Below are 288358 nucleotides of genomic sequence, written 5' to 3'. Positions count from 1 at the left end.
TGCCCCATGTTAGGTAAGGGCCCCACTTCCGACCAGAGCCAAGCCAATAAGCAATGTTGTTTGTGCCTCTGTGAGTGCAGACTGAAGACGGGGGAAAAAAAAAAAAAACACTGCCTCTCAGCAGCTGGGAGAGTGAGAGTGGTGAGAAACAGCCTTGCAGGCATCAAAGTCAGCGCAGCAGGAGGGCAGGAGGTGCTCCAGGCACAAGGCAGCACAAGTTCCCCTGCGGCCCGTGGAGAGGCCCCTGCTGGAGCAGGCTGTCCCCCTGCAGCCCATGGGTCCCACATGGAGCAGATCTCCACGCTGCAGCCCCCCCATGGGTGGAGGAGCCCCCGGTGGAGCAGGTGGATGTGGCCTGGAGGAGGCTGCGGCCCATGGAGAGCCCCCGCAGGAGCAGGCCCCGGGCCGGAGCTGCAGCCCGTGGAGAGGAGCCCACGCAGCAGCAGGGGGTCTGGGGGGAGCTGCCGCCCACCCGTGGGGGACCCGTGCTGGAGCAGTTTGCTCCTGGGGGATGGACGGAGCCGTGTGGGAGCAGTTCCTGAAGAGCTGCAGCCTGTGGGCAGCCCCGCAGGCTCAGTTCGGGAAGGACGGCATCCGTGGGAGGGACCCCACGGGGAGCAGGGGCAGAGAGGGACCCTGAGGGAGCGGCGGAGATGAAGCGCCAGGGACTGACCGCAGCCCCCATTGCCCGTTCCCCTGCACTGCTCAGGGGGAGGAGGTGGAAGAAGGTGGATGGGGGAAGGCATTTTTGGTTTCTTTCGTTTCTCACTTCTCTAGCTTGTTAGTAATAGGTAATAAATTTTATTAATCTCTCTATGCTGAGTCTGTTTTGCCCATCACAATAATTGTTCAGCAATCTCTGCATACATATCTCAAACCTTGAGCCCTTTGCATCCTATTTTTCTCCCTCTTTCCGTTTGAGGAGGGGGAGTGAGAGAGCGGTTGTGGTGGAGCTCAGTGGCCCACCCAAGTAAAACCACCACACCCAGTTCTCCCAAGATGAAACCGAATACTATAAAAACAACCTTGTAAGAAGGGCATGCTACAAGTTCTCGAGTTAGGCTGTTTATTGCTATTACAAGTACTGCTCCTCAATGGGCACTGGGCCTCACTCTGGGAAGCGGCAGAGGACAACCCCCCAGCCTAAGGGGGGAAGTGAAAATATCGCCTTTATCATCTTGTCTGAGGCACAGAACTAAGGGGCTGCATTCGATCCAACCATTATGGAGCCTAAACCAGATGCTGGCATCTGAGTTCAAAGGAGTGATGAGCATCTGTGCGTCAGCCAGCATGGCCAGGCCCTAGCTCCACCCCAGGACAACATGGACACGCAGCCCACGCTCGAACTACAGTCACCATCTCTGGGGGTGTTTAAGGAAAACACCTAGGAGGAAGGAAAAAACCCGGGAGGTGTTCACATGCAATTTCTTTCTTTATGAGAAGGTGAACACAAAGTCTGGGTATGAATCCTAATGGTTGTGGAGCATTTGGGTTTGAGGTATTAGCTTGGATCTCCTCTTCTTTCCTCTTTACATTGGTCTTGAAGGCACTGACCAGATTCTGAATATTTTCAATGAAAACAGAAAAAGACTAAAAAGGCCATTCCCCCGCTCTGCTTTGTGATGGGGAGAACCAGGGTTGAGGCTGTTATATGCCAATGTGGTGGTTCCTGCAATTGTTCATGAAATTTCTCGCTTCTGGAGTTCCACAGAGACTCTTGAAGGACACCTGGAGTATACCGGGTGCAGGGAAATCAGGCAGGGTCTGCTAGCCTTTGGGCAGTGTGATACAAAGACCAAAGGATGGATGCAATGATCCATCTTAGAAGAGGAAATCCACCCAAGAAATGGATAACCTCAATGGTCAACCCCCCATAAGCATCCAAGACTGGATGAAATGGTGCGGCTGGGGAGGAAGAGGAAATCCACACAAGAACTGGATGACCTCAACAGTCAACACCCCTGAAAGCATCCAAGGATGGATGAAACGGTGCAGTTGGGGAGAAAAAGGAAATCCACCCAAGAAATGGATGACCTTGACAGCCAACCCTCCAGTAAGCGTCAAAAGGTGAATGATGCAGAAATGGAATTGGACTCACTAACAAAGTTTTTGCAGACCATCAGGGCATGCGTTGACATTAACAAAACGATGGCAGTTTGGGACAGATACCCACCAACAGCATTGGTGCAAAGCATCAGAGTTCAGCCTGAGAAGAGCAACGTCCAGGCCACAGATAGCCACCCGCCAAAAGAACTGGTGCAGACCAGCAGGGTGCAGCCTGAGAAAAGCAATGTCCAGACCACAGACCCACCAACAAGGTCAGTGAGAACCATCAGTGTGCAAAATGAGAAGACTAATGTGCAGGCCACAAACAGACGCCCACCAATAAAGTTAGTACAGACCACTAGGGTGAGGCGTTAGGAAGACGGTGTCCAGCCCAAGGATAAGTGCCCACGAAGAAAATGGTGGCAAACCATCAAGGCACAGTCTGAGGAGAACAATGTTCAGCCAGAGACAGAGGGGAGAGAATGACTGTGGACTTACCACAGGCGGGAAGCAGAAGTACATTAGTGCAGCTAGCTTCTGATTGCCTTTCACTTGCCACCAATAAAAGACCTGTGAACTTTCAAGTGTTGTTTGAGTCCTCCTTTCCTGTCCCACGCTGAGCCTCCAGTCATGGAGACTGCTGGAGTTGGGGGTTCTGCACATGGCCCCTGGGGAGAAGGGAGGGGAGGGTCTGCATGGACGGGTGCTGTTCATAGAATCAGAGTCATTAAAGTTGGAAAAGATCTCCAAGATCATCCAGTCCAACAATCCCCCTACCAGCAACATCACCCACTAAACCACGTACCTAAGCACCACATCCAACCTTTCCTTGAACACCCTCAGGGATGATGACTACACCACTTCCCTGGGCAACCCCTTCCAGTGCCTAACCGCTCTTTCTAAGAAGTTTCTCATAATCAGCACCATCTCCCACTGCAAGGTAGCCCATTTGTTGAGCCATGTAAGATGGATGAATTGGAGATGAAACGGAGAAGACTGCTTCTTGTATCTGTGGTAAGGATGAGCAAAATGATGCTGAGGGTACTCAGTATCTGCCTCCTCTGCCAGGAAGGGGCTTCCTGCAATGTCAGCTGCCACCTACTCTGATGTCACCTCAATGTTCGCTGGCACCCACCCCACAAAAGGGGCTGCCCTGTAGCTGGCAACCTCTTGCCAAGTTTCTTGCTCCTGGAATTCAAGGAGACTTGGAATAGACAGGGTGCAAGGAAATCAAATGATGCAGCTGGTGATGAAGAGGAAACCCAGCCAAGAAATGATTGACCTAGACGGCCAACTCCCCTGTAAGCATCCAAGGATGGATCAAACGATGCAGCAGGGGAAGAAGAGGAAATACACCCAAGAAATAGATGCCCTCGATGGTCAACCCCCCAGAAGGTGTCTATAGATGGCTAATGGGCAAACAATGGTTGGGAACCCACTAAAAACATGTAAGCAGACCATCAGGGGGTCAGCTGAGGAGAACAACATCCAAAACATGGGCAGATACGCACCAACAAAGGTGGTGGAGACCACTGGGGTGAGGCATGAGAAAGACAATGTCCAGCCCGTGGACAAGAACCCACAAAGGAAATGGGGGCAGACCATCCAGGCACAGCCTGAGGATGACAACCTTCAGCCAGGGAACGGGAGGGGGCATGACTACGGTTCTCCCACAGGTGGGAAGCGGAGGTACATCGGCCCTGCTAGTCTCTCACCTGCTACCAATAAAAGACCTGTTCACTTTTAGGAGTTGTCTGAGCCCTCCTTCACTGTGCTGTGCTGAGCCCCCAGTCATGGAAGACTGCTGAGGGGGGGGTCTCCTCTGAACATGGCTCATGGGGAGAGGGGAGGGAAGGCCCTGGCTGCTGCAGAGGGTTACTGTGTTTTCAACTGGCTCAGAAAAGCGGGGCTGCAAAGGCAGGATAGCGCTTTTCTGGGGCCAATCTCCCAAGGAACCATCTGAGGTAAGCAACCATCTGAGACATGTTTTAGCTGTGGTGCTGACAGGGGAGGAAAAAAAAAAAAAAAAAACTTAACACTCGTTCCACACCCCTACCCCCCTCCCATCTCTTTCCAGAAGGTTCTGGAACAACAGGCTGCGCATGCGAGGCAATTAGCATGCGAGACGGGGGCTGGGGGTGGAGAGGAGGGGACTGGCTGTAATTAGTGCAGCCTTGGGGGCGGTGCGTGCGCTGCCCGCCATCATGGAGGGGGCTGGGGCTGAGGCTGCTGGAGCCCAGGGGTGTTCCTCGGTCCTTTCTTCTCCTTGCAGCTTTTGCTATTGCTTTGTCTTTTCTCCTCCCCAGAAGTTAGGACCCCTCAGCCCTTTGTTGAGTAACGAGGCTCAAACAGCTGCCGTTAACGGCTCGTTCAGCCCTTTGGAAAGCCACAAGCCCCAAAGAGGCTTTGTTACCAGCAATAAGGGTCGAATATCGCCTCTTGTAAACACCATGGTTTAAGTAGCTCCTGGTAAAAACAGCGAGGTTTACTCAGCTTCTGTCGTCAATAAAACTTCCCGATGGTTCATTCGGTGCCACGTTCCCTTATTTGAGCCCCAGGGTACTTCAGGCATGGGTGGTGTCTGAGGGGACTGTCTGGGACCATCTCAGGATAACCCTGCTGGTGCTAAAGCAATCAGCGGGACCAGAGTGGCAGGGGGACCCTAACACCTAACTGTCCCAGAGGTCAAAATGACTCTACCTGGGAAAGAGTGGAAAAAGCACTCCATTGTAACTGGCCTGGAGGCTCTGTGCACCCGTGGCATACAGTACCTCAGGAGAGGGTACTTCAAGGACCCAAAGGAGTACTGATAAGCTTTTGGTATAGCTGCTCTGGATGTGGAGATAATTGTCTACCTTGCCAAGTTGTCTACCTTGCCCAGTCTCTCAGAGGACTATTCTGTTGTGGGGTTGCTGAGGATCAAAGAACAGAAGGTGCCAATTATTTGGGGAGAAAAGTAGTTCAGAATATTTTCCAGTAAACTAAAGAAGGCACCAAAACTGAGCATGCTGGACATCTACTAAATTGCAATGGATCTTGTTCATGTTCCACCTAGTGCAGTTCCAGTAATCTGTAGGACAATGCTGAATGACTTATTTAAAAGAAGACTGGAAACAGCAGAAACCATGTCAGCAGGGATAAAATCCTTCTGAGACTCCATCCAGAATTATTATTAACAGAGTTTACAAGGGCATGTAGTGACAGGGCAAGGGGTGATGGTTTTAAATTGAAGGAGTATAGATTTAGATTAGATATTAGGAAGAAATTCTTCATGGTCATAGAATCATCGAATGGTTTGGGTTGGAAGGGACCTTAAAGATCACCCAGTACTAACCCCCTGCCATGGGCAGGGACACCTCCCACCAGATGGAGTTGCTCAAAGCCCCATCCATCCCGGCCTTGAAATCTCCAGGGATGGGGCATCCACAGCTTCTCTGGGCAACCTGTGCCAGGGCCTCACCATCCTCCAAGTAAAGAATTTATTTTGATGAGGGTTATGAGCACGCCTCACCACTCTTTGTGAGCACATCAATAAAAGGAATAATCCTTTCATTTGTGTATAAATCAGAAAATGCAAGTATGTCAGGATACTCACTAATGTTCATGTAAGCTTGCAGCTATATAAACAAGAATCGCAATAAGCAATTGCAGGAGAAGTCTCTGCACAAGCTGGAACACTCAAGCACATGTGCAATGGGGGTATACAAAAACAAATACGTGCTGCAAATGACAAAACAAAAAGAGAAAAACAAACAATTGGAAATCTAATGGCAAGGAAACTTAATCAAGAGCCAATGTAGCATTCTGGAACATATGGTAGAAACCTTCATTTCAGGCAAAATTGGAAACATTCAGGCACCTTAACATAATTCCTAAGTGTCAGTCACACAGGGAGGCTCTCCAACACACCTCAAAAGTGTCAGCTGAAGGTTTCCTCAGGCAGGCTCGTTTCAGTGAGGAAGGCACCTTATCCCCTTTGCTGTGGGCACCAAGGCACCAAACACACTATCTGATCCCATAGCACCTCCCCACCTTGCTAGGGCAGGGAAAGAGGGCACAGTGGCAGCTTGTGCTCAGAGCCTGAAAACCCTGAGAGGGAGAAGGGGGACAGAGTGTGCTGGATTTGGAGAGGGAGAGATTCCTGTGGCCCTGCTCTTCAGTGTCACAGAAATCAGATTTTTATTTTGCAATTAAAATGTTCTGTTAATACACAAATATATTCTGTTAATATACAGTAGCATTGTAGTTTATTGTCTCTGCTTTCAAATAACACAGCTACCTTGAACAGATGTGAGGCATGGCCAGATAAGACTTCCCTGTCCTTTCCCAAAACTTCTCCATGCTTTGTTCTGGTCCTGACAGGAACTGGACATCAAAAGAAGACTTATGCAGATGTCTTGGGGATTCAGGTGACATCCAGGAGCGAGCAAAATGACCTTCCCACTGCTGAAAGAACAGGAGGCACTAGAGAAGGATTAGGTTGTATTTGGTGTGCTTTGTCACATTATTTTCTGTACTATTTTCTGGAAATAATCTGGTTCCGAATAACAAATGCAAGGCTTTAAGGAGGCACTTCAGTCACATTGCCACAATTGTTGGCCTGGATGGAAAAGACTTTGCATATTTGAGTTTGACCTACCGAGGTACTCATGAGTTGATAAACACAGGCCTGCAATGCTGAAGGAGAATTGCCTGCCTCCACAGAACAAAAAGAAGAGAGCTGGAATGGGTGTGTCAGGCATGGACCAGCACGTGTAGAAAAAGTTCTTTGCAGAACAAGTCTTCTTGCTAGACAGATACTGCAGTTATGGGTCAGAGGTTCGCTCAGCTTCCCACTAAAATAAATCAAAGGGACCTTGTGGTGGCCTACTACACATGTAGTAACTTACCTGAGGATTAACTTCAGCAGCCGTGCTGTGCAGAAGAGATAGAGATAGCTCTGTACCAGTAGAAGCTCTTAGCATCTGCACTACTGCCAGCACTGTTCAGAGACCAAGACACCATAAACCACCATACTCCGGGACAAGAATCTGGGCTGTAGATGATTCACCCTCTGAATCACTGCAGTTACTGGGTTCAGTATTGCAGAAAACTAAATTAGCTAAACATATGCATCAGTAAATACACAGCCAAAATACCAGTGAGGAGGCCTCGGTTCACCATACCTACGAATTGCTGCTACAGGGAAATGTTACAGAGTAAGCATAAAAATAGCTGAGCATTGTTCTGCTGAGCTCATCCACTCCCTTGAGGATACTGCCCCAGTAGAGAAAAAAAAATAATAAAAACATAAATATAAATATAAATTCTAAAAAATCTGCTTGCAAAGCATTCAACACACTGCACAAAAGCATGTTTACAGTGAGTGATTCTCTTGCAACTGTAATCTAACACAGAAATGCCAGCTTCTTAGCTGGATTTAGGTAGTAACACCTTCATTTTTTGATCTGGGTAAGCAGGCAGGTGCTTTTCTGAGCTGGCTCAACAAGAGGATACAAAACAGAGAAGAGTTTTTCCAAGTGGCTTTTCAGCATCTCTCAAGTCCAGCTGAAACTGAAATGATTTGAGTGCACATTAAATTTTGTTTGTAGCTAGATCCAAAACCAAAAACCATGGAGGAAAATACACATCTGTGTATTTTCTGATCTGTTACAAGGTGCAGCCTGATTACAAAATTCTGGTGACTTATTTTGTTTAAAATTATCTTAATCTCTGTAATACCACTGGTTATTTTTGCAGGAAGATTTAGAGATCTATTGCTTATTTCTATTCTTCATCTTTTAGATGAAAACACGAGACTTCTTGATCATAAAGTAACTCTCCAGATCTAAAGTAATAAAGACACTGCTCTTTCAGAAAAGAAAGCCTCTCTAACATTGGCCTTCACTGGGTACTAGGTGCTCACGGCTGACTTTCTTTCCTTTCTCTGTATAAGTTCTGGGACTATGTGCTTCCCATAGCTTGGTTGCCACTTCAGGTGGTGAGCCCAATGGGTATGTTTTGTCAATTCAGTGACACTTGCAGTCAGCTCTTTGGGCATGTACCTCACTGAGCAATTTGACATCAGTTGTGTATGTCCTCTGTGCCTTATGCGTGTTTTATTCTCTGTCTCCCTCCAAGTGACATAACCTTTGGATTCCAAAACTAACATGCAGTGGTAATTTAGTTATACTTTTTGCATTTCTGGTTGGATAAAGAGGAGGAAAGGTGCACTGAAAATTGAGAAATGGAGAAGTAAGCCAAATACCCATTCTGGGATTCAATGAGGAGCAAGTGGTTATCTACCTTAGGAGTTAAGACAACCCCATTATGGACTCCACCTCCATCAGCCGTAACAGGAGCTCAGATGGCTTGCAGACATGCCAGCATCTGAACAAATGCGTTTGAAGCTGGAGCTGAAATTTATCTTGTGTATCTTGGTTCTGTGTCATTACGACGATGACAATACAGCGTTCCTTCCTGGTGGAAGTGTTGTTACAGAAGAATGCTCAGTGTTGGAGGAGGTGTGCAGGTACGACTGCTAAAGGAGTTCATGACATTTACTTTAAAGGGACTAATAGCTGACGAGTCCCTTCGTTTCTAACTGATTCTAAACAGTTGTGGGGGAAAACTTGTCAAATATACACATGCAAAGCCAGCATATATATGTATTTGTGCGATCCGTGGAACAGCTGCTAATTCTATCTTCACTGTGTCGTTTAGGAAGGATCAAGAAAAAATGAATCTTTCATAAAACAAATGGGGCGTGACTGATGTGGACAAGTTACACTTGGGCCCTTAGCCAAGATAGGGTGAAGTCAGTAGGAGGCTTCAAAATGCAGCTCTTTCTGGACATATTTTTAATTTAAAATGACAAGATCAGTGTGCAGCCTGGGCAATCCTTGTGTCAGCAGTGCTATCTCCTTTCATTGTTTACATCGGATGAAAGATAAGGCTTCTCCAAAGATTAATATTACTCTGTTAATTAACTAATATATGAGCAGATGTTAACTGCTTCCGAAGTGCCAAACATTTCTGTTGTTATTCACTGCAGAGTCAGATGTTTCTGGATTTTTTTCAGAGCAGTGAGCAGGGTTTGAAAGCTCGGTGACACAACTGTCAGTGGCTTGAACTGCAGCTGTGTGGTGAAATCCCAATGCCAGGCTTCGACTCCTGCCTAAGAAAGGCAGCACTCACAGACCTCTGCAGAGTACGGCCCATGGCTAGCTAACACTGCCTGGTGTCTCTTGTCTGGCTGTGAAGGACTTACTCCTGTCTCTTTTTTAAGTGATGTCCAATAGCTACATGTCATCAATACCAGACTAAAGATGCAGAGTTTGAAAGGCTGTTTCTGATGTGAACTGCGGCTCCAGAATCAAATGCCAGTTACAGAAAAAAATGAAAATCTGAATCTCACAGAACAGACAAAAAGCAAGAAAACTTTTCAAGCATCACACTAACAAGGCTGCATTTTGTAAATTGCTGTCAGATCAGTCTGAAGGGATTAGGGCTGAGTTCTCACTTCAAGGGATGACTGCTGCAGAGCTCCATTTTGTTGGATGATGTTTGAAAAGAGTCTTTCCCTCTAATCAAGCCCTGCCATAAACAGCAGTTTCTGACCTGCTGCCTCCGTAGTTGGAATGCAGATCTCCACGTGGAGATCTGAAGTGCCATGTGATGTTTACCTAATTTCTCATTGCTTTATAAAATATTCTGTGAAAATAATAATGATAATAATATATATATAGTATATATAAAAGCAAGCAGGCAAGAACCTAGCACTAAGTAGGAGCCATGTAGATCCTAATAAGGATCTATTACAGCCCCCTTGCTCCTTGGCTTCTACTTGTGCTGCTTAGAGAAGGAATGTCTATCAAAACCCATGTTTTAACAACTGCCTAAAGTGTCCTACAAAGTTCTTAACTCTAATGCAGAGAAGCTGTGAAATCAATGCAAGTCCTCCTGCTATGCTCTCTCAGGCTGCGCTCTTGCTGCAGGTGATAAGCAAAGTAGGTCCAGGCGTGTTCAGGTTGAGACCTGCAATTAAAACAGTTTCTTTAAAAAGTACAGCAGCTTTCACATTGTGATATGCGCAGTGCCTCTTTGCAAACATGAGAGATAAAGCTGAGTTTTTAATGAAGTTCTTACCAGTCTTAAAGATGCTGAAAGATGCTCTGCCACGTTTTGGTAGTTTCACTGATCAAACTCCAACAGAAGTATTTCAGTTCTGCCTAATAAAGTTTTACCTGTGAAGTTTTGTAAATTGTGCTGTGTCTTTTTGCCCAGCCCCAGATGCTTCTTCCAGAGTTGGCTATGGATCACTGCTGTCTCCGTATCTTTGAAAAACATTTTGGCATCTTCTGCAGAACAAAAAATGTGTTACAAACATCCATCCAACAAGTGGTACATAAATACGTAACATCAAGCAGTGTATAAGCCATACAGCCTACAACAAATATGTATACAAAGGAGGAACAGTAGGCCTAAAACCACACTTCAATATAAGGAATTTCTATTTACTTAGGCCTTAAATGACCTTCTTTTGAATTTCTTACCAGGTGAGCCACCCTTCTCTGACCAAGGAGAGGAAAAAGAAATTATTTCCCATTCTCAGGACACTTGTAAATACAAGTCTATAGCTCCTACTACAAAAACAACAGCACCAACAACATAAACAGATCACACACAAACAGATGTCACTTCCAGAGAGCTAAAAATCTAAGGCTGCATCTGAGTCTCCTGGCTAACAAACCGGCTGCCAAATTTAATCCCAGAGGCTGGCCCAGATGCAGCATAACATAGAACAGAAACTAATGGGGGCTCATCAATTCTCAATCAAGATTTTCCCTAATCTGCCATCAATCACAGAATATCATTGTTATTATCTCAATTGCCAATATGCTCTGGATCTCCTAAAGCTGTGTCCAGAGATTTTCAAGTATTTTTTTATCCTGCTACAATATTGAGCTGCTGCAGCACACAGAAGATGAATGACCCTTTTTAACTCTTCCTAATAATGGTTTTCTTCCAACCTGCATCCAGCAGAACTAATATGATGCTCAGTGTGACTTTTTTCCCTCCCCATTTGTGAACCTATAGTGGTTTTTAGAAATGTAACCTGGCTGCATGTTTGAAATGCACAGTGCAGCAGCATGCAGGAAAGCTCAGTATGACAGCGTTCAAGATCCCAAGACAGTCTCATAAATTTTATGAGAGGCAAACCTCGAATTAATGAAATCTTGAGAGACATCCTGGCTTTCCTAAAACACAGAACATGCAACAGTCTGCCACGAGACTGGGAAGATAAAGGCATTTGGTAATCAGTATTTTTTAACATCTGAGTTAGTAAAAGTCAGGTTTTAACCTAAATTTCCTGGATTTTACTTTATGCTACAGTAGAACAAAAATGTATTAGCTACTAATGAAACCCACAAGTCAAATCAGGTTTTGCCCTTCAGACATTATTAAGAGAGTTTTCTTTCAAAGAAACTTTTGAATGATTACCGTGTAACAACTTGCTGTCTTTGAAGCCACTGGGAAGCTGGTGCTGGAGGCAGAGATCATTCTCGGGAGCACGAGACACTGAGTTGTGCTGGCTGCTTGTGTATTTCCTGGCAGAGCTTGATCTTAAAAGCTCTCTTTTGCCAAACACCTGCCCATCCAAATGATCACTTCTGTATCACCTTCCCCTACCCCGTCAACTGCCAGTGCTCCCTCAGCCTTGCACTTCTAAATCTGAATGGAGCTGGAAGTATTCTCTGACTGGGGCACAAAATCCTGGATAAGCTTTGTGAAAGAGTAACAACAAAATCTCTTGATGGATGCCTGAAATAAACTGAAATTGCATCTGTCCTGGCCACTGATTTTTTATATAGATAATGCTTTATATTTATATGTTACGTTGTTCCTGAATTTTTGATGGTGGAGAGTTAAATCCGTTCCTGATCAGAGAGCCTAGGTATTAGTTTAACTGACTTAAGCTCTCAGAAATAGCTCTAGCCATATGCCACAGAGCCAGAGTCTGGTTCCACCTCACTGCCTTTTCAGAAATAACTCCTCCAGCCACCTGGACCATTCTGCACACAGTCAGCTGGCTCCTTCCTGCTTCACGGCCTCCCAGGCCCTTCTGAGCTGGTCATCACTCGTGGTTGCTCCAGTGTTCCTTGATGAACCCCATGCACGGGACCAAGCTACTGGTAGCATATCACTGACGTATAAACATATCCTGAAACAACCCTCTTACCTCCTCCATCATCACCCAAAGCACATGCCCAAGAGACACTGTTCTTGCTCTGGGCAACCTTCCTATTTGTATCCAGAACTGTCTATTTGTGTGAAAGTTCTCCCAAATGCCTCCATGTCAATAAATAAAAATATCAGCATTTTCAACAAAACCTTACCAAGAACACCAAATAATTACTTAGTTCTTCTGCAAAGCTTGCATTAATAATCATTGGTCATCAGACATCCCTATTATATTTGCATTGGAAATGTTCCCAATCACAGGAACTAGAGCACTCAGACTGTTCAGTTGTGACCATGGCTCCTTTCACAGTTTTGTTCCAGGTCATCTAGGAGCCTCCCAGCTATTCCCAGGGAAGGACAGGAGACAGCAAGGCCAAGAAATGCAGGCAGCAACTAGCGACTTCAAACTGGAACGATGGGATTTTAATGCCACAGACATGGACCACTCTTCCCTCAAGCCAGGGTAGTGGTCCAAGGCATGCTTCATTTCCTAACCCAGAGATAGCCCCAGGGTCTGCCCAGAAAAGCCACAGGTAAATAGATGAGATACAAAAGATAACATAGCGTAAATCGTTCCGGGTAAGGGAAAAAAAAAAATGCTGGTCAAGAGATCCTTACTGGAAATCCCTTACTGGAAATCCCTTAAAGGCAGATTCCGTAACTCAAAATACATCAGATAACAGGAGGCAGGTTCACAACTAGGATGCAAAATATTTCATGTTTAAAATCAACACCTTGAAGCACATCCAGAAGCAAACTGAAAGCTAGGGAGGCTCAAGAGCATAAACGTCATCTAGTCCCCCAAGGGAAGCACAGCTGAGTGGGGAAGCAGCTACATCCTTCCCCAGGCAGAGCACACTGCAGGGGTTGACTCCCATAAGGAACAGCCTGGATCACTTGGATCACTGCTGCAATGCTTGCCTCTAAAAAACAAAAAAAAAAACAAAACAAAACAAAAAAGTGACAATTTTCTAGCTAAGAACACATAGAAAAGTGAGGCCCATACTGTTCTACATCAAGGAGCAGCAGCCAAGGACTCATCTTGCCTCCACGTCAGTGAATATGGGCTTCAGAAATGAAACTCTGTTGGTCCCTCACCTACATAATTTCTTTCTGATTTTTGCCCACAAGTGATTTTAATTTCACCTCATCCAGGCTGAGTATCACCTGATCATTCTTTCACCATTAACACCACAGGGAAGTATCACCTGCTCATTCTTTCACCGTTAACACCGCACCCTTTTCCTGCAGTGTTCATGATGACACTGTGGGATTCACTGCCGCAGGACACTGTGGAGGCCAAAGGGCTAAGCAGGTTTGAGGAAGGTCTAGGAAAGTTCCAGGAGGATCAGCTCATTCGTGATGATTAAGACAGCAGTATGGATTGGGCCTCTTATCCAGAAAACCCCTAAACCATTGAGCTCTGGGAACATGGAGATTACTCTAGGGTGATGGTCACTCTTCATCCAAGCATGCACTGCTGGCTGTTGCTGGAGACAGTGTCCTAGGCCAGATGGACCTTGGTCTTGAGGCAGCATGGCCATTAGTATGTTAACCTCTGAGATGGGCCACTGTGTACGTTGAAGGGGCCTGGTACAAACAAGGACTCTGAAGAAACCCACGGGAAACATTAAGAACAGCTGAGCATCATCTGAGCATTGTCATGTGAGCCATCCCCCAGGAGGGGAAGGACATACAGAGCAGCAATTGCTGCTCTTGTGGGCCATCTGAGAGGCAGTAGTTAAATGAAACTATGGAAGTGTACAGGACTCAGGTTTGCATAGTGAGATCAAGCAGCTAGAAGGTGCTTCACAAACAAAATGCCCTTTGATTCCACCCTACTGACTCTTACACCTCAACAAGTGCTCTTTGCTCAAGTTTGCTCTGGATCCTCCTGCGCCCAGCTTACCCCAGAAATGGGAAAAGGGGCAAGAGGACATGGTGGCTGCCAGAGAACACAGAGGTCCCATGTGCTTCGTAAAGGATCCTGTTAATATGGTTGACTGTGGCTATAAACATTTGGAAAATGAAAAAGCATGCCTTGTCACAGAAGTAAGTTTAACACAGACCAGTGTCCTCTGAAAAATTAAATATGATTACCCTTCTAATTGTAGAACATAGCATTACAGGAACAAAAACATATTGCATCTAATTTTGGCAAGTAGAGCAGGGTATGTAAAGAAAAAGCCTGAGAGAAGGGATAAGGAGTGTGGCAACTACCATGAGGAATTGTCACTTTTACTGAATGGGCCTGGTTACTGCATTATGTTAGTGCTAAAGGCCCTGGTTTGATTTGCTGGAATTATATGCACTTAACCTCCTGCAATGCACAGACTATTCCACTGGCTCTGTACTAACAAAGTGTGCCAAATTCATCCTAGTAGGGATATAAAAGAGGGCAGCGCATGTCCATATTCATCTTGTATGACCACACTGCTTCCATCTATGTTCCCACTCTTCACACCACTTTCTAGAGCCCTTTTAATCCAAAAAAGCATGTAACACAATGCTTCCTAGAATAAAATGCAATTCTCAGAAAAATACTTTCTAGCTACCTAATCTGCCTGAGACCTGTGAGAGTTGCCTCAGTCTGGTACCCACCACAGTCAGTTTGCAACCTTTCACTGCCTTCCATTATGCCTTAGGTATAAGATAAAATTCTTGTCTTAATTGAAAAATATGGATTTGCTGGGGAGAAGTGTTACGGAAAAAGCTCTGAAAAGAGAACTGAAAGGCAATTGTGCATGGCTTTATGAGCTTTGAGTTTGGGGGCTTTTTCTTTTACCTATAAATACTTTTTTCAAATGTGTTTATGAGAACAAAAAAGCAGACTGTCTGAAGGTTTTGGGCGCCTTCAAGTACAAACTGCTCACAAACAAAAATTAAAAAGTAGAGGAGAAAAAAAAAAAAAAAAAAGATTTTGCTGTTCCAACGTTAATTTAAAAGTAGCATATAGCCCCTTTTCACCCAAAATACCACCAGCATAAATAAGGTACCACAGCTAAATCAACGCCAAGGGTGCCTTGTCAGCTTAATAACCAGAGAAGGAATTCTGAAAATAGTCTCAGAAAGAATCTAAATCTGACACACAGGCCTCCTTTGTAGTTTGAGAGAATAACAACTAATAGAGGATAAAATATTATAAGGGTTGGGGGAACAGGAAAGGTCACCTTCATTAGAGTTGACCATTAACCACAAGTCCAGCCAAATTTACCCTGTGAAGAATCCTTGTGGTCCAAGTGACTAACAAATTCTTTAAAAAGATGCAAGAAGATGTGAAAGAAAATTCTCTTTATTTAGGTAATTGCTACTGGATCCCTAATCGAAAGGGAGCAGGGACAGCTGGAGGATAAGAGCAGGCCTCCGAAAGGCAAGAGATAAGGAACATCTGCTAGCAGGGACTTGAGTGAAAAAAGACCTGTCTGTGAATGGACATAAAATATTAATATTCCCGTATCTAAGTTCCTCTAGACAATAGAAGAAATAAAGAGCAAACCTTGAAAAAAGCAGATTTCTCCGTTGCACTCCCCAGGAGAGATCCCAACACACACCAGTCCCCAAGCACCAGTCCTTGAATACACAAGGCTGCATTTTAATGAACTGTTCTGCTGTTGCTTGCTGGCTAACTTGTTTTCCTCTCCCTGTGGAATTTTAATTTTGCCTGTGATATGTATACGTATTACAATAAAGTGGCCAGCTCAACAGAGCTCCCTGTGAGCCGCTGGGCACTGTTACAAAAGGCTAATGACCCCTTGCCACTTTGCTGATGAGCATTCTCTCCGAGTGCCGTGTTTTCTTTGTGGTGACTACCTTTCCTTGGTGGCATTTAAAAGCAATTTTAACAAATGGATTTACACAAATAATAGATTTCCTTCTGACCGAGGCCTGCCACTGGCACCGTGTTGTATAAAGCCATTTCATAGTCATGTCAAGCTCCATTTTGGAATAAATCACTATATTTTGTTTGGAAGGCTGTTCCAGGACTTGACAGATGTAATGATGGGGAGCCACCTTCTTATTTCTAGCCTGAATGTGCTCCTTGCCAGCTCATATACCTCCAGTTCCTCATCTTTCCAATTAGCACTGTTATGATCAGCAATTGTATTTCCTCCAGCCTCCATCTAGCTAAGCTAAACATGAAAATCTGCTTTAGTCTCTTCAGATAAGACCTCTTCATTCAGATATGATCTCTTCATTCTCCTGCTCCTCACCATAATCCCTCTGCAGACCTTTACCAGTCTGAATGCAGAGCTTCATGTTACACCAGACACACTAAGAACAAGCTTGCCATAAATCCTGCCATCTCTTCTCTTCACTGGAAATATGAGGATACTGTTCCCTGCTGCTAGCAATCACCCTTGGGTCAGTTATCTCACCAAAGAATCTCCACTGGAAAAGAAGCCCAGGCTTCAGGTCACCGAGCAAAACTACAGCCTGACACGTCATCTTAAGACTGTATACGGAGCCCTTCTCCACAGACATGGGAAACTCTGGTTTAAATCACTCTATTTTCAATCTCTTCCACTAGGTCTGTGGTATTCCAATATTTCTCAAAAACAAGTGTGAAAGAGTGGTAGTTAAGTCTCATTGCTGAGACACGTAACAGGATGATGGATTCACAAGACTGAGACCTTTCCACCCCGCTGCTCAGAGGTGGGGCCAGGTTAACTTCCAGGCTGGTTAGGGAGCCTGCAGGCATTCAGCAGCTCTTCGGCCACTTTACAACAGCAGCAGCAGATTTCAGAGTGCTCAGTGCTGCACATGGTAAAATTGCTACTATTTTTCAATCAGAGCTCTCATTTGCAGAGCCCTGGTAAAGGCAACCAACCATGGTCTGAACGCTCACAGCTTAATGACCATCCTGTTTCCCTTGTCAGCTGAAGACAGGGTATTTTGCACAAGAACGTAACTTCATGCGAACTTTTAAGAGCTCAACAGGTCCCTAAGTCAACTTTAGTTCTTGTATTGCTTTATAATAATTTCACAATGATTTTCAGGCAAAGATGATGGTTTGATTTGGTTTCCTGTCCATTTAAGTGTAAATCCCCAGAAACATTTGCATTGTCAGGAGAGACAGAGGATACAGTGACCACATTGAGACCACAGGGCTGGAAGTCATCCTTGGTTTGCAAGTGCCTGCTGGATGAGGACAGCAATGCAAGCTAGGTTGCAAGGAGAGCAGCCAGGGATGGTCAGAAGTGGCACTGTGTAGACAGCAAGGACATGTGGAGGAGCACTGCCAGCTCCAGCCCTGACAGCCCAAGGAGGTGGCTGCACCTCAGTGAGGAACCGTGCTGGTGAGCTCTGTGGAGGCCACCACAGCCTTCCTGAACTGCTTGAACTCGCAGAAGGCCTGATCCATTCCTCAGTGGTCCTGTCTCTTGGGAGGGTATCTGATCAGACCAAATGTCCAAAATGATGTCCCAAGAGTTTTATTATCTAAAATTAATGGCACATATATTAAGCTGCTGGGCATCAGGCCTCTGCTATCTATCTGCAGCAAAATCCACACTGCCAAATTTTTCCCTGTCTCTGCCTATTCACCCCCAGGTTTGATTCACGCCTGGCCAGCATCATCTTCGTGCATTATCTCCCAGTACCTGCCACGAGCTGGTACTGAGCAATTCTTGAGATACTGACTGAAATGCAGCCATGCAGGTGAAGATTTACAGGTGTACATGCTACATAAGCTGGAAGATCTGCAGTGTACTGCTCCTGGCAGCAGAGAACAAAGCTATGATAAAGCATGGAAGCCTGGACAGTATGCAGGCCTGCAAGTATAACTAAGAGACATCAACTTCCTAAGTGTGCACATCCACAGCTGTTCCTCAGCAGTTGCCTACAAGCTGGTGAGCTTTTCAACACTGCAGGTGTGATGGAGAGTATAGTGCAGCTCACTGGCAGAATTTTGAACCATCAAAGAAATGGGGAAGACTGGAATTTAGCTGCAGTGGGAATCTAATGTTATCTGGGCATGGGCACTGCAACACCATGGGACATCCAGCAGGACGAATGAGCTGGAAGGGAGCTGAAGCTCACTGTTGACATCCCCCTAAATTCATTGTGCTGCTTGCAAACAGCCCTGGCATGTATGCAGCAGAAAACAGATGGAGATATTCCAGATATGCAAGGCACTTCCCAGAGTATTTGAGAGGTGGTGAAAGCCACTGTTGCTGTTCATGGTTTTGCTCAAGGGATGACTCTGAATGAACCAAAAGGGCAGGCAGAAACACCACGGCCTGGTGTGGCCCAAGCAGACTCAGCTGAGGGACCTGGCATCCAGAGCCAGGCTGTAAAATGGCTGGGACCGAGCCGTACCTGTGTGATGGTGAGCAAGGGCAGCAGCTCTTGGAAGGAGCAGTGAGCCTGGCATCCAGAGCCAGGGCCTGCAGCAATGCAGGTCTGAGGTGGAAGAGAGTATTTAGCATTAAGTACCCAAAAGTCTGTACAGCAGACAGCAACAACACATTAAAAAAGAAAAGTGCAAAAGCAACAATATAGGAACAATCATACTCAGAACACTCTTAATTCTGCCAGCACTGGTCTCTCCAGAGGGCTGCCTCCCTTTTCCAAAAGGGGCCTAGCAGAGAAACACTTGAGATAAAGAATGAATAATTTGAATATTCTTATCAAACTCATTACTGAGAAGTGTGCGTCAAGGGCTATAATCAACACATTTGCTACCAGAAACCATGAAGGAGAAGTTCTCAGCTCTGAAGACTCCTTGGGCATTGCTCAGTACTTGAGCACCTGGGGCTGCAGCTATTCAGCTACTTATTTATTTTACAGCTCTACAGAATTGCTCTACATTGCTTCACTGTGCCTTCTATTTTCCTACAGATGTTTCAATACAAATTATAGTAATTATCCATTGTGAAGAAATTAACTGGTATTAACAATTGTGCGAAATGTAATTGTTATCAATTTCTTGGAATTTCTGTCATGTTCAATCGCCCACATAGCTTGAATGATCTGCAAGTTGGGGAAGTATGGATGTATAGGCTATCCACAAAGGATGAATTGTCAAGATGGAGTTTAGTCTTTGAAACTTTGAAGACTATACTCTCCATCTTCAAAGCTGTCACTTGACTTAAACCTTTGGGACAGAAGTGGATTTTCTGGAGGAAACTGAAAGAAATGGTGCTAGAAAATCCTCTCAAGCACCAGGCAGAAGTACAGCAGAACACAAACTGTAGCTAAACCTCATAAAAGAATCACAGAGTCACGGAATGTTGGAGGTTGGCAGGGACCCCTGGAGACCGTCTGCTCCAACCCCTGCCCAGGCAGGGACACCCAGAGCAGGCTGCCCAGGCCCATGTCCAGGCGGCTTTTGGAGCTCCCCAAGGAGGAGACCCCACAGCCTCTCTGGGCAGCCTGTGCCAGGGCTCCGTCACCCGCCCAGCACAGCAGTGCTGTGGGGTGGTCAGAAAGAACCTCTTGAGTTCCAGTTTGTGCCCATTGCCTCTTGTCCAGGGCACCACTGAGCAGAAAGAAGAGAGGAAGAAGAGAGGAAGAAGGCCTTCCCTCAACCTGCCAGCTACCTAATGCAGCCTAGAATACTGTTAGCTTTCCTTGCAGCACATTGCTGACTCATGTTCAGCCTGGTGTCCACCAGGACACCCCAGGTCCTTTCCTGCAGAGCTGGATGGCCCCCAGCATGGTCTGGTGCCTGGGCTTTTTCCTCCTATGGTGGCATAACTCAGGTGGGCAGCTGAACTCCACCACAACCACCCTTCAACTCCTCCTCCTCAAAGCGAAAGGGGGAGAGAATACAATGAAAAGGGCTCAAGGGTTGAGGTAAGGACAGGGCGATCACTCAACAATTATCATCACGGGCAAAACAAACTCAGTATAGAGAGATTAATAAAATTTATTACCTATTAGTAACAAGCTAGAGCGCTGAGAAAGAAATAGTAATAATAATTTAAAAACACCTTCCCCCCACCCATCTTATTCCACCTCCTCCCCCCAAGCGGCACAGGGCAATGGGGGCTGCGGTCAGTCCCTGGCGCTTCGTCTCCGCTGCTCCCTCAGGGTCCCTCTCTGCCCCTGCTCCCCGTGGGGTCCCTCCCATGGATGCCGTCCTTCCCGAACTGAGCCTGCGGGGGCTGCCCACAGGCTGCAGCTCTTCAGGAACTGCTCCCACACGGCTCCGTCCCACGGGGTCCATCCCCCAGTCCCAAACTGCTCCAGCACGGGTCCCCCACGGGTGGGCGGCAGCTCCCCCCAGACCCCCTGCTCCTGCGTGGGCTCCTCTCCACGGGCTGCAGCTCCGGCCCGGGGCCTGCTCCTGCGGGGGCTCTCCATGGGCCGCAGCCTCCTCCAGGCCACATCCACCTGCTCCACTGGGGGCTCCTCCACCCATGGGGGGGCTGCAGCATGGAGATCTGCTCCATGTGGGACCCATGGGCTGCAGGGGGACAGCCTGCTCCACCAGGGGCCTCTCCAGGGGCTGCAGGGGAACTTGTGCTGCCTTGTGCCTGGAGCACCTCCTGCCTTCCTGCTGCACTCCCCTTGGGGGCTGCAGGGCTGCTTCTCTCTCAGCTCTCACCCCTCTCTCCCAGCTGCTGTTGTGCATCAGTATTTTTTTTCCCTTTCTTTAATCCACTCTCCCAGAGGCACAAACAACATCATTTATTGGCTCAGCTCTGGCCAGCAGCAGGTTCCTTAGGGTCAGCTGAACTGTCCCTTATCTAAAATGGGGCAGCTTCTGGGCTGTGCTCACAGAGGACACCCCTGCAGCCCCCTGCTACCAAAACCTCACAAGGTAAGCCCACGACACCTCCCTGGGTGCAGGTCTCTGCACTTGTCTTTGTTGAACTTCGTTAAGTTCCTGTCAGCCCCTTTCTCCAGCCTGTTGAGGTCCTTCTAGATGGCAGCATGAATGTTTTGTGTATCAGGCACTCCTCCCAGTTTTGTGTCATTAGCAAATTTCTCACTTAACATCCTTCTCACATAGCAGATGTTGAACAGGCTACAAAAATGCCATAGCCAGTTTAACAATAATGAAAGGATAAGGAGAATCTTCACCAGAATTTTCATTCTGGTGAGTGAAAGAGCATTTTCCGACATATCTTTCTGGAGCTGAAGTTAGAGACTTTCAGAAAGGCATTTGCAGGAGGAATTTAAACTCTTTATCTCTGGTTCTGATGTGTTAAATGGGACTTAAAAGAAGGATAAGAGGATATAAGTTTAAAGCAAAATTTTTTTTTTTTTTTTTTTTTTTCCAAAACAATGTGTGTAGTCCTCTCATCCAGTTTGGTCCCATTTTGACAGCAGTGTTACTATTTTCATGACTGATCTTGCTGAAGTCTTTATAATGTCTCTAAATCACAGTCAGTTTAACTACAAATGATGTTCTTACGTATGTGGATTTCTCATTCTCTATAACTCCTGGCAATTCTTTGTTTTTGTAATATCTTACAAATGTCAGTTGAAGAGATCAATAACTTTACTTCTTAGCATTCGCTTGTTCCACGAGAGAGGAATTGGAGTAGCCCAGATGGGATGTACTGTACAGGCTTTGGCTGGGATAGAGTTAATTTTCTTCCTAGTAGCTGGTATGGGGCTATGTTTTGGATTTGTGATGACAAGAGTGTTGATGACACAGCAATGTTTTAGTTGTTAAGCAGTGCACATTCAGAGTTCACGGCATTTGTCTTTCCAACTTACATTTACTGTTAGGTGTGATGCACTCTTTCCTGAAAACTGGCTGAACATCTGCCTGCCAATGGAAAGGAGGGAGTGAATGCCTTATTTTGCTTTGCTTGCATGCACAGCTTTTACTTTACCTATGAAACCATCTTTATGTCAGCCCACAAGTTTTCTCACTTTTACCCTTATTCTTTTCCCCAGCCCTCTCGGGAGAAGTGAATGAGTAGCTGTGTGATGCTTAGCTCCCCACCAGGGTTAACCTGCAATACGTGTGTAATTGAGTACTACAGACTAAAGGACCCCCACTTCAGGAATATATTGCATCATATCACTCCCTTTAAAATGGTTTCCAAAAGTTTCTTAAAAGATTTTTTCTCTTTTTCCTTTCTTTTTCTCCCCCTCACCGGAAGGTTTTTGGAAAATGTGATTATTATGATGGCTAAATAACCCGTTATGACTTCAACTTTCCAGTTATTTATGACAAGCATAAACTCCATTGTTGCTGAGTGACCGTGGCCTTTTATAATAAATGGTTTGCCTCTCTCTGTGGTGCTTATATTCCCCTTGCTACACTGCATGTGTTTTAGGTAGAATTTTCAGCCCTCCAAGCATCGCTGGCACTCAATGGCCCTTTTCATCACAATAACCCCTCTCTGCACTCTTTCCAACCTGAATCCATCTCTTATGAATCATAAAGCACAAACCAGCGATGTGGGAAGGCCTCTCTGAGATCACTTAGTTTAAAGCCCCACTCAAAGGTGTTGCTCTTTTTGGTTGCCCAGACTTCTTTTGAATATCTCCAAGGATGGAGACTCCATGGTCTTTCTGGACAAACTCTCCCAGTGCTCAATCATCCTCACTGTAAAAATGTTTTTTTTCTCATTATTAAACAGAATTTCCTGTGTTTTGGTATGTACATTTTGCCTCTTTTTCCATCAGTAGCCACCACTGAGAAAAGCTTGGTTCTATTTTCTTTACTGCCCCCATTAGATATTTATGTGTGTTGATGAATCTCACCCTGGCAATGCTCTGCCTGATGCAGCCTGGGTTGCTGGTACTGGGATCCGTATTTCCAGCATGCCTCGTGTAATGGTATTGGTATTCTCCTACCACACCGCACACAGCTGGCCTAGTTAAACAGCCTTTTCACAGACACATCATTTTAGATACTTACTCTCCGATCTACCAGTGTCTCCAGAAGCTTCTCCTCCTCTGTCATTTCCAGCTGATAAGATCCCAATTTGTAATAAAAGGTTTTGGTTTTAGTTAGCAAATACCTGACCTTTCATTTTGTACTGTTAAATTTCAATCCGTTTCGATTACTGCTGTGCTCAAGGTCACCCAGTTCTTTCTGTAGATGGATATGAATATTTCACATTTGTCCAATACATAACCTTTCTCTTTGGAAGTTCTCATTATCTTTGAAAAGTCTGTCTAGATGGAAAGCCTCTGAAGTCTTACATCCTTTATTCATTTTGTTGCCCTTTTCTCAACTTTTATTATTTCTGCTTTGTCCTTCATCTTATCTGCAGTCATGCATCATGGCAAAGCCCTCCATCTTTCTTTGACATAGAGAGGAGTGCTTGGCACCACCTAGCAATTTTGTACTAGCTAAGCACAAACTGTAGGTACACAGCAGTAGGAATAACCAAGTCAACTGCAGGTTGGTAGCACAGCTACTTCCAAACTACCAGCTTAGATCAAAACATATTCCTTTCAGTATGGTTTAACAACCCTCTCCTGTGTACCTAGAGTAGGGCAGATAGATAGCTGCTGCTTATATCTGAAATGCCAGCCTGGTTACATCAAGATAAAATGAAGTAGTAAACCACATGTTGCATTAACCAGAGATCTTCACTGAGATACGTACAAATACTGTTTCTTCCTAAAGTCTGATAAGTAAATCAGAGCCTCAACACTCTGTATACAGAACTTAAATTATTTCCTGTGATGGATATATTCTTGTGCAAGGAACTACAGCTGCTATTCTTTTACTTCCTTTGGGAAGCTCGTCAATTGATTTAGAGATTAGTATGTAGGACATGTACAGACCAAGGGAAAAAAAAAAAAAAAAAGCATTCTTAACAAAACTGTGCCACTAGATTATTTACCAAACCTTCAAGCAAAACCTTTAAAAAATCTTGATTCTTTATAATTAAGATCCTAGCCTTGGACAAAAACATGACCAGACTTTAATAGTGTGATAAATATAATGTATTCATTTTGCGAGTGGGGCCCAGCAGAATTGTTAATTACTACAAATTTTTAGAAATGGAGATGGAAGTGGCATAGCCTTGCTCTATTTTCTGCATATGGAGCTTCAGGTTTTACAGTAAAGCTTTCTCTGCTGGAAGTTATATATAGCCCTGTGGTCAAAAGCTGGGAAATGATCTTTCCTGAAGTAGTTGACAAAATCCATACATTTTTGCTCCAATTTTTCTTTGGTACCTTTAGGTTTTGGTTGAAAAATTGAAAAGTCCCTAGATGAAAAACACATTTAAGTATCGATGACTGAAAACATGTCTGAGTCCCGGTCTGTTATCCAACACCAGGAAGTAAATCAGGACCTCCACATTGAAATAAAAAGGCATTAGTTTGGGCAGTTTTGTTTACAGGAAAAAAAAAAAAATGTGAAGAGCAACTTTTGCTTCATTCTGTGGAAACTGAGGAAAGATGAACTTTCAGAGCACCTGGGAACTCGTAGTCTGGCCAAGCTGAAAACAAGAACTACGTGCAAACACTTAATACCTCTCCTTCTCAAGTATTTCTTTTTTATTATTTGTGAGTGCCTAGAGAGTGAAAGAATAAACGTTGTCTGTGTTAATTACTGCAGAGAGAACACCCCCCCCCCAGCCCCTTGTCCATCAAGCAGCCTGTGAGCACTGAGCACAACCTGTGCTCAGCAATTACCAAGTCGGCGAGCAGCGGAGGCGAAGGGCCGGCTGACGGGCGGTTGTCTCTGCTTGCACAGTGCTGTGCATACACTCGCAGAGTACACAGAGACTGTCTGCCAGAGACCTTCCATTAACTTCTACACCAGCAAAAGGCATTAAATATGCAAACCGTGGTGAAACAAGGAGCAGTTAAAGCTGCTCTTGTGGCAGCATGCTCAGCATAGCCAGGTAGGAGCATGAAGCAAAGAAGCCCTGCCTCCTGCGCAGCCCAGGTGGGTGGAAGGAGGGTGCACAGGAGATGAAACATGACAAAGCCCTGGCACAGGCTGCCCAGAGAGGCTGTGGGGTCTCCTCCTTGGGGATTTCCAAAAGCTGCCTGGACGTGGCCCTGAGCAGCCTGCTCTGGGTGTCTCTGCTTGGGCAGGGGTGGAACCAGATGGACGCAGAGGGCCCTGCCAACCTCAGCCATCCTGTGATCCTGTGAAACTAGAGGTGAGGAAATGAAAGAAGCAAAGGAAATGAGCTGAGGCTAAGGGATGGAAGAAGGGAAGATGTTCAAAGACCTTCCTGACCTGAAGGAAGGCCTCCTTGGAAAGCCTTTGGAAAATAAATAAATAAATAACTGAACCTGCAGTTATCCAGTCACTTCTGTCAGTGTTCACACCTGCACTGCCCTGTGCCTATGGCATTGCAGCTAGCCCCATCCTCACCACCACTGGCGTATTTATTTGTTGGAAGAGAGAAGAGGGTCAGAAGCCTGATGACGTTCCCATAGTGAACAATCCTTCATACACAGGCAAATTATCTGGAATGCAAATATGCTTAGAATCAATGCACATCACTCATAAGGAAGACAGCAGAGAGCGAAACACTGAACTATCCAAACTGGCTCTGTACTGAAGTCAGAAGAAACACACAGCTGGTGTGTTTTTCAGTAATCTGGTTTATCCCAGCTCTGTCACTGTAGTTACTGGAAACTTGACCATCCTTTCCTCATTAGTCATTCTTATGACTGAAACAGAGGACCACAAATAATTTGGGGTGATCCTGTTTTTAAAATTGTTTCTTGGTGCACATCACTGCCTAAAAATGTGTCTTGTAGAGAGAAGTCTCCCTATTTGCACAGCTTCCCTACAGCAGCTAAACAAACTGCTTACAGGAAAAGGCAACAGCAGGAGCACAATTTCAGATGTCCTCTTTAAATTACAGCTACTTGCCTGAGCCAAAGCGAAGGCGGCTGTTACCAAACAAGCTGTCTGCTCTCTGCAGAGCAGCATTAAGGATTTCACAAAACAGTTTGGGAACCTTTGAATTAACATCTTAGCCAGCGGGTCAGCATTGCAGAGAGCTGCAAAAAGGAAGAACAAAAGAAGCTTCAGCATTCATTTTCAGATCACAAGTTTTCATACGTGTAAACTAACACTTTCATGAGAATGCTCACTCTTTCCTCTAGCAAGGAGTATTTGTATGGTGAGCAAAATATGATCTCCAGAAAAAAAAAAAAAATAAAGGCAAAAAAGCATAACTTTTCTGAAGAGACAAACTCCCCGGAAATGTGGAAACTTTCTCTTACATGACAATAATTAATTATTTTGCAGAAGGTGTTAGAAATTTCAAGTGGAGCTCCAAACTGCAGCAAACATATAGGTCCAGTGCCACCCATTCAAGATGCAGAACAGGCAGGTGTCTTCAGGCTACGTAGTGATTGCCATCACTTTGTTTTCATGGCTAGGCCTTGAAATTTCCCAATACATACACTAGTACACATCTGCCTTACGTTGATCTTGAATCCCAAATGGATTCCATGATCTTGAACCCATGGATCCAAGAACCTTCCTCGTGTCGCTAGCCTACCAGTCTGGCCAGGGGAAGTGCTAGCAAAGAGCTGGAGGCCCAGGCTTCACATCTCAAAATGTTATTGTTTAGAGTGATGGTCTCATGTCACTTTACCCCAAATAAATGCATGTGTTACATTAATTATGCTTTCATATTAGAGCCTTTTTTTTTTCCTAATATGTCTAGTTAAACACGCAGAATATCACTTCAGATTATTAGAGGTAATGCACATAACCTTTGGCTATGCAGAAGCCAGAACTGCAGCCTGTTTTCAGTGCTGGAAACCCCTCCTAGAGAGGTTTCCTTCTGGGGCAGCAGCTTGCCTGCAGGAGCCTGCAGCACCCTGACGCCTCTACTGCACTGCACAGCCTTGGTTTCCAGGCTTGGGAGGAGAGAAGCTCTGTGTGAGGGGCCCATCAGCTCTTGCACTACCCATGGGAATGCACAACCTGCCAGCTGCCCTGCTCCTGTCCCCTTCAACCAATGTGCAGTACAGGTGACCTACGGTGACCAAAGTGGGAGGTACACCTCCAACACACAGGAGAAACCACAGGGGTTAGAGAAGTAAGAGGTGTAAGGGAAGCACGGTGAGTCTTTACAAATCTGTACCCTTTATGTTTGGATGGGCAGCTTCCCAACAGGTAGAAATGCAAATAAGGCAAAAGCTAACAATTCAGGGAATATTACTTTTAGGGAGAGCTGAGTTCTGCCAATAAATCTTGAATATTGCATTGTCATTTTTCTCTGTTGTGGAGGTTGAACGCAATATAAAAATTAGATAGATCCTACATATCCATAAAACCAAGGTAAGTTATGATTAAGTTAAAATTAAGACACTTCACAGAAACACAGAACTGCTGAAGTTGGGAGGGAGTTCTGGAGATCATCTAATGCAACCCTCCTGCTCAAGCAGGGTCAACTTTAAGTTGTTTTGTTTTTTGTTTTTTGTTTTTTTTTCCTACTGACTTGGTTTTCTCAAGACTCCAGGAACTACCTGGTTTACAGGGCAGGAAGCTACTTACCTTTTAATGGGAAAGAAGAAAGGGATATTGGTGGAGCAGGGTCTCTTGTGGTAATCTTGCTGAGACAGATAAGGGAAATGAAGACAAGCCATGGTTTTCATAGAATCGTAGAACGATTAAGGTTGGAAAAGACCTCAAGATCATCTGGTCAGACCATCCCTCTACCACCAATACCACCCACTAAACTAAATCATATCCCTAAAAAAAAAGTTTGAGTTTTTCCTCAAAAAATTTCTCTCTATATATAAATGTTATTTGGAGCAGGAATAGGGACCACCAGGGATACACAAGGAATAGGTTTCTCGGAATTATGCTAATAAAGGAGAGCAGCATGGGGAAATGTTACCATGTTCTCTCTGTCCACTACTAAGAAAAAGGAAAATGATGATCATGACCTATATGAAATTATGCAGAAATACCCCAGGAAGACCAGAATTGACAAACTGGACAAAAACCTCACCATGTTAACCAATTCCAGCTACCTGTTAGGTCAGCGTTAGTGATAAATGCCCTTTGGTGTTTCCTCTACACATGAGTGGGGTCTGAAGAAGTCTGAAGCACCAAGGAGTTTGACAAGAGCAGTACTCACATGGTGATGTTTTAGCAGCTGGCAGCGCCAGAAAGCAGCACAAGAAAACCCAGAATCTCTCCTCCCAAACTGCAGAGAGCATGGTCTAGAGGCAAATTGCAGCGGATCGCAAATCAATACGAAGCAAAGCAATTTTGGTCACCTTTCAGGAAATGAAAGAATCGGGCCAGATCTAATTCAAGTGAAAGCGACAATAGTTAAGAATACCAATTCCCCAGAACTGGATTTTCAGCTCTCCTGCGGTGAGCTGGATGCCCGTTTTCATACCTGGGTTATCACAGACCACAACACCTCTCTGAAGAAAGAAAAGAAGAAATTAAGACAGAAAAGGGCACTACAAGGAAACAAAACCACTACTGGAATAGTCTGGCAAACACTTCTCAAATACAAAAGGTGCAGTCACCCTCACAGCAGAACTACTTTACCATAAAAAGTGCACCTCACTGACCTGCTTTACAAGGAGTAGCTGGAGCAGAATTGCTGCAGGAAAATGTTCCAGTGTGGAATAAATCAAAGCAACACAGAGAGCATCGTACTCAAGCCAAAAAGGAATAATTTTCCTTTGACACTAGAAGTCAGAAGTTTGCTTAACACAAGCATAGCCTCGTGGTAAGGATTGCAACAGGCGTCAAATCTTTTAGGGAAAAACCTTGGGGGGGCCTTTTGTACCAACAAAAGATCTTTAAGATCAGTACCTGACCTCAAAGTTACAAAACACCAGTAAAAAAAGAAAAAGAGAAAAAGAAAAAAGCCTTTTAACAGATCGTTCTTGTGTAATGCTAAAGAGGAGGGAGACTTGAGAAGAAGGACACATGATATGATAGTAGTTGCCAGTGTCTGCAAATAAGGGAGCCAGCAGAAGTCATGAGAGAAAGAGGGAATTACAGTACAAGTGAAACTTTTCAGAAAATAGGTATCATCAGGGCAGCCTGCACAGAATCATAAGTTCCCTGCAGTGTCTGTGAATTTGTGGATGGAAAAAGCAACTCCTTGTGGATAATGATCATGGCTAGAAATTGATTAATTTACTGCAGTTGGGAAAATTTAAAATTCCAAAGAAAGCACTAGACAGGAAAGATTCATGAGGGAATTTCAATGAGGAAAAAAGAAACAACACACAAACCCACAAAAAGACACATACCTTCCTGACCCTCCATGAATTTAGAAAATAGAGCACATGTTTAGAAATTGTTGCATTTGTTCAAAATGCCAGAGACAGAACTGTAATGAACTGATGATAATTTGTGATGCTCCTTACCGAGTCTGGCAGAAATTGGCATCTGATTTATCTGAGCACAGGAAACCTCTGTGTGATGATAGTTGATTATTACTGTCATTTTTTCCAAGTAATTCAGCTAAGCTTCACATTATTCAGCACAGTAGCAAATGGCATAATATAATATTTGCCAAACTTCCGAAGAGCCTGTTCCAAGCAGAGCACCACACACATGACATTTCCAAGACTGCAGGGGATTACGCTTTGTACCGAGAAGGAGCAATCGCTTTCAAATGTATGCATGACTAACCAAAACAGATGCAAAAAGCCAAGAACAAGGGTTCCAAAGGTTCCAGCCACAAACTTAAAAGCCTTTGCATGCACCCAGCAAAGGGGCTTTTGAACTGTGTCTGTCCTCAGCAGAGCCACCTGAGCTGAGGCTGCAGTGACTGCAGCCCCTTTCGGTTGTCCTAGGACTAGGGTTGTCCATTCAGAGAGGTTTGAGTCTTAGCTACTGCCCCAAAATCCACTCCTACAGAGCTGCCAAACCAACATGAGCTTGGAGATCCCCCAGCCACACTGCTATGCTGCAAAGGCCATGCACCCTACCAGAAATGCCTCCGTCACAGAAAGCACCTTCTGCTGCCTCACAGTAATGGAGCAGATTGGTGAAAACACCTCCAGTGTTAATTGTGCAGTTTGCTAATGTTGCTGCAAAGCTAAAACCGCCTTGCAGATTAATATTTATTTGATATGTGGTCTGGTCTCACGCGCTCTGCTGCATCTGCAAAGCTAACACCAGACAAAGTTGGTCTGGGCTGGAAGGTTAGAGGTGTGTTCTCTTGAAACCTGAATATACAAGCCAACATGGAAGTGTAACAGCGAGCAGGTGTAACAGGCAGAAGACTCCTCTTACCAGATGGGCATCTCTGCAAGGAATGATCACCCCTTGAACAGGTCTTCCCTGCAATCTAGCACATGTACATATTAACGCACAAGCAACTGTGATCAAGAATTGCCCACCCCAAGGGCAGTGCTAGCAATTGCCAATACTTCTTATTCCAATTTCTCTAGTACAAGAAGCACAAGTGGTCAGTCAGCTGTTTCCTACCCTGCTCACTCTGCACCAGTTGCAGTGTGCAAGCAGTGCAAGCAGCTTTTTCTTGTAACAACCTCCTAGTGCTTCCAGCAGCTGTGAGGGGTCTTGATTGCAATGTTCATTTCAGTGAAACCAGGGGGACAGCTCACAGGGATTTCATTAGCAGAAGGTTTCAATCTATAACATAAAAGAAGCATCAAGGTAATGCCAGGGTGTCAAATCACAAAATGTGGACTCAGAGTTTGAATCCATGGAGGAAAAAAAAAAAAAAAAAAAAAAGCAAGCAAGTTTCCTATTACACTATTGAAAACACTGGAATATCACAGCCTTTCAGGGCTGACTCTGCTGCACAAACGAGGACCACTGTCACACAACCAGCTGATGGACACTTATGTGGGACACATCCCAAGGAACGGGGATTCTTCTTCTGCAGCACCTGGCGGTGACAGGGATGTCTCCAACAATGCTGAAATGGGCACCAGAACATCCCCTGCAATGCCAGAAGTATTTTAAGAGACAAAGAGCACACTGCAAACACAGTCATCAGAAAGACAGCGATCTGCCTGAGGGGTGGTGTAGGCACACTAATAACATTACCTTCCAACCCCACTGATTTACAATCGTATCCATGGCTAAATTGAAGAGATTAGTGCCTTCACCCTCTAAAACTGGCAGAGAAGAGACAAAACGTGCTCCTTTTTATGTCTCTCCATCTTATGTACTTATGTGAGCTACAAGGAGGAAAGTGTTATTGTCTGAGTCCGTGTTAATTAAAGCCCAGCATTCTTTGTACGATCCTACTCCAAAGCAGCCATGAGGATGCTATCAGAAAAGTCAAATATCAGTGGAAAACAGAGAGAACATGAAAATGACAACCCCAGCAGAGCACAATTTACCATTCCCTGAGGAGAGGGACATCCCAGAAGGACACCTCTCTGATCACAGGAGGCACACTGCAGAACTGCTAGTAGACTGCATAAGAAAACAAGCTAAGAGCAATCTGCCCCCACACTGCTGCAGAGAAAGGTGGCCTTATGCCCTCAAGCACCTGAACATGGGAGCAGAGGGACAAAATGGGCTGGAGGACCTTGAAATGTTTCAAAGGCATTTTTGTACCCCTCTTGTCCCATCCTGACAGTTTCCCATGCAGAAGGGGTCTTTCATCTCTGGTAACCAGCCACTGTATTTACACACAGCCAGCACACACAACATAGCTAATTTATGCAATTCACTAATTACAAGTGTAATCTCATCTGTGCTGCAGAAGAGAAGGTGCAGGCACCAAGCAGCGACACACAGAGCCCCGGCCACACCACCAGAGACACAACAGACACAGACGGTTCAGGAGGCAAAGAACAACAGCAGGTCAAAAAAGGTAGCAGAATCGGTGTTACCATAAAAGTGTGATTAAAGAGCAGAAAAAAACAAAGAAAATAAAAATGAACTATGTCAACAGGCTGTCTCTCAACGCACCTCGGAGGGTACACTGTCCCTATATAGGCTTTGACTACAAACTCCAGTTCATTTGCAGTGAGTTTGTATATCATGGGCGTATTATGTCATCCCTGTCGTGCAGGCATTTGACTATCAGAGCCAAAACAGCTATTCCAATGACTAAGACTTTATTTATTATTGAAAGAAATTTTTATATATATATATATATATATATATATATATATATATGTAATACCAGAGCAGAGGAGGGCTGTCATACGAGCCTTTACAATCAGCCTCATGCAATGTTCGGTTTCGAAATGTGCTCATACTTTTTAACCTGTAGACACAATGGATTTTATGTGTCTACAGGAAAGAAAACCATACCAAAAATAAATAAATAAATAATAATCCAAAGGCCCAAATATGCTAAAGCCAAAAACCTTGCAGAACTGCCAGCAGACAGACATCTCAGAAAGATCCTCCTTCCTTAAGACGAGTTGTGAAAGATACGTGTATTTATCAGGTTAATCCTCATTCCAATAACTGGTGGGCATATATTTCATTAAAATAGCAAATGCATTCACCTACCATAAACCAAAAATACAAACGTGAATACGAAAGGCCATGAATTATGCAGACTGCTATCTTTGATCATCAAGTAGGGAAGAGAGCTTGAAAAATGACTTACAGCAATCAGCTCGAGTTATCAGAATACCTCAGCATCGTAAGCACCAAGCAGGAATTGATCTCATAGCTGATCAAAAGCTGATTTGTTGCCTGCCTTCACAATAAAGACTTGCATTTGCACCGTGACAAATTGCCTTTAAGATGCTCACAACGCATTTCCTAGTAATCAGGTACAAAGAGCAGCTCTTCCCTACCTGTGGAAAACTCCCAATTCTCAAGTAAGCTGTAAGTAAGTTTATAAACATATAAAAAAGACAGACAAAAAGACCACTAAGTGCTGGTAAAGATCTCATGAAGGAATTCCTCTGCTATACCTGAACACCTGCACAAAGCCCTGCAGAATCTTTCTTGGGTCCTTCTCTACAAAGCAATGAGCCAGGCTCTCACCTCTTGGATCAAACCGTGCTCTAGCACTGCTGTATCACTTTTTTTTTTGTGCATTCAGCCCAATTGGCACAGTGAGGACCCTTCACTTCCCAGTGAGAATGTGCCCTTACAGAGAGGTAGCTGGTGGTAAACGTGGGGAGAGGAGAAAAACCTAAATGTCATAGACGCTCTCAGCTTGTATCAGAACACACAATTCCCCCCTATCAATTATGGTGCCCTCCACGTGCAGCCAAACTGCAGGCACCAGGGGCAGGCAACCCATCCTCTGCTTTCCTCCTTTCTTGCTCACCGCCATAAAACACAATGAGGAAGGGTGCCTGCAAGCTTCTGGGCACCAAAGGCACTCTGCAAAGTCTGCTGAGTTCAAGGACAACCAGTCATCCATGCAGTAACTCACCAAGCACACGAGGTGGGCAGCAGGACCATCCATCAGCACTGCTGGCTGCCTGTGCTGGGCCACCGGTGTGCCTCCTGTGCTCCTCATTTACTCGCATCTGCAGGCTCGTGGTGCCCCGCTAGACCTTCTCTTCACAACCAGAGAAGGACTGGTGGAGGACGTGATCGTCGGGAGCTGTCTTGGGCAGAGTGACCACGCAATGGTGGAGTTCACTATTCTTGGCGAGGCCAGGAAGGGGACCAGTAAAACCGCTGTATTGGACTTTCGGAGGGCTGACTTTGAGCTGCTCAGGACACTAGTTGGTGGAGTCCCTTGGGAGGTGGTTCTGAAGGGCAGAGGGGTCCAGGAAGGCTGGGCGCTCTTCAAGAGGGAAGTCTTAATGGCGCAGGAACGGTCTGTCCCCACGTGCCCAAAGACGAGCTGGCGGGGAAGAAGACCGGCCTGGCTCAACAGAGAATTGTGGCTTGATCTTAGGAGGAAAAAGAGGGTTTATAAGCTTTGGAAAAGTGGGCAGGCCACTAAGGAGGACTTTAAAGAAGTAGCGAGGCTGTGCAGGGACAAAATTAGGAAGGCCAAAGCTCATCTGGAGCTCAATCTGGCTACTGCCGTTAAAGATAACAAAAAACGTTTCTATAAATACATCAACACAAAAAGGAGGACTAAGGAGAATCTCCATCCTTTACTGGATGTGGGGGGAAACTTAGTTACAAGAGATGAGGAAAAGGTGGAGGTGCTCAATGCCTTCTTTGCCTCAGTCTTTAGCGGCAATACCGGATGTTCTCTGGATACTCAGTACCCTGAGCTGGTGGAAGGGGATGGGGAGCAGGATGTGGCCCTCATTATCCATGAAGAACTGGTTGGTGACCTGCTATGGCACTTAGATGTGCACAAGTCGATGGGGCCGGATGGGATCCACCCAAGGGTACTGAGGGAACTGGCAGAGGAGCTGGCCAAGCCACTTTCCATCATTTATCAACAGTCCTGGCTATCAGGGGAGGTCCCAATCGACTGGCGGCTAGCAAATGTGACACCCATCTACAAGAAGGGCCGGAGGGCAGACCCAGGAAACTACAGGCCTGTCAGTTTGACCTCAGTGCCAGGAAAGCTCATGGAGCAGATCCTCTTGAGAGTCATCATGCAGCACTTGCAGGGGAAGCAGGCGATCAGGCCCAGTCAGCATGGCTTTATGAAAGGCAGGTCATGCCTGACGAACCTGATCTCCTTCTATGACAGAGTGACGCGCTGGGTGGATGAGGGAAAGGCTGTGGATGTGGTCTACCTTGACTTCAGCAAGGCTTTTGACACCGTCTCCCACAGCATTCTCCTCAAGAAACTGGCTGCACTTGGCTTGGACTGGCGCACGCTTCGTTGGGTTAGAAACTGGCTGGATAGCCGGGCCCAAAGAGTCGTGGTGAATGGAGCCAAGTCCAGTTGGAGGCCAGTCACTAATGGCGTCCCCCAGGGCTCGGTGCTGGGGCCAGTCCTCTTTAATATCTTCATCAATGATCTGGACGAGGGCATCGAGTGCACCCTCAGTAAGTTCGCAGATGACACCAAGTTAGGTGCGTGTGTCGATCTGCTTGAGGGTAGGAAAGCTCTGCAGGAGGATCTGGATAGGCTGCACCGATGGGCTGAGGTCAACTGCATGAAGTTCAACAAGGCCAAGTGCCGGGTCCTGCACCTGGGGCGCAATAACCCCAAGCAGAGCTACAGGCTGGGAGAGGAATGGTTGGAGAGCTGCCAGGCAGAGAAGGACCTGGGAGTGATGGTGGATAGTCGGCTGAATATGAGCCAGCAGTGTGCTCAGGTAGCCAAGAAGGCCAACGGCATCCTGGCTTGTATCAGGAACAGCGTGACCAGCAGGGCTAGGGAGGTGATCGTCCCCCTGTACTCAGCTCTGGTGAGGCCGCACCTCGAGTACTGTGTTCAGTTTTGGGCCCCTCGCTACAAGAAGGACATCGAGGTGCTTGAGCGGGTGCAGAGAAGGGCGACGAAGCTGGTGAGGGGCCTGGAGAACAAGTCCTACGAGGAGCGGCTGAGGGAGCTGGGCTTGTTCAGCCTGGAGAAGAGGAGGCTCAGGGGTGACCTTATCGCTCTTCTTAGGTACCTCAAGGGAGGCTGTAGCGAGGTGGGGGTTGGCCTGTTCTCCCACGTGCCTGGTGACAGGACGAGGGGGAATGGGCTTAAGTTGAGCCAGGGGAGTTTTAGGTTAGATGTTAGGAAGAACTTCTTCACTGAAAGGGTTGTGAGGCACTGGAACAGGCTGCCCAGGGAAGTGGTGGAGTCACCATCCCTGGAAGTCTTCAAAAGACGTTTAGATGTAGAGCTTAGGGATATGGGTTAGTGGGGACTGTTAGCGTTAGGTTGGAGGTTGGACTCGATGACCTTGAGGTCTCTTCCAACCTAGAAAAAAATTCTGTGATTCTGTGATTCTGTGAAAATTCTGTGATTCTCTTGAGCAGGGTTGCCCTCAGCAGGATGCATTCAGGAGCCATTTGTCACTTGAGAAGTGGAGAGGCTGTGACGTTCATGTAGAGACGGGCAGTTTTAGCAAGCCGGTGATACAGACACAACCCGTCTGCCCAGACTATGTAGAGTTCAGAAGGAATTGCTGGTCTTGGAGCTGGGCAGCAAACATCACTGCTGTCTCCTCACCCACCTTGTGGCCAACGGGAGGGCAGAGGATGCTCCTCCATCACGCTAACAGAAACAGCAAGTGCTTCAAACACACCATGCCTTTTTTTTTCTTTTATAAATAATGACCTGAGGTTAGTTGCTTTTCACCATTATAAGCAGGTCTATCGGTTTATAGTTAGAGATGGGAAGTCTCTTTTATGCTATGTCTTTGAGCTTTTTGGAGTTTTCCTTTTTAATAACACAACCAGTGAGGGCTGAGGACAACCAGAAGCTTGCAAGAGAAGCACTGCCCCATGCAGCTTACCAGGTTCTGCTAGTGGTAGACAAAAAATAAGGTTTCCAATGGGATCCCCCAGGTCTTTTCTCCAGTGACTGTCTTTCTGCTTCCCAGAATCACAGAACCACAAAATGGTCGAGGTGGGAAGGGACCTCTGGAGGTCTGGTCCAACCCCTGCCCAAGCAGGGACACCCAGAGCAGGCTGCCAGGACCACGTCCAGGTGGCTTTTGGAGATCCCCAAGGAGGAGACCCCACATGAAGGTCTCTCTGAATGGCAGCACAGCCTTCTGGTGAATCAGCCACTCCTCATAATTTTCTTCCCTCTCTAGACTCCAGAAAAATTGGATGCAGGTGGCCCAGAGCACTCTAGTGGGTTTCAAGTAGGAAGGGAAAGGATGTTGAGCAGTGGAGTGGCTCATTTCTACTCTGTAGAGACATGCCAGAGACATTTGTTAGAGGAGGAGGAGGACTCACAGGTAATTATTCTCATGGTGGAGGGGCTGATTTGGAGAAAGGTGGGTGGGTGAGGGGATTTCTGAGCTCAGAGCGTGCCAGAAACTCAGTATTTTTACGTGGAAGCTGCGAGTGTGAAAGACAGACGATGACAACTAGATTTGAGGTTGTTAGCATAACAGAGAATACAAAGAGCAAATACTGGCTTCTTCCACACCTCCATCTTCTGCACATAACACACTGTCACTCCCCACACACAGGCAGCAGAGCCCCTGGGCCCCCAGGAACCTCTCTGCAAAGCCCCAGGCCCAGCTCTGGCTTTGCCCAGCCCTGTGGAAGTCCTGCAAACAAGTAATGGCTGAGAAGTCCCCAGAGAAGCACACTGAATAGATGGAAGGGAAAATACTCTCCTTAAGTGTTGCCTTTGTGTGCAAATCAGATTTGCTTACACCGCCTGAGGAAGCAGAGAGTATGAAAACTGGGAGAGAGAAAACAAAAATCACCATGACAGTGCAGCTTGCTGAACCTAAGAGGAGCAATCTGAAGAGGGCAATTTTTTGGAATAAGAAGGGATTTTAACATCTGGTAATTATTTAGATCACACAAGGAACACCATAAAATTTCTGCAGGTTAGAGACAAAGAAAAAAGGAGAGCTGCCCCTACTCTTTATGATGGGGGGAAAGCGTTCATGTGGTCCAACTCAAGCACTCCTTGCCACCAGCAAACTGTGGAAATAAGAAACACAGAAGGGTTCACAAATGGCTGAATAAAATCAGAAGGAAAAAATCCATCAAGGGTTCTCAATATAAAATGTACCATCTTTGACTTACACAGTCCTTCAGCTGCAGATAGCTAGAGCTGGGATTTAGGCTAAGTAGCACTATGTTTGTCCTCTTATACTCTTCCCATTTTTGGCTGCTATCAGAGATAGGGGTTGATGTGAATAAAGCTTTTGCCTGACCTGGCACATCAACAGTAGATCTTGGAAAATCCAAGAGGTTTCTCTTCCTCCTCTTCCTTTTCTCTCTTTTCCCCTTTGCTGTAAGGAAGGTGAAGGATCAGTATGGTGTCAGCTTATGCAAAATGGCTGGTTTACGTGCCATAGATAAAATCCCAGGCCATTAACTCCATTGTGGTGAGCTCATGCTAGGGAAACAATGTAGCTTCTTGGATGAGAAAGCCAGACCATCAATTTGATGGAGAAACACAGCAGGCTTTTGAACACAGCCACATCTAAAGGCAACTCATAAGCATAGCACTGCAGAGCAGAAATGAAACTACCCAAAAAAAAAAAAAAAATCACTCGTTTTTGCAAAACTGCGTTCAAAGGTGTGAGAGGGAGGAATGAGAGGAATGAGATGCAAAGGAAGATTGTTCACCTGTCCCCTGCCCCTTAACCTCCTATTATTAACAACCAGGATCTCCGGGGAACCAGTGCAGGTTCCCTTCAGGCCCCCAGTGATGACTTGGCTGGTGTTACTGCCACGATACCATAGCGCCAGCAGGCTTCAAGGCTTTAGGCAGGTCTCACTGGCTCTAATGATGTGCAACATATCAATGCTGCTTGGCCCAGGAGAGACAGAAATTTCAATACATGCACCACATCAGAAGGCAAGAACAAAACACCATTAGTTGTGAAGGTAAATATGACGCTTCTGCTCTTGACTGACAAAATAGAGCTGTGGAGGCTCCTAGGCAACTACTTAGAGATTGTCTTTGCAGTTGTTCAGTTCCATAGGAGATTTTAATTCTGTTTATTCCTGAAAATGTCTTTATGAGTGCTAATTCTCGTACATCCTCAGTTGTATTTTCACCTGTGCATTGGATTGAAAGTGTCTACAGTCGTGGCAGAAGCCTAATGACAGAAGACTGTTAAATGAGGCAGCTCTCTGTATATATAAACTTCCTTAAACAATGATGTCGATCCCACCAAGCAAATCGGTCTCTTAGGGAAGAACGTGCTTTTGTTGCAAAAACGCCCTGCACCGATCAATGCCCCAAGCCTGCTCCAGGGACACATGGCCAGACGCTGGCACGCCAGGCTGGTGGTGTTGCTTTCTGTGCCTCCTTCATTAGCCATGACATGCAAGTACCGTGTCTCGCTGCAGCACTGCATTGGCATACAGGGAATTTCCTCTGAGCCCTTAAAAAACAATCGTGTAATGTTGACACATCAGCGAAAGAATAAGTTGTAATATTCCTGCAAATTCAACCTCACTTAATTCAGCTTCATGAAAAAAAATCAGTAAGACTTGCAGTACTCATCTCAGGCTGAGACAGCACATCTCAAGGTTCTTAAATAATGCATTAAAAGCAGAAGAGCTAGTTTTCCCTTTAGTTTCTATGGCTCTTTTGTCAGCATTTAACGTTACAGATCACAAGCTCTCTCTTTTCATCTGTGGGAGGTTTACTGTAAGATTCTCACCCAGCAAGGACTGTATCAGAGTCATTCCAGGGCAAACATCCTTGGTGGTCTGCAAGACCTAAACTATGTTAGGTCTAAACTATGTTAGGTCTAAACTATGTTAGGTCTAAACTATGTTTAGGTCTTCTACCTAAATGTCACATCCACACACCTCTTAAACACCTTCACACACCTCTTAAACACCTTCAGGGATGGCAACTCCACCTTTTCCCTGGGCAGCCTGTTGCTTGACCATCCTCTCCATGAAGAAATTCCTCCTAATACCCATTCTGAGCTTCCCCAGTGCAATTTAAGACTATTTTTTCACATTCTTCCACTTGTCACCTGAGAAAAGAGACCAAGACCCTCCTTGCTGCCACATCATAGAATCAGAAAGGTTGGAAAAGACCTCCAAGGCCATCTGGTCCAACCATCCCCTTACCACCTCCTTTCAAGTTGTGAAGAGTGATGAGGTTTCCACTCAGCCTCCTCCATACTAAATAACCCTAATTGCCACAGTCAGTCCTCATATGTCTTGTTTTCTAGTCCTTACACCAGCGTCACTGCTCTTCTCTGCACACACTCAAGCAGCTCAGTATCCTCCTTACAGTGAGGGGCCCAAAACCAAGCACAGCATTCTAGGTACAGTCTCACCAGTGTCATGTACAAGGGGATAATCCCTTCCCTAGTCCTGCTGAGCACACTGTTTCTGGTGCAGACCAGGATGCCATTCATGGCCACCTGGGCACACTGATGGCTCATGGTCAGCCAGCTGTTGACCAGCACCCCCAGGTCCTTTTCTGCAGCCTCCTCTTTTCTGGGTTTCCTCCTCACTGATCTTCTTTTCAGGGCAATTCCATTTGCTTTTCCCACAAAATGATGAACTTTTATGCTACTGTATTGACCCATAAGAAATGTCCTCAACCAATCCTTACCCCCAAGAGAAAACAACATCTGACTGGGCTGCTATCACCATTCCTCCATTTCCTCATGGGAAGCAGAGCCAACCCAAACTTTTTACTTGTGCAAACACCCCCGTCCTTCATTAGTATCATAACGAGAGGCCCTCCCTCCTACTCAGGCCCTCTAGTAATGAAGTCAATGGCCAGCACTGGGTCTGGAGACAGGAAATTAACTCAACCCCATCATGTCCCCATGCTATCTGTGAGGCCTCTTTCAGAACAATAGCTTCTCCTTTACCAAAGTCACTTCTTATTTGCAGTGACTTGCTCAGCCCAGAGGAGCACCTAGCCACCTGGAGTCTCTTGGCTGTTTCCAGAGCTTATTACTGGATGCACATTAGAAATAGCCTAATCTCCTCAAAAAACAAGATCTAGGATTAATGCGATGTGGGTTTATTTTCGGCACCATTCTTCCTCCTGAAGCCCTGGCCTGTAGGGAGAGAAATGATGTAGAAATCCTTTTGTTTTCAATGAGCATATGCATGCGTAGAGCCAAGTTTTCAAACAAAATCAGTTTAAAAATTCCAGGATTTGATTGTTTACTTGGAATGTAATTTGTCCCTGCATAATCACACCTTCTCAGAGAGTCTCAGCAGGTGGATGTGTTCAGGCCTCTGCTGCCTCCAGGCTTTCTATCCCCCTGCACTCTCATCTCCATGGGTCCCTACATCCCAGGTTTCTCTGAGAAGGCCCGTGGTAACACACAATTTACTGACTTGTAAGTAAACCAGAAATTCAAATAGCAGCCTCAGCAGCGGGGGGGGAAAAAAAAAAAAAAAAAAAAAAAAAAAAAAAGAGCCAGCTTATCTTCAACTTCTGTGATAAACCAAAAATCATAAAATTTAATAAGAAAGCCTGTTAAAGCTTACTCTTTTGTACCCACAAGTTTCTCTCCACAGAAACCTGTAATAATGACAGCAGGTTTATTTTCTGCTACATAAACTTGGAAAACAAAAATCAAAGAGTAGATCTGCAGCATAGAAGATGAAGGATTTGCTTGTCAGAAGCTTGCCTACATCCACAGCAGATTTGTTAGCTGGGCACTCTGAAAACAGGCTTGGCTTTCAACACTGCAGTGTTACAGTACCAAGCTTGGTACCTGTCTCAGAAATGCCATTTCCCTGCTGCAAACTCTGCCTTTCCACTTCATGTAGAGATGCTGCCCAGATGTGACGTACTTACTGCTTTCAGTGTCCTCTGCACTGTTTAGATATGACTTTCCATGCCATGTTTCATTTAATTGATGAATTAAATTATGAATTAACAATCTCTTTTAATTCCTTCATTGCAAGAACACCTTCCTGCCTCCTCAGACCACGCCACGTTTCTGAGCTGCCCAGATGCCTTTTGGCACAGCACCATGGACAAGACAATAAATAAATAACACACAGGTGCCCAGGCAACTGCCCTGAGTGCCTGAACATCTGCTTTGGGATGCGCTGGTTCCCTGAGGTCCTTCCAGGATAGAGTCCTCAGTGTGTCCAAAATAGAGATGCTCTGGGCAGGTGGCAGCATTCAGAGAGCACCTGCATCTGTGGATGAACTTGTGTGGGAAGCAAAGGTCACTGCACACCTTGTCACCTTCCAAAATCTGGCAAAATATGCTCCTTTGTCTCTGCCTTTTCTAACATACAGCAGGATGCACAATAAGACAAAACCGTTTGTCTCTCAGTCTCCAAATCACTAATTGCTACACTGTAAACTGAGAGACAGAATATGAGAGACAGAGCAAACTTCATCCACCAGAGATTAATCAGGCCTCACAATGTGTTGCTGCAATATTCCCAGGTGATACAGGAGGCCAGTGCAATACAGGAATCTGCAGAGGATAAAATAGCCACCAGGACTCTGGCTTTCATCCCATAGTGTCACTTCATCAAAACTTGGCCTGCTCTTTTAGAGAGGAAATGTTTTAACAACAGTGTGCAATATTAAGTTGTCTTTATCCAGAAGGTTACAAAATAAACAAAATCCAGGAAGATGGCTTAACGCAAACAGATTATTGAGTTAGCCTATTTGGAACCAGAGGAAAAACAGGAAAATCATTTCCTTTTCATGTTGAAACAGTATTTGTTGTCACAGTCTGGTTGCTACCACCCTTCCCTTCCACCTGCCAGAGCTCACCTAGATATAGGAGACATGGAACCATCACGCTGCTCTCCTCTGCAAAAAACAAGCTGGAGGCATTCCTGTGGGGATTTGCCTACCTTTCATTCACAGGAACATGCCACTTGACAGATATTGAGTATGACCCCATGAATAAGGGGAAAAAATTGGGAAGGGACTTGGATTTAGTCATCGTGAGATGTCAGCATGTACTTTGCTCACTAGTGCCTCTGCCTCTCCTCTTACCTTCTGCTCTGTCATTAACATGGAGACTCCCCAGAGCAGAGCATCCTCATGAATCAAAGACATCAAAATATTGGTGACAGGCCCAACTCTCCGTTACCTGCCTATCCAGTCTTCATGCTGTGTTTCTATTCGTGCAGCTTGTGTTGCCTTCACTCCTTCCCAGGCCCCTCTAATCTTAGCCTTTAGCACTACCTGCATGTAAGTAGGCTCAGCCTCCCTTTTACATCTACAGCCCCTTGTCCCCTTCAAGTCTCTTCCAAAGCTATTTCTTCTGGACCATTTAAGTAATCTGAATCATCCATTCCAGAACTATGTGACCTTGACAGCAGGGAGGAACAGAGAGAGAGAAAGAGAAGAATGGAGAAGAAAAGCAAATAAAGTGATGAAGAGGATATGTACAAGATCTGAGGCTCACCATACCTGTTTTCTGCTCACCTCCAGGTGTGCATTGCTGTTTCAGAGCATCTCGTCTTTGCAAATGATAGTTTCATTTTTGTGCATAAAGTGCTGAGCAGAATTATGGCATCAAGTAAGGAATAACGAATAACAGAATCTCTCACCTTTCCACTGGAATAAAATCATTGGCTGATTTGTGAATAATTTTCTTAAACTCACACTAAAATACTTTTGTCAGAGATTCAACTTTTTATTATTATTATTATTATTATTTTTAATGGTGATCCTATTAAAATACATAAAAAATAAGTAGGGTTTCTGAATGACCTGGTTGCATTCCAAGACAACTGCAGAGCAAATTACAAAAATTTCATAGGGAACACATCAGAAACATCTTAATTAAGAGTTTTAAGATCACAGTACAGCTGAGATTTCCTCTCTCCCTCTCGTTCCAGTGTTGCCTATATGGAAAAGTGTTACTTGTCAAAGGATGCCAATTCAGCCCACATTAAACTGGAAATTTCTTTCACTCCTCAGCCAGTGTTGAACCAGAACCAGTGTCCTCATACAGGCCATAGGGACTACAGATGGACCTCTCTTCTGGACTTTCTTCTTCTTCCAGGCAAACCGCCAGGACTCTGCTGATGGGATATATGATTCTTCTCTTTTCCTTTTCTCAGATGTGTAACTTCCCATTGCAAACCTCAGTTGGTAAGGTCTTCAAGGCAGTAAGCAAAAGGCAGTTCAGTCAGATGACTTCAGGCTGAGTTTACTAAAGCTGGAAACCATGAAGAAGTGACAGAAAGCTGAAAGTACTCAGAGATGTTCAGTAGCATAGCACAGTGTTAGAGCATGAGTTTGATAAATTGGAGAAACAGTCTGAAATTAATAACAGAGGTTTCATTAGGGCAAATATAAACTTACCCACTGCAGAAAACATTTCCCTAAGTACAAGAAGATTAATAATATCAAGAGATCTTCAGAAAATTACTGGCAAGCCTTATTGGTACTGCTCTCATGAAGATGATGTTGAGATAGAAAGGAACAGATGCATAATCTAATCTGGGTTTTCATAAATTATCTTTAAAAATATAACTTAAAGTCTTCCCTGAACAGCAGAGGAAGGGCTATTTGCCTCACTGGTTTTCATTCTTCTTTCTCTTGTCCCAGCGTGCTATAAAATCCACAGTAATTATATTTAAGTACCTATAATGAAGAATGTTGAAGGAGGATATACGAGAGAGCACAAGCAGTACTAAGTCTGGTGCCATCACTGTGATGGGCACAGGCATCAAGTAGCCTCCTGAAGAACCAGAGACAGTGGCACAGAGCCAAAGGTGGGAGGAGAAATCCCAACAAATCCCTGCAATCCTCCCAGCAAAGTGACCCCAAATGCCACACCTCACCTGGGAAACGCTTCCTTCTCCTCCAGCACACAGCTGTGGCCAGGATCTGCAAACTGGGAGGAAAGAGAGAAGAGCACACAGGAGGACTGGGGACAGGAGGGCTTTGGCATGTACGCAGAGGTGGGTTGTGGAGACAACCTACTGGGACTGGGACAAGAGAGCATGAGGCCAACCAGCCAGCATGTAATTTCACTCAGAAAGATGGCTTCTTCTGATAAAGGATGAAACAGTAGCTACATTTTCTCAGTGGTGACTATTTCTCTGCTGAGTTGTAATCTAATGTTCAAAAGCCATTTCAGTACTTTGAAAGATTGTTTTGAAGTAAAACATACAGACTTTCTCATGCTCATCATTGTGTAAACAATAAGATACACATTCACCAAGTCCTAAATCCCAGTTTAAAAACAAAAACAAACAAACAAACAAAAAAGAACAGCTAAAAATATATACTCAGGACTATGTAAAACCAGAACATAATGGAAATTCAAGTGGCAACCTTACAGCATCGATCAAATTTTAGTACTAGTGACCCTCTTTTCCCCAGGGGGCTTGACACTTCCAATTTGAAAAAGTTGCTGAAAAGATCACAGGGATAAAATTGGAAATACATTTAAACTGTGGGAGAACATTAATTTTAATTATGATAATATGACCTATTAAAGACAGAAATGAAAATCTCCCCATTAATTACGTCAAAATAAATTCCATTCCAAAGGGGGCTGAAACACCGATTATCCCTCAGTTTTAAAGAGACAGAGAAAACATGACATCCAATTCTCTGCCTATTTACAGAAGAAAACTAGTGGTTTTCAACCATTTTACAGTTTGCAGGCCTGTTAAAATTCCCAGCAGAAGATCCCATTGAAGAAAAAACACAAGCTTAAGCTTCTCTCATGAATTTGCTCTACTTGGTTACTTTTACTGATCTGTCAGAAATAGTCTGTGGAAATAAGAGCCTAAAGAGCAGCAATCAAAACCCACTGAGGACAGATGCTGCTTCCACAGGTGATCGATACAAAGGCATCTTGCTGTCAGCTTACAGCATGCCCAAAGCATGGCTTGTATTAGGATTTGCAAGGCATGTGCAGGTTCCAGTCCTGGCAAGCCCGTGGATGGGGTGAAAAGTTCCTCTGTGGTCACCAGAAGATGTAATAACAGACAGCTTCACCCCTACAAATCGCTTAAGGAAGGAGTACAAAAAAACTTCTTGCTAGGTGGGGCCCCAGGCTGCCCCTTCACCTCACCTGAGGAACTGGTTCTGCTTTATAAATGCTGTTAAATATTTCATTCTCTCCCTGGAACATGGCAATGGAGAGGCCAGGGCATGTTGTTGGGGAATTTGGAGACCAAAGTCCTTCTTCAAGCCACCATCTGAACTCTGGGATGTGCATTTCGTGTCTTCTTCAGCCTAGGGGAATACCAAAACTATTAGCTGTTTCAGACAGTGCCTTTCTCCATTTTTACATGAATCATGTCTCATTGAATTGTGAAATTCACAGAAGTTCCCAAACCTCTGTATTTTTCACAAATCAGAATTTTTATTTTCTGGCCTGACCAGTTCACACAGATCTTCTGCTAAAGGGACCAGGACAAGCAAGGTGACTTCCTCACCACTGTTCTCACCATTGATAGTGACCCTCACTCTTTAGGATCACCTCATGCATTTACAGCAACATAACACAGCTGAAGACAGTGCAAGTGGTTTCCATCACAGGGGCAGAACTTCATGCCAGTTATTCTTTATTTCACCTTTTAAAATGTTAGCCAGAAAACAGAGTTACAATTGTCCTATTTTCACTCTCTCAGCTTCCTGAATCTTACTATTTATTTTTGTATTTTAAAATATTAAGTGACTATCTAAGAACTAAATGGCCAGAAATAGAAAGTCATGTAGACTTTATACAAATAACAAATATGATACTAAGTTAATAATTCAAACTTGTAGAAGTGTCCCCAAACGTGACCTTTTACAACTGAATAAATAAGTGCATAAGGCATGGCCCTGCTGTATGGCTGGGAAACACTGTTTATCTCCATTGCACTGATATCAGCTGTGTCCCAAAATTAGACGAACATATCCACCAGCATATGACTAGAAATTAGACTAGGCCTGCACTACAGAAAGAAAAAGGGTTATGTAAAGAATTAGATCAGTATGACTCATCCTGAACATTGGTTTTGAAGAATGTTAATAGTACTATTGTGGTATCAAGCTGGCTGCTACAGTTAAGATTGCACTTGGAATTTCCATTATAAATCCCATTTTCAAGGGTTTATAACTTGGCTGTAGTATAAATTCAATCACAGCTGAAACTCAACATACAGAGCCTCATCACTGGAAGCAAGAAAGGTTTTTCAAAGAAAAATCCTTTTTGTTGTTTGAGGTCAAAGGAATGAAAAAAACAGTAGAATCATTACGGGAGAGTTGATGCTTTTCTGCCCTCCCGTAAATTACAAATGACCTCTGTATTTAAACTCAGGATTTCATAGGTCTTTAATACTGAATGACGAATGCTATCTCTAGGTATATTGAAACAAAACTCATTAAAATAATTGAGCTGTTTCCCTGGAAAAACTGCTAGATGGTATATGCAACTCCTCTGAAGTTTCAGCATGAGTTTTGATATTCAGAAGAACAAATTTCAGCACTGGCACAAACTGCAGAGCCTACGTTAATTTCTGAGCAAGTAACAACCCCACATTTCCAACAAGGAGGTATCTCCAAGTACATGCATGCGGTCAAACTCTGGCTGCACCATAGGTTTGGTGTGATCCTTGTACTCTATATGTAGCTCACCAAGACCTACATCAGTCAGTAAGCAGTGTTTTGGATGCAGTTAAATGAGAAATAGATATGAAATAGCAGAATGCTTCCCAGTGAGGGATCTTTCAGCTAGTCTTTGGGCCGAGGCCTTTGTTTCTACACACCTGCTACATAAGGAAAAGTGCAGGAATCCATTAAATGACAATGATTTGAGTACTTGGAATATGTAACGTGCCACATGAAGAAGAGCCTTTGCTTGCCAGCTGAAGCACAGAACAACAACATGGAAAATCTCCATCCACAGGGTTGGTATAAAATCAGAGAAGTCACTTAGGCATTGGGCCATAGGGATCATATAAAGTATCAGAGACCTCAGATACTTCTAAAAGGATGGGAAGCTTTGGGAGGATAGTGCTGGAATGTCAGGAGGAGTACTGCTGTACAGCACAAGCCCAAGAACAGCCCTAGCGGTGGTTTCCACCAGCCAGTGACCAGAGGAGCCCCAAAAAGGGAGAGCAGCTCCAGCCATTGCCCACAGGCAGGCTCGCACCTGGCTGCTCCTGCTATCAGGGCAAGGCATGGCACTGTGATGTGCAGCTGTATAAAATGATCTACATCCAGCGCTGCAGGAAAAGGGAAAGTGTTCATGTCAGCGCCTGGGAAAAAGATTTGTCTTAGGTAAGCAGCTTTTATTTCAGACTGAGCGGTTTACTCATTCCTAGTCACATCTTTAATGTCAGTAGCAGTGGTTTGGAGGGATAATAGCACTTTAATAATAGAGGTTGCAACCTAATTGGAAGCTTTGAATCGAGTGCTTCTAAATGGGAAGAATTAATTGCACCTATGAAAATTTGATGCTACCCTTGTCAGGTGTCCATCTGGATTGGAAGTATTTCCCCAAAGCTGCTGAGTTAATAAGCTTCTTAATTTCAATGAAGGAGATTTTTTTTTTCATTAACTTTCTTCACCCGCATCTGTCAAGACTTGTCAAAAGAATTTCACATGAACATCAGACTACCTCACTGCATCTGAAATACATAATTGCTATAAAGACCCCTTGAGACAATGTGTACGAAACCCTTAAATAATGACTTTGATCTTCAAATTCCGAATGTTCTGTCTTCCTTTTTTTCCAATACAACTGAAGTACGTGTTAACTAATGAGCAAGACCAAGTTGTTCTGGCTGGATGGGTGAGGAGCTCGCAGCTCAGGTGGTGGCAGCATCTGCTCAGCCCTGTGCAGGGATGACACCCCAGGAGCTGGGATGTCTGGTACCCAGTGGGCTTCATCACAACTCAGGTGCTGAATTAGTCCTTCTGATTGAAACGGCCTCACTGAAATCAACCCACCCTAAATATTTTTCTCCCTGCATTAAAATAATCTTAAAAATGTTTAATAGTTTGCACAAAATATGATGGGATGGCAGAGCTTCTGTTTAATCTCACCTTGTTTTGTAGGAGGTATTTCTTTCCATACATTATGAAGCAGCTCAATAAACCAGAAAGCTCCCAACCTGCAACACCGTAAGAGTCTGTCTGAGGGGAACTTAACGATTCCTTTCTAAAACTGATGAGGAAGAAAACATGAGAGACAGTTTATGGGAAAATTGAGGAGCTTACTGCAGAAACTTGTATCGACAGCAATATAGCAAAGGATTGCATTAGTCTCCCCTTGCATATGAGATAATAAATACAGACAAGCAGAAAATATTTTTTCCTCAGTGTCTGTGCCAGTAAATCTATCCTTTAAGGAGTTTTCTGAAGCCTCAAAACCCAGTAGCTGGAACCTTTGCAGCTCTTCTAAACTGCAGCAGAAGCACAGTGCATTGAAGCCAATGAAGTGCACTCCCTGGCCAGGACCTGACCCAGAAGCTGCCAGGGCCAGCAGACAGCCCTGGCACTGATGGCTGCCCTGTGGCTGGGGAGGTGGAAGAGTTACCAAGGTGTAAGAACAGGTAAACACCAGTTTCAGCCCAACATTCAGCCACTCTGCAGTGGGCAAAGTGCGTATGTGTGGTGATTTATTCTGCTACACTGCTGAACTCCACCATAGCCAACGGGCAATGGGGGCTGTGGTCAGTCCCTGGCGCTTCGCCTCCGCCGCTCCCTCAGGGTCCCTCTCTGCCCCTGCTCCCCGTGGGGTCCCTCCCATGGATGCCGTCCTTCCCGAACTGAGCCTGCGGGGGCTGCCCACAGGCTGCAGCTCTTCAGGAACTGCTCCCACACGGCTCCATCCCATGGGGTCCATCCCCCAGGAGCAAACTGCTCCAGTACTGGTCCCCCACGGGTGGGCGGCAGCTCCCCCCAGACCCCCTGCTGCTGTGTGGGCTCCTCTCCACGGGCTGCAGCTCCGGCCCGGGGCCTGCTCCTGCGGGGGCTCTCCATGGGCTGCAGCCTCCTCCACCAGGGGCCTCTCCAGGTGCCACAGGGGAACTTGTGCTGCCTGCCTGCAGCACCTCCTGCCCTCCTGCTGCACTCCCTTTGGGGGCTGCAGGGCTGCTGCTCTCTCAGCTCTCACCCCTCTCTCCCAGCTGCTGTAGCACAGCAGATTTCCCCTTCCTTCAATCTACTCTCCCAGAGGCCCAACCAGCATCACTCATGGCTCAGCTCTGGCCAGTGGTGGGTCCCTTTGGTGCCTGAAACTGTCCCTTACCTAACATGGGGCAGCTCCAGGGCTCTGCTCACAGAGGCCAATCCTGCAGTCCTGCAGTCCACCTCTACCAAAACCTTGCCACATAAACCCAATACAATGTTTAGTCCAAAGGTTATGAATGCAAACCCTGTATCCTCAGCAGCAGCACCAGCACTGACAGGTGGAATAAGAAAGGACCAAGTTAGGACCCTCACTTATCTAGTAGCACCTTGCTGTAGCTAACCGATCAGAAGAAAGAGACCAGGTATCCTTTTACTATGAAAGGAAACAAAGGTTATAGATGGAGATTAACATGTAAACTTGACTTTGCAAAGTGACAACAAACTTAAGTCATCAGTCATTGGTAAGTAAAAAGATTCAGGTGTCAAAACTGTGGGCTGGGATATTTCTGCTTATTTAGGCTCACAGTCCATCATTTCAAGAAAGTGAAACCAAGCCCTGGCAGGTGTCTCACTCACAACTGCTTTGGCTTATATAATTAAGCCAACACAACCAGAAGCCAGATGTTATAACCACAAAAGATAGCAGTTTTCTGAACAAGTATGTTCCGTGTCACAGAGTTTCAAGTGGTATAGCAGAGAAAGCCGTCAAAGACAGTAAAATGCACAGAAGTGTGTTTATGGGAGTTTGGGAACAAAACTGCCTCATTTGCTTCAAACTAAAACTGGCATAATCCTACTGGTGGGAGGGAAGATGAGAGCTCGTCTGGACTTCTTCCATTCTAAAATAGAAGGGGAATTCTCTCAGAAGCAAACCTATGCACTGAGCCACACAGGGAGCTGAGCCTCAGGAATCTCCTGGGGTTTTCCAGACCAGGGCAAGAACAGCTTCACAGGAGGTACCACTACCTGCAGGAATGTGCAGCAGATGAAGATGGCCATGTGGAGGAGCGATGCTCAGTGCAGGACACTGGTTTGCAACTGGTTGCGTCAGGGACATCCACAGAGCTGCTGAACCAGTAGACGGGCACAAACAGGAGGTTTTGATTAGCTAGAGGAATACTTCTGCACCAAAATGTTAAAAATGGAAGAATGGCATATCATCTTCAGACCTCTTGAGTTGGTACCATGCTTAGTCACTTCCTCACTATTCCTTCCCTGGTCATGGCACTGCTTGGTGAAGGAGCATGTTCCCAATCCTCAGTGGGGTTAAAGAGAGTTTCTTCTGAACTGAACCATGCACATAATCTTCTTCAAATTATTTCAGTGGCAGCAAGTATGGAGCAGAGTACAGCACTAATCAACATAAACAAGGCTGTCAAAATAAGAGAAGAATGATAGATTGAATTCTCAATTTATTTATTTTTTCAAAAGATCATGAAATTGCTTCTATTTAAGTGTAAACACTTCAGTTGTTTGGTGCACTGTAAAATTGTCCTTATAATGAGAAATGTTTATTTTTAAAAAATCAGCCAAAGATGTTATTGAAGGAATTAAAAAGACATTTTGTTATTTTCTCAGGGTAATTAAGCAAAAAATAAAAATGGTTTAACTGTTATAGCCAAAACTAGGCAGAAGGGATTCAGCTATTTATATGGGTTGTTATAAAACAAAACATTAGAAAAAAAAAAAGAATCAGAATTGTCCCTTCTGTTAACAAGAACACAGAAGGGGTGAATCTATCTGTATTAGAAATGTAATGAAGAAATGTGTTACACCTGAAAAATAAATGATAAAAATCCCTTCCAGCTGCACATTCTCCTGCTGCTATAGCACTGACCTGCACCACTATTCAGTCTCCCAAATGCTTCCCCAAATGCAGTCCTAGCAACCCTGTGTGAATGCACATGCTTTATTGCAATGCTAGGTAAGTGCAGTAATAGAGAAATAAGAAACTTTGCCCATATTTTTTTAATTGCATAAGGTTTTTTTTAAATACAAAACTCACTATTCATTTTTCAATCCGTAAAGCGATTGCAAACAAGGGAAAGTAAAATTTAATTAAAACTAATTCAAATCTAGTTCCTATCTCCCTGTGGAAAAGCCTTATCTACAAGGCCCCAGCTGCCGAGCATGCTGAGAGGGGCATATTCACGGTGGTTGACGTGAGGCAGTCACTGGATTAAGTGTATAAGCTGTTCACGTAGCAGAGGCTGGGACCCAAATCTTTCAAGTGAGAACACGAGTGCTGCGTGCGTTCACTTGCTTGCTCTCTAATTCCACAACTTTTTTTTCTGCACAGGGCAAAAATCCCTTATTTGATGATAAAGAGAAGTGGGCTGAACTTTGTCAGGCAAGGGGAAGTTTGGCCTTGGTCTTCTGCATGTCAGAGAGCATCTCTGTCACCCTAGTACGGGACTGTAAAACAAAGGCCTGATCTCTGCTTTGAAGTGTTAATCCAGCCTGCTGAAGGTGTCCCCCTTAGTTCTGAGAAAGATCTAAGTTCTAGAGAAGGAAATTATTTAAACCACATACTCATCTTAAGTGACCTTTATTAGCTGGCACAGCTACAGCCTGTTCAGCGTGCTGCCTCCTGCTACTGCTACCCTTAGGTGGTTAAAGCTTCCTATGCACCTATATGTCTTGCAGAGGGCCAGGTCTCTTACCTGAGGCTCTGTAGTCCACTGCCAAGATACAGTGACTAAAAGTCAACCATAAAACACTCCACATCATGGTGCACGAGACCTTTTCTGTTTCCAGACCAGCATCCTTTTGGCCTATAAACCTACAGACCAATGTCTAAGGTAATCAGCATGCACTTTTGTCACAGGAAGATCTGGTGAGGTGGTCACAGGCACCAAACCACACCACTCAGTGACATACAATTTAAAATTACATATAATTAAAAAAGCCTTGTGTGGACCATTGCAGTACCGGGGTGCAGGACATCTCTCTGACCAGTCAATGTGCAGGTCTGTGGCTGACAGCTCAGCTCCTGTCTGTTGTGGTTCCTCCCTTCAGGCTTTAACCTCTACATGGTTCTGGGTGTAGTGGATGCTGCTCCTTCCTGCCCAATTGTCTTATTTTTTTTTTTTTTCCATGTTAATCAGCCTAACTGCCAAAGGGTTTGCTAGACACACAGCCCAAGGCCAGTTAACACTTGCCACCACAGGTTTCATCAGCTTCTGTTTCCAACCAAAATGCTGGAAAAATGAAATGTTACCTTCATTATTCAGCTCACAAACGATTAATTAGGTCCGTGCTGGCCAGTCAGATGCAGACAGGCCTCACCAGCCCAGAAGGTGCCCCGAGGCTGGATGTAGCTTGTGACAGATCTACTGCCTTGATACCTGGGGACCTAAAGACCCACCAGACAAACAAGAAATGCACAATACGGGACTTTCTGGCTAACACTGAAAATTGTAAGGCTGATGATTCTTCAGCCAGAGTATCTGTTACAAACAGATCAGCATACCCATCATGATATCAAGAGGTAACATTACAACGATCAAAAGGAGGAAGAATCTTAATTATCTCTCCTCAGTCAGATGCCTTCTCAAAAACCACTGGCTTCTGCATCACCTCAGGAATGGAAGCCTATATAAATTCATATAAGTAGCAGAACTACACAGCCATACCTCCTTGTCACTGTAAAACTTGCACTTGTTTGTCTTCTCTCCATTTCTCTAGCTTGCTAGTAATAGCTAATAAATTTTATTAATCTCCCTATGCTGAGTCTGTTCTGCCCATCATGATAATTGTTGAGTGATCTCCCCATCCTTATCTCAACCCTTGAGCCCTTTCCATCATATTTTCTCTCCCTTCCCCTTTAAGGATGGGGAGTGAGAAAGCAGTTGTGGTGGAGCTTAGCTGCCCAGCTGGGTAAAAACACTAAACATGTCCAGATTAGCCTATGCTTTCTAGGACAGGGATTATGTCAACAGTGTTTATTTATTTATTGGCTTGTGCTATGACCGGACCAGCACATTTTTGTTTCTTTATGAATAAGTAACAGACAATGAACTTCATCTTGCATGTCCTAACTTTGACAAAAATCCAAGTAACTTTATAAAGACAGTCTGCTGAGTAAGAGTTACAACGTCTGGACCAAAATACATAGTGAAATACTGATATGACTAATGGTCACACACAAAGCTGTAACTTAAAGCTGGGTTTATGGAGGCCTTCGTTAAATTTATTTCATGAAACCCAGTAAATGACTGGTGAGAAATCCTTAATTACTTATTTCTGTAGGTTACTTTAAGATCTTCTTCCCTCCTGCTTCTGGACACTCTGCAATAATTAAACACTCTTTCATTAAGGACATGCCAACCGATTATTTCTAACCAGAAGTCCTCTTAGTGAAGATCTAGGATAATTGCTAAAACAGGTACTGAAACCATAGATGCTTGCACTTAAAGAAATAATGATCGATATTCAACATAAAACTGTGAATGTATTTCTGTACCACAAGGCTATTCCTGAAGACGTAAAGGAAAAACTCCAGCTCAGTAGCCAACCACCCACGGGAGCCTTGTGGTTTAAAGAGAGGACTTCTCTGCAGACTGTACTCATTAGATGAATCTTAAGTTTGAAATCACTCTCTGAGTGATCGCAGACTGATCATTTGCTGCACTTAGAATTGATCTCTGATGTCTCCTCATCCCACCTGATCTGCTCTGTTCAATGCAGCTGCAGCCAAGCGTCTACAGCTGAGTCTCCTGCAGGCCTCGCCTGAGAGCTGCAGATGTTCTCTGGATTGCCCTGGAATATGCTCTTGGCCATGCCAAAAAATCAAGCAAAGCAGAGCTCGTGCTGAACAGAAGCACTGACCGTGCCCAGGCACGTGGGCCTCCACTGATCCTGTGCAAAGCTCTGCTGTGAAGCAGCACTGCTCGGCCCTGTCCAGGAGCGTGATATTCTCTCACAATAACATATCCCAGCCGAGCACAAAGGACATAATGGAGCTGGTTGAAAAATCTGTTTGGGATTTTATGGTGTGTTTTTTCCCACTTTATTTGTTCAGCCTGTCAGAAACTGCCCAGAGCAGTTAGAACAAGATGTTCAGGATGCAGTCAGTGTAAGGCAGGAGAGAGAGAGCAATTTATTCCATATTCAAAACAGGGCAAATAACTCAGTGTAACAAAGAGGAATGGAGAGAGAGACAAGCAAGCTGAAGATCTCCTTTGCAAACACTTTCTGCATTTATTTTCCTCACTGCCAGCATGCCACCCTTCCTGAGGGGACAGACTGGTTTTGTTGACAGACTGAGCAGCATCGTGTTCAGCTTGGTGTGTTTGGCACAGGCACCAGCACAGGGAGCTGGGCATCATCTCCCTTTGTGCATGCATTCAGTGAACCAGGCGGCTTCCCCACAGCACCAGAGGCGATGGGGACCTGCAGGCAGGCTGCACCAAGCTCGGAGCCAAGACCACAGCCTGCGGGAAGGTGCAGGAACACTTGCTTGTATCTCCCTCTCAGGAAGAGGGAATGTAAAAACCAATTGCTACGGGGACTTGACTGTCCTTCCTAATCCTTCAACATGTTGGAGCCCTGGTGTGACACACGCCCAAGACTCCTCAGGTTCCATCCTCCTTCATCCTCTTTAACAGCGTCTCAATGAAATGGAGGTGTATTAAAGCAAAAGGGGCGTTGATACAGTCTTCAAAGGACCCCTAAATTCACAGGAGCTTCTGACATGGCAAGGCTATTCTGAGGCATCTCCTCTTGTTTAACTACCTAATCAGACTGATTCTTTCTTTGTCTGATTTGTGCCAATGTTGAGATTGAACTCGAGATTCACATCACATAGCTCCTAATTCTATCACATTAGTGCTCAAATGAGATACTGCGGCACAGGCGCTTTCCAAATGGTAGCCTGCAGGACTCCTTTATGAAGTGGGTTAAAAAAGACCTTTGGTACTTTTCTTATAGATAACCTTCATTATTTACAGGCCTAGAATGACAAAAAAGATTCACTGCAGAGCTAAAGCAAGCTGACAAGCTATATTCGAGTCGCATCTAATAGATAAAGAGGCATTGCAGTAAAATAGACTTAAAATATTTCTGCAGCTATGCTTTTCAGCCTGGTTTTAATAAGTGGAGAATTTGCCACCCTGTTCTGCTGGACTTTTTGAACATGAGAAGGTATATTTTGAGACGGTTCCTTTCCTGGAGCCCACGTGCTGCTCATTTAAACTACGGGAGATGTGATTTGCCTTCCTAGTGTCAAGGGGTTTTAAAATAATTTAGAAAGGGGGAGGGAGGGGGGAAAATGCATTTTGTGAGAATTTCTCTTCTCCTGACAGCTAACAAAGCAAGAACAAAAGGGGCTTTGCAGGGTTATTTTCTACCGAAACCTAAAATACTGCATGTCCAGTTACAATCTGATGCTTTTTTGATATGATGTAGTAAGCTATCCAATGGACTAAGGGCAAATATTGGACCACGGATTTGGGGACAATATTTTTTTCCAACTTTTTCTCTTTCCATCAGGAGCAAAATAAGTGAAGAAGCTGATTCTATGCCAACATGGGTTATCAATTTCTCTGGTCATTAGTGACAATTAACTGTGTAATTATACAGTTTGCTGTTTTTGCTTCCTGGCAGGCTAATGTTTTATCTGAAGCAGAGGGTGCAATGTGGGGGATTTAATTGCTGGGCCTTTTGTCAAGCAGCTGTCATCTCTTCCACATGCACAATCCTTGGGATGTTGTAACTCCAGAGAAATGAGCATGCAATAGGTTCCCTCTCCACAAAAGACAGAGTAAGAGTAACCACTACCATCTCTTTTGGTAATTGTATAGAGCGAATAGAGTGTGTGCTGGGAACTGAAGGATGAAGAGGGATGCCCACTACTGTAGCACGTTGACAGCTCAGCCGAAGTCCATGTCCCACTGAGTGAGGTCCTGACCAAATAAAAAATAAAACTCATCCTCAGTCTTTGTGTACTCACAGCTTAAAGACAGCCCAGGCAGGGAACAGAGGGCAAACTGGGGCCAGAAAGGAATGGTGTTGTCCAACGTGGTGGTGAGGTAGAAAATGATCCTTTCAGCTCTGTATTTGGGATTGTTCTACCTTCCAAGGATATAATCAGTCCTGTTATACTGACTTGGTATTCACTAAAATGAAGGAGAACACACTCAAACACATCTCTTTAGCTAGGGCGGTTCCATTTACAAAGGTTTCAGGATACCTGTGGCAGACAGCTACTTGCCCAAATCATTCAGCCACTGTACTGTATGAGATATGAAACACATTCACATGTATATAGAGGCTTAAACAACAGACAGGACATGCAGTGAAGGCCAAGCCATGTTTATGTTATTTACAGACACACACACACACACAGAGTCATGAACAATACCCAGTGTTCACACGAGAGGAGCTCTGAAAGATCCCCGTAAGCTCAGAGGTACAGCTCCACAAGTACCACCAGAGACATCCAGGTTCAGATACCAGTGACTGCAGGGGAGAGCATTCAAACTCAGCCCAGGGTCACAAGGGTTGGTGGAAACCTGAGGTGTAGAGGTCTCAAGCAAACCCCAAAGCGTTGCTGAGGCCACTCTGACACTTGCTGATCTTCCTCTGGCTCACTGGAGTGGGGCTTTTCCCAACATGAGGCTCCCACTACCTGGGGAGAATACTGCTTCGTCAATATTTCTTCTGCAAAAGGCTTTGGCACTATTTTTCCTAAATGCCAGATTATTTCAATTCAACCAGGCCCACATTAATGAGGTGTATGAAGTCCCAGCAGCATTCATCTCACCACCTAACTTATATTGTATTGTGGTATGCTTATGACCCTGTACCCTTCTACTGTTCTGATGCCCAAATTTGATCAGGACAGAGCACACACACAAAAGAAAAAGGCCCTGACAGGGCAAGCAGAAGCTGACAGACACAAGCTGAACATCCATGGAGGTTTTTTCCCTGCATCTGTAAGAGAAACCAGCAAGTAAACGCTCCCCTGTCCATCCAATTTGTGCCGTTATCCAGGCAGACAGATTCACCAGATCAGGTGAGTTTACCTTTGCATTAATTCTCCATAAAATTGGGGATCACTGTGTCCAAAAAGCAAGGAAAGAAATCTCTTAAGTCCTTGTGCATGCCGTCAGCTGAAGGATGAAATGGCTAAGCTGACTAGAGCTGTCCCTGCTGAAGGACCATCAAGGAAAGGTGCCAGCAGGGGCATGTACACGACAAGTCAGCCCCAGCTCACAAAGTTAACAGAGTGTCCTCAGTGCATAGATTTAAATTAACTAAAAATAAAACAAAGATGCGACTGCAGGAAGGTGATCCCTTAAGAAGAGAGCGGAGGAGGGAGTGATGGTGGCTCTGGGCACAGAAATAATTTGAGCACAGAAATTTGCCCTGTCTCCAAGATCCAGGGTGGGTGCCTGGTCGTGGGAGCTCTGCTCTGAAAATGCGGAGTGGGGGGTAAGGACGCAGTGGGAACACGCTGCTGAAAGTACCTGTCACCTTCTGATCCCGTTGCTCCCTGCATCTCAGTTGTCCTCAGAGAGCTGCCCTCCGCTGTATTTGCAGGAGCAGAGAGAGCCATCCCAGCCCTAACCTACGTGCCACAGTCCAGCTCCTGTGCACATCACAGCATTATCTGTCTCCTTGTGAAAGGACAGAGATAACATCCTCCTCCAGCTCATCAGCACGTGTGTCCTCAAAATAAATTAACTACACCAGATGCTTTTGGTTTTCTCAAACAAATTAAGATTTTGTTCTCAAATTAGGCTCCAGAGAAAACATGTACAGCATGGGGACAAAGAGATTACGGGCTTCGTTCTCAGGTTGTTACTGTTCCAATGTCATTTCAGGGGATTTTCCATCAGCTTCCACCAACGTGATAGTGATCAGAATCTCGATGTGCCCCAGTTCTCCTCCTGGAGAAGGTCAATGAGTTTCTGTCCTAGACTTTGATACATAAGAAGTAAGATGATACTTCACTCCTATGATGATAAATTGCTCCTACAGATTCATTGAGGGTTTCGTCTTCAGAGTCAGGGAGCTGGCATTAATTTCAGCAGATTCAAAGCAAGACTGTTACCCTAATTCTTGCAAATATGAGACCTCTATTTAACAAGAAACTATGAAGTGGTTAAATATTTGAAGTTCACTTCTAAATAAAATTGTCTAAAGCTTAAAAATTGTCATGCCTTCCTGTTATTTCAGCAGAATATAGAAATGCTCCTGAATGAAGTAAAAAGGCAGCGTGCCCTGTGTCATCAGGAAGGAGATGGGTGAATTATTTCGTGTGAACATTACTCAGTAGCTGAGCTGGAGAGCTGAGCCTGCTGCCCACTGCACTGCCAGCCCTGTCATGTTGTTATGAGGTGCTCCCGACCTCTGAGTAGGATTTTGCCTCCTGTCATCCCCAGAACAGGTCACCCAAAGAGGCTGAGCAATCTCCATCCATAGGGTTGTTCGAAACTCAGCCGGGCTGAGCAGCCTAACCTAACTGGAACCTCTTCAAGCAGGGCGTGGACTGGTTGGCATCAAGATGCCACTGCCAGCAGAGCAGGCAGACAGCACTGCCACGGCTGGGAGCAATGAACGAACCCACAGCACCACCAGCCAACAGCACACAGCCCCAAGAGACCCAGCAAGAGATCCAGAATGGGGTCAGGCACACACCCGGCATCACCCAGCTGCTGGACCTGCACACTTCCATGGTGAAAGTGGAGAGCTAGCTACAGCTTTGCTGGTAAAAGGACAAAAAGACTTCTCTAATTCTACTTTATATTCCATTACTTTGCTTAAAAAAAAATAAAATAAATAAAATAATGATAATTTTAAAAAAAAAAAAAGAGGTAGGAGACATTTTGGTGTTCAGTGCGGAACAGTGCTTTATCAAAAATTCCCTGCACAGCACCAGAAATGTGTGATCTGCACTTTGAATAAATATTTAACACCTAAAATGGAGACTCCATCTTTGATCAGGGACCACACTTGGGAATAAATAGTCATTGCTTTTTAAATTGCTGCAGTTAAGCTATAGCAGGTTATATACAGCAGTTATATAAAGCTATGTACGAGGAACTGTTTCCATGCCACCAGGCCAGGAGCAGAGCATGAGTTATGCAATAGTTAGACTGAGACAGTCTGTCCGCGGGAATCCATATTCCTCACCCTGAGATTTCACATCGGACGTTTATAACCTGGGCAAGAAAATGGATTTTCATAGAAATATGTATCTATTAATCTTACTCAAACACAGCATTAAAAATGCTCAAAGTGTTTTAAAAACCAAATTAGAATTGAGTTGCCCAAACTGTTCAGCGTCTGATCTCCTCTTCCTCGTGTGGTGATCTCTCTCAGACAAGGCAGCGTGCACTACCTCCCACCCAACCTGCAACCATCAGCACACTTTTGAAGGGTGGCAGCCTTGGGTAGACACCTCGTCCATCACACACAGGTCAGGGATTCCTCCTCACGTCCCCTTTTCCACCTGGCAGCTTTTACCCAGATCATGGATATCCCATGTGCCTGGCACTGCCCTGCATCACCCCCATCACTTCTCCTGCAAGGCTGCTGTTCAGAGAGGAAAGCAATGAGTGAAAGAGCTTCCCTGTCTGCCCTAGCATTGGGACGGGTTGCCCAGGGAGGTGGTGGAGTCACCATCCCTGGGGGTGTTCAAGGAAAGGTTGGACGTGGTGCTTGGGGACCTGGTTTAGTGGGTGACACTGGTGGTAGGGGATGGTTGGACCAGATGATCTTGGAGGGCTTTTCCAACCTTAATGACTCCGTGATTCTCTGATTCTAGCAGAAGACAGCTGCTGGCTCACCATGCAACTCCAGAGGATAAAAAAATAATTCAGCTCTCCACATGGCCCAGCTGCAGCCCATGTGCCATGGTGCTGGAGCTGCACACTGAGCCTCCAGCGATAAGCACAGAAAAGCAGCTTGTGCATTAAAGCTTTATACGTAGTTACTGTATAATATATGTTACCTGTTGCAAGGGGAATGATTTGAGTCTTTCTCTTCTTAGAGGTTTCTAACAGCCATCTCAGCCCAAGGAAGGCTCATTACCTGGTGTATGAAGCCAGCCTGGAAAGCCTCGAGCTGCTCCTGGGCTGGCACCTTCTGCAGGTTTTCAGTCACACCAGGAACCCTGCAATCATTGAAGGATTTTTTTCATTTTTTTTTTCAGGTTATTTGTCCGTAGCTTGTTCATAGCTGTGTGCATTTGACCCGTGGCCCCGCAGGCAGGCTGTCCCCCTCACGGCCTCTGGTAGCCAACATCAGCTCAAGAGCCACGGGTGCAAGAGGAGCTCTGGGTCTCAGAGGGCTTTGGATAAAGCTGCTGCAAGTCATCCTTCCCATGCTGAGGTGAGAAGCACAGACAGATCAGGGCAGAGGAGGAGGACAGCTTGTGGGTCACCCAGAACAAGAACCAGCCCATGTCAGAGGTCACCTGCAACAAGACCGTGCTTGGGATGAAATGGGAAGCTGCCAGGGAAGGGACGTTAATGCCAGCTTCACAAAGATTTACCAAAAGAGAGCATTGCCAGGGAGAAAACACAAAATTAGTTTCATATAAAAACTAACAAATTCCTTGCCCAGCCTAACAGAAACAAAATCTTTTCTTGATGACTTTTCACAGTTGGGCAGCAGCAGAAAACCTTTCGGTAAATGTTGAGGAGATGAGTCTCTCTCCTCTCGCAGCTGCCCCCAGCACCAAGGGAGATGAGATTACATGAGAGCTACAAAAGGCCAAGCATTAGCAGAGGTAAGAAGCGTTGTCCTGAGAGGATGCTGCAGCTGCCTGGGCCATAGCAGGGGAGTGACCGTGGGCAGCGATGTCCCTGCAGGACTGTGCTCCTCTTTCGGACTCTCTGACACGAGGTCCTGGAGGCTCAGCTGGGGTTTGACCCAATCAAGAGGGGTACAGCAGAAGAAACGGCAAAACGAAGCCAGCAGGAATGTGACGGGGCTTGCAGGAGCTGGCAAGCATTCCTTTGGTGCCTGCCTGGCTCCTGAACCCAGAGCCAGCGCAAGAAGCTGACGGTCACCCTGAGGGGCTGAAGCTACCTGCTGCAGGTAAGCAGGTCACAAAGGAGAAACTCACCCTGTGCCAGAGACACCTGCAAGTTCCTGGGGCTGCCCAAGCACAGCCCCACCGTTTGCATGCTCCGGAGGGTGAAGCAGCCGCCCTGGGGGCTGCCACCACGGCAGAGCTCCGGTGGCTGCAGACATTGACTGAGCTCTGCGGAGCACGGGGCTGGTCTGAAGGCAGGAGGAGAGAAATGAGAACAGGAATCAATTACAGGCAGGCAGACAGAACTCGTACCTGCCACAAATGGAAGAAAATTGAAAAACGGTCACAGCCTTCAGTAGCAATAAAAGGCGAGCGGCTCAGCCCGGGTGAGGGGCTGGGAGCAGGGCCCGCAGGAGCATCCCCCGAGGAGGACGGGCTGGGTGCTGAGGTCTCCCGAGCCCCCTGCACTTACCTGTGTGACATCAACAACCTTCCCAAGAGCTTTCAGATAACGCTGCACTTTTCAGATAAAGCACACACCCGTCTGTGCTGGTTGGGGGGTGATTGACAGTGAATAATTAAAGTGCTATAACAATTCTCCTGATATTTCACTGACAGAGAGACAGGCAGAGATGTGTGGATGTGGCAGAGCACAAAGTAATTACACACATCTAGGGCTTCACTTTTTTTCTAGTCTCAGCTGCTTGGCAGTTTCCTCAAGTTGCCTGTGCTCGTAGCCAAGTTTTAATCACTGTTAAATCACACCATATGACTTGCATTTGGGAGCACTTTGTCAACATCAAAAATAAATATTATTCCCACAAGGAATCCAGCTGGCCTCTAATTAGGTTTCAGAATATATCAATTAAGGTGTTAACGTGCTGTCCGATGATGAAAGCCGTCATCCCATCAGCTCCTAGAAGATCAATACAACCGTGTGATAGGAGATATCCACCCATTCATTTTCCTGGCAAATGAATCAATATCACAATTTTAATGGGACCAGTCATTAAATGAATGTTATTCCTGAAGACCCAAAACCAAACAAAACCAAGAGCATGCAGTCTAGCAGCATTTTTCAATAGTTGCAAACTTCTTTAGTCCTGAAACTTCTCACTGCAAAGAATGACACCTGAATAACAGCAGCAATACCGCTAATACAGCTAATCACTGCCCTGAGCTCCAGGCTGTGCATTACAAGGCACTGCTCTCCTTACTTCTCTGAGGAGCCATCTCCTAGCATTACCTTGCTGCCAAGGAAATGTGCATGAGATACCAGAAAAAATAAAAAATCACAACAATTTGCACTTGCTGCCATTCCTTACACTGTATCGTGATTCAGTCTACAACTTCCTCGTAATGGGGTGTCGAGAGGCAGGAGACCTTTTCTCCATTAACACCAGTGACAGGACCCGCGGGAACGGGGTTAAGCTGAGGCAGGGGAAATTTAGGCTGGACGTCAGGAGGGGGTTCTTCACAGAGAGGGTGGTTGCACACTGGAACAGGCTCCCCAGGGAAGTGGTCACTGCACCGAGCCTGTCTGAATTTAAGAAGAGATTGGACTGTGCACTTAGGCACATGGTCTGAACTTTTGGGTAGACCTGTGCGGTGTCAAGAGTTGGACTTGATGATCCTTAAGGGTCCCTTCCAACTCAGGATATTCTATGATTCTATGATTCTATGATTCTCATAAGAAAGTAGCCAGTAGCATTTTCTTCTTCAGAAGTCCCAACAAACCCCATGGATTTCATGGGCACCTGAGCAGCGTCTGAAACACCTGCAAGCCAGATTTGCTGCATTTATGCTTCATTTTGAGATTCACCTTGGTCTGTTCCTTAACCCTGAGTTTTGCTAGGCGATGCTGGGGCAGTGGCACGAGCTCCAGCGCCGAGCTCCCAGAGTGCCACTGCCCAGCACACAGGGTCAGGGATCAAAGCAGAGGTCAATACCGCATGAAAACATCTCTTGGAAGTGTTTCTGTGAACTGAAGGAAAATCCTAGAAGAAAATCTCCGATCAGACCTAAAAATGGATCACGAGTCAGCTCCGCTTAGACTGACAGAGGTACAAAATGCTACGAAAGCGCTTTGGCTGTGTCAGGGGCTGTCATCGCCTGCTGCAAAGCGCTTGTCAAACCACAAGTAAAGCTGAGACAACGGCAGATTTCTCATATTGCTGGTGAGAACATATTTGCATCACTGCTTGCAACAGGCGATCATTAGTGCAAAGTGTTTGACTCTACAGTGAGCATTCGAAGTGCAGCATCCACCACAAGCATCTCTCTACCTCCCCCTGCTCCCAGGTGGTACCTGGACATTTTCATTTCCTTCTCCTTCATCTCCTGAAGACTCCAGACCTATGTTCACATTTCACATCCATACACTGAGCAGGCAAACCCACAGCTGATCCCAACTGACACAGATCCACTGGGTGCTGCTGGTGGCCACCAGCTACATTTCTGGCCACAGAAATCTCTTGGTCCAGACAATCCAGATTTGTCTCCTTGCTTTCCAAACAGTCCCTTCTAGGCTGGAATACACTCGTCTGGGGACATGGTCACTGGTGCCACCTGCCCTGCTGACATCTCTGGGTGGAGGACAGGCCCAGAAACAGCCCGTCTGGATCCACATCTTCTGTTTGCCAGAGCCTCACTCATGGTTAGTAAATAACAATTAACACTGCTGCCAACACAGGGATTAGGGTGTCTTTTTCACATATGAGCTCAGATTTTGCAGATGCAAAATCAGTCCCTTGTCTCATTCTGAGGGTTTCTCCATCCTTTTCTTGCCAGCCACCAACTCCAATGACAAACCCGTGGTTTGCTCCAGGAGAGAAGGCAAAATGAACTTGGAGTGAGCTCAGGGGCTACTTCCAATGCTAACGCTTGCTGCCATTGCTATTGCCTAAAGGAGCTCCAGAGTAAGATCCTGCCTTGGATATCTTCAGACCCTGCTCAGATCTGCTTCACAGATGAAGGAACTTTCTGTTTCCTCTCCTGAGTATAGGCAACTCTAAGTACGTTCTTGTTTTAACACTACATTGAATTATAACTCCTTCCTGACTCTGTGCAATTACTTCTGCACTGGGATTGCATATGCATCAAGTGCAAGTTCCTGAAAGAACAGCAGAGACAGAAGCTGCTCCTGAACAAAAGGCATGGGCTGGTAAAATGAACCGGTCACCCTTGCAGTTGCATTCACAACCAGGGTGAAACTGTGCCAGAAAAGAGCTGAGTTTTTTCCCCTCCTTTACAAACCATTTCTCCACCCAGTTCGGAAAGGGCCTTTGTAAGGCCACTGGACAGTGATGAGAAAGGAATCCATGGTTTCTGTGCTAATTTGCAGCTTTATGTTTTGTTGGTGACTGATTACTGCTGAACTCTACCAAAACTGTAAGAAACTTCGAAGCACTGCAGCAAAGTGCCTGAGCTAAGCACACAGCTCCCAAAGGATTGATTTACACGGCACACGGGCTTTCTTTCGACCAGCCCTCATGCAGCCCATCACCACCTGTCTGAGGCTGCTGCTCAAACAACATACTAAAAAGAGAAGTGTTACTTAAGCAGAATTTTGTTTATGAGATAGATTGTTTATAAGAATAAAAAGAGTATTTTTTTCAAAAAGTGGTCTGAAGTGAACAAAAAATGCTTTTTCCCCTACATCAACCACTCCTGTTTTCTGGTAGAGCACAGGTCACCTCTTGGAAGGCTGTAAAAGCCTGCATTATGCTGAAAGCAGCCTGGAAAATCCCATCCCTACCAAGGTCTCGCTCTTGAAGAACAAAAAGACAGAGGATTTGCCGTATGAGCAAATTGTCCCAAAGTGTCCCTTTCAGCCAAGTCACCATCAGCCCAGTTTTTATATCCTTTTTTGAGCATATATATCCCACCACTGCTGGGCCAGGGCAGGTCTCCACAATGTGTCATGGCACAGTGCAGTGCTGTGCACCTCACAGCAGTGAGGACCGAGCAGCTTTAATCTGCCCTTTTGGACCTCCACCACCAGTTTACCGTGGCTCTCCCAGCCCCTACACCAGCTCTGGGGAGTCTGCCTGCTGGTCTGGCTGCTGTTTCATAAGGCTCTGGCTAAATATAGCTCCTTGAACACATCTCCAACTAGTAAGTGCTGCATGGTGTGAGCAAAGGTGACAGGTCACGAGCTGGGCCATCATTTCTCTGGAGCTGGGGTCAAAAGTGAGGCTTTTTGTCAGAAATGCCAGCCCTGAGCCCACCCCTGCTCTTGACAAACCAGCAGGATTTTTATTGCTGACCTCGAGGTATGAAAATTGCCCAGCATTTCAAAGAATCGACCCGGTGACTTTCAGACACTTCGAGGGGTACTTAAAGCATGACCATAAATACCCAGAGAGAGCCTTGGTCAAGCTGCAGGTTGCAGGCTGGTGCCAGACATTCTTCAGGCACTGACGTGAACAAGAGGGAACGAGCAGGAGACCCTTTCAACACACAACAAACCTGGTGTCTCCTTCTGGAAAGGAAGGCAGAGGCACCAGCAGGATTTGCACCCAGAGGACCATTGCACCCAGCAGAGCATTGCAGCCAGACCCAGATTCTCTTCCCAGCTCCGCCACTGGCTCAGAGTTAACCTGGAGTGAAAAACCCAGCTTACAAAATGAGTGCAGCACTGATCACAGCCCAGGAGTGTTGCAGAACTTCCCTAACACTCTGCCGAGGAGCCCTACAATCCGCAGCAGAGACTGTGCACTTTGTTAGCTGCAGCTGAATCCCAGAGCAGCAAGTGGCAGCTGAAGCACCTATTTTTAATTGAAATGAGCCATGCTAGAGAGGTTTTCATTTCTGTTCATACATAACACCAAAATTGCTCTTCATGGGATAATCACCCATTAATCTGATCAAGATCGTGGTTTTCTTAATGGTGTGGTAACTCGATGCAATAATTTCAGTAAAATGAAAAATTTCTCCTCTCACTCCAACTTGAGCGTTGTGCATTTCCACTCACTGTGATCTTCCTTATGCTGTGCATAGCATCAGCCTCTGAAGACCTGGCACTATTTTCTCTCTGCTTGGCCACAGGCTTAGTGTTCCCCTAGGGCACCACTTGCCCAGAGAGCACCGGTTGCACCAGGGACATGCTTGGGACTTGCAAAACAGAATCAGGATTTGCTCTCAGCAGTTCTCACATTGACCAGGGAACACCAAAGGACAGTGATCCTGCTGGCTGCTCCACTGAATCTTGGACACATTTCAGATGACATAGAACAGGTGAGAGCTGGCAGTGCAAAGGCGAAATGTTCCTCACTTCACATGTGCACCATGACAAATCTGAACAGTTTTATGTATAACAAATGCAAGTCTAATCAAAGGCACTCTCCACAGGTAGCCAGGTAACACACTGCAGATGGCCTCTGAGAGCTACCTGGGACACGCTCTGACCCTGGATTGCAGAAGGACTGACGTGGGCAGATCAGCTTTGCCTTTGGTGGAAGGACAGCACACAACACAATCCGATCTAATATCTAATCTAAACCTAAAAAAGAATAGATTTAGATTGGATATTAGGAAGAAATTCTTCCCTCAGGGGGTGGTGAGGCCCTGGCACAGGCTGCCCAGAGAAGCTGTGGATGCCCCATCCCTGGAGGTGCTCAAGGCCAGGCTGGATGGGGCTTTGGTCTGGTGGGAGGTGTCCCTGCCCATGGCAGGGGGCTGGAACTGGATGATCTTTGAGGTCCCTTCCAACCCAAACCTTTCTGTGATTCTGTGACCTTGAGCTGGGAGACATCAATCCCACATTTCAGGGATGATCCTCATGTGGGCACAGGCATGCAGGAGCACTGCTGGAGGCCAGCAGCATCGTCCTCTGCCCTGCATGGCCCCAGTGGTCCCCAGAGGCACCTCTCACCCTGGCTGCAAGTCTTCATGTGGAGGGGGACATGGCAGGCACTGAGGGAAGAGAACTAGAAGGCTGAGAGGAGTCAAGGCAGCTGTGAGGAGGTGCTGGATTAGGAAATAGCCTACTGTTGGGCCTGGCTGCCCAAGGAGCCCATGGAGTCTTTGTCCCTGGGAGGCTGTAGCAAAACAATAATAGGCAGCAGACCAGGAAAATGGGGTGGTTAGGGGGCTGCAAACTGAGGGACAGTTTTAGGTGGGTTACCACAGAGGAGCAAATTCTGACCTTTGTGTTTCCATAATGAAAAAAAAAAAATTGTGTGGTGTCACTCATTCCTGCGGAAGCGGTGGCTGCTGCAGTCACATACATTAACTGAACACAGAATGGATGCTAAAATCACTGCAGAGCTAAATAGACAAGCTCATATTTTCACTTAGTTAAGAAAAACTGCCCCTCTTAATGCTTTATGACTTGGCTGACAGAAAGAAAATTTCAGTGGCTGTGCAGACAGTCAGCAGTAGATGGGAAAATGATGAATATTTACAATAAGGAGGAGAATATTTAGGTGGGATATTGAATATTTCCCACAAGAAATGTGAGTGGGAATTGTTAAATATCTAAGACCCCACATTATCACAGAGAGAGTTGCATGCTGAACGTACAGAATAATTCTCTAAGTAGTGAATTCAGTGGAAGAGCTTATCTTAAACACAATCTTGCAAACCAGCATAGCTTGCCGGATCACACGTGTCAAACAGAGAGGATTCAGTCAGATTTCAGGAGACCAATGCTTGTGTGTGCACCGACAGCCACAGACAGTGCGGGACAGCTGAGTACACCGGTCCCCAAGCATGTCTCAGGGCCAGTTTACGAGGGGTGGCAGCCTCATGCCTCCAGGATAACCATGAATCCATGGAGGTAGGAACCATAAGCCCACCTTGCACTTCACTGACAAAGCCGAAATAGCCCCTTCGGCCCAATCTGTCCGATGTGGCTGCGCTGCTTTGCTGAGGTTTTCTGTAGATCTCTGATAATTGAGTTACCGTGAAGGGAAGAACATTATTCCCTATGGTTTGTGTAGCTGCAAGTTTGTGTTTTTACACTAAGAAAAGCTCTCAGTGAAACTGCCAGATTTCAGCACCATCCCCGTGTTTTGCAGTAAGTTAAAACCAAGCCCATGCTGGTCCAGGGCCGTGGGCTCCATCCTCCTCACCAGCACTGGGTGAGCTGCCAGGAGCACCCACGTGGGCACGGAGGGGCCCACCAAGAGGCTGGAGAAGCCACCGGCCACAGCCACCTCTGGCCCCATCTCCCCCCTCCAGCTTTTGCTCTCCTCTCAGCCCCTTCGTGGTGCCCACCCTTAGCAGAGAGAGCTGATATCCAGGGGTGGGACCACCCTGAGCAGAGGGCTGGGAGGGCCTGCAGCAGGCTGGCAGTGGGCCAATCCTACCCTCTACCTTTGGAGGATGGAAACAGGAACCTCAAATACTTAGCAGGGTAAATTCACTTGGAAAAAAAAAAAAAAAAAAAGGAGAGAGAGACCTTCATGCAGAGTTTTTACCCTTCCTTGACTTTATTTAGCAAGTTTCTGGAGGAGAGCAGCTCTCTTAGCCAGGCAGTTCTGCATCACTAACAGCTTGGTATTGTTTATGCTGAAATTAGGTGCTGAAGAAGCACATTGGTTTGCAAAAAAAAAATGTATCAGCATCCACAAGAAGAAGCAGAAAGAGTAAATGGGCCTAATTAGTCACTAGACAAGGAACTAGATTAGCACATTCTTACACATAGATTTAAGAAATGCAAGCTCTTCATCCTCCCTAGCACGCTTGCTGGAGAACGTGTTTTTATGGAAAGAAAGACCTTCTGAACAGCTGCATGGGTCAAGGAGCACCGGCCCCAGCAGCTATGGCCAGAGGCCTGTGGCAGATCCTGGACAAGAGCTCCAGGGGGGCAGTGGTGGGGCTCCCCCTGCATGGTGGGCCCTTTAGGGTCACGTTTAGGAAAGGCAGTTTAAGGAGTTTTCAGGAAAACAGTTGTCAGCAGGGCCGTAGGTGTGAGGCCTACAAGGCCCAGTCCGTGGCATCACCTAAACCTGGAGCACTGCTCTGCTGGCAGGGACACCAAACCCCTTGTGAGAGGGGTGGAAGGGCTTTTGCGAGAGGGTACCCAAGACAAGCTTGACATAGGATGAAGAGATTTGCAGAGGAAAACCCTAAAAGAAGCCAGATAAAAGCAAATACCATTATTTATCTCTTGGAGGAAGAGAGGGGGCTCATATACATGTATTTCAGCCAGTGTTAGAGTGAAGTGGAATGGTTGCTGCCCACAGTAACCTCACTGGTTAGTTTCTATTATGTTTCTTAGCCATGTCCTGGGTCTCCATCGCACAAATGTCCCTGCAGGCCAGGAACCCTGAGGGCAGGTTTAGCAGCACCCATCTATTTATTAATTGTTATATTTACCATGACTGTGAACTTTGAGCAGGACATCTGTCTTCCCTTCTGGGAACAGGATCCATCTGCAGGCTGACCTGCATTTAAGCATGCAATATTTTGCAGGATGACACCAAATCATTTACTGAGTTCCCAGCATTTCTGTGCACTCATTGGTGACCATTTTAGCCAAAGCCAATCAGGATACTGTTGCACAGATACTCAGAGTGTTTGTTAATAGGGAAAAACCTAAATTACTGGGATCTGTGCACATGGCATCACTCATGTGGGGAATCCAATTCCCAGCAGGGCCATCAGCTGCTTTCTGGTGGCAACAAGAGTCTCCATCACAGGCTCCTTGCAGCTGTGTCTTCAGCTGGACCAGGAGAGACTCCTTGAACCTCTGTTTTGCTCAGTTCTTGGCATCTAACCAGTCTTGGTCCTATACAAACATCCTTCCACATGCATTGGGGTTGGACCTGATGATCTCTTGAGGTCCCTTCCAACCCCTACAATTCTGTGATTCTGTGATTGTTTGCTGCTACTGATGCACCTTAACTACATAAACATATCCTTTAAATATCTTAACTACATGTAGAAGACTGTCCTGTGTCAACACTTTCGCAGGAACAAGTTCTCTTGACTATTTCCAAATGTCTTAACTGCACACAACAGCCTAGGCAGGTTAGAACACTTCCCCAGGACTTCTATCACCATACCTGGGCATACAAACTGGGCCAGGCACAGCTGCTGGTTTGGGGAAAAATTCTAAATCCATCCAAAATTCCCACCTGGAGGGCTCCTGCCAGCCAAGTGCTGAGCTGGGAGGCCAGGAGTGAGCTCACGCTGCTGCTGCAAGACCCAGGATCAGACCCAAGGCAAGGCACACTTGTCCGCCTAGGAGCAGCCCTTGTATTGACAGGACAGCATCGATTGGAAGCACGATAGCAAGTTTTTCAGTGCAATTGAGTGTGTGCTGGAATAGATTCATAGGTGATAGGAGAAAGGGTTCACACATAATATGTGCTTGTAAAAAAGGAACACAAAGTTCTTTAAAAACAAAAACATATCCCGATGTCTTCCACAAAGGCCTGGTTACATCTCCAATTAAATAAAAACCCTGCTTGGGGAAGTGGCATCAAAAAAGCCATGACCCTGCCGAGATGTAATTCAGAAGACATTTGTGGTGACTGGGAAGCTTAATTAGATCCTAAGGTACATCCATTAACTTTCACGTGGAATAAACACAGGCTGCATCTTGGTATAATCTAACGCAGTTGGTGGAGAGGATCGCACCAGCCTGGCCACTGAAAGTGCACGCTGATGAAGGGACCATTTCACAGGTGCAGCACCATGAATGGATGACAGCCTTGCAAAAAGATGAGCCAAATTTTGTACCACCTTAGCTGTAATAAGCAAATGCACATTAGCATTCCCTTTACAGGCTGTACTTACACGCAGGCATTTTGGTAACAGCTTAAGTTTAGCATCAGAGGCACAAGCATGCACGGGAGAGGCCGTGTGTAGCGCTGCAAAAGCCACAGGCAGGAACATCATCCGCTGTCAGCATCCCGTGCGTGGTTGGGAGCACAACGCTCGTTACTTCCCTCTTAACGCCGCTGAAATCTCAGCACGGCTACTTCTCAACTCAAAAGGATCTCGCATACTGCTCCACAAAACTAATTTACTTTAATTAAACTTATCTATATTTTATAGACAAAACACATCTCAGATGATGTGCAAAACTTGCAGATAGCGTCTACCCAAGAGATTCCACTCCTGGGTAAATCTGCGAGCTGATAGCCCTGTGTAATTTAAGCAATCATTTTTACATGACTGAATCTGATAAATAGTTTTCTTTGCAAAAAAAAAATGGCTTCCAGCCAGACATGGACAAAAATAGGCAATGCACAATGCATTCTTGGAAGAGGTAGACTTCTCTCGACTGATTTAATCATAGCAGAAGCTCCTAGCAGGCCTGAAAAAAATCTTCTTCTGCACTGGGCTTCCTAATTTGTGTTCTTAACTGCCTCATTTGACTTTAAAGTTTGGGGAGTACTTCATTACAAAAGCATTCACGTGGTATAAACTAAAGCCTCGATAGCAATTTTTATGATTTGTAAGGACGTCGACAATGCAATTTTCTAGCATCTAGTTCCACCTTTTAGAGATAAAACTTGAAGATCCTTCTGAGAATAAAAAAATTAATCTGAAAGGATGAGATTGAATTCAGAGGAGCTACAAACACCAGAGAAGAGAGTAATAAAACAAAGAAATCTAATAAAACATGGTCAAAAAGGTGTGGTAATAGCCTTTTCTTACTAAAACTATTGATCGGAAACTTTCTTTTGGAGTTGGGCTGTGTTCTGGATCTTCTAGCTCGAGGCACGCTGGGCGCAAGGCTTGGCTCCCCTCCACACAAGGTCGCAATGAAATTAAAAGGAATGCTTCTGCCCTCCAGCTGTTCCCAACCTTCTGCCTGGTTAGCAGAATGGATGGCACCGGGATTCATCTGTTTCAGCACGGAACCAACCAGCTTGATTTCAGCTCCGCTTTGAAAGCTCCTGTTGTTATTCAGGGGAAGGTTACAGCTGGGGCAGGGACCTCCAGCAGAAAAGCAGCAACATCCTGAACCACGGTGGCCATTTCTGCAGCACAGCACAGCTCAGCATCCCAGCTACAAAGCACAATCAATCTCACAAGAAACAAGCATGAATCAGGTCAAATCAGAGTAGCACAGTAAGGAAAAATATCCATTTGCAACCTTTACCAAGACACATTTTCTTCTTGTGTTTTATTTCAGATTTTATCATATGTATCCAGGATTATAGGAACCCGCAGGGTCACTTCGGTATCTTCAGATCTTGCACTACTTTTTATAGTCTGAATTGAATGTTCTCTGCCATAGCTCTCTGGTTTTTAATGTTTTGCTTCAGGCATTTCTCTCTCTTTATGAGTCTGGCCAGAGAGCAGGACAGAGCAGTCACTGCTCGAGCAGGGCTCAGTCAGTTGCAAGAGGAATAAAAATTATTTTTTATTTCAGTTCATATCATATTTAAAGGAAAACACCCGTTAAAATGCTAAAAAATAATTTGCAATCACTTATGTCAGAGCCTAAATTTCTCATACTCTTCACCCAATTTAATGTGCTGCATCAGTAAGCTCTTTACAAAGTGACCACCTAACAGAAATTTCTATGATGCTGAGGCAAAGCAGTATCTCTGCAATAACACCTCTATGTGCCTCATGAAAACACTGCAAGCTGAGCACCTTCAGTTGCTAGCACTTTTAATGTCATCCTATTGAACTAACTAAAAAAAATAAATAATATCTCTTCAATGCTATCATGACTTTTACCTGGCTTCCTGTTTCCATCTAGAAGAGGCTTGAAACAAATTGTAATAAATTACCCAATAAATGAAGGGCTCTATTCTTCTGTATGTGATAAACCAAAAATTTTAGACTCTGAACAACACCCTGCTAAAGTATACGATACATATGTATATATGTGTGTAACATACAGTTTTAGAATTAGCTAAATGTAGTAGATTTAGCCTTAACATAACACCTAGCTATAAATCAACACAACGGAACTGTTCTAGCAGCAGAAGGAAATCGATCGCTATTAATGTAAAGTACAGGCACAAACTAATATGAAACCCCATTACTTAAAACAAGATTTCCTGCTTGGCAGCTGAAGGATTTCTCCTGGCCGGTGGCCTTGGGAGATGCTGGCTGCTGTAGCCAGACCTCGGTGCCGCTGCCACCCCTGCAGGAGCAGCCCCACCTTCCCCGCTCCCAGGGGAGCTGCAGGAAGCCTGAAAGCACAGAACCACGGATCTGTAGGGGTTGGAAGGGACCTCCAGAGATCATCGGGTCCAACCCCCCTGCCAAAGCAGGTTCCCTAGAGCAGGCTGCCCAGGCAGGCGTCCAGATGGGCCTTGAATATCTCCAGAGAAGGAGATATTTAAAGATATTAAAAGATATTTAGAGAAATCCACCCCAGGATGCTCTGCAGCACCAGTCCCTGTGATGCCCAAAGGCCAGGGCCAGCACAGAAGGCAACTCAGACTCTTGCTAAAGCACAAGGGATTTAGGGTATGTGGATTCCAGTACCTAAAAACATCAGTGAATTCTTTGATTACACATCAGCCAAATGATAGCCGTGCTTCCATTTCTCCTGTGCAAAGGAGGGATGTGAAATACAAGCTTGCAAAAGTTTGGGATTTGTTCTGATGCTACAGCACCACATGCTGCCATCTCCACAGCCAGGAGAAAGGAGACGCTGGGTGGTGTCCCCAGCTGGCTGGCCCCTCTCCACCTGCCTTTTGGTGGAACCTTTTGGCAGCAGGTCACTGCAGAGAGGTTCACAGGTGTGAAAAGCAAATGAGCTCACGGAAAAACACCCTTTGGTCATGTCAATTCTTGCATTTCTGGCATTAATTTGTGTGCTTCGTGCTTTTCTTGTTGCAGAAACACAGCTAAAATACGGGTTGGTCAGGAGCCTCTTAAAGCAGACCTACAGCTGACAGCAATGCCAGCCCACCGCCATTGTCTCAAAATGCTGAATCCTGGCTTGTTTTGTCTTGTTCTTTCTAGTTCCCAGTTCCCAGATGCAGCCATCACATGCAGCATCTGCCTTAAGGACCTCCCCTCTTCTTTTTCACAAGACTCCATTACTGTGGGTCTTACTCTGGATATACGTGTACACCTCCCCTCAGGGACAGCTGCACTGGAAGTAGACGGACAAAATTCATGAGGATTCAGGAAACAATGGCTCTGTATCAGACAATAAAAATACATTAAAAACTCCATTATCCCTATATGCATACATATATAAGTGCACTAGCAAAATTATTGTATGCAAACAATGAATACATCACAAAGACAGAAACGCAGCACAATCCTTCCAATTCATGTAGTTTGCATTTTTACTCTTCCCTGGGTAAAAATTCTTCCTTCGCACCCGTACTATCATAGAATCACAATCATTTAGGTTGGAAAAGATCTCTAAATCAAGTCCAGCCATTAACCTACCACTGCCAAGTCCACCACCAAGCCATGTCCCAAAGCACCACATCTACATGACTTTTGAATCCCTCCAGGGATGGGGACTCAACCATTTCCCTTCAGCCTGCTCCAATGCCTCATATGAACGGGAATGTTCCAGTAAGAAATGGTAAATCCTTTGTTTGCACTGTGTGCAGGATCCCAGCAAACCATTCAACCTTCCCAAGACAGGGATCTCCTGGAAAGAGTCCAGTGGAGGGCCACAAAGATGATATGGGGCCTGGAGCACCTTCCCTGTGAAGAAAGGCTGAGAGACCTGGGTCTGTTCAGCCTGGAGAAGAGAAGACTGAGAGGGGATCTCATCAATGTGTATAAATACCTGAGGGGTGGGAGACAGAGGCATTTGGCCAGCCTCTCTTCAGTGGTTTGTGAGGACGGGACAAGGGGCAATGGCCACAAAATGGAGCCCAGGAAGTTCCGCACCAACACGTGAAGGAACTTCTTTACGGTGAGGGTGATGGAGCACTGGGACAGGCTGCCCAGGGAGGTTGTGGAGTCTCCTTCTCTGGAGATATCCAAGGCCCGTCTGGACACCTACCTGGGCAGCCTGCTCTGAGGAACCTGCTTTGGCAGGGGGGTTGGACCTGATGATCTCTTGAGGTCCTTTCCAACCCCTACAGTTCTGTGATTCTGTGTGACTAATTCTCAGAGCAAGCCACTGGACCACTCTGAGGTACACTCAGTCTGTGAATATATCTGAATAAGATGCATACACCACTGCATTACCACCTGCATCCAGCTCGTTTTTGGATAGCTGCTACTGACGCCCCTTGCTCCAGTTCTGAGAGTTTACTGTCTTCACCCACACCAGCAGAAGCAGGACCTGGAATAGCTCAGTCAGAGGCATTTGCTGACACCGCTCATCACAACCCCTGCAGCTGTCCACATGATGAAGTGTAAGCACAGCCACCAGAGCATCGCCTCAGATCCTTCTTCATCCACAGATCCATCAGCAATGCTATTACCAGATCACAGCACTCTCAAGGCCCACTGTGACACCGTAAACAACGCTGCCTCGGATGCCAAGCAGGTCCCATCTTTCATGTTTAGTATTTGTGGAACTCGGTCATTTCTTCTTGTTCCACGTTGTCAGGAAAGAGCAGATGGCAGATGTGCTCTGCCTGTAATATTGTTTTGATGATCCCCTGCCTGCTGGCAGAACAGGGGAAGCAACATTTGGAGACAAGAATTTCCCATTTTGAGTAACCAAGCTGAAAGATAATACGGGGTACGTTGAGAGGAACAAAGACTTTTGCTGAATTGCTATTGGCAGATTTCTGTAATAAAAATAATAATAAAGGAAAAAGTGATATTGAAAAAAGGAGCATTTACTTTAACGTGTTCTTAATATATGTGATGGGGGGACCAGACATACACAGCTTTTTGAGACCATGTGTACTTTTTCATTTGCTGAAGAGCAGCAACAGGCAAAAGCCCTCAGGCAATTATATATACTCAGTGTTTTACTCCAGGATTTTGGAGCTTGCCATGTGAATTTGCTAAGACACAGGTCTGCTGAAAACAGACAATCATCACTTTACATGCTTCTTCACTGCCAAAAAAATAGTCAGCAAATAGAACATTGTATTTTCCTATTCTCCCTCATCTTCTTGCATAGCAACCTTCCCTTTGTCTGGCTCCTTTCTGAAAGTGCAAAATTTAGCAGTTCTAATCATTCTCCACATTGCCTGCAAGCATTTACCATGCTTTTTTTCCTGAATGTCGTGCCAATATTGTTGAGGGGGTAGTCAAGAAAGCAAGCAAGAAGGAAGCAAGTCTGGCTTGTAGCTGGTGTTTGGGTGCAAGCAAGAAATGAAAACCTACTTGGAAAACTCAGGATTTAGTATTGTATTCATTCATTGCTTTGCTCTGGGAAGAATGGCGCTGCTTCTCCTTGATGGGAAAGGACCAACAGCAGCACACACCCTATTGCTGTTCGTCAAGATCTAACAGTTAGATGAAAGGATGCACAAAATCTGTAATAATCAACCACAGTTTGACAGGATGAAATTTCAAAATGTACTAGAAAATAAAGATGAATAACCTTTTGTTCATTGTATATTGTCTACCAAAAAAAAAAAAAAAAAAAGTAGCTGATTCCTGATTGTAAGTCTTTCAGGTGCTCCTACCACAAAACCTGTACCTCGTAACCGATTTTATCAGGCAGTGATAGTTTTGGGAGCATCACTGTGATCTTACTCATATGGCATTCAAACCCAAGAATGTACCTTCTAAAAGTGGTTTTATGAATTGCCTGATATAAGTCACAGAATCGTAAGAGAAATTATTAACTGATGGATAAATAAATGCTTACAAAATGAAGCCAAAATAGATAACAGATGTTTATACCAAAGCTTCAGGAATTTTAATAAAATATTTTAAATACATGTGCATGGTACACAGAAGGAAAAAAAATATATATTTTATTTTTAAGTAGTATGGTTTTTGCTGCCAACAATATTTCCTCAGTAATCTTAGGACACATTTATCTTCCAAAATAGCAAATCTGACACAGGCAAGAAAGGAACATTGTATTTTTATTTAAGCAAGATTAATTATTCACTCATTTTTTAAAAAAGATAATTGCTTCAAAACCTGTCGATTTGAATTTATAAACCTGTTATGGCAAAATGACATACAGGGATTTAGGTCAGAAAGTTGGTTTAGAAAGCCTTATATACCAAACTAAACCTTGTCTATAATCTTCAAGTCAATACAAGACAAGGCCATTGCTCACGGAAAACATTTTTCTCCATCCACTGGTACCCATCTGCCCAGATGCCAAATTGTGTAGACTACTGACAAAATTGTGAAGACGTCCCTGAAAAGAAAACCTGCAGGAAAATAATTATCTGTGACTGTTGAGCAGCTGTAGCACAAGCTCTTCGTCTTCTGCCAGAGAAAGCCCAGTATCCAATGGCAAAAAGGGATCCTCCTCCTCTTGGCTGAATTTAGCCTTCTTTCTTTTCAGAGGCATTTCTTCTGCTGCATTACTGCTACCGTAGCTTCTTTTCTTTCTTCCTCTCTTCTCCTCAAGTTCACTGCAGAAACAAATCAATTACTCTTTTTTAACAACTGTGGTAATCAATATCATCATGTAATCAAACAATTCATTTTAAACAAGGCATATTTATGTCGAGATAAGGGCAAACAAAATTACAATTCAGAAGGGTGACGCAACAGAAGCTGATGAACTCTGCATGCCTAAATTAGAGCTGCTTTCAGACCGAGGTGGTGGTGGATGTTCTGCTGTCCTAATTGATTACAGTCTATCAAGATATTGCCATCAGCCTTATCCAATATTCACTGCCTTATACAGTGACAGACAACTTGACAAAACTGGTTTAGTAATATGTCAGTGGGCCTTGACATGCTTTCAGGATTTTGTCTGAAATAAATATGCACCCACAATATAAATATGAGAATTGTCATTTCATTGGCAAATCCTACCCTGACTTAACACAGTTTTGATTTGGGTCCATCTCATCCAAGCCACTCTTTCCCCTTCTTTCAGAATAAGTCCTTGGAAGCTATAAACCTCTTCTTTGCCATCAGAGGAAGAGACAAAACCAAACCCAGTTACTTTTCCTGGTGAGTTCCCATTCCTTCTGCTGCCGTTGTTAAAACTGGAACCATTTGGCTTTTGCAGCCCCCTCAGTCTGGACAAAACAGCTGTGCATCTGTTTTACCACTGTGACTTCTGTCCCCTGGCCAGATGACAGCAAGAGGAGGAAAGCCCAAGCCCACCACCGGCCTCCCCCTCACATCCCTCACGCTGGCTGGACCTGGGCCTTGAGAGAAGATTTTACAAAAGGATTTTGTCATCGTTGCACAGATTATCCTTGCATAGGTTTTGTTCGTAACACAGAAAATTTGTTATAAACCTTTTAAGATTAAAGTAATTTCATCTAACAAAATCTAATTTGAGATGTAATAGCTGTGTAACAGGCTACACAGAGCTGGCTGTCAGACGCTACAGGGGAGAATGAGGATCTGTACAAAAAAAGGACTGTGCAGCCCCTTGCACACTAGACCACTCCATACAAATAGGTTAACTGAAACAAAATGACATTCACAGTTTTGTGTGTTTGTATTAAAATAAAAATAAAAATAAATAAAATAAATCCAAGGACCGAGTTTGGACTTTTTAAAAAAAATAGATGGTTAAATGCAGATTTTCAAATCAATGTGGCAAATTTCTACCTAGAAGACTGAATCTACTTCAAAAATTGTTTCAACAAGAATTTTTTCTTAATTTCCCTAATTTTTGAAATTACTTCAGTGTAAATATAGTGGGTTTTTTGGAAATATTTCACTTTGAAACGCTGTTTAGAGGGCGTGCAGCTGCCTCCTGCTCTCTTCTACTCCACCTTCCACAGCAGAGCACTGCCAGCTCCTGCCCGTTCATTACAACACAGGGAGAGGAGGAAAAACCTATGAGAGGTACCTCACATTCCCACAATTAAAATAAATCATCCTAAACTTATATGGCTCTTCCCCTTCCTAGCCAGAACTAGTGCAAAGCAACAGCTGATGACTATGCATTTTTCCTGGAATTGGGACATTTCAAAGGCTATAGTAACTTGCTGGTTCTGAGTTGTAATTTGCATGGGGGGAGCTTTTCAGTGCTTGCTATCAATGTTTATTTTATTCCTTTTCTGGGGCAAGGGTTGTTTTTTCAGTCATCTGTGCTTAAGATATTCCATAAACATTAAAGCAATATGGAGAGTATTTAAGAAGATTCTCAAGGCTTCCTTTCCCAAGTGGCCACTGTGGGTTTGGGACGGAGTTTCACAGTGTCCTCTTCAATCAGGACAGATTATGGGGGTTTGCTTTAGAAGCATTAAGGCTGAAACCTCATTAAGTAAAAACATTCTTAGCTTGTTTGCAAAAGAGTTAATTATTTCCAGCATTTGAATGGACTCTGAAGCCTACTTTGCGTTCATAATTGACTAATGCTTCATCTAGGACACGAATTCAATAATAAAGACATCTCACAAGTTATGAAATAGACCTTAAATGCCAAAAATCCAGCATTTCACTTTGGAGTTGGGACATTTGCAAGTTGTAAAATTTAAATTTAAAGCACGTTCTAAAGGAACTGTGAGGCTTCTGATTTTTTCCACAAACAAAAGCACAATGACAACAACTTTCATCACAAGCTTTGTGGGAAGGTTACATTGAGTCAAGCTGTTTCTTATTATTACTGTGGGATCATGGTGCTCGATTAATCGTGCATCCTAAAGATGTGTCCACACGTCAGCAGCAGGTGTATTTTCACACTAATTTGACCCCTACTGGGCTGTAAGCTCCAGAAGTAAACAAGGAGGGATGTGTGACACGTGAAAATGGCAGAAAAGCCATTGAGTGATGAAGGGAGCTAACGGCTTGTGTTTTTGTGATGCACAAGAAATAGAAACAAGACAGTATTTGGTAAGGGATACTTAGGAGAAAAAGCAGAGAGCCACACTGAGGGTGAAATGTACAAATAAGGTCATGATTTTGAGACAAAGGGTGGTGAAAGACAGCGGCTGTGAGTTTGGTGGTGTGGAGAAGGGCTCTGGGACTACTCTGGAGGCACAGTCAGAGGTGGAGCTTTCAAAAAGGATAAAGGCAGCAAAAAGGTGCCATGGGGCCACCAGGAGAGATACCTGCTGTCATGACACCAAGGTGCATCCACACTCCCTTCAGTGCCTCTCCTCAACTGGTCAGACAGAAAGCTCTCTGGAGATGTACGAGGTGCAGCTCTTGCGTGCAAAAGGAAGGTGGGTATGTGAAAGCAGCTATATGGGGATGACTTACGCACTTCTTGTCAAATTAATTCCTCCATGGTCTCCCTTGACCTCCTGTCAGCCCTCCCCGCAGAGCAAGCCTTTTACTGTTGGTTCCTTTCCAGAGATATAAATGGCCCCTTACTCCTCACGTACACGCACACCGGTGCACTACCAGCTGGTGTCCCCAGCAGCAGCCAAAATAAAATAAAGTAATTCTGAGGTGAATTATTTTCTAACATAAAAGCGTAGTTAGAAAGCAAATCCACCATTCAGATCCAAGCCAAAGCCAACGTGTCTCTCGGTCTCCTATTTATAACGCTCAGAAAGCAGCACGTACAGCTGGATTACAATTCCTTCCTTTCACCATCTGGTGCAATTCAGTTTGTCATTGCTGCAGCAGCCCGAGCTGCCCACATGTCCTGACACTGCTGATGGAGTGATTTACTGGGCAGGGCTGTGCTTACACAGGCGAAGAGACACCCATAGCCGACTTATCTGCACTCACACTGATTTCTGGGGTCACCATTCACACAGCTGTAACAACAAAGGAAGATACTGTCTTGTCACAGGTAATGATTATTGCACAAGCACTAAAGCATATTTTCTGAATCCAGGCCCTGGAATGAATGCCAGCATATATGGGTATGGCATCTGGGCAACAGGGGGTATAAGACCCTGACAGCAAGACACCAGGGAACTCTCTTCATTTAACCACTAACAAATAATCTCAAAAGTGTGTTTTGAGGAGATACCAGACCAAAAAAAAAAATTAAATTATTTAAATTCCTGATATTCAACCTGCATCTGGACTTCAAGGTCTGGCCAACCTCTGCTCTGTGAGGTTTAGCTTTTATGTGCTTTTGACTCAACCATTTGAGACGTGAGGCCACAGAGCTGCGTAGCTGCTGGTTAAACAGCAGCAACTCCGAGCTCTCCAGACAGGCTCTGCTTCAGTTACCATTTATCAGAGCTTGCTCTGGAGCCGAGGTTTAGCAGCACTTGGAAATAAACTGCCCTCCCCACTGAACTGCAGGCCATGAGTTGAGCTCCCAAACTGTAATACAGCTGCCACGAGCTCTTTCCCAAAGAAAAGTACATGAATAATGAATGAATCTGTTAATAAAATACAGTTCAGAAAAGTTAGGAATAATTTATACCGTAAATATTGGCATTTTGCTAATCAAACATGTTGTGCCACAAACCGTCTTCCACGTAATAAATTTTAATTCATAAGGCCATGGCAGCAGTCCTAATGAAGATTAATTACTGCAGTCCCTTCCGCAAAGCCCAGTGCAGCTTCTTTCTTACTTGCTGTCAGAATGCTATAGCACACAGAAATGGTAATGAAAATATATTGTCTTGTGTTATTCCCTTTACTGGCCATTCTACTGATGTAAATCAAAACCGCTCTAAAACGAGATTTATAAAAAACAATTGCAGGAAAAGGGAAGATTAATCTACTTGTAATGAAATACCAGTGTAATCGTACTAGAAGCACAAGACAAGCTGAGTATGTCTTGGAGCTAAAGCACTACAATCTGGAACAAGAAAAAATACTCAAACAGAAATCAGACCAGCAGGACAATATGCTGAATATTTCTTCTTATTGCATGGGAAGCATGCAGAGGAAATGATTGAGGAAAAGCACCCAAACCAACCACCAACATCTTGCTTCTGCTCCATTGTCATCTTTACTTCCCAAAGGTTCTAGCAGACAAGTGGCAGAGGATTCAAAGGGGGTGGCTGAAGCCCTTTTCTTGCCCCTTCCTGGGCAGACACTGCTGCAACCATGAAGCAACAGGATCTGATCCAGCCCTAGGCCGCTGGTTTCCACTCAATGTATTCAGGCAGAGCAATTCTACCTTATCTTTATACAACAATCTGAAAACTGATATTATTCATATGATTCTCAAATGGATCAAATAACACTGTTCTGGGTTTAAATTGCTCCAGTTGAAGGTGCCTGATTTTGCTCTACATCCATCTGTCAGAGGCATAACTCTCCCCAAAATGCACTGCTGCCTTTGGAGATACAAGTAGCCACCCACCTAACCCTTGCATCCGCTCATTCCTTCTAAACTTAACACAGCACTGACATTCTTCAGATTTTTTTCTCTGCCTGCCTATCACCCTCCAATTGTTGATAACTAATTTATAAACTACAGAATTTTAAGAAATACTAATACCATATTTGCTCCATACCATTTTGTAGATGGATAGCATGATTAAGCCCTGAAAGAGATTTTTTACAATGCCTTTCTTACAGGTATTTTCTGGCTATCAGAACATTAAGTACTGGCCTTCATGAACTTACTCATGTAACAGCCTGGAGAAGAGGAGGCTCAGGGGGATCTCATCCGTGTCCCTAAATCCCTGACGGGAGGGTGCAGAGAGGCCGGAGCCAGGCTCTGCTCAGTGGTGCCCAGTGCCAGGACAGGAGGCCATGGGCACAGCCGGGCACCCAGGAGGCTCCCTCTGAGCACCAGGCAGCACTGCTGTGCTGGGCGGGTGACGGAGCCCTGGCACAGGCTGCCCAGAGAGGCTGTGGGGTCTCCTCCTTGGGGATCTCCAAAAGCCGCCTGGACGTGGGCCTGGGCAGCCTGCTCTGGGTGTCCCTGCCTGGGCAGGGTTGGAGCAGACGGCCTCCAGAGGGCCCTGCCAACTTCAACCATTCTGTGATGCTGTGATTAGAGGGAAAACCATGACTTGCAGATGAATCATCTCAACAACTTGGCAGGTCAACTTCAGCATCTAGGTTTAAAATATTGAACATGGTATAAAAAACCTGCCATTTGCCCATAATTTTCAAAATAAAACAAGGTACATAATTGAGCAGCAATGACTACTGACTTGCATACCTGTAACCTGCTGACTAGCCATAAAATCACAAACTAAATGGTACCAGAACAAAGACATTTTTCCTTTCCCCTCAAATTTTCTTCTCAGAAAGAGCAGTCAGGCACTGGGACAGGTTGCCCAGGGAGGGGGTGGCATCACTGACCCTGGGGGTGTTCAAGGAGTGGTGGACTTGGTGGTGCCAGGCTGATGGTTGGACTCAATGATCTTATGGGTCTTTTCCAACCTAAATGATTCTATGATTCTATGATTCTAAGGAAAGGTTGGACGTGGTGCTTAGTGGGTTTAGTGGGTGATGTTGGTGGTAGGGGGATGGCTGGACGACATGATCTTGGAGGTCTTTTCCAACCTTAACGATCCTGTGATTCTATTCTATGAAATCCAGAATCTCTCCCATGCTTATCTAAGAGTTAACATGATCAGTCACACCTAATAAAGATTTACAGAAGGTAATGATGAGGTCATCCGTAACTTTGTTCTTCTCCCATATTTTTATATAAAGAGGTTAAGGGATTAGAAATACCAGAAACCCAATTTGACTGCAAAATAAGTATTTAAGAAAACCAGCTGATTTTCTTTCACCCTATTTGATACACTTAAATTTTTCACCTCATTAACAATTTACATTGATAGCCTTAAACCAAATATGATGAATGTTGCTAGATATACAAAAATTAATCTCGTATTACATGCTTGGAGTCATTAATTACTCAGCTTGTGGAGGTATTGCTGGAAGGGAATTCTATTCAAAGGCAATTTTAACTCATTATTTGTATAGCTCCCCTAGTTTAAAAAAAAATTCTGGGGGGAGGATAGAGGGGGAAAAAAAAAAAAACAACATTTTTGATTTCTTAAACCATGGACAGATGGTCTCTATTTTTAAAGACTGCTGAAGGAAGATACCCTAGGTCTCATTACTTGCTTTGAGTTACCCCTTTCAGAAGCACTTTTTTCCTTTAAAGCAAGTAGTAGGTGGTATAGCCCAACATATTTATTTCTATTTTAATCCCAAACACTTCTTGCAAAATCTCTGAATTTTGAAAATATAAAACAGAACAGAGTTGTATTTTCCAATTTCAAAGCCTAATTTCACTGTATGCTGCTTTCAACTGATTTGGTTTTGATAAAATCATTATCTTGGTATTTCACGGCCCCTAGAGTGACTCACTTGTCAAATAATTCAGGGACAATTTTAAGGAAGGTGCATGAGGCATCACTGTTGATTTAACAGAAACCCCTCCTCCCCAGTGACAGCAAGACTTCTTGCCTCTTCTTGTCCCACGGGATCTCCATCATCCTTCCTCCTCATTCCATTCATACATCCCCTCTACCTGTTTTCTCTCTCAGCAAAATGTTTATCACTTTTCCATGGTCTCATGCTCAACAGCCTCTTCATCTACCATTCTCCTTTAGCCCTATGGCTTACTGGGCATTCAAATCCTCTGTTTTCTTGATTTTCTCTTTCTCCAGCTCTGAATTAATTTCCTTCACTGAAGCTTCCACTTTCAGTTGTGCCTCTGCTTTCACAAAAGTCTGCTAAGGGATGCACAGACGCAGCCCACAGCTCCCAGTCTATCTAACAAGTGCCTCAAGGCATTCTTCAGAGCTAGAGAACAGAGAAGAAATGTGGCTTCATCAACACTGCCTCCTGGAAACAGTCCTTGGCCTGTCCTACCATACTGAAATACGTTGGGCCTTTGCCCAGAGGAGCTCTAGCTGGCACTGCCCAAAATCCCACCAGTTGTGGGCAATATGGAGAATCATGCGTCAGCACTCAAGCCTTCATCCTGGCCTCATCTATTTAATCTGTAAAGACATGACTGCTGCTTTCCTGGCAGGCCCAAGTCAGCTCTAGATGAACTGCAGCACGCTGCACTGCACGTCAATGGCTCTCAATCCTGGCACAGTCCTTTCAGGCACTCCTAGAAATTTAATTTTTCCTGGATCCTGTCACCTTCAAATCCATCAGCACGTTGTCACCCACCATTATTCTCTGCTCCTGCCCTCGTGAGCACCCCACCATTTTTCATTCTCCTCCTCCTTTTGTGTGCCTGCCCTGGCTGTTCTCTCCCCTCCTTTGAGTTAGTTACTGCCTCTACCCCTGACGTACAAACCCACTCCCAGCCTGTCTCCAACTATAACTCTCACCCTGGCGTCTCTGCTACCTAATTCTAGATATCACTGTTGACAACAAACTCAGAATGGTGGTCTTTGATGTTACAGGTTCATCTGTAGCACTCTTCCCATCAGAGCAGTGCATAAACTGACGTGGCCTACTCTTCCAGCAAACTCTCAGTGTCTACCTATCGATCATAACTGTTCTGTTTTCAACTGCTTTCAGGGACATGGTTAATTTCCGTTCAGCTTAAAGGCTGGAGAGGAATTTGAAGCAATTTGACACACACCGAAAATTTCTGTCCTCACCCCTTCTTCAAAAAGACTGAACACATTTACGATCCATTTCTCTAGTCCTCCAGCAAACAGAGTAAGGACTAAAAGCAGGAAAGCATTCAGTCTGATTGTGTGAAGATGGGGGGGGGGGAAAGATAACTTAAAAAAAAATCTCTTTGAAGAAGTAAAGTACCTTTTCCATTATTGAAAAGTCAACCAAAATTCTGGGCAAACAACCACGACTGGTATTGTTGTGATGGTTTAACCCTGCAGGCAGGGTCGGGCTGTCAGGCCTCAAGCCTCGGCATTCTCGAGGCCTGCATTACCCCAATGTTTTGCTACTAGCCAGAGGAAGCTTAAACCCCAAAACTGATACCAAAAAGCAACCCAACTAGGTTATAACCTCCCCAAACAGTAAATGGACATGAAAGATTTACACAAATACATTACTTAAGGAAGAAAAACAGAATTGCAACTTTGCAGTCATAAAATGAATGCTAAACACTTAACTAAGTCAGCAGGGTTTGCATGGCAAAAATATCCCGATATTGCATGTGAAAATCATAACAGAAACTATGTTTCAACAGATTCTTTGCATGTACACCTTTTTAATTTAAAGAAATTATAAGATTAAATTTTATTTGATATGCCTTCGTTTCTCCTATTCAAAACCTGAAATATGATTTTTTAGACAAAGCAACTTCCACACATGCCTAGGTTTCAAACACCAAATAAAATCCGACCTTCAAAATAAATCATTCTTTGGCAGGCTCAAGGCGAAATTCATAAAGGAAAAGGAAAAGGGGAAAAGACTATTTTGTTGGCAAACCTCTTCTAGATTTTAAGCTATCTTTCAAATAAATGAACAAAACATAGATAGCATTGTAGCATGGAAAACGTTCCACCATTGCACTTCATGCCAAGGTCACCTCCAAACATGCTCCAAACAACATACTTAAAGTACACTTATTAAAGGAAAACCTGACAAGACTTAATGCATGGCAGAAAAAAAAATCTATATGTCATCTCAAGTTGGATCATATATATAGCATTTTTTTTTTTGTGCTCAAAATTACTCTTTTCATCCCAAATTGCATTCAAAACTAATCTTCTTGGGAGAAACTGAAATACAGTAAGCACAGAGAAGTTCAAAAAAACTATTCCCTGCAAAGGTAATTAAAGTGAGGACAAAACCAATAAAATGGTAAAGTAAAAACTGGGTCTGCATGGTATTAAGTTTATATGTGAAAATTTGGCATACTGAAAAATATAACAAAAATATTTAAAAGATTAGTTACCATTTTCTCCCCCTAGTTACAAAGGGAACACTGTGTCTAGCAGTCAGAGCACTCAATAGGCCCCCAGGGTACCTGAATTTTATTCCCAGACCTGTGTCACCAACACAATTTGAAGTTACTTTGTGATTCAACATTCCTTTCTATAAAAACCATACTGACCTCTTCTGTAAAATGTTTTGAGATTTTCTGAGGAAAATACTTTGTCAGAAAGTATTACTACGCTCCCATTTTCCTTTTAAATATGTTCTTCCTTCTCCGTCCCGCCTCATAGGAAGAGGTAATGACCAAGGCCCTAACCTTATCCCTCACTGTGAGCTGACATTTTGGCTCCAGTGGGCCAGGTCAGCTGCTGATTCCAAAAAACTGCACTGATTACTGCTGCCAAGAACCTGTCCAACCCTATCAGCTTCTATTCTTAAAGCTTAGTAGATCTTGAGTCTAGCTGACATCTTTGGGGAAGGGATTAATATAAAAAGTGATGTAAGAATACATCAAAGGGAGACAGAAGCGATCTTCCCTAGTAAATGGTTATTTAATGATACTGAACATAAACTAAATAAAGTTCCCAAATTTTAAAATGACCGCCCCCATCACTTTTTCAAAACATTTTTAAGCAGTTATTCTACAAAACCTGGTATTGTTGAGATAGCCTTTCCTAGCTAAGCCTACAAACTGAAACAATGCTGAATCTAGCTTAAGAAATGCAGCACTACAGTACCTTTTTCCTACACTAAGTACATAACAACTTAGGAGTAATTAGGAAACGCCCTAGGCACTAAGGTTTCCTGTACTCAGTTGTGGGTAATTCCTTCCCACCCACATGCTGGTACATCAGCTATATCAATTCCAGGAATCTGTCCTTCAAAAGTGACATACTAACTAACAACACAAATACTGCTTGGTGGCCAACCTCCTACTGAAGCTCTACTTCCGACTTTCCCAATAAACTCTTGATTTATTCCTTCCAAGAAATGCACTACCAGTGATTACCTGTTATCTCAAGATTCCCTCTCCACAATTTATTTATTTTTTAACCTGCAGCAAAGCATTACTACCAAAGTCAGCTCAGAATTTGCTCTCAAAGACAAAATGACAGAACTGTCACTGCTAAGGTCCCATTAGCATCCTGAAATACTTCTCCAGGCACCATTGTTAATCTTCTTTGTAAATCAAAATTCTTAAATACACTCTTCTTCTGGTCTCTATCTTACAGCTAATGTCAGAACAGAGACGGTCCAACAAAATGGGGTTCTACAGGATCCTCTGGCTCAAATTGCTGCCTTATATCCAGGCATTACTCATCAGAATCTCATATATTAAAAGGCAATATTAACCACATTTCTAATATTATCTGGGTGAAGCTGATAAAAAATTTCACCGTATTAACCCACTTCTGCTCCATGCAATACAAAAATACCACTAGAGAATGCATTTATCAAGTATGGACAGATATACTTGAACTCCAGTAACACATGAAAAGCAATCTACAAATCCTCTTACATAACCCTCCTCAATAAATGCTGAATCTTAAACTTCATTAAAGAACATCTTTAACAAATTATGCTGCTTACACCCACCAAAAGCCGATGAGTAGAGTCAAGCTGTCATAAATACTGCAGGAACTGAAAGAATCTTGTTAAGTATCAGTGGGTCTCTGATGTTCTGCCTGTTTTTAGAAGGCTGTATTGATATTTTACACCCAGCCTTTTCACTCATTTACATGGCACAGAGATACTGAATCAGCTCAGGGAAATAAATATACAGAAGGAACTATAATTCAGTTACAGTTAGCCTCTTTCTCCCCCTTGCACGAAAAAGGAACGATTTACTGCTGCTTAGGAAAAGCTCTGCATTTACCCTATCCTTGTCAGTTCTAATGACCAACACATTGGTAAAGGGGATAAAGGGGGCATGGTTACCAGCTGTTTACTTCGGGTAATCCAGCTCTCAAATCCATGTCCCAACACCCAGTCCTGCATCCCATCCCCACAGCAGGCAGCCACATCAGGGCTAGTGACAAACTAGCTGCTAAGATTTAGCTGATTCAGATGTGAAAAGCAAGAGATTTCTAAACCTAGACATCTAGGAGAGAGCAAAATAAAGATCTTGACTCCCACTTAACAGCACTAAGTGTCAATAATATGTTTCTGAATCTGTTACACATTAGGCTTTTTGTCAGAAACACACAGATGGACCTCTTGTTGCTGTGAAGCCAATGACAAAAAACACACAGGACTTCACTTGGAATCCTTTGGTCTTCCTGCAGTATGTGCTAAAACATGCAGAATGTTACCATCAGCTACGGATCCTCATCCCCACCCTGTGCTTTTTTGTTAAACTACAAGGAACAAAATCTCCTGTTTTATATAATTAAAAATGTGCTTTAAAATTAACAAGAAATGTCTAACACAGTTAATGTCATTATACTAACTCAGATTTCACTTCTTTTGTAGTATTGATGAGTCTGAGCAACGCTGAATCAATCATGCAACTCAAGTTTTACCATGTACTAATCTATTTAATAGAACACAGGTACAGAAGGCTCATGTAAATCCTCAAGTGACTTCAATGTTTTCTCTTCAAACAGAGCCTGGAATGTGACAGTAGAGAAACCTATTTCTGAAATGCATGAAACCTCCTGGGAATTAGTCAAGATTTTCGCTTGTGGAACATTCTCACTGAGATCCCTTCAACACTGACTCAAAAAAATCTTTTCTCACTCAGCTTCACAAAAGGAAATGAGACCCTTTTGAACAGATTCTGTTTAGTAGCTTCCTAACAACAACAAAAAAACTCTTAAATATTAAGTACTGGAAGCAACAAGATGACTGTGAAATGAATTCTTAACATCTGAACAGCAGTTTCTAAAAAACAAGTACTTTAAAGTCAATGTAGAAGACATGTACATACCTATGACTATCTTCACTTTCTGAATCTTGCTCTTCATCAGAATCTTTGTATTTATCAGGATCTGGAAGAGTACTTGGGTCAAACTCGTCTTCACTTCCACTGTGTGCTAGAACAGCCACTGTTTCATCTTCAACCTGCCAGGTGACAAACGGAGAGTTATTAAGACAGGCAAACAAATCCATGCTAATTACCATGACTCCATTAATAGTGATGCACTAACAAAAAACATTCAACCACACTCAAAGGCCACCACTAGTATAGCCAGGAAAACAGAATCGTTTCTGCCATCATCACCGTTCCAGGCTGTTAAAGGCTGAAGAAATACTATTCAAAATGAAGCTCAAAGATTTACATTCAAATTCTTTCTTCGTAATACCATCATCTTAAATCTACCAAAACTGGAAGAGATTTTGGCAGCAACTGATCAACAGTCATCTGAAAGTATTTAATATGAAACTCTCTGTCTCTCAAACACACTAGCAAAGGGATGCGAGCCAGAGGACACATTAATCACTTGGGTAAGGTGTACTTTATAACACCCTGATTTAAAACTCAGACGGTTGTCCTTGCAGTTAAAACCCAAAATGTTACTTGAGCTGAAATAACTGTCCTATGAGAGTTTCTGCCATCCACCACAAGTGATGTGTGGTCTTCCGGCTCCCTCCCAGCAGCCCCCATCTCCCGGATGGGGAAGGCAAGTTTCACCCAGGGTGCAGCAGCGCCTCATGAATCCCTTAACAAAGAGGGCACAGAAGCTACTTCTTCATAATGGTTAATCTAATTAGTCTGACTGCTTTGGAAATACACACTCTGCCCATCACAGTCCTGAACTAACGGCACCACTTTTGTAAATATCACTACTGCTAACAGGCACAAAGAAAGCAGATGGGCTGGAGGGCATATGCAATTGCATATGCACACACACACACACACACAAAAAACAAGCATTTATAAGCAACACAAATGCTAGATTCATGCATTTTTATAGTGCAAAACAAAACAAATGGAAATAAACTATAATTAAAGACATTGCTACCTTTTGTTTACATTTCTAAGCAATATTCACATGGCTGAGCTTCCAAAACAGCACTCATTTAAACGACACTTCATTCTATGAATAACTTCACTTAATTAAATATTTGAAGTTCATTTTTCTTCTGATTTTTCCATCCACCTCCAGGCCATGGTTTTAAAAGAACAACCTCTTCAAGTGCACGTGCCTCATCAGAATAAAAACAAACAAAAAAAGCCAACCCCTATCAAAGGTCCCTATTATACTGACACATACGGTAGGTGGAAGGAAACAAGCTGCTTGGGGTAAGATTAGCCATCGCTGCAAGAGCTTGTCCAGTGACACTTCCCCAAAGCATTGAAAGCAAGCAGGAGAAAGTGCTAAAAGCCAGATTTGCTGTTAGAAGGCAGAAGAAAAACATACTAAGCATGCATTTTATTCTTGATTATTTTGAAATACTAGTAAAGGTAATTGCACAGGTGGGTGTATAAAATCACTAAGGGCATCATCAGACTCAGCAGCACTGTGAACTACCTACAATAATATAACCACCTACTGAAAAGCATGTTGATTACCAGGGAACTTCAGCTACAAAACTTCACAACAAAATCAAGAGCAAAAAGTATTTTCTAGCTTCCAAAAATATCCTCTAGCTCATCTTTTAGTATAACATCACAGAGCACTATTAATTCAACAGAAAACTATTTTGAAGGTTACATTTTTCTAAAGCATTTCCATATTCAAAAAGCATCCTGCATTAAATTATAGGTTTTTTCAAATTTTTTTAAACATTAAATATTTGTTCTTTACTTGTCCCACTGCATCTATTCTTTCTCTAGAAGTAGCACATAACAATATACATAAAAAAGCAAAAGAGAAACAGTGTTTAAAGCTCTGATATGGAACAAAATATTTTTAATATTTCTGTGTAACACTATGCCACAGAAGGCTAACCTTTAATGGCAGTCATCTTTTAAGACTTGGGCTGTTCACATTCATATTCTCAGTTATGTCGGCAAAATGTTGATATTGCATCATTTCTTAAGTTTTGTCATTTATATATGTGCTCATAAGACAATTACGCACACACAGATCAAGCCTTCACTTTCGTTACACACTCATATTCATTTTTCCAGCAGAAAATTTGCAGAGACTTGTTCAAGGTAATGCTCACTATTACAAGAGAAATAATTGGCAAAGATGCCTCTAATTCATCAGGAATCATGAGGTCATATTTCTTATGAGCACTGCCTGTTACATATTCATTATAATACTTGTAAGATCCTGAAATTGTTAAGACCTTGAGCTTGAACATTTATCATCCACAGTTGAACAACAAAAACTCATTATTTTTCACTCTTGCTTCAAATTTTTATCAGCCAGTCAGGAAGAAGAAGTCTTGTGACTTCACATTACTCACCACAAGAACTGGAGAAAAAAATCACATCATAGCTCAAGATAATACCTGCAAAAACTCCTTATATAAAACTTACAAATAGGATGCAATTTAGAGAACTGGGACTGGATGCTACAGAGAGCAATGACTACCAAAGTCAGTATTAACTGAAGAATAGATTTGGACCATCTGTATTTTACGTCTAAGGTTAGTGATAATGTGCTTTGTAGCATGATTTATTACGAAGTTCAACTGTGGACAGAAACCCATTCAATCATCACATCAGGCCAGTCAGGAGAACAGGATTCAGTAGCACTTAGCTTGTTACCCCTTGGTAGAATAAAAATAGTAAGGTACCTCTTTTACTCTACCAGACAGGTTGTCCCCTTCTGTTTTGCAGTCTAGTTCCAGATCATACAAACTTTCTAGGAAGTCTTTCAGTTTTGATATGGCATTGGGATAGAAACATTTCTGCATTTACATCATTTCCCTCTAGGGCATAAGGAGACTATTCTTATGCAAAAACTTTACAGAAAAAAAATCAGCAAAATGCCTATCCTAGAATATAGAAGGTTTGTAAACTTCATTGCCATCAACTTGCCACGTGTACCACATAACAGTAACTCACTTCAGGCATTTTGGAAATGCACATAAGATGAGGCAAACAGGGCAGAATCAGCTAGAGTTTTTGTTCTGCTTGAAGACAATACAACTTCTCATTGCCTTTGTTGTAAGATACAACAACTCAGTTTTCCTATAAAGCAAGATGAATATGATGAAGATAGGTAGTTGTGCTAGGCAGACTGAGAGGAGCTTCAAATGAAGAAATTGATGCATCTTTTACAGAAAACAAACACTCAAGGGGTTAATTTTTTTTAAATAGCAAAATGCTGTCTCTCTTATAGCATTCAATAGGTGTTCAGGTGAGTATTATCTATTATCATGAGATAAAGGGAAAGCTGAAAAAATATGCCATGAAAACCTATACACAGACAGAAAACTTCACATTTTCCAAGATTAAATTACAGAATACGTTCATTGTGGTATTTAATTTATATCTAATTTAATAGTTTTGTTGTTTTGTTTTTTTTTTTACCTAATTAAATTATTTGGAGTTGCAACTATTACATTCAACCTTTTAAGCAACTAATTTGTCCCTTGCAATCAGGTTGAGCCAGGGGAAGAATTGTTTCAGTGGTGCCAATGTGTCCATAGTACTTTATACAAAGCATGGTGGTGGAGTATTTCTGGTCCACTAGAAATAAAGAGTTTTAAAGTTAGTTTAGAAGTTGACCGGACTTGATTTCCATCTGTCAACAGTCACACATTATAAAATATTTATTAACTCTACTAAAACTTTCAGTTCCTTTTGAGCTATGTCACCCTTTAGCTTTTGTTAATAACATGGCTTCTACCAGTAAGTGATGTTTGTGATTTTAACACAATGCAAAAGTAAGCTTTAAATACTGTTAGTAGGTCATTACACAAATTTTAAAATTTAGAGTATTAAAATTCATATAAAAGGATATTTTAAAATGTAGTCCCTTTCATGACCTGGTAGCATTCAAAATTATGTTAACTTTTTTCTTTTTGTAGCATTTCCTTTAAGCCATCTTACTCTAGATTCACCTGCTCGCCTCGGGGAGTTTTTTTCATAGCCTGAAACCCTAACCCAGAAGTAAGCTCCCTGCTGAGGCATGGTTGCTCTGATATCCCATCGCTTACATTGCCCCAAAGGAATACAGCTATTCTGGCAGTTCACAAATAGAAATACAGTCTTTGATGTAGCCAGGGTGTTTGATCCGATAGTTGCTTTGAAGATCAAGAACAAAGCCTCAGACAACACTGGAAACTGACGGGGAGCCAGTGGAGCAAACCAACTGCAGGCCTGATATACAAAGAGTTGTGTAAACCATGACGAAACTGGGCAACTACATGGCCTACTGTCTAAAGCTCATCAATAGCCTTCAAATCCAGCTTCACCTGAACTGAATTAAAACACTTCTAACTGGATGTGACAAAGCATCATTTTCCACTGAGGCAAGAATCTGTCTTAAGATGATTTTATCTTGCAAGTTAAGAGGGGAAGGGGTGCATTTCTACGTTGCATGAGGTGGTATTTAAGATTAACCTTCACACATTGTGATCACAGAATCATCAAATGGCTTGGGTTGGAAGGGACCTTAAAGATCATCTACTTTTATCATGCCACCCACCAGATGAGGTTGCCCAGGGCCACATCCTACCTGGTCTTGAACACCTCCAGGGATGGGGCATCCACAGCTTCTCCAGGCAACCTGTGCCAGGGCCTTAAACCACCCTCTGAGTGAAGAACTTCCTCCTAACCTCTAATCTAAATCTCTCCTCTTTTAGTTAGAAAAGAATCCCCCTTGCCCTGTCCTTATCTGACTGAGCAAAAAGTTGCTCTCCATCTTTTCTGTAAGTCCCCTTCAAGTAATGAAAGGTTGCAATGAAGTCCCCCCAGAGCCTTCTCTTCTGTAGGCTGAACATCCCCAGCTCTCTCAGCCTTTCTTCACATGAGAGGTGCTCCAGCCCTCTGATCATCTTTGCAGCCCTCCTATGGGCCCACTCTAGCAGATTCACATCTTTCATGTGCTGGGGGGCCCAGACCTGGCTGCAGCACTCCAGGTGGAGCCTCACCAGGGCAGAGCAGAGGGGGACAATCCCCTCCCTCCACCTGCTGCCCACCCCTCTGTTGATGCAGCCAGGACGCAGTTGGCCTTCTGGGCCTCAAGCACACACTGCTGGCTCTTGTCAAGCTTTGTATCCACCAGATCACCCAAATCCTTCTCTGCAGGGCTGCTCTCAGTGAGTTCTTCTCCCAGTCTGTGCTCACATCTGGGATTACCGTGACCCAGGTGCAGCACCTTGCACTTGGATTTGTTGAACCTCGTTAGGTTCACATGGGCCCAACTCTCAAGCTTGTCCAGGTGATCTAGTCATGCAAGCTTTCTTCCCATTGTCATTTACCCTACCATCTGCAACACTGAACAGGCAATATACATATCCTTTCCAAAACTGCTTTTGTCAATCCTTCTAGGCTAGTTTCTTCTTGTGGATAAGTAGGAAGTGGTACACAAAAGGGTAGGAAGAGCAGAGAACACGTCGTTACAGGACTTTCTGCTCTCTTGGTGTGAAGCACACAGAACGGATTCAAGGCACACAACAGAAAGCAGATGTGGACAGGAACAGGGTCCACTATTTCAGAAGGATTGGTCAAGTTCAATGGGTCTGGCCAGAAAGGCTGGTAACCAAAAGCTGGAGAAACTGAGGTTCCAAGTTGGTCAGGCAGACAGTCTCTGACACTATGATGACCTAACTTGTCATCCCGCCTCTGGGAGGAGTATCAATCTTGGGTTCTGGTAGAAAGGAGAGACGCCTCTTAGCTTCATCTTCAAAATATTCACCCTTCCCAAGTATCAGCAGTCACGCCAAGGTTCAGTTTCATCCAGTCATTCTGCATTTCTTTTTAAGCAATCTGACTTCTTAATAAAATTATCCTAGTTCAGCCAGCAGAATATTGCTATTTAGCAACTGTCTCAAATAATGTACATGTAAATACCTAATTTTATTTCATAGCATTCCTATATGCTCAAAATTTATGATCAGTGAATGGGTAAGTAAGCCCTATGGCCCAAACTAGCACACACTGATGCACATACACTGACATTCAAATCTTTGCTGTGTAAATATACCAAAGTAGTTTATGTTGTAAAGGGCTCGTGCCACAAGCACAGTTGAGAGCCATCAAACCCACAAAAATCATAGATATTTCCACATTCACTTCTAAATTTTTGAAATTTCTGTGAAAAAATTCTTTGAAATTTTTGATTTTTGAAGTTTCTGTGATTATCACAGTAGTCGGTATACATTTTATCTGTAATCTTAATCTCTATGAAGTATTGTATTCTCTATCAGAGTTAATATCAGCACAACAAATGCATATAGTGATAATATAATTTGCTAAATTTAAAATTACAGACTCAACAACCTCAAGATGAACTGTTGAGGACAAAGAACTTTTTTATTTCAAAGTATCTGCTCTTATTTGTATTTGAATTATAACGGTTATGCCTCAGTTAGAACTTATGCTTTTAATTTTCTTCCTAGAAGGCCAATGTAGAATACTTACAGTAAATGCAAGATTTTTCAAGTTGTTACTAGCCACAACTACCAATGTCATTTTAACAAAAGGGCAGACTAATACAATTTTGTTGTGAAAGCTCAGGATAAAACCACAATACAGTTAACTTAAATGCAATTCATGCTACAAACATGAAAATACAACTTAGAAGAAATTAAGTTACTAGGTTGGTAGCACTGGAAATGAAATATACAGTGGAATATATGAAATTTTGACAAAAAAAAAAAAAAGAAAGAGTTTAAGCTACTGCTTATATTGTTGATTTTAGAGATTGAGCATACCCAGATTGCACAACAGCGCAAGCTAATAGTTCCAGTGTAATGAAATATGGGCATGGGCACACATTTTATTTGCCATAAATGACCACAACTAAGATCTTTAGTACCATTAATAAAATCTCTGGCATTTGAATTAACACAGTAGTAGCTCAATCCCTGGCCAGAGAGGCTCCAGTGTCTGCCATGCCAGCAGCTGGGCAGAGATGCCACTACGTACACTAAATCTTTGTCTGAAAGAAAACTGATGTAAAACATTTGATAACACAAAAGCCTCAAAATGAATTTTCAAAATCTTTCTTATGCTATGTTGTCAGGTATTATTTTGCTTGCAAGTCAGCAATACAAGACAAAAAAAAAGGGGGGGGGAAGGGATGGGAATAAGAAATGGAAAAGAGTAAGAATTGGCAAAGACTAAGAAGCCGTAACAACTGTCCTTGAGCTGACTGAGAAAGAAAGCAGAAAAATAGCAAAGAGGAAGGAGAGCTGGTAGCAAGTGCAGAAGAATAAAACCAACGTGAAATGGAACTAGGGAGCACACAGCCAAACAACACAAGGCACCTCCTTCACGCAGCAAGTGGCAAAGCCATGAAACCTTCTGACAAAGAATACAGAAGGTGCTAGGAGTTTAAACAGGCTCAAGAGGTAGGTAGATATATAACAGTGAGAAAAATCTATCAAGGGTTATTAAGTACAGTCTTGCTGTGCCTTTGCCCCTGAAAGTCTTTGAGCTGCAAATTTCTACAGCCAGAGAGCGTAACAAGGTAAAAGGAACTATCAGTGGTTGTCCTGTTTCTATACCAGTCCTGTCTGGTCTCAAGCAGAGAAACAACAACAGAGTAGCTAGGATCTCAGGTCCAGCAGCCAGCTTCCCATCTGTTTTCACCTTGCGAAGGTGAAAGAAGTCACAGTGCACAACAGTGCACCACGGGCATGCTGCAGATAGCCACAGTTACCAAATCCGAGTTTGAAAACTCCCGTGCAGGTACCATTGCAGGTTTTCCTGCTAAGCAGCTAGGAAGAACTATCAAATCCGACCAAGAGGAAGGAAGAAGGCTGTCCCTATTTGAATGTGTAACCATTTATGGAAGTAATTTTTTATCCCCCTGCTGCACTGTATTGTATCAATCTCTTCAGTCTTCCGCAAATATGGCATTTTATTAAATAAGTCAGGTGAAGACTGTCATCTCATTCAAACACAAAATGTTTGAAACAATGCAGAGAAGGGAAAAAAACAAAGTTGAGACAAGTTTCCATCAAAAGCCTAAGCATGTGGCTAATTATATTTATTAAATGTAGCAGTGACACCCATACCCAATGGCTTGTTAAGGAAATAATGCTGTACTATACTCAAGCAGTCTTTGGCTTTTGCACTACTGTCAAAATGTTTTCACTGTATTTCCAGTAACACCTTTTGGTTTCAGTAATTGAAATACAGGTGGTATGCAAACGGTGAGAGCAGAAGATCTGGCACTTATCTGTAGGTATAATTAGTGTATTAACAACTTCTTGCTGCTCCCCGGAAGCCTCCATCCCATACTTGCAGCAAATCGATCTCAAACATGCTGTAGTCATTGATGTCGTCTTCACAAATTTTAACTTAAGAAAATGCAGTTTTCAGCTAAGGACATCTTACGCCTTGCAGTTGCTCATTCGCTTGCTTGTTCATTTCAACAACATCTGAAAAATCTTTATACTGCATAAATAATGTATTATATCCATAACAACAGGATACAGTACACTGTATGATCGATTACCTTGGCATTTAGCTCTTGTGAAACATGGCTCTATTGGGTTCCCACAAAATTACATTTTGGTAAAACTGTCTGAACTATCAAACTTAGGTATGGCTAGACATAACGTTATTAACAGTGCACAGGCAAGTACAGACTAACTTCTTATACTGTACCAAAACAACACTATTTGTTGTCAGGGTGGGTGGACCAATTTAAATCAGAGATTTAAATCAGAGATTTAAATCACCAACTATAATCTTGACTACAAGCAGCAAACATTTAATTCACCCAGTAGTAGATGCAAGTAACGAATCTCTCCATTGCTCTTCTTTTCAGTATTCTGAGACATGGTTGTTTTACACTGGCTTTTACATGAAATTTGGTACTATTTTATGCTACTTGAAGTCTCAATTTTTCTTTTCCATTTTCCTTTTCCATAGTGACATCAGCAAATGATAGAAGAGCCATCACGTACTTGCCCAGTGATTACTATTCATTTTTGAATCATGATTAGTGTCTCATTCTATCTGAAATGGAAACAAATTTCAACCAGAATTTTAATTATTTTGTAACTTATAAAATTTGTTATATAGCTTATGTGTGTTATTTTAAAGTTATTCCTAATTAATAGTTTAAGTAGAACCATCCTGAATACTGCAGATATGTGGAAGAAAAAAAAAGTTTATCCAAGCAGGTGCTGTAATTTAAACTAACATTTAACAAGATACACATTCTCTGTTGCTGAAAAATAAGATTACTTCCAGGTGTCCTACCTCTTATGATTTCAGTATGGTTAAGGGCCTCAGACCTAATTTCTATTCAGAGACTGAACGAGTAAAGGAAGAATAAACAAAAATGCCAAGTTCCTCAAGTACGTATCCTACTTAACTTAAAATATGGATTTAAATAACTATTTTTGTCTTTTTACTGAACTTTTGATTTTTATCCATCATGTTCTTAATTTTAAGATGGTTTTCAGTTGTGTTTTGTTGTTGTTTTTTTTCTCCTATCTTTCTCCCAAATACTTGCAACATACACACGAACTGTCAAGGAAAGGGAGAACAAGGATAAATGTTAAACTCACTGATTTAAAAATAAATTGTAGCATGCTTAGAAAGGTGTCAGAAAAAGTAATTTTAGCCTAACTTTGCTGCTCATTATGAACTCCAGTGCAAACAGCTCACTTGCTCTACTGACTTCTTGGTGTTATGCAAGCTGCTTGACATTGTGATTTGCCGTACGTTAGTAAATACTGGAAACAGAAACAGCACACTGAAAACAAGACTGCTGGCTTGACTGTAGACATATTGCCAGTTCTCATGAATTCACTGGCCACAATAAACAGTGTGGTTTATTGTGGCTCAGTCTTCAAAATAGGACTATAATCAAAGTTTACAATTTATTAAAGGAATAGAGGTAAGCAAACAGCGCTGGGTGCGCTGGGAGTCTCTGCTCCACCAAGACGCACACCAGTTACATCAAGCAGCTGATTTTTATGCTCCTAGGCTGATACATATTCATTATTACTTCTAAAAAAAACAGGGTTATTGTAATTAGTTTCCGGAATCCAAACCCTCCTACTGGAGCATGCATATCAGTCTCCGGTGGTCCCTCTGGGGGTCTCTCGTGCTGAAGGCTCATAGTCTTCCTCCTTCTTGTCCTTCTCCTTTGTCCAACTTGGCTGTATGTCAGAGACTTGTGCAACATCCCCTACAAGCTTTGTCTTTCAGTTGTTTTTCAGCTCTCCCCGTCTCCTTAATCTCCTGGCCAGATAGCAGAGACTTGCATAGTGTCCCATGCAATAGTCATAACAGTTAGCAGTTATTCTGAAACCCCCCAGATATCAGAGACTCCAAGGAAAAGTCTACAAATACATTTCCCTTCAAGCTCTCTATTGACACAAATTGCTAAAACATTCCTTTGCAAGATACAAGAATTATATACATTAACCACTCTGTTTTTGTTAGACTTGTGGTTACACAAGGGTATGTAAGACAGAAGGTCACATTCATCATACCATGCGGCCCTAGCATTGTTCCGTACTGACACGAATCAGATGAACATACCTCACAAACAGCAAGGTGTGAGCTTTTATTACCCCAGAGGACCTCCACCAGAAACAGAATTCAGTACAGCTCCACAACGTGCTTTCTGTATAGGTCACACAATGAAAACCACCATCTTCACTACCAATAAAAATAAATGCAGTAAATAAAAGCATAAGCCTAGGTAATATTCATGAGTTCACACAATGTTATTCTGTAAAGCAGGGCTTCAAGTCTTCACACTATCTCCATCCTCCAGAACCTTTGCTTGTTTTTAATTAATAAAATGCATTAATTTTGGTTTTCAGATTTGCCATTAGAAGGTCAAATGCATGAACTAGCTGAACTGATGTAACGATAACTTCCTGAGACTGACAGCAACTGGATGCTTAACACTCCATTAATCTCAGTATGGCGATAATTTGAAAACCCACAGAAAAATACTGTTAAACTCTCTCTTACAGCAGCTTCCAAGAAAAATCCAGTCGATGGACTTGTTCCATAAATCTGTCACATCCCTGGATGGGATATTTCTGATCCTGACACAGAAGCCTCTCAGCCACACAAAGCAGTGCAGGTGCATCAAGAGAAACCAGGCAGGACTTGCAGGACATAGCTGGGGGTCACCTTCTCCATCCCCCCTCAGCAAGTAAGCTCAGTTGCATCATTCCCACCTTTGTTTTTTGAGCTTTCAGTAAGGAGGATCCCACAGGCTCCTCAAAAACTTGTTCCAGTATTCAGATAACCTCACCATTGGAACATCTTTCTAGAGTCTGTACTGAATTTCCCTGTTGTAAACCTGTTATTTTTGCACCAACCTGAGAACAGATTGCTCATTTACTTTTCAAGTTTTCTAAGTATTTCGTCCATTTCTCTCCTGTAGATCTCACCAGCTATAGTGTAGCTCATCAGCCTGGGTGCAGCTTTGGAGAAAACTCTTTTGGCCCACTGAAAGCTGAGATGCAGAGCCATTGCTAGTCCTGTTTTAGGGCAAAAAGGCTCTGCCTGACTACTTTCTGAATGGGTCACCTGTTAAAAAAAAGATGCACCCACCAGCTGGTTTGGCTCCCAACCAGCAGAAAAAACATATATACTGACTGATCAATCTGAGAAGAAATTTCAAATTCAAATCATAATTACATTTTCAACAAAACCTTCACAGAACATTTGGTTTCAGTGCCATACAGTTCCAATTTGGAAACTCTGCAAGCAGACCTAGAATCCAAATTCCCAGGAAGCTGTGGAGGTCTTCGCTCTATCCCAAGATACGAACAATAATCCACCCATCAGCCTGTAAGTGGACACTTCAACAAACTGAATTTAGGAAACATGTTTTACCACTGGTAGAAATAAACATTTAAAAATCTTTCCTAAACTGTTAAAGGGATGTACAGGATTTACCATGGCCTTGTTAGTTCCTCCCAGACTCCTCCTCAAGATTTTTTTAGGTCTGAGAATTTACAAAGTCACATAAGAGATCGATTAGAAGTCACTGGTATTTATTGGTTCAATCTCAACAAGAATCTGAAACTGGCAACCATAACACACCTCATACATAAAAAAAAATATATTCAACTATATGCCACTATAATTATATGCCACTTTCTCTAACACCTGTCATACAGTGTCTTAGAGTTGCATAACTTTTTCAATTCTTGACCTGTCTAATAATTAAAATGATAGATGAAAACCAATCCTTTTTTGCCTTAAAAACTTATTTTTCACTTGTTATACTAAACAAAGGTAAACAAGAAAAAATCAAATGTGACTTGGAAACAATGTTAAGCTTCAATGAGGTTTTGCAGACGTAGCAGTATTGCTCTGCTCGAGAACCGGCAGAGCCAAAGTGCCTGATCCTCCTTACGTAAGTCTCATATATTTGCACAGGGAATATTTAATCTTGAAAATATTATTTTTGCTTTCTTCAGGACTACTACTCTTTGCAAAAGATAAGTTCAGGATTTCAGCTTTATGGAGTCAATAAAATTATTTCTGCCTCAGTAGAACCACCCGATCATAAAAGCCAGTTGTGATTCGGTTGCAACTACAAGCCTATCTCCTCTTGCACGTTTAAATGTGTTATGCTTCCTTTTTAAGTTCTCACAGTTTCACAAATTTTTGAGGATAAAATTTAATGACCTATATAAAATAAATAAATCATTTGTTATATCACATTCTACTTGGCATACAATATTAGCACAGAGAACATTTGCTAGAGGTACTGTTAAGCGAAAACCCTTGTTACATTATGCATGACTCCCCAAAGCACTGAGTACATAATATCCATCACGAAATTCAGAATATATAACTAAATTTAGAAAGAAGTACTTTCAGACCTGTGATCAGCGTTCTGACATCTCCGGTTATGAGTTTTAATTAAACTTGCTTTTTGTATTAAGTCTATTTTTATTAAGTAGGCACAGAATCATGTTTTATACATTATGCATAACTAAAAAGAGATAAAGTTATTTGTAAATGCCTTTTCTTAAAGCGACATCATAATTCAAGTCACTGTTCTGTAACTTTTCTTCCAAACTGTGATGAAATGGAAACACCACTGAACATAATGTACCTCTTTGAGGGCTTCAGCCACCTCACTGACGAGCTATTTCAACACCCCAAGTAACGCTTCCTGCGCAGACAGGTTGATAAATGAGATCTTTGGATGATCCATAGCACGTTTTACTTCTTTTGTCAGGAAGTAAATTATCAAAAAACAAAAAGAAAGAGATTCCCAGACAGCTCAGGTGCACCAGACTAACCCTCAGATTCTCATCTTCTGGCACTGGAGATCTCCCATCTCTAACCAAGTGAGGTTTCACTCTGTTTTTCTACATAATAATCATATCTGAAGTTTCATAACTCCCTGCTATCACAGGTAAGAAATACAAAGGTGCACCTAGATGAAGCTCAGCCAGCTTAAGAGTTACCTGTCCCATCTCCAACAAACAAATTCACCTCGTAGCTACGGAGTGCTCTCATGTAACCCCTGAACACCAAATCCATTTAATCCAAATGTACTTAACTGTACTTTGGCCCAGTGCCCAGCACGTGCAGTTCTGACCGAGCTCTGTACACCACGCTAGCTTGTATAGGCACACCTAAGAAGTGCCTCCATCTTCGCTAGACTGGTAAAGTTGGCAATGCCCATTAAATCCAGCATCTCAGCTTTCTGAGCACAAAGAAGCACTCGCCCAACAAGAAATACCAGCAAATTTATCATCTGCTCTCCCTCTACAGGATCCACCTGCAAAATGAACCACTCAAGTGAGTCTCAAGCAAGAAATGAACTTATATTATCTAGCATACCAAATTACCCAAACCAACAAGTACCTCTTAAACAACAAAGGAAGCCCAGCCTAAAGGATTCAATGTTTTCAGCTCCAGGATATCTGCTTGGATGGTACACTGAGACCTGACATTGAAGAAAGGCTTTTAACAATACAACGCCTTTCTAAAAAGCATTCCTTGAAGGACCCTTTCCTTCAAAGCTCACTCTTTCCACATTTGTCAAGAAAGTTGTTACTAACGAGCCTAGTACTACAGCATTCGGCTTTTGGATAAACACCTTTCCAAAACAGCCCAAACTGAAATTCCTTGGAAACAGCACGTTTACATTTACAAATCCCAAATCACTTCCTCTTTGCTTGCAATCAAACACACAATCAGATTTACTGGCTAACCAATGTTAAAAAACATTGGAAAAGGGGCTTTATTAGAAGACCAGAAAGCTATTTGCCTACTTGGTATTCAGGTGAAGAAAGAAGCACCTTCTGATTTATCTGAGCAGCTTCACTCCATTTCCTGAAAATCAGACAGCCAGAATGCAGCACCTGCTAATGTAGCACTACTATTATCTTCAAACTGCACTTTTACCTGTCTTTTCTTTACCTCCAAAGTAATCCATGGCACCAGAAAATTCTGATTCTTCACGTGTATTTCCTCCTTTTTTTTCAGACTGGTTGGTAGCCAGAGGATGGCTATGGTGCAAAGAACTCCCAGCACTCCCCTGTGCTTTGCATAGTGCAAACAAACACCTGGTTTTCACAGAGTCACGGACAAATAAAATATACAGCACTTACTACACGTTTCAGAGAAATTAAGATCTTTCTGCAGAAAGGAACCTGAAAGAGAATTCTTTTCAAAATATTTATTCACCACCTTATTTCTCTAACAACCAAATTTTGTGTGTGTGCTGATGAAATGCTGCTCATAAGGAAAGAGCACAAATAAGAGGATATAAAGTGCTTTAAGGATGCATGTGAATAAATTGAGAACCACCATCAAATAAATTACTATCAGAGTAACTTTAAGCATTGGAATGTTATTTTGGTTCTAACTTCATTGCTAACATTGTTAAATTCATTTTATTGCAGGCATTGCAATGCAGTGTACTGCATTTTCAAGATCAATTTCATTTTGCAAATGTGAAATACCCAGATTTTCAATCTAGAATTTTCGTGTAGAGAGTTTTGGACAATAGGTTTCTCAAATTTGCTCTTAACTCTATTTTGTTACTTCTCCCCCAATTTTTTCCATCTATTCAGTGCTTTTGATCTGGTTTGCATAACGTACGGTGCAGTCATTTTCTTTTTGTTAAGGAACACTTATTTGGAAATGAAGATTCACCAAATTATATTCCATAGCTTCTGATAATGAGAAGTGAACACCAGCAAACCTCCTGCATGCTAACTAAAGCTGCTGCCTGCAAGACATACAAGAAGTACTGCACCAAAATGCTCTTGCTGCTGCACCACTGACATCTCTGAATTGGAACAAATGTGGCTCATTAAACTGAAGCAGAATAGAGACAAAACTGGAATGGAGATTTTCCAAACTGCTCCATTTTCAGGGACTTTTTATTTATGAATTTTATCTGCTTTCCAATATAGAAAGAATGGCAAGAAGCAATGTATTGCATATACTGTGATAAGTCAGAAGAAACTTATTCTTATTAGATCCTATTCTCTTATTATTAAAGTGTCACGGCAATGCTGCAGCCCCAACTGGGTTCTGGTGGACCTCAGCCATCAGCTACCATCAGGGCAGAGGCTGCCTGAGAAAGGTGGTTCCCCTCCAGTCTGAAATCTGCGGTTGCTTCAGAAGGCACAAGAGTGAAATGAATGGTCTTAAGCAGACAGGATAATTTTACAGATGGCTAAAAATGGCATTTTTGAGAAAAATTCAAGGGAGTCATCATAGCACATTCATAGGAATAGTTGAAAGCAGTTAATTCTGGAACCCTTCCAACACAGAGCATGCTGACATTTATTTATTTTTAAATGAATGGTGAACTTGAGTGCAGTGACAGTGTAATTCTAAGTCAACGTCTCAGTAGTGTCTCCAAAATTATCATTAATAATTTACTTGACCACTTAACAAAAACACTTCATATCGGTATACACATTCTCAGGATTTCTTTATTGATTTTCATTACCTGCTATGTTATTCCTTTTATTTCATCTCATTCCTATTTAGTCTGTTAATAAGAGCAGTGATTTACTAAGTCATATACCAGGTATTTGGAGAACATTTACACAGCTACATCAATTAGCTGCTTTCCTGCAGTCATGAATTTATAACATCTAATACAAACATAAAGAAGAAAACACAATGGGCTACACTGGAAGACTGATTATGTCAATGAATTCATACATAAGAAACAAAACTAAGCTTATTATCCACTCCAATTTAAATCAGGCGTTTATTTCTCCAGGAGTACTTCCAACTGGAGGCAAGCATCATTTTCAACAAGCAAATTGTCTTTTCACCTAACGCTTCACCCTAGCTGAAGTTGCCCAGAACCACGGTGAGATGGGGTCCCCCACTGCCTACCAGTGCAGAACAGCACGGCACCAGTCCATTTACCAGTTCAATAGGTGAGCACCCCTCACACAACTCAGTCTAGCGCTCCTATGGAGATGGTCGGCAGCAGTTTTATGTCAGAAGATTAATTCAATATCTACCAATTCATTCTTAATTAAATGAGCTGACATCTCTCCGTTATTGATCCAATATTCACAACAGAAACAGAAAGCAGCCAACTTCCAGTTAGGATTGGCTCAGTGAAGCGGGCACGTTTGGTTAAATCTGCTTTCAGTGAAAGCATAAACTGCAGTCGTGGGTTGCAAAATAAGCCAGTCGTGTCCCTCTTCTAAATGAAGCTAATCCTGATTACACCCATGAAGCACTGGTAGCTCATTAGGACAGTATTTTCTGGCAGAATCTTATGGGTATTTTTTAAGTGCTAGCACTGGCATATTAACAATCACATATTGCCCATAGCTAAATTTCCAATCTAAACTTCTAGACGCCAGCCAAGACAAAGCACGGCAATCTTAGTGCGTATCTCACTGACCGGGTTACAGCCCACGGAGCAGCCTGGAATTTAACCGTTCATGTGAAGTTGTTCGGCATGTAAAATTTTAAAATCCATCATCATCCGTAGTGCCATGTCTCTAATCCTAGCTTAGATGAAGCCAAAATGGCAATTAGGCTCAACTGTACTTAGCTAATTACCTAAATCAATATATGCTTTTAAAATAAATCCTAATTATAAATGTTAATTAGTAGAATAAATCCTAATTATAAACGTTAATTAGTAGAATATGCAGTTATTCACAGTTACTTAAAAACACTAGCAGGCATCTTTAGGACCAAACAAACTTTCACTGCTTTGTCACAGATTGTTCAAGTTTAGCACTTGTTTTCCTAAACACACAGGCCAGTTCTATAAAATGAAGGTGTGATTTTAAATGAAAAATATTTGCATTGATTGATTTAAAGAGAAAGATCAGATATACATATTCCTACAAGTCAATGTGCAATCTAACAAATGCACTGAATTTACAAAAATCACAAGGTCGCTTTCTTCATTTCAGCCTCCTTACTGGAAGATGGGAGGAGAACTATGAATTCAAATTAGTAAACGCATGAGACTTGCCCCCTTCACTCGTTTAAATGTTTGTGCTGCACTTAAAGTCTTCGCTCTTAAAGCAGACTGTGATTTAAAACTCAAAAAATGTATATTAAAAAGCAGCAAAAGTATTTTTAAATCAGAAGACTCCGCAGTCTGGTTTGACATACAGTTGCATGAAAAGGTGGTGGCAGAGGTAACTTCTGGCTGTAGAGTGCAAAAAGTGACAGCAGAAACAAGATGATCAGGACACAGAGACAAGACCTGCCTTCAGAGGAACAGCAGGAAAAATAGCCTAAACATAGAGGAAGATCTGTAACTGAATTCTACTCCAATTTCCTTGCATGAGTCTCCACATTTTAACAACCTGACTTATTAGGATATTGAAAACACCATGGGAACACCAACAATCTCAGCTCTTCCCCAAAGCTCTAAAATTTCCAGTTTTGCTATTCTTGTTTCTTCACTCCAAGGCTTAGCTTAAAGTAATGTCATCATTCCATTTCCACTATTTTTAAGCTTTCTTAATAGTTTATTATTAATAACCCATTAGTTACGTTAACAATCCAGAACTCCTTGTACTCTGACACATCATAAAATAAATGATTAAAAAAGAAATCAAAAGTTCAGGATACCATAATTACCAAAGAAGGTTTATTAAATAAATAAATCCCACATTGTTCTACCTGGCAAAACAGATTTTGCTTTTTCTTGAGAATCCTTAATCCTCTGTCAGCCACCACGTTATTAGTGGAGTGACCACTCAGATGGTGTTAGGTGGAGATTTCCCTTGTAGGAAGCCCAAGAGGTAGCGACACGAACCAGCTGGTGCATTATTTCAGTTACAATGCTGTGATGCCTGAAGAGCTGTGCTAAGGAGTCTTTTTTTTAACGAACTCCCCATTTAAGAAAAATAAATTAGAAACTGTTGCCAGCATGCAACTCTTTCAGTGCAGTTATGATTAATGTAGCTGCCATAAGGACATAAGCAAGAAGCAGTTTAATTTATTCAGAAATTATTCAGGACAACATTTGGGTGACTGGAGGCTAGAGCAACACCTCCAACCAAATAAAATCGCATTAAAGCACTCGCTTTGTAATTATTTTCTCTCTTATTCCAACAAGATTTCCAAGCGCGCAGGTTTTCAATATCAAGAAGAAATCACCTATCAACATGCAAAAATAATCTAGAGATGAGATAAATCATTTGTGCTTTTTTCTTGTCTGACAGTATATGTAATAGGGAAAGTGACAGATTAAACATCTGCTCTGAGTATGGTGTCAAGTAATTGAGATTACAGCACACAGAAGATCTGACTGAGGCAACTGGTTATGATTTTTATTTAAACTGTGATATAAGCCAAACAGTGAGCATGACTTCCAGAGCAACAATATTTACAAGCAGTACCATGCCAGAAATGCCACTACCATGATTTTACAAGGCATTTTGAATTAGACCATAGTATAATACTTTATCTATTGACATGTTTAAACTCCTTTTAATTTGCTATCTTCAGCATTGTCTGGTTCACTGAACCTCTTCCCACAACAACTGACCTCAGAGTAAGTTCAGCCAGTGGGAATTTTCCCTAAGACAGTAACCACTTCTTCTGCTAATAAAAAGTAAAGTAAAATAGTACAAGACAACCTTATGCCCCTTTAGCATTTATTATTTCAAAAGCAATTCAATTGTAATAAAATTATTTGGAAACAAAATCTATGATAGCACCAAAAGTGCAAGCAAAGGAGGAATGGAAAGGGTTGCCTCGGTCACTGGATCCAGCATCTCACAATTGCAGCCAACTACTCAGCAACAACCTTGCTGCCATATCCTAAAACAATTCCCCAAACTGTAGATGAGAAACTTCAGATCCAATACGAACACCAAAAAGCACAACTATAAAATTCTCCAGGAAGACTTTTCCTAGTTTCTGTGAAAGGTAGGAATTTGTACAGGCAAATTCTCAGAAGATGCTGTACCTTTAGTTACAGAGCAATGAAAAAAAGAAACAAAGAAACCCTCAATTATAATGATCCAGAAGAAAACATATAAATATGAATGTTGGTGACTGATTAAATCCTGAGCTCAAAAATAAAATGCACCCAGGAGATATCTAACAGATTTTCAACAATCCTCACCAATAAAACCTATTTTCAGGTGCCAGAGAAGACAGAAAAAACTCACAGACAAAATTAACATTAAAATGTGCTATTACTATATTAAAATCTATTCATGTTAAATATACACAAACAATTTGCCTTTAATTTTAGCTCTAATTTAAAATACTTTGACCACAGAAGAAAACCCAGTGAGAACATCTCATCACGATCCTTTTAAATGCAGTTTACCCATACAACTTTTGATAGCCTATCTAACCACTTGACCAGATGTCAGAATTGGTATGAATTCTGTTAATTACTCTGCAAGACCATTTTCTCCTAACACAACAACATGTTTTTCAGTGACCAAAAAAGATCATGTTATCAGCAACCAGGACCGAGAGCAGCAGCAAGCTGGCCTAGCACAAAGCTACTCAGCAGCTGGAAATCCTGGACATATTTAGGAAACTCCAAACAAATCCCTGGGTTATGTTATGAAGTCCCCATGAGTCCTACATATTTGGTCTTCAGAATGAATGTCTTGCTGTCACTTACTAAAATAATTAAATGTAACAGTCTCTTCAGGATTTAAAAATCCATTCAAAGTTCTTCTACATCTTCCTGAAGTCTCCACTTCACCACATTACAGAACAGCGCAGTGGTCTGTGCTTTAAAAATGATGGTGAGACACCAAAACTAATTTGAAATGTAAGATCAAGTGTGAATGAGAGGACAAAAAAAAAAAAAAAAAAAAACAAAAAACAGTCTAACTCTAAGCTAAGTGAGTTTTAAAAGCATCGAGATAAATAGATGAAAACACTGATTATAAATGCATTTACTGAACTCTGAATGGAACAGGTGATAAGATTAACATAATACTTTTTTCCTTTTTTTAATAATAAAGCCTTGGAACAAAGAAAAATTCTTAAATACTTCCACTGTCAAAATAACCTGAACACTAAGAGCTGGCTGTATTTTACATACTGTTACACAAAATTGCAAAATAAGTTATCAGTCGTACTGCACTCCAGCTACAGGCAGCAGCACAGGAGCTGATGTAAAATTCGTACGACTGCCATGCTCAGCCTGACACTGATCGGCTGCTAGCTAAAGTCTGAGACTTCAGGTTCACCACGTTCCAAGATACCAAGGAAAATGCTTCACTGCCAGTCACTGACCATTGCTCAAGTCTGGTTTGATGTATTGGGCTTATGTGGGCAAGGTTTTGGTAGGGGAGAACTTCAGGGGTGGCCTCTGCGAGCACAGTCCAGCGGCTGCCCCATGTCAGATAAGGGACAGTTCAGCTGGTTCCAAAGGGATGCTGGCCAGAGCTGAGGCAGTAAGTGATGTTGTTTGCACCTCTGAGAGAGCGGATTAAAGAAAGGGAAAATCTGCTGTGCTACAGAGGGGTTAGAGAGCAGCAGCCCTGCAGCCCCCAAGGGGAGTGCAGCAGGAGGGCAGGAGGTGCTCCAGGCACGCAGCACAAGTTCCCCTGCGGCCCCTGGAGAGGCCCCTGGTGGAGCAGGCTGTCCCCCTGCAGCCCATGGGTCCCACATGGAGCAGATCTCCACGCTGCAGCCCCCCCATGGGTGGAGGAGCCCCCGGTGGAGCAGGTGGATGTGGCCTGGAGGAGGCTGCGGCCCATGGAGAGCCCCCGCAGGAGCAGGCCCCGGGCCGGAGCTGCAGCCCGTGGAGAGGAGCCCACGCAGCAGCAGGGGGTCTGGGGGGAGCTGCCGCCCACCCGTGGGGGACCCGTGCTGGAGCAGTTTGGGACTGGGGGATGGACCCCATGGGACGGAGCCGTGTGGGAGCAGTTCCTGAAGAGCTGCAGCCTGTGGGCAGCCCCCACAGGCTCTATTTGGGAAGGACGGCATCCATGGGAGGGACCCCACAGGGAGCAGGGGCAGAGAGGGACCGTGAGGGAGCAGTGGAGGCGAAGCATCAGGGACTGACCGCAGCCCCCATTGCCCGTTCCCCTGTGCTGCTCAGGGGGAGGAGGTATGAAAGGTGATGGTGGAGGGAAAGTGTTTTTAGTTGGTTGTTAGTTCTCACAGTTCTAGTCTGCTAGTGACAGGCAATAAATTACATTAATATCCCTATGCTGAGTCTGTTTTGCCTATGACAGTATTTGTTGGGTGATCTCCCCATCCTGATCTCAATCCTTGAGCCCTTTCCATTGTATTTTCTCCCCCTTTCCCTTTGAGGAAGGGGATTGAGAGAGCAGTTGTGGTGGAGTTCTGCTACCCAGCTGCATAGAACCACCACATATGATCACAACACATGCATAGTTTATTTTTATCTTCACTTTTTTAATTCCACCTCTCCGTTTTCAAAAGCTTTTCAGATAACAGAGAAGGACTGTTAACTAAGCAAGCAACTAGCCTGGCATTTGGGAGGACTGAATCAGCTCTTTACTCCAGCCCAGTCAGAAGCAAAGCACAGAGAATGCCTGCCGTATCTCAGTCTGCTCTGTGCCTGCAGAACAGAAGTAAATCCTGATCACAGGCTGCTGTGAGGAAAAACGCATTAAAAGATCACGAGGCACTCAGTACTACAGCCACAAGGTTTGCAAAATTTAGACAGGCTAAAATACTTTACAATTTATTATCCTATCTAAGTAGTACGCATAGGAATAGCATTTCAGAATTCAGAGCTAAATGACAATTTAAAAATTCAGTCTGCGAAGACCTCTATACTATTATTTTAAATGAGGCTTACATTTGCCAGCAATGAGTGTTCTAGAAATACCTTAAATTAGACTAAAGGCAGATTTGCTTCATTTGACAGCCTCTTACAGTGGAAAAGCTGTTTTAAGGCCAGTTTGTTAAATATGGCTAGAATTTTAGAGGACATCTCATGCTTCTTTGGCAAGTTAAATGGTTGTCGGTAATGCAGTACAGGCAGTAGTTTGTCACTATTCCTTGTTAGGATTTTTCAATAGGCAACTCAGTATCTTAGCTCACAAATATCATACTTACAATGCATTTATTATTATAATAACAGAAAAATTATAGTTGTAATGATTGATGGGCAAAGAGACTTCTTCGCTGACATCTTCAGCATTATACAGCTGTCTAAAAGCAGCGATACGCAAAAACTGATGGAAAGTAATTCCAGTGAATGGTGAAGGTTATGGATGAATAAATTAAGCAGCTATAGATCTATTTGATGTATCAAGCTGTCAATAATTAAGAGCCAGAAAACAGGTAAAATGCACTGAAAAGATGCTGTATGATGTTATTTGATAATAAAACATAAATCAGAGTAACTAGCTCATTTTTTTTAAAACTGCTTTTCACTCTAATATAGAAATTTGATCCCAAAATTTTAAAAATGCTTGCACTAAAGGTGCCTTTCACTTACTGTGATGTGTAAGAGGAACTAAATCTCTACTAGCTAGAAACCTTACAATGTACTTTGCTTTTCTCTGAAAAAGTTACCTTTCTCTGAAAATTATTCTGCTCTGAAAGCAGAATCCACTAACAGAGAACAGCAATGGGACTTGTATGAATCACTGTCATAATCTTATATCTCACAATTTGTATCAGTTAATGAGAAGTAGTCCAACGGGCACACAGACTGTACCATTGAGACCAAACACATTCTCTGTTCTCACTTTCCCATGAGCTTTCCAGAACCTCCTTGCACCCTTGCAAAGTCACTTCTCCCTGTCCCATTACTCTAGAGGGGCCTTGCAGACGTGGTTCAAAACTGGCAGACAGTTCATAACCTGGAAAAGACTCAGTTAGGTGTTGTCTGTAAGAGAACAACATGCGTATGGAGTCAGCTCTTACCTTTGTTCTCAATGTAACAAACTGTATCTGAACAGTTTGTTACGTTATATTACATTATATTATGTTACATTATATTATGTTACATTATATTGTTCTCTTACCTCCTAATCACAATGAAATTAAAAATAAGCAGAAACTACATCCTCTATTACATAGAGAAAGCCATCCTTCACAGAGTCACAGAATCATCTAGGTTGGAAGAGACCTCCAAGATCACCCAGTCCAACCTCTGACCAAACACTAACAGTCCTCCACTAAACCATATCCGTAAGCTCTACATCTAAATGTCTTTTAAAGACCTCCAGGGATGGTGACTCCATCACTTCCCTGGGCAGCTCATTCCAATGCCTCACAACCCTCTCAGTGAAGAAGTTCTTCCTAACATCTAACCTAAAACTCCCCTGGTACAACTTAAGCCCATTCCCCCTCGTCCTGTCACCAGGCACGTGGGAGAACAGACCAACCCCCACCTCGCTACAGCCTCCTTTAAGGTATCTGTAGAGAGCGATAAGGTCACCCCTTCTCCAGGCTGAACAATCTTATAATCAGATCTCCAATCTGAACAATCTTCATTAATCTTAATGAATCCTTATATTCACAGAGCTTAACATAAAGAAAGCCTAGAAGAGTATAAATCTCAGACTGTCATGAACTACTCCTTCCATCAAATCAACAGCTGCCTGTGGAGGCAGATTAGAGAATAGGATTACACAACTAGTTAAAAGAATATTAGTGCATAAAAATATCTGTAAGAACAGGTGCAGTGATATTTTGTCACATATCTTCTCACTCATACAGTAGGATATTCTTCCTGAAGCTTGAAATATTTTGATGCTACTGTGAATGTTCTCAGTGACACAGGATTTTTCTTTATTAACACATGCAGACTACATTAATCTGTTTAATACTCATTTGTGTTGCTACCAAGAAGCCTTTCAGGACTTTAATTCACTCTGTGTCTGACAGCCAAGTGCAATTAGCAATCTGTAAAAATATGAACATTTTCAACCAAAGACTGTTTCTGAACTACAATGCCTAATGAATTATTAAGGGAATTGTCTTCCAAATGCATACTAGAAAGGAAAAGGGAAAAAAAAATAAACGAACAGCAGATTTTCTTCAGCACCTGGAAACCTTTATTCTCATGCATTTGCAATAATGAATTATGTCATTCCTTTTTAAGCAGAGTTAATTAACAGAATTGGTATTGTAGTTGGTCAGTCAGAAGCCACCAATATTACCTCCGTAAATCTCTCAATCTTTGACTACATTTAGGTATTTTCTGCACATTTTTAATATCACCGGCATTACTGCTCATAAGAATGGAAATACCAGAAACCACTACAGAGTCAACTAGAGTGTGAATTCACAGCAATTCATCAGCGACTACCTGTAAGAGTGCTTTCATCCCGTGGTAATCAAAGGAGATGACTCTGAGAAGAGCAGTGGCTACCATTTCACAGTGGCTTTTTGTGAATAAGCATGTTCCCACAGGGAAGCCAGCATGCTGCAAAGTACAACCCCAAGCTTATTCCTGATGTGTACCTGTGGTAAATCCTTAAAGATTAATTAAATACAGGAACCTGTCTTTTCTGCCACAGTATGGATGAAGTATGCATTCACCAGCAACAGAGAGAACTGGAAAGAATTTTCCGTAAAACACATTTACTAGAAAAATCCTTTTTGTGCTGTAAGAATATGGTATAAAAAGTCCATTCTCTAACAATCAATTGCATCCTATTCTTGTACATTCATGATAATCTTATTAGGGAAATATCTTCAAAGTCCATAAATTATCTTTCTCTTTGGAGGCTCCAACAGTGGACCTCCCTTCCGCCACGGGCCAAATCCCAACATCTGGGTTATATTGGTGGTCGGAGGATGGTTGGACCAGATGATCTTGGAGATCTTTTCCAACCGTAATGATTCTGTGATCAACCAGCTTCAGACATGACAACTTTTGAAAAACTTTAATGAAGTTTAAAAAGCCTTTTTACAGCACATTACCGTACTCTTTTCTACAGATCCTTGAACTCTGTCTGAGCTACAGCCTGACCTAATAAACAGAGCAGACCTAACTGGCAGAATGCAGCATAAATTTGTTGCTGGTAAGATTGTTCAGACAGCTTCCCAGCCTCTGTTTTTGCCTCTTCTAATTTTAGCTGTTTCTTTGCTTTACATCTGTCAACTGGGACCTTTATGTAACTTTTGTATAATCTTACTGGGAAAAATAAAACTATTTAAAGAAAGAAGATACTGTATGTAGTAGTGTAGTGCTAAGACGCATTCTGGAGGAACAAGCAGGTGGCACAGTCATTTTTTCAGTGCCAGATTTAGCTGCTGCCTGCTATCTGCTCACCTCCTACTGACAGAAAACTCCAAGGTCTAACTCTAGAAGCAGGAAGATTGCAGGAAGGAATCAAAAAACTGAGTGTGCTATTCAGGGAAGAGATGGAAAGGTAGGTGGAAAGAGATCTCTTGAGATCCCTAGTCCCATTTCCCATGCAAACTGGTACTATCACCACCATTAGATCAGGTCAGCTGAGGCTTTGGTACATCCGAGCCTGGAAAACCTCCAACAAGAGCAGTCCAGGCTCTCTGGGTAACCTGTTCCAGTTCTGCGCTATCCTCTTTGTAAACAAGTTTTTCTGAGAACCCAATCGGAAATTCCTGAGTCATAATTTTTGGCTGATGCCCCTTACTATATCATCCATCACTACCAATAATAGGTTGGCTCCACCGTCTCTGTAACTGCCCTTCAAATGCACTATTAAGTTGTCCTTTAGCTTCCTTTTCACCAAACTAAACAAGTCCAGCTCCTTCAACCCTTCCTCATGGACAGTGTCTGTGCTCCTTTCTACTTTCCCAAAATTTCCTCCTTAGTTTTAGACCACTGAGAAGCTCCCTGCTTGTCCAAGTCCAACACTCTCCAACAAGGTTCTTCCAGACACTCCACGTGAAGGGTTGAATGTTTAATATCAAGGCTACTTATCTGAAGTTATTTGACATTACACAGGATTTTTATTTAAAGACTGATACAGTAATGTACGTAAATCAACACACAAGTACAAATTACACTTAAGAGTAAAGAAATGAGAGTACACAGCTGAATCACAACAATACATGATTCTCGCTACCAGTCTTTGTAACAACCTCACCATCACGACACCAGGCATCCCCAGTAAGCAGGTACCCAGTAAATCTGATAGAGCAAAAGGGAAAGTATACATATAAAATAAACATCTGCTCTGATGAATCTGGGACCAACACGCAAAGTATCACCTAGATACTTCTCAGGAATTAATTAACAGCATTTGTTAAGAAGCAGAACAGAGAGCTTAGCTCATAATCAAGAAAGAAAAGGATCAGACACTCCAAAGAATGTCCTCGCCTGTTTATCAGAGGAAATAACATTTTGTGAACAAGACAGGAACAACCACCAAAAAATACAGGAATTTACAAAAGAAAGTGAAACAGAATAAAAGATCATTTCAGAAGCCTGCTAGATAAAAACAATGTCCCTTCCGAAAAAGGATAGGAAAAAGGTAGTAAGGGATACAATCAGCAAAGCATAAATTCTAAGCAAAGGTTAGTATGAACCACGCACGATGACAGCAAGCTCTGTCTAGCTGTGCTTTTTGTTCAGATCAGGCTCAAACCAATCAACACAGCCAAACTACAGGAAGGATTTCTGGGCTAACAGTGATATATGAGTGAGAAAGGAAAGGAAAGGTTTACCTCTGCATGAAGTGACCGTATGAAAACAGTTGTCCTAAATCAAGCCATTGGCCCTTCAGGCCTAGTCTGTCATGGAAACCACACTGGAAGTTTACAGAAGAACTATGAAAAAGGGCAACCAGTTGGACGCTTCCCCGTTCTGTTCTTCCAGCTTCAGTGCCTAGCAGGTGAGGGGTTCCCGAAGCAGATACATTTTGGCACCTACAGAGCACTAACACCTCCCTACGTTTTTCTCTTCTCAAACTGTAGGCTTCTCATTATCCAGTCACCACATGATCTACAATGCTACTCTACACTTTGTAGAAATACATGTTTACATAAATTTTGATATGTAATGATTATTTATTTTTCTTTTGCCTGTTTCAAACCCACTGTCAGTCCCTTTAGCAGGCTCCAGCAGCACACATGTTCCTGCTGGTTTAGCCATTGGCATTCCAAAACAAACAGAGAATCTTTCACAGAAATCATCCAATACATTTTCATGTAACCATTCGTATCTCTCCCACTCTCTCTATATCCTTTCTGAAAGGGGCTGCCCAGAAGCTCACAGAGTTGTAGAGCTATTATCTGCTTTGTTCTGTATTTCTTTTCCTTGCTGTTGCAGAGGAAACTGAAAGCTAAGCTCTAGAAGTATAATAAGGTATCTTCTGACCCCAGTCTGACAGCTTACACCTTAGGAAAGCCACATTCAAGTATAGCCTCTGTGGTTTGAAAACGCTTCCCAGCACTCTCTTCGTTGGACTTGCTCGGGGATAATGACTCCAATTGCCCTTCTCATGGGGATAAACTAGACTTCATCCCAATTACACTTTCTAGAGGTCACAGAATCACAGAAATGGTGGCAACTCTTAACCTGGTACAAGAAAAATAATGCCAGAGAATTTGAAAGTTCAACTAAACTAAACCTAACAACAAAAACACAAGGATGATTTTTAAAAATAAATCAGAGTAACACAACATTAACCAAAGAAGGGGGAGGTTCCCTTTTGTATTATTTTTGAGCTTTGCCACACAAGCTCAAGTACCTGGGAAGAACGACTTTCCTAGGCTGCATGCATCTCCCAAGTCAGTCAATACTTTGATCACAGTGATAATTACTCTAAGCACTACTTTTACAGATATACAATCTGCTAGAATATTAGCTGACAGGAAATTAAAAATGCTAATGACTTTTGACATCTTTAATAGCACATGAATTATCAAATAAAACGGACTGTTTGAGATTGCCATTAAAAGCGAAGCCTACTGATCTTTGTGAGTTTTCAGCTCAAATAGCTGCTAATGTAAATCATGTAAATGTGAGTTGACTGTGACTGTAATTAATCAATCACCTTCCCTTGTCCACCCACAATTCCTCTTGCTGAAAATTTCAAAGCTCTGTCAGGTTGTCCAACATGAATGAACGGAGGGTAGCGATATACTGGTATAAACCTAATCCTATTACATGCTGCTGACTGGATTTTTAAATCAATTCATCTTTATGAACATCCATTTGAAAAACTCATTTTTGATATAATGTACAGAAATACTGTATTGCAAAAACAGTAACCTAAAGATCATATGTGTATGGAGTACTTTATAAAACTGCTATGGTGCTATCCATGTAACTACACACAGAAAAACCACTGGTAAAGGCTTAAAATGCTTTTTCAGCATAACATTGAGATTTTTCTCCACAATGACAAATGTCGAACCTATCATTCTATCAGTGGTAACTGTCTGCTTCCAAGGCACTTCTATCTATATAGAAGTACTTTCCACAAAAGAGGAGGAAGACCAATGTCAATATACCAGCAGAGTTGCTACCAAAGTGTAGCAACCTATTTTGGAAGATATGGGGCTGGGTTTTCTTCCATGCCATGAACAGAAGGGCATCCAGTGATCCCACATCAGTCTGAAGGCTCAGTTGTCTGTATTCAGTATCAACAACCACACGGGAAATGGTCGGGCAGTTCTGCACAAGAGAGCCCAGAAGCAGAACAAAACCCAGTAACTCCAAGGTCCCTTTCCCAGCTGTTGCTCCAAGTGGACAATGTGAGAACAAAAATCTCTCAGATTATTACAGACACTGCTCAATTCTTTAGTAGTAATTTAGAGAATCTCACATGGCAAGGCACTAATCACTCCTTTTCTGACTGAAATGGAAGTTCAAAGACAAGGGAAAATCAAGAACCAAAGAAAACCAGAAAAAAACTGCACAAACACAAGAAAGGATAAGAGGAAATGAGACTGCAGGCAAGTACCAGGCAAACAGCAAGGCAGGCTGTGACCATCTGTGAAACAGAAATAACCACTGAGTGAGCATCTACGTGGTTACCACACTATTTCCAGATCTTAGGGAATTTCAGGCCTAAAAAATAAGATTGATGGGTAGAAATGCCACAACACACCTTGCAAGAGCTACGCACAGAGCTCTGGCGTGGGTACATTCATGCTGACTGTACATTACCTCATACCCAAGTCATCGTTCTCAGCTGTTATAATGCATCAAACTGCATTTTCCAATGGCAACAGCGACAGAAATGATGTAAAGGAAATTAAACAACCCAGTTAAGAAACCCAATCTCAAATGTTTGGCAAACTGTGTTTGCAAAGCAAGCATTCACTGGCCTTAGATTTCCAGCTCTCACAATTAAGCAAAAAGTTTGAGAATGGCTCCATGCTCCCCCTGTCCAGCTTTATTCCACCAGTTTTTCATAGAGCTCTGAACTGAGTGGTCAAGGAGGGTGGAAAGGAACCTGAGCACAATCCTTTCGCTGAGCTAAACCAAAGCTGGACTACACGTGTGGCACTGAGATTAACTTCAGAAAGAACTACACAGGGTGGGAGACCTTACCTTCTGAAAACGTTATTGAAGAGCTTTCTTGTTTCAGTCACTTAAGAAATATCTGGCTATCTATCCTAGCCTGTCTTTTTTCTCTATTAACACCAGTGGTGTTTTTTTTTGTTTGTTTGTTTTTGTTTTTGTAGAAAGAGGTCCAGAAAACATTGGGAAAACTACAACCTCTGTTCTGAGCTGCAGGGGCCAGAACAGCACACAGTTCCACAACTGCACTGAGGCTGCATGGATTTGCACCTCCCACAGAAACCTTCTGAAAGAAAAAGGTGCCATGTAAGGCCATGCTAGTAGTTCTAAGAGTTTAAAAGATAATTTACCTATCACAACTGCCCATCCAAAAGAGAACTCAGGTTTTCCAAACCCAACTCTTCTGAGAGGTCTTTTCCAACCCAACTGATTCTATGTTTCCCAAAATTAAAGTCATCAAAGAGTGAAACCTGAGTTTTCAGGGATATAACCCAAATGGCTCTGCTTGTAGACTCAATAGGGTCTCTTAAGAGACTCAAATTTGCAAAAATCAAGAACTCAAGAATGCTAGAAATAAAGCTGACAGCAACAGTCCAGTTCACTGTTTCCGTGGCCATGTTGTTTGTCACCATTTTTTTTTTTTTAAGCCATTTACCTAATGGATGGCATTCCTACAATTAGCAAATGAAAATCCTAAATAACTGAAAAACACACAGCCTCCTTTAGTCGTGGCTGTACACTAAGCAAGCTCCAAGCTGAAGATCTGGCTCAGCAGGAAGTTGAGGCCAGCGGACAGGGAGGAACAGAATCGTCTCTTCTCATCTGCATCACCGGATTAATACAGAAAGGGACAAGCACTGCCAGCTTTCATGCTGGCTTTTCTTAGCTTAGGAGTGATTAGCTTTGAACCCTTACTGATGCTCTTTTAGCAAAAGGTTTCTTGCAAGAATACGAATGTGTGCAAGGAGCAAGAGAGACAGCCTCTCTCAGCTCTCTATGGAAGGAAGGAATGGGGGCACTGGGAAACCAACATTTATTCAGCCATACTAGAGCAGTTCAGCCCAGCAAAACACAACCAGTTTACATTTTCCTGAAGCAATGTCAAGGAAGTACAACACAGTACAGGGAGGAAGGGAGGAAGAGGAAAAAAAATAAAACCAAATTAAAACTCACCAACCTTTCCCTAAAAACACTAAGCACATTTACTAAAGCTTTGCTCCCAGATGATGCTATTATCTTTGTTCCTGCTGTTCTCCAGTGTTTGTGCTCTCAGGTTCCACAAGGCACAAAGTAACCCAACAGAGTAGCATTTGGAATAGCAGTGAAAGAGCAGCAGTGGAATTTGGCTCCTTCAGAAGAAAGAGCAAAAGGTAAGAGTCCCAGAAAATCCCCCAAAATTCATAAAAGATCAGAAAGAAAAACAAGAGCGAAAGAAAACAATAAACGGAAGGTAGATAGAAAATTAAAGTTGTGCCTTGCCATAAGGCAAAGAAACCTTGAGGGAGACCTGAGACAGCACACAAAGACACCGGGAGTCCTAATGGACTCCTCAAAAAGAAGGCTGTGCTCTGTTTGGGGCTTACTGGGCTCTCCAGAGAAACACACAATATCCTGAGATGGAAGGGGCCCACAAGGATCCAGTCCCTGGCTCCTTACAGGACTGCCCAAAACCCAAACCCCATGCCTGAGAGCTTTGTCCAAATGTCCCTTGAACTCCAGCAAGCTCGGGGCCATGACCACTTCCCAAATGCCTGACCACCCTCTCGGTGAAGAACCTTTTCCTAATATCCAGCCAGAACCTCCTCTGCATCCATGCAGGATGTTTAAATGGCCATACATGTTTGTTACTAGCTTGAAGTTTCCTAATAAACTGTTTGCTTTACCAATGCAGCCGACAATAAAAAAGAACAGAATACATACCACAAACATTGTGTGCTGTCTTAAAGCACGTTGGGATGGTGCAACTACTGCAGATCTAGCGTATTTGGCAAAGGAGGGATCTGACAAAACACAGAATCTTTAAGAATGGTCTGAGATAAAAACGTAGAGACAGTCATTAGGAGCTTTTTCCTTTTCTTTTAAAGCTCATGTAAAATTCAGCATAAAGCAGCTGGAATCCTGGTGACTACATGACCCGGGAGCATTCTGAAAACAGCCATCACGAGAATTTTAAAACATTGGCAACTGCAGCATTATCAGTCAGAATGCAGATAATGATTTTCTGATTGCACAAATCAATTTTCATCACTAGTAGCAATTACGACTGCTGCGAGTAGCTATAGCTGACTACGTAGAATGCTGCAAGCAACACGTTCCAAGAATATAAACAGGGGCGATGCTGAGAAAACAGAGCTGCTTAATTTAAGCTAACTACGATTCCTCATTGCACGAGGATGTTATCATCATCCAAACACATCTGAAAGATTAACCCTGCTCATCAGCCAATTAACTCATTGTTCAGAAGTTTATACCTGAGATACACAGCAAAGTAGAGTCCCAGCATCCGAAAACTACGCTCTAAAGAAGTTTCAAACACATAACGAAAGCTGGGAAGTGGCTCAGAGTAATACCAGAAGAAACCCAGATGCAAATAAAGACGTGTGAATAGTTCTGACCCAGCTTACTTACAACTATTATGCAGATGCTTGCACTTCATAGAGCCAGAACTGAGGCATGTGAATACACGTGCTGTTCACAGCAGAACATACTCTCACTAGATTGCATTGCTCTCAGAAAAAGGCTTACAAATACAGAAATTTCAACTTCACAATTAAAAGCTGTGCGTGAAAGCTGCTGCAAACGTCAGATTACTAGATCTGGCTTGTTCAGGGTTTCCCACCTCTTCAGGATTGAAGGTGCAGATAGAGAAGAGGGTCTCCCAAATTTCAGTTCCAGGCTATTCTGCCGTGCTATGTTGGTTAAGGCATTCAAGGACTGTGGTGAGGCACAATGAGTAAGAACTCCACAATAATAAACAGCATGATCTGCTGCTTAAAATATATATGAACACAGAAAATGCTTTAAAAATTTATGGTAAAATTCTATGGTTTACAGCTTTAAAATTTGTGGTTGAGAAGGACAGAAAATTCAAACACTGGTTACTGTACACACACCAGTGTGGCTCCAGCACTGTCCATTCATTCCTATTCCTTGACCAAAGTTGGGGCAAAGTGACCATTTATGTTCTGCTGAGGCTGGGATTGCTGAGAAGAGTGTCAGATCAGTGAAGAAACTGAACAAGAAATTTGGAAGCCAAGAATTCCAAACCACATCCCAGTGGCTAGTTACATTTAAACTGCACACTTGCTATCTTTACAAGAGAGCACTATGAAAAATGAAAGGCTTACATACTGATGAGCTATGATCACAGCACCTTAAACAATCTCTCTCTAACATTTTTTAATCAAAGGATAAAGAGCAACAGAGTAGAAATACAAAACAGTCCCAGTGTTCTCTTCTTCCCCTATTTAAGTTACAGAACATGGTGTTGTGCAGGTAGCATGAAAACATCCAATCAGTGCTGAAATGGAAATCTGAAGCTCAGGTGGGAAGGTCTTTGCCCCTGAATACACTGTGTTCAATGGTTTGCACTCTGCAATACACAAAATGTTCTTGTCTGCTTTCTTGCGTGCTTACTGTTTTTCTAGATACAACTATTGAACTGAAATACTGGATTGATGAAATGTGCATTCACATGGAAAAATGTATATAGCCTAAGTCACTGGCGCTCAGTCATTAGCCTCAGAAAGGAACCTGCAGAAGAGTAACTCTTACTGCTCTCCCTGAGCTCCATCACACTGCCATGTGAGGGGAGGAACATGACGGTGAAATCCTGCTCCTGATGCCTACAGACATGGGGAAGGAGGAAAAGGGAGTGAAATAACACACACCTCTGTGCAAAGGAGAAAGAGAGGTCGAACAGCGACTTGAGCAGCTACACGGTTATTTGCTGATCCCCCTTCAAGAGCCTGGATGGACTGGTGCCAAAGCACTCCTTAATTCTACAGCTACCAAGAGTTAGCGTACCTCTTCCTCACTAGCCACATCATTTGATTTCCTTGCACCCTGTCTATTCCAAGTCTCCTTGAATTCCAGGAGCAAGAAGCTTGGCAAGAGGTTGCCAGCTACAGGACAGCCCCTTTTGTGGGGTGGGTGCCAGCGAACACTGAGGTGACATCAGAGTAGGTGGCAGCTGACATTGCAGGAAACCCCTTCCTGGCAAAGGAGGCAGATACTGAGTACCCTCAGCATCATTTTGCTCATCCTTACCACAGATACAAGAAGCAGTCTTCTCCGTTTCATCTCCAATTCATCCATCTTACATGGCTCAACAAATGGGCTACCTTGCAGTGGGAGATGGTGACGATTAGGAGAAAGTTCTCAGAAAGAGCAGTGAGGCACTGGGACGGGTTGCCCAGGGAGGTGGTGGAGTCACCGTCCCTGGGGGTGTTCAAGGAGAGGTTGGACGTGGTGCTTGGGGACATGGGTTAGTGGTGACATTGGTGGTAGGGGGGTGGTTGGACCAGATGAGCTTGGAGGGCTTTTCCAACCTTAATGATTCTGTGATCCTAATAAACCATAACACAACCCGCAGGATTCAAGAGAAAGAAACATAGATATGTTAACACATTTATTTCAATTTACAATCTTGCAGTTTTGGTAGCCTAAGCCTTTAATAAAAAAATACTCCGTTTTTCCCCAATGCCAAAACATTGCTGTTCATGTCTTTAACGTGTTGAAAATTCTGGAGCTCAGCTCTGAAAGTAAATCTAAGATAGCTCCGAGGATCCTGTTCTAATTATTTCAAATTTATATGGATAAACCAGAAACAAAAAGTTCCCTAATGAATACTGAATTAAACACTGCAATCTGCAAAGCTTTAATACTGCCGAAATTTCTTCAGAATTACATTAGAAATTTAACAAAGTCACTTAACAATAAAGACAGTAACTTCTGTGCTCCCTAACACTGCAGAGATAAGGGACACCTCTCCTGTGCCTCTGTGCTCACAAACCCATATCGCATCTTACATCAAAACCCCCCTCAGAACTGCAACCCAAAAATATTAATTTAAAAAAAAAAAACAAAAAACAAAAACGTTACCATACCTCTGATTACCATAAATTTGAAAGCAAACACAAAGCAAAGCGCACAGTATACTTATGTCAGACACTGTGATGGAAATGCACTTGGTTTGATGCACTGTGCATCTGCCTCACTGCAGCAGACCTTCTGGGTCTTCAGGCACGTGTAAGCTCCACATCCACCCAAATCTATGCTTCTGCCAAAGACTGGGAAGAAATCACCTCAATAACTGGCAAATCATCAGCTTACTGCGTGTAGAGCACTGGGCTGTCATTACATACCACATATGATTAAAAATAACAGTTGTGAATATCATACTCACAAAATTCAATTTCTGTGGCTATGCCCAATCATTTTAAATGGTCACTTACAAGCATCTTTAAAATTCTCCATGTGCTGGTGGCTGCAGTGATAAGGTTCACAGCAGTGTGCATAACTGCAAATCAATCCATAAGAATCCTTCCTTCTCATGTGTTCAGGGCTACAATACATAAATACTAATTTAATCATATATTTTTATTGGCAGAAAAGGCAGGACTTATTACAGCTTTCCTTACAGTAATTTAAGTGCTATGTGAGCTGGAATCATCAATATGATATTTTCAGTAGGAAAATATAGTTGACATTTCCATACAGGCATAATAGCCATTTTCAAATAGGAACTTAAATATTGTAGAATATGTTGATTTTTAAAATTATTTCAGAATACAGATAGTTCAGAATCACTGACTTCTTTATTTCCTTTTAACAACTTGAACCCGAAATTGAGATTCTGCCTCAAAAAAGAAAAAATAACTGAAATTACTAACTAGAAGGTTAAAATATTAATTTTCCAAATTTCTGTTCATCCTCAGAGCTTCTCATGAAAATACAAAACATTACAAAAACAAAATGGTAACAAATACAGCTACTTACAGGGTTTTTTTTATGTGTACAGAATGCAAGAGTTGAGAGACCAGATCTACTTCTAAACCAAGGTTAATTAAATTGTTTTAAGTATGACTTAATAAAAGGGAGCTAACTCTCAGAGTAATTTCAGCTGTAAACTCTCCACACAAGACATACTGGAACATTTTGTAGCTGAATTATCATTCAGCTACAGAATTCTCATTGTTCTATTTTTATGTTTGTTTGTTTCTCTTTGTGCATTGCAGAATCAAGAGCAATGATTGATGAGGACTCAGCAAGTCTTTTGCAGCTATCAAACAGCAGCGATAAGCCATAGCCTGTTTTGAGGCTTTACTGGGCCATGATAACCCTCTCCTGAGGTCTTCTATGAGCAAAACAAACAACGTCTACATCCTCCAGTCCACAAGAAGGATCTAACCCTGAAATGCTGCTCCAATTCTAGAAGTTGCAGGGAGTTAAAGCAATGGTTCCTCAACTCCATCCACCAGGTCACGAGAGGTGACCCAGAACCAAAGCACCTTTACCATTAACCAGCTACCCATCACAATGCAGGGTATCCCACAAGACTTTCCCAAGAACATGTAGGGATAAACTGGTCAAAGGGATTTGGGAACCTGTACTCACAGGAGGCATGGACCGAATTCCTCTCCTTCAGTCCCACACACCCCTTTCCACACTGAAACTACTGCTCACATCCACAGCAAATCTCAGGTTCTCCAGCCTACAGACAAGGCTGTGGGCTAGATTCTCAAGGAAAAGGAAAATCAGGGCAGAAGCAGAGGTGTCAGGTAACAGAAGTCATTTCCAGTAACCCCAGGAATGACATACAATGGATGTCAAATTTTCATCGTATCTTAAAAACTGTATTTCTCCAACAGGACTATTGGCAATAGGTTCCCAAGAGATCCATTTCTGTCCCTTTGCTACCTGGCACAAAGATCTCTTGAGACCCATTCAGCCAGTTTATCTCAAATTCCATGGAGGGTACTGAAGAGTAAAAGAAAATGGGGTTTTAAAGTAGTTTTCTGGTTAACATCTCAACAGAGCATGACATAAGGAGCAGAAAAGCAGAAAACAGAATGCTATACTGAGGATTATACCTTGCAGTGATGTGATACATGCAGATATCAATGCTTTAATCTGTCGTGGTTTTATCTTTTAAGTACATGCTTCCTGCTCACCTAGGTGTATTTTGTAGATGTGCTCACATACATCCCTTCGTAACAAAGTACCAAGATTCCTAACTTCATTGCAACTCCAAGAAAATTTGAGATTATAAAGTGTACCAAGAATATATTTAATAAAATATGTAAAATCTCATACAGGAGTGCTAACTCTTGTCAGAGTACCAGGACATGTTGAGGAAGCACAGGGGAAGAAGAGAGGACATCAGAAATGTTAAAGCATACTTATTATCCTGAATTTGCTGTTCATCTTTTAATGCTCTAAAATTATTCAGCAATAATTCATTCCTATGAAAAAGTGCCTCTGAAGACCAAGTACTTGGATCTCTCTCCGTACTCAGAGGACATCAGTTTTCCTGCCCAATACCCATCCTCAATCGTATTACAATGATTTGTCTTCCTCATTCTTTTCTAAAACAGAAAATCCCTCTCATTTTCCCTAGGTTTAAGTAGGCAACATTTTTCTTACAAATGTTAGGATAAACAGCCTCTGGTCTGTCAGACCCCTTCTTTTCAGTTTTGGACATTTGCATGTTGCAAATCCAACCAGAAGTGTGCATCCTGTTATATGCCAAGTAACTCATATCAATAACTATTAATTATTTGTGAATTACCTAGGAGAGCTATACTACTTTTACATCATGCAACACAACCAGTTTTCTGTGGTGTTGAGAGTATGACTTTAGGAGAATAATGGATAAAGTGACTGATCCAATAACACGAAGAGAAAAATAAGCTCACGTAAGTAATATAAAGCCATAAAATACAGAGCTTTGATACACTGATCATCTTATCCAAGCAGCATGAGACGAGTTGAGGGTCAAACATGAGCAGAAGTTAATACCACCACTTACCACCAAACTGTCAACACTGTCAAAGATGGCATTAAGCAACTGGTAAGATGACAATCCCTAAACAACCAGTTTACACAACGTACAGAGTAAACTCTTAAAACACGAAGTGCTTGGGTAGACTGCTCTCAGAATGACTCAACACCAGTAAGTTCAAGATGACAGGTACAGGGAGGCAGCTAGGTCGTGTAGCATCACTTTCATTTTAATGCTTAGTACGTGAGTACCTTCCATTCTATAACTGCTATAGGATTACCAGTGGCTGAAGTGATCCACCCAACTGTCATGACTGAGCGAGTTTCACCTCCTGGCACTGCTTGCAGACGCTGTCCCAGCTCTTTCTAGCAGATGCTGATGAAGCCCTTCAGGGGCTAGTTTGCTTTTTTTTTTTTTTTTTTTTTTCCCATGATGTTGGGTGTTGGCTGCTGAGGATCACAAAGAACATCGGCACAGGAGCTGGAAGCATCACCTTATCCTGACTCCTGGTCTGCTTCCTGCCCTGTGTCCCACAGACCTGTTCAGCTGCTTCTGGAAAATGCCTTTTTCCTTTAAGAAAATAATTTTCTTAAAAGCAAGAATTACGGAGTGAGGAAGTTTCCTTAACACACCAACACTGTTCTAAGGCACAAGAATAGCAGAACAGTAAATTCACTAAATGAAAACTACAGTCATATTCAGCTAAGCTGAAACTAGCAGCTGCTTGCACAGTAAGGACCAATAAACACCAGTTGAAGCCTAGAAGGGAAGGGGTAATTTGGGGCCAGTGAGTGCCAGCCACATAGGGCTGCTCGGGCACAGAGACATGCTGTGGCCAGGCCCCAGGTCAGCGGCCGTCAGCCTGTGCTTCTGCACACTGCTTTACCTGCCCATCAAAAGACAACACGATTAACTCAATTTTCTCTAGACCGTTTTCAAGAGGACCACAGCAAACAGTATCCAGATTTGTTCGAGGGTTCAAGGACTGCAATTTTATCAGTACCAACTAGAGATAAACACCTGCTTTTTTTCAGTCTCGAAACACTGCATTTGTTAATATCTCATCCAATTCTACATTGGGAGAAAAATAAGTATCTATTGATAGAAAAACAAACAAACAAAAACCATTAAACCCAAGTTTCCAATTTCTCTTTAATATAAATAGGAGAAATCTTTTATCTGATTTCACATACTTTTACACTCAAATTCAATTAATGGCAATAAATTCCAATGAATACTTTCTCCAAAGTGTCCTTTAAGAGCCCTCACTTCTAACCTGGTTTATTTATTGCATGGGGGATTTCTCCAAGGTGGAGTCAATAACACTGCAGCTACCTACTCCTCTAAGCCCCTGTTCCAGGACACTCAGTAGGGTACGCCAGAATTGGTTATTAAATTCCAGTTGCAGAGTCCATCCCAGTACAGCAAAGGTTGAGGAAAACCTTCCCTGCAATTGCTCTAGGCTCATGTGACACCAGGAGAAAAATCATAAGGCCCATCTCTCCTGTGACCTTAATTTCCCTCTTTGTTGGCATACCGACAGAAGAATCGTGCTCATGAAAGGCATGAAAACTCCTGCACTTCGAAATGAAAGGAAAAAATGGAGATACTCTCCTTCTCCACAGAATAATCTGGGGCTATAAAGCTGAAGGAAGGCTGTTATTAAACAAAAGTAGGCAACGAGTGAAAAGAACATAGGCAGAGTAAATGAAAAGTGTCAGTAAGTCCAGGCTCCCAGGACATGAAATGGATGAACATGCACAGACCAGAGAAACCCTAAAACTGAGAGTAAAATAACCAAAGGATCTGAGATTAAATTAAGACTAAAATAATGATGAAAGATAAAATCCCACAGATGTATAGGTTGAAGGGTGAAAATGAACAAACTGGAAGCTGTTCCAAACAGATTCCATTTTCATTTGGAAAGAAAGCCAGCATACATTAAGATTTACCATACGAGGCACTGCACATTCAGCAAAACAGCACTAGAAACATCAGGACAAAAGGTACAAATGACACCAAAGCAGAGATACAGAACTCATCATTGATGAATTACTGTGTAATATTTAAAATGGAAAAATAAATAGCAGTTTTGGTCATGGTAGACCCTGTGGGCTGAGCAGAACAGAAAGACAATAAATAATTCTCAGTAACCCAAAGAGCTTCTCATATGAGAGAAGCAGTTAATAAAACAAACAGGAATGAAGCGGGTAGAAGAAGTGGAACAACAATTTACGACCCCAGCTGCTTTGAAGCAACCGGCTGTTCAGAACTGTTGATCTACTCCTTTTCTCCAGCTGCTGAACTGCATTGTTAGATAGCTAAAAATACCTTTGCTGCTTTTTTGGTTCTCCGTATTCCATTCTCTTTTAACAAAACCCTATTAATTGCCAAAGGAATTTTATATGGCAGAGTAAGTGGGTCACAAGCCATATTCTGAAAGAAAATGTGAAGGTTTTTGAACTCCTGATTTAGGCAGCATATGTTTGCTAAACTAGTTTCTGTTTCAGTAGTTTCTCTGTTTTACTGCTTTCCTTTGTTGTACTTTTTTTTTTTTTTTTTTTTGGTCTGGGTGTCTCACAGGAGCTGCTTGAGTCATATCCCACACAGACCATGGAGAGCTTCAGCTACTATAGCTTCATCTACAAGCTTCTGTGAAGCAGGGAGTGCTCTTAATTAATTCCTCAGACACCTCAAAGCCTGAAACTGCCACCTTTATCTACCAGCTACTGCTCCCTTGCATGTCCAGTGCCCAGCTCCAAGCTGTCACAGCATTTCCCACTGGAAACATCTTCCCTTCAAATGAGCCCCACAGAAAGTGACAGGACCCGATTGCACAGAGTTCTGGCAAAAATAGCCTCTAAACAAAACAAAAAGCCCAGCAGTTTTCAAAGAGGATTATGTCAGCTTCTGAGGCTTGCTTCTTCTTGCACAGAGCGAGCTGAGCACTTGAGGAGTAAAACAAAGTCCAAGTAGTGGCAGGCTTACACAGCTGGCACCCTCACTGAGAGCGTGTGCCACTTGCACACTACAAAAGGACTAGAAAGTCTGCCAGGCAACATTCAATGTGCCAGTGTTGGAAAGAGGAGAGGAAAGGGTATATCAAATTGCTTTTTTACCTTACACAATTCTGGGGGGGGTGATTCTGCATGTAACCCACCCTGTACACGTGCACACTCACACAGATCAGTCCTTAACAGACACCTACTTCATTTCCCACCAGCAGAGAGATTCATTTGATTACCAAAGACTAGGATAGGGGAAGTGCATCAATAAGCAGAGCCTTTTAAGAGGACTGGGTTTATTTCTCCAGCTGCTGAGTAGTATGACAAAGGGCTTTTTATTCCTGAAAAAGAGGTAAAATGAACTAAGAGCCAAGTATCTACAAATATGGTGCAGCCTGATCAGTGTTTTCTCTCTATATTAAGACATTTGTTAATCCCTCATTCCCTAATTTTCCTACAATGCTTGCTGAATATATTAAAACTATGCATCTCTATACATCCAATTACATTCACAAAATTTCTACTGCTTGACTGGGGAGTCATGATGCCAGTGGCTCTCATAGGTTCCGTCTCTGAAGACAGAATCATAATTAATACTTAGTATAACTAGGCTTTCCATCTTAAACTGTAATTACTTTCCACTTCAGAACTACAGTAGGAAGTATCTTCCTGTATTCAAGTCTCCCAGTGCATGATCAGCTTGGTAAAAAAACAAAACAGAACGTTATCCATTTTCTCAGGGGAGTAAGATACTTGCTAACTGCTGAGAACAAAGAGCAACTATTCACATATAGCACAGGAGATGCAGCATGAGACATGACACACACTCCTCTGTCCATATTCTGGAAAATCACCGCAGCTGAATGAAATCTCAGTTCATCAAAATCACAGAATATGGAAAACTAGAACAGTTAAACACATATGAAAAAGGGTGGCAAAGGGTTTGGGCCTAACAAGAGGCAGGAATAAAATTCAGTGTAAACAACTACAGCTTAAAGAAAAGGTTCAGCAGAAACAAGTTGAAATGAGATTTCACCAAAACCCTTACTGCCTGCAATACTGCAGCAAGTTATAAACATGTCCAAGTACTCAGAGGAAAAGAAAATGGCATCAGCACTGCAGCTGAAATGGCAACGCACTTGATATACAAAATCAAGTTGTTACAATTCCAAAAGGCTTCCATCTATATATTACTTACCCTACTCAGTACCTTTCCATAATAAACCATTACAACCACGTCACAGCAAGGGAATGACAAAAGATAAGCAAAAAGAAAATATCCGTAAAAAGTCATTAATCAAACCACTGTTTATTATCGAAAGGAATGCAGTAATTAAAAAACAATTTCAAAACCACAATCACTCACTCCATCAGAAAAAAAAAATAATAATTCTTACCTCGGCGTTCTTATTCCTGGCTTCTCTCCTTGCTGCTTTTTCTTTTAGCCTTTTCTCCTAAAACAAATAAGAAGATCCACAGTTTTAACACAAATTCCTGTTTGTTTTTTTTCTTCTAATATTTTAAGATTAAAGTTGAGACACCGAGATGTTTAATGCACATATACTATACAGGTGGGTTTCATCCTACACATTACTGATGAAAAATTATATAAAAGATTTGATTGAGATATTATTCATAATTCTTGGTCTTTAAAGGAAATCAGAAATACAAGAATGATTCAAACTTACATTTCATCTTAACTGAGATTTGTTACTCTTAAAACAATGATGCAACTAGGTATTTTGAAAGTCAATTAGTACTTTGACAGAAAGTTAGCATCTATAACAGGTTAGTTAAAAATTACACCAAGAGATCATTTTCCGTATTTCTCCCTGTTTTAATATCAAACCTGATCTATTTAACAAGCAAAAATGATCATTTCCTTAACTTCCAAACTGCTAAAGCCACTGGAGAATGAAAGCTAAACCATATTCTCCATAGCCTTTGTATCTCCATTATGAAGTAAATGCTACTGCAGAGTTTTTATTAGTAATTGCATCGATTCAGAAGCCCTAAGAACATCAAGCTGCCTCCACCAAACGGATTGTGCTATGTGAAAATGAGTGAAAAGCAATGATAAAATTGAGTCAGAGCTGCCAGCCAGATTTTTGAACATCCAAAAGTAGCCAAGGTATTTAATGTAAGTGATACTAATTGCCTTGATTGTTTTGTTGTTGTTATTGGGATTTGCTTATTTTTAAACCAATTTAAGGATTATCTCTGTGTTATACTCTGTCAGGTCCTTGCAATTTAACATCCTTCAATTACCGGTTTCATGAGGTAAGGACAGAAATTCAGGTGAGGGCACCCATCAGTGAGAAAAGCACACCACTCCCTATTTTTCATTTGTTTTAGCAATGCTAATGACATTGATTATTCAAACTTTTTCATGCTAGCATAAAAAAGCTGATGCTATGCAATGCTCTCTGTTTCTTTATGCAACTTAGGCTGTCCCTAGCATCAGCACATCTAGAACCAAGCCCACATAAAATCCCTTTACCATCAGTCCCAGGACACCACTTCAGCATGGAGGACACTGACGACCATTTCACAGCATGAGGTCACATTTGGGGAATAACGAGAAAGCTCCAGCTGGCCTGGTGCCACATCATCACAATCAAAGAAGAGACACCATAAGACTAATGAGTAAGGTGATTTGGTCAGGAAGAGCACAGATGACAATGTCAGTGCTAGCTGGGCATGGCTGTATCGAAGCTACAACTGCACAGAGACGTGGGGTAAAGGACACTGATGCAGAACATAGCGGTCCCTCTGTCCTGTATTTCTTTTGCTCAGCCTTCATCCTCTTTTCCCATGCCTTCTTGCTGCACTATTAATTCCCAACAGACATTCCTGCTGGTGCTCTCGAGCCTCTGGCAGGTATTTTTGCTGCAGTCTCTTCAGCTGAGGACTGACAAAGGCTTATTACTCTGCCACATAACTCTACTGTCAGGCCAATTCCAATTTTCCAGCACTAGCTCCAGTTTTATCACGGTGTATTAGAAGCTACCATACAAAGCTGCTTGGAAAAGCAGTGTGGTTCATGTGCAGAGCTGGGAAAAGGAGAACAGAGCTGCCACAATTTTCAAAAATGGTGTCTACATTCAATTTCTTTTGAGACTTCTGTCTGGTATGTGCCATTTTCTATCCTCTCAACTACCGAAAACACAGAAACGTTAGTTTTCTTTCAAATATGGAGTAAATCAACCTTTCCTCTCCAAATCAAAACAGATCAAGTTCATCCCCAAAGGATGGCAAGGACAAAACTGCCTGACGTTTGTGTCTCTCTGCTTTACACAGCTCTCCAGTGCTGTTCCTGACAGCTTTGCACACCAACACCTCAACACCTCCAGACCTACACGCCAGGGCATTCAACACACGCCTTAAAGTAGAACAAAGACGTCGCTTTAGTCAAATCTAACACCGCTCTCGTATTACTTCAGGTATTTTAAAACACAAAAAAAAGCAAGCAAAAATAACAATTGCATTTAAGGGCATGCGAGCCAAAAGAAACCCCTGGGACCAAATGCTACCTGATATGGACACAGTCAGACTGCTCTGCAACAAGCAAGACCCAGCATCTGGAGCACAAGCCCACTGCATCTCTTAACCCTCAGTCCCCCAGACAGAGGAATCACCCAGCAGTGCAGATGTACACTGAAAAAAAAATTATATCTGATTTTCCAAGACCTCAAAACAGAGGTGTTTTGTTTTTTTTTTCCATGATCATAATTTCCTGGGAGTGTTACTTCATTTTAAATCAAACAGGTTTTGTTTATTTGCCAATATGTATTGGCTCTATTAAACTGATTGCAGAACACCTTTCAAATTGCCCAAAATTTCATCATTAAAACACTACAACCTTTACCACCAACTTTACATGACTTATATTTAAAGGTCCCTGCCAACCTAATTAAAACAAGAACAGGTATCACACTGAAAGAGCTCCCTGATTTATGATAAATGGACAAAGGAAAAAAGAGATGAAACCAGTTCACTGGGATGAACACTGCTGTGTTTAAATATACAGTGGCACAAAGAATGAAGACCTGGCCTCTTTCTGAATGCCAACAATATGAAAGACAGGAGTAAACGCTTTTTCTTTCAAATATGAGCCACGCACCTTTATGAAATAGAAAAGAGAGAAGGGGAAAAGAGTTGGAAACAGTCAATGAATTACCTTGCTCCAAGCAGAAAGCCCAGTAAGGCAGACTTCAGCACAGGTAAAAGGATATTAGACAGGATGTTACCATATTCCAGAGGGAGATGATATTATTCCTTCTCTTCCAAGTCAAATCTGTATTCATTTGATCATTTTTACTTATGCTTTTCTAATGCTTTTACTGAAGTTTTCCACTGTCTCCCACCCTTTTTCTAAATGCTTTAGTTGCGCGTTCTTTGCTCTTTGAGGTCACCATTGCTCTCTTATTTTTCTGCAAAAACTGTGATCCTTTTCAAACTTTACTTCTGAGCTAGAAAATAACCCACCAGATATTACAAAGCGGGATAAAGGTATTTTTAAATTGGACAGAACAGAAAATTTTAGATGGAAAATTTCTATGGTATGTGAAAAGACAGTGTCTTAACTACAGGCACAGGCTTAAACCAACAGAGTAACCGCTGAAGTTCCTGCTCCAGGGATTTACCACAGAGCACTGGAACGACAGCTATGAAAGCAGAAGATTGACATAATGGCACAGCAGAGCACTATGCTGGACAGCATAATATATGTAAGTCTCTAAAGAGACAAAAGGTCTCAGAGGTGCAGAGACTGAAATCAGGAGTACAAAATAACAACAGGAGAGAGAAGTGTTACCAGGACCCTTTTTTTTTTTTTTTTTTTTTTTGTAGGACTTGGTTCTTTGTTAATGAAAAACAAAACCAAATTCCCTATAGAGTGCATCTATACACTTGGTTGGAATTAGGAGTGTGCTTCAAAAAGTAACACCCTCATCAGCCCCACTTAGGTTTTGCTTCGCATTACGAGGCAGTCTCCAGTAGCACAGCTAATAGACTCCAACCGGTGCTGGGCATTCCTGGGATCATTCAGGCTGAGATCATCAGGAGGCCTCTGCTCAGCCTGGTCCAGCCTCCTGCTCCCAGCAGTGTCATCTCTGAGGTCAGACCATGCTGCTCAGGGCTTCATCACATTGGGTCAAAATCCCAAGGATGGAGACTGCAGAGCATCTCCAGGCAATCCGTGCCTCTGCCTGACTGTCCTCACACAGAAAAAGTTTCTACTTAGCCCCAAGCTGGACCTTTTGTTTCAACTCATGCCCATGGCCCTCTTGCTCTGCACTGGTCTGAAGAGCCCGGCTCTATCCTTGCTGACCTCTCTGGAAGTACTGAGAGCTGCTGTGAGGTCCCCAAAAGCCATCTCTGCTCCAGGCTGACCAAGCTCCCCCAGCCTCTTCTCACAGGACCACCACCTGACTGTCTTCTGCCAAACTCTCTGCTTTGTCAGTGCCTTCCTGTGCTGGGGGGTCCCAAAACTGGTGCACTATTCCAGACAGGATGTCACAAATGCTGAGGAGAACGATCACTTCCCTCAAAGCGATTCAATTCAAGGCATCAGCTAAGAGGTAATCAGGTGTAACCTCACCACCACCTCACAGCGTGCAATCTGGCTCTCAGCACCAACTACGTTATGCTGCAAACTTGCTTGCTGATGCAGGAATAGCCATCATGCTTTAACGTAGGCTTCAATGCAGGAAAACAATCTTACTGTGGCACTGCTTCGATTTATGTGCAGCTTCAAGCACATGCATCGGTACATAGAGCATACAATCCTGAAAAACCATGTGCTGAACAAGCGCTGAAACACTTTTCCCCAGCCATGACCTTATTTTCTATTACCTAATGGACAAATTGTGAATTTTACTGTGCCAAAGAAATATCACCATGTAATAAAGACACCCTATTATATGACTGCATGAAATTAGAAATTAACTGTAGTGCCTTAAGTTACAAGGAAAGGCTTCAGCGTAGCCAGGAACATAGATTTTCAAAGACTCATGTTGAGTATTTTAACACCATGTCACACTTCCTCATTTCTATTGCTAGGAAGAAATATGGGCACATGCAGAACACACACGGACAGCATCCTGTAAGACAGTTGTAATAATGTAATCAAATGTGGCAAAGTTTAACCAAACAATCTGATCTTGATTTGTTTCCTGTCAATAGATTCTGTTCATCTATGGATGTGCCTGTAGCTGTCTGTATCTACTCGGTGTCTAACATTGGTTTTCATAGACAGGAAAAAAAGAAAGTTACACAAAGTCTGGGTTTTCTTGGAATATTTAACACAGACCACAATACCAGATTTTATCACTGCCCTATCAAGCTATAAATCGTAACTTGTAAAAATAGCACATAATTTAGAGACAAAAAAAATCCTAGCATAGGAAAACAAAAGGCTGTTTCAACGTATGAATACTTCATTATACATGCTACTGGCTGACTATCTGTACAGCAAAACTTCACATCATAGCACCACAAGGTTGTCAGATAAAGCTTTAAAACATCACAGTTTGATTAAATGCTCTGGTCTACAATAGTGAAGTCAATTACGCGTGTTTTATTTTGCATTTATATTGAATTGTAGCTCCCTTTTGCACCTATATAGCATCTTCTTTACAGTTTAGAGCTAGCTATGTGCTTTTGGGGCTATCAACATTGAGCACGAGAAAGAAGTTTAACCAAAAATCAGTGAAATAATTTGCTGCAACTTAACTTGGCCCCTTCGGATGCAAACCAAGCAATCTCACATTAAAAGACAAGGGTCAGAATATCCTTTTATTATCTGAGATCAGCAACATGATGGATTTTGAACAGCTGCTAAATACAGATTATGAAGACATTTGCAGAACAGTTGGGACAGATCAAGGACCACAGGTTCATGGACTTATGAAACAGGTGAGGAGATGGGATCAATGTTCCTGACTAGCACAACATAGGACTGAATTAACTTCTACTACAATCTGTATCCTGGTTTAAAAAGAGCACTATCTAGATATTAAAAACCTTTCACTGAAGGACAGTACACCACAGTCACTCAAAACTAGCTGCTGTTTGTAATCTGGTCTATTTATCTTGGATCCCTTGGGATTCCGTTCCAGTGCCCAGCCACCCTCGTGGTAAAGAACTTTTTCCTAACAACCAGCCTATGATTATATTATATATTTATCCAGCTGCATGCTAGACATTTTGTCCAGAAGGATTCTGTGGGAAACAGTATCAAAAGCTTTACTGAATTCTGAAAAGATTACATTAACTGACCCTGGTCAACTAGGCAATTAAGTTCAGGACTTTCCCCTCATGAACCCCTGTTGGCTGCTACCAATGACTGCTTTTATCTTTCAAGTGTTTTCCAGTAACTCCCAGAATAATCTTCTCCATCTTCTTTTAACAGGCCCTGATGCGAGACTGGCAGGCCTGTAATAACCAGAGTCTTCCTTCTTGCCATTCTTAAAAATTGGAACAGCATTTGTCAGCTTCAAGTTGATTGGGACCTCTCCAGACTCCCAAGAAAAGTAATTGAGAGAGGTCTTGTGATGATATCAGCCAGCTCTCAAGTATTATCCCTGGGATGAATCCCATCAGGCCCCATAGACTTACATGCATCCAGATGGAGCAGCAAATACTGCACAAGTTCAGGGTTGGCTGAGGATCATGCCAGAAGAATCCCACTGCAATAGTTCACATCAACCTGATCAGCTAGAACATGCAACCAAATCTTTCTCTAAGGGAAGAGCTCAATCCTAAAAATATGTTCCAAATTTCTCATTCCTAGAAATCTATATTCATGCCTGTCTTAAAACACAACTTTATTTGTTCAAGCACAGCTTAGCAGGAAAGCCTTCTTCCATTTCACCGTAAAATAATCTTGAAATAGCACACTACAAAGAACAAATCTCATGGTTCCACTAGAAGCATCTACTTAATCAGGAGACACTGATTTGGGATGTTGCAGTTGCTGAAGTTTTAGTCCCTTTAATTTGCACAACGTTAATTGTATTAAATCTAACTTACTAATCAAAACATTTAAGTGAAAAGCTTGCAGAAAAATCAGTATATTCCATAATTTATTTACCAAACCAGATTCCGTTCTGACAAAAATAAACATACATACACATTTCAGCACACCTCCTTTCCACAAAACCACACTCATTATAGATACTCCTTTCATTTAGTTCATCGTTAAGGCAAACTTAAGCCAGTCATTCTATTATTCTGCTGTAGATTACCAGCAGGCTAAGTTACCAACTTATTATCCTTAAAAGTATTATCATGGTAGTTCTCAAATCCTCCCAGAACTCTCCTGCTGTTTCAAGACCCTTTTCAAACCAACGTTAATGGTATTACGCAGCTCAGAGACCTTCTTTATCAGCTTTTAAAAACTTCCTGCAAAGTATCATTCTTTTCCCCCAGTTACACATCAAGTTAATGAGGATGGTTAATAATCTCAGTGATTACAGGAATGAAAAGCTTTAATCATCATCATGTAGTTTGACTATATCATTTGGCATTCCACTAAACAAAAAGCAGTTACAGCTACTGCAACCTTCTACCTTTTCTGCATGAGAACTGGCAACTGCTCTGCCTAACCAGCAGCCAAAACCATGGATATAAAACTGCTTCTGTTTCTAATATATGGAAAAGTTAGAATATTAGCTCTGCAACTGACTTTTCAATTTTTCCTCTTTCACAGTTGGATTTTAAAACAAAAATTCATACCCTTTTTACTTCTCCCTCAAGACACTAACACATTTATTAAAAGACGAAACTCTAACATTCCCATTCTGTGTTCTTAAGTTGAGGCAAAAAAGGAACGAATAATAACAGCCCTCTCTATATGGTGAGGTTAGGAATATGTGAAAGATACACATAAACTCTGTTTATATGGATCAGCCTTAGTTTTAGGATATACAAACAAACAAAAAATTGCACTTTTGAAAGCTGAAAGTACTTTTTTTTTTGTCTATCACAGAAAGCCCCTTTTTCTTTGACTCTCTTATTTGTACAGTTAATTGAGAGTTCATTTTATTTTGTCCAGAGGTTTAACAGCAACATTAAAAAAATACACAGTTTATTGTCACTTGTTATTAACAGATTTATTTGACATAGTTCAACAAGGCCAAGTGCAAGGTCCTACACCTGGGATGGGACAAACTCAAGCACAAATACAGGCTGGGCAGAGAATGGATTGAGAGCATCCATGACGAGAAGGACCTGAGGGTGCTGGTGGATGAAAAGCTTGACATGAGCTGGCAACGTGTGCTTGCAGCCCAGAAAGCCACTCATATCCTGGGCTGCATCAAAAGCAGCGAGGCCAGCAGGGTGAGGGAGGGGATTCTCCCCCTCTGCTCTGCTCTTGTGAGACCCCACCTGGAGCCCTGCGTTCAGCTCTGGGGCCACCAGCACAAGGAGGATGTGGAAGTATTAGAACAAGTCCAGAGGAGGGCCACAAAGATGATCAGAGGGCTGGAGCAGCTCTCCTGTGAAGACCGGCTGAGGGAGCTGGGGTTGTTCAGCCTGGAGAAGAGAAGGCTCTGGGGAGACCTTACAGCGGCCTGCCAGTACCTCAAGGGGGCTACAGGAAAGCTGGGGGGGGGGACTCTTTGTCAGGGGGTGGAGTGATAGGACAAGGGGTAACAGCTTTAAACTAATAGAGAGCAGGTTCAGATTAGATATTTGGAAGAAAGTCTTTATTTAGATGGTGGTAAGGCCCTGGCACAGGCTGCCCAGAGAAGCTGTGGATGCCCCATCCCTGGAGGTGCTCAAGGCCAGGCTGGATGGGGCTTTGGGCAGCCTGGTCTGGCGGGAGGTGTCCCTGCCCATGGCAGGGGGTTGGAATTAGACAAGTCTTTAAGGTCCCTTCCAACCCAAATCTCCCTATAATACTACCACATTAGTGTTTTTTTTCTTTCAGCTTTTCAATTTCTAAACAGCGTCTGCGTGGTTTTTGCATTTTTGTTTTGTTTTACAATAAATGTCTCCTTTTTCTTCAGGAATTTCTACGTAGCTAATAACTCGGATTTACTTGAAATATATTCCTGGTTTTGGTGATGGACAGCAGTTTTACCAGCCTTAAATTTCACTGACCTCTTCTATTTGCTTACCCATAGGCATGAAATAGTCTCACTCGATACAAATAATGCATCATTCCATATTTAGCCCTGTGAGCATTATAATAGCCTAGGGCAAACGTATTTCCTATAAAAATTTCATGTTCATCTGAGTCTGAAGCTGTTGTTTTTGTTTTTTGTTTCTTTGGTTTGTTTTTAAATGCTAAAGAACTCCTGCCGGGTTTGATCAAAACTTTTAACGCTGCATTTTTAATAATCGATGCTTTACCTGCTGGTGCCGTATTTTGGAGCTACCAATCTATCACATTTAACAGCTGAGGCCATGGTGTACAGTTCTCACAATTGGTCAGGGTTTGAAACAAGTCACTCTTTTGCCTGAAAAATTCTGGTTGTCATTTACTAATAAGGCCTTGCTAGTTGATACCAGTACCAGATATCATCTCTCCATATCTACTCTATTTTTGTAAGACACAGAGACTCCAGAGTCAGCTGTGCTACACAAAATACACACACAGCTGTTCAAAAATTCACAGCATCTCTTATATACTGGCATCATCGTATTCAAAAGCTGGTTTCCACCCAGATTTTAAAGCGCAGATGTGCTCTGAAAAGTGACTTAATAAATAGCACTGTGGTATCCCACATTTGTCTTCTCCCAGATTTCACACCAGGTCTGTGCTGCTTACACACAAAAGGTGTTTTTTTTTTCCAACTGCTCAGCTTGCAAGCAACTTGGGATCTGAAAATCCTGCTCTACTAAACACGCCACTAGCCCATCAAGCAAGATTAATCTGCTAGTTACACAGTCAGCATGCACATGAGCCAACATAGAAAAAAACGATGCCATCCTCCACAGTGGTTCTGTTCTGCACAGGTAGACAGAATAAAAACTAGAAATTAGCGACAGCTATTTATTATTTTTAATAACTTAAAAATCAACAGAATGGGGGAGGGCTGAATACACAGAGTAAGAAAATTCCATTTCAGCAGTCACTTTTTTAGCCATTGCTACATTTTATTAACTTTTGTATTTGGTATATTTTGTGTCTTTGAGTATGTATTTTAATATCTGTTTTCTAATAAAGATTAGCAAATCATCTACGTGCAAGCAGTGGTCCAACTACCAAATTAAAAGAATGTTCCCAGATGAAAGATCAAATTGAATAGATGTTGAATATTATTTTCAACCAAGGGAAAAATTAGAAATTAGGTTAAAAATGGTCACCTGTGAATAAACAAATTTTAATGTCTTCAAATTAAAAAAAAGTTTTTATGACTTTGGTGATTGATTTTTCTTTTAATCTGTTAACGTGGTTTTAGACATCTATTAAGCAATCCCTTTAAGGAAAAAAACTATATCAAGATAACAATGTAAACCCCATCCATGGACCTGATGCTTATTTAATAGGTAGAGAAAATGAAACACACAGGTTTAGTATGACCTGTTTAAAACAACATAGTGAAAGTGTGAAAGTGCATCATCAAAAGCATGTGAAAGATGGGCCGATGACAAAACGACAATCTTAAACATTAAGAAAGCATTGGAAAAGATCTTAAAGGTAACTGAAGAAAGGTATCTTCAGTTAACAGAAGAAAAAACAAACTGGAAGAAATTGACCCTTACAGGGCATAGTTAGAACAAAACCAAAATGGGAAACCAGTTGAAAAAAAAATAATCAAAATGATTCCTTTCTCATCTAACATCTGAATACATCGAACATGTTCCTAGGGCAGGTTTTTTTTTTTTTTTTTTTTTTAACAAGTTGCTAAGTAATTTCAATAGGCCATCTGTTTTGAACATATGTATACTTAACACATGTATACAAATATACACATACAGTTTGTTTCTAACAAATAGCTTTGCAAAATTAACAAATAAGAAAGAGATGTTACATTCTGATAATTAAAATACAGAGGTAGTCCAGTAACATTCTTTCTTTTTTGGGCAAATTGGAATCTGAGCCAAATTCTGAACCTACAGAAACGAATGGGATTCTTTCAAATGAATACACAGACACTTCCATCAAAACCTATGTATATTCATATACAAACATAAATGTGTAGGGGTAAAGGTAACCTTCATTCAACTTAAAATACGCTTTCAGAATAATTTTATCAGGGATTAAGCTAGTTAATGGTGCTTAAAGTTAACATTTAACATCGCAAACAGAAAACTTAAGGACAAATTCAATGGGAGTTGCACTGCAAAAAATGCCAGGACTTTATAGAGAATAAAGTCTGATCGAGATGAATACTTTCTAATTCTTCAACTACTTTGTTTTGCAGGAATTATACCTTTTAAGACTGGAAATTCATAATCTAGATGGGTCACAGACTGAGCTGCCTTAACTCATACACCATCCTGACAGAAGGCAGAAAGCCCAGAGCTCCCTGTGCCTGCTCATGCAGATACAGGCACCAGCAGTACCCGAGTGCTGAGCAAACAAAGGGTGCAGCTCCCATCAGACGATGCTAGTTTGCCTCTAGGATCCAGGAAAGGCAGAGGCTGGCATTCTGTGCAGTCGTGCCATTACGTCCTTCCATGACAAGATGATGGCTGCAACCCCACCTCAGCTGAAGTTAATGTAAGCTTGCACTTCTTCAGCCTCCCCCCACCTTCCACTTGCAAATTCCTGCTTACAGGTGGTACTGGCATTCATCTGCTCAGGGCATACTCAAACCACTTACTCTGTTACATCATTTTCTTCTTTTCCACATCAATAAGATGAGGCCAGGAACTCTGATTTTGCTGGAAAACTCTAGAAAATATTCAAGGGCACTTCAAGTTTTAAGTGCAGCCCATCCAGCTTTTGAAGTGAAGAGAAAAAAAAAAGCAAGCAATGAGCAAGCTGCTGCCTCCGCCAGCAAGGCCAAACGGATCCTGGTGCTGACTGAAAAAGGATGTCTGTCAACCCACCTGTCAGTGCCGTACCCCTTATCTTAATAGCTCTGCACTTGGGCTATAACAGCAGCATTGCCTGCATACAATAGCTATGAAAGTGCTTTCTAATGAAGTAATACTCTCTTGATTTATTTTACACATCTCCCCATCTCTAATACTTCTCTTTGCAGCTGAGCTAAACGCTCCTCTCAGCTGCTACCTGCTTTCCTTTATGTCCTGCTCCCGCACTGGCACACTCCTTACAGGAGGGAACAGTACCAGCCCCACACAGCACCACAGTGAGCCAACTGAACAAATACACCCAAAGCTGAGAAATTTCACCTCACAGTGAAGGACTGGTTCAAGTGCTTTACTTAATAAAGAGTACCTTTTTTTCACCTTCAGATTATTTCCTTTGAAATAGGATGCAATCTCTCCCCAGAACTAAAGTATTGATCAATTTCCAGCTACAAATACTATTTTTCATGTTTGTTTGTTTGTTTGTTTGTTAATCTTCCAGCATACCGAATGGTTTGTGTTGCCTAACATCTATTTATTTCTTTATCAACTGGACGTGATTTCTTTTGTTTATCATGAATAAAAACGAGAAAAAGAAAATCCCTGGAGGGTCTCTTCTGCTTCTTGAACTGTAATAGATCACTGAGTACAGTGAATAACAAGTATTTTTAGTATTATTTTTATAAAATTATAAACCAAATATGTTTAATCATAAATTTTCTGTCATCGATGGAAATCATTTGCAAAAGCAGGTTAGGGTCTGGAGAGACGAGGCCCAGAGCTCCACATGGAGGGGTCCAAAGGAAGGGGCAGGTTTGAGGAGCTCCCCCAAAAAAACTCTTTCACCTGGGCCATGGCTGGGGCTGCAGTCAGAAGACAAAGACTATAGTTTTAATTGGAAGTAAACCTAAAGAGTGCAGTATGGTGCGAGGTACATAACGGAAAAATAACCACTATAAATACCAGCTGACATTTTAACTGATTTGAGCTGATCATTCTTCTCCTGCTGGTTAAAATCATCATCATTACTGCTTTTAAAATTAAATCCGCAGTTTAATTCTAACCTTCAGCTAATTTAGGTTGTAAAGAAAAAGAAATTTTCCTCCACGAGTAAGCTTCCATCTTGTTTTCAAGTTTAAAAACTGTCAACAACAGGATGACACGCAAGGTGCCCCTTCCACTGTGCCAATTTCATTCACACAGATTTTCAGTCATGGTTAGGTGACCACAGATATCCAAGTACTCTCAGAATATGCTCAATATACTGTATAACTACACTATCTTTTCTGCCCCTAAATGCATCCAGACATCTTCATGTTTTTTTATGCAGCAGCTCAAAACTCGGTACTGTGGCTGTTACATCAAGCCACTCAGATTCCTATTTTTCTTCCTTGGAGGAAGCATCAATTCCAGATTCTGAAGAACTATATGTGAATTGATAGAAAATTAATTAAATTTATCTCTCCCCTACTCTCCTTCGTTCATATATATACAACCATAAAGTCACAGAATCACAGAATGGTTTGGGTTGGAAGGGACCTCAAAGCCCACCCAGTCCCAGCCCCCTGCCATGGGCAGGGACACCTCCCACCAGCCCAGGTTGCCCAAAGCCCCATCCAGCCTGGCCTTGAGCACCTCCAGGGATGGGGCACCCACAGCTTCTCTGGGCAGCCTGTGCCAGGGCCTCACCACCCTCATTGTGAAAAACGTCTTCCTTATATCCAGTCTAAAACTTTACTCATTAGGTTTAAAACCATTGTCCCACGTCCTGTTCCTACAGGCTCTGGTAAAAAACACTCTATCTTTCTTATAAGCCCCTTTTCTGTGCATGCATTGTATGTGCATGTCTTTGGAGTACATGCCCAGCCAGGTCCATAACCTGACAGCACAGCAGCCTTCACCTAAGAGGGACCACAAAAGAAACCTCTTGGTGTTGGGAGTCCCCAGGATTTCAATTTCCTTACCAGTCTGCACCCTTACATTTTCAAGAATTAATTTTAAACAGGAAGTTATTGAATAAATTCACTGGGATAAGCACGCTCTTCCTGAAGCTCCAAGATTTTTATTAGATAAAAGTCTTTCCATAAGGTATGTCTTGTACCTTGCAATACCAGTCCCCTGAAGATGGCCTGAGCTTATTTGCTACTAATGCCACCCAAATCAGGGAAAACATTACTTTTAGCCATCTTCTCATGTTGATCACACTAAGTTCACAGCATTTACTTGCTGGAAAATTAGGTAAAAAGCAAGGCTCCTGTTCATTTTTCCTTCAGCACCTATTTTGCTGAGCTTGGGTTAGCAGAAAGAGAGGTTATTAAAAAGCAAGATGAATCCCTCTCTGCCACTATTTTCTTCCTAACAACAGTGCATTTTCAGCTGAAAACTTGAAAAATGGAGTGTTAAAACATGTTCTGAATACTTTATTTGCTTCTCCCTTTATTGTTGTTTATAACGTTTTACACATTTCAAAAGAGCTCAAATTCATACCTCTCGCTGCGATGCCATTAAATACCCATTAACGCAGAATTCTTTTCACAGCGTCTTGATCAGTGTTACTGCCCTTTCCCATGTGGTCAACTGCTAAGATTTACTTTGCTTCCAAAATTTCAATAAGCATTAATTACGTTACAATTATACTTCAGATTTTTATTTATTTTTATCCATCACATTTTCAATTTCTCCCTGTTTGCAAAGGAAGGGGAGGGTAACAGAATGTGAGACTCATGAAGGAAACCTAATTATAGCGTAGATGCTTTGCAAGTTTCCACATGCCTTAAGGCACTGCAACACACATCTCATCTAATCCAAGCATCTCATGAATGCACCAAAACATATTTCTGATCACACTGAAAACTGTACTCATTTAGAAGACATTCACAAATGGATTTACAAGCAATGGCCTGTGGATGCCTTCTGGCCTGTGGATGAACAGGTCTGCTAATCATCAGAAATGATTCTGTGAAAAAAGTTCCTATTAAGCTGACAGGCCATATTCACCTTAAAAAAAAATAAAATAATAATCTCATGGAAGTTTTGATTTTAAGAAGCTCCAATTTCCCCCTGCAAGTTCTTTCATTGTCAAGATCATACTGAAGAAATGATAAGGAGAGGGATTTTCAATGGAAAATGGCCTATAAAATGACAGGCTTTTTTTTTTTTTTTTTATATATAAAAAGCAGTGTTTTTGTAAATCTACTCACTTGTAAACTAAATCAAAATATGAACCCACATGTAGGACATACATGTAATAAAACTTGCTGAAACAACCCACACTTGCACAGCATTCCATAAATTGTTTCCTATTCACCCTTTTAAAGCCAATGAAGAGACCTCAGGGACTAGCACACGTGCCATTGCAGAGAACTTTCTGATTACTGAGGCACCTAGTCATGGAGCAGACTGCTGCACTTGGGTTATACAACACCAAAATGTATTTGGTTTCAGGTGGTATTCTCACATATCTACATGACATTTTAAATAGATTTAACATGTTTCAGAAATTGTTTCAAAGGAAGAAATGAAAACTGCCAAACATACGAAGCAGGAAACTACACCACCAGCATCACACATAGCAGGAAGGAAAGGAATTAGGAGGAAATATGAATCAAGACATGAACATACGAAACTTGCTGAAGAGCAGGAACAGAAGTTATGATATTCAATGGATCTGAAGCAAAAACAGAGAGGAAAAAAGTCAGTAAGCAAGGCAGAAGACCAAGAAATGGAGCTGCCATACCTGCTGCTAGAAAAGATGCCAACTGGACAATAAAAAGATCCTTAGCAGTCTGCTTGCAGGATAGAAATGAAAACAAAGACAGGAATGAAATAATGATTGCTACAGCAGAAAGTAAAGGTCAAATGACAGAGTTTGTGCTATATTGTGATATATTTTGGCTGACAGTGCAGCGGCATACAGAGGAGTTTAAGAGAAGGAATGACAGTCACGAGTGATGGATTTAAGACTCTGTATACAAGGGACTGCTGAATGCCAGTGAGAGAATGGGCAGGAAGGGATGAAAGTGTGAGACTGACATCTGTATTTTCTCCATGAAAAAAAAAAAAAAAAAAAGTAAAATCTTAAGCAAAGTGGAAGTTGTAGGAAGAACACAGCATGAGAAATGGAGGAAATCCACTGGAAAGCAAAAAAACATAGAAACACCTGAGCCTAAATTACTTTATTGTATGTATTTTTTAAAGAGCTTTGATTCTGTTACATGTTCCAGCTTTAATATATGCCACGAGCAAAATGAAATATGTCGTTCAGTTAACAGTGGAGAGGTGGAAGGGGAGAACCAGAGTTACTCAGTTTTCTCATTGCTTTCCTAAATTGTCTTTTCTGTTGTTCCACAGACTTATTAGCAAGCCATCATTCTCCACATTCTCCAAATATTCTTTCCAGGTTTTATTTAGCAAGCTGTCACATGTATAATTCAGAGTAATCCCCCAGCAGTGGGCTTACTATGATGTCTTATTCCAGTAAATTTTTTCCCCATTCCACAACCGGCTATATTATTGCTGGAGAATTAATTTCTACTCTGTTTGGAGAGCTTTTATTTATTTATTTTTAATGGTTCTGCCTCTCAACCACAAGAAAAACACTGAGCATTGCTAAGTACAATATGTGAAATAAATCTCTCCTAAATTGTAATTCCCTCGATCAGCATTGCCACATTTCTCTTGTGATCATCTTCTTATGTTACCTAATTGGCATCACTGGGCACTTGCACTGCTCATTTTCAGACCTACTATCTTCAATATGCCAATAAATGAAGAATATAGCAGATTTAAATTTTGCTTTTTAGTAATTTTTTTGATAAATGTTAGAAAGCACAGTAAAACAAATGCACTATTTATTGTACTAGATTAGCATGAACAAGATACAGTCTTCAGACTGCATCCAGTAGGTTAGGTATAATGTAACCAAACCTACTGCTTATACAATGAAGACCTAGCACTAAGGGTTTCTTTTCAGCAGGAGTACTTATGGATGTGCATATGTATGCTACATCTTCAAGTTTCATAAAGAAAATTTATAGGAAACAAAGTTATTATTCCACCAAGGTGTCTTCTAACACATCACGTCCTAATAATATATCTGAAATGGAGACTCAAGATGCGCTCTCAAGTTTTTCACACATAGTCAACACAGGTCATTACACCACGATACGGAAACAGATCTTTATAGCCAGAATTTTTGTATTAAGAATATTCTATTTTAAAACACACGCTTTTTTTTTTTTTCCCCTCTGGTCAACTACAGCTGTGTAATAGATTAAAACTAACAGTAATTTTTAAAAGTATTTTCATTCTGGTAACTTCCTTGATATATTTAAATAAATTTGTTGACTTTCAATAGTCAAAGTTATGGAACAGACATGAGCTGGTCACACATGGTATGCCTAAATACTTGCAGTCACTTCTACTGCACACACCTAAGTCCCAAGACACTTTGTTGTGTTCTCGTTACAAAGGATAAATGTTGCCACATTTTTACACTATCCAACAGTAGGAATTTCAGACTTACCAACTGAGCTTTTGCAGTACAGTGATTGTAACTTCCGTGTTACCCTGCATCACAGACTGCCATGGGAGCTCTCTAACCTGAATTTAATGGTTACAAGACTAAATCCATTAAAAAGCAACCCGAGGATGTATTAACCATGTGTCCCAACACAGTCCCATCCAAGTCAAGGCTTAAAGATACATCCATTTGGATTCAGTACTTTTCAATTAATTATCTGCTCACCACCTACAAGTGCTTCTGCATTTAGTTCTCCAGGAGCACTCAGCAGCTCGCACTGTGCCTCAGGAGGGGCAACTACCATTAACTGTGCCTTATAGGCAAGAAGATGTAGGCAGAGAGGTAAGTGACTTGCTTAAGGGCTTACCATCAGCTAGTACCACAATAACACGCCAGAATTCCTGTCTTTTGGTACAGTTTTTAACCTACTAGATTGTGCTGTTTCTGTATTTCTCATTATGCAGACAGGGCTGCATACACAACTTCAGTAACATGAACTTCAAATAAATCTAAATTTAGCTGCTAATGAAGTGCTCCCTAAGGACCATACTTACCACCAGGTTTGAGACCAAAAACGTACGCAGATGCCTCAATGTATAAATTCACGCAAGAAAATAAATCTGCTGTTCAATGTCTCCTCTAGATTATAGCACAGAAACTCTTCTCTCAATGACACATGAAGGGGCACTAAGACATCCCCACCTTCCCAAAGTAAAGGAAAAAAAGATAAAGTCTCCAGGTCTTTTTGTTGCTTCCACATCCTTTGTTCATAACACACCTGAATCTCTATTAGGTTTCCTCCCCTCCCTCCAAGTGAGGCTTCAAAATAGCACGTGCAGCCAGTCCATCAGGCTCACACACACACACACAAACTTCTAATAGCAAATTCAGACAATGATCGGGCTCCTGTCCAGCACAGCCACAATACATGTATTCAACAATTCTTCTTCCTTAACATCACTGAGATCACAGTCAGAGGTTCAGACGCAGCCAAGCCTCTCCTGTTTACTGATTGTTACCTTTTGTGAAGGGAAACCTTATGAGGTGGGTATTTTTAGATACCACTGGGTAGTCGATGTGAAAGTAGCCACATAATTCCTTTTTACTGTCAGGCAGTTCAAATTTTAAATAATGAGGTTTCCCTTGGCCCAGTCTTAAACACCCTCCACTAATCCTGTCTGCTCCCTAGCATTTTTTTGGTAACGCAGGCCTGACAACTTGCCCCACTGGCAGTTCCAAAAAATATCAGATACAAACCAATGGCTGAAATTGGGTACCCTAAAGCGCAGTCATATGCAATACTAGTTTATGATCTCTGAAGTATGCCAAAGACCTTCCCCCTGTAGTGTAAATTAACTAATTATACATTACACATTTTCCGTTCAAAGAAAAAAAAAAAATGAATAATATCTGCCCGACATGATAACAATGTTGCTTCCTCAGGAGTCACTGGAAGAGTAGCTCTTCTGATCACTAGACAAGCTTAAAATGACCTAAGAGGAACAAGATACCATTTGCTTCTGCTCACATCACAGAAAATGTAAGGATTTGACATATTCTCCTAACTATTACTACTAAAACTCTTTCCTAAGCAGCAACAGCTCACTGTCAGCTGTCCCAGACATAAAGCATGTCTTAGTAACTACATAGTTACTATATGATATAGTAACAAAAACATTAAATCCATGCTACTTTACCTTATAAAAGGTCGATTAATTTCTATTGAAAATGAATTAGCATCTCAAACTTGATTGCATTCTAAAGTGAGGGTTGAAGATCATCTTCAACCACAAGGTTAGTGAGACAGTGGGAAAGCAAAGGGAACCCTAAAATCCCTACCAAAGGGAACCCTAAAATCCCATTTCCTGTCCCTTCTGTCCGTCCTTTCAGTTTCATCTCCTTTAAATACGGGAAAGTGAAAAATTAGGATTCTAAAAAAATTTTAAGACCACTTCAAAAATTAAATGACAATCGGGAAACTGAATACTACGTCACATACAAAGAATTTACCATAAGGAACACTTTCACCTCCAATTGTTATGCCAAAAAATAAAAAATCTGAATGTGCATGCAATGCCTGAAGGCAGTAAGGCAGCACTTAAAACTACAGATGTATTTCACAGTCCCTCAATCAAAAGCCTTTTTTAAAATATATTTTTCTTTTTGTTACACTACCATTTTTTTCTCTTCCTAAAGGATAAAAATTAGTTGTAATGCGAAAAACACTCATGCAGTAAAGCAGGCTACAAGAAATACGACACTTTTCACAATTACAAAAAATTATAAATAGTTATGATGTGGCATGTTCTGTTCATTTTGTTTGTCTGGCTTTCAGAAAGATGCATTCTCTCATCATTGCATCTCAACAGGTGAAATACTGTGTTGTTTTTTTTTAAATGCAAGTAAACATCTGAGCAATGTTATTTGTTCTCCTTGTCATTATAAAGGCAAAGATGTGTTAACAGACCAGCTGATGAAGTATTTAATCATTACAGTCTCTTATCAAACAACAGCATCACTGAAAGTATATGAATTTGAGAGTAAATAGCAGATTGATCGTGAAGTCATACATTAGTCTCTTCTTCCCTATTCATTAAATTGCATCTTTGAAATCTAATACCGTTATTTCCTACAAAATCGACTATGATTTCACCTGTATGATAGAGAATAGATGATATCTTTGCAGCTATTCTCAAATGCAACACTTCACTAATGAAAAACAAGGTGAGATTTTCACGGTCCTCAAATCATTATTACAGGATTACAGGGGTAGACTTTCAGATTAAGTGTATGAAGTATGCTTTGACTTCAGCTGGAACACTTCTGTGCCTAAATGTAACTTGAAGATTTCATAAATCCTCTCTGAATTATTTTGTTTAAATACAAACCTTAACAGACACTAGAACATCCAGCATCAATCACTAGCAATTAGTGGATAAAGTCAAACTGAATATAGTCAGCATTTGCAGAGCAGAGCAATAAAACACTTCATAATGCTTCGGAAATCAGGAGCTTTGAGTATAAAGTAGGCCTTTAATCGCATGTGGTTCTAGGATCTCGCATTTATTCATGACCAGGAGAAATCCAAACCTTTCTCACAATGTCTAACAGAACAGCACTGAGCACTGAAGACATCCAGTGGTCTTCCATACATGACAAGGTCAGAAAATTCTGCTTTGGTCAATGACAAATAATCCAGAAGCAGTTTGCAAAAATACGGTATGTGATTTAAAGGTTTTTAAATGCCAGTGTTTTGTGTTTGTTGTTTTTTTTTTTTTTTTTTTTAATGCCCAACTACAGTTACTAAAGTTTCCAAATTAAATCCAAAATTATATGACACTGTTTGAATAAATCACGAAAATAAATCCAAGAGCCTTAATAATGCTGATGTAAGAAGTCAGCACTTTTGCATATCTGAAATTTATTACTGAATGTTGAGCTCACAGTAGTCTAGAGACATTTCTGAGATTTTTTAATTCCCCTTTTCCCTGAACACTTTTAAAGAAAAAAAAAAATTTCTTTTTTGTCAAGCAAACACTTCCACTGAACACTGGCTTATATTAAGAAAAAAGAAAAAAAAACGAAAAAAATGTTCCCACTAAACTCTTACAAGATTTTTATGTTGTAAATAAAGACACGTTGTTATCAACAACTGGTGTTGTATATGGCTTTATGTTATCCAGCTACTTACAATGTCAGAACAATCTTTCTGTGTCCTCTGTAGCCTTGAAAACACTGATGAATTTAAATGAACTGGCACTGCACTTACTGTGCAATACGTTTAAGTATTTTCCCTCACTGAGTAATCTATATCACAGTACCTATTTCTGCACTTCAACAACTGAGGAAGAAATCAACTTACCCTGTGTTTTTCCTTAATTTTCTTCCTATATTCTTCTTTGTCAAATTTGTCTTCTTCCTGCAGTATCTCTTTCACTTTATCTAAGTTGATACCACCGGCATCATCATCTTCATCTGCTTCTGCCACACCGGATTTTTGCACAGGTGGCCACTGCTGCACTAACTGGATTATAGGTAAGAAAAACAACGGTTAGAAATGTTTTTGAACATCAAAGTTTTTATGTCCTAAGTAGTCCAACACATTACTTTTTTCTGGACTAAATAAAAAGGCCATTTGCAAAGAAAAAAATATTTTTAACAATACAAACTCAGATACCTTACTCACATTCAGTCAAAAATAAGTATTTAAAAATAAAGTCTTCATTATACCATGTTACTATTTAATAGATTCACTTGAACTTTTTTCCCTTTGCCTAATGGCATAAATAATTTATAACCATGTTAGTCATTTGGAGAGAAAAAATGGTATTTGCTTTCAAGAAACGATTCTCCAAAATCACACAGAACAAAATGCCAGTAAATTTACACAGTACACTTTCACGTAAATTATAAACATTCCAATATTGATAGTTCTCCAAAGGGAGAGAAAAATCAGTTAAAACTTCATCACAGAGCACATGAATAACCCTAACTGCAGGTCTGTGTTTTGGGAGGAAGCAAGGAGGATAGACATGAAGGTTTATTTTAGTTATTATATGAATACTGCACTGGAAATGTTTTAAGATTCAAGTTTGACATGTGGATGACATGCTGAACACGTCCAACATCACTTAAATAACTGAAGCTCTAAACTGAAGACAAAGACTACATATTAACAAAAAAACAGCCCCACCTATCTCATGATATGAGAGCTTATACTTAATGAGCCGGTATGTTAGCCAAATCATTCCTGCAGATGGACTGACACAGTAGTAACTCCTAAAAATAAGCTATGTGATAGAAAATACTGAATGTCTTTCAGATAGTTTGTAAAAAGAGGGACAAATGTAAAACCATGTTTAGGACTCTAATGCACGTAGGGTGTTACTCAGTTGGATCCTGGTTATCCCAACCAAGTGTTACCAGGTGCTTTCTTAACATGGACTTTTTCTACTTGTATTTGCTAGAAAATTACATTTCTTAAAGGTGATTTATTTTAAACAGAAGCATGTGGAGGGGAACAGTAAAACTTGAAAGTACAGTTTTATACAGCCCAGCAAAAAAGCAAGAACAGATGCAAAGTTTCTTAACTTAAACAAGTCAAGCATCTTCTCTACTGTTACACTTTTCTAAATACAGTTCTGCTAAGTTTTGCTCCGCATCCTATTTGCTTCATTGTATGGACACATGAAGCATTTGCGCATATATTTTGAGATGAGACAACTACTTTTGAATATCTAAAAATATCTAATTGAGTATCTATTGAATATCTAAATCTAATCTAGTATCTATTCTAGTATCTAAAAATATTTAAATCATTTCCAGTCGATGGGGCAACCTCTAAAACCTTTTAAATATTGTTTAATGACAGTAATTATATGACTATACCCTCTTCATCCGCAATACAAAATCCTTTTATTTTATTTGGTCACAAAAGCAAATGAACTACTTGTAAAGGTGACCTCTCTTTCAGTTTATGCCTTACAGAAATTAATCTAGAGTTTAAAAAAAAAAAATAAACAAAAAAAAAAAAAAAACATTACTTTCTTCTTAGTGCTGGAAATGGAAAAACAATGTACACATCTGAAGCTGTGAAATCAAATGTTAGGAAAGTTTATGGAGCATGGAGGCTTGCTCCTGAGGTTATCACCACAATGAAACCCTACAGTGACTAGCAATCCACAGTAGTTCCTTGCTGTATAAAATCAATACATTGCTATTAAAAGATCCAATTAAATTACTGGCCGATTTCAATGCACTGCTGCATCAGCACCAGTAGGCAGAAATTTGGTACTCCCTTATGCTTTCTAATAACATTTTCCATCTAGAAATATCTAACATTGGAAAGAAAACCAGGAACTTCCTCTAATTCCAATAAGTTAACTCAACTTTGGAGAGCTCTGGCAACTACCTATAGGAAAATAGCATTACCTACCTGTAAGTAAAAAATAGGTTCTCTGTTCCACCTGAAACTGAGGATAATAGGCAGGGAAGGAGTACAGATAGCTAAGTGTAATAACATCTCATCCAAATAACTTAAAAATACAAATGTAAAACAAGGGCAGTACTCAGCATTCCTCTTTTCCTCTGTGGAATAGAACATAAATGGAAGCTAAACAGTTTAGCAAAACGTAAACCAATTATAGGAACCACACACTTCTGAAAAGCTTTTTTTTTTAATGTACTTTTTTCTTCACAGAAAGTACAAATTCAGTTCTCACCAAAATACAGTTATTCTGAATTATCTTACCTCTCCCTCTTCAGTAAAAACTATTCTTGTGTTGACTTTAAATTTCTTCTTCAAGATTTTTTTGGCTTCTTGTGTTCTGGTTGCTTTTTTCTTCATCTTTGAATTTGATGCATTCTGTATAAAAGAAGAAATGAGATTTCTTTGTTTTTGGTTTTTTTTTTGTTTTGTTTTGTTTTTTTTTGGGTGGGGGCATAGAACATATGTTTTCAATTTTCTAAATTCAATTTAGGCATTAAAATGTAATTGCTAAAACATATGAATGCAAGACTGATGCCAGCTGCACATTACCTAGTAGACATTTTTCTTAAACTTGTTTTTTGTAAGCTTGTTCTATCATGACAAACTCAATAATTGTTAAAAATTCAGCATCCCTAAATCCTACCAGCAGTGGGACGTCAGACTCATGCAAATCTCATGAACCTTTTTGGAACAATGACACTAAATTCATCGGCATATGCTGTCAGCTGGTAAGCCTCGCCATACAAGAAATCCAGTATAACTGACTGAAGCCATTAGCCACAACTGATAGATCACTTTCATCCCACTTGTCCTCAGGTGATGAAAGTAACTCACACCAGCCTGTTTCTGCATCAATGAAAGGTAGAGAAGGCCATGCAAGGACCTTTCTATTTCGTAACTCCTGTTCTGCACTGAGGTGGGATTGCAAGGCACAACGGTGCTAGGAGATGTTTAACAAACTTAGCATTTAACAAAATTTAGAACCATAAACGTTACTAGCGTCACAGGAGAAAGTTTTAAGTGCTGAAGCTACCACGGAAACTAAAAGACTGAAATCCACAGATACTAATATTGTTTACAATAGCAGTTATTCCCTCCTTGCTACAACTGAGAAACCAAAACTGACCAGAAAAAGCAAATAAGTTCATCAAAATAGTATCCTTGTATAAAACACACTCATCCTGAAACTATGTTAATTCTTTGTGTGCACAATCTTGCTGTTAGAAAGGAGAAGGGAAAGAGGTCCTTCCTGTTTTCTATTGAGATCAAGGATTTACCTAGAGTATTTTTGGATATTGGACGTTGTTTGTGACTGTGGGACGAGCATTTCAATAAATTTATTTTCCATTGCATTTTACAGAAGTAGTGTCAAGCCCACAGATGGTCCACAAAGGTTTGAGAGAGGAAGAGATAGCAAAAGCTATTCTGCTGGAATACGTGCAGACTCCTTAGAAGAAGGCTTGTCATAATCCTGCAAAGATTGCAATGCTCCAATACCCAGGAAAAAGTGACAGCCGGCAAACCAGCCTAAAATTCTGATAAACAGAAGAGAGTGGTCAAAACAACCAGACATAAAAAAGGAAAAGCCAAGCCTCTTTATTACTATTATTATCGTTATTATTATTATTATGGTCATTTTAATCGGTTTTGTATTCTACACCAAATCTACTATATAGGGGAGCAAAAAAAAATTCAGAAAGTCAGTGTCGTTGTGGTCAGTACACTAATGCACTGAAATATGAGCTACAGAAGAGAAAAATTACAGTCTTCCTAACAGGAAAGATGGTTTGTGACAGCTACTGAGCTGTGTTATCAAGTAATGACCATATCTATTATAGAAAATAGTAACTGTAGCAGCACTCACGATCTCGGTATTGTCACAGGAGCTTTGTTGCACTGTTGCTGGGTCTTACACACACCTTTAGTAGCTCAGGAAGCCGTGCTATTTCTTCACTCCTGTTGCTTATCCCATAAGCACAAAATGTTGAGAGTCTACAAAAGCACAAAGCCCTTACCTCAGCGTGTCAACTCATTAGTACAACGATGGGAATTGTCCAGGGGAAGAATTTAAAGAGGGATGTTCTTCAAGCTGGTACAACACTAAAGAGCACAGATACCCAATGGACTGTCTAGCACACATACAGTTATAATATTTTTAGTTGTACCTCCATCCCTGCCCTGTTTTATGTGATTTTGAGAAGCAGAAGTATTTTGCTGCTGCAAAGTAACATGGAAACAAACGAGACAGGTCAAGGTTCCCAGACAAAGAGAAGGAACAAGAGGAGGAAGAAACAAATGGGAAACTAAATTCCCTTACTATGCACATAAAAGCAGTGTAAGATCAGTGTATGAATTTGGCAGACGTACAAAATGCAGCATGAATGAAAGGTAAAAGATTATGATAAAAATACAGGGAAAGCATCGGTACAAAATCCTGCATACCTCATAGATAACTCAACTCTTCTCTATTAGGACACAGCCCAGGGGGATGTTAGCGCTGTGGTTCCTCTCACAGCTTCCCTATCCCACCTCGTTCCCATCCCCGTGCCCTAACAGTCCAGAAGAGCCGGCAGGTCGGCTGTGGTGTGTATGCAGTCCTGGAGCTACCGTGGGATCCCATGGCTGTTGCTTCAGTCCTCTCTTGGGGACATCTCTCACATTGCTCTGGAGTCCCTACAGCCCTAAAGCCTGTTCCCTGAGCCTCTCCTTCACTTGTCTCCAGAAGCATTTTTCACAGCATCTAATTTCCACATCTCCTCTCTTCTGTGACTGCCATCACCCCTAAATGTACCTGAGCCAGGCGTTGTTTTGTACCTGAGCCAGCTGCTGTTTTGGGGCACAATGGGTTGTTTCCATCCATCTCAGCACACGGCCTCCTCCCACCCACTGAGTTCCCACAGCCCCTGCTATTTCAGTCCCACTGTTCATGCCTAACACACTGCCCTCACCCAAATCCTTCATGCCACTGCCTGCCTTGGCTCTGACCCTGCACTTCAACAGATTCATTAAACCATCAGGTGCACATCAAGGAGGGCTCTGATTCATCCACTGCAAGAAGCATGTATATAAGCACTGGATGGCAGATTTCATAATCATTGGGGGGTTTCCATTTTTATTAGTCAAAAGCATAATTTCCCTTTCTTTCCACACATGCACAAGGCCAGCTGGTTTGCCAGATTACGTAATGACTTAGAATAAAAATCAGTTCTTAGAAGCACTGAAAATTCAAATGTTTTGCTATACAATCCAGAATAAAACAGCTAATATGCAGCAAGTTGTTTTCCCCTTCAAGAAGGAGCAGGCTTTTGTCTTCTGGTTTAATGAATCTGATATTCTTAGCTGAATCTCTGTGAAAAAGGTTTTCTTAATGATGACACTGACAAGTTTCAGACATAAGAGCTTACTATCTTTCAATTACAACTTTTTGCTGAAAAGACAGTGTGTCAGGAACAGAAATGTCACTAAATTTTGCTATTCTAATATGGAATGGTTTTCCTCATTGATAAATTTGATACAATTAACACCAATGAAGTCAATAGTTTAGACCTGGAATATATAATGGTCAATAACTCAGGGTCAAAGCATTTCCAGTCTCTTACCCTAACCAAGACAAACACATTTGCTTTGGTCTTAGACTTAGGGTCTTACAAACCACCACGTGTGACACTTGGTTCTTTCTAACTACAATTTGCCTGTTTAATTCCAGCTGCGCTGGCCTGTGAAAGCAAGCGCAGTGCATTTGTTACAGAAGCTGCCTAAGACAGGACTGCATTATTGTGGCAGGCTGAAATATCTGTAGGAAAAAAAAAAAAAAAAGTTAAAATCAATTCTTCAATCATGTTAGGTATAAAAAGCATTACTGCTTTCATAGTTTTTTCGAGGGGGGCTTTTTCTCCCCTGCTTATACCTCACAATTACTAAGAAGAATAGCTATGTACCTGGAGTTTTTATTATTATTATTTTTGTCTCTGCCAACATGATTGCATTATTTTACCCAGAATTCAGCAGCAGCAGCCTCTGAGAAACACAAAATGTCACACACTTGTTTTGTATTTCACAAAACCACAGAAAGGTTTGGGTTGGAAGGGACCTTAAAGACCACCTGGTTCCAGCCCCCTGCTATGGGCAGGGACACCTCCCCCCAGACCATTTCCTCATGAAAGTGCCCAGAACAGGAGCAAGGACTGGCACATCTGTATTACTGCAGAGCATTTCAATCCTCCTGTCAGGCTGCAGAGTTCAGACTCAGAAGTCTTTCTTCACAGACTCAGACACCATCCTGCCAGATTAAAGGTACCATGCTTTAGACAAAAAGAAAGGCTGCCTTCATCTCTGCACAGCACAGAGCACACATCCAGTGCTTTCACCTGACGGGCACTGCTGAACTCTCAGAAGATTCAGCATCCTCCAACCAGCACCATTACCTCTCAACCCCAGAAACTCACCAAACTCAAACTATGAAACTTTAAATTACTTACAATGAAGATAAGGTTAGAGGACAGAGAAATTTTCACTCCTGCTGACAGGTACTGAACCATAAAAGCAGCGTTGGGACACAAACTTTACCCTCCTACACATAATTACAAAACATGAGAGCGAAAATATCAAGAGAAGCAAAATAACCAGACTTCAAACTCCAGCCCATATCACTTTCAGCACCTGCAAAATTATTTTTTAAAAAAAGTTTCCTCTTGGAAAATACAGTTTGGCCTAACCAGTCATCTGCCTTCCCAGCAGGAGTAGTAAAAAGGATCAGAGAAGCAGAAGCCTGGGGGCTCAGGATGCAGTTTGACTACAAGAAGATGGATGGATGCTGCTTTCCTCTGCTCCACCAGGACAGCTGGTTCAGTCCTTCCCAATTCCTGATGGATGCTGATGAGCCACAAGTGGCTTTGCACTGACTTGAGCACCAGAACAAGCTGATGCCACTGAGCAGCAGCCACACGGTGCCCTTCAAACCAGCCCTGCACATCAAACCAGCCCTACACAGCTCCCCCAGCCATAGCTTTTTTTTAACGTAATACAAGCAAAGCTAATGTTGTTCCAGTGAAGAATTCTTCCTTTTTTCCTTTTTTAATCAAATCTTTAAGAATTTAGAAGGTCAAATTTACAGGCATTACCCAACAAGCTTGCACGGGGTCCATACCAAACACAGCTTTTACCAGGATGATTGTGGATATAAGGACATAGCCAGGCTGGTACTCACCAGACAAAAGCAGCACTCCTTGCATGTTGTTCTATTTGCTTCTCTGTGAATTTTTTAAGCACATCATTCAAGTACCAAGATCAACATGATCTTGAATTTTTCAAGCGATGGCTTAAATTAGAAGGGTGGAATGATTTTTATTGTTTTGGGGTGTTTTTCCTTCCAGGGGATGAGGTGCAATTTTGTTTTTAACTAGTATCATACAAGCCTCCAACCCAGACACTTGAAAAAGCACCAAGTCAGAAGTAATTTCTGGTAATTCCTTAAGCAATGTTACAGGTTGAAAAGTGAAAATTTGGACATTTACGTTATTGCTACATGCATGTATGTTACTTTTGAAACCTAGTAAAACTGAGATGCTTTTGAACGAGAACACTTTCTGGGGTAGAAGAACAGGCAGAGAGCTGAAGGTGGGTGTTAGAGAAACAGTTGTGAAAGTAAGGGTAAGCCCTGGTCAGTATTGAAAAGAACAGCTCCAATCATACACAACAGCACACAGACTGTGCCTCCCAGAGTCCTATCAGGAAAAAAAAAAAAAAAAAAAAAGAGAAAAAAAAGAAGAGGAAGAGGAAATAAGGAAAAGTTCTAATAATGACTCTTTGATATTGTTACCTGTATTATGGCCAAAGAGCCCAAGACTAGCAGCTCATCACACTATCACTCCAGCTTAAATTACCCTTCAGATCACAGAAACAGCAACAGACAGAAGAACCCACAGCTAGGACAGAGCTGTGCTATGGCAACCACACGCTTGGATGATGTTGTCTTTGGTCCCTTTGATTACCATTAGGACAGAGGATTACATCTGAATCTCAGTTTCATTAGAGCTTGTATGTGATTGGGTTTAAGACCTAGGTTAGAGTGTATATCTTAATAAACCAGATACTTTTATTTCCTATAAAACAAATTAAATTAAGCCATGGAAGCTGAAGAGATTAAAACTAAGCGATTAAAATCTCGATGTCAAACACACAATGTAAAAGTGAGAAACAAAAGACTTGCCAGCTTACAACTTGCTAACCCAACTGCAATTTTCTGCAATGAATTTATGTGATGAGTTTGTTTGTTTTTGTTTTGTTTTGTTTTTTTTTTTTTATATGTAGACAGATATTTACTATCCCTTGTGCTTCAAAAAAAAAAAAAAAGTTTCATTAGATCATTTTTACCCATATACAGACAAATGACAGCAGAAAGGGATGGATCTATGCTCAGTACTTGTTTCCACCCACAGCTAAAAATTCAGCATAACAGAAAGGTTTATTAAATGGTTCTTCAAAGATAAATCGTACTCCCCTTTCTAATTGACAGCATATAGCAGTATTTCTCTAGAATACTTCTAAAACACTCAAAACAATCAGAATTGTTTTCTACTGAATTGCTGCACTTTTTATATAGATGAATGCATATTGTGCTCAATCTTTCATTTCAGCAACTGCTATCAAAACTTAAAATTGGGAGTTTTAGTGAAAGCTAAAGAGAGCCCACATTTATCAAAAAAGCAACTTTGTTTGATTATTATGAATTATGTAATTGTACACATAGCTCTACTTATATACCAACAGTTTTTAACATGGATCTGCACATCATTTTACTGTCACTAAGAAATCACTAAGAAATTTGTTGAGTTACATTAACTAGATCTCACACTGAAAGGTGTCTCTGTTTAAGACAGAACTCTGTGCTCCTGATGTTGTGTTAGCGCCAAAATCTCCATATCCTATAAGCATTAGCAGCGATGACCTCCCTTTCTAAAGCATTGAGCTCTTAGCAACACAAGACAATGACTCTTTTAAAGAGAGGTGTAACAGAATTGTGAACTACTTTCTATATTCCTCGGCAAAAAGTAAGCTAAATTATAATTATGTCTAACTAAATGAAGAATAAGACATTTCAAAAGCCTGTAATTCAAAACCAAACATATAAACACATATTGACTCCTGTGGTTAGAGTTGGTAGAACAATAAACTTGAAAGAAACTCGTTTGTGCTAATTCTCATACATAACAATCCAAAAACGACCTCGGGCTGTTAATATACAAGATGTATACAATGGTGATTAACACTACTACTAATTCCAATGCCAGATCAGGACATAAAATGTTTTCATTCCTCCCCTATGTCATCACAAGTTGCTGCATCATTAGAACATGACCTTCTTCGATAAAATCTAACACAGTAGCCATCCAATTCTCCCCCACTTCTAGAGCCAAGAAAAATGTTGAGCAGTCTAATCACTTGCAGTTATCCTAAACTAGGGATTGCAGTTTAGTAAATGAAGAGAAGTCCCTCGTACAACATCAATTAACAAGCAAATATGATTTGGCTGACTGCTACTCGCACTCCCTATTCCCGACCTTCTGCTTTAGGTAAGCAAGAAGAGGCCATCATGAGGATGCTGTTTCCAACAAAACATGGCAAACCAGAAAGAAAAGCATAAACATGCCTTCCGTATTGAACTACATTAGAAACCACTTCTAACTTACCCATCTTCTGTCACTTTCCAAAAAAAATCCCCAAACCCACAAAATAGTAATGTAAAGTTGAGAAGCAACTGCTTTGCACCTTTTGTTCCATTTCAGATCTCCAGCAATGATAATGTTGAGATAATTTCTCACTTTCCAGCAGCTGGAAAATCCTGCTTCTTCATCTCCCCTATTAACTGACATGGAACAAGACCCACATTAAAACGGGAAGGAGGCAAGCCAGGTAGAACGGGGAGGGGAGTGCTGCCTTGTTTTAAGATTAACAGAACCATTGAGCCCTTCAGGTACATTGAAAATGCAGAACTTCCTTCCATTTGTACTTGTTCAGTCTCCAAAAGAACCAGAACAGCTCCTTCTCTCCCAAGAGGCATTTAGTATCCTAGTGCATGAGAATAAAATTGAAACATCCAGAGAAATACAAACACTAAGTGCTACAGCAAGAAGGCAATATTGAGCTGACATTTAATGAACTAAACAGAGAAAATCTGAGGCTTTTTTACTTAAAGAATAAAGTTCCCATTTTTTATCCTATTGCATTTTCAAACAGGAATAAAAGGGTTTTCTAAAAAAGTGACATTTGTACTAAGGCAGGTAAGGTTTAAATACATGCTGTAACATCATTAAAATTGTGGCTTAAAAATACTCTTCAGAGGAATCTTGGGTCAAAAGGGGAGATGAGAAGATAACTCTTTCATGCTGTTTTTCTTCAAGGCTGAACATATTTTACCACCTGTGACTAGTAGAACAAACCCTTTCTCCCCCTAAAGCCATGATGTGTGGCAGCAGGAACACAGCAGCAGCCAAGGCTCCTTAAAACATTAGACTTTGCAAAGATAAATATATTTACCTCAGCTTTCTCCCTCTTCCTCCTTTTCCACATTCGAAAACTGAAATTTGAAAGCTGTGCCCATTTAATAATCTCATTATGGTCTGATAATTAACGGGCTATTGCTGTAAATAGCAAAGTCTTCATATCCTTTCAAAACACCCAACATTAATTTTCGTTTATTTGAGCAGTGCAAGTTTTTCAGCAGTAGACTAGTGCTGATAATCATCATTACTTTATTTCACCTTTACATTAAAATAGATGGTACATGCTCCTTTCCCTTCAGAGGCCTCTAAACTAATTTCTCTCGATACCCCAGAACTTACACAAGTAAGGGCGTTCATCTGGCCTGCACTTGGGCATGGCACTACTGAGGCCACTCGAGAGAAAGATGTAATACTAGACACCAAATCCAGGAGGGTTTACCTCTGAGCCAAGGCTTATTTGAGTTTAGCTCCCAAGCAGAGGGTGCACAACCCATCTCAAAAGCACATCAGGGTCTCCTCTGCAGACCAAAGCAGCAAAGAAACCAACAGAGTGGCCCCAACAGCTGGGGCGAAGGCTGTAGCAGAGCAAGCACAAGGTACCCAAAGCACAGAAGAGGAGGGAAAAAAGGAGGAGTTAAACAAGAGAATTGCTCACTGGTACATAACGTAGCTAGTTTCTTCCTGTCGCGTCAGTCAAGGATAACCTGAAAAGACAAATTTTCTTCACAACTAAAGGCTGTGATGCCATGATAACAAATGTAATTCATAGTTGTGAAATAATCTTTTATTTCATGACTATTCAACCTTTAAAAAAGGTTGAATTTTTGACTCCTTTCTCAAGGTATTTGATGCAGACTGAAGATGCCACCAGCAGAAGTGGTCTTGTACTCCTTAAGCCCTTCCAAATACTCTCACTACTGCCCTTCACTAGCATAGGTCCTTTCCTGCCCCTGAGAAATGGTGCTTTACGGGTATAAAACTGGCAGAAAGCTATCACTAAGATGACTGCAAACGGTCTTCTGCCATTTTAGCTCCCAGGAGTCAGAAGAGCACTCCTGCAGACACGTGGAAGGAGCAGGAGGCCAGGCAGGCAGAGACACACAGCTCTTCCACTAACAGCCAGCAGTGTCTCAGCCGTGCTGCTAAAGGGAGCTGCTCCTTCAATAAATTTCAGGTAAAAAGCCAGGTCAGAAAAGTAGCAAAAATTGTTTTGAGAATCAAATGAGATTCTCAAGCATTGATGAACATGAGAAGTACCCCTACTCTCTAGATTCCAGTATAGGAAAAACACAAGTGTAGTGTAGGTGGTGCCACTGCCATCATGAATACACAAACCACCACTGCTCTCCAAACCCGGTAAATTATGATGAGAAGAAGTAATAGGGGCCAACATCCATTTGAACTGGCACAGTCAAGACGACTGAATCAGTCTGCTAAGATTTAGCTTTTGTTTCGCTACAGAAGTGCCCTGGCCAAAACCCCTGCCAAAACAGATGCCCACTCACAAGTTGTATGAGGGAGTTTGATACCCACAAGCACATCAATCTATATAACCAGACACTAAATTTCAGAGCACTAGGAACTACTTATCTGGGGGTTCTAAAACTGTCTGCAGTTTAAACTGCCTTCTCATGTCTTTTAAAGCATTTTGCCTTTGATCTGAAAGCCTCCACACCTTCCATCCTTGCAGAAGTCAACTTTTAATAGGAGGTCAAATTTATATGGAAGTTTATATAATGAATATTTCCAATCTGCTTGAAAAAATAATTTAAAAATCATTACACATCTCCTCTGTCTCTAGCTGAAGCAATTAAAAGTTTTCAATTGTTTCAGCAATATATATGCAGATAGCCTAAACTCTGCCTAACTCCCAGTGCTCAGTTACAAGAGTTAAGAAACCATTAAGAACAAGTCAGAGGGCTCAGAGTTATCTTAGAAGTAAGCAAGGCACAAGGCCTCCAGTAAATCATATGGACACAGATAGCAGGTCCCAGGCACACATACTGTGAGCTCCTACCTTCAACAGTTTTCATACTACTCAATTCTTGCATGCCTTGCATGGGAAGGGATCTTGCTAGAAGAAAACATGCAAGAAGGTGTGGTACTTCGTTTAAATATTTGTGTTTTCTCAGTTTTCCTCATTCCTCCAGAATTCCATGGTGGTTTGTCTGCCACCAAAACTTTTCAGTTTTACAGTTTTTTGACTTATGAAGGTGATAGACTGATGGAAAAACTGAAACACTGAACTAAAAATACCTTCAGTTGCCAGGATACGACCAAAGTTTAGTAGGTTGATACGTTGAGGTACACTAAGACTTTTGCTGTTTCTGAAGCAGCACAAAACATGGAAACGTCTTCTTCACTTCTTAGAACTGGAAAAGTATTCAGGTTTCAAAAAGCATGCTCAATTTACTGACATCTACTTTCCTTCCCTTTAAAAACAAGGAAATTAGGTGTAAAAATTGCATTAATTCAGCATGAAGGTTCTCGTGGCAAAACATTCAGGATTCAGATCTTTACCTACAAAGAAGAGGACCAGAAATTTTAGGCCAGACCAAAACAGAAAAATAATCAACCCCTGTTTAAAGGACAGTGCACAGAAGAAAAGGGGAAACTCCCATCAGCAACAAAGAATACACATTGACTGTGTGAAGTTGAAGGTATACAGAGAGGGTCACAAGCAAAGACTGCAGCAGAAGCAGTCAATCATTTGCCAGCAACACTATCAACATTAAATCAAACAAAAAAGTGAAACTAGTGAACAGTATGAGTGAGACAGACACTGAATATAAATTTGCTATGACCTCAAAGTTAAATACCTTCCCCTCAGCTTTTGCCAAGACCACTGTGGTACCAACCAGGCACAGCCAACTCAACTCAACCAGGACACAAGAACTCTATGCTCTTTTGGAAGCAAAACCAAAAATGATTTATTTTTTTCAGACATAAAAAAAAGACAGATAATCTCCATCCTGGTATTCTAAATATATTAGCACATAAAATCACAAATCTGGCAGAAGATTTTTATTTTTTAAATAAATCTTTCTTACTGACAGGCGGTGTAAAATCAGAAATGATAATACCTACAAAAAGCAGTGAAAGGGAAGAAAGCATGACCTAGGGCTATTCCTGATTATTACAGGCCCTCGGTCTGACCTCAACAAAATGTGAAGCAGAAAAACAAGTTTTGGAAGAATGATGGATTATAAAGATAGAAGAGAAATTGGAATAAGGAATATATTGTACCACAGGAATGCCAAAGACGCATTTGTAATACAAAGGTATCTTGGCTTTTTTAACAAAGGAGATGTAACCATACTAGTTCATTTAAATTTCAGAGCAACATGTAATATAGCACTACATTTAAAAGTATTAGCTGAAGTTTAAAACAAACGTCAAGGATTAGTTACAGACTGAGGCTAGAGTGAGCTGTACTGAAAGACAAATGACCACGGAGCTGGTGACTCTCCCTGGCCCCTGCTCTGCTTCCCTTGCTGCCCAGAGCATCCCAGTGACACAAAGCTGGGAGCTGGAGCAAACTCGAGAGAAGGCACAACAGGCTACTCGTATAGAAAAGGGTAACTCTGAAAGCCAGACCCATTAAAATGAGATGGAGGGCCATTCAGAATTAGAAATTTCAAGTGAGAGCTCAAACCGAAGCAGGAGAAGCAGAAAGGCAGCCAGGCACTTTAAGTCAGGCCATGAGCCCAACTCCTTCCAGCAGCGACAAAAAAGACAAATAGGCACCCAAAGACCTACCAGGCAAGCTATTTCCAGTAAAAGCTGACAAGTATGAATGGTACCACAGAATGCAGCGGGATGAACTCACGTGGTACGCTACGCATACCTCTAGTATCTCTGACTGAACAGACAACAAGCACATCTGGGACAAGGGCATTCTTTAACTAATTAAGAACTTTGGTATTAAGTTATGACTGATGTTTTGAAAGAGGAACAAGCATGTTGTTCACAATACTAATTATCTTAAATTGTTTGGAGGGTAATTAATTGCATTTTAACACTCAGAAGAATCTCTTCTCCCGAGCTGCACTCGCAGCTCTGCTGCTGTCACTGGGAAATATCTTACGCTCTGGTTGACCTACCTGAGCAGTAACACTCATTTTAAAGATCCTTGGAAGAAAGTCAAGTTCTAGAAATTATTTCTAGAGGAACATACTGGATTTCGCAGACCTTAAAGAATGAGCATAATCTACTTATTACAGTTATTTCATCACTATAAATTTAACTTTTTTTAATATAACATTACTCACTTCTCTCTTCTTTCAGTTTCATTGTACTGCTTTCGAGTTTGTGTGGATTTCACATTTTGTGTAGGCAGAAAAATCAATCTTACAGGAATAACGTATGAGTAAATGTGTTCCTTGTAAGCTATTCACCAAAATACATAGCTCAGACCTCTCTTGTGCTAACTGAAAGCCATTAAAATTTGAGAACAAAGTTTCACAAATCAGATGATGCAGACGCCTCGGTGACCTAGCAAAAAACGCTCTAAGGCCAAAGGGAAGACACGTGGCACTGATCGGCCATCCCCATCCCTCCCCACACCACCACCCCTAGGCCACCATTACAGCCAGGTCGCATGAAGGCAGGAGGCAGGAGTGGCATCAGCATTTTGGCTCTTAGTGCCGGACCATCGACCATCTGCTGTCCAAAGGTGTTCCCAATCTTTCCACTGGATGTGCAGTAAATTGTTGAGAAGTCTGTTGCAGGATAGAGCTGGTACACAGGTCAATAGCTGGATTGTACCAATTTAAGCAATATCGACTAAATAACACATTCCCATTCCTGAAACCTTTTTCTGAGTACTGCCAGAGAAAAGCTGCAAGTTGTCCGTTTTCCAGGCTTACCTCCCATCTTTGTAATTCAAAAAATGTTCTGGTCTTCTGAGAAATTTTCCTAAGCTGAGAAATCCTCTCTCTTGACAGATGTCTCTTGGCTGGACTTTATTGCACTTTTCTACCGCCAAAGAATTATCCCATTTGAGCCTCGGCTAAGCTCCTGGGCGTGCACACAAATTCCTACAGTGCCTGAAGTGATGAACTAAGCTCGAGCCATCAGGCACACCAAAGAGCAGCCTGGACTTTGTAAGACAGTGGGGATGCATCAGCATCTGTTAGCACAATGATCAGGACTCCTCCAAGTCTGCCTCAAGGTCATTCTCACTGAGTGAGACGGGGAAGCCCACCTAGCTCGGCTGGAGCAGCTTTACAGGCTCCAAGTCAAGTGAACTGCTGCAGTGAGAATGAAGGACTTTGAAAAAATAATTGAAATCGATGAGGAGAAAAAGGAGGGGAAAAAAAAGTATGCTTAGTAATCTGTTATCACTGTTATCACTACTCTAAAAAACTGTTTTTGCTGACATATCTATTCCTCACATGTAGTCCCTATGGGCTAACATATTGGTCCTGCTGCCATCCCACTAGAAGCCTCCATAAAAGTTTCCAGATAGACTGAGACAAGGCAGATGATCATCTCATACAAAAAAAAAAAAAAAACTTTCTGAAGTCATTTCAGAGAATGCATGGGTTAATAGTAGATGACATTTATTCTATTAAGAATAATCTGTCTGAAAGTCAAGATTTCTGGGATGGTAAGAAATGTTTCCCATTTCAGTTGCAAATGTTTCTACATTATGTCAAGAGCCACTCATCGATCACACCAAGGAAAAGTTTAGAAAGGCATGAAAATCAGGAACAAAGGCAAATCAACTGCCAACTTGGAAAACGGATTTTAAATGTGCATTCAAAATGACAACTCTTATTCTAGAAGATGAAACAAAAACATCCTCTCAAAACTTTGTGGCAGAAAAATTGTTTCTGTAATTTGTGATCCTCAAAAAGAAACAGTGATAAGTGAGTAGTTAGCCCTGTTGTCCAGATTGGTAGTGATCTTTTTCTATTAGAAACAGTAATCCAAGATGGAACCACTTGAGATAAAGAGTAATTTAAATTCCTCTTCTCCAGAGTAAGTATTTTCTCAAGTTATGTAACTGTGATAATACGCTCAGATACGGGTGTTGCAAACAGACCAGTTTGCGAGAACAGCCAATTTGACCTTCTGCACCAGCCACTGAATTTAAAATGACAAAAGTGTATTACTTTGAGATAATGCGTTCAGCACTTCGTACATTTTTCCCCCCAAAATCATGAAAGATCATACATAACAGGAGGCAAGCTCAAGGAAGTAATTTTTTCTACTCCATCTGCAGAAACTGAGGTTTATCCCTCTGTATTGCTGCACAGATATTGTTTTGATTTGTCTTAAAAGGGAACAGATATTATGACTTACTCATACTCCAGTACGGAAAAAATTCTGAAATGCTCTTATAAGCACTTTTTACAGCGCTTCCATGCTTGAACAGTACATCTTTTTATGGCGCAGTAACTTTTTATCATGTGTTCAATAGATTTTATTCCTGTAGCCATTTACAGAAATGTGGGTAAGATTCTTTTTATCTATCATTTTCAACTGCTCTGAGGAAAACCATAAAAAAAACATATCCAAGCATAGACTAATGTAGACAAGCAGAGTTTGAGAGATCGATATGGGTAAAAAGCAATCTTTCATTTCAGCCTAATGTTCAATGGTCTCTTATGCTTTAGCTAACATGAAACTTTCCTTATTCAGTAAGGAAATTTGACTGATTTGTTTTTAAATTGAAAAAGCAGCTCAGCGTATTCAGTAGTCAATAATCAGGACAAGACAAGAAGCGTGATAAAAAGTTCACACTACATTGCACAAGCAACCTTCCTTCAAGGACACAACCATAATACATTTTCTATCTGTTTAGCAGTTCCCAGAAGATAACTGGCATAATTTATTATCTTATTTATCTACTTTGCTGTTTAGAACATCAGTAGGTTTCAGTATTTAGTACAGCTATGGGAAAAATAATGAGGCAGCTACAGGCCATTAGTGCAAAGAGATCAATATTTCAGCTAGGATAAGACTTGAGCGTTCAGTAATCAAAACTATGAAATACACAGAGCAAGTCTACAAGTATCTCCTCTTAATATGTTTTATACCTACCTTTAATACATGCTTATGCAAAACAGACGATTAACTTTAGAATCCATCTGCTCACTTATTTACACTGCTTCAATAAAATTCATCTTTCGATAAGTCCCACCCTCATTGCTTAAAATAAAATGTATGTGAAGAAAGCCATACTTCAAAAAAAAAATTAAAACTGAAATGTTAAAGTCAAATTGAAGAAAAAAAGGAAAAAAACAGGCAAGAAAACACATCTCCTCTTGAAGGGAAAAAATAATCTGTGAAAGCGCCAGCAGTTATTTGCCATAAAAGAATTCTGACTTTGAACAGTCCGACTGAAAATATGGCCACACTTCCCATGGCAGAAATAAATCCCTCTCCCGTGAACACTTGCTCAATCGGTTTTTACTTGTTCATAGTTTCATGGATTGCTCATTTGCAAGGGCTGTGATTCAGACAGACTCAAATTTTTCATTCTGGAGGTCTGAGACTTGTAAATTCACTTGCAGAATTTTAACACCTGGATTTTCAAAGAAGCCACCATGGTTTGTTTTCTAGTATGGGTTTCTCAAGATCATCATAAACATCTTAAACTCTGGGCAGTTAGCATGCTCTTAAAATTGCTTGGATGGTTTGAGAAATGAAGTTAATTTTAAAGGGAGTAAGACATTAGACTCCTCTTACACCTTCTGAAAATCCTGTCTGGAAAATTACTGCATGTCTAGAAAGATAAGAAATAGAGGGGAATGATAGAGGGCAATAAAATGAATTTAAGAATGATATTTTTCTTTCAAAGTTGAACTGAAAAAAAATGAAAAGTTTTCGAATATCCAACACAACACAATTTTCATCATTCCCACGTTCTAGCTTCAGGGCATACTGTGCTTCTAGCCATCACCAATTCTTACCAACACAACTCAGGACTTAAATACGGAGTGGTGAGCAATTTACTGAGCAGCAGGTATCTACACAATAGTTGTAGTAGTGCTGAATACATTATTATAAAGTCTTCTTACTCAAAAGCATTAACATGAGACTTCAGATCAGATCCTGTATAAAAAAAACCTGCAATCATTATGTCACTTACACATTTAAAAGGACAATGATTCAGCAAGCTTTTTGGCTAGAGATTTTCTCTGGCAGAGTTTTAACAACTATGCAGTGAATTGCTTTGTTTGCAGGTTAGCCCCTTCGCCCTAACACACACAGCAGATGGCTACTGTTTGAGATGTTATTTTTTAGCTGTAGAGGAGCCATTTTAACTTAGAAGCTATAGGGACAATTTGTAATGCAGTAAAACAACCAACTCTGTACAAGGAAAATGTATTGGGAGAAGGGGGGAGGTGGTTTACATTTTAAAAAGGGTAGGTTTAGATTATATGTAAGGGTAATTCTTCACTATGTGGGTGATGAGGCCCTGGCACAGGCTGCCCAGAGAAGCTGTGGGTGCCCCATCCCTGGAGGTGCTCAAGGCCAGGCTGGATGGGGCTTTGGGCAACCTGGGCTGGTGGGAGGTGTCCCTGCCCATGGCAGGGGGTTGGAACTGGGTGATCTCTAAGGCAGGCCCCTTCCAACCCAAACCATTCTGTGATTATCTAGATTTTTTTTTTCCCCTTCTAAATACTCTACATACTCTACCAAGCAAATAGCAGGCATTCTACAGACTGCAAGACCATGTATTATGGACCTAACACCATTCTACCTGAAGTAAAAGATAAGACAGACTTTCAAACACAATGGGGACAAAGCAAATCAGAAAGCCAGAGAAGCACACAAGGCAGCAAAGAAAAACAGATCTCTCTTGGCCACCTCTTGAAGACAAAGAGGGATAATTTTGAGCTGAAGATAGGCATTACAGGCTTTGAACCTGCTCAAGAAAGACAGAGAATCATCCCCTTCCCCCTCTTCATGACAGGAGCTACCTTGGAGGACTCAACTACCTGGGAGAAACTTAAGCTTGTATCTATCCTACCATCCCCTCTACCCGCTCTTCATCACATGTGGGGGTGATTTTCACTATGACCCGCACAAAATGCTCTTGCTCTTTGCTGAATATTCTCTTCCCTAGAAACCTTTATCCACCCGAGAAACCTTTAGATGTACCCTTTGCTCCTTTACCCCCTGCAAAAAGGTTTTGTGATACTGCACTGCCTGTTGTTGAAATCGCACATCTTACCAGCATCAGACCTTCCTCACTATTATCTTGATCCTTTGTGCAATTTTTTCCTATTTCCAGAACCACTTCTCAGACCCTCACTACTTTAAGCTTGCCCTCATAATAAGAGGCAACCTCATTTGTTCATTTGTGCTCAGTTCTTGTTGAGACATTTTGTTTCAGGTTAAAAGTTCCCCACATGAAATGTACATATAACTTTCTGACATGTGACAGCCTAAAAGACAGAAGTTAGACTAAGCTGCCAGAAACAAATACCAGTACTTATTCACTGCCAACCCTCTGTGACTTTTGATGTGCTATGCCATTCTCAAGTGATTTCAACAAGCCAACTACACCTTAAGGACAAATATATTCAGGACACATCATATGCCTCCATGTTCATAATCAAAGAAGCAGCAAAGAGAGTACAACACTTTCTGATATCCACATACCAAAATCAACTACACAATGAAAGCCACGAGGCCATTTCCTGGGGGATCAGTGGCTGTCCCCAGAGTGCTGAGGTACTGCCGCTGCCAGAGCGGCCATGCCACCAGCCACCACCACAGGTCTCCAGCCAGAGGCCTCGGCCACCACCATGACTGCCACAGAGCTCCCCTCATCAGCAAAGTGACTTCCCATGAGCAAGAAACTCTCATGGACATTACTGCTTCCATACAGCAAAGGCTGGAGATGACACATGCTGATCACCTCTCTTCATACATCCAGCATTACTACTCTGCAAGCGATGTGGGCCCTGCCCAACCATCACCAGATTATCAACAACCGGTCACAGCAAAAAGACCTGAAAAGGTTTTAGACATGATCAAACTTTCTTTTCATTTAATCTTGTTAAGGCCTCTCAAATGTTGGTTACCTTAATAATAAGGTAAATTATTAAAATATAAAAGTGGACAAAAAAGTCAAAGAAGTCTCTAGGTAAGATAACAGCTGTATCAAATCATATTTTTTATCAAAATACGCACAATCTTCACATTCTCCCCATGCAAAATAAGCTTCCCAAATCACACATTAGCACTTAATTGACTGACATGAGTTTTAAGCATCCTGCTGTATATCCAGTTTATTAGTCTCTATTAGTCTGCAGTCAGCTTGATCCTAAGCCTAGTATCGAACTGGTCAGCAGCTTTCCAGACCTGATGGCAAACAGGGACACTTGACTACCCCACTACTTAAAGGGAAGCGAAGAACTCAAGATTATTTTAAAACTCCATCTAAATTCTCTAATTTAGGAAAACTTGAGAACACTACATATATAACACCACAAATCCTCTCTGTTACGTCCCTAGCACTTCTACCCTGCACAAAAGGTGACTATTGTAGCTGAGCCTGTCAGGGCAAAACCTTAAAAACCTCAGTCAAAACTAGTCAAGACAGCAATGCAGCACTAGAAAATACTTTGTTCCAAGACAGGAACAAGTATTACTTCAATTATTATTACAGATAACGCTCATCAACATCCCCTCACCACACATAACCCAAGGCAGCATGCCTCAGGCACATGTGTGCGTGCTGAATGCACCTGAGGGCTCAGGGACACCTCCACTCTCTAACAGAGTTCACCAACCAATGCTGCTCAGGCATATAGTTATATATGTGTTTGCAGCAGTACATCCCTAAGGCAGAACGAGAAAACAGTTTGCTACAATAAAAACAATATTACAATATTTGTTTTTGTAGCTGGGCAGATGGTGCATTGCAACTACAGCTTATTACAATAGTCATAATCATCTCCATTACCTTGTGTTTCCCCGTCTGTCTTTTATGTCCACCTGTTTTCTTGCCTTAAACAGTAAACTCTGTCACAGCATATATCCAGTACGTTAAGTGCCTAATGCAATGAAGTCCCAAACTCTGCTCAGAGATTTTATAATCTATGCTAAACAAAACGGAGATTGAATATTTTCAGGATTGTACATGGATTATTTAAAATGCACATTATTAACACCCACGAATCACGTTATATTTTTGTTCATTTAGTTAATAAATATTTGTAATGTTCCCCTTCCTTCAAACATAAGATTTTTACATTAGTAGTTCCTCTTCTACTACGTAGACCACAAAAATCAATATATATACTCTCTTGGTTTTATTATCTTGCCTCTCAGCTTCCTCCAACACCATTTAGTGTCTGGCTTGCCTCCTCCGTAAACCACCTCAAGGATTAGACTACACCAAAGCTGAGGAACCACCAACTTAGATGCATTCTGGAGCTGAAATGCTTCACTGGAATTCAACTGGACTCAGCCCAAGACATTCACAGACAGATTGCCATTGCTCATAAGACATATAAAAATTTCCATTGCTACAGTAATGAAAGGCACAGTGAAATACAAGGCATTTATTTTTGTCCTGCTGTTTCCCACCGTCAGCATTGTGATTACATTAAGTGCTCCCCGCCCACAGTCTCCTCAATATTATTTGTCAGTAGTTGTAGCCTGCAAAGGAAATTCTCATTTACTGTGCCACTGGGTGAGCATCCTGGGTCTACATTCAGATAATTCTTCAGTAATCACCACTGTGAAACAAACCATCTCCTTTATGTCCCAACCTTCTCCTTCACAGTTTACAAGTCCTCATTAATTGTGTTGTGGATGCTGTATGTTGTGTAGGAAAACACAGCATCAAATACAGAAACCTTTATGCCCAGATCAGACGCAGTCTTAATGCTGAGCCATTACCAAAGCGCTCAGCCAAAATATCACTCCACATTAGTGAAATACATGGCTAAGGAAAGATGAAAGCAAGCAACAAATCTGATAGAAAATATCTGACAGGTTGTTTTAATACACAATTAAAAAGGATACTGCATGTATTAAGCCTTTATATTGGTCTCTTTTTTCAAATGCAAATGTTAACCTCTAACTGATGCAAACTTTATGTTTAAAAATCCATTACTGACTTTGCCTGTGTAACATTTAATGGAAGCAGTGATAGCAGGGCTATTTACACTAATACCCTAAATTTATTCCAAATTATACCTGTAATGCAACTTTTATTCTGATTGCAAATTAAATATTCTATTATTCTCCTTATCTATAAATTCCTTTTAAAGCAACATTACAGAAACACCATAGCTTAAAGAGAACAGCAAACTGTTTTTTCTGCAGTCTCCAGAGGTGCATTTCCTAAATAAACACAAATTTCAATAAAGCTTTACATCACTGCTAAATATTTCTGAAAAAATAATGTATTCCTGAAGGCAGAAATGCCAATTTCACCAAGCAGAAATTACATAATACAGTAAATAAAAAGTGAAAATACAAACAGCAAGCTCTGAGAATAAAAGACACCTGGAAAAAAAAAAAAAAAAAGGCTTTAATCCAAATAGTCATCTTCTGAAATTCCTTTCTGTCTTCTAAAGATACCAGTTTACCTCTAAACATTTCATTGCATTCACGTCTACTGCTTCTACACATACTACAGTGCTGTCATGTCTTTTCACCTGTGACTTCTGTGTGTGGGAGAGAGAGACTAAAACTGGGAAAGAACATGAAGGTAAAAGGAGGGGTGAAAACCAGAAAAGGTATAAGAAAAGCTTAACAATAAGGTCTAATGAGAAAGGGAATAAAGTTAAGTGCAGCAACACAGCTGTGTTGGAATCACAGCATTAGTGCATTAGAGACCAAATCAACTCCCATTGGCAGCAATCATAGCAAGAAGAAAAATAAAAAACGAAAACCAACATAGTTGTGCAAAGGTAACTAATTTTAACACAAAGACTTCTTAGAGTTATATACAGATAGGTTATAAAAGAAATGTTAGGCTGAAGAAACATTTTAGCTCCTTAGAGACTAAAAAAAAGGTTATAGACACATCAGTTGGGACATGGAATATACTGAGTACAGGGTGACCCAGGCACGTGGAAATACACAGAAAATTAAGTATTTCTGCATTAATTGATAACACAAAAAGAATTATGGTTCCTAAACACGAGTTTGGATACTGCCAATGACTTTAATATGTTTGTTCATTTACAGCGACACACCGATCACTTCAGTTTTATTTGGATGGTCTTAGAAAAGCTTCTGATTTGGACTATTTTGGTATAACTAACCATACCATCATTCATAAGTAATACCAAAAATGAACAAATGATGGAATACTAAGGTTAAAAAAAGGAGGGGAATACGTAACATTAAAAAAAAATCATTATTAAACTACAAAAAACAAGTATTTTCAGGGAAATAGAATAAAATTCAAGGACAGAAATAAAGGATATGACAAAATCTTTTTAATAAATATAATAAATATAAAAATATGTAATTCCTACAGAGCTCAGGATGAAGTATAGTAAGAAATTTAGCATCTATGAAAAACACTTTTTTTTTTTTTTTTTTTTTTAAGAGAACTAACAGATTATAACTTTCCTACTGAACATACTTTTCCCAGGATTTTTTAATTGCCATCCTTGGCTGTTAATGGTCAGCAATATCTGATAGAAAGCAGGCATTCAGAAATCCCATCTCCTTTTCCCCCAGGCACTGCATAAGGTGACAGGATAAGCAGCGTATATTACTGTTGCAAACACTCTCAACAAATAAGACTTAAGTCGTCAGCAGAATTAAAAACTATCAGTTTGCATTAATGTCATGTTAGGAAAGCAGGCTTTTGAGAACTGCACATACTACCTCTAGAGTCAAATTTGTGCTAAGGTCCCTGAAGATGGCATTTCCTTCTCTCCAAGGAACTCATCCCTGTGGAGCCATGCTCCCAAGGCATAGCTCCAGAGTTCCCTGCTCTGGCACCTCCTGCCTTGGATGCTCTGAGCAGGAAAACTGAAAGCCCCAAAAGGGCAGATGGAGAAGCCAAGAAACCAGGTATCAGCTGGAGGACTGATCAGCTTCATTATGAAGAAGGCATAGCAAAAAAGCATGAAATTCTTCAAAATATATACCTGAGGAAAAATAAACTTGTAGGATTATAATTTCTTGAATAAATAAACATTACAAAACAACAGACTGGGAACCCTAAAAGGAGCTGAAATAGGTGAGGAAAAGAAACCATACAGATCAATTTATAGGACTGAAGTCAAACTGCTTCCTACTACTGTAATACAGACCAAATAAGAACAATCCTGGTGGGGTTGTATAGTAAGAACAGAGGATCAACAACATCCTAAACGTGCTTTCAGAACTGTATAGCACAGCAATGAAAGGAGCCTAAGGAAAGCACAGCAGCTATCACTGGGTGTTTCAGTGGCATCAAAGGATCTGGAGCAATGCTTGGTAGAACAATAACAGAAACACAGAAATACAAAACAGGACAAGATTCAGCCACGGCTGATCAAAGATACCATGCTGAACAAACATTCTTCCAGTGTAAAAGAAACAGTTTTAAGAAAGGAAATGCAAAAAATCCTGTTCTTCAACAAAGTTTTTGATGGAGTGCCAGATGCAAAGTTACCAGTTAGGCTGAAGAGACACCGGTGTAATTTTTCTTCAAGTCATCCAGCTACAGTGAAGGCAGCACTAAGGTGCTTCTGAAAGCTGAAGTGCAGGGCTGCAGAGGAGCTTACAAGCCCTGTAGGACAGCCCAGGTGGCCTGAAGGTGGCAAGAGCAAGAAGCAGCGTGGGTACCCCATGGATAAACCCCCCAGAATAACACGAGTATCTGCCAGTGAGTGATTTGAGACTCCCTGGGTGTAACAGAAAACAGAAAGGAAAGAGCCAAAGAAACCATCTGTGGAAAAATAAAGAAATATGAACAGCTGAAGAAAGGAGCTGCTGAGGTAAAAAGGAAGTACTACCAGCTTGTTTGTATCAACAAAGAACAAAAATGTGGGAAAACTGAAAAAGGTGACCAAATCAAAGGAACTGTGAGCACCCTGATAGGAGCCAAAAACCTTCCTGGCACCAATCTGGGTGCCCTGCCCATGGACAGCGAGCTCCTGCCACGGGGCACGGCACAGCCCCACGGCCACTGTCCCCAGGCCTCCCCACGAGGAGCAGCGGCCATCTTCTCCCAGCGGCTCGCCGCTCGGCCGCCCGCACTTATCACTCTGGCAACAGCAGCACCCATCTCGGCATTACTATTTTCAGACTTCTAATTAATTCCTTTTGCACAAAGGCTTTGGTAATGATATTTTGTGAGGAAAAGGAACGGGGAGGCAGCCACAGAAGAACACAAAGGAAGCAATGCTGCATGATGAGAGGGATGCCCCCTTACCTGCTGATGAAGAATTAAGTTACAGAAAAAGGTAAAGATTCAAAGGGCGTTTTTCACCACATAGGAAAGTTGGTACCAGGATCCTCCAGGATTTCAGCTAGGATTTCCACTGCTCCACACATTTCTAATTTTCAAGCAAGTGTAAATAACGGGGTGAAAAATCTGTAGGCAAACATACTGCAAAGGATCACAGGGATATAGAGTATCTTGACAGTAAAATGAGGTACTGGATTACAGAAAATGTAAAATAACACAGAAAAATAGCTATACGGCACTCTAGACACAGTGATGAGTTCTACATCAGCTCTGTCACCCAGAGGAAGATCTTAAAATCACTGTGTGTAATTTTTCATGCATGAGCTAACCAATTCAGCGCAATCAAAAAGGTAAATAAACCAAGAACAAAACAGAAAACTAAATACTACTATATATTCATGATAAACCCTGCATTCTGATGACTACATCTGCTCTGAACATCTTGCCTGACAAATACAGACCCTTTGTAAGAGATACAGAATAAAGCAACAGAGATGATCCCAAGTACAAAACAGCTTCAGCACAGAGCAACCACAAAGAAGTCCTGTATGTTAAAAGGACCACAGGGTTGAGGGCATGTAATGTGACAATGCCTATATATATATATATATATATATATATATATATATATATATATATATATATATATATATATAATATATATATATATTTATCATATATATATATATATGATAAAGGTCTGGACAACAGCCATTCACATAACTTCGATCAAATAATGGGCCTATAAAATATTGAGAATATATATAATTTACATTATTAAGACTTAAACGTAAAGCCTGCACAGAAAGAGGCAGATCTAAACCAAATCTAAAAACATTTAACCAGAAGACAGTTTTAATCATTAGAGAATGGAAAGCGTGGCTTCGTAAACAGTAATGCAAGAAAGAAGTTTAAGCCTGTCCTAAGATGGAACTAGGAGAAAAAAAGAAAAAAAGGGGAAAAAAAAGAAATTATAGTATTGCTATATGCAATATAAAGACTGTACACATAAAGGAAAAAAAATGTTTTTTAGATTCCAACAGTTCACAAAGAAAATGCTACAAATCCTGTACTGCAACTATATACAAGGAAGGATTTAAAATAATTGAGATAAAGGAGAAAATTTTGAAGGACTCTACAGTGATGAATATCCTGGTGGCATACGAGACTTGGTGAGAACTTGCAAAGTAGAAATGATAGCTACATTCAGCGAGAGCGATAAGGACATGAAGACTTGACAAACCCAATATTGTTTTAACATAGATCTGATACTAGAATCTTCTTGCCTTCTAGCTGTATTCCAAAAATGTACATTTTTGTTCAGCAAATTTAATCTGTAGAACTATTAAATCCAAACTATGCTGTTTTATGAATTGCATCAGATAGCTAATAACATTTCAAATTTTGTCTCTGTCCATTGCCAGAGATTTAATTTCTCCATTCTCTCCAATGATACCTCAAGAAAAGAGTACAGCAGTGACATCTTCTGCCTTATATTCCACTGTAAAAACAGAGGCAGATTTCAGTGTTAGAGAAGCTTTTAAACAGTTCTAATTCTTAGTTGTGCAATTGGCTGGTGGCCTGGAGGTGTTGACTTCAGAAACTTTCCCACTTTTGACCATATCACCACAACTGATAAATGGTCTTGATAAAAGTTCTGAGGTTTGAATCCCAATAAATCCTTCAGTAAAATAGAGCTTGCAAGTTCAACCAGCCTGACTGCAAACAAAGCGCTTAGCTCCCAGAACCCCTTTACTGCCTAGCCCTGCAGAAGATCCCCACGTGGCTGATACCGCTAGGCAATGGCAGCTCCAAATTAGAAAGCCCTGTGCACACCTGGAGAAGTAACATTTCACAGTGGGATGGAGAGTTAAACTCCATCAAATACACTGGTACAGATTGTTCAAGGTCAACTATACACTGTAACCTCTATTTCTGGATGCCCTGATTAGGACTGTGCATGCCATGAAACCATTTCTCTCTCCTGATCTTCTGTTTAAAAGCTTATAATTTTTTATGTCACCAAGGGAAGCAAAGAATTTCACCTGCATATATAATAGGACCTTTGAGTATTCAAATTTTATGTTTAAAGTTTTCGTAAACAAATTATAGCAAACAATTATAAATCCTTGCCTCCATTAAATAAGAAGTCACATTATGGTAGCATCTCAAGATCAAACACGATGACTGCATTACAAACTGTATAAACACGCCAGGGAAAAAAAAAAAAAAAAAACGCTGACCTTGTAAGAGTAAACAGCATGTTTGCAAGTCACCGTGTCCCACTGTTTGAAGTGATATCATAAGACAAGGTATAATGGGAGTAGGAAGTCATGAAAAGGTCCCACAAATCCTGTCCAAGCGTTTGGAGCAGCACCTTCCCCCAGGCAGAGGAAAATGACCCACCTGATTACAACATTGAGCTGAAGCCTGTAAAGGTTATGGTTGGTTTCAGTGCAATAAAGACATTAACAAGAGCATTAACAATGATTAATGTTAATCTTTAATACTGGGGACGTCGCTCCATCCTGAATGTCTGCCTTAATCACTACTGGGATGGTACTGGGTCAGAGGAAACAGAACTTATCACCTGTCAACATACAAACCGTCTACCGAAAGTATGCGCAAGCATATTTGTGGGTACAGGTATGCACATACCCACCTAATTTCTACACTCCTAAGAATGAAGGTAAATTGATATGGTAGATCACAAGCCAAATTCATGTCAGCAAGAATCACTAATGTGTAAAGTGTAAACCATACCAAAAATGGCATAATTTAATCAAAGCCACAAATTATACCATCAGAACTACAGCATATGGCTTCACTGATGTTTCCGTCTCCATCAAAGGATACATTTGAAATTCATCTCCTGGTTATTCCTATCTACCACATTTCGGTCGGCACAGCAGAGCAGTTTTGGAGAACACGAAATTGATTCCTTTCTGATGAAATGAGGCTTGCGGGCAGACTCCAGGAGTGTACCTGATACACTGACTGCTCAGTCAGTCCGTAGGAACAGACCATATTACTCTAAACTAAAACCCTATGCATGTAAATGCAGACAAGGGGTTCGCTCTGCAGATCCACTCTCACTGCATCACACTATGTGCTCCTGTAGCCACAGATTTGTGTAAGTCTGTACTTCCCCGCTATCAAGAAACAAAACCAGGAACCACCAGATTTCACAGATTTTAAGTGCCTCGCCAGTTCGTACGTCCCCAATTCTTCTCTCCTCGTGCCAGCTTGGTATACAGCCTTCTACAGAACACAATCTGCCTACGTGCTGTCACATATGGGAGAAATTGTTAACATACTGATCTATATTTTGGTGGAAATGATCATTTAAGGGCTAGAGACCACTGACAGCATCAAGGAGTATTTGCTAACTAAATTCATTTGCACACCAAAAAAGCCCCACAACCTGCTTACAAAGAGTCTTCTTCCAACCGCAACGTTAGTTCCTGTGAAACTAATTTAATAAACAGTCAGCTCATCACAAAACTCACCATATGTACAAGAATTAGGCCTGCTGAACTCACTGATAGCAGACACTGAACAAAACAGGATCAGAGGATTTTGGAGAAACAAAGGCAATACGCTAGAGATGGAATTTACTCATACTTGAATGAGACACATCTGTATTACCAGGCTACCCTGCCAGAAAAGTTCATAATGATATACTTAGAATTAATAAAATATGTTAGGACGTGCTGATATCAGATCCCAATTAAGTAGGCTTATGATATGGTAAATGATTCCCAGGAAAATAAAGCACCATTGGACTGAGAGCTTCAAAACGTTCTAGGGATTGGAAGCTTGAAGGTGTTGCTTTTCCTAATGTAACAAGAGCAGACTGCTTCAGATTATTAAAACCCTTTGTATGGGTGCAGCGTGCCTTTGTCAAACACCTGATCTTTGGTTAATGTCTTGTATTTATACAAGAAGTGATGTAGTCAGGTGGAAAAAATAACTCAAGACTACATATTTTAAAGGTTAATCTGATAGCACATGAGTATCCTGTGACCTTGCAGAGATTGAAAGATGCATCCCTACCTGTAAAAATGCTTGGTGTTACTTAAGCAGAAGGCACCAAGTTCAAATGTCTCAGCAGATTTCTTTCAGGGTGAACGAGGCAACACCACACCCAACAAATGATGCTTCTTGCACAAGGGACACACAAGAGGCCACAGCACTCGGTGGCAGCTAAGCCTGATTTTCCAGCAGCTCCCACAATTTCGTGGGGTCGTGCCACGCTTCCTTTCCCAGTCCCCCACCATCCCCAGGAACCTGCCTGCATACGGTCATAGGGTGACCTAAAAAGCACAACGTTCCCCCCTGCAGAAGGTATACTGACTTTAGCTACATGGAAATACAAGGTAGAAACCAGCCAGGTGAGTCTCATTCTGTTCCAGACAAGACAACTTTCACACTTCGATACTGAGCCAACATTTGTATGTCTTCTTAAGCTGAGAGCACAATCACCGAATGATCAGGGTAAGGATTCAGAATAAGAACTGCAGGATTTTGGTTGTCGTTTCTAAGAAAGCAAAACACAAAGACTCAGCAAGTCTTTGGAGCAAAACACTTGAGCTATGCATGAGGTCTTATCTAACAAAAAGATTCTTTAGCTTTTGTAACATATATACACTTACATCAGTATAAAGAGCTCACTCTTGACATAAAATAAACATAAAGATCAAGAATCTGTTTTTCTTTTAGTCTTAAAAATGCATGTTGAAGTGGGAAAACTAAGATAAATGAGAAGGTGCATATTTTTTACATTTAAAATCTTAAATCTCAGTAAATGCTGTTCAAACAATCTTGCATAAAATCATCAATTTTTCAGCATATTAAGAAAATAGGATAAATAATTTTCAGTTTAGTTTTGTACCATTAAAGTTCCAACCATTTAATATGAGGTAAGTTATCAAAATTTATCAGATGAGTAAGTGGTAAAGCCCCATGATTATGTTGCACTGCTTAGCAACTTGCTTACATCAATACCAGTACAGGGGAGGCAAACTGGTATCATCTTTAATTTACACAAAAGGTTATTATACGGCTTCTGAAATGTATACAGCTAAAGCCAATTAAATTCTTATCCATACCTCAAGGTTCATGACTGGGGAGGAGGGTTAAAAAAACAGAAGGATACCTTAACACTCTGGTTCTTGGTCTGCAACGGAGATGAACGTTAAACAGACAAAAAAAAGGACTGAGGCACAGGAATGTCTCTCAGGGCCCCGTCTAGCTTTAATATCTAAATTCCATGAAAATGAAGCCATCACTGAAAGGAACAGAGATCACATCAAGTGCTCTGGAAATACAATCAAACCTGCTTGGCCCTATATAGTAGCTCTAACTATGCCTTTAAACTCTAAGGTACCACTCTAAAAACTTAAAAAAAAAAAACTTACAGAATCACAGAATCATCTAGGTTGGAAGAGACCTCCAAGATCACCGAGTCCAACCTCTGACCTAACACTAACCAGTCCTCCACTAAACCATATCACTGAGCTCTACATCTAAAAGTCTTTTAAAGACCTCCAGGGATGGTGGCTCAACCACTTCCCTGGGCAGCCCACTCCAATACCTCACAACCCTTTAGGTTCTTACAAAGCAAAAATCTACTTCAAAGTTAAGCACAATATAGGGATCTTGACTTGATTTTTAGATTGCTTACTCATTACTGGTACAGCCAAGTCAACGGCAAGTTGAAGTCCAAGTATTCTGCTGCATCAGCATAGCACCGACCTGTAAATCAACACTGATTTGGGCAGGTTTTTCATTCTAATTGTTGCATGGAAAAAAGGAAGGCAAGATATACCAAGACATGCTGTTTAAGACCACCAAAGAGAAGCTACACCAAGGCTAGACTGAAAAGTGGCTTCAGTTTCCTATTTTTAACAACAAACCATTCTTTCAACTAATTTGGTCAGCAAAATTAACTTCAGATTTGATTATGAGTACTTCAGGTTTTCCCAATCACCCTTCTAACAGAGCCACATATGACACTAGGAAGCTGTACATGCTATGACGAACAAGAAAGTCAAACTGGCTCAGTGCTGAAGCCCATGCAATTTCAGGAAATCCCAAGAAATCCAAAGAAAACCCTTCCCCCTATTATTTTTAAACTGTTTTCCACCCATATTATTCAGAGCTCTACATTCAGGAAGAATGAATTACATACAGGGATGAAGGCCTTTTTTTTTTTTTTTTTTTTTTTTTTTTTTTAATGATTACAGTTAGTTTAAAGGATCTTTTTACTTAATCAGTAAATTTTGAAACTAAACCGTTCCTATAATTCCATAGCATTTTTGAAAGAGCAGTAACATATTCTTCACTGTTTTCACAATGAAGAGAACTAAAAGAAAATGACATTTTCAACCTGCACCCATTTTATGGACAGTCCAGTAACTTGAATTATTGAAAATAATCAAGTTTTTGCCACAGTTCATCAAAGCTGCCAACTTTTTTGGCACAGAACTAAAAATTGCTGCAACAACAATCAGATAGTTACCCAGAGCATAAAGGCCCTGCATTTCCAAATCAGATAGCATTCAATAGACATGAACTACATTGCTAATTTCATTAATTTAAGTTTCAATAAAGAGCCAAAAGTCTAAGAAGTACGCTTGCAGGCTGGGTAAGTACACAAAATATATCATGGAATACAACAACAAAACTATTCCCAAATGTTGAGTCCTAATTTTCCACTTGTCATTCTAATTAGACAGTATTAAGAAAATAGCAATTTCAAGCCATGAGGACACAATCCAATGCTGACTTTGAATAGCTTTTGGCTATTCTGCAAATTCAAATCTGCTTTTTAAGATATGACAAATATTTTCTTAGAATAAGGAAGGTTTTTAAAACAGTCCAAGTCTTTTTATTTCTAGAGCTGATTTTTCTACAGCAGCCAACATTTTTAAAGATCACTTGTACTGCAAATTGTACTAAACATTTTTATTAAAATACAACAGAACCACAAACATTTGCGTCTGAAACCTCTCAGGCAAATGCTAAAGCTCTATTTTGAGCACATATTGGCACTCCAATAACTCAAGCTGGATGAACTTCCCATCTCCGAACGAAGAGGGAGGACTTCTTTTAATGCACTTGTTTCATAGCTGTGCTTACCAAAAAATCACTTTTATTTTAGGGAGACAATCGCACAAAACCCATACACAGACTTTGGCCAACACTACAGTTGTGGCATCCTCTTCAACTGAAAGGTAACAAAAGGGGAGGTCTCGTACAGAGGATGCCTGAATGAGAAACTGGAAGCAACGATAGAAAGACTTGCAAGAAAGCTTACTTGGCCTTCGGTATGACATTTTCATTGACTTTACCAATTCAAGTTAATCTGAAAGTCACCTCTTTTCCTTTAAAAGAAACAGCATACAGAAACCTTTCTATTTAACGAGGATGATACATCAAACTTTTTCAACCTGCCATTCCACGAAGCACCATAAATCACAAAAGCTTTTTCCCCCACACACATTTGAGTGGCTTTGAGAGGTTTGTTGTGGAGCACTTAGTCAAACCAGTGCAAATAACATGCCTCCAGTTTCATTGTGATTCATTTTGGTTTATTTTAGGCAGAAAAAGCAAACTCTCACATTAGAACAGATATCCACATGCAATTTCTGCTGAGCTAACGAAATCTCTTTACACTTGCATTTCAACATTTGAAATCCCCTTACTTTTCAAACTGCAGTCCCAGTATAACTTGCTTTTCAGTTCACGCCAGATAATTTATTAGTCTGGGCACTCATTCCTCACAGGATAACTTACATTTTTCTGAAACTGCTGTACAACTTGCTCAAGCCTTTATCCTTTCCCTGTAACCCTTCTCCATATCTAATTCGTAAATGGACCAGCTGTCAACACTGAAAACAGCATCTGAAATTATTGCTGTTCCCCTTGAGAATACCACTTAATAAGCTTATGTAAATGATGTACCTTTTATTTACTGCCTTACCCAAATCTAAACAGAGCCTGTTGTCACTAACAGCTACACTCTGCAATCGTATGCTCAGCCCACTCATTAAGGTGGTTAAGTGCAGCACTTAGATTGCCAGTCAATAAATAATAAAAGCATCTCTCGGGACACATCGCCAAGACAAGTGTACTCATGGAGCCTTAATAAATGACAAAATTACAAATTCAATTATTTGATAACAACCTGCGCGAAGTGCCTTTAAACTTTTGGTTTATTTGAAGTACATCTTAATACTCAAATGAAAGCAAGGAAATACACTGCTAGCAACTGCAAGCTGGCTGCCACTGCAGCTAGTGAGAACCATTTCTGAGATGAGGCTCAACAGAAACAGGAGTGGTTGGTTATACAAATGGATTTGGTTACTGAAACTTTCCCATTTTGGATATGCAGGCACCAAATCTGCTCAAAAACCATGTGACACAGACCAGATGAGTTGAGCAAGGGTAATACCCAAGCTCATGCAACTGGAATGAAAACTTGCTGAGAAAGTCGAGAGACCTGACCTGGGCTTTTTGGATGTTGACACTGTTCAGAGGTGAGAGAGGAGCTTCGAATTTGTTTGAAAAACATTCTGTCTCTTCACAGCAACTTACAGTAAGATTCCTGAAAAAACAGAAACTACCTACCTCAGGAGCCTACCTTGCCCGAGCACCTGAAATGCTGGCACCAGGGAACACACATGCAGCCATCTTCCCACCCCAGCATTTCAGTTTACACTCAAGGTCATATTAGTTAGCTGATTTATAAACATGCGAGTTGCCAAGGTCAAGGTATGGACTTCATTTGCCAAGTAACCTGCAGCCAGTGTCACAGAACTGCTTTACTCATAAAAACAGAATGTAACACTTCCATAAAATTTCCCATAAAGAAGTTTATATATTTTTATATATATATATATATATATACACACAAACACATATATATATAAATTATATATAAACTATGAAGATATCAGGTTTTGCTTTAAAGGAGGTAATGGGAGGATTCCAAAGATTTGCATACACAGAGCTACTGTCAAAGTAAGTGATTTGTTTATATTTTAAACTTCAGTTCTTTACTCTGTGCACATCAATTAACTTTTCTCATTTCTCACAGCTGTGAAGTTATTCAGGGTTTCATGGCAAAAATTATGTTTAGCAATGATTTTGTCAGGAAAAATTACAAGCAATGGTGTGCCAAGGCACCTTTGCCATGCACTAAACTGTTCCTAAGGTCAAATCTCAGTGTGCACCCAGTAACAAGTGAGCTACACAGGCTTTTTGGCACTGAACTTGTTTCCTTTCAGGAGTGAAAAGAACACAAGCTGTTTTTTAAAGCAGCAATTCAAGGGGATATTAACTGTCTTCGGTAGAATGGTAGGAAGAATAAGACGAAATTCTGGTAACTCTACATCACGGTTCCCTGCTTGCTTCCTCACAGCACAAAAGCACCAAAGCTCCAGCTATGACTGGAGCTTTATCATTTTGATCTCCAGCTGTGAAATGAGACTTTTCTATAAATGAAGCAAGGGAGGAAGCCTCCCTCGTACGCTTCTGGTGTCTCCGGAAGGCAGACACATAAGAGATGTGAACACGCTGTGTGTGACCATGGCTCTTTTGCATGACTGCTCCCCAAACTCTCACCCACGTACAAGCTTGATCCAAGTATTCTCAATGGCAAAGACACAGGGAGCATACAGCAAGAAACCACGCTTCTGCGCCTCCACTGGCCCTTTTTCAAATTAGGAATTATGATGCTTTTCTTCTGACTTTAAGGGCAGGGAAGCTACTTGCACAGAGGAATGGAAGACCTTCTGAAAAGTTTCTTCACGTTCATGCCCCCTGGCCAGATAGGAGCGGGGTAACCTTGCAAAATGACCCAGCTTCTGCCACGTGCACCTGCTGCTCCTCCAAAGCGGCCCCTGCTCCTTCAGGTGTTTTTAATGCTGATGGCAACTGCTGGCAAAGGCAAGCTAATGGCATCCAGTTGTTTCAGTGAACAAAAAAGGCCCCTTTTCCAGGGCAGAGGTTGGTGTTAATAACACATGGGTTTCCAAAACCCACAAGAAAAGGCAGATCAGAAAACCTACTCTTCTGTAAAGGCCCCAGCAGATACCTAAGTGAGCATTTCTTCCCCTTTACTATTCCTTCACACTTTTAAGCTCCAGCTGCCCTCATCAAATGCCCTGTTTATTTTAAGTGATAATCTTAATCGCTTTCTATCAACGTCTGTTCTCAAGCTTTCTTCTGAATGGCCACCTGCACCAAGAGGCAAAAATAGGGTAATGAAATTCTCCATGTTCCACATATACACACACGCACAGTATATGCAAAACTAACATCCCCTGAAGAATTTTTCTTAATACAACATTTACTTTTCAGCACAAGGGAATGAGATAATTGAGTCGGAAGACTAGCAAGGGAACTGCGGCTGTTCCTTATATTAAGAAGCCTTCTGTTGGCTGGGGAAGCAAATTTCAGGCATTAATTAAAAAAGCAAGTCTGCCCAGACTGAAAAATTTCATGTAGAAAAGTGTCTTATAGAAACTGATCTGATCTCTTAGCTTTGTTTTCTCCTGAGTTCTTTGAAAATCTTTTTGTAACCAGACTTTGCAGAAGGAAACAGAAGAAAGTTACTGGGTGGTGAAGAGGGAAATTCTGGAACTTAAATTATTCACATAATTTCCAAAGGAGAGAATTTCCTTTTAATTACCTTGTTTGGTGACTGCCAGCATCTATAATAAGCAGTAGCAACATAGCACATTAAGTCAGGAAAGGCTTTAGGGGATATCATACTATTATCACATACAAAACTTGCAGTTTACACTAAAAGGTGAAATATCTGCTGGCAAAAATATAGGAAGGGACATTTAGAAGAACCTTGCTATTTTGGGAAAGTTAAAAGATGAGGATTTTTTTTTAAACAGAAAAGTATTTGAGTAAGAGTACGGCACCAGCGGCACCAGTACTTCTACTGGCACTTCACCACACCGCAGGTCCTCTGGCTCTGGAGAAGTGGCATCTCCCCACTTAGCCCGGAGGTCACCATGCTCAAACTGGGTCAGAAATTTGGACCTGAGACCACAGTTGAAGTCCAGCACTTCAGCCTGAACTGCTGATACCAGCAGTCAACCTGAAACAGGTTACAGACAAGCAAAGCAAACTTTAAAATGTGCCAGAGAGCTTTTCAACTGATGGCCCTACTAGCATTGTCATCCCCCCCTCCCATAGCTTCCTTTTATTAAAATTCACTTAAAACCTCGTGTTTACTAATAGCCAAAGAACCCTTGTATGCTTACAAAATAAGCCATGGGAAGTGATTCACAGAAGAATCCAGTCAGAAATGAAACGCAACATTTTCCAAGTGCAAGGCACATAACTATTTAGCTAAATTAATTAATTTAATAAAAACATTTTGAAATATTTTATGGGTTTAAGAGCAAATTTCTGCATACTTAAAACTTCATTTCATAAAAGACAAAGCTACGTTATATGAAAAATAAAAGTTGCTGTAAGTTCATCTGATTTCAGGGTATCAGGGTACAAATGGTTCTTTGAAATTGCACTAAGAAATCATGGTATCATCTGACCACGTGCAGGATTTCAGGATACAGTCTGCAGAAGACAGCGTGCCAGCCTTGCTCCCACAACTTTGCCAGAGCCAGACCTCATGGGTGCATGCCCCAGGGCAGCTCAACTGGGCAATATATTCCTTAAAAGTTTCAGCACCTGGCATGCTCTAAATGACTGTTTTATATATATATGTATATATTTTATATATATATATATATATATATATATATATATATATATATATATATAAAAGATTCTCAAAAGACCCTGTTACTCCATCCTTCAAAAGTTTTATTCCAAGCACTTTTTAAAATATTACTTCTTAAGGGAATACACACAAATTAAAATTATTAAAAACCATTCAATACAGCAAATAATGAAGTGTTAGAAATCTTATGCTGGCATGTTTCATAACTAAGAGAAATGACATTTCCAACAGTTTTAATGGATATTAACTTATTACTTGGGTTTTGTCTAGACTAGCAGTTAAAAGTGTGTTAAAGAGGTTCATTAAAACACAACACATTATGCACAGTGAGAATTGGTTTCATATGGCTTTCAGGCGCCAGCATACATCTCAGAACTGTTTCATCTACAGTGAACCTTGACTCTACATGGATGCACAAACACCAGTACACTGCTGAAGCAGCTTACTGAAGCAAGGCCAAACATGTTTGTAAGAAATGTGCTTGCTGGGTCCCCTCAAAGTCATCAGGCAAACAAATTCAGGACTTAATCTGTGCCACTTGACTGAGAAATAACACAGAATCACAGAATGGTTTGGAAGGGGCCTGAAAGACCATCTCATTCCAACCTCCTGCCATGGGCAGGGACACCTCCCACCACACCAGGATGCCCAAAGCCCCATCCAGCCTGGCCTTACCATCTCTGACACTTGCACGTTGGATAAACCCTTCCTGTTGTAGACTGGGAGGCACAACTTAGAGGACCGAGATTTACAACAGATACACCAAAGTCAATGAAAGCAGCACGGCTACTAAACCAGGTCTACCCAACATCCGGCACCACAGCACAACCAGTAAGCTCATCTCAGGGTACAGCCATCACGTATTTTGCTCCTGCCTGCACAGTAGGAATAGTCCTCTCTAGCCTGTGCTGTGCATTTCACATCTACCTCTCTCTCCCCACCAGGCCAGACAATAAAAAGTTTCTATCCTCTTTACAACCCGAACATCACTGCCCTGAAGGCTCTGGGAAACAAGTTTAGTAGATTACAACCTGGCACCATCCATTCTGCCTGGGACTTTCTGGAGAGCCAAGATGCAGAACATCATGCCAGTGCTTTCCTTCTGCACCAAGACTCCTTGAAAATACACCTACATTGAACAAAGCTCCTAGATGGAGAATCCTGAGCTACATGTATTTTACCCACCTTAAACCACTCACATCTTGTCCAGACACTTACCTTCTCTCTCCGTATTTTAACATGTGACAAACTGTAAGAGACTGGTATAAGCCGTGCAGCACATGCTCTAACAGACTCATTACTCACTCGCACCAAAGGAGTTAACCTCCACTGCAGTTATTACAGCCTTGCTGTCACTTGGTTTTTGTACTGTTTCTTCATCTAAAAAGAAAGCATTGCATCCACTCAGTTTTATAAGAATGCTTTTCTGAGTGTTGCATCTCCTCTCACAGCCTTCTCTGCCAAGTAACTGCTCAGAATTAAAAATCTTCAAGGAATATAGATGATGTGTAAGCAGATACTATATAATAATAAAAAAACCCTCCAGCTAATGAAAGATGCTGACTCCAAATTTTCAGAGGTTTGCCAGAAAAAAAATATTCTCCTTTTAAAAAGGAGAAATTGCTTAAAATGAAGTATGGAATAAATGCTAAACACTCAAGGCTGGAGGCAAGACATAGCTCTAGCTCGCACGTAACTATGGAGCTAAATAAGAAAGATGCTTCTGGTCTCCATCTAGAAGAAAACCAAGGAAACTTTCTTTATTTTCTCTTGCTTGTGGCTCACTGGTATCAATAAGTTCATAATTATTTCTAGGCATTAATTGCAAATAAATATGTGACCAGTCACAGATGCAATGGATCTTGAATGTTTGTGCCTTTGTTCCAATAAACCCCAGGTTTTGCTTCATGGTTTATTGATTCAAATAAAAAAAATTCTCAAATTCTACTGCTTGTCCTCCTAGATTAAAAAGCCAAGCAGAAATGACATCTTAAGATTGTCTGAAAAAGCTAAGCCATCAGTTAACAATGAATAGGCATTTAGAGTAGTTTTTTTTAAAAGAAAGGCTCATAAGTGACTGTTTTTTTCCAAGGGCAAATTCAGCCAGTAGTCCTTCCAGTACCAGAGGACCATTTCATAAAATATGCAGTGTTTTTTTCATTGTAACAGTTCGGATTTTAAGCCTTGAGTAATATTTCTCCTGGGAAATCCCGTAGATAAAATGTGCCAATTTGCTTCCTATCTCCAGCTGCTGGGAAAAGTTCATCTAGGGTTCTACGAGGTATCTATAATGCATTTTATTCCAGCCTTTAACTTACTGAAAGGTACAGCGTTACCTTTTATGTTCTGCATATCCTAACACATAGATATATGCAGAATCATAAAATGAAGGTGATCCAGAATGTTTGAAATGCAAAGTCAGGGGAACATACTTTGGAAGAATATCCATGGCCTTGTGATGCTACAGAACATTCTTCTTGCACAAAGTAGCATTACTTGTGACTTCAGTATGTCCTGCTATCCACTTTATACATTGCCTTCTGGTTTTCTAGCAATTCATTTATAATCAGAATCCTATTCTGCAAGTCAAGCAAGAGGTTTTGCCACTTCTATTTGTTTGCTTGGATGCCTCTGACCATACAATTTCAGCATGAGAGCGCTGCTAAGACCAATAGCTTGACGGTTTCTGCAGTACAAACTTCAATCAATGACTTCTTTATTGGAATGAAAGGAGCATAAATGTTACCAGAACAAATGATTACGCTGCTGAATGAAGTAACATAATTCTCTCTTCAGGCTATAAACTTCCCAGAAGTCCAAACTTCAAAGCTACTGCTCTGTAACAACTTTTATTTGGATTTCTCCATAAATTGGTTTTGTCTCTATTGGGAAATAATTACAGGAAGTTCAGAGAAGACACACTGGAATGGTGAAGAACATTTAAAAATAATTCTTGTACAGAGAAAATAAAAACAAAGAATCTTTGCATCTGAAAAGAAAACAAATATTAAGAATTAAGCAATACATATAATTTAATAAGTGAAGATGCACTCTGTTTCACAACCCAAGAACAAGACACTATATGAAATTAAAAAGTCACAATTTAAATAGAAGGCAGGAAATACTGCTTCATACAATGCATAATTAGATTATGAAACTCATGCACAGGTAGTAGCTGATATCGGGAACTTGTTTTGATCAAAATGCATTAGACTTTACAGAAACCACGAGTACATTTGGATATAATAATATCCATTAACAGAAAAAAAAATAAAATGAATAAGGAATTTACTCGACTTCATTCTGCCCATGCTATTTTAACTAATAAATATCAAAATAAATGCTCTGGAATTCTTGTGAAACATAAAATCTATTTTTCAGCTTTTTTTTTTTTCCTTGAAATAGAACTGAGAAACTTCCTTCGTATTTAAGAAGGCTGGAAGGAAGATGTCTCTAATCTAAGAATATTATCAGATGTGGTGGGTTTGGTCATTAATTCTTTTTTAAAAAACAACCAGAAACCCTGGTGTGATGAAATTTTCTCCACAACTAAAAATATCAGTTTTTACCATGTCCATTGGAGCCACCCAGCACTGAAACATCAGGGACTTGCCCCATGTGGTCACAGAACATGATGCGTTCTCAGCTCAGCCTAACACCTACCCCTGGTAACACCTACACCAGAGTAACCCTACCCTGAAGCCTCTCCATCCTGATGGTGACCAGGATCTGCTTGTGCCGCTACAATCACTGCTGAGAAGGGGCTCATGAGCTTCGACTGCTCACAGGAAATCTTCACATCCAGCCTTGAAAATATAAAAAATGAGCTCAAGGTGGTGTCAGCTTACCTTCCTGAAAACCTGACGACCAAAATTTCAGAATAAATATGAGGAAGGGAGAGTGGGCAGCTTTCTCCTCCTGCACAAAGAGAACTGATCGGTAGGAAATCTGTCTTCTAAGGCAGCCACCTCTTTTTTTTTTGTGGCTGAGTCAGCGCTAACAAAGGAGAAACAACGTGCACGAAGTAACAGAGAAGGGAGCGTGAAGTGAGGTGCAGCTTCTGTACAACAGCAACAGTTTATCCTGTAACCATCATATGAAATATCTTCAATACCAAAATTGCCTGAGAGAGGTACATGCCATTTCTCTGCAGCCGTTGCTGATTGCCTCCGAGCACAATGCATCTTCCAAACGATCACAAAACCCAACGCGGAAAAATTCCTATTACAAGTTGGTACTCCTCGCTGAGCAAGTACCACCACAGAAATTAAAACGTTCATCATCAGGCTCTTGCCACGTGCATTAGCGAAATTAACCCCATATAAAATGTGCTAAGTTCAAGGACTTAACAATAAATTTTCTTAGGAAAGGCACTGGAGGAAGAAGTATTTGGGAAGCATCTTTTCATTTACATATATATACACATGCATGCATATAAAGGTACATAAATTAAATATGGATACATGTTATATTTATGTATAAATGTTATATTTATAAGATTGTTATCTTTATTTATTAAACATGTTTTGTACATATAAGGGTTAATTATTTTATGTACACAATTTTTTAATATGTATAGTTCGAAATGTTTAAGACAACCCCGATCTGTCAAACAATTTAGTCATGCTCTGAATCCTGAAAGGCGGGTAGCCTAGCAAGTCAGTAAATTAACTCAAGTGAAAAGAAAACAGGGTCAATTCCAATTCAGCTCTGATCTACTTGCTGACCTTATCCTTATGACAACTATAAATTTCAACTATATTATCCTCGCAATCCTATTAAAGTAGGAGAAGAATGCAATTTCATCAGATAGAGTTTGACATTCAGATGCCCCAGGTCTCCCAGCACAAGCACTGAATTTCTATTTTGTACCAAGTCATTTCAGGCTGAACATGGCAAGTGCAGGAGGCTGTATAGTTCGGCCAGATTTCAGGACTGTTTGAAAAGGCAGACAGATAGATAGAGAGATAGATAGCCCTAAACTGCTCTCACTGACAGATTTTGGCCCCTACACTGGAGGTAAAGGGATAGCAAAAGATCTCAGGAGAGAGAGATTTATTTTCGACTGATATGTTGTAAATGAAGTCGTGCTTTCAGAGCACTCCAAAGATAATCAGGTAGAGCTTTTACTTGTTGAGATATAAAAAGGAATAAATAAAAAAGGGAAAGGATAAGTTTGTTTATAAGCCTGACTGCACAGTTCATAGTCGTATTACAGGCTATTGTGAGACGTAAGCTTTGGCTTCCAGCAGTTTTCCATCACTGTGAATGCAGCGAACAAGAGCTGCAGACACAGCCCATGAATAGGATGTTAACACACGCAGAACAGCTTCAGGATCTGTAAGCAACCTCTGTCCAACAGAAGTGGTTTTACATAGCAGGAAAATTGTGCTCCAAGAATAAACAAACCAGATACAGCAAAACCAAGCCGTTATTGGGTTGCAATTAAAAATAATAAACCTGGCTTTCTCCCACCACCTTGTGTTTCCTAACCACAATAAAATCTCTCCTGTCTGGGGAACTTGAGTCCCCCTACATTATATCTCTATGTGTAAACACACAGCTAGATTTGTGAAAACCTTCACGTTGCCTGTATCCAAATAAGCTGTCCGTGGGTATACTAAGCCACCTCATTAAACATTCCCAAGGTAAACCCTGGCCACTGATGCCTGTAAAGATACCATGAGAGATTCCACTTCTGCAAATATGCTCATATTCATGGTTTCCAGCAACATACGGAAATTAGAAATGTCCATTAGATTTCAAGGAGGATGAAATTCTAAGTAATTGATCAGAAGTGCTTAAGAGAATTAAGAACATGGAAGTTGGATTCTACTCTTGAAGCAAATCCATCAGATGCAGCATTTGAAAATTAAATACTCATTGTATTCTAGTGATTTTGAAGCCTTCTTAGCCTAGCTTACAATTTTCCTTCCCTCTCCCTAACCCCAATTCGGACCATTATTCTCTTCCCCTTTCTTTGTGTACACACCCACGCCACTTTTTGAAAGCTAACCTGAGAAACACTTTTTCATGTACACTGTTTCCTGTGGTCCTGCTGTCCAGGTCTGCAGCTGTAGATCACCTCCTAACCTAACCCTTCTGAAACCCTACACAAGCATCATTGAAGACTACCTGAAATATATGCAAGAAAAAGAACACTTTGATCAATGACCAAGACTTAAGAGTTTGATTATTTAACATAAACATTAATCAGCTAAACATATACGTCTATAGAACCTCAGTCTAAAGTCTTAATCTTTTTTTCTTTTTTTTTTTTTTTAATAAAAATCCTTTAAGTTAGACTTGAACTTTCCTGCTGAAAAAAAAAAAAAAAAAAAAAGAACTAATTTAATTGGGAATGTATCTTTTAGAAGCACTGCTTTCCTCACATAAATAATTTCAGAAAAGAGCTAATAATTTTTTAGCTGTAAAAGCTCTCTTTACATATACTTACACTTGCATAAAAATTACTTCTGTTAATTTAAACCTCTGCCCAAGCAGGGACACCCAGAGCAGGCTGCCCAGGACCACATCCAGGCAGCTTTTGGAGATCCCAAAGGAGGAGACCCCACAGCCTCTCTGGGGGTCACTGAGCAGAGCCTGGCTCCAGCCTCTCTGCACCCTCCCGTCAGGGATTTAGGGACACGGATGAGATCCCCCTGAGCCTCCTCTTCTCCAGGCTGAGCAGCCCCAGCTCTCCCAGCTTCTCCTCACAGCAGAGATGCTCCAGCACCTTCATCGTCCTGGTGGCCCTGCCTTGGGCTCTCTCCAGTATGTCCAGAACTCTCTGGTACTGGGAGAGCTTTTAACTATTTTTCCAGCAACTAAAGGAAAAATTGAAAACAATGAGCCAAGGCCTGTGTTCCAGTGATATGCTCACACTTGATATAAACACTCAATCTAAAGTTGCATTTCCTTTCTCCGGTGTTTTTCCACTAAAAGATTTAACATTTCTTGTACCTCTCTTTATTAGTCTCTTCTCAATTTATCCAGTAAATATTCCATTACAGCTGTCTTAGCTTTAATCATTAGCAGCTGTCCTACATTACATCACAAAATGCTTTAGAAGGCTATTATTGCTCGTAAGTGCCTTAAAAAATGTCCGAAGGTAAAATAAAATATGAAGATGTTATTTTTCCAACCATAAAAGAAGATTAGCAGTAACAAGAAATGTCAAGATTGATTAGCTTCAATGACCAATGAAAAAATCAGCTGTGCTAAAAAGAATAAAATACTTCTTAAAAAAGGGGAGAAGTCAAAGTAATTTATGTTCTAAATTCCCCACGTTTAAAGGAGGATCAAGAGAGTGGAGCCACAAAAACAAGGCTGGCTAATGAGAACGTAACATTTCCTTGGCTCGGCATAAATGCTGACCTTGAAACCAAAGACAGAAAGGTTACCTGCAGGTGTGGTACGTACAACTTTGTTTATTTTTTTTAATTTATTTAAAAGCTTGGCCTGTTAAGGTAATTACAACACTTGACCAGCCAGAAGCAGAATCTTGACTCAAGTTCAGTCAGGCAAAAATACTCAACCTTCAACTCCTACACCACTTTTTTTTTTTCCATTTCTAAGCAACTACAGGGTGCCTGCCTTCCAAATGACTTGCAACACTTGATAACATGCAGTAATGAAGTGTCCCTAAGCTAAATGCTGTCTTAATTTGCATTTGCACATTGCATTTCCAATTTACATCATATTATTCACCTCCTCCATAACAGTATCACATTTTCTTCTCACATTCTCTTGTGTGCTAAAATAAAGTCTTTCTTGCAGACCAAAGGAGTATTTGTTCGAATATCTTTATTCTCAGCTCCTGTCCTCTTTCCCCCACATACACCTCTTCACTGCAGCACTGACAAATGAACTAAACCACTGGGAGAAGTGCTAGTAATGGTAAACTTCGTATCTTTGTGTGTTTTAGGATACAGATTTCTTTTGGAAACAAAATTAAGTAAAATTCATGTTTTGTACTCAATACAAGTGTACCAAAGAGTGTTATACCTGGGAAGCTCAGACCACTTCTCTTTACTTCTGTAAAACGTAACTACGTTATCACTAAAGACCTGTAGAACAAATTACAGACATCCATATTTAATGTCAAGATTTGAAACTGAAGGAGTGAACTTCACAGTAATTCTTATTCAAAAATCATCCCATAAGAGGTGGTATAAATCTTCATGAAACATGATGCTGAGAGACAGGAATCTGCTGACAATATTGTCTGGGTTTCCCAAAGGAACAGGCTGGGAAGATGCCTCATGAGTTTGTCATTCCTGTACAACACCATTGCCTTTCAGTTTGTCTCATCTCAGCCCTTAAATCCCCCCCTTCACATCAGCCTCAATCGCTCATCACAGCTATTTGGGGAGCTTTCTTTGTATTCTTTTTCTTTGCCTCCTTTTTCTACGTCTGACAGTAAACCCAACAGCTGCACTTCCTAGAAACACCCATTCAAAAATCGTGTCCTAAAGCTGGAAATAACATGAACATTTCTTTCAGCCCACAAATCAAAAGACATTTCGCATCAACGCTCACTGCCCTAACACAATACCTTCTTGATAGCAATTCTCCAGCTCTGCTGCAGGTCAGTATTTTCTTGTTACCACATCATTCTGACATGGAGCCTACATATAAATAAATTCCCAAGAGCATATTCATTTTATAAAAGCTTCAAGCTTTTTGTAACCACCATAAAACCTAAAAGACATCCAATAACTTATTTGCACTTTTCAGGCTGGGGAACCTATGGACACAACAGGTAAAGAAAGCAAAAGTTGACAGAGATTTACTTTCTCAGAGATGGTGTAACTCTAGGTCAGCATGCAATTCCCAAAACACACGAGCAAATTAAGGCATTACACATTCCTCTGAGCCAAAATGGTGAACCTCTGTGGCTGGAGTAGGTCTGTAAGCAGCTGTATATAAAGTACCTTTTGACTTTCGGCGTATATTAATGTAAATAAACCCCAGATAGAAAGGCTTAAAACAATTGTTAATACCCATTTTAGGATTATCAGCTCGTTCTTCTATCTCCCTTTGTTAAGATAAAAAGGCTTGGCAGTGACACCAGATTTGTGATCTCACCAAAAAGACTGCCCTCCATTCACGATTTAGAAAACACCAAACTGAAAACCATCACCCAGAAGTACAGACCAATGAAACTCAGACCAGCAACGCATATATAAAGGAAGAGTGACGACTGTAAAAACAGTATTTCTCCAAAATCCCGGGGCAGATGCATAATTTCTCCAAGGCAGCAAAAGATCTACTGCAATAGAAACACATAGTGTCCTTTTGTGCTCTGCAAGACACAGCCCTTGCATTGCGAACCTGAAGGAAAGCTGCCACAGCAAGACTGGCACTTTGAGGACACTCAGCTCTGAGCCAGAGATAAGGAGGCATCACTGTAAGCAAAACAGCAGCTAATGTTAATTTTGCTCAATGCAGAGGAGATTAAGGAAACAAGAAAAAGCTGCTGGTCTTTCATCGATATCTCCCTAAAAAGCCAAAAAGGACAAGAGATATTTTCACTTTCTTAGAGAGTCAAGCTGTTTTCTCTTCCCAGCTTGCTCATAGCAAGATCAGCACGGCACAAGTGTCTCAGAACTATCTTACAATCCTCTTCCACATGATTATATCATTTAGCTCCTCAAAAAGCTACTTCTGTCATTCTGGTTTCCCATGGGTTTCCCGACTCAAAGACACCACCACTTTTTCCCATCTACTTGTTTTTTTTGAGGGATTTACTAATGCACCCCTCAATTTTCTTCAGGTGTGTTTGCCAGACATCTCGCTGCTGGAGCACCACCCTTTTTACTCCACAGGCAGCCTCTGGAGCACGCAGGGCTGCGAGGAGCAGGCAGGGCAGTCTGCCTCAACCTGGTGAGCACCATGAAGATGGAGATTTCCTGCTGGAGGATTAAACAAACCTGCAGCTCAAGCACAGAGAGGAACAACCCTGTGCTGAAGTAAGCTGAGAGCTAGCACGAGAGCAGCATGGTTTAGATAACAAAGGATGGGATGCCACAAAGCAATTTATAGCTCACTTAATTTTTGACACAAATAAGGCCAGCAGCTGTCATCCTAATTGTTTTATTTTCTCAGAAAAGAAGCTCCTTTAACAGGTCTTTATCCCCAGGGGCAGTAGCTGTTTCTTTACCTGAGACAGAAAGCAAAGAGCCCAGCCTGCAGCAGGCAGGAGGCTCCCTCCCAGCTGGTGTCACCTCTACCCCTCCACAGCTGGGACATGATGGAAACATGATGTCACTAACAGTTTTTGTGTGATTACTGTCCTTTTTCCCCATCAGTCAGCAGGTCAGAATTTGTGAACAGGGTACTACACATATTTTCCTTTTTAAAATACTAATTACTCTACAGTTTGCACGTCAGTAATACCGCAACAAATTGCTCAGAGACTCATTTTGGCTAACAGCTCGTGAATCTTCACCAAAATTGTGATTTTTTGTCCTAATTGTCAAATTATTCCACCTAAAAAATTATACAACACGTAAGAATTCAGATATCTGCCCCAAACTATTGTTGAAAATGTGAATGAGCAGTTTGCTGAGAGGCTTAAAGTAGCAGCTGGCTGCATCACAGAAGATGCCCACATGAACAACTGAAGAATTATTCTCATAACGTCAACTACACACTGTGCTGACAGCGGTTGGGAGGCTCGGGATAAGTATTTGTTAGTTGGACTGCTTTATTACTATTTCAGGAAGCCGCATTTCCTTTGAAAATTAGTGCTGTATAATTTCTGGTGGCATTTCAGAGTATTAGCACTCAGCTTTTCAGAAACCGCTCATCCAAAAACTGTGTCATAGTTATAAATACTTCCAGTGCCATCACCCAGCAAGCATTCAGGCAGTAAAGATCTTAAAGGAAATTGCAGCATTTTAGAATTTACAAATCCTACGGAGTTGGAGAATATTGATTAAAACAAAGCAGTTTTAACGCAGAGTATTTGGCTCACTCATCCTCATCTATGAAATGATTACAGTATATTAAAGAAGGCTATAAATCAGTCATTAAGCACACCAAAACTGAGGGTATTGCTGCAGGCTTGAGTAACCTACTAGAAGTATTTAACAAATTATATTTTAATGAATCATTTTAAATTACACAATACCCCCGTATCTTTTGAGATACAAGACCATGCACCTCAGTCACCTCGGGTCTGTTCCATCCAAAGACAAAGTGTGCCTCGCTGCAACCTGAATTTGCACCATGAGCATGTGAGCAATGTGCTAGACTGCTAACATCATTGCACTTCAGGAAGCATCAACCCACCAGAAAACTATTTTCTAAAGGAGAGATTAGAGACGTGCATGGTTAAACACAAGTATCACAGTCCTCCGGTACAAGTTAACCACAGGAACACTTTGCAAATAGCTGCCTCTTGCTAGGACAGCAAGCTCTGTGACACTGCAGCAGGTTCAGCACAGTGGAGGAGACCTGGGAGGCTGCTTCAGAAAAGATTTTTTAACCCACAGCTCCAGTAATTAAAATAAAAAGGCTGCACTGCTTAGTTCAGGAGTCTGCTCCACTAGCTAGTAACTTTGTGAACAGCATTTCCTCTAGAAGATGAGCAGCACACTCCTGCAAAAGCTGCTGACTAACGAGCAACTCACCTCAGAGCTGGGGGAACCTCTCTCGGCTCAAAGGAGAAGGCACTTCTCAAAGAGCTGTGACTGAAAGACTGAAAGCAGGTCCCTGGCAGCTGTGGTATCCTCCTATACTGCATTCTTAATTACAAAAGCAACAAACTGTCCTCAAGGTGTACTGTAGACATCAAAACTAACACAGCCCATAATGGTTCAAAAGCACTTTCCAGTGTAAAGCTTTTCACAGAAGCAACACCTGGCACATCAGAATTGGGTACCCTGTAGCCTATGACACAGAAAGCTAAGAGCTATGATACAGGAAGATATTAAATAAACGATACTTTCTATCCAGATTTGAAACATGATTAAAACATTTAGGATGACCATGTTATGCTGCACCCACAGTCTAAGAGACATGCAGCAGCCATTTATTTGAAGTATATGGCTCACCTGTAACTCAGATATGGAATTTTAATCCTATAGATTTTCCAATTTTCCTAATCGTCACAGGGATTGACACAAATACCTGGAATGCTGCCTCAAAAGGTGCAAGAAACAATTACAGTGAATTTTCCATACACTACAGAAGTTTTCAGGAAGTTTCTAAAAAAAAAAAAAATAATTGAAATGGAAATCAATAGAGAAAAATCTGAAGATACATTTGGAGTAGACACAAGAGCTGCCAATGCAAGCTGAAAGAACAATGAAGAAGCATTAAAAACATTTTAAAATAATAAGTGATTTATGGATCTGGAGTCCAAAACAGATTATGGGTTCTCACAAAGGACTGCCTCAAAAGCCTCTGTTACACACTTTAAACTAACAAGACGCTCATGAACGCTCTACTCAAAAATAATGATGACAGGGAAAATCTCAGGAGCAAAAGCTGTCCAAGAAGGGAAAGAAATATTTCTGCTGAACACCATGCCTGGGTTTAGCACTGTCTCAATGCACAGCTTCCAGAAGCACTGCTGAACAACAAGATTTTTTAAAATTACATGGAATATAATATAACTGGACGTCACAGCTTGTCTTAAAAAACAAGTTTCAGTTGTACTTAAGCTATTGAAATTGCACAGAAATAAATTGTGGTTTCATTTCAATTTTCCATCCACTTTGTAGGACACATTCAGCGCTCACTGCTGGGCATGAGGAGGCTCAAGGTGCTGTCAGCAGGTTTCGTTTCCATTCACAGCTGACAAAAGATATTTTTTCTTAACACTGCCTTCTTGAAACATCCAAATGTAGGCCTACCTCACTTGTGTGCAAATGTTTTGTGCTTCTTATAAATCATTACTTGCTATAATTCAACTTGAGGCACACAAGCACAGCGTTACTAGGCTAGGAACAGAAGGCCCATTCTGTAGGAAGGAGAATTTATGGTATATAATGCATCACGGCATTGACTTTTATTTAACTTAAAAATAAATAACCTCTGTATTTCCTCTGCTATAGTGCTAGCTTTGCAATATGCCTCCAAGGAATAATGTGCCTTTTACAGCTAGCAGGTTGCCCTGGAGCAGGTTTGTTCTCTTGGACACCACACGCTACCACAGCAGGAGCAAAGAGAGGCAGCCCTAAGGGAACCAACACTGCTTCCAGAGTCAGCCAGCTTCAGCCCTTGCCTCTTGCCTCCTTTGAGTGTTTTCTCTCTTGTCATCCCCTGAAAAGCACCAAGGAGACCAAGTCATATGTTTAACATGAGTTTATATGGAAGAATAAGAGGTAATAAGAGCTGATAAGAGGAAGGAGAAGATGCTTCGCATGGATTTTGACCAACCTGATGTTTATATACTGCTTTTTCTGTCTCACAGCAAGGAACAGAAGGAGAGAAATCCCATTCAGAAGGGAAAGCCAATGTAAGAGAAGCAATCGAGATGAATCACAACTCTGAAAAGTAATTTTGATTTATCTGTATGGTGATAGGCTGTCTTCTCAACATCACAGGAGAAAATTCTAGAGGATTATGTCCTCACTTTGGTTGGCATTAAATGATGTTTCCTTGATACACTCTCTGTGAAAAGCCCAAATTACAGCCAACTATCACTCTCTGCTTCTTGGTATAGACCCCACCATCATCTCTTGTGAGGGAGGCTTACCCTTCTCTGTTCTTTCCTGCTTCCATAACCTACCAGGTTTGTGTATCTGAGAACTGTAAGAAAATTTCATTTCACATAACATTATTGGATTATAAAACAAGCCAACTAGCTGAGACAGAATCATGAAATATAAAAAAAAAAAAATCCCTCCAAAGCCACAGCATTCAAACTGAAGGCTCTGTGGGTGTACGGACTAACTCCAAGGAAGCTGCAAGTGTTATTGAAGGCAACCCTCTGTCCATAGGCTTACACTTCTACCATCTTCCAAGCAGGCAGTACCTCACTAGAAAAGCTTTACGGGTCTATAAATCAAAGGATGGGGGAGCAGGAAATCCTAAGAACTCAGTAATTTAACATTCTCTATCCTAAAAAAGAAAATTTGCTAGCAGAAAACAAGTCTGACAGCATGCAACATGTCCAACAAGAGGATTAAAAGTATAAACAAAAAAAAAAAAAAAAAAAAACTACTGTAGGCTTAATCTTAGTTCTCCAATAAATAGTGCTTTACGGGGAAGTACAGCTTTTGCATTTGAAAATGCGACAACCAATTTCACCAAAGTAGCATTAAAAGCAAAGTTTGTAACCTGGGATTATTTAAAGTCCTTGCAACATCAATACTGCTAATATTGTTAGATGCACTTTAAGCGATTAATTTACATAATGTTAATATAACAACCAAATAATACTGTGCATCTGCCAATTGATATTGGCAGTTCTGCTCGTCACCTTTTTAATGCATAAAAACATTGTACTTCTAAATAAATCCCATGAGTTATACCAAACAGCTAAAAGTCATGACATATTTAAGTAAAATTCATAAATAGAGCAGCTGGTGAGTACCTCTGGAGCTCAGAAATTCATAACAACGTTGTAGTATGTGCCAGGGTGAAAAAAACACATTACTCAAGGTTTTATTTTTTATGTGGCAGTGCTAAAAGAGAAACATTTATATTTGTTATCACAAAAACACAGAGGCAATACACACACAACAAAGAGACACACTAAGAAAGGGAAAGCACGTAGTCATTCTGGGGGTGGCGTTATTAACTGAGCTAGCATTGGATATGTGGCACTTCCCATCACAACCTAACTTTCACTGTCAAGTTAGGCACCACAGACGTTCACCAAAAGCAAGATATTCCAAGGAAGTCACACACATCCCCTTCCACTCCATCAGCTTAAAGAACTCCTGCTCTGCACTACAGCCCCATGGGACACACGGCGGTGCTGCACCTCCTCCTGCTCTTCCTGATGCTGGAGGGGCCTGGAAAGACACGAGGATGAGGAAGGGCTGGTGACCCTAACAACAGCTCTTTAAAAACTGAAGTTGAATGTGAAGTTTCCCCTGAAACTGAACTGCTGAAGCTCAACAACAGCAGTGGGACCGCTTTGCTGTCAACAAGCAGCATAGTACAGGAACACTGGAAGTGTAAAATCAATCACACGCATTGAAAGTATAAAGGCAAATTTAATTCAGCCTTTCCAGGTATATTCATGATCTCCCAATTAGATGATCACATACTAGCTTTTCCACAAGACTCTCGTCTTTTTAGCACAGAAGGTAGATTTTTCTCAGCACTAAATGATCTAGCCAAGAGCACACTTCATTTTCAGACTCCTAGACCCTCTGCAGCGTTTGATGCTGCTAATTAACACACTGCCACTGCCTCGTCCCAGAAACGCAGCAAGGATCCCGTACGCTGAAGTCAAACTGTCTTCTGAGTCCTTACTGGAAGGACACTCCAACCCAGAGCAACAGGAAAACTGCCCTTGGACTGCTTGGTGCCTTTTCCTCACAGCCCAGAGGAATCGGCTCTAATTCTTTAGACGTCAGCTACATGCATTCAGTAGGATCTACCACAATACAGCATTAATCACCTCAAAACTTTTATCAAGAAAGTAAACAGATGGGGAAAAAATATAAGCAGTGTTGCAAGTTAACAATTCATTTTTAACATGCATAAAACGTGGTGTCAAGGTATAGGTATGAAATAAAGATGAACAACAACTGCATCTTTCAAGATAATTTCTGTCATGTGCGTTTGTATGCTGAAACATTAAAAGACTGCATACGGTTAGTGATACATGTATAAGCCTTTACTGTCTTATTCCTACTGAAAATAGAAACCATAAGTTTAAAGCACTCCACAATTTATCAACAATTTTCACAGTAACTAAGGCAATAAACACCACACTCCCATACGCAGTGATTAGTTTCCACAGCTAGGCACAGTACACCCTACGTTCCTGCTTTCTAAAAATTATATATTGCACTATCACTGGCATTTCTGTAGGAGATTATTCAAATTATATTTCAATTCTTAACGACACAGATCTTGAAACTTAATTTTTCTTCACAGCTGCTTCGAGTATTATGCCCCCATGAACAAGAGGATTCAGGTAGTACGAGCTCTTCCATACTTGTATAGCAAGTATGAAACATTAACAACACTAAATCACAGAAAAGAATTTCCAACTTGCCTAACCTGTAAGTGTTTAATGCTAGAAAACTGTTAAAATATTACCTGATGAGGTTCCAAATAACTTCTTAAATCACTAATATTATTCATAAAATTCTTGTTCATTCTTTTACATCAAAGCTTTGTTGTGTGGTTTTTGGTGGTGGTTGGTTGTTTTTTGTTTGTTTTGTTTTTCACTATTTTCTGAGCAGAACTTCCCAAATCACTTTCCAACATACAAATTCAACATAAAGCTGTCTGTGTATTTCAGCACAGAAAATAGCAGAAGCGATAGGAAAGCTGAGACAGGAGTGCTCTTTTAGGCAGAAATCTTTCATTCTACTTTTTGTTTTTTAAACTGCAGCTTCTTTACCACATGAAACTGAAATTTATTAATAATTATAAGGCACTGCCACGTCCACTCAGCTTTGCCACGTACTAGCGCCTAGCCAGCCATGAGCTGTGCAGAGGCAGGACGATTCAGGTTTAGAGCAAGAGGGACAGAAATGCAATCCCTGGAGCACCCTCATCCACTACCCACACCTATCCTCCTCCCGTGCTGCTGGCAAGAGATGGGAACCTGTGACAACCTCCTCGAGGGAGAGGAGAGAACGCGGGCGGGGGTTCAGTTACTGAGCAAGTGCTCAGCTGTGACAAAGTGAGCTGACGGAAGGGTTTTACACACATTGCTAAATACTAACGGAAAGATGCTGCTTATAAATACAGCCAGTGGGCTGGTAAGCATAAGTTCATGACAAATGCCCCGCGCTGTTAAATAACAGCACCGAAAAAGAAAGATTTAAAATACCAGTTGGAAAAATACATACATTGCTTACCAGGAGGCTCCCCTCGCATGTATGTAAGTTAGGAAAACCATCTTGCTGAAGCAGATGGCTATTTCACTTGGATCTCTTTACTACAGATAAATAGTTGCTAGATAGGACAAAGGACACACCAAAAATTCACAATATGCACTTACCAAATCTGCTTTATGGGGGGGCGGGATGGGACTTACTATAACATTGCATTTAAAGATTAAATGAAAGCAACATTTCTGGGAATACTGAGTACTGAGTGCAGAGGAACCCTCAATTACAAAGCTACTGACTAAGGAAATGAAAGATCTACATCAATGAATACTTTTAATACATCTCTATAACTACGTTTTAGAAGTGCTCTTTAGAAGCGAAGTGCTCCTTCACTTGCTCCCTGATATTGGATCAATTCCTAACAGCAAAGGTAAGTCTTGTTGAAAGTAAAAATCTTGGTTTGAAGATATTTACATTAATGGTTTGGATCTTTAGGTTAATGTAAAGATCATTTCTTATGATTTGTATTAGGAAACAGCTCATCATCTGCTGCAATTTGGTTCCCAGTGTCATAAACTGTGTAACACCATCAAAATCAGGACTAAAAGTTGCAGCTACTTTAGGAAGGTACAAGAAAAGTATTCAAGTCATGTTATTCATAAATTAAAACTACTACAAGGACACCTTTTATGTGAGGAAAATTACTTACCTAATGTTAATAACACAAAATGATAAAAGCGTAAGTCACACCACCACTTATCTCCTGGAAGCAATTCTGACCTCTGATACACTTCAGCAAAACATCTGACCTCAAGCGAGTACACTGCTAAAGAGCAGAATTTTCTCCTCATTTTTACTTGGAGTATGTCCAAAATAAAATCATTGAGATTCATAAGCCTTACTGTAAAGTGTACTTACCTGTGCAGGACCATCTTTAGCTTCCATACCAAAAACATTCCGTCTTTTCACTGTCAGCAAATCAAAGTCTTTAGTATCATCATCTTCATCATCATCTTCGAAGAACTGCATGGAGTCTGTGTTTGGAGCCCTGCTTGATAAAGCAGCTTCTTTTTCCTCTTCCTCAGATTCTTCTGATTCATCCTCAGACTCATCACTCTCCTCAGCACCTTCCTCAGAAGGGGGGTGTTCTGTTTCTTTCCTTCTTTCCTCTTCCTTTGCTTTGTTAGCAGATACCTTTCCACTGAAATTAGTTCTGCATTTCTCCACTCCTTCCTTGTTTATTGAGGAGATGGTATTTTTGTTTTGGTCTGTCTCCTTTACAGGATTTGTCTCATCAGCCGATTCATTCGCAGGTAACTGTTTCTGAACTTTTTGAAGAAATCTCACACGGGGTGCCATTGCAAGACCGAGTGATCTAATGCATGGAATTAAACAAACGCATTAATCTGAAAGGCATATACACAAAATTTGACTAAATTAGAAGCCTTCATCGAAGGCTCAAGTGCTTCAATTTTAATTTTGGTAATTTACATTTACACATTTTCACCAATATATTCACAAAACTGTATGTGGCACACAACAGGACACTCTAGATCGTACAATATAAGTGAACACTGGGAGAGGAATGAAGATTAAAAAATGATAAAACAGGAACAATTACAGATCTTCCCAGGAAAGGAATAAAACAAAGAGCCTGAAAAGTTATAGAAAAGGATAAATTAAGTATGATCTATAATAAATACAGTGGAAGAAATACCAATGTAATTTGGTATGAAGTTGCATGGATATCATGTCACGGACTGAGATAGTACTGATACCTGTCAGTGTCCTTCACTGCTAGAAAGCAGTGCTTATCAAGTCAGTTAAGAAAGCAATAGAAGATAAGCTTGGACCAAGCCGTGTACAAACAACCTCCCAAACACTTATTATATAACTTCTCAAAGAAACTTCAGGATTTGGGGTCATTACTGTCTCTTTTCTATAATATATTCCACACTGAGAATAATTTGAGAAACACATTCTACTACTACTGAAAGTTTCCTCATGTTGTTAGATTTGACAGTATCTTTAAAACTTATTTCTTAATCATTTTTCAAACCTAGCGTTCAGCCATACTAAAAAAAAAAAAAAAAAAAAAAAGCCCTGAATATATAAACAGCATTTCTTTCCATCAATTAGAAAAGGCAGTATCAGTTTCATTAATTCATTAGATGCCGCTCAGGCCACAATCCTACTTGCACTGTAGTTACAGCTGTTCTTCATTGAACCTTAGTGCTAGAATTCGCACATTCTTCCATAACAAGAAATTTGGAAGATTTTGTCATAAATACAGAGAGCAGTGATTTGCTGTGATTTAATAAATTCTAACACAGAACATTAAAAACATACTAACACCACAATATAGTCCTCAGACTTATGAAAGCCTTAAAATGCCAGTACAAATTCAGCTGACAAATTGAAAAACAATTTTTTGGTATGAAATGCAATAACTACCAGGGAGCAAGCTCTATAGAAAATATTTTAAATCAACTTCTGAAAGCAATGCTGAAACCAAATACTTATTTTGCTACTATAAATGAAAGTACAGTTGACAATTCTATCAACTGACAGAAAATGAAGCGGCCAGACATCATCATTCCCTAAAACTCATCAGTGAATGTGTTAAAGGAGCTGAATAAAATATCCACAATGCTCAGGATGCTCAGGTACATCCTCCAATTCAAAGCAGGTTGACAATAATTTTCAGGAAATAATTTGAAAAAGTAAAACTCCAAAGGTCTTCAGAAAGAATATTTCATGCCTTTAAGAGGAATACTGCTTTTATTTCCTATTGAATAAGGAAAATTAGACATAAGTAAACATTTTAGAAAATGAATTCAAAGAAATAGCATAGACTGAAAGTAATGACTCTTACAAGGCCTAATAATCTCTGCTTCTATGAAGATCCATGAGTATGTTCGTATTAACGCAGTATCTTAAAAATCCCTCTATTTCGATTGTGTGCAAACAGGCACCTCAACTCTCTAAATGATGGTATCTTAAATATTAAGCAAAATCTGTTCTTCTATAGAAGAAATTAAACAGGAACTGGAACGCGAGTACAAGTTTTTAACTGTCACAAGACTGCCTAACCTGCAGCTAGACGATTTCCAGCCTTTTTTTTTTTTTTTTTAAATACGAGCCAGTTTTAAAGACTCTGTGTTCATTTTTTTTTTTTTTTTTTTGCAGGAGAATTGCTACACAACAATTTTTTACCCAAGTTAGTTCTTCATTCTAATGCTGCAAGTTGCTACCTTTACTATATATAAGACATATTGTGTTTTTGAACTTACTCAGAATGATTCGAACACACAAAAAACAGCAGAGTGATTTCTGTCACTGTAGAATAGGTTCAGGAAATGGTATAAAATAGCCTGAAAAAGGTTAAATACTTCAGAAGCAACTTCAAGAGATGAAATGTGTATTATTAACCCTGCAATATATGCTGTGTGCTCAGTACCTGAGCCACCCTGACACCTGCTCAAAAGCACAGCAGAGAACCAGCAGCAGTGGTTTCCAGAGTGCATTAAAGACCCTTTTTTCACCTTAGCTGGACTAACCAAGCATGAGAGGCACTCCACTGTAACGCTACTCATGCATATGCAAGCACTTCTGAGGTAAGTGAAGGTCGATAGCAGGCTTGGCTGCACTGGGAGAACAGATCCTAGCAGAAATGAGGGTGATGAGTAAGAGAAATCTGGGCTTTAAGAGAGGAGACAGCAGCTTGCTCAGGGGTCCATACAGCAGGACCCGAAAGCTCAGAAGCTCCCAGAAGCTGTTGTAGAAAGCTCAAAAAGGGATGGCTGGGTCTCACAGGTGGTTGGGGGGGAGTGATGTGAAAAACACCCAAACTCCACAGGTCATTGGAGGGGACACTGGGGTCTGTATGTGTAATACTGTGTAAGGCTGAGATTAACTAGGTAACAGCATGCAAAATACTAAGTCTGGTTACAGGTGTACCAAAACTGGAACCAGCTGGGAAAAAGCACTTAGGGCTAGGCCATTGATTTGGAAGGAGGCTAGAATCTAGAAAAGAAAGCACAATGGCAGTGAAATGGAAGGCCAGGAAGGGGCTGAAGCACCTCTCCTATGCAGAAAGGCTGAGAGAGCTGGGGCTGTTCAGCCTGGAGAAGACAAGGCTCTGGGGGGACCTCATTGCAACCTTTCAGCACTTGAAGGGGACTTGTAAAAAGGATGGGGAACAACTCTTTGCGCAATTGGATAATCACAGGATGAGAGGGAATGGTTTTAAACTAAAAGAGGAGAGGTTTAGATTAGAGGTTAGGAGGAAATTCTTCCCTCAGAGGGTGGTGAGGCCTGGCACAGGCTGCCCAGGGAAGCTGTGGATGCCCCATCCCTGGAGGTGCTCAAGGCCAGACTGGATGGGGCTTTGGGCAGCCTGGGCTGGTGGGAGGTGTCCCTGCCCATAGTGGTGGAACCAAGTAATCTTTGAGCTCCCTTCCAACCCAAGCCATTCTGTGATCCATGAAGCAGCCAAAGGATGAGATGTACAAGCCCATGGCTGGCACTGCCTGGGGAATGTGTTGGGCAGCCCCGCAGGTGCTGACAGTGGCAGAAGCAGGACAACAAACCAAACCTTCTGTCCTGACCACGCCGTAAGGGCCAGGCCTACATCTGCAGTGCAGTGGGTGCTTTCTGTGGTCAGCAACAGGACAGACGGATGTGGACAGATGGATCATGCATCCTGGTACCGCGCGTTTCAGGTCTGACAGCACCTGCAGCTGTCACTGCTGGGTAGCACTGATCTGTAAGCAACACTGGTAAAATTAGCTGGTACTGAGTTGTGTGTAACAGACATTGCCCAAACAACTTGGTTTTGACCTGCTTTCTTTATTCTCTGTGTACCTGTAGAGGGATAAACAGAGAAAAATATGCTGCATTCCTCCTAGAAGACATGTGGAAAAAATCAGGGGAAATTACCTCCCTTAGCAGCCCCAACAGAGCACCGACTAGCCAAAGTCCAGCAGGCTGCCTGTTAAAATACACCCCTGGAGACTGAAATGTGTGTTAGCATTTAACAGAATGAGGTGCCTGAGAAGTAAAATATTCAGATTCCCTGCCTCCTCTTTACCTTGTCTAGTACCCAGGAGGCCAGAGTAAGTAATTATTCCTTTTCACTCTGTTATTGTTTACATTTGCTTATATTTTCAATGCTGGTTTTTTTGCAACAAAAAAAAAACAAATTTCTCTTTTATGCATGTGTGGAAGAGATTCTCCTTCAGGAAACCTAAAGGCTGTTTATGTTCACAACAGGCCTGTGCAGGTCTTCCTCCAGCAAATTATTCTGGGCAACAATTTGTAATGAGAGGACCCTGAACAGAATACTAATGTACCACAGCTCAAAGATGATAAATCTCTAGAATAAATATGTATATGTATACACATACACACACACACAAAAGAGACCACTGCTTTCTGCAGAGACTCAATCAGCAGCACTGAGGAGAATCTCAGTGCACAGACAGGCCAGGCAAGAGAGCAATAGAGACGACGGGCAACAGCCTGGCAGACTGAAATGCAAACCTGACAGGGGCATCGAGCAGCCTGTTTTCTCTATAGGATTTTAAGTGGAGTAACATCTATCAAGCTAGCTGTAAATCTCTAAAGAAAGGCTGAAATACTTTCAGGAGAATCCATAAAGAAGGTAAAAAGGAAGAAAGGACACTTATTCCAGCTTTTGCCATGAGTTTGTGCACAGACCGCAAACCGGAGCTGCTTCTGAATGCAGAATTTAAACACCCAACTTCGAGGGCCTTTCAGACAAATTGAGCTGACTTATCCACTGTATCACTGCGGTACGTGCACTGAATTGAAAGGCAGGGGACTGCAGGGTGTATGTTGGTAGACTAACAGGCTGGAGAGAGGGGAAGAAGAATGCCAGCAGAAATCGTTCATTTAGAGCAGAACCTCCAAATTATCTCCCAGATTTATTATCTTCTGACTTTTTGATTATGTTTCCATGTATTTCATAGTCTTGACTAAATCTATGCTACTCTATCCAAGAACTGTCCAATTTCTCCCATTTTAACACAGAAATTAGGAAATTCACAAAGTTGAAATTAGAATTGTCTTTTATGAAGGACCAAATCCTGGCACAGATGCCTAAGAGGAATTAGAGACTATTCTGTCTACACAAATATCGGGTACTAGACAGCACACCGTGCTGAAATCCACAAAGATGCACTTGGATTCCTAAATTTCAGCACTACCACCATCCATTAGTAGGTTTGTTAACACACTGGTTAAATTTTTGTGGTCAGCCCTCTAAGTCCTGATCAGCATAGGGTAAGACCTATGATAAGGTTTTAAAGATGCTGACAAACCACACACAGGTCAAGGGGCAAGCAATAGATGTAGTGAAACTGTTGAAGTTTTTGCTAGCTCTCTTAAAAACCTCAGTCCACAAAGCATCTTTTGTAATTGTTTTGTTACCTTTAAAAACATAACCATGTTAATTGAAGCAGGGCACAGGAAGACCAGGTGTTCTACAGTCTAGTCATTTGTCACATTTTAGTTCATTAAGCCACGTGCTGACAATTTTGAGGACTTAAGTCTTCTCTGTATGAAATTCCAGAGACATGTAAAATTAATTTATCATGCATCTTTGAGCACCTTCCTGCTCCCTTCTGACTACCCTGTGTCCCCTGAGATTGTTCTAAAGCTTCACATTTTAAAACAATCTCAGACGGTTGTCATCTTTAAAGTCAACCTGTCAGAATTAATTTCCTTCCGCTAGAAAATTTTGAAGAGATCACATATATGTACAAAACCAGACATGATAAAATAGATGCTATTCAGACCAGTGCAGACATATTACATCTCTACCAAGCCCAGAGCATCTTTTGAAAAGTAATTTACATCCAGGGAACAATGTCCCTTTCACACTCAAAATGAGACTGCAAAATAACATTTTCACATAATCCAATTTCGTTTTAAATACTACACTAAACAAGTCAGCATTTAGCTACAAGGTTAGAGGGTGAACCTGAACAAGAATTATATTGTTCTCTACCCTTTTACTTCACAACTTCTGTCTTTTATTGTATCTTCTGCTGTAAGAATTATTTCTATTTGTAGACGTATACTGTTTTTACACATAATTTCTATTCAAAATGTCTTTTAAAATATGCAAAAGCACAGTGTAAACATGAAAATGTAAATATAAGAAACTTTACAAATCTATATGTTAACAGTCAAAAAAAGCTTTTTAAAGTTATCGTACGCTGCTAAACTACTTGTTATATACTTTTCACCTTCTGTGCTATGTTTTTTGTCATACTTACAGAGCATATTCTGCTAGAGGCAATTTGAAAACATCAAATACTTCCTTATTCTTCATCAAGTAAACGGAACGCAAGTAGGATACAAAACACTGAAAGGAAAATAAAAGTATTTAAAAAAAGAAAGAAACTATCCATTCATTTACCAACACATGAAATAAACATTATATTGTTGTTCTAAATACAAATAGATCTCCACTATAAGCTTGTCTGAAGCTAATTTCAAAGTGAAATTCTTTTACCCACTACTGACAGGCCAAAATTTAACAGTACTACACAAGTGATACAACTTCAGATATTCGGGTATTTCATTAAAGCACATTAATTGGCTTAATTTGCCAGTAGAATGTTGTCATATTTCCACTAGAAAGTAAACATGGCAAATTAGTCAAGAAGGAAACACTGATACTTTCCCTCCCAGATCTTCTAGATGCTGTTACGCTATTCTGACACCTGAATCACATGGAAGCAAGAGTCTGAGTATGTTGCTATCAATCTGAGGTGTCTGGACTTAATTGCAGCCACTGGCAAACAGAAAGTGATTCAGCTCAATGTAGCTGTCTTTCACTGTAGCCCAGGATAATTCATATCCCCTTGCTTTTGCCACCAGCTAATCATACACATGCAGTCAATGAATGCAGCTCAGCTGACCAACATCAATTCACTGCACAACATTCACTAATATGAGTCCAAGCTTGAAATTTTAATTAATGCCTGACATTCACCAGGAAAACTGGAACCAATCTGTAACAGAACAACTTAATCTTGTGTTATATTTTTCCTCCACCCTTCTCAAAAGGAGAGATTCCTATTATTCCTTTATTATTCAGCTTCTCATTGTTGTTTTTTTTACATAGTATATTTCTGCCTATCATCAGTTCATTTCTTAAAATTAGTATTCTATCACCACTGATAGTACTGGATAGATTTACAGCTTATTCCTATTCAAACTGAAGAGAAAAAAAAAAAATTGCTTTGTAAAATTGCACAGCACTTCTTTTGCTGCAAATGTAGGTGATGTTCTTGATGTTCGTTAACATTTGTTATTCAGTAAATTGTATTGTTTATTCCAAGGCAGTATTCTGTTGTTTTTGTTTTGGGACACCAGTTTAAAGACTTGAAATCAGCCATCTGTTGCTTTACTTACACACTAACAGAATTTGGGGATGGCCTCTTGTGGTCAGACACACAACAGTATAATATCTTCTCTCTCCACCCCCTATCTAAAAAGCAATTCTTTAAGTCTATTAAGCAAGAACTTGGAATAGTTCATATCACTAATGCAAGCATTTTTCAGTAATCTTAATCTGATGTCCCAACATTGTTGTAAAATAACAAACAAATACCCACCCTTGTAATGCTATCCAGACATACAGAGCATTCAAAGCACCCAAAGAAAGGACAGACTGTCATTTACTCAGTCACAACTTAAGAACTTTGACCCTCATGTATTAGTTCATAGTTCTATACATTAACCTTCAATAGAAACCTATTAAAATATGTTCTGCTCAGCTCCAAAGGTTTGTCTTTCCTTTCCATGGCTGCTTGTCACCATCCAGTACCAGAAAAGCTCCAAATTCCTAAGTTCACACACAGAGGCAGGAAAACTTCAAAAACTCAGTGGGTTTCCCAGTTCTTATGTAAATACTGAGTTGTAAAAGCAGCACAGGTTATTTTATTCCAATAGAAAAACATGCTGAAAATTTTGTGAGTGCAAAACAATTTCCAACTCTCTAAAAATGGATGGCAGAAAATTTCTGATGCTGGTGTTTGTGACGACTATGGCTTTTATCCCACTTCTAGGAATAATCCAAAAAAGTAGAAAAAAAAACTTATCTGCGTTTATAAACTAAATACTTTAGATAATACAGTAAATTTGCCTTAGGAGAGTCTTGACTAGTGAGATACCAATCCAAAGAAACATGCCAGTAACGGCAAACATTTATCATTCCCCATTTAAAAGGTTCAGCATCAGAACTGTTCACAAAGCACTTGGGGGTATCTAGACAACAAAATTGAACTACCCAAAATAATAGCAGCAGTGCAGCATAATATAATGCAATATCTTAAGTATTAGCAAAAATCCTTAGACTATCATTTGCAATCTAATTTCTGATACATGCCAAAACTCCTGCCATCACGCTTAAACCAATAAGCGCTAGAAACAGCAGCCAGTGAAGCTACTCTGGTTATATTCAGGTCTATCACAATCACACCCTTGTTCTGCCACGTACAGACACCTCTCAGAGGAAACTTTTGTCTCTGCAATTCAAGGAGAATTAGAAGAAAAAAAAAAAGAAAAAAAAAAAAGTCTATTTCTCGTTACCCTGAAATACAGGAGAAGAACAATAGTTGAGGCACCAATCTTTTATGGGGGTTCTTGAAATTCTAAAGCGAAACTATTTCCAAAGGTGAAAAGGGTGCGTCTGTAGATTAAGCACTGCCACAAAGTCATTCTTCTTTCCCTTGGCAAGGTGAAATAAGAACTTGTGCGCAGAGCTAAGAGAAATGCTTTTCAAGCTGCCCAAAGCCTTGTTAGAGACGTTTTTACTTGTTTGTTTTTCCAAATGCTAAGTTTTTAGGTAACTTCCTGATCTGATTATCTCTTTCAATTAACTTTAGACGTGGAAGATTTTAGCACAACCCATTTCAGCTGGTACCAAGACTAAGGTGTGGAATAAAATACTTGTTTTCTCACTTTAAATTACTAACTGCGAGTTGCACCATCCTTTTTCAAGTTTGTCACAGACATGATTCAGGCTGGAATTGCTCTACCTTCAAAGAAAAGTTCATCTCATTAAGATAAGAGGCTTCAAAGATCATTTAGTATTAATATAATGATGATTAAAGTCTTCAGCTGACCTCACTTGCTATTTCAGACACTATGAACACTTCCAACATGAGATATTCCCCACCCCAAAATCTCTCATCCAAAACAGAAAATTACATATAGTATGGAAGAGAAGTTCTACTTTCAAAGAAGAGAAATGAAGTACAGAAAAAGTAAATGGCTTCTTCAAAACTGCAGCAACTTAATCTGAATTCTGATTTGATTTCAGTGTCTTTACTTCAAGCTCCTTCTAAAATATTGTCAACTCCTTGGGATTTTATTCAATTCTCCTAGGACTTGGTCACTCCTCTGCATACAGACCAGAGAGCTGAGGAAGATAAATTTCATCAGTCTGAACTCTATTCCTTCTCCTTTATCATTTTAGTTTGTTTTTTTTATTTTATTTTATTTTATTTTATTTTTATTACCCACTTCTATTTCCGCTGTTGTGATATCACTTTCTTGTTTGTTTGTTTTTATTATAACTGAAGGTTACAAAAAAATCACATTAATTAATTTATACCCTTATGCATACCATTAATGCTGAGCACCAGAAAGACCTTACAGCTCTACCACAGTAGCATCTAGAGGCCCCCAGAATGATTCAGACTAGAAACAGCTACAGCAACAATCTATACTAATTTGCTACATTTGCAGTTTTAATTTATTGATGTGTTTCTTGAATAATTGTTTTAAGCAATAATAAAAAAAAATCAATTTATGTGTTGTTTTGACAGAATTCAAAGTTAACAGGGCTTGACTGGAATCTCAAGCCATAACTAATTATGTTACCAGAACACCCTGCAAGTCCCTCTGGGAGAGATGAAGAATTTAATGGAGAGGCATCACTTTGGTGTCCAAGTCTCCCCCTACACAGAAATGTTCAAGTTAGCAAGAAAAATACTTTATTTTTTAAACTCTTTTCCAGAACTGGATGAATTGGCTTATTAATTATTAAAATTACAAAGAATGCCAGTAGGCAGCATCAGTCCGTGAGAACTGTGGAGGTTTCAGAGGAGCCCAAATGTGATACACCCTCTCTTTCCAATCAACAGCAGAGAAGTCAAGTCCTATGTAACGAACCATGAAATTCCTTAAGCCATTTAGTAACCAAGAATTTTCTTTTATAAAATAAAAGCATCTTGAAGTAAATAAAGAAGCTGTGGCCACCAAATCGTAATTCTCTTCAGACATAAATATAAGCAGAACAAACAAACCAACACATGAATTCCCTCCCTTATAAAAATGCTTCCCAAACAGGGTTTTCACTTTTGACATTCAAAATGCAAGATGCAATCCATCAGATCTCATGCCTTCAACATGCTGAACTATATCCTACCCAAACCTCTGTGCATAGCTGTTGCACTGCTGTCTGATCCATCCTGGTTTTCCAGTAGGGAACTTATTTCTCACATATGTCAAGAATTTAGCAGCTTGCAACAGGCAGGCTAGTTAGATAGCACAACACCCATGCCTTTGACAAAACCAGCTTTCCAAACAAGAATCTGAGGTCAAGATTTCAGCTGTGTTATTGTTTTATTCAAACTGATATGTACCACTAGATGTACTATATTCACATTGATAGGTAATGAAGGACATTAGCGGAGTATGTCTGAACACCCAGATTGTATTAAGGAGAGCCAAACACCATCTATGACAAACCACTTGACCATATTTTAACATTTTCAAAAACTGATTGTATATAGTTTGCCTGAAAGATGACATTGCACCAATACTCATAAGCGAAAAATTGCAACAAAAGTAGCTTAAAATGCTAATTAAATAAAATTTATAATTTTCAAAATTTGTTGAAGATTTTATCTGTAAGCTTGACAGACAGCCCATGTTTGATTTTCTTCTCATGTTATTTTGAAACGTTATCATTGTTTTCTTTTCTCAATTCAGAAATCTCTCTCTCTTCCTTTTAAGTGATCTTAAAAAGCCAACGCCAAAAACTGAAAGGTTTGTTAGTATTTTCATTCCAAGTAAGATAACGCTGGCTCCCTCCTACTCTCATCCGCCCCCTGCCAGCTGCTCTGCCACTTCTGATGTAAGTTGTGTAACTGCAGCTTCCTGTGGCAGTTGCAGATGATCACAGCATGTCACCAGTGCATCTGGCCTGCGTAATGTCATGATGAACCTTACACTTCAGTCCACATGCTACAACCTCACTCTAGGAGTTTTAAATACTCCAACTTGCTTCATTTTACATCCCAATTCAGCAGACAGGCTACAACCCTCTCTAAACATTCCCAACCTGCTTCTCATTTTATTCTACCACTCCAGTTCACCACAATATTTTCAGGTGTTATCTATCCTCATGCTTGCTGAGACAAATAGTTACCTACACTAATTCAGAATTTCTATCACAGAATTACAGAATCACAGAATTTCTAGGTTGGAAGAGACCTCAAGATCATCGAGTCCAACCTCTAACCTAACGCTAGCAGTCCCCACTAAACCATATCCCTAAGCTCTACATCTAAACGTCTTTTAAAGACTTCCAGGGACGGTGACCCCACCACTTCCCTGGGCAGCCTGTTCCAATGCCTCACAACCCTCTCAGTAAAGAAGTTCTTCCTAACATCTAACCTAAAACTCCCCTGGCTCAACTTAAGCCCATTCCCCCTCGTCCTGTCACCAGGCACATGGGAGAACAAACCAACCCCCACCTCGCTACAGCCTCCCTTGAGGTACCTATAGAGAGCGATAAGGTCGCCCCTGAGCCTCCTCTTCTCCAGGCTGAACAAGCCCAGCTCCCTCAGCCGCTCCTCTTAGGACTTGTTCTCCAGGCCCCTCACCAGCTTCGTCGCCCTTCTCTGAACCCGCTCAAGCATCTCCATGTCCTTCTTGTAGTGAGGGGTCCAAAACTGAACACAGTACTCGAGGTGCGGCCTCACCAGAGCTGAGTACAGGGGGACGATCACCTCCCTAGCCCTGCTGGTCACACTGTTCCTGATACAAGCCAGGATGCCGTTGGCCTTCTTGGCCACCTGAGCACACTGCTGGCTCATATTCAGCCGACTATCCACCATCACTCCCAGGTCCTTCTCTGCCTGGCAGCTCTCCAACCATTCCTCTCCCAGCCTGTAGCTCTGCTTGGGGTTATTGCGCCCCAGGTGCAGGACCCAGCACTTGGCCTTGTTGAACTTCATGCAGTTGACCTCAGCCCATCGGTGCAGCCTATCCAGATCCTCCTGCAGAGCTTTCCTACCCTCAAGCAGATCGACACACGTACCTAACTTGGTGTCATCTGCGAACTTACTGAGGGTGCACTCAATGCCCTCGTCCAGATCATCGATGAAGATATTAAAGAGGACTGGCCCCAGCACCGAGCCCTGGGGGACGCCACTAGTGACTGGCCTCCAACTGGACTTGGCTCCATTCACCACGACTCTTTGGGCCTGGCTATCCAGCCAGTTTCTAACCCAACGAAGCGTGCGCCAGTCCAAGCCAAGAGCAGCCAGTTTCTTGAGGAGAATGCTGTGGGAGACGGTGTCAAAAGCCTTGCTGAAGTCAAGGTAGACCACATCCACAGCCTTTCCCTCGTCCACCCAGCGCGTCACTCTGTCATAGAAGGAGATCAGGTTCGTCAGGCATGACCTGCCTTTCATAAAGCCATGCTGACTGGGCCTGATCGCCTGCTTGCCCTGCAAGTGCCGCGTGATGACTCTCAAGAGGATCTGCTCCATGAGCTTCCCTGGTACTGAGGTCAAACTGACAGGCCTGTAGTTTCCCGGGTCTGCCCTCTGGCCCTTCTTGTAGATGGGCGTCACATTTGCTAGCCGCCAGTCAACTGGGACCTCCCCCGATAGCCAGGACTGCCAATAAATAGTGGAAGGTGGCTTGGCCAGCTCCTCTGCCAGTTCTCTCAGTACCCTTGGGTGGATCCCATCCGGCCCCATCGACTTGTGCACATCTAAGTGCCGTAGCAGGTCACCAACCAGTTCTTCATGGATAATGAGGGCCGCATCCTGCTCCCCATCCCCTTCCACCAGCTCAGGGTACTGAGTATCCAGAGAACATCCGGTATTGCCACTAAAGACTGAGGCAAAGAAGGCATTGAGCACCTCCGCCTTTTCCTCATCTCTTGTAACTAAGTTTCCCCCCGCATCCAGTAAAGGATGGAGATTCTCCTTAGTCCTCCTTTTTGTGTTGATGTATTTATAGAAACGTTTTTTGTTATCTTTAATGGCAGTAGCCAGATTGAGCTCCAGATGAGCTTCTATGACCTTTCCCTTGGATAGCCCTTGTACTTCTCAAAATTTGGCATTTTCAGATTTCCGGTCACTTGGCCTTCAAGCACTAGGTTGTTCTATTCCAGGAAGTTTTTCTACGTTCCCCAAACCTGCTAAATTTTTGATAAAATTCACATACTGTTTTTGAAATCTTCCAATATTAATCAGCACAGCAAAGAAACACCAGTCACACACTTCTCTATCTTACTTGGAAGAGCAATTCTAAGCAATTTTGCTTCACATTAAAATCCAAATGAATGTAAAAATCTCTTAATCAATTCAATGATAGGGATTTTACAGCCATGATTGGACAAACTGTCCTATATATTCAGGAGATATACTATTGGAAATTGATTAAGAAATTAGGCACATGAGACCAACCTGATTTCATATTTTTAACTTTTTAAGCCAAGGAATGAAATCTATTACTTCCCAGTAACATTTTGGAATAATTGCAACAGCAACAACACTATCAATAATAATGTTCTGTATCAGCTCCCAAGGACAAGTCCTTTCAGGAACAACTACCAATTTACCCATCCCCTTCAATCAAACTGTTACTGAACTGCAAAAAGGTACATGCACCATCCTGTTCTCCATCGTGTCACTGAGGATACACAATAAAAAATACAAAGTTGTACTGAATTAAAAGCTTCATGCTTTACAGAATCAAAGTTTAGTTGAAGTTGAAAGAAACCTCTGGCGATCACCTAGTCCAAAACACTGCCCAAAACAGGGTCAGCTACAACAGGCTGCTCAGAAACACATTCAGTTTTGAGTATCTCTGGAGACTGCAGTCTCTCTGGGTAACCTGTTGAAGTGTTCAACCACCCTGACAGTAAAAGTTTTTTCTCACATTTTCTCCAATTTGCATCCATTGCCTCCCCCCCTGTCACTAGGCACCATTCAGAAGACTTCAGCTCCATCTTCTCTGTAGTTCTCTCCTAGTACAATACATACTCCAAGCCTTTAATCATCTTTGTGGCACTCCGTTGGTCTTGCCCCAGTACACACACGTCCCTCTTGAACTGGAAGCTCAGAATCAAACCCAAGCACTTCACCAGGGCCAAGAAGAAGGGAAGGAGCACCTCCCTCAACCTGCTGGCAATACTCTGCCTAACACAGCCCAAAACCTGATCGACCTTCTTTGCTTCAAGGGCACATTGTTGTCTCAAGTTCAACCGCCTGCCCAGGGTCATTTTCTGCAAAGCTGCTTTACAGCCTGTTGGTCCCAGCCTGTACTGGCAACCTCCACAGGTTCACAACTTCGACATCTAGGAAAGACTTGAGCAAAATAATAACAACAACCAACCAAACAAACCAAAAAAGAACCCTCAAACAGCTGAGCAGCAGTGTCTAGATGATCTCTAGATCTTTTGGACTAGATGATCTTCAGAGGCTCCTTCCAACCTCGTCCATTCTGTGACTACTAAATCAAAAATTACTTTTATACCCCAAACTCTAAAATAATATGTTCCCACCTATGCCTTAACTATGACACAATAGCAGTAAGTCAGGATGGCTCTGCAGACATTAGCGTCATGAGCCCATGTTCAGAATCAACTCACCTAGGCCACACAGACACGCTTACCAGCACTTGCTAAAACATAATTGTTCTTTCTACTGATGCCATACTTTAAATATCAGAACAATTTAGAAGAACAGTTCCAAACACTGCTGCTAAGGCACATATCAGCAGGTCAATTATTCCAGCAGCAGTTCTATTCAATTAGCGTACCTCAAGAACCGTAGGTACAGCAGATGAGCACTTACCCTTTGAGCTTTCTCTTTTAACTCCTGATCTTGGGCTAAGAAAGCTTGCAGCCTCTTTTGGATGTCTGTAAGCTTATCAGGATTGATTCTAATTAAAAAAAAAAAAAAAAAAAAAAGTTAACTTTAATTATTAGAACATGCACAAATAAGCACCTATTCAATTCTCCGGAGTATCTTCAAATTTTCTGCATTGCTTTAATATGCATAAAACTATCTCCATTCTGAACAAGCTTACAGAGGAACCATATTATATAAACACCTCTAAAGAATAACACAGAAAAGAGAAATGGGAGCTCAGCCTTTTTATCCAGCTACACTTTTTGTTGAAGTAGATTAAACTTGTCCCAAAGCAAAGCCAAAATCAGCATTAAAATAATTCTCAAATTTATAAAAATGATGGGAAAAAAAATACAACTACAGTGAACCACAGTACTACCTTATAGTGAGGCAACAGTCTTCCTAAGGAAATTCTCAGTGTTTTTGAAAGCTTAAACATGATCCAGTGTATTGAGAATACTGAAATTAACTTTTCTGTTATAACCAGATGAGCAAAAATAAAAGATGTTGAGATTTAAGAGCTCCTCAAGATATTTATCAGGTGGATGGAGAACAGCTACTATATTATGTATATAAGCATATATTATGTACTATATATGTACTATAATATATATTATGCTACTATATTATGTATATAAGAAATGCCATTAAATCTGGTAAGAAGTTATGCAAGTCCTCTCCTTTTTTTTTTTTTTTTTTTTTTTTTTTTTTAACTCATTCCAGTGATATTTACACTGTGCTAGGCTTATTTGCCAAGATCCTTACTCACCTATTTCTTGTTTTGACCAACTAATGCCAACCTAGGATATCAAAAAAGCAACTAAACGTGGTAGGAGTGTACCCCTCAAGCAGAGGTCAAAAGAGATGCTCTACCACAACTACCAGAATTCTCACACTGGGTCTTGCTGCTGTGTCATGTGTACTGGGTCATCCTATACTGTACAGCAGAACATAGCTTTTGTTTAAGAAAACCAAGAAAAATAAAAGAATCAAAATCATGTATCTTTACATAACACCGAGTCAGTCTAAAAAACATGACTAACTGAAATACTAGGCAAGAAATATTTCACAGTAATCTTCTGTAATATAAACCATTATGATCATCTACTATTCTTACTAAACAAGAAAGCAGCCATTAAGCAAAGGGTTGTGGGGTGTTACCAAGCAGTACTTTAAAGACATGAAAGCTTTATTCCCTCACTATTTCAATTTCCTGTGTCTGTCAGGTACAGCCAGTGGAAGACTGTGGTGCTCACAAGCTGTTTGGTGACAGTTTCAGTGAAAGATCAAATAGAGTTCCAGTTTCAAGACAGCATATAATTTGCTCTTAATGTGTAAAAACGTAAGACAGAAGTCAAGAGGCATGAAAAATTCAGTGGGACACAAACTGACCAACAAGTTTTTGAAATGCAGTGCACATAAGATACCTAAGACAGAAAAAGTAAATTGAGAGGAAGCTCTCCTAGATTTTGTTCTACCAAACAAGATTAAGAAGGTAACAGCAAAAATATTTATGGTCCTAACACAGGAAACACGGTAGAATAGCAAAATAAAAGCAGCAGCTTCAGGAATACTAAATTGTATTAGAAGGTACAAACACAAAATATACAACCTCACTGCAGAGGAAATACAGAAAGAAGAGTAAAAAAGCTAGCTAGACAATATCAAGAGGTTTACAGTGACCTGAAACTCGGAAGAAACCTTAAAGTAGAACTGAATACAAGAATAAAAACCAGCACAAATACACTGGAATAAAGAAATATAAGCACAAAATTTATATGGGTATACAGATAGGTAGACAGATAGGAAGGGATAGTAAAAATTACAAAAAAATAACACTGCTAGTAAGACATCCCAGAGAAGTGTTGCATTACTATTAAGGGAAAGTTACTAATAGACGACATGCACTTAAATTATCCTGTGTCTTTTCCCCCTCCCCTGTCTTCACTCAGGTGGCAGCTGACAACAGTTAGAGCACACACCAAGCTCGCACCTGAACTGGAAAGCCTGGGTTAGCAGGTACTTTGATAAAACACCTGGGTCAAAAGAATCTTGTGTCTTATCTAGAGAGAAAGCACGCTTCAGGACATAGTTATACTTATTTGTGCAAGCTCATCTGAGATAGATAAAAATCTGTGAAACAGGGCAGATAAACATAGTGCTCATCTTCAAAGGTGGCAAGAAAAGAAGTTAAACAATCATTGCTTCTTCACTTGGTACTGAAAAAAAGAACTTGTACCTGAAGAAAATAAGCAAACATGTCATTAATTGCCAATACAGCTTAGTCAATAGGAAAGGAACAGCAGATGTTGTATCTTGATGTCAGCAAAGCATCTGGCAGTCTCATATCCTCAATAAGCTAGGGAAACACAGTATACGTGAAAGCTCTGAATAAAGGCAAAGCCAGCTGTGGAGCTGTTGTGGTTATGACTAACTCACTGTCAAAGTCAAAACACATCCCAAGTTCCAGCTCTCACCCAGGCCCGCTATTAGGTCCTCCATTATGAACAATAGTCTTAGACAAGTTGTAAAAAAATAAAATCTATGTGCAGTCAACAAACTGTAAGTAGTTTAGAAAACGTGATACTTCGTAGCTAAAAACAAAGCAAGATATTGTAGTGTAAATCTAAGTTTTGAGTTTTCAACTTGTGTTCTTGTTTCTAAGTCTTTACAACATAAACTCACTGGTAACATGTCCCTTGTAGACAACATGAGAAGCAGATAAATTGCAAGATGTCAATACATCGGAAACTGAGCCATACGTTCAGCAAACACAACGTGGGGACACAGAGTCAGGCCATGGTGCGAATCAATTGAAGCCCCAGCTGCTTATGAGGTGTAAGTATTCTTGAGAAAACAGGCAGGGAAGTTTCATTTCACCAGTATGCACTACATCTAGGGGGAAGGCTGCTAGTTAAAAATTATGACATGAGAAAAACTTTAATAATGGTCTAAATTTGCGAGACTGTACAGAGTAAGTCAGAAGTATTTCCAACACTCTTTTTCTCTCCTCATGATTTATTTATTTCAACTTTATGGACTACCAAAAACAGATGGGTGTTTAGATGGCAATTCATCCAACACGGGATCTTCAGGAGTGGATGCACACATGAAGCCAACTCTAAGACAACCAGTGCAGGCCATATTGCTATTTTGTTAGAAAAGCATTACTTGCAGTTTTTAAACTTAAAATCACTCTTTTTTTCCATCATATAGTTTCAATATTCCACGTGACTTCCAAGCAGCAGCAATTTTTGCTCTGTGCTGGGGGTATTGGTCAATACTCAGCTGAATAGTCAGCTGAATATGAGCCAGCTGAATATGAGCTCAGGTGGCCAAGAAGGCCAACGGCATCCTGGCTTGTATCAGGAATAGTGTGGCCAGCAGGCCCAGGGAAGTGATTGTTCCCCTGTACTCAGCTCTGGTGAGGCTGCACCTCAAATACTGTGTTCAGTTTGGGGCCCCTCAGTATAAGGGCATCAAGGTGCTGGAGCGTGTCTAAAGAACAGCAATGAAGCCCATGAAGAGTCTAGAGAACAAGTCTTATATGGAGAGTCTGAGAGAGCTGGGGTTGCTTAGTCTGGAGAAAAGGAGGCTCAGGAGAAACGATACTACTCTCTACAACTACCTGAAAGGAGGTTGTAGTGAGGCAGTCTCTTCTCCCAGTCAACAAGTGATAGGACAAAAGGAAATGGCCTCAAGTTGAGGCAGAGGACGTTTAAGACGGATATTAGGAAAATTTCTTCACTGAAAGGGCTGTGAAGCATTTTAACAGGCTGCCCAGGGAAGTCGTTGAGGCACCATTCCTGGAGGTATTCAAAAGACATGAAGATGTGGGACATGGCTTACTTGAAAACTTGGTAGTGCTAAGTTAACAGTTGATGATCTTAGAGGTCTTCTCCAACCTAAGTGATTGAGTGATTCTGATTCTCTATTTGCACTTCGTTTGGTAAAATTTTCTATAGAGAGATAAAGCTTGTTATGATAACCTTTTCAGAAGCAACTTTGATCTTGTTTCTCAAGAAAATTAGATGCAATGAAGAAATCTCAAGGTATTATCAAAAATAATTTCAGTTTACACTTTTCATCTAAAACCTTAAAGTTATAGACTAATAAATATGCCTATAACATTTAATACCTTCAGAGTAGTTTTTGCTATATCTGAATACTCTACAGTACTATATTTATTATTGCATATTTTAGTTTATCTTACTCTGCTTGAGCAACAAAAAAATGACACATCATTAAAAGCACTAACTGTAAATTTGCAGCTTGTGCTGATTAGAAAAGAATGGTATACTGTAGCAAGCTCTACAGGGAGCTTCGATATGAAATTGAAAGTCAGGAAAACAAAACAAACCCTAGCCTTTTATTTTCCTAAATACGTGTTCAAAAATTCTTCCCCCTGCATCCTTCAAATTACGTAACTTTTAAAAGCCCTACATAAACGAAGTAAAGAAATGTTAACAGCTGTTTGTAGAAGAAATACAAAACAAGAAAGTAACAGAAAACTGGTTCTTATGATACTTATGCAAGCTAAAAATGCTAACAAAAACAGCAAAATTCTACGAATCTATGATGTTTTAGAAATAAAAAGCTTTCAAAATGAATTTCAAAAGGTTGAAGAGTTAAACCCTGTTTGCAGAAAGCAATGCTCATAAACATCTAACTCATCATGTAGAACAATTCTTGAGAATCTATAATTGTATGAATATGTACACACAACACAGGAAAACTTCAGCAAGAGACCTGTAATGTCATCCATGAGCTGATGGAACTTCTTCAGCAATTCATCAACTGACAAAACACACCAGGGTTGTAGTAATTGGTAAACTGGTTAGAAGTAAACAACGTGACAAGAATCATCATTAATAGCTTTTAGGATGAAGGTGGTTTGAAATCTACAAGTAATTACAAAATTTTTATTATTTTTAAGAACTTTGGTCAGCCTCTTAGAAGTACGGTGCTAAACAAATGTTAAACACATCAAGTAGACCATTCTAATTAAAAGTAGTACCCTTCATTACAATGTTGCAAGTATTACTAAGGCGTCCCTTGCAAATTTGAAAACTCAATCCTAGGGGGCAGGCTGTTAAAAAGTATTATCAATTGAAAGCCTTGACTTTGCTTATACTGGTTCCATAACCTATTCAAACAATATTATTCAAGAAGTTTAAAGCTTAGTTGCCAAAGAAAGATGAACTATTTATACTGCAAATGAGAACAGACATTTATTTAGAGAAAACCAAAATGAGATTAATGATTTGATTAGATATCATTTTAAGAAGACAAAAGATGATGTCTGGAAAAAAAGACATTTTGCTTAGACTGTGGTGGTTATACAACTGATTCTTTTAAGGTGCTATGATGCCTAAAGGAAAAGGAAACACCAAAGAAAGAATCTTCAGGAACAATTAGACTTTTAGTAGATACCTGACTTTGGTTTTGCTGTTTTAGCAAAAGGTATCTGTTTGAATTTCATGCATATTCTATACAAAACTGTTACCTGTATTTGCCAAGAAAAAGAGTATTTACTTCACTGGCTGCTGTGTAGTCACTCTGTTAGAAGCCAGATTCACAAGCACAGTTTGCAAGTACAACCACTAGAATTTGAAACAATCCACTAAACCTTAAATCTGGAAAGTGCTATATGCATGTTTTTATACCCTGCAGAAGTGACAACCTGTGTCCAGGCACTGTGTGTTTGGAGTGGTGATATTTAACTGTGACATTAAAAACAGCAATCATCAGCGAAAACAGCCAGAAAAATCCTGCTCGTAGCCTACTGCCTTGTGAAGCTGTATACTGGTGAACTCAAAGAGTAATATTCAGTGGAAACTAACAGCATTCTGTGGTTATCATTCCAAGCTTTTGCTTACCACTACCACCACAACTGCACCAGACCACTTGAGTCTTCCTTTCCACTTAAAAAAAAAAAAGTTTGTTAAAAGTCACTTTCACATCAAATTGCAGTTAAACACCTTATCCTGGCTTACCTTAATGCATCCTATTATTTAATTTACAATAGGAAAAGATAAATTAAGTGAGAAAGTGTCATTTTTCAAATCTACTGAATGAGAAATCCTGAAGCATGTTTCTTGCATTTCTTAACTTAACAAACATGTATGGAAAGTGTAAAAAAAAAAAAAATTGAGTAATGATAAAAATAGCAGTAATAAATAAATAGCAGTAATTTCTTACTTTTACTAATTAGAATTCAAAGAATCTAGTATAAGTTAATTTTAAGCAGACCTGAAGGTTTAAGTGTTGAGGTAAAAATAGCCACTTAACGTTTCACCCTATTCTGTTTTATTCTCCAAAACAATTATTCCACCAACACTCTCTGCATACAGTTAATTATCTTCTAGTCTTAGGTATCTTCACCTTCAAACCATAACTTTTCAAAATAAAACAGTCCCAGCCTTGCTCTTATCAACTTGTAGAAATTAATTCCTACCTTGCATCATCCTTTCCTGGATTTCTTCTAGCTCCACTCTGTGACTTTTGACTTTTTAACCTGAACCATATGAGCATTCAAAATGGAGTCAAGCTCTCTGTGGATTTCCTGGCTTGCATTCAGGCTATTTTTCCCTCATATATTATTTTTTTACAATTCTGTTTCTTCTTTTGATTTAGCATTGGGCTGATAGCCTCAACAAACACAGAACTTCTAAGTAAGAAATCATCACTGATTTATTTTTAGTGTTCTCTTTATTTATTGTTTTTAAAGCTATGGCTTATTTCTTTCCTACAGGTACGTTACTCTGCATTTAATAGGTATTGAAAATATACACTGGAGTGGGGTGGGGGGGCAAAACATGTTGTTTTTGTTTGTTTGTTTTTAACATAGTATCGCTATATAGTTTTGCAACTCTTTCAAAGTCAGCTCTCATTGGTAGCACAAGCATAGATTCCTACTGGTTTCCATTAGTATATTCTCTCCAGTGAGAAAAATGATCATTTAGTGAATTTTTTATTTCCTGTTCTTCAACTAGCCAATTCAGAAAGAGCATGACAAATTGGAGAAACAGTCTAGAACTATAGAAAAGACAGGTAAGAGAAACCAGAGTAGTGAAAGGTCTAAAAAGCATTACATGAAAAGATTAAAGAAATTGTAATTACTTAATCTGCAAATGAAAAGGGAAAGAGATAGGGTGATAATGCTCAATTACATAAGAAGTAGCTGAAGAGAGTATGAGAATGTAATTTTCCATAAATTCTTGGCACAGGATAAAAGAAATATTTCACTTAAATTATTGTAAGACTTATCAGACACTTGAGGAAAAAAAAACTTAATGACAAGAACTGTTGAGTATAGATGAGATCACTTTGCGCAATTGTGGAAATATTCATTGGCAAATTAGACAAGCATTAAGTACAAGTAATTTGTACAGTCAACCCTGCCTTTAGGAAAAGAGATGGAATAGGTAACCTCTCAAGGTCTTTTCTTTTTCTTTAGCAACATCAAAAACAAATCATGTCCCTTGTTTGTCCAATTCCAGGCAATTCAAGCATTTGATTCCACCATGACTGTCGTACTTGTAACACGTTATTCCTGGGGAAAGGCTGGCAGACAAACCATCAGTCACTTACTTGATTTCATTGACAGGTACTTTCCTCTGCACCAGCTGTTGCACCATGCTTTTTTCTTCTGAGGGAAGCAGTACTAACAAAGCTTCACCACCTTCTTTGTATCTGATCCAAAAGAAAAAAGAAAAAAAAGAAACACAAAGTAAACATGCAAAACATACAATTTTTTGTTGTTGCACTACTGCCTTCTCCACTCTTGTTTTTTCTATGCAGGTAAAACTTTTCAGTCTCCTCAAACATAACTGGTTTGTTCTCTGTATGGGAAGTTAACTTCTTCCTCTACCTTTATTCCATTCAGTCTGTTTCTATGCCAATAACTCTCCCAGTGTCCCTTATCCATTCATTTTCTTCTTGCCATTCAAATAACCTTTGGCTGCTTTTACTCTACCACATTTCCCTGCTGGGCCTTTATTCCAATTGCATTTATTCTTCTCCATCAGGAGAAACATCAAGGAAAGGATATTATACAAAAGATACCAACTGTCAGCAGGAGGGTGGGAGATGTCACCAGTTTGTGTTCAGGTCAGAAACCACATAGAACAAAACTGTGCCAAGGTAGGTGACATATTCCAAGAAAAACTTGGCAGCGATGGAAACAACCTTACAAGCTTGAGAAGTGGGCCCATGTGAACCTAAGCACAAGAAGGACATGGACCTGTTAAAGTGAATCCAGAGGAGGGCCACAAGGATGATCAAGGGGCAGGAGCACCTCTCCTGTGAAGACCAGCTGAGGGAGTTGGGGTTGTTGGAGAAGAGAAGGCTCCGGGAAGACCTTGCAGCGGCCTGCCAGTACCTAAAGGAGGCCTCCAGGAAAGCTGGGGAGGGACTCTTTGTCAAGGGGTAGGGTGACATGACAAGGAGTGATGGCCTTAAACTAAGAGCGGGTAGGTTTAGACGAGATATATGGAAGAAATTCTTTACTGTGAGGATGGTGAGGCACTGGCACAGGCTGCCCAGAGAAGCTGTGGATGCCCCATCCCTGGAGGTGCTCAAGGCCAGGCTGGATGGGGCTTTGGGCAACCTGGGCTGGTGGGAGGTGTCCCTGCCCATGGCAGGGGGCTGGAACTGGGTGATCTGTAACATCCCTTCCAACCCAAACCGTTCTGTGATTCTAGGAAATCACCCGTCCAGTCTTTGCACATAAAAAAGGGGACAGAAATGCTGTGTAAGGAAGTGTTGGAGTCAAGTCAAGACTCTGGCCTCTAGTGAGTTATCTTCAGCCATGGAGAGCGCCAAGTACGTCCTTCGGCACACCAAACAACAGTCACACCATTAACTGATAAAAATCACTTCAGATGGGATACAGAGAGCCCGTACTTCACCAAGTATAAACAGTTATCACTTGGCAAAAACAGAACTGCAAAACTGTTTGAAAACTATAAACACTATCTGTCACAGCATAGTAAGCAACACAAGCGGCAACAAAATCTGCAGTTAAAACAGTCTGACAGCTTTTATTACAGCTCTCTGCTTTCACTTGATGAATCTGGAAAATCACAACAAAATGTTCTGGAATGCCTTTTTCTTTTTTGCTCAGTGCTATGCATTACGGGTTTGGGGACTGACGTTTAAAGATGATTTAAAAAAATTATCCTGCCTTTAACATTTTTACAAGACTTTCATCATTAAAATTTAACCGTTACATTCTGTATTTTGGCATTTCACGGAGAAATCAAATTGATACAAGAGGAGAGCTTCTGCCATACACCATGGAAGTTCATAGCTTTGAAATTGTTTGGTAAGAATACCAAAACAAACAGTAATACATTTGGAATTTGTCCCCAAAATAATACTGTTTGGGGGTGAGGGAGAGATACTGTAAATATATGGATATAATTGCATTATTTTAATCCATGTAATTAATAGACCTAAAATGTTCTTAATGCAGAAATATCAGCTTGTAGTCTTTTTTTCAGAGTTCTAAATGAATAAACTCCCAGGATGTTTGGTTTAAGGTAACTCTCTTTGCCAACAGCACAGCAGGCCCTAAGCCTTTCCTGAGAGAACATTCCATGATTTTTTCGGCTCTTTATATAATGATTAAGGTTGGGAATGACTTGCATGTATAGACCAAGGCCACTTTGTAAGAAAGCTCTATTTACTTTTTAACCCAAGTAGATTCCAGGCTGTATTTCCACCAAGTAGGTGCATGTCAGACGCTACCACTGTCTGAACAAGCGATGGATTCCTGGAAAGCCAATGAACCATGGAAGACTCTGCCCTTTATGGCAAAAATTGATGATCACAATCCCAAGGCAACTAATTATTCATCAAAAGAATTCTCAGTACTGTAGAAAACAAGCAGAAAAAAAAAATACCCTCTTTTATCTACCCAAAGCTTGTATGAGACATGAAGACAGAAATTATATTGCTGTCAGAAAGAGTCTCAGCAATTCATTACCCAGAGTAACACACACAGACCTGCTAGTCTCTTCAAAATAGATGCTATGACAGGAAAGGATTCAGAAAAAGTCTATGAGAACAACCAGATATCTGGAAAGAGTACCTGTCTAATCTCTTAATAAGAATATTCCTCATTTATCAAGATGACAAAAAAAAAGTCTTAATTCCACCAGATATATATATATACCTATGAAGGACGATTTGTACGGCTTAGTTGTTTCTGGCATTTCTTATCTTGGAATGCCTGATTTAACATTCTTAAACTTTTGTTGTAATGTATTTCTTTTATTCAGTGTGCAACACACTGTGAAAGGCCAGTGCCATACAAACCATATAAGAAATACCCATCATGGGTCAATAAATGCAGATACCTTCTCTGCAAGCCACAGCTCCAAACTGTGTTATGATACAGTATGGGAAATGTCATTCTACATCAGTTTCGCTTTAATAGCTTTTCCTCAGTACACCCGAGGTCACTCTCAAAACATCATGCAGGACCAGATAAAGCTTCAAGCTTACCCTTGAAAGGTGTTCTTGCATTGTTAGTGCTAAACACTTCCTTTCAGGAAGCACAAGTTCAGGAGATGTAATTCTGCAGGTACATTCCATACATAATTCACACGCACAAAAACCTACCACAGCCTGTTCTCTATGGACAACAATGAGTTCAATGTTTAAGTCTTACAAAGCCTTTATATCGAGAAGATAGTACTATAGCTAAGTAGAAAAACAATCACATGAAAACGGACAACAAACAGTTTCCAAATATCCATACTTTCTCATTTTTTGGCAACTATTAAGAAAAAAAAAATAAAATATTTCTCAGAGTTGATGCCTTCAAAGATTCAAATGGAGTGAAAGACATCTGATAACTATTGATGCAGTATAAGCCTTTTCCTTACCTACTTTGGAAACACTCACTCTTTTAAATGTCAATATTTTAAACCTACTTAAGGAGTCTTTGCCCATTTTATACTGCAAGTGTGGTTTAATTAATTAAAACAGATGGTTTAATATTAATGCTGCTCTTCCAGAGCTAAACATGAAAACGAAATTATTATAGAACTGAGTAAGCTGAAAAACAAATAATCTTAAGTACCATCTGGGAAGGTTTGTATCTGTTTAGTCTCTCCCATGGGTGTTTAGTTACAGAAAACAAAATCCAAGCCTACAAAAAATGAGTTTTGCTTGGGCAAAGTTTTATCTTGTTTCTTGAAAAGAAAAGAACAACTTACTAATATGCTAGTAACAAAATTATGGTCTTAAAAGATAACCTCCAAAACAGAGGTTGCAGAGGAAAGTTTCAATTTTCAGAAGTTTTTCTGTGTCCTTCATATCAAGAGCTTCTATATTAGCAAACTTATGAAAGCACAGTCTACTAAAAGCTGTCATAAACAATAAAGAAAAGAACACTTAAATTTTCTGCTCAGCATTTGTTTCCATTACAATGCCTGAAATGTAGGAGAAAAGAACATCCTTCAGCCTCTTAAGGGAATAAAGTTCTCCACCAATGCCAACAAAAGAGAATTCCTGTAATTATTTTCAGTAGACACAGGCAAAACCTTTGAGCCTTTATAGATGACAAAGCAGCAGAGTCAACCTCAGTTACTGAAATTCTTCAGTACGAGACTACTTCTACAGAAAAGACGACATTAGAAGTTCTCCCCATTCCTGATAATAGCAGCCTTCAAGTTGCCTGTTGTCACTGAAGCCAAACACCTGTCTTAGTGAATAACAAATCACCAGAATTAATTAAGTATGCACCTCAACTGCGCTGGAGAAAAGTAAGTTAACCTCAAAGTAATCACACTTTCTCGACTGTTTAGTAATTGATGATATTACTTATCTTGTCATATCCTCAAGGTGATCAACAAACCAAAGCAGGAAGTCATCTTTGCATTGAAATTTTAACAGTCCCTTAGTATTCCAGAGACTATTTGTTCCCATTCTGCAGCAAATTGCAGCTTACTTGCACAAAGTCTTTGAAAAAAGATATTCATCTCTCTCCTATTTATTTATTAGTCTGCTGCCTTCAATACTTATCAAAAGGAAAGGAACTTCTCTGTAACTCTATCTTGACTTACAAACAAGGAAGCAGTGACAAATCATAATTAGCTCTATAAAGCAAAGGGTAGGAATGATGGATTTACACTGATTGCACTGATTGCAGATGAGAAGATAGTTTAAGGCTAGCAATAACTGATCAGCTACTTGGCCTCCACGAAAAGCATTTGAGTCTCATCCTGTTGTCCAGGAGTGGTTGCCGTGCTATCAGTTCCTTCCTACTTGATACTAGCCAGCAGCTTGAGGTGATTTTTAGCTGAAATTTAAATAGTTTATTCACCATGACAGAATCTATCCTCTTGATTTTAACTTTTTTTTTTTTTTTTAATATAAAGTAAATGAGAGTTATTCTACAACTCTTTGATCCTTTACTGAAGAAACAGTGCTCTTGACATTTTTAACCATTTTTCTCTACTTATAATTAGCCAGTACCACAGAGTCCTAAATAATGGGTCCTGTTTCCTTCTCATCCAGCCTTTGGATGAAGGCATAACTATGTGCCTGCAAGTAGGTAAATATTCATAAAATTAATGAAGAAGAAAAAACAGAAAGATAAGTTTAATGATTAAAATTGTGCTGCATATTACGCCATAAGGACCCGAGTGAAGCGCATCTCATATCATTAAGAAAATTGTGGTTATGATCCGTATCTAATAAACTAAATTATTGTACTCAGTCTGTATTTCAGTAACATTTCTATTGTATTCGTGTGACATCTGGAGAAAGAAACTAGTACATATGGACTGAAATCCAAGAAACTTTATAAATAGTTTCTGAGCTTATGGTTGGGTCCTTAGATAAGAAGCTTAATATATGAAATCAGATTAACAGGATTGAAAGTTTAAATTTGACTGACTTCAGAAAGATTCTCTAGCTGGGCTTTATAATCAGACAACACCTTATTAGTATTTATGTAGGGCTGAACAGCCTGGTAATAATCCGACGTTCAAACTCGAGTCCTACACAGACATTAATTCCAAGTATCAGTTTTAATCTCATTTACTAAATAATTTCATTCCAAAAACACATTTTGGTCAAACTCAAAACCCAAGAAGATTAACGGTAAAATTTATGAGAGCAACGAGGCCAGCACCTTTAAAGATTTGTAGATAACAACTGCAGTGTCCAGAGACCTTCTCCTAGAAAGTCAAAAAGACTTCTGAAATACCCAAGAAACACACACACATACAGAGTGTATTTCCAAAATAGACCATGTTCATTACACAATATATTATTTGAAATGAGTGCACCCTAGGTCATCATTCCCTGTGTTTCCCAGTCAGATTTCTATCAGTTACAGAGCTTAAAAATAGAAAACAAAACCAAGTATGATGTAGCAGTATAAAGATTACATGAAATTTAAGTGTAAAATAACTGTTTCATTAATATATTAACATGGGAAGTCATGCCAGTCATTTTAACCACAAAACATTAAGATTAAATAGATGTCGACAGCAAAGATTTATAAATGTCCTGTAAAAACAGAAAGAATAGATCCTCTTTTCCAACGGAAGTCTATATATTTCTCTATTTACATACAACTGCATTTGAGATTTGTGGCTGAGGAAAAAAACAGGCATAGCATATTTCTTCATATTTTGTAAGAATTACTCAAAAAGAGAGAATGGCTATCTGCGTATGCAAACATACATCTAGTTTTCAGAAGCTAGGTTACAAACAGTGACTTCCCAATCTACATTTTCATTAAGTTAGCTAAAAACTTGATCATACTTAACATAATAAGGACTAGAAAAACAGTGGAGTCAAGTTCTATTATTTCTACCATGTAATTTTTACATTATTTTCAGTTCCTTGACAAAATAGCTACAGTAGTGAAGGAAAAAGCATTTCACTGATGCACGTTTGTCTGCACTGAACTCTTTTTATGTAATGCAACATAAGACATCTTAAAAAAATCCAAAAATGTCAAAATGGAGAGCTTTATTCTGAGAAGACCTATTTCAATCTGATAGTCATACGAATAAATCTGTTCACCCACACACTACTCTTCAACAAAGAGGTGCTAATATCCATATTTATCCCTAAGGCCTTCCACAGAAATAACGTAACTCATACTTTTGTTTTTAAATTCAACTATTAAATCTGATTATATAAACTACCACTTTAAAACATATTTCTTAAACAAAGTAACAGCTTTAAGTCTCTCATGTTGGGCTCAATTCAGGCAAAACTTTTTATACTACCTTCCAGGCCTTCTGCCACAAAGAGGATTGGTGAAATCTAAGCTTCAGAACAATAAAACATTACTTCTCCAAAGCCCAGGAGCAAGAAGGATTTTATCTACTGTTTATCATACCTTCTACACTGCTGGGTTTCTTCCCTATCATGGTAATTTGTTATTCCATTTTTCTCAAGAGACAAAAGAGCAGAGAAAACAAATGGATGAATATCAGAATTTCTGCCCTATCTACATGATCAACGGTCTCTTATTTGATAAAGAATATTCTTTAAAGCAAGCTTTAAAAAAAATTTTTTTTCCACTATCTGATACTGGTCTTTATCATCTACAGCGTCCTACACAGCCCAACAAACACCACAACAGACCAGAAAGTTTGCTTGCCATATATAGCTGAGCAAACCCCATAGACAGCCCGTGCTCACTGATGGTTTCTAGCTTCAGTCAAAAGAGCTTTTTTTTATCCCATGGGTTGAAAAAAAATCTGAAGTTCCACAGAGCATTTAACACAAATACACATCAATAAAAAGTAATCTGGCTTCACTCTTTGTTTCTTCTTTTGCTCATTTCTAGTGCTTTGTCCTCTCTTAGCTCTTTGTTGCATAGAACTTAGTTCAGTATCCTAAAAAAAAATGTATCAGTAAATATTGCTATGAAGTTAGAGATTTCTTAGGGTTTTGTTCATTTCTTTTTTTCTTTCTCTGATCGTTTCATAACGCTTTCCTTCTCTTGTCTGAACAGTAGCCTTTTTATATCTATTAACAAGTTCAGAGAATCATGCAGCTCGGTTGTATTTATGCCACAAAGCCTTAATCCCCCTCATTTAGTCATATATCAGTTACTTGTCATTGCTTGCCAGACAGGCAGAAGAAACAACGGACAAGAACAAGGAGTGGTTCACCATAAATTGATCCGAAAAGGCCTTTGGGAGGTTGTTGGTCCTCCAGCCTGGATTGTAAGCAATCCATTTTCCACAGCAGCTGCGCCCACTATGCTAAAACACAGGTGCTTGCTTATTTTTTTTTTTATTACAGCTCACAGGATAGTTTCATGTCAGCAGGTAATAAACCTAGCCAATTAAAACTGCAGTTTACTGAAACATTCCTGTCATTCCACTGTAAAAAATAATTCTAGTAGCCAATATAAAGGCAGGTAAACATGGCTGCAGCATCACAGGCCCCTGTCAGGTATGTACCTAGAAAATTTAATAGTATGAATTGCAAGGTAAATATGTGGTGCCAACAATTTCTTGTGACCTTCAGTGGCAGTTATTTTCACTTAACTTGAGCTAGGATAATGATTTGACTGCAATATAATTTGAGATGGTCTAAATACTGCATTTATTTTTAAAGAAACATCAGTAAAAGTGCTTCACTAGGTCTCAAATAAGAAAAAAAAAAATCAAACAAGGAGATGCCATCTTGATTATGCTGTTTATTCATGTCTCTCTCAGATTTCCCAAAGGAAAAAATCAAGTTTCCACCACTGAAATATAGTTCGATTATGCCACCCACATTTTTAAATGATTTACTGTCACTTGGACATATTATTCTAAAGATATATTAATCTCATTTTCACACTTATGGTGTGCAATTACTTAAGGAGAGGCCCAATAAGCATGTTTCAAAGCAATTTATCTGATGACAGAGTAAGATCATTTCATGACTACAGCTCTTCTTAGTCTTTATTCACACTTCTTGGCTCTAATCATCATGCCAGCCAGTACAAAATAATAGGTTGTCCTGGTTGTACAGTACCTCGCTTTGGGAAGAAGGACTTTTACTATCCCATTTTCAGAATAGAGTTCACCAAAAGGAAAAAAGCATATATACAGCTAGACAAAATATGCATACTTGTATTCATACACACATTACGTTTAGCAACCAACATAAAAACAAACAAACAAACAAACAAACACTATTTTGCTAAGTCAGTTTGAGCACCTAACAAACCTAACCACCTAACTTGGATTAAACACCAACCAGTATCAGAAATCTGAGCCTGAGTCGGACCTAAAGCCTGTGTAAACCTCTGGATTTAAAAGAAAAAAACTGCAAAGCAAAAGTTTTATTCTGTTTTACATTTCACTGTCTCCTGACTGAGAGAATTACTAAAGAAACAGTCTTTCTAGTCCCCTCTGAAGGAAAAAACAGAGCAGAGGGAAGAATGAAATTCTAGGAATGAATGTAATTAATTACTGAGACATGCTAGGATATGGGAACATCCAAAATACAAGATATTTACGCATGAATAGAAAGATAGAATAGACATTTCAATGTCTTTTCTACTCATCAATGCAATCACAACTGAAAGAAAAACATCCCTGTACGCGTTCCTTTCATGCCACACAACTTACAAATCATGTTTGGAAAATCAGTTTGGGGGAAAAAAAAAAAAAAAAAATGATATCAGGGTGCTTCAGATACTATTATCTTCTGCTGTCCCCTAGTGGCTCTACAACTTATTTCACAGAACTGATCAAAGAATATTTTCAATTGCAGGCTTCACGCACTACAGAAAAGAAGGCATCAACAGAAATTAAAAGACAGAAGTAATGATCGTTTGCAAAACTCTGTTCAAGTATCACTTATTTACGTAGAATTTTTTAAGCTAAAACCCACAGGGAAACACTTTGATGTAGTATTTTAAATTACAGACTTCACTAAGAGACTGTATGACTGTATGTATCTAGCCAAAAATATTTATGGGCATGGACATGGTATTGTCAGCATTTCAGAAACCCTGTTACTGAACTAGTTAAGACTTTAAATAAATACTTTATATTGGAGTAATTGGAAGCTATTTCTCCATTTTAATGGCACACCTTTCAAGGTAAAAAGAAGACAATCTATATATGCCAATTCCACTATAAACTAAAAGCATTACTGGACAACACCCAGATTTTCTTGATCTTACTTTACCATAAATCAAAAATGCATAAGCTGCAATTTATGCTCTTCATAGGATGCGATGCAAGTGAAATACCAGTTATGGAACATGGTGGTCCTCTCCATTTAAAAAAAACAATCTTCAACTTTCATTTTAGATAAGGTTTTGCAAAACTGCCAAAACAGAGGTGGGAACACGTCCACAAGTTTTAGTCAAAGGTTTTTCAGCCCCCTCCCAAAAATAATTTATCTCATGACTTTCATATTTACTTTTGTATCACAAAATAATTTGATTTCAAAAGTAAACAGTATTTGGCATCCCAGTTTTAATTACAGCTTAACACAGTCTCCTAATTAGCAGAGATATTTAATTTAGCTTTAATTCCATGCAATTATACACTCGCATAACCCATGAAAATTTGCAATTAACTCTAACCTCATTAATGAGGACTACTAAACCGCAGTTCAGTTCATTTTTATCAAGTTTCTAGAAGAAAGATGAGCTTCTCTCATACTAACTGCAGATACTGGAAACAAGTAAAGTTTCCTACTCAACAGTCAGTTAAACAAGAAGCACATTCTCAATTATCCACTTCTAAAACTGCATTAGCATACTTGCTTAGTGTACTGTATTTACCTATAGCTATTACACATATTTAGTATTTTATTTTCAATGGCTTATTTCATGGTGTTAAGATCAGCAAACAAATCTTTTTCCAGGAATGCTTTACTTCAAGGATGGGGAGCCTAACAATTCTCCAAAATGAAAGCCCTGTGTAGGGCAGGACTTCCACTGATCTTTGTATGAGTTTATGAGAGAGAAAATACCTGTGAAGCTTTCCCTACAGAAGGAATTTGCCTTCAGTCTTGGTCTCAATTCTGCCGTCTCTAATAACTCACTCAGAGGTGCTCAGAATTTCAGTAAGGTCTGGCTACTGAAAAATTGATGTGAACACAAGTCTGAATGACAGCTTGGTGAAGCAAGAGACGGGCACCCGGTATGGCTTGTGGCCTCTGGGACAAAGCCTCTGCCCCAACAGCCTGCCCCAGTCTGTCTCAAGCCATCACAGGAGTTTGTATATGAGATGCCTCTGAAAACAGACCCTTAAGGCTGCAAGGCTAACGTCTTAATTAGTGGTATTTTATGAGAAGTATTGTGGAAACGGGGTGGTTATTGAGCTTGATATAGCTGTTTACCCATTCGCATCTCAACAAGTCTTCTGTACTTGTGTAAACTGCCCATTAAACAGTGCCAAGTATAGAATCATAGAATCACAGAATCATTAAGGTTGGAAGAGACCTCCAAGATCACCTGGTCCAACCATCCCCCACTAAACCATGTCCCCAAGCACCACGTCCAACCCTTCCTTGAACACCCCCAGGGACGGTGACTCTACCACCTCCCTGGACAACCCGTCCCAGTGCCCGACTGCTCTTGCTGAGCAGAAATGTCTCCTCATTTCCAACCTGAATCTCCCCTGGTGCAACCTGAGGCCATTCCCTCTAGTCCTATCACTGGTTATCTGCAAGAAGAGGCTGACCCCCAGCTCCCCACAACCTCCTTTGAGGTAGTTGTAGAGAGCTATGAGCTCTCCCCTGAGCCTCCTCTTCTCCAGACCAAACACCCCCAGTTCCCTCAGTCACTCCTCACAGGCCTTGTGCTCCAGGCCCTTCACCAGCTCCATAGCCCTGCTCTGGACATGCTCCAAGGCCTTGATGTCCTTCTTGTACTAAGGGGCCCAAAGCTGAACACAGTACTCAAGGTGCAGCCTCACCAGAGCCGAGTACAGGGAGACAATCACCTCCCTGCTCCTGCTGGTTACACTACTCCTGATACAAACCAGGATGCGGTTGGCCTTCTTGGCCACTTGGGCAAACATCTGGCTCATATTCAAGTGAAACATGAACATGATATATTGTTTACCTTTCCACTATGACATTATGCAATAAAGACAAAGACATGTAATAAAGACAAAATTGCAAGCCTTGCATGGAATTCACACAGGATTTAAACAAAACAAAAACCCACCACCCCACAGAACACTAAGCTTACAGGTTTTTTCCTCAGTTGGGACCCATAAGAATAGGTAAATGCAAATCTACATGTAAGTAGTTACATGTTTTACCTAATTAACTAACATTGATTAATTTTGTTCAGACATTTTTGCAAGAGCATTTAAAAATGTATTATTCCATTCTATAATATAAGGTCAATAGGAAAATAAAGTACATAGGAAGGAGCAGAGCAGAAATGTTAGCAATTACCATAAAAATTCTAGATTGTGAGAGTTCTGTAACTACAAAATTTAATGCCATCTGATCCAGAAACACAGATTTTAAATTTCTGTAGTGCTGAGTACTAAATTCTGTTCTAAAAATCTTCCATCGTTGTTTTATTTCAACTTACATTGCAACACGCATGATAAAAGCCTACCACAAACAAATTAAATTATGTACAAGATATAATGCTAGGTCTCACATTTCATCCTTCAGATAATAAAGTTTATAACTGACTGAATTACACAATAACTAATCGTGTTGCCCTTAAAAATCTACTTCAAAAGACCAAGAAGCAGGGTTTAATTAGTGTAACTAGGTAAACTCTCTTCATGAAGACTTAGCCACAATATTTTAGCTCAGGCAATGCCTAAGAATATAATTCCACAAAAGACTTAGAAAACTAAAAATTTGACCAGTAATTAACATTGTTTGATTCCTTCCTCCCCAAATTAAAATAAGGAAGAAATATTTCAATTCTTTTGATGAGTCTGCAATGACACAAAGAAATTGCATCCATACTCTGAAGCAGTTATTTATCTATGCATGGCAGTGGAAAAACAAGCATTTCCACCCACAAATACACTCAACTCAGCCATTGAAGTAATCCTGCCAAGTGCAAAAGACAACTTTGACTTACTCACTATTAATCTTCCCTGATCAGACTAAACAATTAGACATGCCCTTTTCTCTCAGCTGTAAGGAGTAAGGATGCTCACTAAGAAAAGATTAAGTCAAACCATTACACAAATAATCAGAAGTGTTCTTTTGGTTAACAACCCTTCTTTTCTTTCTAACTCGTGGCTTGGTTTTTTCAAGCGAGTGTGCAGCCAATTATCTGTCCTGATAGCTATGCAATTTTAAACAGTAAAATATTAATGAGAAGCGAATATGAACCTGGCTGTTCTTCCCACTCTGTGGATATACGTGTTTGCATCCTCCGGACAATCAAATTGAATGACCCAGTTTACTGCTGGAAAATCTGCATGAAGAAAAAGAAAAATCAGAATTTAAGCTCACTGGACTCCCAATTCTCCTAATCAAGAGCAACATATAATTTTGAAGCATTAATTTCTGTAAGAACCATCATTTATGACAATTTATAGACATAGAGTGTAACATCTGAAATAAAAATAATATTAATTGCATGTATTAGCATTTCATGAACAGCCATCCTCTTCATCAACGAAAGCTAAAATTAATGGTGTCTTCATTTTCTAAATTATGACAGCGCACTGAATGGAACTTAATTTCACAATTGCTAAGAACAGACATGCTTTGTCTTAACACAAATGTAGTGGTGTTTTGTCATTTAATAATTAAATAACAAGATCTGACCCACTTGTCACCTAGAGTTTCAATATTCTACACAGCTGGGGTTTGAAGTTAGCTGTGGTGAGACAGCACTACTTCAGTTATCCATGTACAGAAGTATCACACACCCTCTCAATGACAGGGAGGGATTTACCAAGCCTGCCAAATAAGTCAACATCCAATGTGAATTACAGTATTTATGAGCACTTTCCAACTGCTGCCCTTTATCCACCAGCAGCAGCATGCTTTGCATTGTAGAAAGTTAGTGTTACTTCCTGGCAAGTCTGTAGCTATGCCATACTGCACAGGAATACCTACACTCTCAACCTAAACACACAACCACATTAGTTCCTCACTAGTAAGACATCTGCAGAGTAGAAGGTATGATAAGCCATTTGCACTTCCATTTTTTGAGCACCTTCCTCTTACAACATAAGCCAATACGTCACCATTTCCATTTTCTCTCATTCTGGTTATTTGTCACTTAACATGGCTGAGAAAAATAGATTGTCTACAGACTGGGGAAAAAAAGATAGCTTTCACTGACCATTTTAGTATTAAATATTACAAGGTTAGTAACAATTCAGGTCCTTCTGGAACAAAAAAGCACAACTGAAGTTGGCCTCTCCATTAAAGAAACAGCAGAACTAATTAACAATCATCTCTCTTCTGAAATACCTTAATGAGCACGTAAGCAAACTACAGGTTCATTTCTTACATATCAGGTTGGTCTTCAGAACATACTGTCATTGAAAAAGAGTCTTAATAGGATTAAATCATAACTTTGTGAATAATTACAGCTTTTGTGGGTACATACCCAGGCCACGAGCTGCAATATCTGTAGCAAAAAGTACTGCTGCCTTCTTCCGAACAAAACAAGTGTAGACTTCCATTCTCTTGAACTGTTGCTGTTTGCCATGCAGTGCTAGTACAGGAAGACCAGGTTGAAGCTTACAGAACACTCTGAATAAATACTGGACCTATCCAACAGGTTAGGAAAAAAGAAAAAAGATTTAACACTGAACAGTAAAAATCACATCCAGTAAATCAAAATAGACTTAGCACTTTAAGTAAAATATACTTTTTTCCACATCAAAGATCTGACATGGATTTCTGAGACTTTATCCTACACCCAGGTACTATAATAGGAAATGAACAAAGACAAAAGCCTAGGCTGCCTTTTGACAGCATTTCCTAATAGAAACCAGCAAGAATGATTTAGGACATGACTAGTTAAGCTGTACACAACAGACCAAACCATCAAAAGTCCATCAGAAGCACTGCTTTTAGACAACACTGGAAGAGTACGATGTCTTATGCTTTGTACTCAAAGCAGTCTACACAGTCTATTTCAAGCTTCAACAGCTTCTTCTATGCAGTGTTTACGATCATATACACTACCATGATGTAGCTTACAGTAGACATATCTAACAATTTTTAAGAAGTTACAGAAACTATGTATATTGCAGTAACAGCTGCAGTTCAGAGGACTTGTGTACAAATAAGCCCACAACCTCACTGTCCTCAGTAGCCAACTGCAGCACAAAAATGCTGTAACCTTATGCACAAGTGAATGAACTGTAATATTTACCACATAACTGTGTATTGAACATACACAGTAAAATATTTGATACTTGCAGAAGTTATTAGAATAAATATTTGTGCCATACAAATGTATAACTTCAACAGAATAATACTAGGCCAGTAGAGAACTGAAGGATTACTTCCTATGTAAACATAAGAAAAACCCTTTCCTGCACCATTTCACAGTTATAATTTCTTACATAGCCAGCTTTAAAAGCTTTTAAAGAAAGCAGTACATCTATTAAACATTCTGTAACCCAACAAACTGCCTCACCCAACAAAACTGCGATTGATAGCCCTTAGTGAGACAACTTTTAGGGGAGGGTTGGTTTGTTTCTTTTTAAAAAACAGCAGAGCACAGAAGTCACTGAATACCCTGAGGTCTCCAGGATCTTCCTGCTCTGAGCTTGCTGACAGCCAGGCCCTGCCTGTATGACACACCTGTAAGTGTAGGCAATGTTCAGCTCCTCCACAAATTCCTGTTACAAACTGGCCCAGAATGTCACCTCTGGTGCCTTCAAACCAACATAAATGTCTTAGTTTAAATACAGTTTTAACGTGCTACAGAGGGAAGTAAAAAAAAATATAAAATAAAAAATAAATTAGAGGGATAGACCTACCTCTTTACAGCTTGCAAAAAACACAATGGTCTTCTTTTTCAAGTGACTTCTCAGGAAAGAATATAACATGTTTACTTTTTGTTGAAGCTCACAAACAATGTAGCTCTGATCCAGAGTTGCTGGGGTACTTAAAATATAAAAAGAAAGAAAGAAAGAAAGAATTAGGTACAATAATTCCCATGACATTAAAATGACAAAAAAAAAAAAAAAAAAAGGAAGGGAAAAGAGAAAATATGAATATATGCTATCCACAGAGCTGTCTGTTCATTCTTTTTAAATGAGTGTCTGACAAATATCCATAAAAAGGGGGAAAAAAAAGTCAGTCTGGAAATTTCTCCCACTTTGAGGAACAAGTCTTAGCACCTCTACTAGAAATATACTGTTGAAAGATTAATCAATTTCCTTATTAAATGTCAGGGGGGAGAGGAGGGGCGGGAGGTGACTTTTGACATGACTTCATTTCATTTACCTTAGACTCTTTACTAGCAGTAAGCCCAACTCTTTCCATGTCTAAGCAGCGACATTCAAATTGCCTTGACTTAAAATGCAATTTTTGTCTATTAGTGCTGTTAAAGCATCATTTGTGCTTAAGGCAATGTCAAAGCACAGTCAAATCACGCACACAAAAAAAGCATTGATGTATTTTCACTGATTACACCCTGACATGCAAAGTGACTTTGTAAAGCTCTGAATTGTCATCTTAACTCACCTTGCCATTATTTGTAAAATTAAAAAACATAAAATAAAAATTTTAAAACAATTATTTGGCATTATTGCCCTTGAAATACATCTAAATGCTCATCTCACAGTCCCTCTGCTTCACCCAAGACAGACCAAGGGTATTTAAAATCATTTTATTTTATTAGAGGTGCCACTTAGGAGAATGAAATTACAAGAAAGTGCTCCAGATTTTATTCTGCTATTCAGTTTGAATTATGCCACAGTACTTTTTGCCTTGTAAGTCTTTCAGAGGAAACTGTTTCCATAACACAACAGTATACTGTATACTAAAGATGTAAATTCTAAAACAAATAAAAATTTGGTCTTTTTTAATTTAATTTAATTCCTGCCTCAGGATTCAACCTCATTCTGCTGTTTGTTTTGCAGATGATTTCTCGTTTGTTCTTGGGTGAGACATTTTTATCAGTGTGCTTCACCTTTCTCCACCTTCATCTTACATATGGAAATATTTACATACTCCATAAAACAGGAGAAAAAAGTCATGCATGTTTATAAGCCATTTGGCACTGAGATATCTGATGGTCTCCAGAAATGCAAGATTTAAAATTGCATTCTTCACTTTTTTTTTCCTTTCAGAACCTACGTGCCAAAAACCAACATGCATGTTTTATCATTCAGTGACACATTCATCATGTCTGGGATGGGTCTCCCATTCTGACCCAAACTGTACAGCATGACAAATTTGATTCATGTGCATAGGGCTGGAATCCTGAACATGCAGAATAAACCCAACATATCTGGAAGTCACAAGTCTTGCTGCAACACAGACAAATGCCAAATGCTTTCGTTTACACACCTAGTATCACATACACAAACAAGACTGTCATTCTGCACGTTCCCAGTAGAGTAGCATTGTCTTGGAATGCCAGATTCATCAACAACACATGGACGAACTGTATTTGTGCAATAAATCTGATGGTCCTGCACAGTAAGTATGCACATGCAGAAGGAAAGGAACCCAAAGAACAAAAAGTAGCAATTCAGAAGTGACTCCTGCCATGGCCATGACACTACTCCATACAGTCTGTAGCCCACTCTGGAGCTTATTCCCAAGGAAAAAAACTTCCAGCCAGAGAAACTGCCTGAGGAGCCACAAGAAAAGTGATGGTTCTGTCTCCTGTAATGAAACAATCAGAACTAGTACCATCTTCCTTAGAAATTCCTTGTTTTCAGGATAGCACACAACAGCATCCAACACTGACGGAAGGAAAAAAACACGACTTCTGATCCAGGAAACTGACGGTCAGATAAGCAGTTAAGTATGATCACCGTCTGTTTAACCACCCCCTGTTCCTCCTCCTCCATTTCCACCCCCCAAATATCCCAACATACCTGAATTTGGCTTTCTCATGAACCCAGACATATTCTGGATCTTTCAGACTCAGCCGCGCAAGATCCTTCACTGATTTTGTTTGCGTTGCAGAAAAAAGCAACGTCTGGCGTTTCTTAGGCAGATTTTCTATGATTGCGTTCATTGTATCAGCAAACCCCATATCTAGAATTCTGTCAGCTTCATCAAGAACTGAATTGAGAAAGATTTGAGAAAAACTAGTTTTAGCTTTACTCTGTTAAAGACTTTAAATCCATGCCTACTTACACCGCAGAGATTAATTACCATACATGACAGGATTTAGTTTATATATACTTGTATTCCAAAAACGTTTTTAAAAACTGCAATAAAGTCATAGCATTTCCCATATGGATTCTCTCAGACTCTTCTTTCAGACCCTGAAATAACATTTATACACTCCAGCCCTCCATTTCACGTGCTGAACCACTGGAAGATCTGCATTTTCAAGTAATCTGTTCAGCAGTTTGCAGACAGAATTAAAATTACAAACTCCCTGTCCTATTGCAGAAACAAAAGCACGGAATATAAAACAGTGCTGTACTACTCTTGACAGAGCAGAACAGACTCTTCTGTGCCTAAGCTCAATTTGCCATTCAAACACAGGGAATGAACAGAGTAGCACAGAGACAAAACCTTCAGAAAAGGGCGTATATTTGATGCAATTCTTGTCTAACTGCCATGAATTGTACTCAGTATAGAAAGCTTAATTTTGCACTTTATCAGCTTCATTAGCTTGTTAATTGCTTTTAAGTTCCTCAAGCTATGCTAAAAATTATGCACAGTTCTTAGAGGAAGGCAAACCCTTCCATTAAACTGAGATTTGTATTCAGGTTGGAAGGATAAAAAGAAGCAATGAAGGGAGAAGTAATCTGGCTTAAAATTCAAAAAGAAATGTCTTCTAGAACTGGCATGAAATACATACACTGTAATGAATATTCCATACAGTTAATTATCATATCAGGAAAAACAAGAGAGCTATAGGCAGAAAAGGCCAGCTTTTAGCTAATACATACCTAAAGGATAATATGGCATACCACTTGTGGTTTTTGGTTCCTCACTTAACTCGCCTACTTGTCTTTATCATCTTAAAGAAGGCACGCTCAGTAATTGTTTTGAGAGAAAGTAGACAAGACGGGTTTTGTTGTTTTCTACTTTAATTTGTCCATATGTAAACTTAAACGCTCTTTCATCTACATACTAGGATAGTCATCTACAGACTAGGATAAATTTTTTAACCGAGGAACTGTTCCACAGTTATCAACTACTAAAAATATTTCTAAGTACTTTCAAGTACTTAAAAACTTACTCAACATTTGCAGATCAGATGCATAGAAATACGAAGTTTCATCCATGTGCTGTAGAAGCCGTCCTGGAGTGCAAATCAGCATATTTATGTGGTGGATTCTCTCAGACTCTTCTTTCAGATCCTGAAATAAGTTAAAGCAGCTGAGCTCTAACTGTTCACATTAGAAGCCCAGTGCTAGAGATCTCAGCCCTCCTTAACCTATTGATAGCTTTTTGAAAGAATTGAGCCTTTCCTCTTTCTACACATATACCACATCTTATCAGCATGCTCACACTTGTGGCTTGAGCAAATATATTTCAGACCAATCCAGTTTAACAGGACATGAAGAGTTGGAAGGAAGTTCCATCCAGTCACATCACCTGGAAAGATGGTAAATACGCAAAAGCTCTAAAAGACAGAGAGTACACAGACAGAAGAATGAGTGGGTTGCTGATGGGTTCCCATTAACTAGTATGTTCTCTGACTTTCCCTTTTCAGGGTTTCCTTCCTAAATATTCACATATGATATGAAAGATGATTCTGTGATTTATTACAGTGCTCATCCATGCTCCCATACAGCAGTCTCCAGTAGAGGACACACCTTTCCTCCAATGATTAGACCAGCTGAGAACTCGTGATTCTTTCCCACTTTACGCAGAACCTTAAAAATTTGAAATGCCAGTTCCCGGGTAGGCGATATTATCAAAACTCCCAATCCATCTGCTGAAGTCCACTGAAGGCGATAGAGGAGTTCCAAAGCCTGAAAAAAAGTTACCACATTCTCATTACATAAATCTCCGAAGGAAAATACACAACAAAAAGTGTCATAGAAAAGATGACGTAACACTAATTCAAATAACGTTGACAGGTGAGTATGCATTTCACACAGTTTGATTAATGGACATAAGATGTACAAACAGACAAGAAATTTCCCTGGTTTTAAGGGAACCAGAAACAGATTGACCAACTAGAAAAAAGTCAATTAGTGCAGCTTTGATTTTAGACCCTCAGGAGTACCACACACACATGCTATATGGGAGCATTCCACCTAACATTATCATACAACTCAGTCCAAGATTATTCCTCCTCTTATGAATTTATACTACAGAAATACAGCCTTAGCTAATATTAATACAAAGACTTAATAGGTATAAATAACTGAGGCATTTTTGGAAAAAAAGTTTATGAGGGTGCTAAACAGCCCTTAATATTTCACTCTTCATCTGCCCAGCTCCTCCCTTATCACTTGTTTTCCCTAAAAAAGTTTTTAAATAAGGTTTGCAAAAAAAAAAAAAAAAAAAAAAAAAAGCACTTCTACTCCTAGATCAACTAATTCTGCAATCTCACTTCTGTTTTGTTTCTCAAATCCACAAGACTCTCTTTTGAAGACACCTACCACCTACATTTTTTCCTATTCTTTACTAACAAAAATAATCAGCATAAAGCATAAGTCTTCTCAACTAGAGTGGGTATTCAAAACACATATGACTGTTACCACAGTTACTGACAGAACAGGTTCCAATGTAATTTATGTTTGCAAAAACACAAGTAATGTTTAAACCAAAAAAAAGAACTCCATAATCAAAACTACATTTCTTTTTCCCTTTATCCAATCATAACATGATGGGTTTTGTATCCATTTATATGTTCACTTTTAACAAACAAGATTCTCAATTTTATTTTCAATCTAAAGCAATTAAACGTAGAGCATAATGTTTAGAGGAAAACAGTCCAACATGTTATTCACAATGGGAGTTTTCATCCTGTTTTCCTGCTTGGACCTGGAAGCGATTTCTAAGGTGTTCAAAATAGACAACCACGAAAAGGAAGCCTATTACACTTCTAGGCTTCAGTTTGCCATAAAAGGTCCAACTGTTCATATTATTTCATTCTTTTAATTTTAAAAACACACATCTAAAAAAAGAAGAATGCTGAAATTTCCATGGTTTCTATAGATGTAGCTTTCAAATTTTAAAAGAATCAGACAACTAGATTGGCACAGGAAAAAAAAAACACATTCCTGAGAGAAAAACAAAGCACTTCCTAAATCACACAGGGGCTACTGACGTAAGGATCAAAATGAGATTTCTAAGCACCAGAATACTCCTAGGGACAATAATATATTTCTTCCAGAACTTCATGTAGCTTTCTTAAATGTGACTGTCTTGACTATCTAGGAACATCTAGACCACTCGAATTATCTCCTTTCTCTCATTATCTATTAACCTAAACTGCTTAGCATCCCCCTAATTCCCAGGTGACTTCCCAGGCTTAAGGTTAAATGATGTAAGTTACTTACCGGGATAATAAAAGCCAAGGTTTTGCCTGATCCAGTCTTTGCAGCTCCAAGTACGTCTTTACCTTGTAAAGCCAAACCTATGGTTTGCCTCTGTATCTCAGTTACCATGCGGTACTGAGCTTCCTGCAGTCCTAGCATTTGGGGTGTGGGAAGGGAAAGGGAAAAAAATATATGTCTTTATTTTTCTTTGCCCAGAGCTGTATTTTTCCATTTAGAGAACACCATACATGGCAATACTCATTTAAAACTAGTTTAAGACAAAAGATTATTTATATGCAAATAAATAATACGCTCATTTCTAATGTAATTACTTTCCAAATTAAAATTTATTTATACTCACCTTTTAGAGTTTTCTTTGACAACGGAAAATCTGAAAATCTTTGAATTTCATCTGCATTTATCTGAAACAAATTAAGTTTAATCAGTGCTAAAATCAAACGTAATAGAAAAATTAAATAACCTTTAAGTCACTGTTATTTTTACTAGGAAAAATCCAGAGGAGCAATTTGTTTTTGCAGGCTACAGCAAATGGAGTAATGACAGCCACATGCCATAAAAAGGAACTCCAAGAGCTCCCATATCTCTGCGAAACAGAAGATGAAGTCTCTTCCAGCAGCTGTATGAGATCAGACATCCCAGGTAAATGTTTCCAGCCTGGTCTGTACCTGGCCAACAGTACAGTACCACTCACAGCTGATGGCTGCCACTGCCCTCCCCATATAACTCTTACTGACAAGTCATCTCTGTCTAAACTGTAAGCAATATAAACCTAAAGCAAAAGGAGTTTTTTCTATTATATACTATTATATTTCTCCCCTTAAATCAAACAGCTTGTATACTTGCATCACAAAAATCCCTTAGTGATACTAAGAACATTTTTTCACATCGTTCATAAAAACGATTACACTACTAGATTAATTTTATTTTAGTATGATCCTTATTTAAGTTCCTTAAAGCTCAACTTTCTAACTGTATATACGGATGACTAATTTAATGTAGGTGGAAAAAACACACAACTCTAAGCCAAACAAAAAAGTTTTCTTATTAAAAAAAGGCATTAAATCTGTTGTCAATGATGCTATAATGATGGGTTTACAAAGTTTTTCATCTCTTTACTGCTGTCGCGTACCCGTTACTCCCAGCATGGATTTAGAAATGGGAAGTCATGCTAACCTTGTGTGTGAAATGACTGGCCTGGTAGATGAGGGGAGAGCAGTGGATATTGCCTACCCAAACTTCAGGACAACTTTCAATACTGTCTTCTCACAGCGAAGCTGCAGTATGAGCTGGATGAACAGTCAGTGCTGCAGACTGAAAACTGGCTGAACGGCCAAGCACAAAGCCTACTTGGAGGACATCAACTAGTAGGCAATACCAGGTCCAGGCCTGTTTAATATCTTCATTAATGATCTGTCCGAGAGGACAGAGCACTCCCTCAGCAGGTTTGCAGATGAAACAAAGCTGGGAGGAGCGCCTGGTACACCGTGTGGCATGCTGCCATCCGGAGGGACCTGGGCAGGCCGGAGAATTGGGCTGACAGGAATCCATGAAGGTCAACAAGGAGAGGTGCAACATGCTGCTCCAGGTAAAAGACACATCCCCACACCACATTTTTCCATTTTGACTCTACAGCACTAGCATTAAGATTTCGGTAAAAATGGGGACTCTGTACAACCTCTTATGACGTGTTTTCAAGCCCACTGTAGGAATGTCAATGGCATTATAGGCTGCTTAAGGGAAGGATCAAAGACAAAGAAAGGGAGGAATCAAGGTGGACTGGGGAAGAACAAGTGTGAGGAAATCGAGGGAATTGGAGATAAAAGGGGCTGGTCAGTATGCTCACCTGACTGAGCCCTGCACCTGATTAGCACAGCCTCTCCTAGGGTCTTAGTACATGTTGTTAAGTAATAATTATTATTTACCAATAATTACTCTTACTTTCCTTCTAACCATTCCCTGTATGGGTACATGCTCTGTTCTGAGCCCACATGAGAGACCACCAGCTGACGTCAAGCCAGAGCAGTCAGCAGCAGCAAGAGAGCCGAGTGCCACAACTGGAGCAGGACCACAAACTTCAGAGGGGAAGCCAGGGGCTGAGGCCAGATCTTGGACAGAGTGAGCAGCTAATGCCAGCCACTACTCATTTTCCATGTGTGAGTATATATTTCACTAATAAATGTTAATCCTGACTAGCAGGAGAGGAACATTGCCTGCTCTCCATGTCGTTCAGGTGTGTGCAGGTACTGAGTGTATTCAGGTGTCTCTTACAAGGGTTGTGGTAGAAGCACTGCCCTCTCTGCTCATCGGTGGCTGACCACGTGTGCACACACACTCACCCACAGGAATACACGCTCATACTCACTGCAGGCTGCACCTCAGGACCCAGCACTGCAGCAGCCTTACACCTGCCTGACTGGGACAGGAGAATCCCCCTGGGTCCTGAAGCTCAACAGGTTCAGCAACCTCTGGTTTGCAAACATCTGGTTTACTTGATTTTCTTCGGCTGTCCTGCAAGGTACAAAACATACTAAAGAAGTAGCTCAGTGTGCTGACTCCTACTGATTTACTTCTCTGTGTACATCCACCTCTAGAGCACATTGTGAGGTGTTAATTCTCTACTCACACACACCAAGAGTATGCATTTGATTCCACAAGTTGGCTGAACAATTCACAAAAACACTGAGATGTCAAGTAGAGATCTTAAGAAAAATGTAGTACTTTCAAGTCTTCTCTAGTCAATAGCATACCATCAAAAGATGCAGACAGCTTCTGCTGGCAAAGTTAACGATCAATAGCAGTAAGACAGCACAGAAGCCAGAGAGAGAAAAGAACAACCAAAAGTACAAAATAAAGAGACCCCTGTATCTATAAAGCCTGAGCAGACTAACAGAAAGGTAGATGACAGCTCTGAATGCACACTGACTAGCAGCCACTAAGTGAGATTTCCAGATGACAACCTCGGAGCTTCCTCAACCCGTTCCTTCCTAACGGGTACCACTTACCTCTAATGGGCTGTGGAGCAGAAACCTCCCAACAAAGGAGCCAACCAACGTGGTCCTCAGACGTTTATGACAACTTGCGACAGCACTTCAAGAAAGCCTCAAACAAAGAGTTTCTGAGCTGTCAAATCAGGCTTGAAATACCAAACTTTCTGCCAGCCCTGCCCATTACAGAAAACCGCGAACTGTATTTCTCTGAGGATCTATGCCTAAAGCACCCAGATCACAACGCTGCTCTCTGCAGACGAGAGCTCTCTAGTTACAAGGAAGTAATTTATCTGAAGACCAAACGTGTACATTAAAAGGCAGTAACACCCTTATTAAAACCCCTTTTTGACACATTCCAAGACAAAGCTCTTGAAAGATAGATTTCAACCTTTCACTGTGTTCTAGCAGAGCAATTAAACTTTTACCAAACTTTATTCAGAAATCTTCAAGGTGAATTATTTAACTTGTGCCCTGAGAAGCACAGACTTTAAGCTAGTACATTTCTGGGACTGGGAAAGAACTGCTATCTGAAATCATTATTTTAAAAGGTCTGACTGTCACAAGTTGTATTTCAAATCAATATTTCCCAAATTCAGTTGATAATTGTGCAGATATTGTATGGCATGCAATACTGCATATTGTGCTAATTCTCAGTCTTATCCTTTAGCATGTAAAGCAGTAACAACTCCCTGATGTACAGAGGTTCAATTTAATTTCAACCAAGAGATTGTTCACATTGGAAAGGAGTACACCTAAAGAAAATACTGTTTTACTAACACTATTTTACTATTTCACTAAGAAGAATTAAAGCAGTCTACTATGTGCAAATAAAGGGATAATTTTAATAGGTTTTGACACAGAACAGACTACCATAACAATGTGAAACTATTTAAATAATTAGAACTGCTACAAGTATTTCAGCGGACAATTTATTACTGGGTCATGTAGAGTTAAAAAGAACAGATGTATTAATCACAACAGAGACTAATACTATTTTACTTTTCTACCTTAAACTCCAAAAAGTCAATTAAAAAGTCAAAGCATGCATAAGTCAAGTTCTTTCAAAGACTTCCAAGAAGGAGAAAAAGTAAGAAAAATATTAAAAGAGAGAGCACAAGAACATTAGGAAGGGTCGTATCACCAAAGCTTCCCATGTTACTTCTCTGCCCTTCAAAGAAGGATCAGTTGAAGTACCCTAAAACTCCAAAGATACTGGCTTATTTTCAAATAAAGTCAGGATGGCAGGAGTAAAAGGGATTGACGCTAAAGAGATAGAAATAGGGAAGAAATGCAGAAGATCAATTGAAAAACCCTGTCAGGGACCAGAAAAGGAGTCATGAAGTCTGAAGACAGGACGCTAAGCAGTCATCCACTGTATGTTCATCAAGAAAAGACTCCTGGAGCGAGAGAACAGCAAAAACCCAGAAGAGTTTTGGCCAGGAGTCCAAAGAACAATCCTAATACGTATGCTTACCCTGTCTTCATTCTGATGGATAAATGCCTGACCGCTACCAGCCCCTCTTCTTTAACCTCTATAAATGCACCCCAAGACAACCTCCCACCACCCACTCCTTGCCTCTGTCCCTCCCAGCTCCAAAGAGTGACACAGAATGACTACCCATGTCCCAAAAGTAGACAGATGCACAAACAGATATGCACACCGGTGACAGAGCCTGGCATCCTTGTGTGTTCACATAACCAGTTAGTTTGTATGGTAAACTAGCTCAAATATTGTAGAATTAAGTGAAAGACATGTCTACAAGGCCTTTTTAAAAATTCTATGTAAAATGACTAAAAATTAAACACAAGTTCCAAATGTATAAAATGTGTTTTGGGGGAAATGACGGCATTTGAATGTTACACAAAAATATTTAAGTCTAGGAGTAGCAGAACAGACCACTTAAAAAACAGAACAGGGCCCACTCAGCCTAAAAGTCTGAGGATCGCAGATCTAACCACCACAATCAAGACATAAAACCCTAAAATTTATGTGGGTGAGAAAGGAATGCTGACCTCACTATGGAACAGAATGGTAGAGAAACTATTAAAGAACACAGTTTTATTGACTGACTGTATGCATTCCTTCCAAACCTTTCTTTTGCCTACATACATCTGTGAGCAGCACACCCATACCCTGCTACCTGCCATGGATGCATTCCTGTAAAGTTCAGTGATAGGACACAGCAAAGCATTTCTTCTCCCTAAGAAGTAATGTAATAGATGGGGATACATGGGGATTTAATGCATGCATACAACTTAAATGTAGCAAACTGTATATGGGAAACAGACATTGTATGTACGTGAAGAAACAAAGAGGCTAAAGCAGCATCAAGAAAAAGAGATGTCAGCTTCCCAGAGCAGATCAGTTATCAAAAGACTTCAGCCACTTTATCTCTGAGGCTCAAGAGAAATCTTTTAATTCAAGCATTGCTCGCTTCCTCCTTCTAAACAATTACATTTTTTCATTATCATCTTTCTCAAATTAATTAAGCTTAACTACAAGCAAATGACAGATGAACGGAGGTCACATTTTCCAATTAAGTCTCACAAATGAAAAGGCTGTAATCCACTCCAAAAGGCAGCATCTCCTCCAGTTGAGGATTCTGATCATCCTGTTCTTACCTCTTGAGACTCCCACGCTGTATGCATATAATTTCAGCACACAAGAGCACTGTACTACTTAAGTTTTTGCATATATCAATCTACTACATTAAAGAAAATAGAGGAAAGGGGGAAAAACTATCAACTGAACTAAGCTACTTTATAAGGCCAATAGCAATTACCTGCTTGGAGTATTAAACAACCAGTGATGCACCTCCAAAACAAGAGATTGTGAAGAAAAAATAGCTAAATATTGTGATAGTACCCTAAAAGCAACGCAGAAGCCTAACTTCTGTATGGCATTACCAAGTAAATGAAAACTACTGTCGTATGTAGAAACAATTAGGGCCCGAAAATAAGCAAAGTTAACTTCACACTACACATATCCACTCCTGTACACAGAAATGAAAAAAGCAATCTATTGTAGAAATACCACAGCTAGGTATATAAACAGCAAGGCCACCACTCAGGGGCCTGGGCAGAGTCTGCAAACTCTGTACCTGGCCTGTGTTGAGCTGCTTTAACCCAGTTTTCCCCTTGCGCACACACACCTTCCAGAGACCATGCAGAGCCAGCTGCCTAAGCCGAGGTGCCGCGGTACCATGACTGAGTGCAGGAGGCTTTTCGTTCCTCAGCAAAGGGCACATACCTGACAGTGGTCATCCCCCTCAGAAATAATACGAGCTTCTAGCAGTGCAAGTACTATTCAGCACCTAAATCTTCTACAGTCAGTACAAAAATATTGCTGAAACAAGTCAAGACTCAAAATTTATCCACGAGATGTATTAATCATTTATATAGGTACCAACTTTAGTTTTTATCATGAAAACAACATAGGGCACAAGCAATAAGCCCATTTTTCCCCCTGTGAAATAATCTGTGATTCAAAACAGTAATTTGAAGTATACCATTTGTTTTTAAAACAGTAAAACAAATGACAATGTGAAGCTGGATCTTAACAAAGAGCCATCTCAACTTCTGCATGGTGACAGACACGTTCCTCCCATACCTACCCTCATTACCTTCTGCTCAGTCAAAATCCATCAAAAAGCCTCTACTACCAGCAATGCTGAGTGCTGCACAGCCAAGTACAACTGCCACATTCCTCCCCGATGGCAGCTGCAAATTCAGCAAATGTTGGCAGGACGTGTGCTTAGCATGTATTGCTGCCCTGAGTCGTTATCCATAATTACAGTATTTTCCGCTACATGGCTTAAAAGATGGCCATCTCCCAGAGGCCTGTAAGGGAATCTGGGTGACAATACCAACACCGCCAACCTTGGCACAAATATTCAGTTATGTGATTCCTGACCTGATGCTAACTAAACTGAAAAGGTGATATTTGCCTGTTCAGCATCTTCTATGCAGACAGAAGTGTCCCATCCCCAATGGCCAGGCATACGTGCTGCCTGGTCAGAAGGGACAGGTACCACTCTTCAAAACCATCCCCACCATCTGCTTCGGCCTCCTCCTCCTCCTCACTGTGCTCTGGCCCACTCGCTGCCCCCAACCACCCCATGGGGCTGCATTACCGCCCTCTGCTCTGCCTGGGGGGAGGCGTGGAGGAGCCTCGTGGAAGTGAAGAGCCGTTCTGCCTGCACAGAGCCCTATCACACACTGCCCTGACACCATCAGCCACATAAAACTCCCACTCCCTAGCCACGGGGGTGCTCCTGTATCCTCCTCCTCCTCGCAGAAGCCCCCATTTCCCCTCGCATCCCTTCCCTCCGTCGGGACAGAGCCCCCCGTGCCGTACCTGCGGGTATTGCTGCACCAGGCGGCTGATGCCCTCCCTCTCCACCTGCCACTCGGGCCGCTCCCTCTCCTTGCGCTGCAGCCGCAGCCGCTTCGTGCGCCGGGTGTACTTCTTCTTCCAGCGCTCAAAGCTGCGCACCGGATCCACCGCCGCCGACCCCCCGCCGCCATCCCTACCACCAACCCGCCCCATGCTCCCCACCGCCCCGCGTGGGCCGCGCACAGCTGCCGGCTCGGAGCCCGTCGCCGCCGGAGCGCGTCAACGGCTGCGCCGCCGGGGCTGTGCCCGGCCAGGCCCCGCCTAACGCGGCCAGGCTCGGCCGCTAGGGGCGCGGTGGGGGGCGCTGGGACTTGCCCCGTGGCTGCGGGCCTGACCAGGGCCCGGCCGCGGGCACATGGCGGGCGTGGGGTTAGGGCAAGGCAGCGTCCCGGCTGGGCGGTGGGTGTGAACAGCTTGTAGTGCTGCAGCTGCTTCTGCGGAGGGGTTGCAAAGGGTTAATAAAATAAATAAATAAATATAAATAAAATAAAATATTTATTATAATAAGTAAAGAACTGGCCTCGTGGAGTACAGCCGAAAAAGCGCACTTCGTGCAGTGTAACCAATGAAATGCCCCTCAGTGTAATATAACCAAACTGTCCTGTTGGTGGGGCATGCGGCATAAAAGCTCTGTAATGGAGGCTATTAAAAGCAGAATGTTTTTGGTTTCGTTTTTAATTTAATAGAAAGCAGTACGTGCTTAGTACCGTCGTGAATGTCCTCTGCAATACCCTGTTATGGAGGGAACGAGAGGAAGAATTCTGTGGTAAAACCTGTTAATGGTTTAGTCACTGCTGAGAAAAATCTTAAATTAGGAAAAATCAAAAAGCATTTGTTAAGGGGCCAACATATCACAGAATCACAGAATTTTTAGGTTGGAAGAGACCTCAAGATCATTGAGTCCAACCTCTGACCTAACGCTAACAGTCCCCACTAAACCATATCCCTAAGCTCTACATCTAAACGTCTTTTAAAGATTTCCAGGGATGGTGACTCCACTACTTCCCTGGGCAGCCTGTTCCAATGTCTAACAAATATGGTAGGCCTTGTGTTTAAGACGGTGGATTTAAGCTCCTGTTTTGACCCTTCACAATATAGTTGCAGTTACTCTCACTGACCATAGCTAAAAGCCTTGAATCATGCAAATGGCTTGCAGAGCATCACAGGGAAAACTACAAAAATGCAAATGAGTTTTACACTGTGCAGTGGAGTGGGGCTCTTCACAATGCACAGACCTATAAAATTAACTAGATTTAATCAACCTGCAAATGTACATTATCTTTATGTGTGCAGAGTATTAACATCTTCCTAGAGGGAAGGTCTGCATCATATCTGGTTGTTCTGCAGTCACAACCAATGTGCTGAGTCAAGTTTTAGCACCACATCAGCACATAGGATTAAAAACAAAAACAGGCTACAGAGTCATCAGGCCACATCAGGAAGAGAAAATTACAACGCACTGTCATAAGAAGGAAGTAAACACTTCAATTAGGGGAACAGTGAAAGACTCCCAAAATAATTAGGTCTCTGATGAGGGTTTGGAATTCCAGAAAGCCAAGGGAAAAGGGAGTGTCTGTTAATTACCTCCACTTTTGCCATAAATATGTTGAGTGTATCGTTAAGGGTGTTTTCCCCTCCTCCCCAAGACCATGGAAACCTGTGATTATAAAAATGTTCGTTTTCCCTTTAAAATACATTAAATTTCTAATTTCAGGAACAGATGGAAAAATCTCCATTAAAAATGCCCTGATGGGATCTCTCCTCCCAGATACAGCTTTGAATGTGTTTTTCTCTAGGGGTTTATTTGCTGTTAAGATTAATAAGGAATGATACTGAAGTTTTTATTCTTAAAACAAGTATGTTTGCACTTGGTGAAACAAATGTTTGTAGGAGGTGCTGTTCCACCCCGAAGGGTATTCTGGGGCCTAGCACATCTTTCCTATGATTACAGCTCTGGACCTTGACATATAAAGCAAGGTCCCAGTCAAACATAGTCAGATTGCTGCAGAACTTAAGTGTCACTCTAAATTTTTCTATTTGTTTGCCCATAATAGCAAAGCAAACAAACAAAAACCCTCCTCTATAAATTTTTCTGCTGTAGCAGCAGTAAAGTTTAACATATTTATAAGTAAATGTACACGTAAGTGTTGTGTTTGAACATGCCATCTTTGCTCGCTGTGGCCTATGTTTTGCCTACAGGCTCATTTCTCTAATAGCAGAACAGCAGGAGTGGTCTGATTCACTACAGACATAAATCCTCAGTGAAAAAAAGTTATACGGAAAATTGTATTGAGCAGTTGTATTTCCGAAACAAGGCTGTATGCTGCTATATGAAAACTTCTAACTATGCCTGGGCTTTTTTTCTTTTTCTTTCAGTGTTTTTTAATATTATTTTTTTCTTTAGCCAAGAGTCCAGATATCAGAAAAGGAAGAATGGAAAGCCAAAAGCCGCCTGTTCTGTAACCCACAAGAGAAGGTAAAGTTCTGGAGAGCCTCACCAGCCCTTGTGGGGGAGTTTTGGGGTCCAAAAAGGCCCCCATGAGTTACCATTCTGTTTAGTCTGGTTTCTCTGCTCTGCTCCTAAACCAAGGGGCTTGCCCCTCAGAGAATGATTTGTAGAAGTTTACCTTCTATGCAGGAAAAAATGTTACCCTAAGAAATTTGATGTATTTATAAGGTACAAGACTTCTGTAGTTGTTTTGTATAATATTATCCCTAAAACTGGCAAAATCAGAGATATTTCTCAGTAAGAAAGAGGGAAAGAGACAGAGAAAAAAAAATGCCTGTAAAAGCAGACAAATAAGTGACTCAAGCATTGTTGTTTACGTGCAATTTGGGGGAGCGAAAGAAGGGAGTATGGATATAGCAATAAATGTAGCAAGGCTCCATACAAGATCATATTTTAAAAGACATTTTTTTCATTAAAAAAAATGGTAAACACTGGTTACACTAACATCTGCACACACATTTCACTCTCTCTTTCATACTCCCTCTTTCATATTCGTTCTTTTATGCTCTAAAGCAGAAATACACATGTGTCTGGCCAAGGTTATCTGTGGTGATAAGGGCCACTGTGTCTCAAGGTCAGAGCCCTGAGGGCACTCATAGGCTTTAATGGCCCTGGTCAGCTTCACCTGGGGCCTCCCCACACACCCTGGCCTCAGGCCCAGGAGCCCTGTTTTGGCTCCACCCTGGGGCTTCAATCCCTGCCTGAATTATGTCATAGGAGCGCTGGTCTCCAGCTCAGCCATGGCTGTGCCCGTTTGTAGCCACAGAGTCCATTGATGGGGACTTTGGGACCGACTTTCTGGCTTGACCTTGGACCTACTTGGGCACTATGAACCTGCTTGGTCATCAAAGGGCTATGTCTGACCCTGGCTTTTGCCACCAGGCCATAATCATGGCCCTAACCCAGCAATTGATTTCCCAGGTTGACCTTGGACCTGCCCCATCACAACAGACTTGTCTGCTGAGCTGGATTCTTGATTGACCCTGGTTGCCACCCATGGGCTTGTCCTGCGCCTTCAGTTGAGGTTAGTGGAATAGACAGTGGCTCTTTCCTTGCTGGCCACATTATCATGCTTTGCTCCCAGCTCTAAGGGAGCAGTCACCTTCACTGTGCCCTGACAGTCAAGCCCTCATCACTTCTTCCAGGTCCAACTTGAATGGTGACAATGGTGCATGACCTTTGGCATCCTTATATGCTCTCTACACAAAACCTCAGGGCCAAATTGAGTTGTATTATGCTACTGTTGCTCCAGATCTGTATTGTGGGGCCTTCTCCATGGCATGGCCTTAGTACACATGGCCTTACACCCAAGTTCTGTCAATTCCATTATTCTCACCTATATTCTTTCTTGCAGTTCATGGTTGTTTGTAGTCTCTTGGCTTGCTATGCACGCATCACTCCCTGTACTTCTGCTGTGCCATTTCTTCTGTTGCCTCATGCTACTGCATAGCACTCTCATTTACATTCCATGTATCCCAGTTTAACATTCTCTTTACAAATCTCCTCAGGAATTTAATATAACTAGGGCTTGATTTCATTTTTTTTTTTAATGTAAAATTGTGTATGTTTAAGTTAAAGTTTGGGATTTCCATCAAATCTATTATTGTTTTGTACCAACCTGTTTTCTTTCAAATTTTCTAAATAATCTTTATCACTTATCTGAAGAAGTAATTAGGAAACCAGAGAAATTGCTAAATCGCTCCTAGAAGCACAATATGTCCACAAAATACCACTAAAGACTTACTCAATGAAACAGCCAAGTACTAGGACAATATCCATATATGAGATACTATGGATACTCCACTCCTTTTCTTCTGAGGCTTATCTTGCTGTGCTTCAGGAGGTTTGAAATAAAGCAGGTAAGAGTTTGCATCTGAAGATTGTGCTCCAGTGTCTTTGAACAAGATGGAAGCCTGACAACTCCCACAACAAAAAGATGGATCTGCAGTGTAATATTTTCAGTACTAAGGTGTAACTCCAGACTGTTTTGAAAAATATATATATGAAAATGGCAGACATATTTATGAATGTTGGTTTCAATAAAAGTAATGTTCCTGTAAGAATTCATTAAAAAATGTATCTGGCTGAAGGCTGTACATTATGAGATAGAAAAGTGGTACTCCTACTTGAAAAAAAAAAAAAAAAGAAAAATCACTTTAAACAAGCATTAGTAGGTCCAGTCACCAGAACTGTTCAAAGAAGAGGTGGGTGTCAAGGCTCTGAGGGCACTATCGGATCTTGATGTCTTGATGTCTGGCCAGTCTCCCCTGGGGCCTCCCTGACCCCTGCCCATAGGCTAGGACCCCGCTTCAGCTCAGCCTCTGGCAAAGTATTACTCTGAGCACTGCAAACTGAGAAAATCAATGCTGTCAGTGTAAAACAGAGATTAGAGCACTCTTATGCAGACCCAGGTTAAACAGCTCTAGGAAGGAAGCACAGAAAGTGTCTGTGATGGAGAACAACAACAGCAAAACAGACAGAGAAAAAATTAAAAAAATTAAAATAAATAAATAAATAAATAAAAAGAAATCCACAGAATTTACTTTTCCTATATGGGGTATACCTCTAATAAAAGTTCTATCATCTGGATTTTTAAAAACACAGCTTTTAAACTGGATTTTCAAAAACACATTAGAAACATTTAAAAGTAATTCCTGGTCTGAGTAAATGGGTAAATTGTGATTGGGTAAATGGTAAATGGTGTCAGTTATGGCCAAGGTTATTGTGTGGTGTAACTGAGTGTCTGTCCTTTCCTCTTAGTAATGGGCTGCTGTTTCCCAACAAAATAAATACAAGTTTGCATATGACATGATGGCCTCTTCCTGTGGAAGTGATAAAATTAAAAATCTTTTACCAACTATATACAATTGCAGGAATTACGCTTTATGTGGACACACCAAAACGTATTCTGGTCTGGAAAAAAAAAGCAGTTAAGCCATTACTCTAAACATGATTGGATGATCCAGCTTAAAAACTCAGAACAAACTACTGACTGCATCTTTGGCAACACAGATAGATATACATAGACAACCAACACAGAGTTAATTCTAGATTTCTCACAGGTGTGTGGATTAAAATGTTTCTACCATAGAAAATTTTAGAATTAAGTCTTTTCCTTCCATATTGGTAAATAATTTTGTACTCTGAAAAAAAAAAAAAAAACAGCTATCATATATAAAATAATATTCAAAAGATTCAAAAGTAGCTGCTTCTTGTTTGAGCCTGATCTTACCAGAGGACAAATCAATGTCTTCATGGAAAGAATATGTTTGTCTTCAATGAATCCTTCACTCATTCTCCTTGGATATGGACAATTTATGAGCCACTACTGCAGAAATGTCCCTAGGTTCTTAAAAATGTCCTTCAAGAAGTTGCCAAATTGGGATTCTTTTAGGAGATACTGATAATACACCCCTTAAAACCCTAGGTGAAATAGACTGGGAAAAGTGGGGGAGGAGAGGGAACTTGTGTGTTGCTCTTCTCTTGATTACTGGGATTTTGACTAAACACCAACCAATTACACAATTACACAGATCGGAATGACAGCAACCAATTTACTAAATGTTTAAATGAAAGCCACCCTCCAAAGGACAGGTTTAAGTTAACAACATAAAACTTTGTGCCACAATGTTTCAAAAATATTCAATGTATGTCAAAAACCTTGCTGGGGAGGAATTTGCCATTTTTTCAAAATCAGAAATAAAATAGGCTTGTAAAGTCTGCAGAAATGCCAAACAGAAGTGTTGGTGGAAGTGTTGGATGTTATTAGAGAGTGTTTCAGGGAAAAAAAAAAAAAAACAACAACTAAAGAGCTGTTTGATAGGATATCATACATATATTTCTTCTAGGAAAGATAAAGGACTTTTTGTTTTCTAGGGGTCTGCTGGTGATTCTGTTACTCGTGATTTAGTCTGCAGGGCCCTCCAAATGAACATTTCTCCAGTGAAAGCCTACCTGAATGTTAGGAAAGTTGTGATGAAAGCCCTGGACAAAGAGAAGATTTATATAGTCAAGGAAAAAGCTTTTCTCAAGACTGTTGGAAAACAGTGTGACCATTTATAAAATGGAAAAGATTTAAAATAAAATAAAATAAAATAAAATAAAATAAAATAAAATAAAATAAAATAAAATAAAATAATAAAATAAAATAAAATAAAATGACTTATTATGTCACACTTTCAGTCTTCTAATAAAACCATCTGCTGCTTCAAAATGTTACCATATGTAGATGCCTTTCTAAAAAAGACACGGAACTGATTTTAAAACCTACAGATACAAAATCAAAACATTTTCCCTTAAAGCTAACAAAGGGATTTTTATTGAAAATTATCAGCATGATGAATCTTGCAGGCAGCATGTGATGCAGGTTGCCGAGACACGTTTTCCCTCGCAGAAATGTCACGCACACCCAGTGTCTCTGCAAGCCCTATCGCTTCACCACTTCCTGCAGTTTGCCCCTTAGCTCTTGGCACTTCTCTGAGCTTTTGGCACAAGGACCGGCATCATGTTTATGTATATCTAAGCCACTAGGGGCCGTAACAGAACTGTAGAAATAAAAATGACTAATAAATTGTGATCATAATAGATAGGTGTGTAAAAGACCCATGAAATAATCAGGCCTGCCTTTACATGCTGGTCAGGGTCTGTATGCAGCCCAATGACATGGGCTGCCATTCCAGTCCAGGGAACTCCATAAATACCTGCTGAATTTTGAGCATCTTTGACAGTTCTTTCGCAAACTGAGCTGATTTCCTGACTCAGAGTTGACAAATCGAATTACGAAAGATTACTTAATCTTTCAGACAATCGCACATTTTGGAAGAACACCATTTCTGAAACAGAACGGTATACACTATGTTGCTACTGGGGCTTAATACAAAAATGACACACTTACATGCTGTCCTCTAATTAGTAAAGAACTTTATGGATTAAGAAAAAAAAAAAAAAAAAAAAAAAAAAAAAAAGAGGACTTGCACTTAGCACAGTTCTTGGGCTATTTGTATTTCAGAATCATTCAAGGAGACAGTTAATGTATTGTTTTTCCCAGCCCATTAACATGGTAAAATATATTTAGCTCTTGTCAGATATGCAAAGAAATGGCGCTGTACTAATGCAGCAGGCACTTACGCCTTATTATCCTTGTGTGTGTATGCTTGATTATTCTTACGTTTGGAGAAAGAGTCATAATTTATTATTTTGATTCTGTAGTTTATTCACTAGGTGTATTGCTCAACTCTGAAGTGCATATTTCTCTCCTGTTTATAATGACTTAAAAACACCTCTTTGTGTGGCTGTGAAGTGTAATCCACCCAGCCAGTCCTATTTATCTGCATATTTCTGGCTGTAGCAATTAAATTTGGTTTAAATGTTTATGCTCATTAGAACTATATTTGATAGTAATGGGTCATTAGACTAGTTTTAGAGAGGAGACGTAGGCTGAGAGTAAATCACAGAAAGACAATGTGGGAAGGCAAAAGGAAACTGAAGCTAAACTACCTCAGCAGGACCTGTTTACACTGATAGAGGTGAGGCCAGACCAATGCCTCTTCATACACCTCAGCCACTCCTACTAACAATCCCTGTACTTGTCTTCTGGTAGGAACCTAGTGTGGGCCAATATGAAAACCAGCTGTGTGAACTGTAAAGTTGGCAAACCAAGTTCATCCCATATGTAACTGCGAAGTCATATTAAATATGTATATATATATTTTCATGCTTTATTATTGGACTTGCACCAATACAAGGTCTTCAAGACTCAGGTGAAATCTATATTGTCCCTATGCCATGTGTTGATTCAGCTGTGAATAACCAATTGTGCCCTCTAAACACCAGAGTGATGGCTGCATTCTCAAAAATGGAAGAGGAACAGCAGCAAGGCTCACTCTCAGCAGGCATAAAATTCTGCCACCCCAAGCTTCAGAGGGGTGATGCTATTCCACATCAGCCCAAATTCTGTGGCTGCTGTGCTTGATGTCCTTATTTACATGCTCATTAACACACAGAAAGGGTTTTACAGGGAGCAACATGGTGATGAAGCTGTGCAGATTTCTCTACTGTTCCCTTCTGAAGTATTAGATCAGTTCCGTGATGGTTGGTGTAGAGAACCATGTGCATGAGTAGTTGGATTTCTGAAGCTAACAACTACAAAATTTCTGTACTACTGCTGGTTTTAAGAAAACAGGAAAAAAAAATGAAAACAGAAGCATTGTTAAGATTTTCTTTTTTTTTAATGGGATACTCTGTATACTTTTGTTAGACAAACCGACACAATGATTTAACATTTTTTGACAATCTGATCCCAGGGGCGGCATTCAGCTCCATGCTGTATGCATGTAAATTTAGGTATCTAAATAGGGGGGCTCACACGTGTCTGTCTGTTGCCATCAGAGCATCCTGCCTGAGCCCCAGTGGCTTTTCCTGAAGGGCACAGATCTCCCGTCTGCCCTGTGTCACATCTGGCAGCCTCGTGCAGACGCTCATCTACCCTAAGGCACTAGATGCTTATGTGTAAGCCCACTGGAAACTGTAGAGCCATTTGACTAATTCGGAAAGAGCCATCTCATTTAGTCATCTGTATCCCACTCCAGTCCATTATCGGTATTGACTAGATCTCCACTGACTATAATGGGAGCATGACATGCAGACGTGACATTTAAGTGCCTATAAGCTGGAACTGATGGTCTGTCACCCCTCCCCAAAGAATTTAATGTTCACCAAATGTAAGGACACAAAGTAAGAGGCATGTGAAAGCACGGGATCATAGAATCACAGAATGGTTTGGACTGAAAGGGACCTTAAAGATCATCTAGTCTAACCCTCCTGCCACGGGCAGGGACACCTTGTACTAGATCAGGTTGCCCAAAGCCCCATCCTGCCTAGCTTTAACACCTTCAGGAATGAGGGATGGACCTTAAAAGCTTCACTAAGCGTCTCAGCAGATTAGCGTTCCAGTTTCATTTCATTTAGCAATCCTATAAATCATTTTAGCATCAACAAGACCATTCAAGAAAGCAGTTGTTTCAGTAAATGAGGTTGGTTCATGGGCAGAGTTTAAGCCTAAACAAATCTTTTTATTGAGTTCAGTACTCTTTAATCAAAGTAGGATCTCTATTTCAGATTTAAGTTGTACAGGTTTAACAACTCATAAAACAAACTAAACTAAACTTAAAAAAAAATAAAATAAAAAAAAAAATTAAATTAAAAAAAAAATGAATTGGTTCCTACCAAATTTGTTTCCTACCATTGGTTCCTACCTACAGAGCATTGGTTCCTACCAAATTCAAAAGCAGCTGGTCAGTCTAAACTATCTGGCTCTGCCTCTCAGCAGAGTTTGGTGGCATAAACATCTCACCACAACCTTCAGATTAATGTCTTCCAGAGGGGACGTGGATAACCTTGCACCACCCAACTCTCTGCACTCATCAGTGCTGATGTTACTCGGCAGTCTCCTGTTTTGCTCACAAAGAGAATAGCAATACAATATTGTTAGCTGTAAAACAGGGATCAAATACACCTGAACAGTATTTTAGCTATACTTACAAGTGCCTCTTGTGTAGGTAAATATTTTGAAGAGTAAAGGGAGATTACTAATGGCAATCTGTAGGCTTGGCGCCTCGCTGACTTGGCCTGGTGCCTCGCTGACCTGGACCTGGATCCTGACGTGCTGAGTTGACTCCCTGGCTTGACCTTGTGCCACCACAGACATGTCTGTCCATCAGTCATTGGAAGGAGGCTGAGCTGGGTTACCACCCTGGGACCTGTTTGCCTTGCTCAGGCGCTGGTGACTGTGCCTCGCCAGTGAGGACACTGCTCCTGCCTGCCTCGTGGTCGCTCCCCTTCCCTTACAGCACAGCCTTGCTGCTCCCGACATCACGTTATCTAGTGTCATAAAGGGTTTCCTGGGAAGGCTGTAGAATAATTGACCAGGTAACAATGCAGCAATTAAAATTCAATGTAAATAAAGGTGAAATTATGTACATAGATAAAAAAAGTCCCAACTTTGTAAATACCAATGTTGAGCTCCGAGTTGATAGTCACCACCCAAAAAATTTCAGTTATGAAGAGACTGTTGCTATTATAAGGTTGCTACTTAGGCGTTCACTATCTATATTTAAGGTAGCAATTATTCTGTAAGGTACAAACTAAAAGTAAAAGCAACAGAAAACCCCGGTGCTATCGCTGTATATCACTATGTTGTATATGTGAATGTTGTCCAGCTGGATGGTTACTTGCAGGGCTTTAACAACAATACTCAGCTTTCAACCCCAGATTGTAAACAGTCTGTGAAGAATTTATACTGCTGTGTATTCAGTGAAGTGCAAAGAGAACATGGCCATGCTACGGCTTTCCTCATCCAGCTCAGGACAAAACTACATGCATGCACTCAGTGATCATTGTCCTTCCGTTTGGATTCTCCGTGCCATCCTGTCCTGCAGTAGCTGTCTGGCATCAGGAAATAGTAATACCTAAACTGCACTGAAAGGGCAAATAAAGTAACTTAGCATCCCTTAGAAGACAACCCAGAACACTTGCTTCCCTTTAAACACAGCAATTCAAATATTGCTAAGACTTGAAATCCAGTCCTCACTGGAGTTGTGCTGTAGCTGTCCACAAGGCCTGGGTTTCACTCTGTTTGTGGTACTTCAAACACAGTATATGAAAAATTAAGAAAAAAATCTGTAAGAATCTGTAAGAAGCGCAGGTAACCACTCAGAGATTTCACAGAAGCACACCATGGCAGGAAAGTGTTGCATTGTCAAGCATTGCCTCTGTGCTTAGGATAGTATCCACAGGATCAGGGAAAAATAAATGTGAATTCAAATTTGGGGTGACAAAAAACTTCTGTTCTTCCTCACGTTCATTATTGTTACTGCATTTCATTGTAAATCTATCTTTACTGTGTTTATTGTGGCATAAAAATTGGCATAATACATAGTGGTATAATATGGCAAAATATACAAAAATGACAAAAAAAAAAAAAAAAGGAGACACATCTTCAGTGAAAAAACATGTGCTTGAAAAGGAACTAAAGAACAGAAAGAAAATCCAGGATACAACGTGAGACCTTTTATTCTAAATTTAAGAAAAAGGAAAAGGCATTTGAGTTGCTACTTATATTCCAAGAGTCATAGAAGAGAATAAAAAGATTTATTTTCTTTACTGTGGAATTGTTTTAGATAGTAAGGCACAAGTGAACATGGTGATCTGGGGAATCCCAGATCAATAGCTTTGACGAGACCATATAAGACAAGACCAATAGCTTTAAGTTACAACCATTTCTCTGTGTGTTTTGTTTTGCTTTCCCTTCTGTCACCTTTCAAAGCAGTAACAACCAAAGCCACCTGTGCATCACCACCTGTTTGATCCTCGCTGGTGATAGCAGCTATTTTGCATCTTCGTTCAAACCACTCCACCCCATTCCTTGCAGTAACATTAACAACAAAACTTCCTGTTTGGGGATGCATTTCCGCAACAAATCCAATTACTGCGGCTCCAGGGAGGGGCTCAATGGGCAACAAATGCAACCAGGACAGATTGGTGTCACATGGATTTTTTAAAAGCCAGGTCCTCAGCATTGTGAGGCAGGCAAGACAACTGCTATAGCTTGGAATAGATAACAGCATTTTTAGCCTCCCCAAAATCCTTGTGAAGGTGAATTGATTCTGTGCCAGTTCTTGGCCAGTGTGGACTGGAAAGTTGTGCTTCATGAAATAAAGGCTTTAGAGATTCACTGTAATTCATGAAGGACAAAGTTAATTCAAAGTTCAAAAAATGTAATGAAAAATAAGCTGTTGAAAAAGCATGCTCTTTCAAGAAAGAAAAGAAAGAAAAGGTTATATAAATGCTGCGATAGACATAGATAATTGTATCTTTAAAAGGAATATGAACTAGCCATATTATGAATTATCAAATTGTATCTTTATTTTGCAAAGCATTTATCTGAGAAATTTAGGCGAATGGATCCATGCACTCCCTGGTCTCAAACCCTACTTGCCCACACAATGGTAGGATGCTAAATTCGATGTATTTCATTGTTTCTTCAACAGCTTGACACCACGCTGCAGGGGAGCGTGGAGGAGCAGGGATTCACAGCAATGCTTCAGTGCTTCTAGCAGCTGCCAGGAAGAGGCTGCACTCACAGTATGAAAATGCTTGCAACCCCTCCAATGATCTGTGGATTTTTAGGGGCCCTCACTGTAAACTTATCACTGTTTCCATTGTGCTCAGCAGCTTAGATGTGCAAGAAGCTTTCACAGTGTGTTACTTTTGAAGTATCTGAATGATCTCAGTTGACATTCTGGTATTCAATTAACTTTTTACTGGATGGAGGAAAGATAAAATGCTGCTACCAAAAATTATCAAGATATCAGCACTAAATTAGTTTCCCATGTGGAATTCAAGATTTAGTTTTTCAGTGCAGAGTGCAGACATATCTGAGCAGATGAGAACTGGTGGCAAGGGTCCCCCTCTTCTCCCGAGTACCAAAATGAACAAAAACAACTTATGTTTTCCTAGGAAATAAATCCTTCAAAAACAGTGGCATGTGTTGATTTGTTTTTAAATATTTTTAAAGTAGGCATGTACTTACTTAGTTTTTTGTTTGTTTGTTTGTTTGTTCATTTAGGTCTTCCAAGAGCTTCCAATCAGATCAATAAAGTTACAGTAAAATTTGTGAGTTACAACTGTATTTTATTGCCTTGTTGATCAGGCTATTTATAATGTGCATTGCATAGCTACTTGCTAGGATATGTAAACTGTTATATCTGCATATCTACAGCTCTACAGCTGTTAAAGTGACATCATTCCCAAGTGTTTAAATGGATACCTTCATTGATACCACGTTTAGTGAGATGAACTGATTTCATTAATCTTCTGCAAAGGCTTCTACATGTAACAGTGTCAGAGCAATAAATTCTTCCCACAGAGAGACAAAAACAGGCAATAGTGGGGAAAAAAAAATCGACTGAAGGATCACTCACTAAAGAGATTCAGATCAACTAGAAATGTAACAATACAGCAAAGACATATGTAACTGCACCTGAAATACTGGATTTATCTTTTTATCAGGAAGGTGATTTAGGAGGAGTAGGTGGAAAATAACAGTAATATTTTGGGTACTGAAAAACAGACAGAAGATAAGAAAAATCTTCAATGGCTCCACTGCCTTGTACTTTGAACAATTGCTTACATTAGCACCTAATGAACATAATACGCTAGCATTTTCATTAACAATGCCTCCAATTTATAGTCACTTTGCACTGAAGCAAGATCTTATTTCATGAAGTTACCAACAAATTGTTTGTATTAGGTGTATGGTTAAGTGGATCCCCATTTAACAAGGTTACTTAACCAGTTTGCAAATACCTTGGTACATATAAACTGTGTTTACCCTGAAGCCAAGCAGCTAGGCAGTATGCAGGGCTATTTGGTTGAGATCATTTTCACTGGAAGAAAAAATACCCATTATCTCACTGCATATCCTGGTTTGCTCATCATCTGACCAAAGTCCTGTCTCCTAAGAGTAACAACGCACCAGCAGGAAGGTAATGTCCACGTCCAGAAGCCAAGCTCTGTTTCCAGATAGGTCTGAGAATTTCTGGTTCATACAGAATTACAGGTGGCAAATTTTACTGTTTGTTTTATTCTTGAAGTGGAATAGAGGAATGAACACAAATGTGATGTTTGCTATTTTCTGTTAAATGAGAACTGTATCATTCAATCACAGTGGTAATAGAGAACTGTGTCATTAAATAATATGAATTAAAAATCTAATAGAAGTTTTGAAGAAGGCTGTAAGCCAGTGACTAAGAAATACTTCTTCCTTTGGATCCCCCTTCAAGCCACGCTACTAGCGCTCTCCTATGCTCTTTCTAACCTCCCAGTTGCTTTCAGACATGGTCACGCAGTCTGATTCTCATGCAGCCAAATCAGCATCCTTCTTCTTCCCCATTCTCGGAGTCACTCTGGTTTGACCATCACTAAGGTGGAGCTGGTGCCTCCTACAACTAGGTCAGCGATACTTTACCTTGATGACACAAGGCAGTGACCTAGTCAGAAGCATTCTGCCAGCTGCAAATTATTCCAAATATGTTGCTGGGTCAACTATGCCACAACAGGCATTGCCTCTCTGTGCAAGTGATCTATTAGACTCCCCACAGCTGCCTCACCATCTTTTTCACCAGTTCCTCCTTGCTGCCTCCTTGTCATTGACGTTGGAAATTGTTGGGTCTGGATGCTGCAGGTTTCAGTCTGGCATTTTTTCTTTCTCTTCAGGCTCTCACCTCAGCCAAACGTTTCCTTATTTTTCACTCAGTCTGTCCATTGAGCATTTGCCTTCCTCAGAGCCTGTCTTGTTTACCCCTCTCCCCTTGCATCTAGAGCACCAGCACGGTATAGCCCACGCTGGAGCAAAAATTGGGTTTCCCAGGTAAGAAGGTCATTTGTCAGGTCCTTTCCTGTTTTCCTTTTTATCACTCGCCGGGCACAGAGCCAGGAGCGGGGCACTTTGCCAGCACACAGGCTGCTCTCACCCCACCCTGGACCTCGTGTCTTCGTGCCTACCTCACCTCTGGAGCGGTGCCTGGGGCCGCACCCCTCGCTACACCCCTGCAGCAGCGGAGCCACTCCTGGCCCTGGCGCTGGCCCCAGCTCCTCTGCCTCTGCCCCACCTGGGAAGCCGTGCCCCGGGCTGGGCTCCTCCCGGCATCCTTGGCCTTGTGCTTCCCGGCTGCCTTCCTCCACGCATGCAGCCAGGGCTGGTTCCACTGCCTGGGGTCTCTGTGGTGCTCGGCGGCTTGCACTGGGAATGCAGACAAGGCATGTGCACAGACAGAACGGTAATTTTTTCCACCTGAGAGAAGGAGAGAAAGCTGGCTGTAACAATGCTTGTCTCCCAGATAGGCATCAATCAGACATGTAACGTTACGTACTTTTAATTGATCTGTAAGTTGATGTGGTGATATAGCATCTCCAGACACTCCCCAGAGACAATAGGCTCCTCTCCAGGCAGCTCTTCCAGCACCACTGTTCCCCTTCTCCTGGGATGACTTTTGCTTCAGCAGCAGCAGAACAAAATCAGCACTTGTCTGTCCAGGATGGAGTTCACAGAATCACAGCATCGCAGGATGGATGAGGTTTGAAGGGATATCTGGAGGTTTTCTGGTCCAACCCCTGCTCAAGCAGGGCCACCTAGAGCTGCTCTCCCCCCCCCAGCAAGGAGGCTAAAGGTGCACAGAGCCAGGACAGCTGTGTACAGCCTAAACAAAGGGATATTCCTTACCATACGATTTGTTCAGCAATAAAAGCTAAGATAAAGGAGGGAGAGGGGAGCTTTGTGGTTTTGTCATTAATATTCCCAAGTAACCATTACACATGCTGAGGCCCTACTTCTCTGAAAGCAGCTGGACATCTGCCTGCTGACGGGAAGCACTGAATGAACTCCTTATTTCGCTTTGCTTGCACATGCAGCTTTGCTTTACCTATTAAACTGTCCGTATCTCAACCCATAAATTCCAAGTTCTTGCCCTTCTGAGTCTCCCCCCATCCTTCTTGTGGGGGGAGTGAGCAAGCAGCTGGGTGAGCATTTAGCTGCTGCCTGGGGCCAACCCACCACAGCACTTGAAATGCCTTGGGCTTGACTGACAGAGCATTTTCAATTAATTAATACAAATTAATTGAATTAATACAAATCTGTTCTTTGCTACCAGGGCTGACTGAAAATGGGTACAAGCATCACGATCAGAGCATGTAGGAAAAGCTACGTTTGCTCCTGATCTTGAATGAGGATGTGTCTGAAGGAAAAAGTATTTTTGCTACTCTGACCTTAACAATGATAATCTATGACAAGGGTTAATTGCAAAGGCACATAATTATTTTTGGCTCCTCTTTGAGCATCTCCTGGCTGGGCCTCACGGTGCCAAGGACATTAAGGAGAGAGGGAAAAGCCTTGCTGCTCTGAGTAGCTCCTCCTTAGAAATACATGACTGTTTTTTCCTTGTTAATCTTGCTTTACTCATTCCCAGGACAGCATGTCCAGCTGCTAACAATGTTTTGTTGGTTTTGTTTTTTTTTTTAAAGATCATACAAAAAATAACTGTCATCATTAGAGCTCACAGGGAGAGGAACCAAGGGCACTAGGCAGCTCCTGACTCCCTCCAGATTATTTGTCCTGCTGGGAGTCACACTGGTACAGGCATCTTCTGCCAGCGCTGAGTAACAGTGTGTCACCCAGGTAATTCTTTTCAAAGTGCTGAAACACTTAGATACCCTTCAACCAGATTAAAGTTGTCAATTCTACCAGTGCCATTTCCTATTTCCTGAGCAGCAACTCATCTCAAAAACAGGCTGTTAGGTATTCCAGTGTCATGTAAGAACCCCTTTAACGCAATAGGACTGACATCAAAGGACCTGCAGGGTGGACAAGTCCTTGCAGATCAGCCTGTGATAACAGACTGAATACCCATGCTGCATGTGGCTCAAAAACATCATGGTGCAATTCTATGAATTTGGTAATGCCTGCTGCCATTCTGATCACGTGGCAACATTTTCACCGCCAAATCCAGCGCAGAAGACGAACACAACTGTTCTATGAACACACTAATCCCACATAAATCCCTTTGCCTTTAAAGCACGAGCATTACTAAGGCTTTTGCTTCTTGGTTTTTCATTTGCTTTTAAGAAAGAGACTTTTACACAGTTCCTGTGAGCTGGTAAGTAAAATGAAGCTAAAACTGAAGAAGTTATTTTGAAAACTCTTGTGCCATCCAAGTGCTTTTACTAGCATTTTTGTGCTAGTAGTGAAGAAATTGAAACTCCTCCCGTTCTTACAGCATTACAAAACCAGTGTGTAATTCTCTCTTTCTTCTGATGAAATACACCCGTTTAATACAGAATTTATGGCTGGTGTTAAAAGAAAATGAGATCATATGTAAATTCTTCAGCGTATCACCATGTAAAAAGTTACCCAAAAATGTTGCAGTTATATGAATTAATACATATGCAACCTCTCATACCTTCCCTGTAGATTATTGATAACATTTCTCTGTCTTTTCATTATTTCTCACAAAAAAAAAAAAAAAAAAAAAAAAAAAACACATAAAATGGATTACATATCATTGCCATTTTTAATGTGCACAAACTTCATCTTTCAGTATGAAATACAAAGTCTGCAAGGTTAATTAACAAAATGATAATTTGCAGGAAAACTACTAATGTAACTAATTTAATTGGAACAGGAAGGACTTCTTAATTCTGCATCCCTTCAGGACCCAGAGTTTTAGTAAGCCTGTACCACATTTTCCTAAATACAGGTTGACATGATTAGAACAGTTCCAGCACAGGTTTGCCAGGAAGCAGAGCACCAAAGGTGTTGAAGTTACCCTGGTGGCCATTATCTTCAGTACCCATCATTAAAGAACTCTGCAGAGCACACAGTCCTCCCTCACATGCTTACAGCAGGCAGGACGTTGGGTGGATGAAAGCTAGCAATGGCACAGCAAACAGAGCTAATCTACGGCACTGCTTGTTCAGCAAAAATCCCTTTCCACAAGAATGGGGTCGTCGGTTTCTTTCCAAGCTGCTGTAGCTGCTTGTATTTCTCCACCTAGATAAATTGTCATCTTTTACGTCCAGGTGCACTGGTGAGTCCCTCACTTTCAGCCACTCCCATACTGATCCGGTTCTTTTAATTTAATTTAATCTTGTTATTAATATGTAGAGTTGCTACTTTGATTCTTAATGTGTTTAGAAGAATCCTTCCAAGCTGACCTCTTTTGCTTTTGCACTGGGGTTGTCAAACGGGGTGGCTGCACAACCTGTTATCCCCAGTTCTCAGCAGTCCTGCCTTTGACAGAATTCCCTCTCCCCTTTTTCAAGACCTCTTTGCTAGGTGCTCAGGCAAATAAGTTAACTGTGAAGCCAGATCGATATTTAGGATGAATCCAGCAAGGCGGAAACAGCACGAATCATTTGGCTTCCCCTCCCATTAGAGCTAGCAAAGGCTCTGGAGTTCCATGCCACGGTCACAGTCATGCAAGTCCATGCCCCCTGGTTCTTCAGTTCCTCACACTGAGATCAGGACTGGATTACACCTGAGCTACACAGTAAATCTTCATTTAGATAGAGATTCATTTTCATCACCTAGACTAGGTCCCTAATGCTTTCATCAGACTTTCCAACCAAACCTCCCATTGTACTGCCTACCTTTTATCATCTGGGGTCCATCACTGAGGATCTCTGCAAAACTGACAGCACAAAGTTCCAAAGCCATCACTTAAATAAGGCAGCAACATCCTTCTGGGCTTTTTTAATGTATAACACATATTAATTAAAGGGCAAATCATCCTGGGGAAGGAAAATAAACATCTGTACTTCCTGGTGTTATTTGGATTAGAATTATTAAGTGCATATATCACTAAGGATTTATCAATACTGCTTATATATTTAATATCAAACTTGGAAGGAAAAAAACACTGATTCAAAACAATCCTATTCAAAGTATAAACACATTTATAAAATACCCTTTCTCATTAAGCATTGGATATCCTTTTCTAATTGAATTTAGTTAAATATCCTTGATGAGAGAGTAAACAAAGCTAAGTGACAAGCCTCATTAAATTCCTCTCAAAACATACAGCTATTGACTTCAATGGGAGTTGAATCTAACCCTAAATTAAGAGCTGAATTGCTCAAGATTAAAACAACTTGTTTTAAAGCCTGGGGACAGTTTGTTCATTTTTCATTTTTATACTATATTGATATTCTTCTTTTATTATGTGTACAAACAGGTGGGATGGGATTCCTCTCACCTAACTTCAGACATTTGCAGTGTACGCTTCCCAGCCAGCCATGCCAGACTCGCTTTATATTCAATGCAGAGAAACAGCCTCTTTCAAGGCATGATTCATCTGACCCATTTTAGATGTCTACTTCAGAATGAGATAAATTGTGTGCTAGAAGTATTTGGTTTTCTTCATTGAAAGTAAAGGTAATTAGGCAAACTCACTTAAAGAGAGCTGTCTATATTACAAGTGTTTACACTTGGTAAAATGAGTATTTCCTCTGGCAGCTGAAGCCATTTAGACCTCTTGTCAATGTATGTAGAAGAGGACTAGTTAGTGAGTTCAACTGAAGCCTAAATGTGTCTTTTACCTGATCCTGCAGGTGGAACTTGCTTGCCAAGGGAAAAAAAATATTTTTTTACAGAATGTTTATTCTTCTGACACTGTATTTGTAGATGACCAACATCAATAGCCACTGATACTTAAGGATGTGAATGGGCTACACCTCCAACTTCCACTGTTAAGGGCATTTAAGTATGTATTTATGCCACCAGAATAAGAACTAGATTCTGATAGAATTTCCCTATACAAAGAATCACAGAATGGCTTGGGTTGGAAGGGACCTTAGACAGCATCTAATTAAAATGCCCTGCCAGGGGCAGGGATGCCACCCACTAGACCAGGCTGCTCAAAGCCCCATCCAATCTGGCCTTGAATGCCTCCAGCATGAGGCATCCACAGCTTCTTTTCAAACACGATAGAGAGAGGCTTGGCAACCCCATCAGCCAGTTCCCTCAGGGCCCTGGGGTGCATGGCATGGGGCCCCACAGACTTGTACATGTTTGTTTTCATCTGGTGGTCTCAAACCTGCTATTTGCTTACAGTGGGAGGGACTTTGCTCCCCTAGTCCCTTCCTTGAGTTTCAGGGACTTGAGAGATGTGGGAAGCCTGACTGGAAGCAAAGGCTAAGGCAAAGAATTTGTTGAGTACCTCAGCCTTCTCCATGTCTGTTGTCACCAGTTCTTCCTTCTCATTTATCAGAGGATGTACGCTGTATGAGGACTTTCTTTTCTGGCCAAAGTACCTACAGAATCCCTTCTTGTTATTCTTTGCATCCTTTGCCAAGTTCTGTTCCATCTGTGCCTCAACTTTCCTGATCCCAAAGCAGAGAATTCTGCTTTACGTTAGTAGTCCTCCTGCAATAAAAGCACTCTTGGAGTTATGCACTAATGAAGAACAGAGAACTATCTGTGATATAATTAAGCTATAGACAATCTGCTTCTTAGCTGGAATGCAAGGCATTTTCACTCAACAATTTATATTTATTTTCCCTGGTATACTCTCAGAGGCATTTTGATTTCACTATACCAGAGTTAGTGCATCTTGTCTTCCAAAAAGAGGATTTGAATAAAAGTTTTTTGGTTAAGCAACTTTATTTTAGATGGCGAGATTTTTACTACATTTTACTTATTTTTACTCTCTTTATTAAATTAAAATTAAACGATGATTTTTGTAAGATCCATAACGTTTCTTTTTCACCAAGTACTTGATCTTGTGAGATTCTAAGGAAACCAATCAAAGTTGCTGATAATGTCTCTGATGATCTGATTATTATTCCACAGTAAAAGATGAACTTATCTATAACATGAAACAAAATTCCTCACAATGGGTTGCATTTATATCTTGCAGTCAGTACACAGAAACTGTATGTGTCTCTGCAAATCTCTGTTTTGAAGACCTAACTGTGACATATATGCTATAAAAAACTTAGAATCACAGAATCATAGAATAATTTAGATAGATGTTGAGAAGTCATCAGTTTGAATCCCGTGGTCAAAGCTAGGCTAACTTCAATGTTAGACACACAGAGCCTTCAAGTTTTGCCCATTTACAGTCTCCTTGGATAACCTGTTCCAGAGTTTTATCAACCATGTTTGGTTGGTTGGATTTTCTTAATAGTAAGATTTGTTTTTTAATGCTATTTACATCCGTTTTCCCCTTTCCTTTTGTGGTGGACCTCCAAGAAGATCCTGGCTCTGTTCTCTCTGTAATCACCCACTAGAAGGATATACCCAGCAATTAGATCCACTTACCCTTTTCTTCAGGCTGAACAAACCCATTTCTCTCAGCCTCTACTCAGGTGTCACATGCTGCAACCTCCTCCTCAGCTCTGTGCTCCTCCACTGGACTTGCTCCAGTTTGCTAATGTTTCCTGTAATTGGGAGGCCAAAACCAGACACAGCATTCCAGGTGCAGTCTCTTGAGTATCATGGAGAAGGAATAACCAATTCCCCAGCATGCTGTCTACACTTAGTAATGCAGCCCCGTATACAGTTAGCCTTTTTTTGTGCAAGGGCACATTGCTAGCTCACATTCAGCTTGTTCACCATGACCCCCAGGTCCCTGAAAGACTGCTTTCTAACCTGCCAGTTCCCAATTTGTACTGTTGCATAGGATTTTTCATGAGCAATTAAAAGGCTTTACTTGCCTTTTTTAACTTGCCTTTTTTATTTTTTCTTGCTGTTTTGAACTTTGAGAAGTTTCTGTCAGGCTCTCTCTCTAGTTTGTCGAGACTATTGACTGTCCCTCTGAATAGCTGCCTTGCCATCCAACACACCTTCCACTCCCCTCAATTTAGTGAAGCTACTGAAGTGAAGCTGCATTCCATCTCATCATTCAAGCTGTTAGTGAAGATCTCATGGCAGCTGGTCAAGACCACATTTGCAGAACAGCTGAACGGAAGGCAGACAGGACAAGAAAACCTCAGGAATTTGTTTATAAGATGAGGAGTCCTCTGCAGCCACATAAAACACATGCTCTTGACCACAGTTATGGATCTGGCTATGTGGAAAGGGAGATTCCAGGAACAAATCACTAACACCAAGGCATTATTGCTATGGAATGCCTAGGTAAGGCTCCACAGCTGGTCCACAGCCCATCCAGAGGTGATGGTACCCAACATGAGCCCACCTTCCCAGATTTCACATATATGCTTTTCTGGTCTATGTCCATTAGAACATGCAAATACTCATCTTGGTTCAGACCACCACTCCATCTACCTCAGGGGTACGTGAAGCTCTCTCAAAATGTGCCTATTCTGAGCTCATGCATTTTCCTGAGTGCCTTTTCTATTAAATAATCTTGAATGAATCTGTCCATTAAATACTTCTGCCATCTCCTCTTGAAGCCATATAAACTTTTGTATCCATAAAATCCTTTGGCAAGGACTTGCGCAAGTTCTCCTTTTGCTTGGATTGAAATCAGCTCCTGTTAGCTCCATTTGATGGCCTCTCATTTTTGTGTTTGAATAAATGCCACAGTCAATCACTTTTTACTCTTTCTATTCCATATAGAAATGCAGAATTTTTAGAATTCTGTATTCTAATTCTATATTTAATATATAGTTTTACATATTCATATACAACCTGCATGAGTATATAATACATTCTCTATATAAAGAATATATATGAATATGTAATCATATATTCACAGTATATATTCGCAAAATATTTACATGTGAATATATTTCTATTTTATATGATTATATTTCTATTTATATGAATATATAATATATGCTACATTCCATGTAGAATTCCATATTCATATACAAGGTGTAGGTGAAACATGGATTTATTTTTCTGTCCTAATAAATTTAATATTTGCTTTGCTTTTTGATACTCTCACAAGTTATGCATGGCATAAAGACTTCACTTCCAAATGGTAATAGTCAGCTCAGAGTCCATTGCTTACATGTGAAAGCTTGCTTTTATGTGAAGCTGGGATTTTTTTCCACACATACCAATATTTCAATAAGTTAAATTTTACCTACCCTTTAATTTCTTAGTCACTCAGTCTTACAAAGGCCTCTTGTGGTCCCTCACAGTCTGTGTTTGTCCTTTGTATCCTGAATATCTTCATATCACCAGCAAACTTCCTTATCTCAGTGCTCACTTCTTTCACAGATCACTTCAAAATGTAATGGACAGCACAAATCCCCTCACAGAGCTCTGGGAAACTCCAATGGTGACCTTCCTCCAGTGTAATAACTAATCATCTTCTTACCATCTGTTTCCTAACTCATAACCAGTTACTCACTCATAAAATGATCTTGTCTTTAATTTCATGAATACTAAATGTCCTTGGAAACTCTTGTTCACAGTCCTGTAAAAGTCTTCAAAAGTTCAAGCAGATGGCATAAACTTTTCTGTCTTTATCCAAGTATTTGCTGACGTCCTTCTAAAATCTCAAAGAAGACTGCAAAGTAGGATTTCCCATTTTTAGAAACCACATTAACTCTTCTGAGGTTAACTTGTGTTAACCCAGGTAACTACTCGTTCTGTCCTTTATTACAGTTTCCACAAATTTACCCAGATGTCTGATACATCCCTTTAGTTCCCTCAATTCTCTCAGAAAACTATTTTACAGCTGGTATTTATTTGTCCCACTCCAGTCCTCAGGTATCAAGGACTACAGTTACAGACTACAGTGACTCTAGTTGGAACCATTGAATGAAATAACTTCTGGTACTGGTGATCTCTTAATGTTTGCATTGCTAATTCATCACATAATCAATTTCACAGTCACTTTGACTTCAGTCAGATCCTCTCCTGGGAAAGGATTCTGGCACGTGGGTTTTCCTAGTTTCTTCCACAGTGAACATCAATATCTTCTCTGAAAAGGTCTTCTGCTGTCTGTAGTATTCCTTTTATACCCTGATCATTGATCAGGCCCTACAGATTCTCTGATGAGCTTCTTGATGTGTCTGAAGCTCACACACTACATCTTGAGTTGGTGCTGGTTTAAAGTTGTTCCTCCTCTTTTTTTTTTTTTTTTTTTTGTCTGCTTAATTTTATTTTCATATGTTATCAGCCAGGATTTTTGAACTTTTCTAGTTTCTTCACTTGGACATGACTTTAGCATTCTGAAGGTTGCTTTCTTGATTCTAATAGCAGCCCTTCTTTATTGCTTAGTCATGCCTGATTCCTCTTACCTTTACTCAAGCCTGTCTTAATAGGTTGCATGCACTGGCATATAACCTTAATATATTAAATGCTTAATTGTGCTGTGTCCCAGGTACTGGCCTCTGGTGATTATGCTCATGTGCATATTATTTAAGGAGGAAGAGAAGGTTACATAGTTTCTGCCAAGAGAATAGATGTTACATACAGTACTGGCCAACCTATGGCTCTGTCAGTCAGGACACCAGACATGTGAGTACCCCCTAATGAAGCAGAAATCCTGTATCATTTCAACAAAACACATTCCTTCAAGCAGTGCCATTATACTTCTGTACAGAGACGTACAGGTAAGCACCTTCTTTCTTCTTCATATACCTCTCCAGGCCACAGTCCCCTATAGCAACCCCCTAAAATCCCAACCTGTCTTGCCCCATGAGGGATCCTGTTCACAATTTTGCCTCCAGCCCAGAGAAAGTGCAGTCCTGAAGGGTACTCACAGCGGAACTAGTCATTATCTGAATCCTAGAAGTGAGGGAGGAAGGACAGACATCCATGCACGAGCAAAAAGCAAACAGAAGGGATGTCAAGGCCTCGTTGTCCAAAGCAGCACCAAATACAAGGAAAGCAGTGTCAAAAAGTGCAAGGATAAGACTCCATGTCTTAAGTCTGTTAAGTTCATAAGACTCTGTTTGGCAGACATCTCATGACCAATTCTCCTTGCTGGCATGCAGTGCTAATATGTATTATTAAGAGGAGAGGAAACAAACACAGTGAGTAGTTCAATGGCGCAGAAAGCCAACATGTCAGCAGACCAGAGTCTAAAACAGGGAGAAGGAGAGGCCCATATACTCAAGTGACTGGGAAGAAACGCAAAGAAGGTGAATGAGAGGCTCTGAGAGAGGAAATGCTTGAGGAAATTGTGAAACGGAGCAGTCTGCAGCCATGCAGGCTGCAAGATTTGACTTGTGAGTGGGGTGTACCTCGAAGATTGACTTTCCCTGCGGTGCCTGTGGCGGTTTCAGGGTGGACAAAATGGCCTACGCTCTGCAACCTGCTCAGCCCAGTCCTGGCTCCCGGCTTGCCTCACAAGAGGTTGTGTAGTGCACAAACAGCTATAATAACATGAGCAGCATTTGGATGTTGACATCCAGGCGTTCTTCAAAGTGCAGCACTTCACAGTTAAAATGCCTAAATGAAAGTCTTAAGATCTTTTGAAGTGGTAGCTGAGGGCCCAGTTAAGGATCCTGCAGGACACTGTTGAGTGGAAATGTCTACATGTGGCAGTGGGAACCACACACTGCAACCCACTGTGTCCCGTGAAACTCAGCAGGACAATTAGTTAACTTAATGCAATAGCTCAATCACCACTATTACAGTAAACTGAGATATAAATGATGGGCTTATTAAACACAGTGAGAGGCACGGCTTTTGTTTTTGAGAGCACTTTTGATCAAACTATTTTTGACCTAGGTTAGTGTTGGAAATTTTTATTTCGAACACAATGAGCAGATTTAATACATTTTAAATGACGGACGCTTCATATTTATTCTTTGCGTTGCCATGAAGGCTTTTTCACTTAGCGCAAGGAGTTAATTAAACTAGCCTTCACTAATCTGCGTGACAATTTACACAGTAATTAGTCCAACAGGATTAGACAAGACCTTACAGTTCTTCCAAGGCTCAAGGCCAATTGCTATAAGATGCAACCAACCCTGCTGCACATTCCCCTCTATTCTCCAGCTACAGATCAGCTTGCAGAAACAGACCCTCTGGCTTTCTGCAGTTCTACGCTTTGAAATCCTCCACTGAGAGTAAGTGGAGTTAACACCACCCATTAGTACAACAGTATTTGTAAAGTGCAGTTTTTGAAGAATTTGCCCTGTAATTAAGGTATGTGTCAGCATCCTCTTTAGTGGCATTGGCAATTAACATTACTAATAGACATGTCTCATGTCTGCAGCATCTCATATGTTATTTTGGCCCTCTGTTTTAGGTTGCTAAACAGAAGAAATGCTGCATATTTACAAGAAAACACTTCTGTAGCTTCCTGGAACAGCTCTTAGCTAAAATCATGGAAAAAGTTTTAGAGCCTGTATCTTGTCTTGAGTTTATGCAACAGAAATTAAAGCACATGAGGTGCTAGAGACTCTAAGTACAGGAATGCAGGTAGTGTTTTCTTGCCATCATGATCTGTATATGAAAAAAGCACCATCTTTAAACTGAGAAGGAGTAATGAAGAGATATGGAAAGGTGGTTGTTTTCCACAAAATAAGAATGTGACAAATGACTCCATAGACAGGACCCATTTCTAGTCATGATCCAATACATGTTTTGTAGTGGTGATATAGCATGCTAAAGAAGCTGTGTAAAATGAAGGTCTTTTTACCAGATGCCCAAGTTTATGCCCAAATCTCTAAAAATTCTGGATTTAGAGTGCATGAAGTAATAACTACTGTGATGTGTGGAAGAATGTTTCTGGAGGCCCTGATATACCTACTCAACACCCTATTAAATAATCCTGTCACTTAGCAGAGAATGAAAAACTTATTTCTTTCTCATTATTAGCTGAAAGACTATACATTGCTTATATACAAAATGAGGGTCTTCTCCCTGTTCCCCTCTGCATTGAAAATATTGTATGCTAACATACAACTTGGTGATTTGAAAAAAAAAAAAAAAGAAAGAAAAAAAAAAACAGATTGCTAGAAAAAAAAAAAAAAAGATTTACAGAAACCTAAAAATATTGATTTCATTCTTTAACTTATTGTAGGATATATACAATTATAAAGTATGCAAATTTATGGGGGATGTGGACCCTTTCTTTATGAGGACTGTAGTGTTTTAATTTCTTAGTAAACCCATAAGAACACACATGTACTTTGTATGTACTCTGTATGTATGTATTTATGTATTTTAGAGGTTTGTATAAGAAGTAAAAAATAAAAATTATATATATATATATATATATATATGTATAAAAAACATGACTTTTAAGGCAGCAGGAGGCATTGATGAGGCCCTGACTTGTGGCCCTGAAAAAATGCTCACACTAGTAACAGAAATCTTTTCAGACAATTAGCTTAAATGTGTTATTTTCAAACTGCCAGATTTGAGTCGAGTCCATTGCAGTGGATCTAGAGAAAAGTTATCATGGTCCTTCTCAGCCCTGCCAGTGTGATGCAGAAGCACCATGAGCAATTGCTTCCCATACCCTGTAGGTGCCAGGTAGAAAGGGAGAGTGATGTCTAATCCTCTGCCTGGGAGACTTCCAGGAGAATGCCATGCACTCAGCTTCTTCTGCTGGAACATAGCCATGAAGGACACATGACGGAAAAAGTCTGCAACCTGATATTCCTTTTCTGTAGTTTCTTTCCAGCCCATGGGGAACTTCTGAAAGCAGAAAAGAAAATGCCAGATTGCAGGTATGATGGCTGAGTATGGAATGAAACAGTCACTCCACTGTGCTCAACACAACAGAACAGGGAGGACGGGATGTTTGCCCAAAGAGAGAAGATCTGTAAGCTG

The 288358-nt window shown here is 40.9% G+C and overlaps 1 protein-coding gene across 1 annotated transcript; it reads right to left on the bottom strand.

Annotated features, from left to right (window-relative positions):
• Positions 1-77436: 77436 nt before the first annotated feature.
• DDX10 (DEAD-box helicase 10) lies at positions 77437-260741 on the bottom strand (the record flags this gene model as incomplete). The annotated part of the gene is made up of 18 exons (XM_084285706.1): positions 77437-78071; positions 90260-90393; positions 132650-132706; positions 153626-153787; positions 156014-156127; positions 209312-209768; positions 215698-215786; positions 224536-224623; positions 232186-232287; positions 244909-244993; positions 246143-246305; positions 247530-247656; positions 249603-249792; positions 250928-251048; positions 251508-251666; positions 253206-253336; positions 253546-253606; positions 260550-260741. 18 exons carry the CDS (start codon positions 260739-260741, stop codon positions 77879-77881), a joined length of 2625 nt encoding a protein of 874 aa, XP_084141832.1. The 3' UTR covers positions 77437-77878.
• Between the last annotated feature and the right edge of the window lie 27617 nt (positions 260742-288358).

The sequence above is a fragment of the Netta rufina genome, assembly GCF_964035555.1.
Source record: "Netta rufina genome assembly, chromosome: 1".
Lineage (NCBI taxonomy): Eukaryota > Metazoa > Chordata > Aves > Anseriformes > Anatidae > Netta > Netta rufina.
This window is presented reverse-complemented; position numbering and strand designations above follow the sequence as displayed.